We start from the raw sequence: 216,431 nt of genomic DNA, 5'->3' as shown, positions 1-216,431 counted from the left end.
TGGTGGTGGCGGCGGTGGCGGTGGCGGTGATGATGGAAGAGGCGGTGGTGTGGAGGTGTGCATGGTGGTGGTGGTGGTGGCCTGGGTGGTGGTGTGGTGGTGGAGGTGTGCATGGTGGTGGTGGTGGTGGTGGCGGCGGTGGCGGTGATGATGGAAGAGGCGGTGGTGTGGAGGTGTGCATGGTGGTGGTGGTGGCCAGTGGTGGTGGTGGTGGCCTGGGTGGTGGTGTGGTGGTGGAGGTGTGCATGGTGGTGGTGGTGGCCAGTGGTGGTGGTGGTGGCCTGGGTGGTGGCGGTGGTGTTGCATGGTGTTGGTATAGAGGTGGTGGCGGTCGGTGGTGATGATGACGGTAGAGGCCGTGGTGGGTGACAGGGTGGTATAGAGTATGCAGACAGGGTGGGGTGGCCCCGGGGGTGGTGGTGGTGCTGATGGTGATGGCGACAGTGGTGTTTGTTTTGTTAGCTCCATTATTCCCCGAGTTCCACTTTCACTTTATTACGTATTCATCACTTCTACCTCAAGGAGATTTGTCTGGGAGATTTATTTTGTTTTGTTTTTATTGTATTTTTCTTGGAGATATGTTTCTACATAAGAGCCAATTTGCTTTTTTAGAGTCAGACCACGGGAGTGTTTCGTGAATCATGTCAGTATAATTTCCCACTGACATAATATTCTGTTAGTCAGATGCAAGTATTTTATTTTAGTACATTATACAGCACTCAGTGAAAATTTGAACTGACTAAAAATTTTATGAAATGCATTCATTCATTTACCTAGGGTAGCCTTGACGGCAGTATGAACAGTACGTTACTTCTCAATGGCTGAAAATAATATAATTTAAACAGACAAAATAAAATTAGGCAAATAAAAACACGGGGGATCATCCGTATCGGACAAGGAAAAAGAAAAATATGATATTTTAAATGTGTGCACTATTTCGATGAACAGTTCTTTGCATGTCTTAATCAGGAGCAAGCTGATGATCCCCCAGAGGCGGGGCTAGCGCAATCACCCACACCAGAAAGAAAGAAAACTTAAGTGAACATTTTGGTAGGAAAGTCAATAGAAAGGTGTGTAGGAACCACTATCCCTGGTATAATACATTCTTATGTAGGAATATGAATCTTCGATTTCATTTTCTGACCCTTCTGATGGAATTATCTGTCAATTGATCCCCCAATCATTGCTCTTACTGAAACTAGGTTCACGGAAACACCGAATTCCTTATGCACCATCCCGAATTATGATATTGTTATAAACAATAGGAAAAATAAAATTGGAGGTGGACTAGCATTATATATTCCGTCTTCATTTGATTATGCAATTAGACATGAATTTGAATATATGAATGATATCATCGAATCCTTATTAGTAGAAGTAAAACTTCAAAAAGATAAGAAAACTCTAATAGGTGTCATCTACAGACCTCCTCAAACTTCTTGTATAGAAGATTTTTTACTTGCTACTAATGAACTTTTGCAAAACGGAGAATTGATAAATAACAATTGTATCATCACTGGTGATTTCAATATTAATCTCTTGACCAGTAATCACTCTGCAACAAACGATTTCCTTGAATTAATGTTAACTTCTACTTTTTTGCCGATTATTTCTAGACCAACCCGTATTACTGATCATTCTGCTACGCTTATAGATAATATATTCTGTAACTCTCATCCTCTTCCGAAAGCTGGCATTGTAACGACAGACATATCCGATCATTTTCTTATTTTTACCCATATCCAAACAATGCAATCACTCGCAAAAATGGAAAAGAAATATAGGATCTGGCGCAACTTTAGTGACAAAAATATTGAACGCCTCCAAGAAGATTTAAGCTCTGTTGATTGGTCTGACGTTTATAACTCGAAAGAGAATGTCGATGACTCATTTGACATATTTTTGAAATATTTCAATGATTGCTTAGATTCTTGTGTTCCTTTAAAGAAATATCGAAATTACGACTATAAACGTGTTCCAAAGCTACCATGGGTTTCAAAAATGATATTAAGGTCTATCAATCGGAAAAATAATCTGTATGTTTCGTATATATCAAATCCAAATGATGTTTCACGGAATAGATACACGTCTTATAAAAATACCTTAACAACTACTCTCCGAATAGCAAAAAAGAGGTTTTATTCAGAAAAATTACAATCATATAAAAACGACCTTAAAAATACATGGAAAACAATAAATGGGGCTCTAAACAAAACTAACAAATCTAGTGCTGTTAATAAATTATGTGTAGATGGAAATATGGTTGAAGATACTCATTCTATAGCAAATGAATTTAATTCATATTTCTCTCAAATTGGACCAAAGTTAGCTGGAAATATTATCCCCGTAGAAAATTCGTTTAAGGACTTTTTGGACAAACAAAATGATGATTCAATATTTCTTACTCCAGTTCATAGAGAAGAATTACTTGAGATTGTATTTAATTTGAAAGCAGGAAAGACACCCGGATATGATGGCATTACAAATAAAGTAGTGAAAAACATTATACATTCTCTTGCTGATCCCCTGCTTCATATATTTAATTTATCATTACAGCTTGGCCAGGTCCCAAAGAAGATGAATATGAAGGGGGACCAATTAATTACTAGTAATTATCGCCCAATATCTTTGTAAACTTCGTTCTCAAAAATTCTTGAAAGGATCATTTATAAAAGGACAGTTGCTTTCCTTAAGAAATATAGTATTATATGTGATAATCAATTTGGTTTTAGAGAAAAACATAATACAACTCATGCTATATTGACATTAATAAATAAAATATCTACTTCTTTTGATAATTCTGATCATACTGTAGGATTATTCCTTGACTTCTCAAAAGCGTTTGACACAATAGAACATGAAATACTGTTATGTAAGCTATCAAATTACGGTATCAGAGGGACAGCTTTACAATGGTTTAGGAGTTATCTTACTGATAGAATTCAGTTTGTTACAGTAAATGAATCAGAATCTCGAACAAGGCCAGTTTCCTGTGGAATTCCACAAGGTAGTATTCTTGGCCCCTTGTTATTTATACTTTATGTTAATGATATGAAAAATTCGTCTCATGTTCTCTCATTTATTCTCTTCAGGGGCGGATCCAGCCTTCGCCAATAGGGGGGGCCCGGAATTTTTTCAGCCATATTTCCCCCGATCGGCCGCTCGAATATGATTTTTGCCGGGATTTTTTGTTTCTTTGAAGGGGTAGTCCTAATGGTCATTTTTTAGCTTTATTCTTATGAAACATAAATGTGTAATACCATTACCCTTATTTATATAATGCGAGCGCAAAGCGCGAGCTAAATTTTTTGGAAATCTTATGGACTTTTTCATAAAATTTTGAACATTCTGGGAAATGTTTGTTTTCCTGAAAAAAAAATGCGTATGCAAGTTTATACGAACGTAAAGAGTGAGCAGAAATGAAGTGATGGAAAAGGTACTGTTAAATACTTGCTTGCAATTAGCCATGAAGACGTTACATATTTTTAAAAATCAAATAATGCGAGCGCAAAGTGCGAGCCGAAATTTTTTGACATTTTTACCTAAGGAATGGAAATTCTTAGCACTTTTCGTAACTTAACAGAATAGGTATATAATTAAATGTGCGAGCATCATTAGATTTCATTCGATTCATGATGTAGCATCATTAGATTTATTTATTTCCGTTCAACAATTTTTTTTCAAAATACAATCAAAGTAACAATACATATTCAATATAATAGATAATACAGACAAATCAATGACATTTCGTAACAAATGTTGAATATAAATTAAACAAAACTACAATTTGTTGCAGTAATTTTATCAATGAAAAGAAACAAGAAATGAACGGAGGGACTTGCCGAGAAAAGCAAAAGCTTGTAGAGAAGGCAAGCCCCTAAACTTAGTTTCAATACTAATTATAAACAAACTATATATACAACTATATATACAACAGGCTCTTAGAATAATTTTTCAAGCACAATTCAGATCACACACAGATATACTATTCTTCCAAAATAATATTCTTAAAGTAAGCGATTTATCTTTTCCAACTCGCCCAATTTATGTATAAATTAAACAAAGATGAGCACGAAGCGTGAGCAAAACATGTCGATATTTACACCTACTGAGTAAGTGGGGATCTTCCTTACATTAATAATGCGAGCGCAGAGCGCGAGCAGAATTTTTTTGTATACGTTTTGAACTGCTCGAAATTGTACCTGTTATGGACTGCTTGCATTTAGCCATGAAGACGTTACATATTTTAACATTCAAATATTGCGAGCGCGAAGCGCGAGCTGAAGATTTTTTACCTTTTTTACCTGAATAATGGAAATTCTAAGCACTTTTTGTAATCTTGGAAGGGCTCTATATAAACTGAACTTTATTGATGCGAGCGCGAAGCGCGAGCGGAACAATTATGGACACTCTATTCATGTTTTGTAAATCATGAAAAGGATAAGTTATTGTCAATTTTCATACATTAATAATGCGAGTGCAAAGCGCGAGCAAACACTTTTTGATATTGTGATCTGAAACTGGATAATGATTTAAATAGAGAACAATCTGCGTATATGAACAAACGTGTGTTTTAGATTTCCACCTAGAATTGGGGGTATTCTAAGTACCTTTCCTATCATGATAATCAATAAAGCGAGCGCAAATTGTGCATAAGATGCATGACAATAATCAATGCGAGCGGAAATCGCGAGCCGAAATTTTTGATAAACTGTCATCAAAGTAGTTTGATTTAGAATTAATATTGGGATGTACATTACTCACTAATCAAAATGCTAGCGTGCAGCGCTAGCTGATACGTTTCGACAATCTGACCTGAATAGGGATATTTTGAGAACTTTATGGAATACAGGAAAATAATAGGTACCTGACAAATCAAATTTTGCGAGCGCGCAGCGCAAGCAGAAAATTATAATATTTAGACCATAATACAGACATTTTTACAGAGCACTTTTTAAAAATCAATTTGTAAATCAAACAAAGTAATGAAAGGTCAATTTCCCAGCTGAAATATGTTGTATATTGACTTCAAAGTTTGATATTTCAAGCTCCATATTGAGCAAGATATGCAAATCCCCTAAAAGACAATGCGAGCGCGAAGCGCGAGCGAAAATTTTATATCCTAACAAATAGATTTTTCAAAAAATTATTTTCAAAGTCTTACCCTCATGTTATTTTATTCAATCATGTTCCTCCTCTTATGTTTGCCTTTCTTCTTTTCTCCTCTCTTTTCCCTTCCTTTTCTTCTTTGCTTTCTTTTTCCCTTTTTTTTCTTTTTTTTGCTCCGCCAATAGGGGGGGGCCCGGGCCCCTCGGGCCCCCCCCTGGATCCGCCTATGCTCTTTGCTGATGATTCCAATATTTTCTATACACACCATGATCCACATGTACTTGTGAGCACTATGAATACAGAATTTAAAAAAGTAACAAACTGGATTAAAGCCAACAAATTATCACTGAATCTGCAAAAAAACTAATTATATGCTTTTTAGTCATTCATTGAAACATCTACCGCATCAAATACTTTTAGATAATACTGAAATCAAAGAAGTGCAAACAACAAAATTTTTAGGTCTTACTATTGATAACAAGCTTACGTGGAATGCTCATATCAACAATACTTGCAAAACTGTGTCAAGAAATATTGGAGTCATCAATAAGCTTAAATACGTTCTACCAGCACAGGCGCTATCCATGTTGTATTGTGCATTTATTCTACCATATCTTAATTATGGAATTCTGGCATGGGGTAATGCCTCTCAAACGAGACTAAATAAAGTCTTGCTACTTCAGAAAAAAGTACTGAGAATAATATGCAATATGTCCTTTAGAGCTCATACGGATGAATTGTTTCGTCAGAAACGTATCCTTAAAATCAATGACCTGTACCGCTTGCAACTATTCCAATTCATGTATCAGCTAGATAGAAATAGTGTACCTAATGTCCTACAAAAGAAATTTATGAGAAACAATACTTTACATTCATATAATACGAGACAATCAAATGACTATCACTTACCTAAAAGTAAAACAGTATTTTCTAGCAAAACTGTATTTTTCACAGGACCAAAACTCTGGAATTCTCTGGACAGAGAAATGAAAGAGGCAACTAATCTTATACGATTTAAATTACTCATCAAAAAATTTCTCCTGAATTCTTATTGATTCAATCTAATATTTGTGAACTTCATACTTATCCACGGTAGTACTGATTATTTCTTAAGTCAATATTTAATTTTGTATATAGTGTAAATACATTTGTGTTACAGTGTTTATATCTATATATACGGCATCAAAGGTGACACTTTCAACTGGATAATGGCTTTTCTTTCAGACAGGAAGCAGTCTGTAGTTGTTAACGGCAAACAGTCTTCATGGAGGGATGTCTCCTCTGGTGTCCCCCAAGGCTTGGTCATCGGTCCGACTCTCTTCCTTCTGTTCAGGCGCGCCGGAACACTTTCAGTTTTGGGGGGGCAAAATCCCGAAGGGGGCACAATATTTTTGACAGCGTGAGATACCGAAGCAATCGAGTGGGAGAGGGCGTGGGACCCCCCCCCCACGGTAAGGACTTTGTGTAAAAATGGAGTTTAAAAGTTACGTTTCTATTAAAGAGAATTCAAAAATAAATTTCTTGAGAATTAAACATAGAATTCACTACGAAAGACTATATTCAGAGTTTATGAGAACCTACGCGCAAAACGATCTTATTATTCGGAATGTGGTTTTCGTGTCTGATCAATTAAATTACGTAATACGCTTATATTGACTCAAAATACCAGAAATTACATTTTTCATGCAATATCCTTTCAGAAATATTTATTTATGTACATTTGCATACACGGACGACGCGAGAGAGCACAATTATTATAAGTTTCAAGGAGTGTATTAAGCAGAAGAAGCGTAAGAACAGAACCAAAATACATTCTAATCAATGTCTTTTTTAATTCAAAATGTCAAACTGTTCTGACGTGGCAGACGACGATAAGCGCTTAAATCCCCATTCTATTTAAATAATTTCTGACCTCAGCATTGGAGAGAGTCCCTGATTATCCATGCATAGGCAAAACGTTTCATATTTTGTAACTGGAGGAAAAAGAAATATGACCTGCTTAATTATTGTCCAACAATTTAAAACTTTTCTGAAAATTTAAAACATTACTCGATTTATGTGTTTCCTTTGGCTGCAAGCACTTTTGGATGGCCCCTTCAAAATCTTTTTTTTTCTTTACATATTTTCTGGGGAAAATGTGACCATAACTAGGAAATGATGAATATCAAATTCCAGGAAATATTCATTTGTAAATAATCATGAACTAACAAACTACGGCAGTTTATAATGTACATTATGTAACATTATTTAGAAGAAAACAATTACATTCCAACAGCGGATGTGGTTGACGGTACACCATGTGGAGTTTTCGAAAAAAAAGTGGATAGAGGAGAAGTAAAATTGATAGGAGGAAGTAGACAGTTGATAGTCGAGTAATTTTTTGTTCAAACGGGCGTAGTCTTGATAAAGACAGTAAACCAGAAAAGGTTGAAGAAGAGGTTTGATTAGTTGATAGATGAGTACTCCTGCTCTGCACTCCTTTCGCCGACTCGATCAAGCTAGCATCTTCTCATTTATCCAATAAGCAATTACTCAATCCTCTATAACTCTTTAAACTTTTCGGTTTTACAGCTATTTTCAGATTCCATATATTGCTCGAGTAACTAGCGTTCACGCGCGTTGGTGATATCTGGTCCGGGGAGCGTTTCATGAAAGGACTTGTAGGACGTTTTATCCGACAAGTCATGTTTTATCCGACAGTTACTATGGTAACAATGCTTCTCAACCAATCAGAATACAGAAAAGTTGTCAGATCTTACAACTTGTCGGACGAAAATATTGATGAAACACCACCCCGGTCTGAGCGTTTCTGGGCGACCTCGCGTTTGTTAGCCGACACAGCCAGCATGCAAATTTTTTAGTCTGAAATGTATTCATTATAATAGGCCCCCCATTCCACAGAACGGAGACCATTGAAAGACCACTGAAAGACTTAAAATTGGTGAGGTCTTACAGCGGTTTTGAAGATCAATGAAATTGTTCATCTCTGTGGAATGGCTCAGAAAGACCCCTCAAAGAACTCTGAAAGACTGATGGATATTTCTTGTCGTACTGGTCTTAGACTAGTCCTCTCGAGATCTTTAATTGGTCTTTCAGAGATCTTTTAAGCAATAAGTGATCTTTCAGAATTATTGAGAGACTGCCGAAAGATCAATGAAAGACTATGAAGACCTTTGAAAGTTCATCGAAAGACCGCTGAAAGACTGCTGAAAGACCACTGAAAGACAATATTCCTGTAAGACCGTTGTAAGACTGTTTTGAACCGTTTCAAAAAGTTTTGGAGCCCATGAAGACCACGAAGATCACTGAAAGATTGGTCAAAACTCGTGTAAGACCTCAAAGACCATTGTAGGTTCATTGAGAGACCTCTGAAAGATCAACCAAAATTCATGGTCTTTCAAAAGTATTCCAGCGGTCTTGTTCTCTGTGGAATGGGGGTATTAAAGGTTAAACGTTATCACACTGTAATTAGATGGAAAAGGGGCTTATCAAAGGTATGTTTCACAGAGGGACATGTTCGTCAAAAGACACAAGGCTTACTACATGTACTAAGATGTGTAATTGCCCCGTCAGGGGCGAAATTTTTTCATTTTTCACAAAAGAAATGACAATTCTTAAGCAGAAAAGTGCCTTTATCGTTTACTTTTGTCCTTAAATAATATCATTTTTCTACTTTTAGGGGGGCACATTGGGGGGGCAAAATCTCGTTTTGCCCCCCCAAAATTTTCTTTGGGGGGGCAAGTGCCCCCCCTGCCCCCCCCCCCCCGCTTCCGGCGCCCTTGCTTCTGTTCATGAACGACATCCAAGATAACATCAAATCCTCTCTTCGGCTGTTTGCAGATGACTGTGTCGTCTACAGAGAGATCGTGACTGATGAAGACTTTCACATCCTGCAGCAAGATCTACTACAGCTGTCATCCTGGTCTGCTTCATGGCAAATGAAATTTAATGTCAAGAAATGTGCTGTACTTTCCATCACACGTAAACGCTCTCCTCGCACCTATGATTATTTTCTTGACTCCGATGCGATACCTAGAGCCAACAACTACAAATACCTGGGAGTGACAGTGACTACAGATCTGCGTTGGAATCTTCACTGTCAGGACATCAGGAGAAAGGCCAGTCGTACACTGGGCCTCATCCGCAGAACTCTATCCCCGTGTTCCAAAAAGGTTAAGGCCAAGGCATATACTGGGTTAGTCCGTCCTCAACTGGAGTACGCTTCTGAGGCATGGAATCCGCACACTGTTACAGCTGTTAAATCACTGGAACAAGTACAAAGATCTGCGGCCCGATTCGTTCACTGTGACTTCAGGAGAACAACATCCTCCTCAGCCTTGGTCTCCACCCTTGGATGGAACAGCCTCCACACTCGTCGGCTCTTAGCACAATGCTCCCTTTTTCACCGGATGCACCATCAACTGGTTCGCGTGCCTTTGCCACAGGTCATTTCTCCAGCAACCTACTTTGGTAGGCACGACCATATAGCTAAATATGCCATACCCAAAGCTACAATAGACACATACAAATATGCAATGTTCCCTAGGACAGTACGGATATGGAACAGATTACCAGGACATGTCATTCTCCATGGAAACCCAACTACGTTCAGAGAGGCTGCACTACCTATCATCAGCATGATGCAGCCTCCTGTTGGGTCCCACATGCTATAAATGGACCAATGCATGTTTTTACTCGCACCCCTGCATGCTCATTTTTATTGTATATATGTGAGCCAACCCAAATCCTGCACCTTGTCACCTCCATTGGCACATGACATTATCGACATCCCAGTATAGCTTCCAAGGAGCTGCGTTTTGGGATTATTGCGACAAGACAAGTAATAATTTTATAGAATTTTGCTGATTATTTTACTCTATTGTATCATATTACCCTTGTATAAAGTTTTGATAGGGGGTCTACATTTTACAAGCTCTGCTTTTAAGTAGGCCCCTCCACTTTTTTCATTTCATTGCTACGTTTCAATCCTGCATATGTTATGCATTTTTTTCATTGTAAACATGATTACGAAATGTACTTTGACGATTGTGGAATATGAATATATCAATAAATAAATAAATTGATATTAGAAACATTCCAGACGCAAAATATTTAGCAAATTGTTAAAAATAGTGCTGCTCGAGGAATTTGACATTAATAATTAAGCTGCCAAAAACAAATCTCCGATCTTATCGGAGGAAGAACACAGAGGAGAGAGAGTGTGATCTATTCAGATGTATTTTTTAAATTCAGTGTAAATATGATCGTTTAAGAGGTCTGCAGTTATAAGAAGGCTTAATAATCAAGTTAAAGTAAAAGCACTGGCGTAAAAAAAAAAGAATTGGGGGCCATGGACCCCCAAATTTTCACGACCAAGAAAAAAAGAAGAGAAAAGGAAAGAAAATTTATGAGAGAAGAGTGAAATACATAATTTTCTAAATGTTATGTCAAAACCTTTAACAAAATAAAGTTTTTAGTTAAAAGAAAGTCGGAATTTTTGCTCACTCGCTTCGCTCGCAATTATCCGTTGTGCCAAATCAGGCCCCTTAAAATATTTGGCACTGTGTACAAGTATTTTTATGTAGGTTAAGGTTTTGTTAATAAGCCTCGGTTATAATTTTGCTATTTATGTTTTTTTCATGTGTGATCAGTGGCGTACCTCGGGTCACGGTATTGGGGGGCACCAGCAAAAAAATTAAGTCACTCACTGGGCGCGCAAAGCGCGCTCAATTGCCAGGTATGCTGACCTAATAGAAGCATTTTATGGACTGTACCATTTAACAGATATGTATCTCACTGATTAAATAATGCGAGCGCGAAGCGCGAGCTGAAAATCTTTGACATTCACGCCTAAAAAGGGACATTATTTTGTAATCATGATACATACCTGTCTCACTAAACAAACAATGCGAGCGCGAAGCGCGATCTGAAATGTTTGTATATACTGAACACAAACAGGGCCAAAAGGACTAGTTTTTAGGAATTAATGAAGAGCATACATATCTCACCAGTCATATAATGCGTACGTCAAGCGCTTGCTGAATTTGTAAAAATTAAACCTAAACACATGAAGCACTTTTTGTACACATTGTAATCATGAAAATGATATGCATCTCACTAATCAAGTACTGCGAGTGCGAATTAAGCGCGAGTTGAATTTTTTGAAATTCAGACCTGAAGAGCTAGGGGCATTCTCAAGCTTGTTTGTAGAAATTCACTTATTAAATGATCAGAGTGCGAAGCGCGAGCTGAAAATTTTTGATAGAATATTCAGACAAGTAAAGAGAAAATTTCAAGGACTGTTTTCAGGAATTCATGAAGAGCAGACATACCTACACCAATCCACAAATGCGAACGTAAGCACCAACTCTTTAAGTAGTCATGAAAAAGAAGCATGTCACTACATAAAACAATAACTCGAAGTGCGAGGAAATACAATTGGTGTATATATTGACTTGAAAACGAGATGTTTTAGTACAACATGATTATATATTTCACTAAACAGAAATTGTGAGCCCCATGCAGGAATGATAAACACATGGTCAAAGACCCTCAGCAAAATATGTTTCATAAAGTTTTGCAAGAAAATATTTATATGATATAATATATTATAATATAATATATCTGTATATATATATATATAACTTAATATAAAAGAATATTCACCAGTTTCTTCTTCTACTACGCCTCTCTTTTTTCTACTTTTCCTTCCGGTTTTTTTTTTTGGGGGGCAGCCGATTCGGGGGGCACGTGCCCCCCCCCCCCCCCCGTAGTTATGCAAATGTGTGTGATGTACTGTTAAGTGCAAAATATGATACCGTGAGATTTGGTACTGAGGTTAAGTATGCCATCTTCATTTTTAAAACATGTAAAACGATGGCACTTCATTCTGAGATATTGGAGCTCTGTTTGGTATAACCTTATCTCTTTTTAACATACTTTATTTCTGTTAATATCTTGTTTCTCTCAAGCATCGTTGATGCATTTATGTAACGGAATGCAATAGTTCCCACTGCAATTTGTATATATTTTGCTTTGCTGTCAAGTTGGGGATAGGCCGGGCGGTACATATGCCCCCCCCCCCCCCTCCAATACTTGGTGTAATGAGTAACAATGTGCAATGTACTAGTACAATTGCGACATCCAAAATTACATTGTTTGATAAACTAAGACTGCACGCAAAAAAAATGGATCACATCAAGTAAAACTCACTAGCTCTTTGATTATTTTGTCTAATTTATAGATAAGCTATCTGAGTTTCATCTATCCTCTTGGTCTATCATCACTTTCAAAATAGTTAGATCAGCCTCCCAACTCCCTGGACGAACAATGAAATAAATATTAATTTGTCATAATAAAAATCAATAAGTGTAGACGAATTGGTCATTGGACCAACTGGGCATTAGACAAAGTAAGTATTGGACCAAGTACTGTATAGCCCGGGATCATAGTTGTATAGTCCAATATGAAAAACATAATTATTTACTAGTACTCTATTTAATACTCTGATGAAATATAAACAGCGCCCCCTTTCCCCATTAACAATATAGTACTTGCTGACAAGCACGTAATTGTTGCTGAAAATGGCCAAAATGGACGATAGTACGGAGATTTTTCTTTAAAATTAAGAAAAGAATAAGAAAGAGAAATAAAGAAAAGGAATTTTCTTTATTTCGTCTAACTTCAAAATGTCTCATGCTCTTGCCCCCCCCCCCCCCCCCTCAATTCCATTCATCATTTTCTGTTCCTTTATCTTTATATCGGATCTTTATATCCTTTCTCTGTCTTTTGATAGTGTCTAGCTTTGGTGAATTTGTACAAAAAAAATATGTATTGAGGGTTCAAGAAATCTTAGTTCCCTGCTTACCTTTAAAATGAATTAGGTTGTATTTTATTTGATTTTTTAATAAATCATCATCATATAATTATTTTTTTCTCCAATGATTTTTAACCCTCCAATTCTCTCTTTTCCCCTCTCCTTCATTACCCTTCCTCTCTCTCCTTATTAACTTTTCTATCAATGTTCTGTTAAATGTTAAATTGCTGTATACCCATTACACAGTAACACACTTCACACCAAATAACATTCGTATCACACAATAACTCAAATTTAAATTCTTTGTCTCTTTTTATTCATAACTTCTTTTACTAGTGGCAAAAACAAAACAAAATAATAATATTCAGGATAAATAATCAACAAAACAGTGATAAAATATTGAATTCAAACACTCTATAGATTAAATATAGAGTGGATACATTTGTATAAAAGGTGAATTATTTCAAAATCCTTCCCATTAATAAACTTATTTTGGGGGATTAATATGTGCAATACTATTTTTGTTTCTTCAAGAATAAAACCAACCCTACATCCTTTATTCAGGTGGAGTAAAAAAGTGCAGTCAACTGTGTATAAGCTGACCTCCCAGTCTTCCATGAGAAAAATATTACATTGAAACATATTCTAGATGAGTAACTAGCTTCATAAAACCTGTTATTACAAGAATATTGCAATGAGTTTAAATCAACTGATATCATTCAATTTTTTACATTTATAACTCTTTATCAAGCAGAAATCAGAATTAAACAAGCATTTGTTATTTACCTCTAGATTTTCATCCACCCCCAGTAGAAATGGTTTTTAATGGTCCTGAGATACACATATTTGACTATGGTAGATACGTCTGTGCCTCAATTTTCCAAAATAATTAATTAATAACAAATTAATTGAGAGACACATACTTCATGACCATTTCTAATACAATACATATCATGAAATGTCTTTGCCTTTAATAAAACCTGGACAAGATTATTAATTACAAGTTTTAGAAGATACTGAATACATGCCTGAAGTGCAATTTCTTTAACTGCAAATAAATGCATTTTTATATATGTACACTATAAACATTATTTACATGATTGACAAGAACATGATCTAATATTTACTCTTGCTAATTGGTTTTGCTTCTTTTGGTAGTTTTTCTTTTTTGCTCAGTGTTATGTGTTGCTTGAGAAGTCTGCCCTAAAAAAAAGGGGGGAAAAAAAGTTATACACAAGCCATTTTTTTTGAAAGATTACATTTGTACCCACACAAATATCACAAGATTACAGAAAATATCAGAATTCCAATAAATGTTTTTTTTTCCATGCATATGACTGAACTGTTAACCTTTTTTCACACACATTTCCAAAGATTAATAATACTTCTCTCAGTTTTAACATTCACACATCATAGCAATGTGACATACATTTACCAATTCCTTCATAGTCTGACCACATCACAATCTCAATTCTCCTACATACAAGCACAACAGAACTGAAATTCTTATCCATCAAGTGTTGAAGCATCGCATAATACCTATTGAACAGCAACAAAACATGTTTGTACAACAAGGTGTCTAATACATGTACATTTTACTGAGCAAAGGCATTACATCAACATCAAGACAATACAACCAGAAATTATCAGAATATTTCATCCAATCTTTTACGATAAAATCAAAAAATTGGATACCTTCCTTCTTTCTCTTCCTTTTTTCTTCTTCCTGCCATTTCGCTGCAATCCCCTGGAATTAAAGCCCTTTCCAGTTTCTTCACTTAACATCAACATACCACAGCTATTTCACTTCATGTGATGTATCCATGATAAAAGGTCTGCTTGCACGCTCTTTCTTCATAAAGGAGATGCTGTCCTGCAACATCTCCCCTTGCGGAGACAGTTTGTTCATTTGCCTTCATCATCACTCTACCCATGAAAGGACAAAGAGAATGTCTTCAGTAGAAATAGTCTGTAGTGTCATATTCATGTCCTTGTGAGAGCAGTGACTTCAGCGATGGGATGTTGGTCAACTCGTACGCACACTGCCCCTCAAAGTTCTGGACCTGGGTGTCTGCCCGCGCCCCATGGAGCAGGCATGCAATGTCCTCATGGCCCCTACCTGCTGCCAGGTGGAGGGGTGTGCAGAGGTCGAAGGTCACGGCATCAACATCAGCGTGCAATTCGCAGAGGAGACACTGGACCAAGTGGAAGTCGTTCATTTCGACTGCGTAGTGGAGACTGGTGCGACCACTCTTTCCGTCCGGCTCGTTCACGTTGGCACCAATGGCAACCAGATACTTCAAGAGACCAATGTCGTGTCGTAGTGTTGCTAGATGCACACAGGTTAGACCTATATGAAAAAAAAAACAAGTTAAAAGCATATCAGATTGAAAAATTAATTGTTCTACATGTAAATCAATAATATCAATTCTTTAGGCCAAATACCAAGAGCTGGTTTCTATAAATATAGAAAGATATAATAAACTACAGTTGTCACCATCAATTAGTAAATTCAAATATCAACACCCACTTATGTAATATACATATAAATTGTCCTTAAGACAAATACAACACTTAATTTAATTAATGATGAAAATATATAGAAAATGAAATACAAGATTAACACATCCTCTACACCATTTCCTGGAATTGGTTGAAAAGGAAATAGACTAATAAGAATTCCATCCCGCTCACTCAGAATCAAAACCTACCATTATGCCAACACAACGGTTGGGAAAAACCAAAGGGGAATCCCCACATGCAAATCACCTCCCACTCTTGCCTGACCATATTTGGTAAAGTGATGAATAATGCATCATCCATGTTTGAATAAAGCTTCTTGTTTGCCTACAATAGGTTTTAATGGAGACAAAGAGTTCAAGGTTCAACCCAACCCCAATATTACATACACCCACTACCAGCTGACAAATAGCACAGTCATGCTTTGAGCAAGCACGTAATGGTACTGTACACATACACAAAGTCACACACTGTGGTATTTCTAAGCAATAGGGTATTTCCAATGGGATTTTTGTCTTCACATTTTCAACGGAATTTTGTTTAATTACTTTTTTTTTGTGGGGGGGGTCTTTTTATTAATCACTTAACTTATACTGTATATTCATTTTTTCATCTTATTATTATCTTCCAAAGTGGTTTTTTTTGTTTATTTTGATAACTTTTTCTAAATCTAAGGTTTCTGAACATGGGGGGGGGGGTATCCAGTCTTTATTATCTTACAGCTAAGATGGGTTTTTTTTCTTCAGATAATTGACAATGAATAACAATCAAAAACTTGTAACAAACTCCTTTGATTTTCAAACAAATGTATTTCATGATTTTTATTTCAAAGTAATTGTATGAATTTACATGTACAGGGTTTTTCTCCAATGAATATTTTCTTCCCAAGTTTCCTTCTCACATACACAATGAGTAAAAACACCCCCCCCCCCAAAAAAAAAGAAAGATTCACTGGTATCTTACCTTCGTAATTCTTCAGGCGCAGTTGCGACGTCAGTGATTGAGCTTGTCTGTGATTCCGTGCACTCAAGGTGTTCTTGATTTCAATTTGCTGTATCGGTGACGTCAGTTGCTGGATACACGCAGTGAAACCAAAGCGACAGGCCAGATGGAGGGCTGCGTTACCCCCTTGATCCTGAACATCAACCGATGCCCCAGCAACGACTAGGGCTCTGCTGATTTTGGGTTGGTTTGTCAGTACACTAAGCATAAGTGCAGTCTAAATACAAAAGATAAACACAAAGATATGAAAAATACAAATTAAATTATTATTTATCAATCATACAATTCATTTTATTTTTAGCATGAAAGTAAGTATCTTGGAGAAACTTACATGTATCAATTACATTCAATGAGATTCAATGCATTAAATTCAACTTAATTAATAGTCTAAAATGATAGAAACTATTCTTCTACTGGCTTATACAGAAAAGAAATTAGACTAACAGAAAATTTGGGCACGACAGTATGCACAATTATGAATAAAACAAAACAACCATCACACGTGTTAAATATGATTTTGATTCAAATTACAAAAATAACACAAAAATCAAACTCACCTGCCCCAGACAGTTTCTGATGTTAAAGAAATCTGGATTTGATGTATAGCGGATGAATTTCAGAGCTATGTCTTCTTTCTCATGGATAATTGACTGACTGAGGGGCCTGCACACAGAGAAATAAATACATGTACAAATTACAATTTTGTAAAATAGACTATCACTGGGAATGAAAAAAAGCAAAAATCCAAAATGAAAAGCATTGATTGAAGCATTTTCCCTGTTTTTTATAACTCCACTTTGTTGCAATCACACAAAATACATTTAATTGTTATCCCAAGACATGAAGAGTAGAGCCTGTAATTTTTCTCAAAATTCAATCAATGATAAAACATAATAATTCTGCTCCTTGACATTCAAAGGCAAATTATTGGTAATTTGATGTTGAGACATCTGAAGTTTGGAACCCTGACTCTTACATTTAGATCTAGATCTCCCGTAGACCAAAAGCTTCGGTCTCTGTTATGTTGGTTGTTCAGCTGAACTCCGTTGGCTTCACTCACCAAATACAGAGACCGAAGTTCTAGCGCAATCTGTACAGGGGACTCAATGGCCATAAGCCCATATGTTTATATACTTAAGATCGGATAAAACGGGGAAGTGAATTTGCGCGACAGCCGAGGTATTGGAGGTAAGTCACTGTTTTTGTTCCTTTTAACTTGATTTTTCTCTGTTTTTTTGCAATTAATGCCAAGAGGGAATATTAATTTGCATTTTGGTCGCGTTAATTTTCAAAATTTTTATTCATTAAAGACAAAAATTGAAGAGCCCCGACGGGGGAATCTTGCATTGCAAGTCCCCTAATGGTGGCTGCACGATAGCAAGCCGACTGTGTACGAGGAGAAATAAAAAAAATAAATGTTAAAAAACTCCTCGAAACAGACGGCTGCCAGCTGTCTAGATCTCCCGTAGGAGCTTGGGTAACCAATCTAACTATCGTTGAACCAGGTCCAGGACTTTCCATACAAAAGATTTTTTAAAAATAAAGTGGAATAGGGTCTACTCACGTATCTCCCTCCTCATCTTGATCATAAGCATCATTCGTGAGATAGACCTCATCTGATGGAACTTCTTCTGCAGGTCTTTTCTGTGGCCTAACATTGGCATTCTCAGTCCTTTTTTCAACAGTCGGGTCTTGGAAATCTGAAACTGAAAGCTGTAGACCTATCCTGCTACTGTTAGATCTTGAGCTAGATTCACTTTCATAATGTCCCTCAATATGGAGATCTTGTAATCTGTCCGAGACTGAGCTGTATGTGGTACTCTCAGAAAGGTAGGCCGAGTCGCAAGTTGATTCGCATCGGTCTTGGTCTTGTTGATGATGAATGGCCATTTTCGCCTGGAAGTGACTGGCAGCACGGGCGGCAACGGCCGGTTCACCGCAGTCTTTCACTGTATCAGAGTCCAACGTAAATCCCTCCATCTCCATGATTTTTTAAATGCCTGAAGTCTCTTCGAAAAAAGTTAGAGCAGTTCTGTAGATGATCTTAGTTACAGTAGGTAAGGATCCTTAGCCTCCAAGAAAGAACAAAATCAAAAGCACAGCCAATAATTAAAGCTCGACTTACAAATAAAATCAAAATGTCGTAAAAACTCGTTTGTTTTTGCGCTGGTGGAGTGGTGCGCTGTTAGTGTTAGGTTCCGCGATTATAGATTTTTTCGACGAAATGAAAAAAAATAAACAACGAAAAAAATGATTTCTAATATGTCCAAAAAAGGTAAATCAGCTGTTTAAAACCTCTCGTTTTTCAAGTCAGCAAAATACTATTTCGTTAACAGCACAAGGAAAAGTTGTCTCAAAATGGTCGCCACGTACAACGAGCGGTGTTATATAGTCAAAATGAAAAAGGGGATTCCCAAATAATTTGAGTCGCTTTGATTGGACGATTATTTCATGTGACTGGAGCTAACCAATCAGAAGCAGACGTTCCGGGGAATCCCCGTACCGGTTTTTTTCTGGCTGTAGAAGAAGTAGAAAATAAAAAGCACATAAAAAAAACGTATAATTGCTAAAGCAAGTAAACAAAAACTTGAAAAAAAAAAGATCCCCATACTTGCAACACTCAATGTAAATTTCCCTGATATTAAAGCTGAACGTATTTTAATAGGCTAAAGAGTGTAATTATCATTATGCACAAAACAAATGAAATTAGATCAACTGCAGTCTTAACCAAAAAAATAAAAATACTAAAAATATTAGACAAAATAATATTTGGCCGAAAGATGCCTATACTCTACAGATTAATACAATTTATTTCTTCCTACAACCTAGTGAACCTATATATAAATATGAGAGCCTCTTTTTGTTCTTAGCGAGTTAATTACAAATGATTACAGTTATAGTCAAGCCTGTGATTATATCTATAACATCAATTATAAGAGGCATAACGAAATATTTGATAAATCACCTCATTAATGTATAGGCATCGTGAATGTAATTTCAAATCTACAAAGTTATTTACCTTCAAAATTCTTAATTCCAGTATTTCCCCTATCAATTAATTTTAGATATGGGTATATGCATTCAATCCATTTGAAAAGACAATATGTGCTCAAATTTGTTTTAACATGTCTGATTGTAGATTAAGTTGGTGATCATGCATGACTTTTCTAATATGCCGGGGATTTCATGTTTTGCACACCGCACTGGCAAATTGCCAGTTGAACAGTACAGGTACTATTGTAGAATTTTCTAGCTCGTTCAAAGAATGGCCCAGGTATATACTATACATATGATCATATCATAGGGGATAGAACTGCCAAGCCTTAATCATGTATTATGATATATATATGATGATAATGATGATGATGATATGCAGCATTCGCTTAATATATATCAGGCATGGGTCTTGTTTCATAAAACTTGATATAATGAAAAAATGCAATGTAACCGTTGAGAGCTACTGAAATAATTCACTTTGATTGGTTAGTGTAGCAAACTTGTTATAGAAATCGTGCATTCATTATTTTTACTGAAACAGAACCCTCGTATATTTGATAAAGAGTAAAATGCAACAAAATGGTTTACTAAGAAATGATGCAGCATGTTACAAGTACTTTTGTTGAGTAATAAGAAATGTAGTAAGTGCTGATGCACTGAAATACAGATGGGGCCTGGGGCCATGGCTGGGTCCCAAAAAAATTTCGCGATCGTGAAGAAAAATGAAGAAGAAAAGGAAAATGGGCAAAATATTATAATATCATCTTACAAATATTAAGTAAAAAATTTGTAACAAAATCAGATTTTTGTATCAAAATGGTCAGTAATAAGTACAATGCATCACCACTTTGCCCTCTTTTATCTCATCTATGTCCAACACGCGGAATGTAATATGTATATATATATATATAAAGGAAGAGGGCCCTTTGCACAACGTGTATTGCAGCGCATCATGTTCTATGTACAGGGTAAATAATTGAAGCATTGATGCAAGACGTAGCTTCCAAATATCTCTTTTATTGGCCTACTTTATCTGGCCGAAAGCTAGCCCAATAAAAGAGATACTTGGAAGCTACGTCTTGCATCAATGTTTGAGTTATTTACGTATATATATATACGTCTATAAATATATACATATATATATATATATATATATATATATATATATATATATATATATATATATATATATATATATATATATATATATATATATACATATATATATATAAACGATATTACATTCCGCGTGTTGGACATAGATGAGATAAAAGAGGCAAAGTGGTGATGCATTGTACTTAGGTCAAAATTAAAAAGATTGAAAAGATATATATATATATATATTATTATTATTATTATTGTTATTATTATTATTATTATTACTTATTATTTGTACTGCGCTTTTCCCATTATAGGACCAAAGCGCTTACAATGAATTAATTAAATGTAATATTTTAAAAACTACAAAGTACGAAAGAGATGGGTTTTTAATTACCTTTGAAAATTGCTAATGTTGGAGACTGTCTAATTATTAGTGGCAGGTCGTTCCATGATTTTGAAGCCGTCACCGTAAAAATTCTGTCCCCAGCTAACGTACGAGTTAATGAATATGTGAGGCGATATATATATATAATTCAAAATATATATATATATATATTTCATTTTGACCTAAACACAATAATTTGACCTATATAATACCCTATCACCCTCCAACTAATATGATGTTCATTTCTGTATTAATTTTTAAGTAGTGATATTTCAAATGACTGAACAGAAAAAAGGTAGAATTTACAAAGTGTTTTACCATGATAAAGGAAAGGTAACAATAAAATCAGCCTTTTTGACTGGGCTGTCAAGATTATCTTTGATTTTTTTTATCATTAATGATGGTCAGTTTTATTCGAAATTAGATTTTAGTGAAATGATCATATTGCAGCTTCTTGATTTTATGGTAACAAACAGTATTTTTAATTTCTTTCAATCCATAATTAAATTATTACTTATTTATCTTTTATACATAAACTGTAGATGCCTATACTCTACTTTTCTTTAAACTTTTATTTATTTAGTTATTTTATGTTGTCATAATTTTGTTAGTTTTTTTTACTAACAGATTATAACTTCAACATAAATTGACAATCAGGAAGGTATACTAATACACTTTAGTGATTATATTCATTTTTTTTTTGGGGGGGTAATTAATCTTTGTATGCCTGTGTGTTTCAACTCTTTTTCCTCATGCGTGTTAATCCTTCATTCATTAATCTCTCTTTCAAAATTATTCCCGGGATTTTTTTTATTAAACCATGCAGATTTTCAGTATTTTTTGAGGAGGAGAACTGACTCTGTTTAGTTCATATTCGTAAAAATGTCATCGTACAATATTTGTTGCATATACAGAAAATTCACTTTCATCTAAAATTGTCAATGTACTTTTCCAAAATGAATCCAATCGAGGTCTGTAATACATTTTGATCAACAGTCTAATCGTGATAATCAGATTCATGTGAAACCCAAATAGACATTATTTTAAGTCCTATGATTCTGCATTTATTTTAGAAATATAATTTTCCGCTATGTTTTTTCGAGTGAAATTGATGACGCGAGTCATATACAAGGGTAGATCGAGCAATGCAATCCAACATGGCGAAATAAATACCTTGTCATGCTTATTTTGAGAGGGGTCTGGCTATTCCCCACGTGACTATTATGCCTGTGGAATATTGTCGCGTTACGCAATGTCAAAGTCCCGGTCAAAATCATATCGTTGCAACACTACACTGTAAAAGATTTTGAGTGAAACTTTTACCACCACGAGGGTATTTTAGGGCAGTATTTTACCCAATGCGGGAAGCATATTGTCCAGTAAAGTTAAAAAATAAGTAGCAATTATTTTAAAATGGGCAAAATTTTCATTATACTGGATAATAAAAATGCCCTAAAGAAATGCCCAATGTTGATTGGACACATAATTACCCCCATGGAGATGGGGCAATAATATTTCACGTTAATCATGCTAGGGTATTTTTCATTTATCATTCCTTTTTTATTTCAAATCAAGCATGAATGAATAACCTGCCACGTCATTTCCACCATTCACGATTTCGAAGAATAATACATGTACGTAATACTATTTTCAATGGTGACTTTATTCGTATTATTACCATGCAAATTTAACATTCATGATACAAAATTGTCATTGCTTTATCCATGGAGATATGCCAACAAATATCTACATTTTTTGTTTTACTTTTATGTATCAATTAGTCTAAACTTTACATCGAATATACCGAATATACGTCACACTTATCCAATCATAATTCATGTTCTTGACGTGAATGCGTCATACGTGGGTATGACGTGCATAGTCTAGTCTTTAAGCACAGACTCAAATTTTAAATTTTAACAAATTATACCATGTCTAGAGTGAAGACTAGACTCCAAACTCTCTGTGTGTGTCTAATAAATTATTGAAGCAGCTACATTGTATAAGTGAATCTAGTCTCACTACTTCAGACTCGGCATTATGTACAATGAGAAAAGTAAATGTCTGTCCCTACAGACTAGTCAGTTGACGATAGAAGCCAGTTTGTATTTATTATGTATACCACACTTCTCAGAGATGTTAATTATGTTGGATACAGTTCAATGGGTAAAATATATTTCAGTGCGTGTTTGTACCAGGTTGCATCATACCCACCCTTAACCGGCCCTTAACTTAAAACTCTCATCATTTACCAATTTAACTTTGTGATTCACTATATACCATCGATCTCGTGACTGTTATTGGGCAACAATTTAGTGGAAAGTAAATATATTAACACCAACCGGGTCGCTTTAACGGCCATCATTTTCTAAAAGGGGGCATGTGCAAACTGATGGCGACAATTGTAGATATTTTGAAATAAAATACATGAATGTTTCTGCTATAATTCTAAGCCCACATGGTCACTATTAGTAACTAACTATTGTAACCTTTTGAAATATTTTGTTTGATAGTCACCCCTTCATGATCGGAAAGAAAATTTCGTCGACCACATGACCGAGACATCATGATCACACACATGGGTCAAAGGGACCAATCATACTCACTATATTTATTCTACATTTTGTGTCACAGAGGAAGGGGTAAAGGGATGACGACCCCTCCCTAATGAATTTTCAAGTTATAAAAAAGGGGAAGGGGTGGGATAGAAAAGGAGAGCATGAAAAGGAAGGTCTGGATCGTCTTACTCTACAGTGCGTCCCAAAAAAACTATACACTTTTGAAATGGCTGCCAAATAAAAAATGTAGCACTTTGGGGAAAAAGACTTACATATATGGAAAGCCAATAAAGTCAACTTTCAAATGACACCAAAAAATGGAAAAATATTCATACTTGAGCGAGCACTGACCACTGAAACAAAGGGTATGAAAATTAGGGTGGGCTGGAATTAGCCTTCCAATTTATGTCAGTTTTTGAGAGGCAAATCCTTTTGAACTTGCAAAGTTAAGGGCGTTGTGATAAGTAAATGATCAACGTGACCAGTTTTGGTTGCTTAAGTCATTTTTTTAGATTATTAAATTGAATTTTAATGCATGAGTGAACATAAATTACACTTTTTGGGCAGCATTTCAACTCTATCATTTGGAGCTTTTCTGGGGCAACATTTCCACTTTATCATGTGGACCTCAGCAATGTGTTCATGGGAGTCGGGAGAATAGGGGGTGCGATAGGAATTCAGTAGGAGAAGGTTGTTGATGGAATAAGGGTCAACGGAACATTCAGCCCCCCGCCTCTTCCCTCTTTCCCGCCCTCCCCTCCTGTTGAGAGACTGATGGCTATTGTCATGTACGAGTAAAGTCCAGAGCAGAATGTTGATTTAATTATTGATTCTGAATTGGGGCATCAACTTTTTCCTATCAATCATCTAATCAACAATTTATTAGTCAATCAACTCATTCAATGTGCAATGTGATCAATCAAAAATTCATTTTTTTCAGTAAATTACTTCATTAATCATCATAATCATAAAATTTCTTGGTAATCATTCAATAAAATAACTGACCATCAGCCACCGGTCACTTGGCAGTTAAGTTTTGAATAGGCTACAATCCAGGAAGTGACACAGAGAAAGTGGGGGGGGGGGGGCTGGGAAATGGAGGTGGAGGGTACATATGACTTTTAACTTGTAAAAGGACAAAAAGAAGAGGAATGCCCGGTTTTAACCAAGTCTATCAAGTCTACCAAGCATATCTCGCCCTCTTGCTTGTAACAGGTACCATCACTTTACTCTGACTCTCACGAACACACTTCTGAGGTCCACAAGATGAATATGCTACACTAAAATCACAATTCCTGTTCACTCATGCATTACATTTCAATTTAGTAACTCAATGAAATTTGCCTAAGAAACCATAACTTATCTCACTCATAAAATAGCATAACACCCTTAGCCTTGTAAGTTCCAAAGGACTAACCTCTCATAGAAAACTGTAAAGCTAATTCCTGCCCAGCATTGCCAAGCTTAGTCTCTCAGGAGGAGAGAAGTTGGGGAGGGGTAGAGATGGAGGAAGGGGTTGCTAAATGTTCTGTTGACCTTTATCCCATCAATGTACGTCACCTACCTGAGTCATATTACCCCCTCTTCTCCCGAGTGTCATGGACACATTGTTGAGATCCACATGATAAAGACAAAATGCTGCACTAAATATTGCAATTCATGATCACTCATGCATTAAATTTCAATTTAGTAACGCATTCAATTTTCACAAACAACATACTGATCACATCTGATCTTTAATTCAACAAATAACCCTCAACTTTGCAAGTACCAAACATAAAAACCTGAAAGAAATTGGAAAGCTAATTTCGGCCCACCCTAATTTTCATACCCTTTGTTTCAGTGGTCAGTGCTCGCTCAAGCATGAATAGTTTTCCAACTTTTTGGTGTCATTTGAAAGTTGACTGTATTGGCTTTCCATATCCAAAAGCCTTTTCCCCCAGAGTGCTACATTTTTTATTTGGCAGCCATTTCAAAAGTGTATAGTTTTTTTTGGGACGCACTGTATAATGCCCTTATTATGTAATTGACCGAGGAAAATGATGAAGTTCGTTTTGACCCCCCCCCCTCAATAAAAATATCCTCGCGCCGCCCCTGCCGACATCTGCTGTGTCCCATTCCATCTTCAGTGCTTGAGCATTTTATTATTCATTTATTCATTTGTATTTTTTAATATTTATCTATATTTATTCATATTTATTTACATTCATTCATTTATATTTAATCATTTATCTTTATTTATATTTATTTATATAAAAATAGAGAAACTATATCAATAGGCCTATCCCTATTTTAGAATTTCTCTACTTCATAAAAGAGTATCTTAAATATAGCAATATTTTCCCAAAATAAAATTTGGCTTAACAATGGATTGTGCAATTATAAATGTGAACTAACAATGTCGCCAGCGCCAAGAGATGATTTGGAACGGTGTAAATTATTTGGATGGATAACAATAATCGATGTGAGAAACCAAAACTTTCGTCTGAAGAAAAAAAAGGAGTAAGGGTACAAAGTTGTAAAATGTGGATGTGGTTGATAACAGTATAGGCCTATCACAATGCCGTTTCGGTGGGTCTTGAAGAAAATTATTAGAGATCGAACAAAAGGCAATAATTAAATGAAAATAGTTACATGTTAAAATAACAATCATCTACAATAATAATCTCAGGAGCGGACCCAGGACGGAACACAAAAATCTCAAAATGTTATTACTCCAAAATAGAATTATCACTGATGAAGAATGTATAAATAGAATAAAATAAATGATGCAGTTGGCCAAGAAAGTCTGTCGTCCCAATTCCTAAATGGTCATTACTTAAAAAAAATGACATGTTTTAAAACAGGGGTCGCAATGCAAGTTTTGAGGAAGGGGGGGGGGTAAAGTGAAGGGGTACGTGTTGTGAGGTCTTAATATCTAAACCCACAATTGGCTGAATATGATTATAAATTTCTGTTCATGGTTTGTACCTTTATGTATAAAACTGCGACAAATCCAGCATTTATTATCGGGGTGCTGTTTGTTAACTCAGTGTCGGAAGGGGATTTTTTCCCCATTTTTTTCAAAGTTAACGGTATGTTTCTGTTTGATTTCACCTGTCCTCATTATCTGCAGACTTTGATCTGACTAATATTGTTATACTGCAGAATTCTCCCCCCCCCCCTTTCCTATCTCTCTCTCTCTCTCTCTCTCTCTCTCATTTGTTGGCATTAATCCAATAATGTGTCGTTCTTTTTCTAATTCTTCTTCCAGCACCCACGCAACATCCACCCCACCCTCGTATTCAAAAGGACGGGTTAAACAACACAATAAGCCTATATATCAGTCACAGATAGAAGAAGCCAATAATTGCTACGATAATTTTTTTTACAAATAAAAATCGTACCACAAAAAAATGTGCGTATATTACTATTACCACGCATTTTACTCATTTTCATTTTAACATTCCGACAGTGCACGGGATTAGACCATTATTCACACAACGAGATTGTGTTGACAAAATGTTAAGTGATAGATATCAAAGGTCATGGAAGAGGTAACTGGAGGTTTTATAAGAAAAATATATGGCCTTGGGACCCCCCCCCCAGATTTGCCTAGGGAGTGCTGCGTTGGGCAGCACTCCCTGGAAATCAAGTTTATGCTAAAAAGTAGAAATGTAACCAAAACCAAAATCAACTTTGGAGTGAGAACCCCCCCCCCCCCCTTGTTTTTTGCTTGTCATTTTTTTTCTTCAAATTACATTTATTTGGAGTTAAAACCCCCCATTTTTTTCTGGGGGGGACTTTCAAATTTTTCTGCCAAACCAGCGCCCCTTTAAAGAATCTTTCCCAGTGTCCTAAAAAATATAAACCTAAAATAACCACACAACCTAATAGTTGTGAAATTATCGCTGTTATTCACCTAATTAAGGTTGAGGTGATATTTTTCTCTCATGACGTGGCGCATGTGTTATAATTCCCTGTTGTTTTCGTGTAATATATTTTTGTGTTTATTAAGATGTGTTTATCAAGATATCAATACGTCTTGTCATCATAGGAAGCAGATATTTAATAAAGAGAATGACACAATACTTACAGCTAATTGAGAGGAGAGAAAAATTGATAAAATGGCAGAATTCTGAAATATATGAATATTCATAATTATAACAATTATATGAGCACGAGCCTCCGAAAATGGGGTATAGAGTTTTCTAGATATCCCCTGACCACCCCCCCCCCCCGAAAAATCAAGCAGGAAGACAATACAGTTACAAGCACTATTTCAATACACAATACCCAACTCACTATATCACACTTTCTCTCGCTTCTTTTTTTTCTCTCTGTCTCTTCCAAATTAGTGTAAAACTGTGTGATTGTAAGAAAATGGCTCAAATTTCCATTTTGTAGCAAAAATCATGATTTTGAAGTTAAAAAATATGATTTTTGTAGTTAAAAATAACATCGTCGAAAGGGTGCACTAAAACTCAATGTCTATAGGGGTTGGTACTATGCACCCCAAGGGGTGCTAATGAGTGTAATTATGCTCATTTGTGCACCCTTAACCCAAAGAAGACTGGGGGCTGATGCTCAACTATGATGCACATTAAAAGGCTCAAATCTGCATCTTTAAAGGTGCAAACAAGCATTTCTTGGTGCAAATAATTATAAAAGCTTGGGTGCACTTTTGCAAGTTTTTGCCACTCAAGATGCAAGTTCACATCCCAAAAGGTAGGTACAAGTGTGGCATTTAGGGTTTAACTATTTCTAAGCGTGTTTAACTTACAAAATTGACCTTTTCCATGCTTAAGACGGATTTTAAGCACTTCATATAATTTCGGCATGTGAAAACCATATATGTGAGGAAGGAAACGTTGTCAAAACAAAACAATGGAATCCAGTCATGACCTTATGACATCTTAAATCTATACCAGTTTCACGGCCGAAAAAATACGTGTAAATTCGCATGTAGTGATGATCATTGAAGAATAATGGAAATACCTTATCCGAACTCTAAAATCACTGAACCTTTAAAAAAAGCCTCTAACAATCCCTAAAGTAAAATAAAAGAAAGTTTTATAGGGGATCCTTCTCGGGATCAAAATGACGCTCAGCACCCCGGGGGGGCCACTTCCATTCACGAGTGGATACCATGCGCGACCATGGGGTCTCGAAAAGCACCCTAAACACTTAATTTCCATATTCTGAAAATGCACCCCTTAACAAGTATTGGCGTGTAAAACCCTACCCTTAACAAGTGTTGGAAATAAAACGATACTCTTGGCAAATATTCCCTATCCTAGATGAACCCCTAAACAAGTACAGGAATGTTTTATTATTACGGGTCCTTCGGTCGTCTGCTTGACCTTATTGGTTTAGTACGACCCCACCTTCTACACCTCGCGCAAACACGAAGTGTTGGGGCAAAAAGGCCCGCAAAACGGACATCCTTTATAAACATTTTAAATTTGTTTTATCATCCCCGCAAATTCGACCCTAAACACGTAATTTTCCTAGCGAAATAGATGCCCTTTTTTCATTATTTTTGTGTTTTTGACACCCTTTTCACGTTACGTACGTAACGTGCCCTATCGTGAAAAAGACATCCTTTTTACGTGTTTTTTGGTCGCGCATGGTATCCACTCGTCAATGTAAGTGCCCCCCCCCCCGGGCTCAGCATCCCCCTGTAAAAATTGGTGTAGGCCTATAGGTATTTTTCTTCTCTCTTTTCGCAATTTTTAAGTCAGGACTGAGGTCTGGGGCCAATAACACAGAGCTTAGCAATCATCGTAGTGTATATATATATATATATATAATTACTATGGAATTGGAAATTGGGGAGTCTGGAGTCGGTTCAGCCGATGTGACTGAGGTTTTATGCTAAAAATGATATTATAGTTCAGTAATGACCATCACGGGTAAACAATCTGGCTTTAGAACTTACATAAAGATGGCAGGCTATGCGGAACACCGATGATATATAATTTCTGAGGATTATTAAGTAACCAAGGTTACAGGGGAAGGATGTCACTGCTAAACAATGTTGTCAAGTATTTACCACGTCCTGTTATTTGCCGAAAAATGTACAATTTTCTGTCAGAATATCAAAAATTAAAGCTCGGCTTCGCACTCGCAATAATTGTCTAGTGAGATACACATCCTGTTCATGATTACAAAAAAAAAGAGCTTAGAATGTCCCGTTTTATGATCTGGATATCTCAATTCGCATTATTTATTAAGTGAGAAGTATAACCTCTTTTCCCTAAACGTGTGCCGAGCAATGGCCTTTCCAGGCCAGTTTAATTCAGCTCACGCTTCGCGCTCGCATTCATAATACAGATCCGCATCATGTTCATGATTTGTTTTAAGTGCTTGGAATGTCCCATTTTCAGGACGCACTTAGCGCTTGCATTATAATATACATTATCTTCTTTATGAATTCATACAGAAATGATTATTTTTTATATAAAAATCAGACGCGCGCGAAATATATATGCCTTATGAGATACTACTATTATTTGTAAAAAAATAAACTAACATGTCTCTAGGACTACCCTTAAAAAAGAACAGATTTTATCATCGAACAGCTTGTCTGGAAAATTGTGGATGAAAGTAAATTTTCGGTTCCCTCTGGCACAATGCTGGATCCACCCCTTCAGTTGAGTGTCTTACTGTATGCAACTCCATTATAGTTTATTATAATGCATGCTCTGGATTTGAATAAACCACAATGTATTCATATGAAATAGGGTTGGGTTTCGGTCATTATTACGATGGTAAGAGGGGGGCATGTGACAAAATCCGAAATTTTCTTTCAAAATTATGACATATCTTATACATACCGACGCTCTAATCAAACAATATCCAGAGACACTTGAAAAAACCCAAAACAAATGCTGGTTCAGACATGCATGCATTGCAAAATAAAAGTTAAACAAGATTAAAATCAAAACGGATGAACGGAGTCCCAAAATTGCGGAAAGGAGCAGGACCTGATATTACATTTTGCGAATAAAAAATAGATTTACTTGAGGTTTTACAGGTACATGAAAACAGGCCAATAGCATAATCGTTATCGAAAAAAGGGTTAGGAAATTCATACAATTCTCGCATCCACTAAATTGTGATAACAATTTTGAGAGTCATAGCATGGGCATTGATTTCGTGAGATCACCCTCCTCCTCCTATAGGGGTATAGCCCCCCGCCATTGTAAGGTCAGGGTCACCCCATCCCCAACCTTCAGTTTCTGAGCTTTTTGGCGGTCCCTTATTTTCCAATTTATGTTAGTACTAACAGTTGTTGTTTGATTTAATCTCACAAAGTATATGTTGTTCGAAGCTGATATTTTATAGCATGGTATTGGATTGAAACGACAACTACAACAATAATTAAATATCTTTCCTAGCTCTACCCCCCTCCCCGCGCCTCCATCTCCATCGCGGTGACTTGCATTGATCAAGCTGTGGATGTGTGGGTAGTTATCTACAACAAAACAAGCAGAAATGTAGATTTTGGAAAATATTTTCTTAGATCTAACGGCGGTCGGTTTATATTATTTCAACAATATAAAAGAATAAGAGATATTCATCGATTATAGAACTGCCATGTGAAAATGAACATACATTCACACAAAATAATGTTATATTAGCTGAAGAGTAAACACATGTATCCCTTTTTTTCTCGAAGGCCATAACATCCTTCATCTTGGGAAAACCATTTTTACTTCCATGAAAGATATCAATAAAGATCGACGATAAAATACAGCACATATATAATCAATTTCAAAATCCATTCTAACTTTTTAGTACATAGTTGATGCTTTACCAATCATTAACAACTGATTTCAATTGAAAATATGATTATTCATTGCATGGGAAAAAAATAAGGGGATTCCCTTTTTGAAAGAGGTACGAGGCGGTGCGAGGGTCGCCCATGTGTGACAAATAATCAAGATTATAGGCGTTGCCTTTACTAAATTCTGTCTGAGATAAAGTTTAAACGAAATTCACTTCATTATGTCGTCATATACCAGTAATGCAGAATGGCAGTCATTATTTGAGCATTATTGGATTAATAGTCAATATTAACAGAGAAAAATGAAATGTTAGCATGCAAATATCATTGAAATAATAGAAGAAAATTGAAGAGAGAAATAGCGAAGGTGATTCTTTCTTGTTCCATATAATCTAAAACTAAAAGTTTGTCAGAAAAGAAGGTCACACAATACAATTTCTATAAACGAATTTTTAGATTCTCTTAAAATGAATGGAAATTTTCTTTTTTTTAAATAAACAATATTCTTGCCATTTTTTTTTTACAATTTCTTGTGTTTTTTTTAATTGGGGTACTGTATCATTATATCGTCTAATTTGAGTAGATTATATTTCGAGTGTAATTCACGTCGATGTAAGTAGAAAGGGAAAGTGAGAAGCTTTAAATATTTTATGGATACAGGATAGTAATTCTAGATTTCTTCAAATTATAGGGTATATGATTATAATAATCAAATCGAAATAGAAACATAATGATCATAAAAATAGGTTATAGCCGGGTCACGCAAGTCGCAAAGAGTCTTATCATAAATTATAGCAATGCTCTGTGATTGTCGTTTTGTAAACTCTAGAACTGATTATATCATATGATTTTAATCATTCTAATTGTTAACAAAATCCTTTGGAAATTAAATTAGGGGGAAATGTTTATGTCATGCATGTAGGGAAATTATAACAATGCAATGCCATGCAGAGAAAGTACATGTATGTTCAGTGTACATATTAACTTGCTTTAATTTACAGCCGTTTTTATTCTATGATCTAAATTTGAATGAACTTGAATGAACTTTATTGATCCTCCTAATTGAAAAAGTAACATATAACAAGATACATGTACAATTATATGCTAACGCACAATTATGTCGAAAACGTTAAAAAGCAACAAATATCTATAATTAAAGGAAAGTAATATAAAGACAAGGAAGACGAGGAGACCTTTGGAAGCCAGGCTTGTTATACGGTCCCTCAGTATTGAAACAATACGTTATTTTTTTGTTTAAAGCAAAACTTGATTCTAGCTGAACTGGTTGATAATACTAAAAAAAAATAGGTTGTATTAAGGTTATACAAGGATACATAATTAAAAAGTATTAACAGAAGAATAATGGATATGTTGGAAAAAAAATTGGTATAAAAAATAGATATATAGATAGATAGATAGAAAAATAACGGGGGGGGGGGGGGCACGAAGTAACAAGATAGAAAATGACAAGAGATAAGAGATTTGTAACTAAAACTACAATTGAAATGACTACTAGTACTTAATGACAGGAGTACATGTACATGTACCAGTTGGTCGAGACATTTTACAGAATTAATATTGCTAATCACATAGTTCTGCATGTATTTAAAAGAAAAACAATAATATATATCATAAATGTACTTATTAAAAACTGAAAGTTTCGATTTCCTTTTAAAAACAGAAATACTAACAGACCCGGTAATGTTGGAGTTCAAAGAATTCCATAACTTTGGCCCTGTACAGATCAGTGTTTTCTGAGCATTATTGTCCCTGCATGAGGAATACGCAATGCAGTGGCATTTCTTGTTGGGTAATTATGAAATTGGTTGTTCCTTTATAAATTATACATGAGCGACCCCAATTGCAGAAGATAAACATCTTCCAACTTCAAAACATGATGTTCATAAAAACAAAGGAGAAGTGTGAGCTAGAAAGTCAGCATTACTAACCGCTCGTATATAGCTCTCTTTTGGACCAGAAATAATTTATTCAGCTGTGTCTTAAGAGAGAGTTACACCATGCAAGGATCCTATAATTTATGTAAGGAAGAATCAAAGTTGAATGTAGAATTTTCAGAATATGTGTCGGGAGATACAATTTAAGCTTGTTTAGAACACCTACATTCTTTGACAACAGCTTACATAATTTGTTGATATGAGTTTTAATTTAATTTTGCAAATTTATCAAAAGAAAATGTCATCCCTTAATTCTATTTCAGTGTCGTGTTTTCATCACTTCCAACAGAACCTTCAAAACATGAGAAGAGTATCAAATCAAAATGATAGCTTGAATTCATTGAATGTTTTACCTGCATTTCGAATATTACGTATTATATTCGATTAAGCTGGAAACTTATGAAAATATTCATGTTCTAATCTAATTCAGTTTTGCGTTCTCAACAGGGAAGAAGGAAGATAGTGTGATGGGAACGACCTCCAAAGGATTTTATGTAAAAAAAAGAATAAGAACAACTAAGGGAAATACCCGCCTTTTGTATATTGTCATAACAATCATTGCAATAATGATCACCTTGTTTATTTGTGCGTGGTGTCTCGTCGTCACCTCCACTGGAGCCATATAAGATTTATGTATTTGGACATTGCCAGGTACCCGTTGCAGGGGCGGATCCAAGATTTTCCAAAGGGGGGGGGGCATTTTCGTACAGAAAAAAAATTGACAAGCAAAACAGAAAAAGAAAAGATGTCACTACAACGTGGAGGTCATTTTGTTCCTGGAAAATTTGACAAGCCAAAAAAAAAGGCATCACTTGCATATGCATGACATATCCCGCCCCTCCAAAAAAAAAATGTGCCTCTCGAAAGGGGAGGGGGCACGGGCCAGATGTGTCCCTACCTGGATGCGCCACTGACCCGTTGCTATAAAATGGATTTTATTTTTTGTTTATCCACATCGTATAATATTATGCATATTGTATTATATTTTGTTTACATGTATTGACAAGGAAGAGAAAACACGTGAAAACCAGGGGCCCTTTGCAGAAAGAGTTGAAATCAATCGCAACTCTAAAAATCATGCGCAACTTGATTTTCAACCTATCAACAGCGCGCATTTGGGACTTGCGATTGATTTTTTGGCTTGCGTTTAAACGCAACTCTTTCTGCAACGGGCCCCTGGAAACAGAAAAATACATTTTCCCCAAAACTTACAGGAAACAAAATACGTGTAACTCCCGATAGGTGATTACATTTCAAGCATTATCAGAAGTTGACCAGGGTTTTCAGAGATATTTTACGATATAATTCTAAAAATAAACAATAAATGTCTTACGTCCGTTCTCAATATCAAATATATAATTTGCACAGTTTAATGTCCAGGTGTTATTACATTTTGGTCTCTTTAAAACTAATTCGCAATGAAGGGGGGGGGTCAATTTAAAAAAAAAGTAAATATCCCCCAACTTTAATGAAAGTACAAACTCTGAAAACTTTGACCCAATATAATCTGATTTAATCCTAATAAACTCAATTATGGAAACGAGACAGATTTCGCCCTATAACATAAAAGAAACATTTTAATAAACATTTTGCCTGCCAGATTAGCACAATATTCTACAAAAAAAGAAAGTAGACAAGTTTGACTGCACAAATTGATTTTTTTTCCGAAAGAAAAAACAACAGATTTCAAAAATCTGGTCACTTTAATAGGAGCCTAGGTATCTTCGAGTACTTATGCTTGATATCTTACTGTGACTATTGTCTTTCTTACTTATTATTTCGACGGCATCATCATTATTCTGTATGCCTATTATTGTTATTCATAATCCTCATTGCATTGTCATATTTCATATAATTACTGCACTCAACTTTAAAATCATGACATGAATGCTCCCGGAATGCTCTGAATCTCAATTTTGAAGGGTTTCTTTCTAAGTGCGTAATATGATTTCATTCCAAAGAAGTGTAGTATAACATTAACAACTCCTTGTCGAAAGGACGAAGAGAAGTGGTCTCGTGTCTTGTTTCAAGTGGCACACATCCCACATTTAAGTTATAAGTTTTCAAAAACTTTTTTGAAGAAATTTCATGATGAAGGGAAAATTTTTGGACACAGCTGAATATTTACGATCTTGATCCAGTAAACGTATACTTCAAACTTTAATATAAAACCCCCTTCGTTGGGAGCTCCTGCACAATCCCTTATTTTCAGAAGACCGCATGCATAGGCCGAAATTTTATGCTGCTGTATAAAGTGAATGACTAACTGTCAAAATATAATGAACAACATATTACAAACAAAGACGGAAATGAATAAGTTACTGCAAAAAGAATAATCACATATTTAAAATTTACAAATCATAACATTTAAAAAACACTACATTCAGCTTCAAATACCCCGTAGTATATAAAATTTTGTGACAGTTAGAAAAAAAATAAGGGATGTCACCCGGATAAACAAACATTCGTTAAACGGGTCACTTACTCTCTTGCTAAACACAAAATACCTTCCAGGGGAAAGCCCAAAATATTTTGACAAGGGTAAACTTCCTCGTCTCTTCATCCGTGAAAGAAAAAAGTATACACTTAAAAGAGGGGAAGGGACATACTATTTCAAAAATTTTCTTATGTAAAAAAAAATAGTGATTTTGGACTTCCCCAACACAATCTTTATTTTTTCACAAGTAACACTGAAATTCAGAGAACTCCGTATAGAGTTTGACAGTCGGCGAGTATTTTTCTGGACAACAATAAAATACTAGTCATGTCAGTATGCGTCCTTGACCAAATATGGTCAGTCAGAAATATCTTTGAACACCAACAATTACTACTGCCCCTGAACTGATGCGGGGCTTGGAGGCACTAGCCCCCCACCACAAAAAAAAAAAGTAGTCAGAAAAAAGTAGAAGCAAAAGAAAGTAAATTAAAGGGAAACGAGTAAAATATGACATTGTGTTTTTTTTTTACGTTAATATCTGTTAAAAATTTAGTTAAAAAAAGGTGTCCCTTTTCGGTCGTTTGCTTCGCTCGCTCATTACTTTTTAGACATTTTCATACGTACGCCATTTTCTGCCCTCAATATTTTTGATTTATTATACGACACCGCTGCTGCGCCTAAATACAACTACTGTTTAAATTTTATTACCATCTATTACCCTTCCCGTTCATAATAATGCACATTCTCCACTCCATAGGGCATTCTAGAAAGAATATATATTCAATGGTAAGTAAACAGAAAAGAGGGGAAGATTGACCAAACGTTTTGAAATAATTATATTTTATAGTAAACCGGGATGACCGGATGTGTAACCTGTATCCTGACATTATTTTGATATCTTATTTGATTCACAGAAATTGGTGTCATTCTGTTCCTTCTTTTCATTGAATATGTGCCAATAAAACCCCCCTCTAAGTTTTAGGGAAAAGTTGTATGCATTTGTATTTCTCTTTATAGGGATTTTGCATATTTTATTTCCCCATTATATTCAACCTGAATGGAAGGTTCATTTTAAATTACGTACAGTGGCCCTCTTTTTTTATCAATTTCACAAAAGATGGCGTGATATTACAATGCATGCAAAGTGGAGCCCAACCTTCTCAACTTTGCTGTTATTATCATTATGTTTCAAATCAATTTCGGATTCGCTTCTAAGCTTCAATGTTTTTTTTTTATTCTTGTTATTATTGTTTAAATCAGACGTTTGGGTGAACTGTTCCTTCCCGGTGGTTCATCTGAAAACCCCCATCTTTATAACCAAATTAATATAGTTCAATTTTTGCGTTCAAAGAAATACAGGGAATTTTATACCTCGACCTTTTATTATTCCTGGTATGGTTTCCCCAAATCACGGGATTTTCAGCATTATCATTTCTTTTACATGCGATAACCATTGATAAACCAATGCTAAACCGATTGGTAAACTATTGGTAACCATGCATGCATGACTCGGCGAGGCAAACCGCTTGACATAAATCCTGTCTTATTTGAAGGTAATCCCCAACTCACATACTCTGACGTACAGGTACATGGGCTGCGGATAAATTTTGAACACGGGGGAGGGGATTGTGGGGGCTAGAAAAATAGAGATTTTTACGATTTTATACACGTTTACTGGGTTTACTGTAAAGAAAGTGGGAATTCTACTGCTGCTCCCGAACTGTTGCACACTTTACGCAAGCCAGTTCTTTTAACCTAATTGGCCAGTATTCTGAAGTCGTGTTTGATTTAAACTCTGCGTGGTTTAAAGTTGCGGTTTAACTATGGATAGCCAATTGTAACATAAATCTCTGATAGAAGTTGTTAAATGTATCAGCTAATTTGACTCGTGAATTATTCTTAACTGTCTGGGAAGGATTAATGAGATAATTGTCTTCACCACTGAAGAATTCAAGAACAGCACAGTAAACATAAGAAACGTACATTGTAAACAAATTTTTCACATTATTTGGGCTTCCTATAATTTTAGCATAAAGTTAGACCACGGTCTAAGTTAAACCCGACTTCAGAATACGGGCCATTATGTATTACAGCATTATCAGATAATAATGCTCATTGAAATTTGCAAAGAAAATTATTTCACTTTGAAATTTTATTGATAAATTAATAAAAAATACTTGTGGAATATTGGTTTTCCCCCTCGTCCAGTCGAAAATTGTCCAAAACACACTACTCGCACCCTACTATTGCCTTTTTATACGCCAATCATCACTTTGAATGTTCAGTATCTTTGATAAATTGTATATGTTATATAACAAATCAGGTATATCAAATGAATTCAAATAAAAATGTTACATAATCTTGCGCTGTGCCGTGTGTCTGTTTATCGAAATTTCATATTAACCACATTGCTATGATTTTTTTTTTTGGGGGGGTATACTTTAGTAAAAAAAATCGATAAAAAATAAATACATGTATACATCTATATGGAAGCGCCGTGGTGTTGACTCTCGCCTTGAAATCAGAGGGTCGTGTGTTCGAATCCCATCGCGGCCTATAGCGTCCTTTGACAAGGCGTCAATCCACAATTTGCCACTCTGCACCCAGGTGCTAAATGGGTACCCGGTAGGATGCGAATGCCTATGTAGTATGCCTAGCAATCGAGTCTGGAATTCTTGTTGGAATGCTCCCCAGGGAGTGGAGAAAGTGCATACATTGTGTGCGGGCATGCTAGGATCTGATGACCGGGGAAATAACAATTACAATATAAAGCGCTTATATAGAAACAAAGTGTAATAAGCGCTATATAAATGTAACTATTATTATTCATTATTATATCTAAAATACTTTTTAAAAATCATTGTTTAAGTCTTTGAATGGGCATGTAGTAGCGCCAGGGTATTTTGATAAAGTGGGGGGGCTAGACAATCATTTTTCCTTCTCAATTTAATTACAGGGATACATAAGTTACATAACCAATACTTATACCTCTTTTAATGATCTTCTTTATTCTACCTTCCTTTATGACACTTTTTTTTCAAAATGTTGTGGTCTAGATTTCACATCGAGGAAAAAAACCATCGGAAGCAAAGAAATGAATCACATGCGTGGAGATTGTCAAAGACCGACCGCTATAATTAATCACAATTGTTTTCATGTGACCGAGGTTTCAGTTTTACATACGTAGATGAAAAGAATCCAGTAACTCCCCAGGGGAATTTTATCTTTAATATTATCTTAACGTTCTTCTTGTATTATCGTTGGTAATAGCACGCACACGTCAACGCCTAAGTAATAACGGTAAGAGTTACAGTTGTATATAGACAGATATCATACGCTTTTGCCCAATTTCGCTATTTCTTTCAACAGTTGAAACATGCAAAAGAAAAAAAAAACTCATCTGCATGTAAATAGATTGTGAAATATTTTTTCGGGATGTGCATTGGTGAAATGAAATAAAAAAAATAAATTTTTGGAGGGGTGAATTTTCTGATAAGTTGTGCCGTTTCTGAAAATTAGGAATTAAGGGAGCGAAGCAAGTGAGCAAATGTTACTTATAATAAAAGAAACGTGTAACTGATTTTGCTACAGATTTGCCATGGGGAAAGGGGCATATCATCAAAATATTCGACTAAATTCGATAATTTTCTATGCTAAATACGATTCAAAAGCTTAACAGAAAGGATGTTTTTAAGAATTGTGGGTTTTAGGGGTGAACCAGCCCCAACACCACATCCAAACCACAGTAGGTATACACCAATGATTTAAACATTCCACCACCTCATGAATTATATTCAAATTATTTCTAGTTAAACGATTCATAAAAGCAAAATAAGTAATAAAAATGTGAATACCCCTTGTAAATACATCTAATCCTGTATACAAGCATATTTTTCTCTTTTTTCATAATTCATTTTATTACACGCGATTTCTCGGAATGCCGGAAGTATCCAAGAGCTTTGTGATAATACGGATTGGTATGAGGCTATTGCAGTACAGACTACAGTAAAAGCAGTAGAAGCAGTATGGTTGTAGTATAATTATTGTGCACTTTAAATTTGAAGGATTTAAAATAAATCAAGGCTAGCGAAATTATGGATTTACTTCTTATCTTAAGGACCTAGTTTTAAATCTTAAAAGATAAATTTTCAAAGCTTTTAGCTTTATATTTAAATCCAAAACGACCAAATCCAATATTTGACAGGTCCCTGTTCGTGTCGACCAGGATTTATTTTAAACCCTGTATAGCAGCAAAGAAGTAGTTGTAGTAGTAGTAGTAGTAGTAGTAGTAGTAGTAGTAGTAGTAGTAGTAGTAGTAGTAGTAGTAGTAGTAGTAGTAGTAGCAGTAGTAGCAGTAGTAGCAGCAGCAGCAGCAGCAGTAGTAGTAGTAGTAGTAGTAGTAGTAGTAGTAGTAGTAGTAGTAGTAGTGCCGATGAGTGTAATTTTAAAATAAATATTGCATATCGTTTTTTTAATTGAAATATCTCATCTAATAAAAATAGCCAGTAATCCGGTGAGGAAGTCTCTTTTACCTTGAAATGAGACTATCCTAGCTATTGCAAAATAATACGTTTTGTGGGGAAGCACATTCTGTTTCGTTTACAAAATAATAGCTAATTTGTTATGCATTTCTCATAAGTTTTTATTTCATTATTCACTATATCATGATTATTGTGCTCTTTGTTATACCAATAAAACTTCTTTCAATTTGCATCTCTGATGATCGATCTGAATGAGTTTTTTTTAAAGAACTGAATGATGTATTTTTATGTTCGTTAACAGTACACGAACATGGCTTATCTTTTTAAGTTTCTTTCTCGTCCCCCTCGCTCTCTTCTTCTTCTTCCTTTATCATCTTTCTCCTTTCCCCGCCCCCTCATTTTCTCTACTTGAAAAAACCATAGGAACGGCAACCCCCTGCTCCTGTAGCGCATGCAGCTCCTCTATAAAGCCTTCAAAAAGTACCCCAAAATATACACACACCTTTCATTTCCAGGCACAGTTCGCCCCCCCCCCTCTCTCTCTCTCACACACACCTTAACAGTCTAATGAGGGCTTATAATATTGTATTAGGAAAATTATATTATCTTATGTATGAACAGACTTATTCCGACAAAAAACAAAGAGTTGCGATATTAAAATGAGGAAATTGTGGGGGGAGGAAAGTCTTATATCAGCCGTACTGAGAACATACGGATATTCCAAATTTTCATTTTGAAGAAAACAAAAATAGCAAAGAGTCGTCAAATTTATTTAAATTCATACGGACCAGGGAACAGGTAATCTTACAAGGTGTTCACATTCACATCAGAAGAATAGGAATCGCAGAGAAACATATGCCTTGAGTCCCAGGGCAGCATTTTGATCAAGGACATAATATACACACTCCCAATTTGGCGCACTTTGCCCTTTATCTTCAGTGTCTTTCATACACTAGTTTACTCAATCAACCTTGGACTCTATTGAATCTAAAATTGTCAGTTTTTTAGTAAACGGTAGGGCCCGGGGCGGGCAACTCAGCCTTCCGCTGTGTACTGAATTCTCGGGGGCCGGCAGGAGGAGGGGCTAAATTCTTCTTTAGTACTCCCCCGGGCAGAATGAAACTGTTAGACAGATTGCATATGTTTATGTCTTCACAAATGAAAAAGTAAGGATCATTCTGGGCGAAAAACCTTTGAAATAGCAGTTCAATATTTTTTGCTTTGTCTATTGGAGCATATGGGGGCATTGACCCTACCCTACATCCCAATATCATCATTTATTCAGGAAATTTAACCCCCATGTGAATAGTAATTACCTAAATTATAATAACAACCATTTTGATTGGCTAAAAATTCATAACCTTATCCGATTCGGTTCACGTACACTATATCACCTATATCATTCACTAGTTTTCCTTTATTATATTTATTCATTTATTCATTTTTCTTTACATTTTTAAAATAACTTTGTATTTAGGTTAGATTGTCCTTTCATTGGGTTAACGAGTGTGCATTAAAGTTTTTGTCTAGTGTAAACGTGGCAAATGGATATTTCGCTCGATACCCACCAGATTTCCTATCTTGTTTCTTGTACTTTCTCAAATATAGAGTAAACGATCTATTCCTATACATGTATGAACTTGCTTGGAGTATATATTAGCCGTACATAATTTGAACTTATTTACAATTTGATTCTACGCCATCCCAACTCCCATTTTATTTCGATTATTTAGATTGGTGCCTTCATGGCAAGGCCCAAATGCAAATCAGTTTTGGTATCAGTTGGGTTTTTACAGTATGGAAATGAAATGTATTATCCTGATCCTCACCCTAATGGCGAATGTTCAACACGGAACGGGTTCGATCTCTATAGTTACTGAGTAGGCTTATATGTTCACATTTACCAACATGAATGGCGCTAGAGGGGCAGCCTTGGGCGAGGGAAAAAGGGCGGAAAAGAGTAGAATAAATCTGATTTCAATCATAGTGAAATATTGGAGCATAATTTTGTATTCATCCAATCTTATTGAAAGCAATGCTTCAATAAGATTGGATGAATACAAAACTACGTGGCCGAGCTGTAAATTATAATAATAAAACAGAAACCAATTTACTACTTTTTATAGTATTTACTTCGCATGTATTTCCAAGGTGATTATAATAATAATACATTAATAAATTCTAACGGCTGGTTTTCCCCCATCGATCAGTATAATATCATTGGGGAATTCTACTTCAAGTATTTTCACACACTATATTAGCCGTGCGTAACTTTAAAATGGCGTCCTTATTGTTACCCTGGTTTTCTGGGGATTTCCACCGCGGCAGATCGAGGTTGTTGGTAGTAAACAAGTTTTGTAACGACAATCGATAACAGAGCAGTGCCCTTGATTGTACACAACAACTGACCTGGAGAGTTTGAATCTAATCGGTTTCAGAATTTATCCATTGTTTCTTTCAAACCCTTTCGTGACTTAATTAATACTGAGTTCTAAATGAGAATATATACATTTTAGTGCTAATCTAGTAGAAAGCAATTTTGATTAAAATATGAGTACTAAAATATGCGTAGGCCTATAATACAAACATATACAGGGGCGTCGATCCATTTTTCAGATTGGGAGGCAAAAATCATCAACTTTCCAAAGGCAAAACGGCAAAGGCAATATATTTATACATACATATGTATGTATATATATATCCATAGATGTGAAGATGCCGATGATTGTGCAAAGTGCTCAATGCTAAATAAAGCAGAGCATATATTCATACCTATTAAACGTCTGCTACCGGCGGTAGCAGACGTTATGTATATACATATGTATATATATATATATACACTGTAAAAATGAAGTACGAATTCAGCTCTTACAGTACTAATTCAGCTCTTACAGTGCTTGTATAGTGACTGCACTACGAGTGCTGATATTCTAGTTTGAATTTGAACTAGAAAATCAGCACTCGTAGTGCAGTCAGTATGCAAGCCCTGTAAGTGCTAAATTAGCACTTCATTTTTTACAGTGTATATATATATATATATATATATGACTCATGAGATAGAGACACATATCTCAGCAACAAATTAATGCGAGCGCGAAGCGCAAGCTGAAATTTTTTTATATACTGACCTGATAACAGAAAAAGGTGCCTGTTTAGGACTGTTTGTAGTAACTCATGAGAATACATATCTCACTACACAGATAATGCGTGTGCCAAGACCGAGCTGAGACCTGAAAGCTTGATATTCTAAGCATTTTTGGTACCAATGATTAAGATGCGTATCTAAAAAACCAAACAATGGATGCGAGCGCGAAGCGCGAGCTGAAAATTTTGATATTTCGATCTGGAAATATTGAGTTTTTAATAAAGAACAAGATAAATAAAATAAGATCCAACAAAAGATTATTGCAAATCAAAGGGGGAGAAAAACGGGTCATTCTGTTCATCTATTTAATCATGAAAAATAAGGATTTTGTTATAGAAATGATGCGAGCGCGAAGCGCGAGCTGAAAATTTTTATATATTCCAATCTGAAAAGCGGACATTTCAAATAAAGAATGAGTTGTGTATCTCAGATTCGCTTGCTGATTTCTTTGTAACATTACAATCTTATTTTATTTTTTGCACATGCGGAATTATTGGGGGGGCAAAACGATATCATCACCACCACCACCACCATCATCATCACCACCACCACCACCACCATCATCACCACCACCACCATCATCATCACCACCACCACCACCATCATCATCAACACAATCATCATCATCATCACCACCACCATCATCATCATCATCACCACCACCACCACCATCATCATCATCACCACCACCACCACCACCACCATCATCATCATCACCACCACCACCACCATCATCACCACCACCACCACCATCATCATCACCACCACCACCACCACCACCACCATCATCACCACCACCACCATCATCATCACCACCACCACCACCATCATCATCAACACAATCATCATCATCATCACCACCACCATCATCATCATCATAATTATCACCACCACCACCATCATCATCACCATCATCATCATCATCACCACCACCACCACCATCATCATCAACACAATCATCATCATCATCACCACCACCATCATCATAATTATCATCACTACCACCATCATCATCATCACCACCACCACCACCATCATCATCAACACAATCATCATCATCATCACCATCATCATCATCATCATCATAATCATCATCACCACCACCACCATCATCATCAACACAATCATCATCATCATCACCACCACCATCATCATCATCATCATCACCATCATCATCATCATCATCATCATAATTATCATCACCACCACCACCACCATCATCATCATCACCACCACCACCATCATCAACACAATCATCATCATCATCATCACCATCATCATCATCATCATCATAATCATCATCGCCACCACCACCACCATCCTCATCGTAATCACAATCATCCTCATCGTCATAATCATTACTGTTGTTCAATTATCATCCCCATTATCATCAATCACTGTCATTCATCATTATCATGAGGGGTAAAGGCTCAGGCTATAGTTATAGAAGTCCAATAGTTATTGTAGTATACAGTACTAACAGTTACTAATCCTACATGTACATTGACAACAGGTTGTTAACACTTTGGCTACATTCACTACTAATCTCACATGGTTGTCTATGTCATTTATAATCAATGATAATAGCTCAATTCATCGAGCATCTTTTTTTCAGAGAACACAAAGTGAATTTTTTTAACCCCATCTTGAAGGGACGGGCCAGGCTGGAGATATTTATATCTCAATAAATAGTGTAAAATTGACAAAGCAAAGTGCTTAAAATTTGATCAAAAATGGATAACAAAGTTATTGAATTTTAAAGATTTGCATTATTCCAGTGAAACAGGTCTATGCATGTCTTTATGCATATTCATTTCATGAGCTGACGATGTCATATCCCCACTTGATCTTTTGTATTTTATAATATGGAATTAGGTTTATTGAAAAATTCTACTAAGAACTCAATCAATTGGATTGACAACTGATTAAGTGCATTAGTTATTTATTGCCGCAACTTATTTCATCATAATGGAGACACATTATTTACCCACGAATGAAATAATGAAACATTTATGATTTCATGTAATAACAAAAGAAAAAGGAAAGTGGGGATGTGACATCATCAGCCTATCTAATGAATATTCATGATGATGTGCATATAACGGTTTTCACAAAATATTGATAAACTTTAACATTCAATAACTTCATTATTTGTTATTTGATTTTGATGTAAATTTCAGCATTTTGCTCTGTGAATTTAACTCTATTTATTTAGATATGAATATTTTCAGCCCCGGACCACCCCTTAAAGCTTGAGCTACCATTGGATCAGCAGTGCTTTGTGCATAATAAAGGAATTAATCTTACCAGGTACCCATTCCCCTAACCTGGGTCGAATGCAGAAAAATGTGGATAAATTTCTTGCTGCGATTTGACCCCATGACCCTCTGTTTGAAGGGCGAGAGCCAGAACCACTAGACTAAATACTGACGCAATGTCTGGAGGAAAATCCCCTTTATTAAACAATGCAATATTTTCTCAACCTGACCTTTCCTCCTACATTGTATTTACAATTGCAATTTTCATGGCCCACTGAACAAACAGTGAATATGATACTACCATTTTGCATAAACATGATGGATTGATGTTAATGTAAATCGTCTGTTCGATAAGAACATGATGGTGATTGGTCTAATCAATGAACCAATCATAACAGAGCCCCATATCACATTCTTCAATGCTTTTAATAACACAATGGAAGGTACATTCCCTTAGGTAATGTTTTGCACTCATGTCTTTACAACTTCATGACATTACCATAGTGCACTAGATTATCCAGGTGATGAATATTTTAATGTGCATGGTCTTTTCAGAGGTATTGAATTAAACATGCGAGTTATCGGGTATCACATACAGAGATAAGAGGGAATTGCTAGCCGTTTGCTGGTCCATACAAAGCAGAACTTATCTTTATTTTACTAATTCATTTACTTTATAAAAATAATACAATGATGGCCATTGTAAAAATTGGGTTTCAAGATCAAGCTCAGTCATGTATTATGGTATGAAGAGAATCCTTTCCAAAGAAGATTCAATGTAAAAAGAATGAAAGAGTATCGTATAAGTAAAACAAATGTCATTTGAGTGAAGCACAATGTTTAAAATACAAATAATTTGGCACAATCAATATATCACAAGACATCCCTACCATAAAAAAATATGTCGGCTGTATGCCAAAATGATATCATTGCATTAAGTCTGCCCTATTTGGCATACAGGAGCAAAGGACTGAGGCATGATTACACCACTTTGGTTTTCAATATTAGGGGGGTACACTAACCCAATATTTTCACCCCCAAATAAAAGTGATTTATCTGCATTCCTGTGAATAAAAGATGCTAATCTTATTACCAAGTTGAAATGATCAACATTTTTGCATGCATGCATGTTCAATTTAGAATTCCCCAACTTTGTGCAAGAGTTTTATGCAGGTTTTAATAGCATGACCTGTTAGGTAAAATCCCACTGACCAACCTAAATTTTTAAATCCAAATCCTACATTAAATTGATTGAAATAAAATGTAACCAGAGTAAGGGGGATGGTATTAATTCATATTTAATTGGTTTGTTGTCAGAATTTTCTTCTATTTATTTAATTACGGTTTATGATTTGTTAAATATGGGTCACAATACACGTATTGATCATATTTTGACAGTAACATCAGACCCACAAGATAAAATATCAAAAATTATTTCATGAGAACTATTGCCTCTCATAAAACATGACAAAAAAAATAAAATGTTAGTATTAATACATAATAATAACATTAATAATTGATCACTATATGGTTCAGTATTTTTGCAATTAATTTATTCACATAACTTTTTAACATTCCACTTGATTTTCTTTTATTTCTATATTCAAGGTTAAATTTTGTCATGACTTGCAATCAGAATGACCTTTCATTGCTAATGTCACATGTATATGGAAGTTCATATATTTCTGAACTATATATGCAAACATGCAGTCAAACTACGTTTTTCACATACATGTATTCAGACGTTACTTACAATGGTGGCATATTGTGTTTTATATGTCCCAATCAAAGGATTCTTTGATAAATTATATTAGTAGAGATCACATTTTTTCTTACTAAACTGAATCCTCAGCTTCTCATCTTAAAAACTGAATAAGTCAAATTATTTTCATTAATGTTAATTATTTAAATTGGCGTTCTTATTCATTATTGTCTCAAAATTTGGCTTTTAGCCTTAACCCTCTACTATGCCTATTTTTATGCTAAGCAAAATTCTATAATTTTTTTCATACCAACCAGCCAACATATAACATGATTTATGGATATGACCTGGGTGCCGTAACACAAAGCTTAGTAATTAATCATACACTTGATTTTCATTATTAATTGTACAATGTAGTCAATGCAATCAATCATTTAAAAAATTAAACATTAAATACTAAGTTTTGTGTTACAGGTCCCAAGTGTTTTGAATGCTTAATTAAACATTTGGGTTCGAGTGATTGACTCAGACCTATAAAAGAATAAATTGCTAATTAGATTTAATAATAATAATTAGACTTATAATGCGCCAAATCCACTCTGTAGAGTGCTTAAGGCAGTTTTTAGGAAATTATAAAAGAAATTAAGAAGAATTGAAGAGAAATGTTTTGAAAGTTTTAGAGGTCAAGCACTGTTTGATGTTTTCAGGGAGGCTATTCCATAACTTAGATGATGAGAAAACAAATGATCTTCCCCCCAGGTTTTGGAAACTTTGTTTTGATTTGTTTCCTTTTAGTTGAAAACTTGAAGAAAATTGAAAGAAAAATGAAAGTTTTGTAAACATAGTAAATACGGAAGTAACAGAATGCAAGTTAAATATATTTATACAGCAATGGTAATCTTGAATTGTAACATGGTTAATATGACACTGTGAGATCCCAAAAGGAATAACTGAATTTACATAAAGCCCAAAAATAACTTTTCAGGAATATATTTGTTAAATGTGGCTAATTTAATTTATAATTTCAATTTCCTGTAATACTAAGATTAGTGACCATCATCTGCAGCATGGTCCAGGGGGTGCTATGTGTGTTATCCTTTGGCAGCACTATAGCAGAAATCTAACAAAAAGACCTATATATGTATTTTGTATCAAAAAAAAATTTTTGCATGTCAAATTTTTCCTGGGCCTAAATTGCCTTCATTTTGTAGCGAAAACCCTTAGTTTTTTTTTGCTTGTCAATTTCAATCAACATCCACTGTTAAAAATCATTCCCAGACCCTGATAGACAGTGGTCTCAAACTCTCATAATTTTTACCTTTCTTATTTCATCTCTCATTTAATTTCACACATCCACATGTAAAACGGTACAATGTAAAGATTTTCTTCATACATGACTTCTAATACCCATTTTACACAGGCTAAAATTTCCTTAACCCCGTACTATAGGTGGGGCTAAATTGCCATTTAGCACCACCTATAGTACAGGGTTAAGCTTAGCCCACTTTCTTTTTACACAGCATTTTTGCAAAGTGGGCTAACCCCACCTATAGTACGGGATTATTTGGCCCTGCGAAAAAGCAGGGTTATCCCAGCAATTGCGGTGCTAAGAGCAATAGTACAGGGCTAAGATCGCTAGTGTAAAACGAAAGTGGGCTAAGCTTAACCCCGTACTATAGGTGGGGCTAAATAGCAATTTAGCCCCACCTATAGTACGGGGTTAAGGAAATTTTAGTGTGTGTAAAAAGTGTACGAGTGAAGTACTTGTACTACGAATGATCGACAAAAACCACTAGTCCGGGGTTAGCGAGTTTCTTGTGTAAAAAGCAAGCATTCCTTATCCGGGGTTAGCAATAACAATTTGGCATGTGTGAAAAGGCTAAGAATAGTATGGGGTTAAGAATAGTACGGGGTTAGCGATAGTCCGGGGTTAAGAAAATCCTGTGTAAAAAGGGTATATCACCAGCATGGTTTTTCCTTGTCACTTTGCTTTAATTTGAAAAAAAAAATCATCTACATCATGCATTTTCTTGAAGAATATACACCCAGAGAATTCAAAAAATAAGTCTTGTTATAGATTTGAAAAGCATAAGTAAAAGAAAATACAACATTTTGAGAAAAGAGAAAACTTCCTTTAATCAATATATTTGCCTGTTCTACTTTCCACTAACCACAAAAACAAAATTCCCCTTGATCGGTCTGGTTAGTTTGAGGAAATATATTTCAATTTCATGTTAACTCTATACATTAATTTCTAGTAGAAAATTAAATGCATCCGGGAAAGTCGTAATTGTGAAGTATCAATATGGTAAAGATTTGTTGCCTTTAATTAAGATGTCGAAAGCGGAATTGAATGCTGAAATATAGAAAATACCGAAACGTGACAAAATTATGCAATATTAATGATTTGTGAATGAAATGCTGAAATATAAAATAACCATAAAGTGAAAAACTATGAAATAGCAATGATTTGTGTGTTATTTGATTTGAAAAAAAATCAAAGAGCTGGACTTCATCACAAAAATGCTGCAGTTAACTGTTCAATGGTAACGACCAATCTAACTCATTGTTTTATGGAATATTCATTGTATTAATGGCAATATTTTAACCAATCAGAGTCATTTTTTTAACTTTGAAATTGATTGCAAAACTTGAGTTTTTGGCCTTAGTCAACAGGAATATCCAAACAGAAGGATATGCCAGACAGAGTAATTTGAAGCATACACTACGTGTTTATGCATCATGTGATCTGGGCTTGTTTCAGAACGAACGATACAAAAGACAAATTTACTCTAAAAACCAGGGGGGAAAATACTTGGGGCTGGGGGCAAATTAGCCTCCGAAATACTATAATACTATAAAGAGTCCTGGAAAAAAAGAAATCCAATTCATCTCAATGTTAAAGCTTATCCAATGTTACAGATTTAGACAGTAAGTTGTGAAAAGTAGCCCCCCCCCAAAAAAAAAAAAAAGATGACTGATATAAACCAGTAAAAAATGCACTATTTCAGGGACTATAGTATACATGTAACTTGCAATTAGTAACAGCCTAACAGGTTGGACAGGGTCTTGATGTGTTAAAGTAAATTGAAACCTGTTTATAAAGGCCACACAAGGGAGACAAGAAAACAGCCTTTTATGAGTAAGTGGTCTTTTTGAACAGGTTTCTGAAATTAACATTTCTATAAGAAATCCTATTCAATGGAAATCAAATCTGTGGTCTTTACAGTCAGGTGTATAGGTGGTCACTACTGTATATGAATACCAACCTTCTGTTCACCTGTTTAGGGGAGAGGAGGGTTGATGATCCCAATTTTTTCTTATGAAATTACCAGTATATTGTTTGTTAAACTATTGTTTATAAATATATTGTTAATTTTTCTTTAAATACTTGAATGTAATTATACATGCAAGGAATGATTTTTGTATCACATTTTTTAATGAAATATATTGGCATATGAATTTGAATATCAAAAATAAAACATTGGTAATAACTTACTATGATAAAAACAAATGATTTGGGGGCTCATTTGCTTTACTTTCATATGTCCAGAAATGGCACATCGTTATATCCGCTTTGCTCAGCTTCAGTAATGTGTTTTTTCTGTATTTCAATAATTCATTAAAAAGTCTTAGAAACTTCCATAATAAAACAAATAGTCCCGGATGCTCCACAATATTAAACATAACACAATTGCATTAACATACATTCCCGGACCTTCAACCCCATAATCAACAAACAAAAACTTGACTCGCATTCAAGAAACTAAGCCAATTTTATGATAATAATATTTACCTTTTAATATTTATAAATTGTGACTTTTTAAGAGAGTTACATTATATATATACACCATAAAACTGTAAACATTAACATGATGGAGGAAGGGGGAGGGGGGACTTCTGAAATTTAAGTCACACTTCTCAGTCAGATTCTCAGTCACACTTAACTCTTCATGAAACACCCCCTGGAAAGAAAAATGACTCACAATGTAACTTTCACATTGCCATTGCAGGGGATTTAATTTCAAGATTGATCAATAGAGATCTTACTTTTTGATCTTTATTATTCATCCTGGCCTCCCTGCCAAGCATCTTAATAACAATGTAAAGTACCATTCCATTACTTGACACAGGGTTATTCCATTAAACATGTTCTAACTTGTAAAAAAAAAAGTGGTACTTTCTTTCGGGAATTGCTCTTTCTTCTCAATCACCTAAACGACGTCAAGATTGAGTGTTCTAACGTAGGACATCCCCCACATAGCTAACACTTCACAACCCACCTGACAATGGAGATTCCCCTATTCTAGTCTTGCAGATTTCAGACTCACAAATTGAATCTACTCTCTTCATTAACATTTCCTGATGGTACACAGTATGGGTGCATTGCCAGAAACTAATGATCGATTGCAAGTTAATTTTGTTTCCAAAAATCAATCTTGTGTCTTGCACTTAATTGCAAACATTGCTCATATGCTTCTTACAAGGAATATAAATTGATTTTCTTGATCTATATTTTCTTTAAGTCTTTGAAATGAATCAAAAGACCAAAAGGATGATTCTTTTGACAACCTCAATTTTACCTTTGGCAAGTATTCAATAAAAACTTTTATCTAGGCTTGGGTCAAACATTCTAAAACATAAATTTCCTGTGGGCGATAAAACCCCCTCCTCCACTTGTGGTTTTATGATTCCGGCATCTAAGGTAAACCAGGATATGAGGATTCAAACATCTAACATACATACATGCCAAAAAAGCACAATTTTGTATTTTTAAAAGTTGTTTCTTATTTTTCGTTTGGCTGCGCATGTGTGAATTCCTCTAATAAAAAAAATTCATTACCAAAGAAATTTTAGCTACAAGCATTTTCTGATTGATAATCATTTGCGGACATTGGCTGGTATTTTGTAACTTCTGAAGGTTTCCATGGCGAAGAAGAATAGTGTAGTTGGTTTCAAATTACACCATGTATCTTTCTTGGGTTGGTATTTTCCAGACCAGCTTTATACAAAAGTTACAAAATACATGGGAATTTATCACATAAGCAGTAGGGCATTGAAATTCCTTTATTGCATATTTGGTGAGTGAAGCCAATGACTCAATACTTCTATGGACCCCAGAAGGATAAAAAAATTGATAATATCAACCATATTTCATCATACACAACGGTCTATAAATCTTCCCATAATTTTGCTCCTTATTATTGATTCTCTAAGGGGGAGTCACAAAACACTTGCAATCAACTGCAAATATTCAGATTTCAAGTTTACAATTGATAGATAAATCTTAGCTGAAGGAAATCAATTTACACTCTCTCCAGACAAATCCCAAGTAATGTGTTATGCTTCCAAAACCTATAAGTGTTTCAAAATCGAGGGTCAGTTCTCACACCCTACATGCAGTATCAATCTTGAATTTCCCATATGAACTTAAATAATTACTTAACTATATGAATACAGGAACTTACTTCGATCTATGATGGGAGGTCAATATTTGGGTAGGTAACAGTCATAGTTTTTATGGATGTTAATTATTTTTCTTGAAAGTACCAGTTTATAAATAAATAAAAAAGAAATTTCATTCAGACTTAAATCTTTATGAAACATCCCTGTAGACTCATTGTTCTCACAGAATATTTTTTTTAATAGTTCAAGAAGTATAAAGGATGAAAAACATGAATACTGCAGGAAGATGTTAACATGTCCAGGAAGAATAATTATACATGCTTACAATATCACTATACTTCCAGCAAAATATTTGTTCTTCTCATGATTAAAACAGTTATATCAAGTTTGTTAACTCAGTAAACAGATTATCTTAGTTATCATATCTAAGTATGATATTGTTCACTCGTGATAAAATTTTGACTTGTAATTTGATTAATATAAAGTTTGTTGAACCAATGAACAGATTCTCCCCAAAATTGATATTCATGGTTACATAGATAAAATTGATCTTCTTTGTTTTGATATGGAAGTTGAAAAGCATGATCCTTATGACTCATATTGGGATCACCTTGTCGATAATGTGCATCCCCCAATGCAATATCCTTTCCAGCTGTTGGTGGTGTACATGTATGGTTTATTACAAGTCAGGGGTATTTACAGGCCTGTGAGTGGGGTTTCAAAAAAATAGCGGAAAAATCTGAAAATTTACCTTACTATTTACTATCGCCAAGCCGCTGCATTTGCCCATCACGATTCACGGTATATTCTAGCTTCAGTCTAGTATGTATTTTGGTTGTTCCGCTGAACTGCGTTGCCTCACTCACCAATACATAGAATGAAGAGCTTGGAGGCCCATACGTACAGACAACGTATTTTAGCATTAACGTTAGATCTAACAGTGGAAACCCGATTATCTGATCGTTTTTTTGTACATAAAATGTCACATTATAAAAAAGAAATCACATCCATATTTACGAAAAAAATGTTCGAAATTCAGAAATATCGTACCTTAGACCGCAGTTACCGCTAATTCCTTTGAAATAATGATCGAAACATCGTCATCTTCGATCCTTTCGTTGGTCAACGTAAGTTGCCATCTTAGATGACGTCATCATCCTTACAGACGTATTTACCAGTCGCAAAATATCGCGATTTGAGCTGCTGCTTTGCGCTTGTATGCCAACAACGGCAACGGTGCACGGTGTGATCCGCAGCAGTTTCATAGAGTTACATATAATAGCTCTATGTATATACTAATAATTCGAAACTTCGCGAAGGCAAAATACAAGGCCCTGTATAACGTATATATTCACAACACACACATTCTGCTCGCATCCATTTACCTAGACTTGTTTTCCAGCCGTCTTGGATAAAATAGCGGAATTTTGATTAAGAAAAAACGGAAATGGAACACAGGAAAAAAGCGGAAATTGAAATGGGTCTTAAAAATGAAAATAGTGGATTTCCGCTAAATAGCGGAGATTTAACAGGCCTGTATTTAATATCACCACAGCCAGAACACATTAAAACCCTAGGTGGGCTATTACAACCTTCTATTTTAAAATTTTCAACAACAAAAAATGAGGACAGGTCAGAAAAAGTTGTATTTTGAAATATGATGGTGGCAGCAGCCTCACATTTCTGAAAACGCTCTGCTAATTGTTGGAGAGAAACCTTTCTAAGCAAAAGAATGATGCCAGTAATGTCATTATTCTAATATCTAGCTTTTTCTGAGCTTTCCACAAGTCTGTCAAATTTTGTGAAAGCAAGTTTTACCAGCTCACCGATATGTGTAATACAATATAAAGCCTGAAAAATGCCTAAATGGGAAGTTGGGGCCTAAAACCAGGCAAAATCCAGGAGACTGTCATCTCTGAACTTGATAATAAAGTCAATTGGTGATTCAATTCAAACACAACATTTTCTCTTGTATTGAGAGATATCTTCACTTAAAAGATGACATTTTTCTGGAATTTGATGATCTTTTCATGCAAGCATTTCATCAACATTTTCTGTCTGACATGTTGTCAGATATGACAACTTTCCTTGATTCTTATTTACTGTGAAGCACTGTTACTGTGGTAATTGGCAGATGAAAGAGGACTTGGAAAAATCGTCTGACAAGCCTTTCCATCAAACGCTTCCCAATGCTACACCATATTTTCTCTTTCTCCCCTCTCATTTTCATCTCTACCTCTCTACCACAGTAACCTTCAAGACCAACCTCATGGTGAACTGTAACCCTCTCACAAGTCTTCTGGGATTGTTCAGGAAAATGTCAAGAATGCATTAAACATTACTCTATGAACATAAATTTGTTAAGCTACTAAACCTACATGATGATGACCCTGAATCATAACTTGAAGTTTAACTTCCTGGGGGTCATAAACTCTTTGAGAAGGTCCTCGGTCACGGTCTTTCTCCTCTCCTGAATTTCAGCAACCATCTTTTGCAGGATGGTGATCAATTCTTTCTTGAGTTCACCCGTCAGCATACGGCCGCTGCTGTATTCCTGCATGAGTGATCAGAATAATGACATAATAAAAATAATGATTTATAATGTGTAATGCACCAAATCCACTCTGCACAGTGCTCAAGGCACAAAAAAGAAGAAAAAATAATATAAAGTAAAACAAAAATAGTCTCCATGTCATCTACAGGTGAAAAGAATCATGAATGGTAATAGTGGAATGCCATAAACAAAATGGCTTTAGTTGGCTACAATCCAGGGGCATAAAAACATTTAAATTAATAAACATTACTGTTACATAACATCACACTATTTCTACAGAAAAATACAGGCACAATATGATACTGATACAGCTCTGCTCTTCAATATAAATGGGGAATGGGTGAAGTTTGATAGCATCTACAAAAATAAAAGTATGCCTACTCTGCAATATTTCTCAACCTCACTCTAAGAGATGATACAAATCTAAGACTTCTTGATAAATAGTGTTTGGAATGAACTGCTGTCATATGATGTAGAAAATACATGTATTTACAAACATAATTCTTACTTACAATTAGAATTACCCGGTAAGCAGAAAATTATGAAAATTCATAAATTCATAACAGGCATTTGGGGAAACATTACTGTACAAGTACAATCACTCTTTCAATAATTAAGACCATAAATCTCATGAAAGATATTCTCTTTTATGAGCACATTTGCCAGATTTGTAATTTTAAAATCTGATGGAATGTTAGATAACAAAAATATAACAGTATGTCTGCTCTTGATCCCTATTTCTATAATTTTGTCAATTAGTACTTTTCCTAATAGAAGGAAATCATTTTTTTATGCCTTTCAATTCAAGCGAAAGTTTGTAGAAACCACATGATGATATCACATCATAGCAACCACTTAACAAATCTTAATGAAGTAGGATGTGATCCTCTTTGTTGCCAGGGATACAAACTTTTATAAAGATTTGTTTAAGTGGCTTTAATTATGACATATAATAGGCAGCCTCTTTACTGGTTTTAGTGGAAAATCCACTTTAATTTAAAGGAACAAGTTAACTTTGACAAAAGAAGATAAAAAATGACCGGAATGAGGAAGGCTATAAATTCTAATATTTTACAGGGCACTCTCCTACATTACAGCATGAACAGGCATATTCAGACTATTTCGCTCACAGGAGTACTTGTTAAATTACAAGAACTTGTTCAGGCTCCAAAATACCCAATGATTATTTTCCACATTCAAACCGACCCAAAGATGACCCTTTCGAGATAAGTTCTCGAAGTAAGCATGCAGAGTATGGTTTAATAAGCAGGCAAGGTGCATGATTCAAAATCACAGCACCCAAGCCCCACTACACAATAGACAGTCCCCATCGTTAGCTCAGCAGCCCCCCACAGCACCCAAGCCCCACTACACAATAGACAGTCCCCATCGTTAGCTCAGCAGCCCCCCCCCCCCCCACAGCACCCAAGCCCCACTACACAATAGACAGTCCCCATCGTTAGCTCAGCAGCCCCCCACAGCACCCAAGCCCCACTACACGATAGGCAGTCCCCATAATCTGCTTGCACACTGCCAAAATAACCGTGAACTTGGAAAAAATCCCTGCAAAAGTTCCTGCAATTTTGACAAGTACCTAGTATTTACCAGGAATTTTCTTTAATTTGCTTTCACACTGCCACAATTACCCGCTATTTTCTGATTGGGGTATATCAGGGAAAATTTCCTGATCAAGAAATACCTGGAACTGACGAACTTTGAGGCGGTCTATTAACACCTAAAGGAAAATTTGAAAAGGGCAAACAAAATATCCAAGGCCAATCGACAAAAAGCCATGGACTTGTTGGGTTTGGATTAATACAAGCCATGATCAGAGGTAAAGTGTATCTCTACCTTGTGTCTAATCAATTAACAATCTTGAAATTATAGACGATATTCAAGGACAACTTGCGATTTATTCAAATGCCGCTTATAGGTTTGGCAAGAAATTAAAAAAATATTTCACTTTATTTGTTGGTAGTGTTTAGAAAAAAAGATGATCCAAGTGTCAGTTAAAATCCCCCTTATCCCTAAAACTAATCAGTGTAGAGGACTATTCAATCCACTACCAAAACTAAATAGGGATTTCTCTAAGGTCAGGGCCTTTTCACACATGATTTTTGAATCATCACTCTAAATGATGATTGCAATTCATCTTTAGAATCAATGGACCATTCACATGGAAAATTTGTACCATAATTTGAGTAAAACTTAACTGGAATTCACTTTCGGAGTAGAAATTGAATTTGTGATTGTGATTAGCATTCGTGATTCTAGTTTGGTTTCACACATGCTAAAAATTTGTCATTAGCCTTATTTTTCACTGGAATCATCATTCAAATTATAACTTTTTACTGTGTGAAAGGGCTGTAATTTTGTTGGAATAGTAATTCTCATTGAAACCTTTTGAGGTTCATCAATTTATAAATTTCATTCATATAAGGAGATTAAATATATATTAATGTAAGATTACATCTATATTCCCCTACTATCACTGCATCTATTATAGGAAAGCACTGATTGAATGAATTAATGAAAATCTTTATTTTTCATTGTATAAAAATGAAAAGTTGATGCCATACCAATTGAATGCTGGAAATTTTGATGCATATAACTGTATATACCGTTCATTTTAACATTTGTCTGAAAATATAATCTAATAATTCTATATTTATATTTTGGTTTCCTTATAATTTTCTCTTTATTTCCATAACCGCTGACATCAAAATGGTATTCCCCTTTAAAAAAGGAAACGAGGGGGTGGGAAACGGCCAGACAGCCACACGTTTCCTTCCTGTCAAAAGTAAACGATAGCAGTGCAGTATGTCAGGTACGAACAGAAGCAGCTACTTCCGACATTACAGGATAAAATGCTCCCATCGCATGCAAGCATGATGCTTAATCATGAGAACTAAAGCAAGAGAGAGTTAGACTGTCATTGAACAATGGGTACCACATGATGATATCACATTAGTGGTGGGTGATAAAGGCCTACAAAAATGATGTTAACTTTTCTGCAATTTGTCTAATTGTAAGCTGTAATAGGGGCCGCGGAAGTGGGGGGCTGGGGAGGGGCATCAGCCCCCCCCCCCACTTTTTTCCAAAACTGAGTACAAAAACATGTAAATTACCATAAGATTGTGATTTTTTGCATGGTCAACCCCCCACTTTGAAAACCGTTTAGCAGCCCCTGTGTAAACGTGAATATTGTTTAACAAAATTCAAATCAAATTTCCTAGCACACCATCTGATTTGATGCAGCACAATCTCCTGAGAATTTTGATACCATTTTAAGTGTTCCCAACACATGTAAGTATGATGCTTAATCATGATAACTAAAGTGAGAGTAAGAGAGAGAGAGAGAGAGTTGGACTTTCATTGGACTAAATTACTTTGAAGTCTACAGAACGAACAAGTTGTGTCAAGCAGGAGCAGCAGAGGGGGGGGGGGTGTCTGAGTCACGTGACTCTACATTACTCCTGTAAGGTGACAACTTAAGACTGTCTTACCCCCCCCATCAAAATACCCTTGCAACACCCCTGATGTAAGATAAAAATTGTGATGTGACACTTTAAAACAAGTAGGCTAGTCTCTATGAAAAATGAAGTATTTTCTGACAAAATGCAATATTACATTGTACCAAAAGGGGGATCGGTTGATAAACACATTGGATAAAGCTCTGTGAATTTAATAGAAAACTCATTCGTCACACAAACTGACATTTTTGTAGCATGAAATGAAGAAAGATTTATGACTGAAACAGCTACCAGCATTTATTAACAACCCTGAGTACCTTAGAAATGAAATATAACATCAACAAGTAAAAGCCTCTGGCAGTCTCACCTGTATTACGCAATTCGATACAGCAGCAGTGCTACATTATGATACCAATTCAACACATTCTCCCAACACGGCCAGAGTTCACTGAATTTTAACCTTGGTCATGTGACCTGAACTTGCAGAGGATGTTCAAAGATACTTGATTGCTCTTATGTCCATGTTTCATGAACTAGATCTATAAGATGTCGAAGTTATGATGACAATTCCTCAAATAACCCAACATGGCCAAAGTTTGTTGACCGTAAGTGACCTATGACCTAAATCATATAACCTGAAACTCAGGCAGGATCTTCAGTGATACACTACTACCCTTATGTCTAAGTTTTATGAACTAAGTCCATACACTTTCTTAGTTATGATGACATTTCAAAAACTTAATTAAGATTTCGATATTAGTTCCCCAACATGGTCTAAGTTCATAGACCTTAAGTGACCTTTGACCTTGGTCATGTGACCTAAGACTCGGGCAGCTTATGTCCATGTTTCATGAACTCGGTCCATATACTTTCTAAGTTATGATGACATTTCAAAAACTTAACCTTGGTTAAGATTTCAACGTTGACGATGCCGTCGCAGTTGGAAAAGCAGCGCCTATAGTCTCACTCTGCTATGCAGGCAAGACAAAAATAGAATAACAAGTATACTGGAAAGTCCCACAATTCATTGTTTTACACTGTTTTTTTTTCAATTGTCTACTTAATTTTATTGACAATGACACAGACATTTGACAGGAATAATAACAAACCAATTTGGTTTAACTATAGCCCTCATTTGTCAAATAACCTTCCAAAGGGTATGTCATATGACTACTACATGGGGGGGGGTTTACTTACATGTACCTGGAACAACTTTTAGGAGCTAAAATATACAACTGTATTGCCATCATGTTAAGTTAACAATAACTTTCATCCTTTATATCACTTAGATGATTGGTTCTAAAAGTTTTTACTCCTTCAAGTTTTCAATGTCAATCTACAGACCAGCATAATCTATCCTGTTAAATAAGATGATACTGGTAATTTTCAAAATTAGTCATGTCATATTTTTTAGTTTTTTTTCCGATTGTCTATTTGATTCTATTGACAATGATATAGACATATGACAGGGAAATACAGGCCTATTTGATTTGATAACTATAGCCCTCGATTGTCAAATCAACTTCCAAATGGCATGTCATGTGAGCAATATATTTTGCTTGTGGTTTATGTAGATCAAAATTTTAGGGGACAAAAAAAATAATCTTAGTGTTATCTTCATGTTGAGTAAACAACAACTTTCTTTCTGTAGGTCACCAGTAAAAAAACAGTCCTGAAAGTTGTAAAAGTAAACAGCTTCACTCAATTTATGCAGAAAGTTTACAATTTCACTAAACAGACCAGTGTAATTATGCATGCTGATTAAGATAATATCAATCGTTCCAAAAAATTATTAATTTTACTTAAATTTTTTTTTTCAATTGACTACTTTATTTTATTGACAATGATATAGACATATGACAGGAAATACAGTGTATAAAGGCCAATTGGGTTTAATTATCTCAACCATAATTTGTCATATCGATTCCACAGGTTACGTCATATGACCAATGTATTGATTTTTTATTGCCTGCACCAAAGTTTTAGGAGCTAAAAAATTGTGACCACTCATAAGATTAATTGTGAAAGGGCCTTTATTCATTCAAGGTTATAACGTCACTATACAGACCAGGGCCAGTATTCATTCAAGGTTATAACGTCACTCTACAGACCAGGGCCAGTATTCATTCAAGGTTATAACGTCACTCTACAGACCAGGGCCAGTATTCATTCAAGGTTATAACGTCACTCTACAGACCAGGGCCAGTATTCATTCAAGGTTATAACGTCACTCTACAGACCAGGGCCAGTATTCATTCAAGGTTATAACGTCACTCTACAGACCAGGGCCAGTATTCATTCAAGGTTATAACGTCACTATACAGACCAGGGCCAGTATTCATTCAAGGTTATAACGTCACTCTACAGACCAGGGCCAGTATTCATTCAAGGTTATAACGTCACTATACAGACCAGGGCCAGTATTCATTCAAGGTTATAACGTCACTCTACAGACCAGGGCCAGTATTCATTCAAGGTTATAACGTCACTATACAGACCAGGGCCAGTATTCATTCAAGGTTATAACGTCACTCTACAGACCAGGGCCAGTATTCATTCAAGGTTATAACGTCACTCTACAGACCAGGGCCTTTATTCATTCAAGGTTATAACGTCACTCTACAGACCAGGGCCAGTATTCATTCAAGGTTATAACGTCACTCTACAGACCAGGGCCAGTATTCATTCAAGGTTATAACGTCACTCTACAGACCAGGGCCAGTATTCATTCAAGGTTATAACGTCACTCTACAGACCAGGGCCAGTATTCATTCAAGGTTATAACGTCACTCTACAGACCAGGGCCAGTATTCATTCAAGGTTATAACGTCACTCTACAGACCAGGGCCAGTATTCATTCAAGGTTATAACGTCACTATACAGACCAGGGCCAGTATTCATTCAAGGTTATAACGTCACTATACAGACCAGGGCCAGTATTCATTCAAGGTTATAACGTCACTCTACAGACCAGGGCCTTTATTCATTCAAGGTTATAACGTCACTCTACAGACCAGGGCCAGTATTCATTCAAGGTTATAACGTCACTCTACAGACCAGGGCCAGTATTCATTCAAGGTTATAACGTCACTCTACAGACCAGGGCCAGTATTCATTCAAGGTTATAACGTCACTCTACAGACCAGGGCAAGTATTCATTCAAGGTTATAACGTCACTCTACAGACCAGGGCAAGTATTCATTCAAGGTTATAACGTCACTCTACAGACCAGGGCAAGTATTCATTCAAGGTTATAACGTCACTCTACAGACCAGGGCCAGTATACATTCAAGGTTATAACGTCACTCTACAGACCAGGGCAAGTATTCATTCAAGGTTATAACGTCACTCTACAGACCAGGGCAAGTATTCATTCAAGGTTATAACGTCACTCTACAGACCAGGGCAAGTATTCATTCAAGGTTATAACGTCACTCTACAGACCAGGGCAAGTATTCATTCAAGGTTATAACGTCACTCTACAGACCAGGGCAAGTATTCATTCAAGGTTATAACGTCACTCTACAGACCAGGGCCAGTATACATTCAAGGTTATAACGTCACTCTACAGACCAGGGCAAGTATTCATTCAAGGTTATAACGTCACTCTACAGACCAGGGCCAGTATTCATTCAAGGTTATAACGTCACTCTACAGACCAGGGCGAGTATACATTCAAGGTTGTAACGTCACTCTACAGACCAGGGCCAGTATTCATTCAAGGTTATAACGTCACTATACAGACCAGGGCCAGTATTCATTCAAGGTTATAACGTCACTCTACAGACCAGGGCCAGTATTCATTCAAGGTTATAACGTCACTATACAGACCAGGGCCAGTATTCATTCAAGGTTATAACGTCACTCTACAGACCAGGGCCAGTATTCATTCAAGGTTATAACGTCACTATACAGACCAGGGCCAGTATTCATTCAAGGTTATAACGTCACTCTACAGACCAGGGCAAGTATTCATTCAAGGTTATAACGTCACTCTACAGACCAGGGCCTTTATTCATTCAAGGTTATAACGTCACTCTACAGACCAGGGCCAGTATTCATTCAAGGTTATAACGTCACTCTACAGACCAGGGCCAGTATTCATTCAAGGTTATAACGTCACTCTACAGACCAGGGCCAGTATTCATTCAAGGTTATAACGTCACTCTACAGACCAGGGCCAGTATTCATTCAAGGTTATAACGTCACTATACAGACCAGGGCCTTTATTCAATTCAATACCTAAGACAGAATTTTAAGAATTTTCCTCAGTATTTTGCTAAATACTCAACCATCTTTGGCATTCAATTGAATTTTTGTTGAAGTATTTTGCTTAAATCTAAGTCAGCTGCCAACCAGACTTCAACCTGGCTTGCGTGCATGATACAAACGTATCTTATGCATTCTGTGCACAGACGGATACATACATTGCGTGTTATTTGGCTCTAACTTTATGTCACAATGGTCATTAGCAATTATTTTGCTTAACTTTGTTAAGTAAAATATTTAGATATGGTCTGAATATGAGTTTAAGCATTCTGCTTAGCCAAGTACAATGCTAAGTAAAATACTTACAAAATCAATACTTCTAACTGAATACCAGCCCAGCATAATTCATCCTGATAATTAAGGTGTTATTGGTAATTCCCTAAATTTAGTATTTCACATTGTTATTAGGGTTCTTTTTCAGTTTACTTTGATAGTCATTGGTAAAGACATGACAGAAAAAATAACAACCCTATTTGGTTGTACAACCATGACACTCATTTCTCATGTCAACTTTCACAGCATTATGTCATGTGACCAATAAACTTTCCATCAGTTACCTGGAACAAACTTTCAGGGGCTAAAAATACACAATTTTGTTGCTTTTATGCTGAAGTTCAAAATAATATTTGTCCTGTATGTCACTCATGAAATAAGTTCTAAAAGTTCACAGCCTAAGTTCTTTTTAAAATGAAAGATTACAATGTAACCATACCAGTATTATTCGCAACCATCATCTGGGTATTTCCTCATTTGATGATACCAATTTTTAGGTCAACTTACAACACTGCCCTCACAAGATGAAACTCAGTTAGTATGAACTGCTCTTTAGTAGCCATTAATTTTTATTTATCAACACTTTCAATTTTCTATTGTTCATGATACAGACTACATGTGCAATTTGATATAGGAAATTACTTTACAAATTAAAATATTAGAACGTTCATACTCATTTTGTCACTGTGGGATTTTCTTTTCTGCTTTCATTCCTCTCTCATTCTTCCTCCATTTCTTGCCTCATCTTCTCCAATTCTTTATCCCCTCTACCCTCTTCTCCCTTCCTTTTCCTCTCATCTTGACCCCCCTTTCCTCTTTTTTCTGCAACACTCATTATTACAATTGTATTGTTGATTGCATTTACTTAATGGTAACCATCAATAAAGTTTCAACTATGCAATAAGATACATAAAGAAATCAAGAAATTGAGACCTGTGATCATAAGACAGATTTTACTACAGTCCTTACCTCTCGAAGTGCCGTATACTGGTAGGTGATATCAACATCACAGTTATCCATGCGGCTCTTAGGCCCACCACCCCCTTCCTCCTCCCCTCAAACCGTTTTTTTGCATCCTGAACTTTATTTCACTAAGTCCTTACCTATCTGAGATTTAAAAGCTAATCTCTCATCATCTTCTAAAAAGTATGTGAGATACTAGTGGTTGCAATATCAACCTCCCAGTTACCCCTCTAGCCATCACACCGCCCCTTCCCTTCCATACACCCTAAACTCTTTTCTGCATCCTGAACTTCAACTCACAAAGTCCTTACATCTTTGAGTTCTACTAATCTGTCATTGTCTTCTAAGAAGAATGTGAGATACTGGTAGGCAATGTCAACATCACAGTAACCCATGAAGCCCCCCATCCCCCCCCCCCCCCCCGCTTCCTTCTCCCCCCCCCCCCACCCCTAATCCATTTTTCTGCTTTCTGAACTTTAATTCATAAAGTCCTTACCTCTCGCAGTTCTGCTAATCTGTCATCATCTTCTAAGAAGAATGTAAGATACTGGTATGCGATATCAACATCACAGTTACCACCCTTTTCCCTGTGCTCTTCAACAGAAGCTCCACCACCAGAGAAAGCATATTTGTTGATCTGACGTGGTTGGATGGAGGAAGAAAGGAAAAGAAAAAAAATCACTAACAATTAGCAGTGAAAATTTGTTTAGCAGAGAATAAATCATAATATGGAGACACATGGTATCTCAATAATTCCCTTTTTACTCCTATTCTACCACAGAAGTGGGTTTTAGATGATTTTTATGTTAATATGGACAGCTGGGGGAGCAGCAATAGAAAAGAAAGTCGTTGGAATACGTCAATGGTAAGCACTAGTACCCAATGGGTCCCCAAATCTTTTCTAAGAACTCATAAATGCATTTCAGACAGAAATACATCAACAGTCCAGTCAATCTACATACATGATTTGACTGTCCACAAATCTATAAAAATTTGAAGACTTTTTTTTTTCCTTGATAAAATATGCAAAATCTGCTGGTTGATAAAATCCCTCTTTTTGTTCCTTACCTTTGTTTTGATCTGTTTAGGTGTATCCGTTAGGAAGATAGAGGAGTTGGGATCACTAGCACTCATCTTGGTCTGTGCTCCCTGCAGGGCAGGGAAGAAGGTTGAGTGAAGGAGAGCTGGTTTAGGGTACCCTAGGCGGGGTGCTACATCCCTCGTCATTCTGAAATATGGATCCTGAGAGAGACAGGAGGAAAAGGTCAATTGTAAGTTACAAGTTGTTAAAAGGTGTTAAAACCCAATGAAGAAAGTGTAAAAACAAAAAACATTTTATATTCATCTATCTGTGAATCTATGCATTAAGCTGTCTATCCATTCATCTATCAATCCACCGATTCATCCAACCACCCACCCATCTATCCACCTATCTATTCATCCATCCATCCATCCATCCATCCATCCATCTACCTATCTGTCCACCGTCCATCCATCCATCCATCCACCCGTCCACCCATCAATCCATCCATCCATCCATCCAACCATCCATCAATCCTTCTATCCGTTTACCGGTCCACCCATCCATTCATCCATCTATCTATCCATCTCTTGCTCCTCACTGCATTGTCTCTTCAATACCCCTACTTCTCAATCCCACATAATTTCAGTACTAGTAGTAAGGCAATTTCATAAAGTATACATGTTTTAAACCCTTCTTGCAGCATCTTCCAGAAGTGATCCATCTTTGCTTTGTGCTCCTTACTAAAGGTATAATGTTCTGAAATTAACATGGCTTCAGTAGTTCATAAAGTGAAGTAAAAATGTAGAAAGGAGGTGGGTCAAAGTAAAGACACAAAATTATTATTTTTGTTTTTTGGGGGGGCTACTTTTTGCAACCAACTGCCTAAATATGAACAAGTAGAATGCCCCTGGCGGTCTCACCTGCATCAAGCGATTCAATACAGCAGCAGTGCTGACTTTGAAAACTACTATAACTCACACAAGATGTTCAGTGATACTTGGTTACTCTTATGTCCACATTTTATGAACTAGACCAATACACTTACAGCTTTTTAGGATGGTAATTCAACAAATACCCCCAACATGGCCAAAGTTCACTGACCTTACATGACCTTTGACCTTAATCATGTGACCTGAAACTCGCACAGGATGTTCAGTGATACTTGATTACTATTATGTCCAAGTTTCATGAATCAGATCCATTAACTTTCAAAGTTATGAGCAGGCATGAGACAGAGAAATTTGAAAAAAAGAGGAACTTCACGGGCTCCCTGGGGAAGGGTGTGTGAGGGTGGTTCCCCCTCCCACGTTTGGAAAATTTTTGAATTTAAGGTATGCAAAACCCCACTTTGATGCATTCTATAATCAAATTTTACTGTTTTGAAGAGGTTATTTTGTAGATAAATATAGTCACCGTAGCTGACTTTGCAAGCTCAACTTCATGGTCCAACCACTGCCATTTGAAGTTGAACTTGTTGGAGACATCCTTGTCAATATCACTAACACGAGGGTCATTCTTCTCAACAGTCTTTATTTTGTAGTTGAAGAAATTACACCACACACCCCACAAATTCTTGTAAAATCCACGATAATCCAACTCGAAAACGCTGTACGTCCGTATCACTTGCATTCAATGTAAACAAATGTATACACACGTGCATGCAGAAAGCTGCCAGCTGCATAACCCAGGGAGCTCCCGCCCGCCGCGGCGCCCAGGGGCTTACCGTGTATTTGACCATACTCACGGGACTAGCGTGATTTATGGTCTAAATATTTCTCCAAATGAATTTTCTAAGTTATGATGACATTTCAAAAACTTAACCTTAGGTTAAGATTTTGATGTTGATTCCCCCAACATGGTCTAAGTTCATTGACCCTAAATGACCTTTGACCTTGGTCATGTGACATGAAACTCAGGCAGGATTAACCTTATGGCCAAGTTTCATGAACTAGGTCCATATACTTTCTAAGTTATGCTGTTATTTAAAAAACTTAACCTTCGTTTAAGATTTGGTGTTGCCGCCGCCGCCGCTGTCGGAAAAGCGGTGCCTATAGTCTCACTCTGCTATGCAGGTTCTGACAAAATTGAATCAGCTTGTAATGTTGCAATGAATGGGGATTGCCTTTTGCTCTTTAGAGCATTTCAAGGGCAAAATCATCCCAAGCCCTCATCCTCTTTATTTCACTCATACATCAAAAAGGTATATCATTTTATGGAATTGCCCATTACATTCCTTACCTGATCTATTGCACATGGAATGAGACATGGGATATCCTTCTTTGTACCAAATATCGCTGGGAATGAATTGCTAAATGATGGAGAGGCTTGAATAGCTGGAAAGCTGATTTTACCTGTTGAAAATTGAGAAGGGAGTGGATCACATATATATGATCACATGACTATGATCCCATTAAAGATCATCAGAATGATATTATTCGATATTTGAAAATAACTTCTCATTTCTATTCAACATTAACAAATCTGAACCTCTGTCAACAAGTTCACTTGAAAGTACAGCACAATAACAAACATTCTCTTTTTTTGGGGGGGTCTAATAAACCACTTTTCTACTTCCTACACATCAAAATGTTCTTAGATGATCTTTGTAGGTTTGCATGGTGGAGTTTATAACCTGGAGAAGGTCTACGGTTCAACATGTGCAATGTGAAGAAGGGAAGGAAATACAGGCAGAAAGATTGAAATTGAAAGGCGAGATAGGATGAAAAGAGAAAATTAGAAGTATTCTTTCTTGAAAGTGAGTGAAGTCATGAAAAGTACTGTAAACCAGATGAGATGAGCTAAATATGGCTTGAGTAGCATTGGACAGTCAACCTGCCCGAAACGTCGAGTAACCTCTCTCCACCTCATCCTGCTACTACTCAAACCATCGCTACTCAAGCCATATTCATCTCATCTCATCTGGTTTACAGTCCTTTTCAGGACTTCACTCACTTTCAAGAAATAAATACTTCTAAATTCCTCTTTTCATCCTATCTTGTCTTTCAATTTCAATCTTTCTGCCTGTATTTCCTTCCCTTCTTCACATTACACATGGTGAACCATAAACCTTCTCCACGTTTAAATGTTCATATTTGTTAGGATTTTATAGGCAAAGCCACTCATATCCCACCATCTTAAATCAGCATGGTGAAACAATACATGTTTTAACCTTAAAAGTCACTTGGGTTGTCACAGTTCAAAATTATTTCCATAGAAAACCTTTAACCCTATCTATGCCTGGGTATTTTGGGAGTTCATGTGGCTCAAAAGTTGCACAAGACTTGAAAGTAAAAAGTCGCCGAGCGTCATGGTAAAAAAAAATTGTGCTGTGAAAATATTGCGCAAATCGTTAAAGGGGGGGCCTCCCCATCCCCTGGCCTGGATAGGGTTAAAATGATGGTCAAATTGTTATCATAGCTGCTTATGTAAAATTATACACAAGCCTTGCTGTGCAATATCGTAATGTAGGGAATAATGATCAGTAAAGATCACTATTACACTGAATGGCTTTTCTTCACGGAATATCAGAGGTATATCACCTGTTTGGGCCAACATTGCCCTCATCCAGTGTTCACAAATATATTCTCTATGTCATAGAATATTGCTGATATCCCATTTTAACACTAACCAGACTGGGATTTTTGGTGTTGTATGTTCACGTGATCACGCCAAAATTTGGCATGCACATTTTTGACCACTTAAGCTTTTCACAAATTTATTCGTGAAAAAACATTATTTGCAAATTTAACACCCCATTTCACTTCAAATTTCTTCCTTTTTTCCAGATGTCATCTTTGTAATCTAATTTAAACATTTTCACAAAGAAAAATTGCGAAACCCAATTTTTTCCTGATGTATTTCTTTGTTTTTAGAATTTCTTATGTACTTCTTTATTTTTTCATTTTTTTTCCATATAGTACTTTCAGGATTAAACCCGTTAAACCATCCAATATAAGGCAGTGGTGCTCAAACGTTCAAGTTCTGCCATGTTTTAGACATCTAATTGCGAAGTCTGCTTATGAAATATTACATTCAATAAAGTTTGTTTTTCTGGGCATGCCATACATTGTATTGTAGTTGTTTGTAGTGCATTTTGTGGTTGGATCACTAACTTTTTTTAGCACAACTGTATACATATATTCTACTTACCTATACAATCACTGTCACCAAAACCAAATATACCCTTCACTTGGTTATATGTTACACACTTCTGTACTTTTAACATATTACGGTAGAATTCAGGACATGATCTGATGAAAGAAAATAAAAAAGGACAAAGAAAATAAGGCGAATGAAGCCAAAATAGAAGACTGAACAACTTCAGTAAAGTATTAACTACAATGATCGCAACAATGGACATAAAGATGAAGCATTAGAGCTGCATAAACTTGTTTTCACAATGTTTAGTGGAAAAATAAATATATAATTATGATAAAGTAAATATCATCATAACAGATAAATAAATAAAAAGATTAGTCAAATCACTTTTGAAAAACTAAATACTACAAATTTCTTACATGCCTGTACATTAATAATAATTGATAAGAAATACTAGTTGCATCTAGATTTCCTATGCACACTGATTGTACTCATTCACCATAATTCTAGCTGGAGTCATATCAGGCATAGGCCTTATTGGGCTAATTATCATAAGATAATTTATTTATTTGATCAATTTCTTTCCTTTTTAGGCAATTTTCATTTGATCGATTTCTTTCCTTTTTTTTTAGCAAATACCATAATTTATTTTTGAAGAGATTTTGGTTAAGATGTACAGTATGTGATATCAATATATGACATAGAAAGTGTAAAAACTTACCTCTTTAACTCATATTATCAATGATTTTCTGTTACTTGTGATTTTGTTTGCCCCCCCCCCCTCCCCCTTCACTTGTGCGCCTTGAGCATCTCTTAAGAGATGGAAATGGCACCTCCCAAATTGCATATATCATTATTATCATAATAATATGAGTTGACAATCATTTTCAAGTGATGTTTTCAGATTGTCTGACTTTATTTCCATAAACCATGAGGAACCATACTAAGCTTCAAACTTTCTGCATACTTCAACTCAAACTTCATCTCCACTTCCTGGAAAGAAGAATTAACTCTTAACATGCCATGCACACTACTAACCCAACGCCACAGTTCTAATCCGATGCTAATCCCCTGTGCTACATTGATTTTGGGATCGCGAGTCGTATTCACTCCTTTCAATAGTCATGATTACAACTGCTTGTAAGTCTCTAACGATTAGTTTATCCACAAAATATTGTGTAGTAAAGTTGTAGGAAATTTCATACCCCTTATAATGGTGTCCTCATTTTATGGATTGGTTATTATCTTTGCCGCTAAAATATGAGTTGTATCAAGTAGTTCCATTTTGTGGAGTGTTTTGTATGGATCAAAAAACCTAGGTCTCTTCCCTCTCAGAGGCAGAGCCATATCTTGTAAAAAATTTAGAAATACTCAAAAAAGTCTAATGTAAGCCGCGTGAGTAAGTTGATCTTTCAGAAAGCAGAGTTTGCAATGCACACAATAGTGCTAATTACGGCGTGCGTGCGATGCGCAATACAATGATTGTAATTCAGAATGTGCGCAGTCATGCACAAAGCAGGCGAGGGTAGGAAACAATGCAAGCACAAAGCAATCAATAGTAGGCGTGCGAGCACGAGTGTGGCATGTTATAGTAGGATACGTAGCGTGCATGAAGCACTCAATGAGTTAATTTGCATGATTTTCCTCAGAGCTGAGAATCTTAGTCATATTTGAACATTCCATCTGTTTGTATACTCACGCTTGATTTAAAATTACTAATTCTACATTTCATTTTTTATACAACCAGTTCATCTATTTAGGATATTGTTTAATTTCCACTTAGACCCAATAACCAGGTTTCAACATGGTTATAAAGACAACATGTTAATCAGACCAAATAAAATTTTTACAAATGATAACAGAGTACTGAAATGATGTCACAATTTTATTTTTTGGGGGAGGGGTCGATTTCAGCATTTTTTTATACCGTACTTCTGCAGGGCATGATGAAAAAAAAAACATCCCAAATTTGGTGGGAATTGGTCCATGGTGCCCCAAGATATGACCTCAAGAATACATAATTAGCCCAACTGAAGTCAATGTATCATTAGCATGGTTCATAATAGATCTAGGCTAATAATACATGGATTTCAGTGGGGCTAATAATGAATTCATGAGGTCATATCTTGGGGCCCCATGGACCAATTCCCACCAAATTTTGGGTTGTGGAGGTATATCATCATTATCAACCATAATATAGAAAAAAACGGCAAAATAAAAAGAAAAAAAATTGACAATCTCACACATCAGTACTCTATTATTCAAAATGGCAATTAGACCTTCTATCAATTATGGTAAGTGAAATGAAACATGGACCAAATTAGTTAAGTCAAAATGAAGTCAGTAACCTGGGGCACATTTCAAGCAGATTTTTGTCCGTGATGCTCATGGATAGATGTTCTAAACTAATGTAAATCCTTGCATCTGATTGGACGACAGCAAGTTAGAAAATAACTGAAAAGACTCTTCATAAAATGCTACACCGGATATTTGACCAAGTGATTTCAGACAAAGCAAGCATGTAGAGTACTTACGCAATATAATTCATATCTGAGAAGATGAAAGTCTTGTTGACATCAAATCCGCAGGCGATGATGTCCTTGGCATTCTCATAACCCAACTTCTGAGCTTCCTCAGCTTTGAGATCCTTCCACAAAAACTTCTCATCGTCAGTCAGCTGAATGACTAGAGGCACGTCAAATACATCCTGAAGCCACCTAAGACAAAGAATGGGATCAATTTACATCTGATATTTTTTTTGTAATCCCTCCATCCCTCTGCGCCTCGGAATAGTTTACTAGATAGATTAATAATTATACATGTACTTACTCTGTCAGAAGTCTCTAAGCGCTATACAGTATATGCAGCATAATTACCCTGGCTTTAGCAGTGCAGCTGTTACGTGCGCTGCGTTTCAAGGAATAAATTCCTGCCAGGTACCCATTTACCTCACCTGGGTTGAGTGCAGCACATTGTGGATCAATTTCTTGCTGAAGGAAATTACGCCATGGTTGGGATTCGAACCCACGACCCTCTGTTTCAAAGTCCGGAGACTAATCCACTGGGCCACAACGCTGCCTGAAGGCGCATAATCACCGCTGTGTTTATTATTATTAATAAATATCAGCAGTGAATAAAAATCATCACAATGGAGACTGCCAATACAATTACGCACAAAGGTGGATAGTGTATTATTATTATTTGGAAAAAGAATCTACACCTGGCTTATGTAGATAATTTCTAAGAAATTGCATACCATCTCCCAAGAATCATTTGGCACACATTTGAGTTGTCATTTTATTGCATTCTGCTTGAGGTCATGTTGAGATCATTGCAACTGGCATTCAATGACATACTCACTTGGTGAAGATAAATGGAATAAGATGACCAACATGCATAGATGTAGAAGAGGGCCCTCTTCCAGTGTAGAGAAAGAAAGGTTTCTTTGCTTCATAACGTGTAAGGATTTGATGGACATCTCTGCAAAAATCAAAGTTATAAAAATAAATTTACAATATGTAAAATATAAATAAACACATGAATTTAATGATAATAATTTATTAACAAACAAAAGTAAAAATACAAACATTACATTACATGCAATATACAATTTTGACAATAATTATATCTTATTTGAATAAATTTCAAATTCATGGTTTAAATTACTATATAAACTAATTAGTTAACTATTGTAATTCAAAATGTAAAATAATAAATCTTTAAGAATAAAAAAAAATATTTAAAAATATCAAATCTAAGAAAGACCAAGGTCTCACTCACACTCATGATTTTCTCATCCACTGAAAATGAATAAGCTTTGTGTGAGCAGCTATTCATAACCAACATAGTACATGTATAGATAAAATTCAGAGAGAAGAATGAATCAATGTAGAGACTTCACATTACACCATTCTCCACTCCTTGGAGAGTACTACAGCTTGCCATCTTAATTCTTCACCTTTGTGAAAAGAAGATCCCTCTTCTAAGAAAATGATGTGGCTTATGACCAGTTATTTTCTCAAATCTCTCCAGTAATGCATCATCTATCTTGGTGCTCCCAAATCGAACTGTGAATATTAAACAAAAATAATAATTTTAACATGATACATAAAATTTTGAAACAGTTTGAAAATAGGCTAATTTTTATAACACTGAGAGGTTTACTCCAAAAGTGATTACTTCATCCACATGTTCTTTTCATAAGCATCTCCCTGGGAAGCGGGGGTGCTGAAGCACCCCCAAGATTTTCCTGGGTGTGCTGCGTGTATTTTTCTCCATAGGCAGTACCCCTTGGAATTGTGGTAGGTGTGAAAACAATGATAAATGTAACCAAAATTACCTTAAATTTTTAGTGAAGAAAGCCCCCCCCCCCTTTTTTTGCTTTTAAAAATCTCATACCAAAATGGCATTCATTTTTGTGAAACCTTTCTTTTTGCTTGTCAAATTTACATCAGCACCCCAAATAAAATAAAAAAATTTTACCAGGGCCCTGTTCATAAGCCATGAATTTCTATCTTCATGACATCACTTCTGTCTTCCAAACAACAATGAATAATGATTCTGATTCTTAAATCTTGACATTCAATAACAATGGATGTGACAGTAATACAGTGCGTCCCAAAAAAACTATACACTTTTGAAATGGCTGCCAAATAAAAAATGTAGCACTTTTGGGGGAAAAGACTTATAGATATGGAAAGCCAATAAAGTCAACTTTCAAATGACACCAAAAAGTTGGAAAATTATTCATGCTTGAGCGAGCACTGCCCACTGAAACAGAGGGTATGCAAATTAGGGTGGGCTGGAATTAGCCTTCCAATTTCTTTCAGATTTTTTGTTTGGTACTTGCAAAGTTGAAGGTTATTTGGTGAGTTAAAGATCAGATGTTATCAGTTTGTGAAAATTTCATACGTTATTAAATTGAAATTTATTGCATGAGTGATCATGAATTGCAATTTTTAGTGCAGCTTTATCATGTGGATCATGTGGATCTTAACAATGTGTTCATGACAGTCAGGAGAAGAGGGGGTAATATGACTTAGGTAGGTGAGGTAAGTTGATGGGCTCAAGGTCAACAGAACATTTAGCAACCCCTCCCTCCATCTCTACCCCCTCCCCCCCCACTTCTCTCCTCCTGGGAGACTAAGCTTGGCTAGGCTGGGCAGGAATTAGTCATACAGTTTTTTGAGAGGTTAGTCCTTTCGAACTTACAAAGCTAAGGGTGTTCTGCTATTTATGAGTGAGATAAGTTTTGGTTTTAATAGGCAAATTTCATGAATTACTCAATTGAAATGTACTGCATGAGTGAACAGGAATTGCAATTTTAGTGTAGCATATTCATCTTGTGGACATCAGAAGTGTGTTCATGAGAGTCAGAGTAATGTGATGGTACATGTACCTGTTACAAGCAAGAGGGCGAGGTATGCTAAGACTTGGTTAAAAGGGCATTCCTCTTCTTTTTGTCCTTTTAGAAATTAAAAGTCATAGGTACCCTCCCCTCTTCACCTCCATTTTCCAGCCCCCCCCCCCTCTCTCTCTCTCATCTCCTGGATTGTAGCCTTTTCAAAACTTAACTGCCAAGTGACCGGTGGCTGATGGTCAGTTTGAATGATTACCAAAGAAATTTAATGATTATGATGATTAATGAAATTATTGGAAAAAAAATGAATGTTTTATTGATCACATTGCACATTGAATGAGTTAATTTACTGATAAATTGTTGATTGAATGATTGATAGGAAAAAGTTGATGCCCTAATTCAGAATTAATCATTAAACCAACATTCTGCTCTGTGACTTCACGCGTACATAAAAATAGCCATCAGTCTCTCAACAGGAGGAGGGTGGGAAAGAGGGAGGGGGGGGGCTGAATGTTCTGTTGACCCTTATTCCATCAACCTACTTCTCCCACTTAAGCCCTATCTCACCCCCTATTCTCCCGACTGGCCGACTCCCATGAACACATTGCTGAGATCGCCATGATAAAGTTGAAATGCTGCCCCAAAAGAGATCCAAATGATAAAGCTGAAATGCTGCTCCAAAAGTGTAATTTGTGTTCACTCATGCATACAAGTTCAATTTAATAACTTAAAAAATTTGCTTAAGCTATCAAAATTGATCAAGGTTGATCATTAATTTATCACAACGCCCTTAACTTTGCAAGTTCGAAATGATTTGCCTCTCAACAACTGAAATAAATTGGAAGGCTAATTCCAGCCCACCCTAATTTTCATACCCTTTGTTTCAGTGGGCAGTGCTCGCTCAAGCATTAATATTTTCCAACTTTTTGGTGTCATTTGAAAGTTGACTTCATTGGCTTTCCATATATGAGAGTCTTTTTCCCCAAAGTGCTAGATTTTTTATTTGGCGGCCATTTCAAAAGTGTATAGTTTTTTGGGGGGACGCGCTGTAGAAGTACATGGAAATTCAATAAAATTCAAGTTCATTTTATCAAAACTGATAGGATATTCTGACATGAGCAAAAAAAAGAGGAAAATGCAGAAAATAATCTTCATCATCATAATTATCATCATCATTATCATCATCATCATCAACATTTGATCATGATCATCATCAATCCATCATAATCATCATCATCATTTGATCATCATCATCAAAATTTGATCATGATCATCACGATCATCATCATCGTACATCTCGTTGCACATCAAAGTTATAAACTTACGAATAAGTTTGTCATAGTCTATTCCTTTGCTGGATGAAGTGGCTACATTCCACGGGTCAACAATATCTTCCTTCGAATCATCATCTACACCATCACCCTGTTCACAAGCTTGGTTCTCCTCACCAACCTTCAAATCTTCCATTTTAGCCTCAATAGATTCTGCCTCCCCAGACATCATAACACTAAATGAAGATGTCAAAGAAAGATTTCTTGTCAAATAAAAACTCAATTGTATCAGAGTCGTTCTCAAAAAGAAGTCACCATTCATTGTCCCAATCATGTTTTTGGCCTGTATCCTTGCAATCTTGCAATATTTCTGGGCTTTGGGGGGTTTTTTGGTAGTAACATTAATGGTTAGTATTACCATTAGCTTGAAAAATTAAAAAGATAAGGGCTAACAAAACCATTCAATATTCATATTTGGAAACATTTGGCTATTATTGGCTAGGTTTCCATTGATAGAATGACAGGCATGAGTTGCCATTACACATGCTTGGTGGCTAGTAATGCCTTGGCTTAAAATTGTGAACAAGTTTGTCAACTTCCAAACCATTTATATCTGTAATAAATTCTTTTGAAATCTGCATTTATATTCGGATCTGGGGGTTGCTAGTTTTTTTTAATGATTTAGTATGCAGATTTTGTTTTCACTCTTATGCGGGTGTGGGGCCTTTGTTGAGTTAAATTGCGATTTTCATGATTTTCTTGAGAATGACTCTACAGTCCCAGAATACACACAATTTAGAACATAAGAGTACAGGAAGAATAATAAATGATATTGAAAAGATTTCAAATTATATAACAGAAAATTACAGAATATTACAACATTGATGAATCAGAGGGCTGCATTTAGGATGTAACAAATTGGGGATTAGAGAAAAGCATTGAACATGTAATTATCAAGAATGTGGTGACGGTTATCTTAACTGCAAACCCCGATTGCTGACAAATGACATAGTGCACCCTTTTGTGAAACTGGTGTAACTGACGACCGTTCAACCTTTATAAAGATAGAACAAATAAACCATAATCAGCATTGCTGACATACATTTGCATTTCTCAATCATGCAAAGAAAACTTACTTGTAACATTGTTAACAATAAACTACTTGCCAGAATGGCAAACACATTCATGGTGAATTAATGACTCTCATTTGCATATGAATAGAAATTTATGACAATCTCATTTGAATATTCTAGTTGCAAGATCAAGCCATCCCTTCACCATATATGCTGCAATTACTTTGTACATTTGTATAATCATGAGCTACCAACATGTCTATGATTACTAAAGCAATTAACCAATTTGTAAATTCCAAATGTTGTCATGGTGATGAGCATTATCAATGGATTTACTTCTCTCTACTAAAACTTGACATGAAATACCTGACAAACCCCTCTCATTTTGCTCTAAATGTTCACTTTCTAAGATTAAATAAAATTCCCTTTATCTTAATACTAATATCCATTCATATCTAATTGATATCCATCCCAAAATAAACATTCATGACCTCCTCTGTCATGTTATCAGCATCAATCACCAACTCGTTTTCATAACGATTCTAACACATAACACCAAAACATATACGTGGGTTCGTCAACATTGTAAACATGGGTAATAATCCTTCAAAAATCCCTTTATATACATGCAATCCCTTTAGCTACGTTATCATCATCATCATCAAACAAAAGAGTGATTATCAAGCTTTTATCGTATGTATTGATTTTCTACTTACAACATTGGGCTGTCTCAAAAATAACAATTAGCAATCGGGATTCCATATAAAAACATAACAAATTTCACGTTAGTTTGTAGCTCCGCAGATTTCCATGCTGCCCTCTACGACATAAATTCCTAACGAATCCAAAGTCTCGCTTCTGACGTCATAATGAGATCTACATTCCGGCCCCTTAAATTACAGACAATTCTTAATTTACCAAACTTAATATTCCTCCTTGACTTCATAAGGCATTTCCTAAATTGTTTTCACAGAAATATCTCAAATGTTCCAAGGTTGCTATGGTAACACAGCATAAATGACAAAACCATTGATCTGCCGTGAATAACATGTAACTTGCATTAATTAATCACCTGAAGACATATCAAATACTGAAATCACAATATAAGGAACATGCAACTGTAAACTGGATTGCAATTTACCTCAATGTTTGTTTCCATTTTGAAACAAATTAAACAATAAAATATATCCTTGACAAATTTCTAATTTTGCACACAGTGTGAAAAAATCTTTCATTCCTTGATGATATAAAATTTATGACGGGTTCACAAGTTCAAACTGAACCAAAATTATAGAAGTAAACAAGCCAGTTTACAATCCCTGTTCACCTTCTATCTCAAAACGATATAACAACTAAGTCTCCTTTATACAAACATTCACATATCGTCCCCAAGAGTACCTGTGGAAGAGGAAATGTGGTTAGTGAGCACAAGCAAATACAAATAGCAAAGAAGCCACTTGGTGATGAAATTTCCTGAAAATTGACTTTTGCCTATGCCTTTGTACAAATGATCTGAGCAAAAATTCCTGAAATAAGGAAATTTCCTGAAGAGTGGCATCTCTGAAATAGCAAGACACAATGAATGCTCAAACTGAGTCCAAATCTCGAGATGAGAAGTCCATGACGCTTCATAAAGTAGGTGCTTATTAAGACGAAGTCCATAGTCACAAGATGAAAAAAGTTCATAGCTTCATAAAGCACCATTTCATATCAATAATGTTCCTTCAATGAAAGTCCAATGTCTATCCTTTTGCTGCTCATCGGGCTCGTTTCATTTAATAATCGGCTATCTCTTATCAAATTATCACTAAGATGTAAATCCTAATTTAAACAAAACACGCTATCCTATCGAAGCTGTCCATTGTTGCTGTCCAAAGGTTGTCTTGCTCCTTTAAATGTAATGTACGCGATATTATCAGTGTTTATCCGCTTTCTCAATTAAAGTAACCTGTTATTAATTTATAAAAAAATTAAAAGATTCCGCGAACCCTATCAAAACACCTAATCAACTTGTCTTTCCTTTATCGCGATTCTTCTTGCTCAAGCAATAAACAAAGTTTTGTGATAGGCCTGGTTAGCATCGACGTCGCAGTCTTTACCTTAGCACTTCGTACGCGTCCATGCTTATCTGGATGAATCTCACACACGCGACCCATCAACCAGCAACATCTGGGTAAAGTTCCATCAGCGATTAGCACCACGTCTCCAACATCAAGATTGCGCTCAGGCTGCTCCCACCGCTGACGTTGTTGTAGGCTAGGAAGATACTCCCGTATCCACCTTCTCCAAAAGTCATCAGCTAGATGCTGCATCTGCTTCCAGCGTCTTCTCGCATAGATATCCCCCATGGTAGATTTGCATGGAGGCAGTGTAGACGTTCGCTTCATGTTTAGTAGACTACTAGGCGTTATCACTTCAAGATCCCCTGGGTCATCAGACACGCGAGTAAGTGGTCGGCTATTCACAATTGCCTCCACCTCACACATCAGAGTATGAAGCTGCTCTTCTGTCTGGCATGTCCTCAGATACTGCTCGTTAAGGACAGCTTGCAGTACCTTTCTAATAGTTCGTATCTGTCTCTCCCATACTCCACCGTAGTGTGAGGCCCCTGGCGGATTGAAGGACCAGTCAATCCCTTTGTTGGCAGTGAAATGAGACATCTCCTCCTGGTTCCAATCTTTCAGAGCCTTCCTAAGTTCACCTTCAGCTCCAACCAGATTGGTGCCGTTGTCAGAGACCAATTTCGTTATCGGCCCCCTTCTACTCATCATCCTTCTAATAGCATCAATGCAGGAGCTAGTTTCGAGAGAATCAGCGACCTCGATGTGGATAGCGCGGGTGGCCATACAGGTAAACACCACACCGTATCTTTTCCTCACTGAGCGTCCACACTTGATCTCAAATGGACCGAAAAAGTCCATCCCAACGTTCGTGAAGGCCGGCTCACCAGCTGCTACTCGGTAGGCAGGTAGATCTGCCATCTTCTGCTTACCAACCTTGGCCTGGTAACGACGACAGGTAACACACTTTCTTACCAAGCCTCTCACGAGAACCCCTGCTCCAAGAATCCAGTATTGTTGTCTGAGTTCTGCCAAAACATGATTTTGGCCTTGATGTCCAATGTTTTTATGTACATATCGTACCAACAACGTTGATACATGATGTTGCCTGGGCATTATCACCTGGTGCTTCGCACTGCCTGGGATCTGGGCTCGTCCGAGTCTGCCCCCTACTCTCAGAAGACCATCTTGGAAGACCGGATCCATCTTTGCGAGCTTAGACCCCTTTTTCACAACTCTTTCTCGTCCCTCTGGTATTCCGTCTATCTCCTTCAGTAGCTTCAACTCCTCTGGGAAGGATTCATGCTGCACATGCTGAAATATTGCTTTCTCAGCACACTTCAAGTCCTCTGGTTTTAAGCTACTGCATTTTCCAGGCACTGAGTTTCTGCTTTTCCCTCTGAGGTACTCCTTCAGCTTAAGCCACCAGGCTACTGCTCTGCGTAGTCTTGTCCAGTCAGAATAGTGCATTAGGATTCTATCAATGCACCCTCTACCATCACTCACAGCAAATGTCTGCACCTTTGTTGGTTTTAGCTCTGGATCATCCTCATTGATCTCCTCTTTCTCAAAGGGACATTTTGGCCATTGTTCCTCCGGAAGCTGTATAAAGTCTGGTCCCTCAAGCCATCCTTTGTCATTCTTCAGCTTCATTGGTGACGTACCCCTAGACACAACATCTGCAGGATTCACCTTTGTGTCTATGTGTCTCCACTGGCTCAGCTCTGTGGCTTGGTGGATTGTCGCAAGTCTGTTGGACACAAAGACTTTGAACCTCCTATCTTCACTACGGATATAATGAAGAACAATCATACTGTCAGTCCAAAAGTATGACATCTTGATCGGCAGGTCCAGCTCTTCCCTGACCATAATATCCATGTTGACAGCCAGCGTTGCTGCCATCAGCTCCAAACGGGGTATGGTAACAGTCTTTATAGGTGCAAGACGTGACTTAGCCATCAGGAGACTGCTATGCACCTGCCCTTCTTCATTCCTCATCACTAGATAGGATACTGCACCATAGGCCACTTCCGATGCATCAGAGAAGTTGTGAATTGTATACTCCGTCACCTTCCCGAAGTTCTGAGGCTTGATACATCTGTGTACTCCGAATCCCTCCATCTCAGGAAGTTCCTCGATCCAAGCTCTCCAGTTCTTGGCATCAATGTCGGGAATGGGCTCATCCCAACTCAGCTTCTTCCTCGTCAATTCCTGTAGAATCATCTTTCCTCTCAGGACAAATGGGCTGGCATAACCCAAAGGGTCATAGATTGAAGAGACTATACTCAGTATCCCTCTTCGAGACAAAGGTTTGGGCTTGGGCTGAATTTTGTAGATGAAGCTGTCCATCTCTATATCCCATATCATACCAAGTGCTCGCTCCACTGGGAGGGCCTCAAAGTTCAAGTCTATCCCAGCAACCTTCTTGGCTCTTTCAGACACTGGTATGCTTTGCAGAACCCTTGGACTGTTGCTCAACCATTTAGCTAGTCGAAAACCTCCCTTCTGCAACAGTTCTCTAAGCTCTGTCGACAGTTTGATTGCGTCATCTTCATTCTCCACAGATACAAGACAGTCGTCCACGTAGAAATTTCGCTCTACTACCTTTGGTGCTTCTGTATTGCACTGATCCCCAAAGTCCTTAGCTGTTTGCCGCAAGGCAAATGAGCAACAGCTGGGGCTCCAAGTACCCCCGAACAGGTGGACACACATCCTGTAGGTCCTGGGAGCTTCATCCAATTTCCCTCCTGGCCACCATAAGAAGCGAAGAACATCTCGTTCATCTGCATCTAGCTTCACTTGATGGAACATGGCTTCCACATCGGCCATGATAGCTACTGGTGCTTGACGAAAGCGTAGTAATACGCCCGACAACTTGTTCGTTAGGTCTGGCCCTTGCCTGACGACATCATTTAATCCTACACCATCAGATTTGGCGGCGCAGTCGAAGACGATGCGAACTTTCTCCGGTTTCTTCTCGTTAACCACAGGGTGATGCGGTAAATACCAACAAGTTCCGTCCAGTGGTAGAGAATCATCCACTGCTTCAGCGTAGCCCTTGTCGAGAAGGTCAGCCATGCCTTGTGAATACTTGGCATGCATCAATTCATCTTTGCTTAGTCGTCTTTTCAAGGATTCAAGCCTCTGCTGAGCCATCCATCTGTTGTCACTCAAGGGTGGCGGTTGTTCCTTGAATGGTATGGGTAGCTGGTAATGTCCTCCACTCCTTACCACATTATCCTCCCATAACTTCAACACTTCCTGGTCCTGAACTGACATTCCCTTGGCAGCTGTGTTTATGTTACACATATCACTGGTCTCAAGGGACCAAAACATCTTGCACTGATTGTCGAGTGACATTTCCTCTGAGATGAAGTGCGAACTTAATGGCATCCTCTTACCATTTCCCTGGACAGGTCCATTGAGCGTCCAGCCTAGTACTGTCCTTACTGCATAAGGTTCTCCTGGTTCACCTCGTCTTGTCTCCAGAGGACACAGTAGCTCAGGATAGTCTTGACCAATTAGAATATCCACCTTGACTTTATTCGAGCTTGGAAAGTGGATATCCGAAAGATGTGCAAACTGATCGACATCTCGTCTACAAAGTAAGTGGTCTACACTTATGTTGATGTCGGCCTTGGTGTACACTCGAGGGAGAGTCACTACTCTTGGCGAAGACTTTGGCTCAATCCTCAAACTAACGACAGTGGTGTGGAGTTCACTGTTAGCCCTGTCCAGAGTTGACACAGACACCGTGCTAGCTGATCCATGGGCCTTTACCCTCTCCGCTACTTCCTCCGTGCAGAATGTGCTAGTGGAACCAGAGTCCAAAAGTGCCAGGGCCTCCACGCCATCATCCTTGGCCGATGCATAAACTCTGATTGGAACTATGGGTAGTAGGATCCTCTTATTTCCACCGGCCCCTGTGGCATAACTCTCAACCTTCTCAGATGCAGGTTCACCAACCCCCTCCTGGGCTTGTCGAGGCTGTTCCATCTTGTCCCGATGGAGGAACTTAGTGTGCTTCCTCTTGCATCCTGGCACGGAGCACACCCTTTTCACCTGGCAGTTTCTCGATGTGTGCCCCTTCTCCAAACAATTGAAGCACAGCTTGTTCTCCACAACGAGCTTGAATCTTTCTTCAGGCTGCATTTGCTTGAATGCATTACAAGCAAACAGAGTGTGTGACTCCTTACATTTCACACAAACCAACGGTGCCGTCTCTTCACCCGATGCACTGGTAGAAAAGGTACTCCTCCTTGATCGTGATGCTTTGTTGATCGGTGGGCTGGTTCTAGCACTCTGCTCCTTGACAAGCAGCTTTCCAAAGACAGGGTCGTTCTCCTCATCTGCCCTTGCCTGGATGAAGGAAACCAGATCAAATATATTCGGAAGTCTAGCATCGCGACGAATCCCGCCTACCACCGACACCCATTTGCTCCGCAGGTAAAGTGGCAGCCTCTCAACGATCTGCAAGAGAACAGGTTGTGGCGATAAATCACTAGTATACCCCATAGCGTCCAAAGTCTGGAGACAAACCTGTAACTCATCAGCTAGCTCTTGCAGCATTCTCTTATCTCGTCCGGTTATCTTTGGCCCTCCAGTCACCTTCCTGATCCAGGCATCAGCAATCATGAAGGGAGTTCCGAATCGGCCATGAAGAAGTGCCTTTGCTCTCCTGTATCCTTCTGATGGTGGCATAATACTACATGACTGCAAGATCTTGCGGGCATCTCCTTCACAATAGTGTAATAGCCGAGTTAGCTTGGCACTATCAGGTATGCCGGTGCAGTCAACAGTGCTCTCAAATGCCCTCCAAAATTCCCAAAACTTGAGAGGACTTCCATCAAATGTCATAATCTGTGTCTGAGGGACAAATAGTCCTTCCAGCAAATCTCTCTGTTGCTTCTGGCTGTTGTCAATTATCTGAAGTAGTAAGTCCTGAGTATCCACTGCCCTTGGTCGCTCATAAGAACGGGTAACTTCTTCCCTCATCTTGGAGTTATTACCATCATCTGGACGAGGCAGGAAATCATCAGGCTTGGCGTGAGCCCCTAGAGGAGCCCGGACATCTTCCCTCACCTTGGAGTTTTCGGTAGCAACTAGATGAGGCAGAACATCATCAACCTTAGCTTGAGCCCCGTGAACATCCTTGACATCTGTAGCCAAATGTCCTTCTTCTGCAGAAAGGTATACTTCTGCCTCAGCTTCAGCTATCTTTATTCGAGTGTCCATATCAAGCTGAATCTTACGCTGTCTCAGATCCAACTCCTCCCTCTCCAGAGCCAATCTCTGCTTCAACGCTGCAGCCTCTGCAGCCAATGCAGCCTTCCTTGCTATCGCCTTCAGCCTGACGGACGACGACGCACTTCCGCTCTGACTAGCGGAATCCTCTGGTCGAATCCCATCATCAACGCATGGTGGGCTAGGTCCGGTAAAACTCATCGTAGCAGGTAGGCTGTGACCTGTTGTCCAACTGGAAGCTGTTGTTGAACTGATGTGGTGACGGTTATCTTAACTGCAAACCCCGATTGCTGACAAATGACATAGTGCACCCTTTTGTGAAACTGGTGTAACTGACGACCGTTCAACCTTTATAAAGATAGAACAAATAAACCATAATCAGCATTGCTGACATACATTTGCATTTCTCAATCATGCAAAGAAAACTTACTTGTAACATTGTTAACAATAAACTACTTGCCAGAATGGCAAACACATTCATGGTGAATTAATGACTCTCATTTGCATATGAATAGAAATTTATGACAACCTCATTTGAATATTCTAGTTGCAAGATCAAGCGATCCCTTCACCATATATGCTGCAATTACCTTAAACATTTGTATGATCATGAGCTACCAACATGTCTATGATTACTAAAGCAATTAACCAATTTGTAAATTCCAAATGTTGTCATGGTGATGAGCATTATCAATGGATTTACTTCTCTCTACTAAAACTTGACATGAAATACCTGACAAACCCCTCTCATTTTGCTCTAAATGTTCACTTTCTAAGATTAAATAAAATTCCCTTTATCTTAATACTAATATCCATTCATATCTAATTGATATCCATCCCAAAATAAACATTCATGACCTCCTCTGTCATGTTATCAGCATCAATCACCAACTCGTTTTCATAACGATTCTAACACATAACACCAAAACATATACGTGGGTTCGTCAACATTGTAAACATGGGTAATAATCCTTCAAAAATCCCTTTATATACATGCAATCCCTTTAGCTACGTTATCATCATCATCATCAAACAAAAGAGTGATTATCAAGCTTTTATCGTATGTATTGATTTTCTACTTACAACATTGGGCTGTCTCAAAAATAACAATTAGCAATCGGGATTCCATATAAAAACATAACAAATTTCACGTTAGTTTGTAGCTCCGCAGATTTCCATGCTGCCCTCTACGACATAAATTCCTAACGAATCCAAAGTCTCGCTTCTGACGTCATAATGAGATCTACAAAGAATGATTAAGCAGTGGGGGTGGGGTGGGGGAACCTGGCCTGTGCTTCTAATATAGGAGCGAGTGGGATAAATAGGCCACCTGTTAGCTTTTAGCTCGCTGCTCAAGAATGAATAACTGTTTGTGTAGACAGTTCCTTAACACAGATTTTTAGCAGAGAGAACATCTCACAGCCCAGTGCACATGGCAAGCAGGAGCACAAACCCAGCAGCACCTCAAAATAATTTTTTTTAAAGTACTTAGCATTGCCACATTAGATAGGAGAGTACTGTACCTACCCAGTATTATTTTATCTTAGCTGAAAGGTATAGACCAATTTCACAACGTGAGAGGGCAGCAGACTGGTCGCCATGCTGCGGTGGGCGAATCAACTTTTATAGTACACAAGTCAATAGGGTATTTGGTACATTCGTTCGATTTTTTTTTTATTTTGGACCAATTGAGCAGATTTCTTGTAAGATTCACAATGAGCATTAATCGGAGAAGTTCAGGTCGCAGCTGTGCTGTGTTCAATTGCCACAACAATTGGAGAAAGCTTCAGGATTGGAAGCAAAGTGAATGTGAAATTCACTCGCCTTGGACTCATGAAGCCTGTTTGTGTGTGAAGCCGTACTCCCTGCATAGGTTTCCAGGCCGTGATGAAGGAATGCGTCGCCAGTGGATAAAAAACATCAACAGAAAGGACTTAGATGGAAATATCAGTCCCTCTCTCTCTCTCTTCCTCTCTATCTCACACTATCCCTCTCTTTCTCTCCCTCTCACTATCCCCTTCTCTGTATTACACTTTCCCTCACACCCTCTCTCTCTCTCACTACCCCCCCCCCCCCTTCTCACTATTCCCCTCTCCCCTCTCACTATCCCCCTCCTCTCACACATACTCTCTGACTCTCTCCCCTCTCTCATCCTCTCTCACTCTATGTCTCGTTCACTCTCCCGCTACTCTAACACAATTTACTAGCAACAAGAAGTGAGCTCCCTGATGAAAACCAACAGCGATTCTTGGTCATCATCAACTCACTTTTACTGACAAAACTAAGGGGAAAAAGTAGCCAAAGTGCAAAAATTCATCATACCTTCATCGGTCAGATATGGCCATTGTCTTACATCGGCTACCCAGGTGTCCATGCTTTATTTTATTGTTTTATGATGAAGTTAATGACACAATATCAGAGCTTATCTGTAATCTTTCATTGAATTTGTACACAGAGCCAATCGCGGTCAGCGCACTTGCCCACCGCAGCAATGGCGTCGCCGATAGAGGGCCAAATACATAAACCGGCCGTGAAATTGGTCTATATGTATTTTTGTGCATGCCAGAACTGTCGTAAATTTCACTTGGCTTTCCCTCTTTGTTTTCTGACAGGATGCCTATGGACTCAACATGTCCGATGGGGCAAATGAGGCCACCCTAATTAATACATAACTAGAGATGCTCGGCGGGTCGCGCAGCCAAGCACATGTATCCTCCGAACCCACCGCGCCATCCGTCATTGCGATATATAGCTCACACAGAAATCTGACCAAAAAATACAATTATCATGGCGACAATGACCCTAGCATGCAGGTCCCCAAAGTCCATCTACCATCTAAGTGTGGTTGTAAAGTTACTTATGGTTGCGGAGAAAGAGTCTTGCATGTTTAATTCAACGTTGACCTGAAAATGACCTTTGACCTTACCATGTGACCTCCAACTGCAGCATAATATGCAGGTACCCCAAATCCATCTACCATAGAGCTATTAACAGAAGGAGATCTGACTCTCTCAAACGCTTTGCCCCATGCGCGGCACCGCTAATCCCCTCTCAGCAGGATCCCTCACGGCACATTACAGAGGCCGCTCGTAAATCAGATAAGGAAAGTTGATCAACGCGATCAACAGCTCGGGTTTGCGCTTGCGCAGTAGTGTTTTCACCCATAATGCATTTCACATCGGCTTCACGAATTTTATGCAAACATGGCGGCTCAAGATTTCGAACGTCGTGATTTCGAAGACGAAAATCTGGTTTTGGAACCAGCTGAATGCAGGCCTGACCAGATTTCACAAAAAGAAATACGGGACAATTGACAAAGTACGCTGCATGAGCGGATCGACCGAGCCAGGTCTTAAAAAAAAGATCAACAAAGGAGGCTACACGGTGTTCGACTTGGGGAAAAAATTTACAGAATTGGAAGGTGGGGAGGGGGGGATGAAGGAAAGAATGAAGGAGGGAATGGAAAGGCGAAAGAAAAGAGTTGAATTGAGAACGGATAGAAAGAAAAAAATGAAGGGGAAAATGAAGGAAAAAATAAAGAAAAAAAGGAATGTTAGAATAAAATGATGAAAGATAGAATAAAAGAAAAAAACGTTTACGTCATTATTTGAAATGAATTAAGAAGGAAAGAAAAAGAAAAGTAGGAAGGGAAGATGTGTGAAAGAAAACATAAGGGAGAGAAAGAAAAGAAGCAAGAAAAAAGGATGAGGAAAGAAAGAACGAATAAAAGAAAAATGCTTCCTTTATTCTTTGAAAGAAAGAAGAAAAACAGGAAGGGGGGAGGGAAATAAAGAAAAAAGGACACAAATTAGAAGGAAAAAATATAATAAAGAATGAAAGAAAGGATGAAAGAGAGGGAGGAAAAAATGAAGGAGAGAATTTAAAAAAGAAAATAATGGAAAGATCGAGAAATGAAAAGAAAAGGGAAAAGGAAGCAAAGAAAAGTGGAAAGAAAAAATGAAGGAAAAAAGGAAATTTAAAACAGGACGGAGAGTAAGACAAACAAGGAAAGAAAGAAACATGAACAGAGAGAGAAGATCAGGAAAGAAAGATAGGATGGAATAAAAAAAAAAGGGCAAAGAGGAAGGATAGAATGATGTCAGAAAAAGGATATGAAAGAAAAAAGTACAATCTTAAACAAACAAAAAATCTCATAATCTAACAAAAATCATAATGATATTCGGTGTTTCTAAATATATCTAGAACAGAAATAGAATGTTTTAGAAATGAGGGGGGGGGGTCAGGTGTCCGGACACTTTATATTTTGGAAGCCTTTTTTTACTTTAGATTAAACTAAAAATATGAATTCAATAGTTGTAATCATCTTTTATTTTGTTCTCTATAATATTTTTAAATCATTATTTTTTGTCCTAAAAATTGTAAAACTTCACTTGTAATTTTTTCCAAATGACTTTGGAACTTAAAATGAATCGTCCTGACATAGAACTGGGTATACTTCTTTGTGGTCCCAAACATGTTGTTTTTAAGTTCTTTATTATGTAGAATAACAATTTTTATACTTTGTTCTCCTTTTTACTGGTTTGTAAATTAACTCTGTTCGCTCCGCGGCCCCTGCTATTTTCCAAAAACGATACAGAGACAAGAGCTGCGCGAGCATGGCTCCCGTCATTCATTACACTCACTTTCAACCTACACAAATAGGAGTGCGTGGGGCACCGGAGGGTACTCCACGATGCGACAATCGCCAGAGAAATGCCCCGCAGATTCGTCGTTTTATTATCAATTCCATTGTAACCTCACTAATGATCTTTGCATCAAAATTAAGCTCAAAGTATGCTTTTTCTCCGTATTATAATTTCTAAAACAGGTACGGGTAGGAAAAGATTTAACTACGGAAGAAAGACAGACATACTTAAAATGACCAATCTCCAACTTCCTCCGTTTGTAATTTTGTTGAGTCAATTCAGATTGCAACGTATTTGGTATGTATGCAAAGGGGATCATCTCAGAAGTTCAACCATACATAAAAGACGTACATCAGGAATCCGTACAAAGAGATATGGATGTTAGCAGAACAGCAAGTCGTGTTTCAATTTTGAAAAAAAAACTGAGCTCGGGGGAAGTTATGTGGGAGAACGTTGTTTACGGCGGTGCCTCGCAGGGTCCTTCAAAAAATCTCTGACCTCAGATTTTACGAGGGGGCTTATCGCGTTATGTAAGCGCACTCTAACTTTCGCCTGGCGGCTCGCCGATTGATGTTAGATATCGTTCCTTCGCCCGAAGGAAGCAATAACAAAGGATTAACAGAGGAATTGGAAGATGGTTCTCCTTCTCTGTTAGCTCCATGCATCTACCATCCAAGTTTGGTTGAAAAGTGACTTACCGTTGCAGAGTTAGGTGTCATAAGAGAATCTTGCATGTAAACTTTAACATTGACCTGAAAATGACCTTTGACCTTACCATGTGACCTCTGACTGTAGTATAAATAAATATCGCGATTTGCGAGGGCATCCAAGAGAATTATATCGAAACTTCATTCTGAAATGACTGGGTTGGAATAACACTTGTCATAAAAGCCTTGCACATAAACTTTAATGTTGACCTGAAAAAAACCTTTGATCTTACCATGTGACCTCCAACTGCAGCATAACATGCAGGTCGCCTAAGTAAATATACCATCCAAGTTTTGTTGAAAAGTAACTTACGGTTGCGGAGTTAGGTGTCATAAGAGTCTTGCATATAAACTTAAACGTTGACCTGAAAATGACCTTTGACCTTACCATGTGACCTCAGACTGCAGCATAACATGCAGGTCCCCCAAGTCCATCTACCATCCAAGTTTGGTTGAAAAGTGACTTACCGTTGCAGAGTTAGGTGTCATAAGAGAGTCTTCCATGTAAACTTTAATGTTGACCTGAAAATGACCTTTGACCTTACCATGTGACCTCTGACTGCAGCATAACATGCAGGTACCCCAAATCCATCTACCAACCAAGTTTGGTTGAAAAGTGACTTACCGTTGCAGAGTTAGGTGTCATAAGAGAGTCTTGCATGAAATTGTAAACTTTAACGTTGTCCTGAAAATGACCTTTGACTTTACCATGTGACCTACGACTGCATCATAACATGCAGGTTCCCCAAGTCCATCTACCATCCAAGTTTGGTTGAAAAGTGACTTACGGTTGCAGAGTTAGGTGTCATAAGAGAGTCTTGCATGAAAACTTCAATGTTGACCTGAAAATGACCTTTGACCTTTAGTATCATGTGACCTCCGCCCACACAAAAATTGATAGGCTTCTTCGCTATACCATACTTAACCTTCATGCCAAATTTGAAGACAATCAGAGAAGAAATGCAGCTGATAGAGCGCTAACAAGGAAATCTCTGCGGCGGCAGACGCGGCGCGACAAGGCCAAATCCATAGTATCCTCCGAACTCTGTTCGGGGGATACAATTAAAACTCTATGGCTACATCCATTAAAACTTAAAACTCCATCACTCACTTATTTCTTTTAATGTTTTTTTTCATTGTTTTAATTATACAATATTTCTTTTTTTACAGTTATGACAATAAGGGCTAACTTGACTGAACCATATAGCATTAAAACAATGCTAATTCCACATGTTCAGGGAGGAATTAATCTTTGTTTCACTTGACAATGAGAAAATTAGTGAGTGGATGACATCATCAGTCTCCTCATTTTGCATACTGACCATACTAACTCATGAAATTTGCTGACGAAACCAAAACTGATCTCAATTTTCAATTGATTATTAATTTAGCATAACACCCTTCAATTTGCAAGTTCCAAAGGACTGACCTCTCAAAACAATGGAATGGTAATTCCTGTCCAGCATAGCCAAGCTCAGTCTCTCAGGTGGTGAGAAGTGTTGGGGGGGGGGAGTGAGGGAATGGGAGGATGGCCAAATGTTCTTTTGACGTTTATCCCATCAACATACTTCACCCATGTAAGTTCTGTCTCTCCCCTATTCTCCCGACTCTCATGAACAAACTGCAGAGATCCACGTGAAAAGTTAAAATGCTGCATTAAAAATTGCAATTCATATTCACTCATGCATTCAGTCGGCAAAATACCAGGGTTGACACATCACGCTAACTTGAAGAGCACGCTACGTGTGGAGTAGCTCGAAGCATTAATTGATATTTAATTTACTTTTGAAGGAGTCCAAAGAAAATCATGAGTTAACTATGTCTGCATTAAATTTCAATTTTAATAACTTATGAAATATTCTCATACAACAAAATAAATAAAATAAAATCAAACTGATCACGATTGAGCATTAATTAAAGGTGAAGAGGGCGTAGTCAGAAAAATATGTGCATTTGAGCAGAACTAATGAACAATACAAGGTGGAAAGGAGTGGCTTAATGTGGGACATGTAGGAAATAAGGTAAAAATATATATATAACTCTTTATTCATACATGTATTTCGATATATTTACAAAATGGCATAGAAATACATGTATGAGATACATGGATGGCAAAAAACAAAATGTATACATGTATATTTCTATCGTTTTATTTTTTTTCCAATGTTGTCGGGAAAATGCGTCCTTAATATTTCTTAATGGAGTACAAGGGATCATAACGAAAGGTATAGATCTAAAATATATTTGAAATTGTTAGCTTCTCAAACCAATTTTAAAACATGTCTTGTCCTGATAGATCGCACGCTAATCTGAGATGTTACCAACTTCTATTCTGTATTTATTTTCCTTTCCAGCATTGTTGGAATAATGCTTTTCTTTTCTTCTGGGAGAACGGGAGTTCATAATTAAAGATATATAAAATATTTTTTAATTCTTTAGCCCCTGAAAACAATCTGAATACATGTTCTGATGGATCATACATAAATCTGAGATTTTGATGATTTTTATTCTGTTTTATTTTTCTTTCCAATGTTGTCGAGATAATGCGTCCTTAATATTTCTTGACAGAGAACAAGGGATCATAAGAAAGGTATATGAAATGTATTTTAATTTGTTAGCCCCTCAAAACAATTTTAAAACATGTCCTGATAGATCGCACACTAATCTGAGATGTTATCAACTTCTATTCTGTTCTATTTTCCTTTCCACCGTTGTTGGAATAATGCATCATTTATATTTCATCTCAGAGAATGAGGGTTCATAACCATTAGTATAAGCCTTTAGTTAGTACCTATATGCTAATTTCCTGACATGTCCCGATTGATGGTTTACTGATATGTGATGTTTGGGACTTTTACTTATTTGCCTTTCCGACTTTTTAGGCAAATGTGTTTTATGGATATATTTTTCGGAACACAAGAGTTTTTTCCTTTAATAAATCGCTAGCACCTTAAAACATTTTTAAAAATGTCTCGACCAAAAAAACTACCCCAAACTTTGAGATAAACAACAACTTAATATTCCCATTTTTTTGACGATATCGATTTTGGGTATTGGTGTACGTCGCCAATTATCAAATCCAATCAAAGCTTTGACTTACAGCATTATCCTAAATGTAGATGCTTTAGGGGGGGGGTTGTAGTGTTTTGCTGAAAAAAATCCCCCCCCCACCTTAGAAATTTCCTGGCTCTGCTCAAGATAAGCAAAATTTATATTTCATTCAAATGTAAGACAGTTTATTCGACAAGATAATATTTCACAGGGGCGGTATTCTGAAAGCTCAATTACCGGTCAATTAGCGCTTAATTAGCATTTTGGTATTCTGAAAAGTCACTTTAGTGCCCCTTTCCTTATTTGGCAAGGTTGCATTGCGCGCACTTGCAATAGTATGTGTTATGACCGCGCGAAGACTTAGTTGAGTAGTTATAAGACTTGGTATTCTGAAAAGTCTCATATCGCTCAATTAGCTGACTTTCCAGTGGGGAAAGATAATGGTGATAAGAGGTCCATTAAGCCTCATCATCTCTTGCTAATTGTGGCTTTCATTTCTTAAATATCATCAAATCAGTTTACTACTGTGACCAAAAGTAGGAGGAAGGAAGAGAATTAAGGAGAAAAGTATAAAAAGGAAATAAAGGGAAATAAGGTTTTATAGAAACAAGTGTAGGCCTAAAAAAAGGAAAAGGGAATTATATATTTCATACTTTAGTAAAGAAACTAGAAAAGAGGGAAAAGGGAAACAGAAATTGTGTACATAGGGGAATATGACTTATTTTTTCTATATTTTCTTTAAATATTAAGCATCATACAGTATTTTATTTTTGCAAATTATTTTGACAGTCTATTAAGATTGTCAAATCACGGTAAGTGCAGCAAGCAGGGATGAATCTAACTTTGCTTCCGACAATAAAAAAATAAGAATAGACACCTTTAGTATTTAAATGAATATTTTCTCATAGAATAAAATACAAAAAAAATTGTGAGTGAGCGATGTTATCCTTTTCCCCATCTTTAAAATCTAAAATGTAATAACTTTTGTACATCCTACATGTATTTTCATACAATTTCGGCTTTACTATGCTTGTCTGATTTTTTAAATCTTTTTATTCAAATCAGCATTTTTGGGAGAAGATTTCCCATATAACAATATGAAAAGTATTTTACTTCTAAAATAAGCAATGGAATTAATGTTGTAAGTTAGAGCAATTACGGGATCGGAGTTCGGTTCGGAAGTTTTGCTCCTAAAATCGAAATCGGTTCGGATATCAGATCGGAAGTTGTTCCCGATAATATCCACCTTCTCTACAAAATCGTAGTGATGGCGGAGGTAATCGTAAACTCTTAAAGGTCGCATGACCTCTAGAAAAAGATGCATTATGTTCCAGAGTTGTTTACCATGATATTCACCTTCTCTACAACATCGTAGTGATGGCGGAGGTAATCGTAAACTCTTAAAGGTCGCATGACCTCCCGAAAAAGATGCATTATGTTCCAAAGTTGTTTACGATGATATTCACCTTCTCTACAACATCGTAGTGATGGCGGAGGTAATCGTAAACTCCTAAAGGTCGCATGACCTCCCGAAAAAGATGCATTATGATCCAGAGTTGTTTACCATGATATTCACCTTCTCTACAACATCGTAGTGATGGCGGAGGTAATCGTAAACTCTTAAAGGTCGCATGACCTCCCGAAAAAGACGCATTATTATCCAAAGTTGTTTACCATGATATTCACTTTCTCTACAACATCGTGGTGATGGCGGAGTCCGTCGTAAACTTTTAGAGGTCGCATTACTTACCGAAAAAGACGCATTACTATCCGAAGTTGTTTCGGATGATATTCACCTTCTACACAACATTGTAGTGATGGCGGAGGTAATTGTAAACTCTTAAAGGTCGCATGACCTCTAGAAAAAGACGCATTATTATCCAGAGTTGTTAACGATGATATTCACCTTCTCTACAACATCGTAGTGATGGCGGAGGTAATCATAAACTCTTAGAGGTCGCATGACCTCTAGAAAAGGATGCACTATTATCCAAAGTTGTTTACGATGATATTCACCTTCTCTACAACATCGTAGTGATGGCGGAGGTAATTGTAAATTCTTAGAGGTCGCATGACCTCCCGAAAAAGACGTATTATTATCCAAAGTTGTTTACCATGATATTCACTTTCTCTACAACATCGAGCTGATGACGGAGTCCGTCGTAAACTTTTAGAGGTCGCATTACTAAATGAAAAAGACGCATTACTATCCGAAGTTGTTTCGGATGATATTCACCTTCTACACAACATTGTAGTGATGGCGGAGGTAATTGTAAACTCTTAAAGGTCGCATGACCTCTAGAAAAAGACGCATTATTATCCAGAATTGTTAACGATGATATTCACCTTCTCTACAACATCGTAGTGATGGCGGAGGTAATCGTAAACTCTTAGAGATCGCATGACCTCCCGAAAAAGATGCATTATTATCCAGAGTTGTTTACGATGATATTCACCTTCTCTACAACATCGTAGTGATGGCGGAGGTAATCGTAAACTCTTAAAGGTCGCATGACCTCCCGAAAAAGACGCATTATGATCCAGAGTTGTTTACCATGATATTCACCTTCTCTACAACATCGTAGTGATGGCGGAGGTAATCGTAAACTCTTAAAGGTCGCATGACCTCCTGAAAAAGACGCACTATTATCCAAAGTTGTTTACCATGATATTCACTTTCTCTACAACATCGAGGTGATGGCGGAGTCCATCGTAAACTTTTAGAGGTCGCATTACTTACTCAAAAAGACACATTACTATCCGAAGTTGTTTCGGATGATATTCACCTTCTTCACAACACTGTAGTGATGGCGGAGGTAATTGTAAACTCTTAAAGGTCGCATGACCTCCCGAAAAAGACGCATTATTATCCAGAGTTGTTTACCATGATATTCACCTTCTCTACAACATCGTAGTGATGGCGGAGGTAATCGTAAACTCTTAAAGGTCGCATGACCTCCCGAAAAAGACGCATTATTATCCAGAGTTGTTTACAATGATAGTCACCTTCTCTACAACATCGTAGTGATGGCGGAGGTAATCGTAAACTCTTAGAGGACGCATAGTCAGATAGTCATAAATATTACCGCGCATGTCAGCGTGTTCAACTAAATCTTATTTGCCTCCACTTAAGATCAAAACATATCATCGTCTTCTGGTTTTTCTTCTTCCTCCATTTTTGTCGGAGATCAAAACAAATTATCACCAATTATCATCATCTTTTTGTTCTTCCCCGATTATGTCGAAGATCAAAACAATTCATCATCTTCTCCTCCACCTCCCTTTCCGCTAATATCGGAGATAAAAACAAATCATAATTTTCTTCTCCTTTATCTTCTTTTCCTTCCACCGCTTTTGTCCGAGATCAAAACAAATCACCAGCGCATTTTTGACAGTAAACATGTCGCCACATGTTTTTTTTTTGTCTTGTTATGTTTTGTTTTTTTCTGATCCGATTTTTTCCCCACTGGTCAAAAATCGGAGTTCGGAAAAATGTAGAAAAAGGGGAAAATCGGATCGGATCGGGAATTGGAATAAAAATCGGTTACAACATTAGATGGAATAACATTTGTCATAAGAGCCTTGCACGTAAACTATAATGTTGACCTGAAAGTGACCTTTGACATTACCATGTGACCTTTGACTGCAGCATAACATGCAGGTCGCCGTTTTGTTGAAAAGTGACTTACGGTTGCGGAGTTAGGTGTCATAAGAGAGTCTTGCATGTAAACTTTAATGTTGACCTAAAAATGACCTTTGACTTTATCATGTGACCTCCGACTGCAGCATAACATGCAGGTTCCCCTAAGTCCATCTACCATCCAAGTTTGGTTGAAAAGTGACCTATGGTTGTGGAGTTAGGTGGGCGAGACAAAAAGGAAATTAAATTTAAAACTAAATTTTCATTGTATTGTAACAATAGTTTTAATGCTGGTACTTGTATATTACAAGTGGTTTTTAATTAAAATGGGATTGTTCGCACAAGACATTCATTTCAGGAACTTAGCGATGGATTGAAAAATATCGACAATATGACATTTTTACAGACCAAAAATATCCACAAAATTGGCTGCATAAAGTTTGAGAAAATCCAAAACAAATGATGTTTTTATCTGCTAAAAGTGTCTGGAAAAATACCCGTCCAAAAGGTAACATTAGAATAACACTGTGCTACAATCCAATCAGAGCAAAAACTGAACAATAAAAGAACTCGTTCTTCCCATCCACTATCATTGAGTGGAATCACCCGAGTGACACTGTCATCAACTCAACATTGACAAGCTCATTCAAGAAAGGCCTTCTAAAGAACCTTCTAATCCTCAGTCCGCCCTCTCTCACCTGATGCGTTTATGCCCAGGAGGAGGGCCCTGCATCTGTACATCCAGATCCAGAATAAAACTTTGTACTTGAAAGTCCTCAACTTTAAGTTTAACTGAAGGTAGAATTAAGATTTTTCTTCTTTTCTTTTTTATTTATTTCCTTTTCTCTCGCTCTCTCTCTTAGTTATGCAAGTTGGTTATTCCCAGTGAAAAAGAATTTATTTATATTTGTACAAAACAAATAAATAAAAACCAAAAAATCACACAATTTACACAACCTTATTTATTATTAATCAGAGATCTAACATTTAACGTTAGTCTAGATCTACTAGGCCTATTTATTTATTGAAGACTATGCACGCGTCCGTCCGCCACAGCTGAGAAAGACCACCGACGTTCGACCTGCCCGGCGAGGCGGGCGGCCGTGGCAGCAGATATTCGGTACCGTACCGTGGCGTTACGTGTGGAGATCCAGCTGGAAATCGAACTTCTTCTGAGAGTCAGTGTCTTTTACATGTGGCTAATCATGAATCAGACAAACTTATAACATTCGAGAGTTAATTTTCAAAAAATCCACTCTTATCAAAACATAGAATAAAATACATACTTCTTTTTCTCACCAGAGCAAGTTAATGCAAAATTCCAGGCAGGGTTTTCAGACAGTTGACACGTTATTGCATCAGTCGAGTCTGTCTGTGCTGTGCATGTGTACGTGTTTACATATGGAATGCTGAAATATTTTTGGACTTTTTCAAACGTAACAATATATAAAAAGATACGAGATTTTTTTAATTTTGATGAACAATCGGGCATATGAATACTAAATAAATTATAAGAGCGCAGAGTGCGAGGTGATTTCTGATAGTTTAGATCTAAAAATTAAGAATTGTAAGCACTTTTTGCAATCGTCAATTTAGGAAACGTATTTCAAATAATGCGACTTTTTGCTATATTGACTTAAAAACAAGACAATTGTCTTGTTTTTAAGTCAATATAGCAAAAAGTCGCATTATTTGAAATACGTTTCCTAAATTGACGATTGCAAAAAGTGCTTACAATAAGCTGTGTATCTAAAACCCAAGGTTAGCTTCAGCAAATTATCCAACGGGCAATGTGAGCACTAAGCACGGAGCAAAAATTGTATGTCATTGCAACCGCGTAGCCAGGATTTGAAAGTCAAGTCCACCCCAGAAAAAAAATGTTGATTTGAATAAATAGAGAAAATCAAATTAGCATAACACTGAAAGTTTCATCAAAATCGGATGTAAAATAAGAAAGTTATGACATTTTAACCGTTATTTTTCACAAAACAGTGATATATGCACATTTCATATTATTACAAATCTTAACTGAAGTAATTTGAAAATTCCTTAAACGTATATATATACATGCTTAGAATTAGTTAAATATTTTTATGATGGTGGGCCCCAAGTCTGCGCACCTAACAATTTGAGTTAAGATTTAACATGAATTTCTTCTTATTTCACAAAATCTTTCATTTGATAATGTTCCTTACATTATAATGAGTTAGTGTACCAAATGTCACATAAAAAATGTGAAAGAAATATATGATTTTCTTGGAAAAAACCTCGGGCAGTCATTTTCAAATTGAAAAAAAAATGGTACCCCATGTCTGCGCACTCATTCACTTTGCACACGATTCGGGGATTTTGATGAGAAAGGCTGCATTTTGAGGCTGTCACATGAAATGCCCTGAATTCATTATTTTTCCACCATTTTGAGTCGGATTTTTTAATGAATACCTGTCTATGTATTGCATGTGTAAATTCGTGTTCGTTGCGTATCTTCTTTTACTTGAATATCGCAGATACGCGGGTGCGCAGACTTGGGAGACCGCGCAGACATGGGGGAACTGACCATAATAACCATTGACTTGTGCTTTTAAAAGTTTTATTTTGAATGATTTTATCAATCTATCATATGCATTCTCCTGTTATTCATTCATCTTTATCAATAATTTACTGTGCAAATGTATGTGAATAATTTTAATTGTCTCTGTATTTTTTTTACCATGTATTTTAATTGATACCCTTTAAAGCATGTGTAATTCAGTTTTTACTGCGATACATTCTATTGAATAAACCTTTAAATGAATGAAAGTGGAAAATAAGGCATTTTCTTTATTTTTCTCGCGCAGAGCGCAGAAGCAAAACTCTGAATGAAGGGTGAAAAAAGCTTCTTGTTTAGATTTTTATCATTTTGAAAAAACTTTTTTTTTAAGATTTAGCTATACCTTTTTTCTTTTTTCTCCTTTACCCCTTCTTGGGTGCGTTTTTTTTTTTTTGGGGGGGGGGACCGCCCCACCATCCCACTGGCTATGTGCCTGTGTCATTGCAGTCCTGTACGTGTCATTGACCTGAAGTTTTTCAATTTTTCAGATAATGCTCCTCCAATTATTTCGATCAGTCAATTCCTCTCGATCTTTTTGCACTTTTTTTTCCTTCTTCTTTTACTTCGTCTGATGTCTTCTTTTTATTCTTTTACCTTTTCCTCTTCATTTTTCTCCCAAAAATAAAGGATCTTGTGCCAGAAAAAAAATTGACAAGCAAAAAAAAAGGTTCTCAACAGGATATAAAGGACATTTCACAGCAGAAAAAAAAATGGGCAAGCAAAAAAAAAAAAAAGGTCTTCAACTTCTCGTCAGGGGGGGGGGCAGGGATAGGTCCCTTGCATGGGTTCTGACTCGTCAGGGGGGGGCAGTCCCCCCTGCCCCCCCCCGTATGTACGCGAGTCTAGTGGAGATATATACTAATCTCTATGATCCTATACCACTAAGGCGATTCGAGCGCGGGAGTAGAATTTGTATTTTTTGAATTATGATTTGTCCCTTCTCTTTTTTTTCCCGGCCGTATCCCCTAATCTTATTTGCTTCTCTGTTGTTGTTTTTTTGCGCCACTAATGGGGAGGTGGAATATGATCACTGGCATAGGCGGCGGAAGCCTTAGGTGGGGGGACGGTCCCCCCCCCCTAAATTTTTTTTTTTGATAACCTTTTTTTTTTTTGCTTGTCAATTTTTTTTTGCGTCCCCCCTAAATTCACGTGGACCCCCCCTGAAACGTGTGTTGTCCCCCCTAAAATTTAGGTAGATGACCTTTTTTTTTTTTTTTTTTGCTTGTCAAAAAATTTTGGTTAGCAACTCCTAGGTTGATAACCTTTTTGGGGGTCGCTTGTCCAATTTTTTACCTGTGTCCATCCCAAAATTTCAGGTGGACTCCCCCTAAATTTTTTGGCTTCCGCCGCCAATGATCACTGGATCTGCTAAATAATTTGAAATGTTTGAAACACTGCAGATCATTATTTCTTTTCACCGACCCCACCCATGGGTTATTGCCTCTAATGGCGTGCCGTAATGGGTGAAAACTAATAAATATTCATTTGCAGTGCATAGTGACGTCATCATGAAAGGAAAACTCAGAAATAGTCCGAATTATTTTCACAGTCACACACACAGTGTAGGTTACCTTGTAAAGTTGTAAGATTTATATTTTCGAGATGGCAGAAAATACTCCTTCATCTTCATCATCATCGTGTAATGACGAATTTCAAGTGACTCTCCAAACGGTACCCGACGTTGTTCTCAGTCACGTATTGTCGTATTTATCCTACGAACAAATTAGTCAAGTACGGTCGGTAAGTTGAACGTGACGTGAAAGAAAACGTGTGGGACAATGTGAACGAATGATGCGGCTGCGCGGTGCCGCGCTGATTCTGATGACCGGCTAGGGTGGTCCGGTGGGGTCACTCATCCGCAGAGGGGGACGCGTATGACAGTTACCACAAATGCAAGTAACCTATTGTGATCAATTTCAATGCCGAACATTTATTGAAATTTACCCCCCTATTTTCAGGCAAAACAAGGACAAAATTGCGGCAAAATGGTACCTTCAAACCACTCATTCAATGAACAAGGTTTTTAAATTACCGGTATATAATCTTCAAAGGCAAAGCTGCTTCTTTTTGCTTCGGCAAAATGGTACACTCATTCAATGAACAAGGTTATAATATAACCTTGTTCTCAGTTATATCTCCATGTGTGGCAAAATAAGGGTGGCAATGTTTGGCTTATTTTCTCTTTTTCTTTGGGGCAAATGCTTAATTTTTTTACACTGACTGTTTCCATTACACCTATTCATACAACTTGGCTCTTTCTTTAAATCATTTTTTTCTTAATTAAGAATAGAGATCAAAAAATGAAAATTTTCTTGCCATATTACTTTCCACCAATAGAGGGCGTACACAAATATATGCCCTAAATTCAAGTTTTTGAGCGCTCTGGTGAATGAAAAAATTATTCCCAAGTTACTAATGAAAAATAAATTGCAACTGTATGGAAATTAGTAATTTTGGTCACAGAAGTGATATTTTAATGATTTTTTAAAGTGTGTGCTCTGTACAACATTGGCATACCCACTTGTTCACTGCTACCATCTGGCCTGTGGAGAATCTACAGGTAGGACTATGGTATGCCAATGCTGTATAGAGCACACACTTTAAAAAATCATTAAAATATCACTTTTGTGACCAAAATTACTAATTTCCATACAGTTTTAATTTATTTATCATTAGTAATGTGGGAATAATTTTTGTATTCACCAGAGCGCTCAAAAACTTGAATTTTGGGCATATTTTTGTGTACGCCCTCTATTGGTGGAAAGTAATATGGCAAGAAAATTTTCATTTTTTGATCTCTATTTTTAATTAAGAAAAAATGATATAAAGAATCAAATTTAAATAAGAGCCAAGCAGTATGAATTAACAGGTCTAATGGAAACTGTCAGTGTAAAAAAATCAAGCATTTGCCACAAAGAAAAAGAGAAAATAAGCCAAACATTGCCACCCTTATTTTGTCACACATGGAGATATAACTGAGAACAAGGTTATATTATAACCTTGTTCATTGAATGAGTGGGCATACCATAGTCCTACCTCTAGATTCCCCACAGGCAGGGTGGTAGCAGTGAACAAGTGCCTTCAAACCACTCATTCAATGAACAAGGTTATGGTGTATATAACCTTCTTCAAACCTGCTTCAAACTAGACAGCTGGCAGCTGTCTGTTTCGAGGAGTTTTTTAACATTTTTTAAAAATTTCTCCTCGTACACAGACGGCTCGCTATCGTGCAGCCACCATTAGGGGACTTGCAATGCAAAATCCCCCCCCCCCCCCCCCCCCCGTCGGGGCTCTTCAATTTTTGTCTTCAATGAATAAAACTTTTGAAAATTAACGCGACCAAAATGCAAATTAATATTCCCTCTTTGCATTAATTGCCAAAAAAAGGAAATATTATCAAGTTAAAAGGAACAAAAACAGTGACTTACCTCGGCTGTCGCGCAAATTCACTTCCCTGTTTTATCCGATCTGAAGTACATAAACATATGGCCATTGAGTCCCCTGTACAGATCGCGCTATAACTTTGGTCTCTGTATTTGGTGAGTGAAGCCAACGGAGTTCAGCTGAACAACCAACATACCAGAGACCGAAGCTTTTGGTCTACCTTGAAACACCCCTAATTATAAGATTGTAAGGACAATTTCGCCCATTTTCGAAAACTTAGGCCTACCCCTATTTACCATATTTCAAGGACAGGGCATTTATACCCTTTCCTCATTAGAGGAGATTGCAACACAGGCATCAGAGTGCTCAGTCCTTAAAGATGACCAAGATCCATGTCATACTGATACAATAATCCAAAAGAACTTTTATTTTTCTTGAAAATGAAGAAAAAGTAGAATTCTGTGTAAAAGTAGAGTTGTCCACATAAAGATCTATACAGAACATTTTTTTTTGCAATACTGTGGTGAGTGCGCCTTACAGCTTTCCTCCCACTGCTCTTGCAACTTTCACTTTATTTTTCTTGTTCAGCTGGAATTTAGTTATAAGATTGTTACCAGTTTGACTGTACAAGTCTTCTGACACAACAGGACAATTTGGGAGTTTTATTGTCCTTGGTTTGATTTGATATTCTGGTTTCAATTATTCAAGTTTTGGGCTGTACTATACCCATAGCACTGGCTTGGAGCCATACCTTCACCTCACTACAGTCTATTGTGGTTCACCAAGGGGACATTGAACACAATGAAAGATATCAGCATTTGCACCTTCCTTTCACTGGTTCTTTTGTGTTTGTCCAACACCTTGAATGAGGATCTTGTTTCTTCATCTATTCATACCTGGTCTGTGAATAGGAGTCATTACTACCACTATTGTCATCACTATACAGGGAAGAGGATTTTATACTACAGCAATTCAACCTGCACATTTCGCACTGAGTTTACAAAAGCTGGTGATGTACATCCCAATCCTGGCCCTGGTGAAAATGCTGAGGATAATGGAGTTTCTTCTTCATCTTCTACACGGAGCGTAATATATAATACCACCTGCAGAGTTGTGTATAGTAGAGCTGAACTGTTGAATCTACGCTGCATGCATCGAATTGACCCATGTACTTGGAAAGCAATCACTACACTTGGCATCTCGAATAGACGCCCTAGACACAGGGGCTGCAAAGGAGGCAGACGCATACAAAGGCATGCTGAAACCTTCAACAAGGCTTCCAATTCCTCCCAAGATCATTTTGTTCCATCTCTGGGCTCTGGACATTGCCATATGGTGCTTTGGAATGCGAGATCTCTTAAGAAGAAAATGCACATGGTGACTGACTTAGTAATGTCACAACATGTGGATATCCTGGCACTTACTGAAACATGTCTGACAGGTGATGAACGTGACGGCCGGGTCCTATCTGATTTCTCCAGTGACCTCCCATCTCACCAGCTCATTAGTTCACCAAGAATAAAGAGATCGGGTGGTGGTGTCGGTGTATGCCTTCATCGAAATTTCACCATTCTTGGAAAAGACTTTGGCACTCTAGAATCGTTTGAATATCTCAATGTTCTCATTTCAGCTGAACATCAAAAGCCTCTTCGCCTGGTCGTGATCTACAGACCACAGAGAACTATAGATCGACGATCAACATCTTCCATCTTTCTTGATGAATTTGCTACCTTTCTTGAAGGACTGGCTTCTGAACCCAACCATCTTGTGATCTGCGGCGACTTTAATTTTCATGTCAACGATGATAGAGATCGAGAGGCAGTTTTGTTTCTGGACCTGATTTCATCTGCCAACTTGAACCAGCACATTGACTTTCCTACCCATCAGAAGGGTCATACTTTGGACTTGATTCTTACAAGAGCATCTGATGATGTAATTTCTAATGTCTCATATTCAAACTTTCTTCCTTCTGACCATTCATCTGTCTGCTACCATCTTAACATCAAGAAGCTGGATTCAATAAAGATTGAGATCAGTTTTCGCAAACTGAGAAACATTGACATCCAAGCTTTCCGTAAGGACATTCTAGAATCTGAACTTTACAGATCACCTGCTTATGACCTTGAACAGCAGGTTGTTCAGTATAACAGGGTACTACAAGCTCTACTCGATAAGCATGCCCCTCTGATTACTAGATGTGTAACTGCTAGGCCTCACGTTGGTTCACTGACGATCTTCGGAAAAGTAAGCAAAGGGTTAGACGACTAGAGAGAAGATATTGTCACTCCAAAGCAGAAATCGACCGCCAGATCCTGAAGGATGAATGTTGTCTCTATAGCAACCAACTTGCCAAGGCTAAAACAGTATTACTCTGAACAACTTGACGACTGTGATGCTCATCAGCTTTTTCAAAGAGTTGATCGTTTGTCTTCTACCTCAGCAAGGAACATCCTACCATCAGATGATGACCCACATCGATCTCTTGCTGATCGTTTTTCAAATTTCTTCAGTGCGAAGATTGATGTCCTTGTCAGGTCCCTTGAGAGTCTACCATCAAGCAATCTCGACCACGTCAATTTTCGAAGCACCCATCTTCGATTTAATGCTTTTTCTCCTGTAACACAGGGCCAAGTTAACAGAGCTATCAAAGAATCTCGTTCAACTTCCACCCGACTTGACCCAATACCTACTTGGCTACTTAAGAATTGCATTAATGAGTTAACTCCTGTTATAACAGCTATTGTGAATGCTTCCCTCATCAATGGTCATTTTCCTGATTCACTAAAGCATGCTCATGTAACTCCACTCTTGAAGTCCACAAAACTGAGTTCTGATGATCTAAAGAGCTACAGACCTGTCTCCAATCTTCAGTTCCTGGGAAAGACTGTAGAGAGACTTGTGTTAAAACAGCTCCAGGAGTATTTGTCTGAGCACAATCTATATTCTGAGAAGCAGTCAGGATACCGACCGCATCATAGTTGTGAAACTGCCTTGCTTAGAGTTTCGAACGATATCCTTCTTTCCCTTGATAAAGGCGATGAAGCGATTCTGATGCTGTTGGATTACTCTGCAGCCTTTGACACGGTGAGTCATGATGCCCTTCTAAGTCGTTTACATGAAAGATTTGGACTTGACAAGTCAGCCCTGGAATGGTTTCGTTCTTACCTCGCTAATAGAACCCAGTCTGTTTTTGTTAATGGCTCTGAATCAATTGTCAGCTCTTCTAACTTCGGAGTACCTCAAGGGTCCGTCATCGGTCCGATTGCATTTACACTCTTCTCATCTCCATTAGAGGATGTCATCAAACACCATGGAATATCATGTATGACTTATGCAGATGATACTCAAATTTATCTAGTGTTGAAGGAGGAGGACCACGCTGTGGTGCTACAAAGACTCAGTGCATGTTTTACAGACATTAAGAATTGGTCCATACAGAATGGATTAAAGTTAAATGAGCGTAAAACAGAATGTTTACACTTTGTGAGCAGGCATAGGACTTGTAGTCCGATTGGCGATATTTTTTTTGATGGTACTGATATAGAATGCTCTGCGGCTGGTAGAAACCTAGGGGTCATGTTTGATAATAATATGTCTCTAAAGACCCATGTGAACAACGTATGCAGATCTGCCTCGTTTGCATTGCATAAAATTGGTAGCATCCGTCAATTTCTTACAAAAAAGACCACCCAGAGGCTTGTGTTCAGGCACTGGTCATGTCTCGCATTGACTTTTGCAACAGTCTTCTGTATGGTTTACCTGATACACAGATTAACAAACTGCAGAGAATACAAAATTCAGCCGCTAGGCTTATTGCTAAACGTCGTTCACGTGAGTCTGTCACTCCACTGCTAAGGGAGCTTCATATGCTAAGGGTTCGTGAACGAATTGATTTTAAGCGCATACATTCGTAATTCCGAAGCTTCGTAATTCCGAAGGTTCGGTTATTCCGAAGGTTCGTATTTCCGAAGGTTCGTAAATACGAAGGTTCGTAATTCCGAAGGTTCGTCAATCCGAAAACGAAATAAGGTTCGTAATTCCGAAGGTTCGTTAATCCGAAAACGAAATAAGGTTCGTAATTCCGAAGGTTCGTTAATCCGAAAACGAAATAAGGTTCGTAATTCCGAAGGTTCGTTAATCCGAAAACGAAATAAGGTTCGTAATTCCGAAGGTTCGTTAATCCGAAAACGAAATAAGGTTCGTAATTCCGAAGGTTCGTTAATCCGAAAACGAAATAAGGTTCGTTAATCCGAAAATTAAATAAGGTTCGTATTTCCGAAAATGAAAATTATTCATTTTGGTAACAAAAATGATGTTGTCATTACAAGATTACACGATATTATGCAATGATAGTAATAACGATCGATGATACATGTGTGTGTTGTGGCCAAAAGCATGTATTTCATTAAGAATATAGGCGCCCTGATCAAGCATGGGCTAATTTCGATTTTATCTGAGCAATTGCTGCCTAAGCAAACGGTTTAAAGATGCAGGGGGTCAAGTGTGTTGGTCGCGTGCGAGTAACCTCTAGATAATAGGATTTGTATTGGAGGGGATGTCATTTTTAATAACAGCTTCTGCTGGTAATAAAATAAAAAATAATACTAATAATGGTCCTTGTGAGATGTTGAAATTGCAAGCTCAAACTAGTAAACATTTCATGTAACAAGACGTGAAGTGAGCATTCGGAGCATTTTTTTGTAATCGTGAGAAAGATGTGTATCTTTCTAAAGAATTAATGCGAGGGCAAGCTGTAATATGTTTATATACTGACCTGGGGCCCGTTGCATAAAACTTTTTACCTGAGAAAACTCAGGTTGTTTTTACAGGAGTTTTTGCCCTGTGCTAAAGTCATGCAGTGGCGGAAATCAGACTAACCTTAGTTTTCAGTTTTTACCAGAGTTTTCTCAGGTAAAAAGTTTTATGCAACAGGCTTCAGAAAGTAATCTTTTAAGGACTGCATTTAGTGACTCATGAATAGAATATATATCTCACGAACTAAATAATGAGAGCGCGAACCGCAAGCTTAAAATTTGTGATATTCCAACCTGAAAACTGGACATTCTAAGCATTCTTGTAAAAATGATAATAATAATGGCTGGGAGAACAGTTTTTAGAACTGAAGTGGCTTCTCTGGGTAAATGATATCTACATCAATATTATCATTATTATCATTCTAGGAATACATGAAATTTCCAAAAGTTTGAGCACGTGATTCGCTCGCAACATCTCACAAGGATGCCCTTTTAACAGTAATTGCTCAAAAAGGCGAATTTTACATCTTCAGATTTGATTTTTTTCCCCCAAACCGCTTGCTCGCTACGCTCGCAGAAATGAAACGTAAATATATAACTTTAGTGATCACTTAAAAAAATTTGCTCAATTTAATTACTACAAAACACACAACCTGTTTACACAGGTGATAATCTCATGGTGAAAATATCCGTTTGCACCAAATTGCCCCTATTGGCCCATTTTTTGCTTTGCCCCCCCCCCCAAAAAAAATAGGAAAATACGTTCCGCCGCCATTGGTTGAAACACGCATCGTCTTCATAGCTAACTGCAAAAAGTTCTTAAAATGTCCCCTTTAGATCAGGTCTGAGGTTATATTTTAAATTTCTGTTCGCGCTTCTTGCTCGCAGTTATTATCTAAATTTAGTTACATAGGCATCTCGTTTTAAAGATCACAAACATATTGCCCATCATATTAAAAAAATATATAGCTCGCATTATTTAAAAAGGGTTTATCATGTTATTACATATTTACTTTACTTTATAAGTATAAAGCTAATTATTGACTGTTAGGACTACCCTTTCAAAGAAACAAACAAAAATCAACTTTAAGCTGCCGATCGAGGAAAATATGGCTGAAAAAATTGCCCCCCCCCCCTATTTGACGAAAGCTGGATCCGCCGGGAGGGAGGCAGGGGGCACTTGCACCCCAAAAATGAAATAAAAAACAGGGAAATTAATATTTTCCAAAATGGGAAAGTTCCTTTTTCAAAAATAAATATGCCGTTTTTCATGCTTTTTCGAAATGAAATACTCTTTTTAAAGTATACAAGTTAAGTTAAGTTTTCAGGCTGGAATATTGCAAATTTTCAGCTTGCGCTTCGCACTCTCATTCGATTGGTGAAATATGCACCCTAAAGAGGTCACTAAATGCTTTCTTTAACAGGTTCCTTTTCTGGTCAGTATGTTTAAGCTCGCGTTTTGCGCTCGTGTTAATTCTTTAGTTAGATGCACATCTTTTTAATGACAGCAGAAATCTGCTCGGATTTTTAAAAACTTATTTTCATTTTTTATTGAAATACCCTAAAGTTTTAGCTTGTGATTCACGCTCGCAACACCTCGCAATAATGCCATTTTAAGAATAATTGACCCCCAAAACGTTTTACAACTTCACCTTTGAATTTGTTTTACCAAGCCGCTCGCTCATTATACTCTCTCCCGAAAAATAAAGCCTAAATATACATTTTGCCATAATAAGAAGTCACTTCAACATAGTTTTTCTCTACTTAATCACTATCAAACACACAATGACTTCAAGCAGATGATAATCTTAAGGTAAAAATATCACCAAAGTGCCCATTTTGACGTATGAGTTTCATTTTTTGGCTTTACCTCCCAACGAAAATTTGTTCGGCCGCCCTTGCCTTCCCATCCTCATAATAATTGAACGGCAACAGTGTCCCCCGCCCCCTCCCCTTGCCTCTGCTTTCCCGCTTTTTATTTTTCGTATTAACGAACCTTATTTTGTTTTCGGATTAACGAACCTTATTTCGTTTTCGGATTAACGAACCTTCGGAAAAACGAACCTTATTTCGTTTTCGGATTAACGAACCTTATTTCGCTTTCGGATTAACGAACCTTCGGAAAAACGAACCTTATTTCGTTTTCGGATTAACGAACCTTATTTCGCTTTCGGATTAACGAACCTTCGGAAAAACGAACCTTATTTCGTTTTCGGATCAACGAACCTTCGGAACAACGAACCTTATTTCGTTTTCGGATAAACGAACCTTCGGAACAACAAACCTTATTTCGTTTTCGGATTAACGAACCTTCGGAACAACGAACCTTATTTCGTTTTCGGATTATCGAACCTTCGGAATAACGAACCGTCGGAATTACGCCACAAATGTTCGGATTAACGAACCCTTTTTCGTTTTCGGATTAACGAACATCGAGGTATAGGCAATTTACGTGTTTCGGAATTACGAACCTTCGGAATAAAGACCCTTCGGAATTACGAAGCTTCGGAATTACGAAGTGTAACCGATTTTAAGATCCTCTTGATTACTTTCCAATGTTTGATAAAATCAGCTTGAGTCTATCTTCAACAATTAATATCAGAATACTCACCCTCCCGCAACTTGCGCTCATGCAAAAAATCACTCTTAGCAGTTCCTGCCATCAACACCCAGTCTTATGGTTCCCGATCTTTTTGTTCAGCATCCCCTCAACTTTGGAACAACCTACCTCAGAGCATAAAACAAGCAGACTCAACTGACAAATTCAAATCTATGTTAAAAACTCACCTTTTTGTTAAATAGATCGTCCTTAGCATATGCTGCTTCAACTGTCTACTTTCAACTGTCAACATGTATAATTTAAGTTTAGCTGAAATTTCTTGTCTTCCTATTTATTTTCCTTAAGCGCTTAGAGACATTCTTTGTGATAAGCGCTATATAAATGTTGTTAATTATTATTATTATTATTTAGAACATGATCAATTACACACTCCTTATCCCCGACCATTCACCATACAGCGAATAGTAGGGGATGGGACTAGAGGTATGTGAGGCGTAGTCATACTACAAATTCTCAATGAAAAATTATTTACTTAAAGGTCAAGTCCACCTCGGATAAATGTTAATTTGAATCAATAGAGAAAAATCAGACAAGCACAATGCTGAAAATTTTATCAAAATCGGATGTAAAATAAGAAAGTTATGACATTTCAAAGTTTCGCTTATTTTTAACAAAATAGTTATATGAACGAGCCAGTTACATCCAAATGAGAGAGTTGATGATGTCACTCACTATTTCTTTTGTTTTTTATTGTTTGAATTATACAATATTTCAATTTTTACGAATTTGACGATTAGGACCTCCTTGCCTGAAGCACAAAATGTTAGAATAATGGAATTCCACGTGTTCAGGGAGGAATGAAACTTCATTTCACATGACAGTGATGAGAAAATCAAAATATTTCATATTTCAAACAATAAAAAACAAAAGAAATAGTGAGTGAATGACATCATCGACTCTCTCATTTGGATGTAGCTGGCTCGTTCATATAACTGTTTTTGTGAAATGAAGCGAAATTTTGAAATGTCATAACTTTCTTATTTTACATCCGATTTTGATGAAATTTTCAGTATTATGCTTGTTGAATTTTTCTCTTTTTATTCAAATCAAGTTTTTGTTGGGTTGGACTTGCCCTTTAAAGGGGAAGTTCACCCTGAAGAAAACTTTGTTGTAAAAATAGCAGAAAAAATAGTAAAAAATATTGGTGAAGGTTTGAGGAAAATCCGTTAAAGAGTAAGAAAGTTATTAGAGTTCAAAGTTTTGGATTTGTGACGTCATAAACGAGCAGCTGCCCCATGTGTTCTGTAACATTAAAACACAAAACTTTAAAAGAATGCAATTTTTCTCTCATATCAAACACTTTTTTCGACATTATTTTGGAAGCTGATTTATGCAAAATAATAGAAGATATATCTACGAAAGGGCACATTAAATTTTAAAGCACTCACATTGGCGTCTAGAAAATAAATCCATGAGTTGAAAGTGTCGAAATATTTAATCACGAAATGTGAGAAAATTAATTGAAATTTATTGACATTGCCGGAGGTATGCACCTAGCAGAAGATCACAAGAGCAGAAAATTTGCCAGAGCCTGCAGAGGGAACTAACTGGGGCTCCACGAAATATCTGACCAATCAGAGCGCTTTTCCGGTTTCGTCACTCTGTTTATTTACTACTCTGATATGAGCGCGCCCTCTGAGGCTGGTGCATCAGCGACAAGGCGACATGTTCGGGGATTTTTCTTCCCGTGATCATGTTTCTCCCCTTTTTCCAGACCCCTATTTCCATCAGATCGAGGACGATGAGCACCCCTATTTCATTACTTCGAGGAGTGTTCTGTCCGCGGACGTTCCATGAAATTGACCCCTTTTCCTGCGATTTTGGTAACGGTCATGCGGTCCCCAAGTCACATTGAGTGACCCCACCAGGGGCTAGGGTCACAATCACAAGTTGTTCATGACCAACGACAGCGCTCATTGAGGAGCTCCGCCTAGCCAGGAGGCTTCTAGAGAGTAAAAATCATTTACTAACGTACATGTAAGGTTACTCTCATACGAAGCCAGGTCTTCCTTTCTGTACATTTGTGTGTACCACCAAAAAACCTGAAACTTTCGCCCCCGAGATTTCTGCTTTCTCTCTAAAAGATCTAGCCCTAAATCATGTACATGGGATATAGTCTTGAGGACTCCATAATGATGTCTTAAAAAAAAATTGACATATACTTCTTCATCATTGGAGTCTTGATTCCCTTTCCATATAGCCTTAACTTAGAGAACCAAGTAAATACAGATGGATTCCCCTTGGAAATCCATCTTTTTTATTAAATATCATGTAATTGGTCGTGATTTAATTTATCTCTACACCTTCCTACACCTACTGCGTAGGAAGGTTTAAAAAATGGGAAAAAAAGGTGAAAAATAAAAGTTTTTTACCAGACCGATGTTGCGTAGACCCCTCGATCCACATGTAATACCGATGTAAACAACGTAAAAACAGTGGCGTCGACCCTTGAATCGCTTTTGTATTACGTACTTCCGGTTAGCGATGCCGTTCTGAAAATTAATTTATAGATAGAAATTATTATTTTACAAATAATAAAATATAATACGTGATTATAAGTAATTAGCAGTATTATGTCAATTATTTATAATTACGTAAGAAATGGGGAGTAAGCCTACGTAGTAAATATAACTCCCCAGACGCCTCCAGGCTAGGGGGGATAGGGACAGGCTGTCACGGTTCCTAAAAAGCCTATTGGTGTAGCATTTTGCCAAGAAAAGTAAGATTTTGATAATCATTATAAGTATTCTAAGTTCCTAACCTCATATTCTTGTGAGTGAATTATTTGGGCACTTTATTGACTGCTGAATTATTCAAGCATTTGTGCAATTCTGCTGATTCATTAATGTCTTTACAAAATAGTTTGATATGACCATCTTGAAGCACTAGTGCTTTTCCACAATACACCAACTTTGATATTATATTCTGTGTATCATAATTTATGTTTCATATTTTTTCTATATATCATATTGTCTAATTCTTACTCCCCTATATGTACAGTTATGTGCAAGATTCAACCTCATAGGTCAACAGGTGCTTAACCAAGGCTTCTCCAAACTTGACCGCTTCCACAGCCAATGTGCCAAGGAGCTCAAAGCCCAACTGCCACGCAGAGAATCAGAACGAAGGATGCATCCTCTCGCAAGGCACTGTGACATTCTCTCTGCTGTTGAGACAAGGCTGTCACTTCTTGCAATGACCTACACAAAGTACATTGACCTACAGCTCTGCTGCTTCATACCTGGAAAGGTACACTGTAGTTCTGATTGAACCTCAAATATTATTATTCATTGATTTGGATTTGTCTGTTTGTTCCTTTCATTTTCTTTTAATGAAACAACTACAATTCATTCTTATGGTGTAGATGGGAATAGGCTCTGGTTATAACAAGCATTGTTTCCTAACATTCATTCAGTAGAGGAAGTGTGGAAGCTGAGTTCATATGAAGATGTAAAACATAGGTGATTGTTCCCTAATTGTCTTTTTTCTGTTCCCTCATTCATTTTATACATGCATGCTTCCTTATATTCCAAAAATTTCAGGTGAGAATGAGTTAATTTCTTACAGTAATAGTTACATAGGTCATAAGATAGCATATGATATGATTTTATTTCTGTTATCAGAGGGGAAGGGGGTGCTTTGCACTGCTGGACTACTACCAAGAGGGAGTCTTGTTCGTAAAGGTTTGTAACTCCCAGTGACTTTTGGACTGTAGAAGAACAACCGATGATTTCCTTGGTAAATACATGAGGCCACCATGTTTAACTAGATTTGGATGGATACATATTTCATCCTCTCTTATGATGTTGAATTTTCTTAGGTTATTGATGAAGCATTTAAAGTACTCCACCTGGTAAAATTCACCAAGGTCCCTCCTCCTACACATGAGCTCCTGCAGGAGCTAAGGGACCTCTCCTCCATGGCCATGGAGCACTTTGATGAGAAGATTGTTCCTGACCTCAAAAAGAAGTCAGGAGTTGAAGTTCGCCCTTCCAACCTTGTCAACCACACACTGTCAAGTGAGTTGCTGTATTTAGATATTGATTTTGGGATGAAAATGCTGATGTTTTTATATTTAAGTGATATTCAAATGACATCTAGATAGAGCACCCAAGCATGTATGTCCCCTTCATTTTCCTTTCCCTCACTCTCTTTCCCCTCTCTCCCTCCCCCTTTCCCTTCCTCTTAGTTCCGCTATCTCTCTCTCTCTCAGTACATGAGAGAGAAGTTTCTTGGTTTCTATGATTGTTTTGCTTGCTTCCTTCATGCTTAGTTAAGAACTCTTTGTTCATGAAACTTGTCTGTGTTTTTCTTGTGTTGCATACGCTGGATATATTTTCCAAGAATGATAATTAGTGTATGAGTTTATGGATATAAATGATAAATGGTTAGTTGTTTTAAAAAGTAAGGACAGAAGTTGTCCCTTCAGTAACTACATGTGTTGGTTGCCCCTCGAGTGTTCCGTGAAATGTCAAATAAATATTGAAAAAGAAGCAAAAAATAATTTAGTTTATTTGACTCGTTTGTTAAACCCCATCAGGTCATAGTCTGAAGGGTGAGTATTTGATATCAAGCAAAATAAATAATCATTTTATATTTTACTCTTTCGTTTAGCTCTATCTGGTCGTAGTCTGAAGGTCAGCTCGTCTCTGTCAGTTCCTTCAGGAAGCCGAGAGCAGTTCGGCAAGCTTCACTCACAGTACAAAGCCACCCTTGCCTCCTTTAACACCCATCGAAGAGAGCTCCAGTCCTGCAAGGCCGAGCTCCAGGAGATGCGCAAGATCTCTGATGAGCAGAACAAGAAGATGACGCAGCAGCAGCAGCTGACCACTGAACTGTCTAGTCGGCTGGCCTCTCAGAACCTGAGGGTGACTGAGCAGGAGAAACGCATAGCAGAGCAGGATAAGAGACTTGCTGCCTTGGAGCAGAAACTTGAGGCCTTGCCAAAGCCTTCCCAGAGAACTGTTGCAGGTGTGGCAACCAAGAGGAAAGCTGATGACATCTCTGGAGGAGGTGATGGTGCTGGAACACCATGTACCAAAAAGGATAAAGTCTAGCTGAAGATAAACCTCCTTAGCTCTCTTTCTATGTACCTTAGGGTATTAAAAGACTATTACCAGAAAACTGCTATTTATCGATTCACTGGTGAATGACAGTAAGTTATTTGTTTGTTACAAAATATCAAACAGAGGAGCCAAACTGTTCTGAGAGATTAGGTATCAAATTGGTTCCCGTATTATTATCTGTGTATCCCCTTGTGCATGCGTAAGCTTTGATTTTGTATTCTCAAATTTTTCTGTGTGTAGATGAATAGAAGAGCTTTCAGCAGATATTTCAGGGCAATATATAAATGAGAAAGTTGTTATTTCTTTGACATTTTGTTGCTTAGGCAGGGTTTTTTTAAAGGGAAAGGGAATGATGGTAACATCAACAAAATAAGTCTGTCATTTTTGGCTGTGTTGGAGCAAGAAAAAAGAACAAGGCAAGAAAATAGTCCACTGGGATCACTCTATTGAGGTGAAAAATTATCACAACAATTTTGTTTTATAGCCAGATCTAAACTTTTTTTTACATTAGATCTATCTCTGTCCAGCTGTCACTTGAATTTAAGGTAGAAATTACAGCACAAAAAGGTGGTGCCATGAATTGCGAAAAGCAATAACCAAATATGTTTTCAATAATCTTGTAATTCAATTAAGTATCACCATTACATACAAAGACATTTAAAGTCATAAAGAACCGTCTGTATCTGTTTTTTAAATTCATGTTGGTGGTATTGAAGAAATGAATCATGGATCTATTTGTAATTTCACAAGGTGCTTCAAAGTTGGCACTGCCCTATTATGCCTATCTAGTTCTCATTTATTTGAAAGAATTGTCATAATTGTCATGAACTCTGCATACATGCACTTCTAGTCATTTATAAATTAGCACTATCCCTAAGTTATATTTCTGTCACTGTCTTTCCAGTTATAATGTATATGCCTTACCAAGCATTTTTCTACAAGCCCCTCCCACCCCCCCCCCCAAAAAAGGAACAACGATGAAGCCAGTTTTACCACTGCAATGAGATGGTAAATGCAACATTTTGAGAAATTTGATTGTAAAGGCCCTTGGAAATATGTTTTGATACCAGGTTTTGAAGTCACAGATTGGAAGGATATGATGCTTGATAGGGCATACATACGTTACAATTTTACATGGAAAAAAAATAATTTTCAGAGTGAAATACATATTTTGAATGCTCTGTACAGGTTGCCATTTTCACTGCTAGCCTTGAGACTTTACTTCTTATCTACTACCTCTTTGGATATGAACATGGAGAGAAATGATAAGTGGTCCTTGATAGATTTGTCCTAGATTTCATGCTTTAAATAGTTGTACTTTTTGTCTCACCTGCGAAGCAAAGTGAGACTATAGGCGCCGCTTTTCCGACGGCGGCGGCATCAACATCAAATCTTAACCTGAGGTTAAAGTTTTGAAATGACGTCATAACTTAGAAAGTATATGGACCTGGGTAATAAAACTTGGCCATAAGGTTAATCAAGTATTACTGAACATCCTATTAGAGTTTCATGTCACATGACCAAGGTCAAAGGTCATTTAGGGTCAATAAACTTAGACCATGTTGGAGGAATCAACATCGAAATCTTAACCAGAGGTTAAGTTTTTGAAATGTCATCATAACTTAGAAAATATATGGAACTAGTTCATGAAACTTGGACATAAGGTTAATCAAGTATCACTGAACATCCTACATGAGGTTCATGTCACATGACCAAGGTCAAAGGTCATTTAGGGTCAATGAACTTTGGCCAAATTGGGGATATCTGTTGATTTCCCCTCATAACTTTGAATGTTTATGGATCTGATTCATGAAACTTGGACATAATAGTAATCAAGCATCACTGAAAATTTTGTGCAAGTTTGAGGTCTCATGATTAAGGTCAAAGGTCATTTAGGGTCAATGAACTTTGGCCGAGTCGGGGTATCTGTTGAATTACCATCATAACTTTGAAAGTTTATTGGTCTAGTTCATTAAACTTGGACATTAGAGTAATCAAGTATCACTGAACATCCTGTGCGCATTTCAGGTCACATGGCCAAGGTCAAAGGTCAATGAACTTTGGCCGAATTGGGTGTATCTGTTGAATTACCATCATAACTTTGAAAGTTTATGGATCTGATTCATGAAACTTGTACATAAGAGTAATCAAGTATCACTGAACATCCTGTTTGAGTTTCAGGTCACATGATCTAGGTCAAAGGTCATGTAAGGTCAATGAACTTTGGCCATGTTGGGGTTTTTTGTTGAATAACCATCATATCTCTGTAAGTTTATTGGTCTAGTTCATAAAAAGTGGACATAAGAGTAACCATGTATCACTGAACATCTTGTGCGAGTTAGAGTAGTATTCAAAGTCAGCACTGCTGCTATATTGAACCGCGTGATGCAGGTGAGACGGCCAGAGGCATTCCACTTGTTATAAATTTTGTAATCATGATTTATTCAAGTGATCAGGCAGTAAGGTTTGGGAACATCAGTAACTGCTTTCCACTGTTGGAAAAGACTTAATTTTCATTTTAGGATTACTTACACATTTTTTTCACGCTTTATTTGTTTTGTTTTTTCTTTCCTCATATTCTCCTTTGTTTATCCCTGTCTCCTTGCCAAATTTGGCAATTACTGAATCATAAAGTTGAGAATCCATTTAGGTTTTATATTATCTTGCCCATTCATAATATTGCTCCCTCTCTCTTTCAGTCCCTTTGGCTTTGTTATCAGACATTACTCATTAGGGAGGGAGAAATTATTTGTAAACCTTCTTTGTTCATTACATATTTTATCAAATTGGCAATGGTTACAAATTTCTTTTCATTGTTTGTATCGGAATAAAAAAGATGTTTGTAAAAAGTGCTTTTAATGTTCCCATCATATTAACAATTCAAAGATTTCTATATTTCATTTTTCTTTAAATAAAGTATGGGAATAATTTATTATGTTTTGTTTTGATGAATTTTGTATGATTTTTAGGGGTCAGCATCAAAGTTATTGCATAAAATTAAAAATTACAAAATGTGGTCACATAATAGTTTGTACTGAATTGCTTTTCATTCAAATTATTGTATCTAAATCAATCATGAAGTAAAAATATTATCTGAATATGACATTGAAGGGCCTTGATTTGTAATGAACTTTTTAGACTTTCGTGCCCAAATAGTTTCAGTGGCATGCCAAATAGTTTCTATGGCATGCCAAATGTGTAAATGCAGAATGTAATTCTGTCTGTCGTCCTTGATCTTCCCATTTTTGCTAAAAATGAAGTATGCATTCAAGATATTTACATGAATATATAAGCTAGATCATTTGACAATTTTTTTTTATTGGTACACTCTCCTTGCCATTGCACAATTTGTTATACAAAAGCATGACAAAATTCTGTGGATGTCTTGTTTACAAATTTTCTTTGGTCAAGATGTGAAAAAGGGTTGGGGGTGGCTGATCCTCACCCTCACTTTTTTCAACATACAAAAATATAAAATTACCATTACCTTGGCATTATAGCATGTGCAGAGCTGCCAAGTACATGTAGTATGAATTTTCAGTATTTAGTACCAAAAAATGAGAAGAATACTGATGGTTTCATGCAAAATACTAATTTCTAAAGTTTCAGTTTTATGTTGTTTTATGTGTTGTCCTAATATAAATGTTCTTGTTCAGGTAGGTAGCTGTGCATGCGCCTGTAATCCGAGCTACATGGGAAAGTTACAAATGAATGCAGAGGTTTGTGCCCTGGTCACGTTTTTGTACGGTGACATTATTGAACCCTGGTCACATTTTTTGGATGACGTTAACAAATCGGTCCTAGATGTAAATATTCATATCTGATTGATATTCATCTGAACGAAGCTCTGTCACACACACACACAATTCTGATTGTGATTTTTTACTTGTTCACCCCATTCATCAACATCTCAAATTTAAGATCTGTTCCATGGTCCCTGATATATAGAAACTTAAAAGTATCTATAACATTTTATATGTTATACTGAATACACATAGATGAAAGATTGATGACTGCAAAAGAAAACTTTCAACTCAACTAGCAACAACCTTCGGGATATATTGTATAGATTAACGTAGCCAGCAGCAGTAGCCTCCATGTGAATGTACTAGTATAAAAATTTGATGTTTGTTCGACTGTTATATGATATATGTACATGCATGAATTAGAGAATGGTTTCGTAAGTACTTTTGCTGAAGTGCCACATTTAGTGTTGGAAATCAGGGGAGCATTTAATGAAACAATTGGTCTGAATTTCAATAATTATCTGTTACAAGCTACTGAAATGCATGCATCTGATTGGTTCAAAGCAACTTTTTCAGTGAAAACCACTATTCCATGAAACATACTGCACCACTATCCAACACACAAAGGAAGTGAAGAGTTCAACCTGTCCAAAGAGCAGCTCTTGTCTTCAGGCAGGTCCTTAAAGACACCAGGCAGGGATCGATTGTAACAGAGCCCCTTAAAGAGAAGTTCACCCTGACAACAAATTTTATCCGAAAAGAGAATATTGTCAAAGGTTTGAGGAAAATCTGTATAAGTGTAAACGTTATAATGTTTTCAATTCTTTGATTTGTGACATCATATGTTAGCATCTTTCCTACATATTGTATTGTTAAAAAATCAATGAAATGTCATTTCATCAGGAATTTGAATTTGTTTTTTATTGAACCTTCAGTATATCAACACATAAATGATTTTACACCTGCTCTTAATAAGGAAATTTTAGAAAGTCTTCATGAACCATTAAAAAAAGAAATTTATACATTTTATATTACATAACTAATGGGTCAGCTGCATGTTTTTGATGCCACAAATCAAAAACTTGAAATTCTAGTAACTTTCTTAATCTGAAATGGATTTTCCTCAAACCTTCACCAATATTTTTTGTCTGCTATTTGTTAAAAAAAATCACCAGTGTGAATTTCCCCTTTAAGCTTTGGAATAGGAGGCCATTTATTTGGTCCCAATATTGCTATTATTACCATGTATAATGTACGCTACTTCCGGGTAGTGTTTCACAAACTGTTTGTGAATGAACAACTACGCATAACTGGAGCATGTTCTTAGGTGCCAAGTTAGCTACATAGAGATGTCATTAGCATGAGAAAAGTTCACCATTTGTCTGTAAAGTCATGTATAATCTATGAACAACTTCATAAAATAGCTCCCTGGTGCTTCTCAAGTGGTTTAAAGGCCACTGTTTAAGAACCCTTTTAATTAGAATTTGTTAGTGAATACTCATGTTTGATTACTGTCTACCAATTTAGAAGGGTGCAAGTGTTTGGGTATATTTTATAGTGGAGGAATATTCTTTCATTTTTGTACAGATATATTTATACAGTCACATTGACTAGGGAGCATTTCATGGAGCAAATGGGTCACTGATTTTCACTGTTATAAGCTGCTGAAATCCTTGTATCTGATTGGCTCATAACAAATAAGATGGTGAAAAGAACTATTTGCTTCATGAAAAACTCCCCTTATTCAAATTTGCACTTCAGTCTGAAAGTAATTTTTGCAACATTTTGATGAACATTTGACTTTATATTATATGCTGACTCATTGCTCCTCCTTTCCACCGAAAACAAAAATACCATGTACCTTTTGTAGGTCACTTTTTCTTCTTTATTACAGATGATGTCCTGAACTTCATAATAAAGACTAGACAATTTGATGAATTCATATTGTTTGAAATCCTTTCATTTTGCTGTTGTCTTCAGTTAATTCATGTTGGCAGTGTTTTTATTTTTAGGGGGCAGCTTTAGGTTCTTTTTTATTCAGTGCAAGTGGTGAAATTGTAATTTTAAAATAGTTTGCAGCACATTAAGTTGCAAATTTCTTGTTTAGATGTGTTTATAACAAAACTTTCCTGTATATATGTAATTTCATGGCTGCAATTTCATTCGAGCCACTGCAGAATTGTAGAATTATTTAAAATTTTGGTGCAATAAAATTTTGAGGATATTTGTTGTGAACTATTTGTAAATTTTATGCTATCTAGTCGGGCCAAGTTGTACCATGGCACGAGTGGCACGCATTTCACAACTAGTTCATGACAAGTTCATGAATAGGTTATGATTTATTTTCATAAGTCTCAGAATCGTTCACATAATAGGCATATATGTATGTGCAGTTTGACTATAATGAATGGCAATTGATGCCCCAATGCCTGGATGATGGGACCTTCAAAGATATAGCTGACCTCAAGGACACCTTTTGCCATGCTTGATCTTGTCTTTCAGCAAACCTTGGATATAATTGTATGTTTTCAACCTGCATTAAAATCATATTCTACTTTTATATAGAGTTTATCACACAAGAATGACGTCTTGAAGCACTTCACAGTTCAGAGCACAAAGACATAAACGATAAATTGTCCACTCACCACATGGTTTACCTTCATTTAGTCCAATGCCTATTCATCCTTCAAAATTTCATCTAAAAACCATTTGGTCCAATCATCACTTTGTCTAATAACCAGTTCATCTATGACCAGTTGGTCTAATATCCATTTTGCCCAATTAGACCAAATAGTATATGAACTAAATGGCTATTGGACCAACTGGTTATTAGATGATATAATGAACAAAATGGTAATTAGACCATGTGGATAGTGGACGAACTGATGGGAGACCAAATTATAGCAGACAAAATGGTAATTGGATGAATTGGCATTAGACTAATTGAAAAAAAAACACATACAGGGCAAGTGTGGAGAATGATCTGCACTCATTTCACTGATTTGATCAAACAAAGGAATTGATTTAACATAACAATACACAGCATACATGTATCCTTGGTTATAATGCATTTTCTATATTTAATCATATACATAACAAATTAACCAAAATGAAATAACATGAACATAATATACAAATTATGTTATAATGCATGCTACATTACTGTAGTTCAATTGAGCTAATATAATATGGCATTAACTGAAATTGAAACTGAAGTATTATATTTTATTCGAAGGGGCACTTTAGGCTAAAATATGATTTTAAGCAGATACAAAACTGATATTTGTCAGAGTCAAATGAAAAATAAGTTATTGAATTATTTCAAGTTTTCATTTACATTTTAGTGAAAAGGTTGTATGCATGTCATGAATCCAAAATAAGCGAGCTCTCATGCCCCCACTTTCATTTCTTTTTTCAAATGAAATCGTAAATGACATACATCATTTTCATTTCTTTTTTTTTCCAGATAAGTTACAGCAATGATGATCTTAACTTAAATCCACAGAAAGTCAGTCATACTATCACATTTTTGGAGCAGAAATGGGGGGGGGGGGGGGGGGGGGGGGGGGGGGGGGGGTGGGGGGGGGGGGGGGGGGGGTCCATATCGATTTCATACATGTACGTGATTTTGATTCAATATTCAGTGTTTGGTTTGATTTACTCTTCAATGTTCAAATAATATTACTTTCATTCCATGTAATATAATTCAATGTATAGTAGGATATTAATGTGCCCACAGTATATCTGTAAAAGGTTCTATTGTATTTACGATAATACCATAGGAAATTCATTCTATGCATATATGCACCTCATGAGATGCTCAAGGCACTCTTATGTAACCCCTCTATTGCTCATACATGTACATGTATATATCAATGAACAGAATTCCAGATAAAAGACATACAACCTTCCTTTCTTCAATGTGTATCTGAGTTTTCTTTTCCCAGTACACAACCTACACATTACTGTCCATCTTTTTAGAAAAAAATTAGTTATACATGTATGTTATAAACATTACTAATTCATGAAAAAGAAACATGTGTCTTTCTGGGATAGCATCATTTCAAAAGAGTCAAGTGTGACTTTAAATCAGAATTAAATTCCCAGTTGTGCATGATGTACAGTTCATCAACGCATTGGTACAATCGCACTAAGAGGACATGTACTACTGCGTGCTAGTAAAGATTGCACGTTACATATCATGTTTCTGTTATGGTAACTCTCATATGAACTTGGCAGGACAGCTTGTTGCTGGTATATAACCAATTACATAGGAAACATTTTATATCTAAGTTAATCAGGCATAGTGGCTGACCTTATAGATGACAAAAATTACTCTTGGGTATTCTTATGAAAGTGGGGACAGTGGCAGAGCAGGATTTGAATTTAAAATACTTCTCACTTGGAAAGTGTTTAATGGTTTGGTACCAAAATATCTACAAGACCTTGTCACGCCTTATGCACCAGCTAGAAGCCTGAGATCATCACACCAGCATCTTCTTAAGACTCCCAAGACACGTGTTGCATATGGTGCACGAGCTTTCTCTGCCTCAGCACCTTCTCTCTGGAATAATTTGCCATTGAATTTAAGAATTATACAATCACTGGAGACCTTTAAATCCAAACTGAAATCTTATCTTTTCTAACAGTATTAGTTATTGGCACTTTGACACTCATCCAAACTTTCTCATTCTTTCTTTTCTTGTGTGCCTCAGAATAGAATATTTCTAGATAGATGGCGCTATATAAATGCCTATTATTATTAACTCACAACCCTATGATTAAGAGTCCAACGCTCTAAGCAATAGACCGCATATGCACGTCAGCATTTAGGCCTTAGCCTGACTCATATTAAAGTCACACTTAATTATTTGTGAAACACCAAGTTTAAAATTACGTGGCATGCTAAGGTAGTGGAATATGAGAAAGCACTATTTATGTAGACATATGACATATGTGATTCTCAATTTAAATGTATATAGAAAGAGCGTTATTAGATGAATAATAAGGAACTGTACAACTTGAAAGGATCCACATATTACATAAGATGACATCATATATTAGTAATAAGCTATGTATGTTGGGACAACTGACAATTAAAAATGAGTGACGTAGTAACCAACAATTATTTCCTTTTATATAAATTTACAAATGAGATCATCAAAAGCATGAAGAAAATTTTCACAATAATAATAATAATAGGTAGCAACATCATGAGCTAAATTGATAATATCAGTGCAGTGTCAAACATGTCTTGGATAAATAGCAAAACTGTTTTTTTTTATAATCATAAATGTATATATGATTGCTTTAAACCAATAAAATGAGGTTTTACAATATATATAATCATTTCTAGTCCACAGAACAAACAAAAAAGAATGAAAAAAAAGTACTTCTCAATGAAAAGTCATATTGAACAGATATGAAATAGCCTCTGCTCATGTTTATCAATGTCTAGTTTCTACACTAGTTTTTGCAGACATCAACAGATTTTTGGATGAAATACATGTAAACTTGGTTAAATAAAATCTCATGGTAAAAATACCTCTTGATTGCTGTGCTATGACCTACACTACATATTAGAATTTAACTATTTCTTTTCCAAGTATAAAGCAGATACAAAATTACCTCTGCTTACAATTATCAATTTTTGTAGATGCCACAGTTTTTTTTCACACATTCAATAGATAAAACAAACACTTAAATTAATTCAGTAGAATAAATTTTATGCAAAAAAATTAAAAAGGCCTAGATAGCAGAGCTATGATACTTATTAGAACTTAATCATTTCTTTTCTGAAACATGAGGAAAACACTTCTGTCCAAATATTGAAAAGTTAAAGTTTTATTTTTGATAATTTGCTTTAAGAAACTAGTTCACGTTTGTAAACTATTCAACAACAAAATCATCGCACTAAACTGCAATGTGCATTTCCCTGTACACCTTCATCCATACAACATACAGGTATTGATTGCTCTTTCATAGGAAGATCCCAAAATATGTTTGCTATTCATGTTTTTATTCTTTAGAGCTGGAAGTAGGCACTTAATACTGCAGTAGAGATAAGCAATATGATGAATATAAAAGAAATAAACCAAAGAAATGACAAGCAAATAGTTTAAATACATAAGCATGTATGTATTTATGAAGAACTGACTCATGATTCACTCTATTATCTTTTTAATACAACAAATTCTTTCCATGATCCAAATTAAAATAAACCTGTGTACATGTAACTACAAAATATATAATCAGATATCTTTCATTTCTACATAGTTTCAGCATTTTTAATTAACATTTCATCAACTACTTATTAACTGCATTCGTCTTGTCAACTATTGAAAATAAACATTATAATCACAAGTCTTCCAGCATTTAACAAAAATCTACATTATTTTCAAGTAATAGACTAAACTATTCTGATGAAATTATAAGAAATTTTAGCAAATCAATAGGATGCATTTATTAAAATCTTGAATAACTTAATGAAATATACCTCACTTTTTATTCACTGGTACTTTTCATGAAAAATTTGCCTACGCTACCTCAATATAAAAAACAATGTTACTCAAAATGATACATTACAGAATGATATAAGAACTTCCGAGAAACAATTAAGGATTTCTTTTCCAAAATCCCATTTTTCCATCAGTAATGACAAAATCAAGAAGCAAATGTACACACAAACTATAAGAAATTTTCTGATGATGCATACAAAATGTTCAGTCTATGAAAATAAATCCAGTTTCTTTGCCAGTTCTTTGTTCAGCTAAACATTCAATTTATCCATACGACTGAATCACAACATTGTCTGTTAGGTAATGGGACTAACCCGAAGCTTGCTTTTCTTGCGCTTGGCCAGAGCTGCCTGTCTCTTCTGCTCTATCTCCTGTTGACTGCAGCACCTCTGGACTGTTGTGCCACCTAGGGAGTAAGAAGTGTATAATAGGTAAGATTGTAGCAGCACTTGGAAACATCACGAGAGCAACCAAAGCAACAGTCACACTGTCAATGAATCGATGGATGTATGTCATTTGAGACAATATCATCTCTTTGGTCAGTCTGGAGTCCGTTTTGCCAGTGTGACTGGGAAGATGAAGTACAAGAAGAACAAGGGATTAATAAGGCTTCAAAAGAAGTTTATTATGATTTCAGGTAGGCAAAAAAAATATTCTAGGGGGCTATTTTACATGACCTCAGGCCTCGAAATAGGATTTTGGGGGGGCAAGGCCACTTTTTTGAGGGGCACTTTTTCACTGAGGCCAGGCAGCAGAGGGCACCAAGGCCATACAGAGGGGCACCAAGGCCACTTTTTAAGGGGCATGTAATAAATTATTTGTAGGTGTTACAGTTTCGCGGCGTGGGGGGCTTTCCACAGTCGATGTTATACATCAGATTCATTACCAAACCACATTATTTACTTAAGAAAAAATGAACTTTAATAGTCTGACAACACTCACTGTATAAGGTTTTAAAAGAAAGTTTCATTATTCTTCAGAATCACTTCAGGACAGGATAACACATCATTGCATTGCTTTGAGTCTTGAATTTGACATCCAACATGTAACATGTACATAATTATTAACAAATCAAGTAAAAGTACCTCTGGTAGAAGTAAATTTCATCTAATTCTTTATCCAAATTACCTCATGGCATGCCAAGTAGGCCTGGGACGAATACCCTTTTTGCCATTCGATTGTTTGCCAGAGGAAACATTCGATTAGTTCGATTAATCGAGATTCCTGGAATATCAGAAATCACGCACTCAAAAATTGACCTACTTCCATGACCTAGCGGTAGCTGCGCTTATTGATATGGGCTGATATGATGGGAGTGGAACTTGGAATAAATGCATTGTATACAAGGAACATGTACAATGTACTTGTACTGTGTCATTTATCCCGCCCTCTATACACACAATGAACGAATAGCAAAGGAGTTGTACTGTGTTTGTCATTTTATCCCGCCCTCTCTGCACACAATGAACGAATAGCAAAGGACTTTGAGAACTGTGCGTGACCGCTATGGTGCATGGATGTTAGGCCTGGGACGATTATCATTTTTACCATTCAATAATTTCCTGAAAAAATAATCGAATGATTCGATTGTTCGTTGGGAATCGGGTCTTTTAGGTCACAATAGTTGACCTACTTTATGGTGACCCCCCACCCCATGAATAAATCTCCATCAAAGTCACATGTTTAGAATAAATGAAAGTAGGACCTTTTTCCCCTTCTCCATGATATTTATACAAAAGAAACTACATGAAATGAGATTAAAACTTTCAGTTTATTGTTCCAATGAAAATCGTTCCTAAATCCATGCTGGTACTCTGGTATTATGCATGCATCCCTCCAAGTGCCACACCCCTGCATATGAATGAATCAGCCCAGATCAGAGTTCAAAGTCCAAAGCCCAAAGATGTAAACAACTCATTCATGAACTATTCTTTGAGACTGACCCTAGGTGGAGCATTTCTTGAACAATTACATCCCTTGCCCACACCATGTCCCCGCCCCCACTTGTGGCACTGCCCACGATTCTACACATGTATTTCAAAAAAATATTTTGCAAAATATTTAATTTGAAATACCTTTTAAAATTACGATTTTTTATCATTTGAACCTACATGTATAACTGGGTCTATTTTTGGAGACTAGTCGAGAAAGTACCGGTGAAGACAGGCACATGTTGGAATGTAGTTTTCATTGTGTGAGGGGGATAGAAAAAAGGTTGCATTATTGTTTTGAAACATGAAAGGAATTCTCCGGCTCCCACCCTTATCTTTCTCTCTCCCTCACACACAGATGGGGGAGGGGCAATTTATTTCTGAAGTCATGACCTCTCCTGATAAGGGAACCACGTGCCTTCTTCTTTGTTTCCCCAAGTTTCATTGGCTATCCGAAGGTCCAATCAGCTCAAGTGAGCTTGGTTGTGTGTTTTCTTATTGTTTTGTGCACGCAGACAATGAACTCATTTTGTGTATCAAGGGCTCGTCCATTCATATGCTGCAGCTTACATAGCATATGTAAAGCGCACTAGCTGCCGGCCGGCCGCTAGCGGTGTATAGCTAGCTCATCGTTCGGCGCGGCTTCAGACTAGACTGCATACATGCACTGGACGTTGCTGGTAAAGCTAAGATATTGGATACTTTTTGAGATCGGAGAACAGTTTTCCTCGCTCAGAAAAAAAGGTGCAGACTTTCAAAAGGGGCACATTATATATCAGAAAAGGGGCACATTTATGAGAAAAAGGGCACCACGGCCATATAAAAAAGGGCACATTTTTAGTGGCCGTAACTTTTAGCAAAAAGAAGGGCATTACGGCCAGTAATGGGGGCATCGACGGCCATGGCCGTCGATGGCCGTCGATTATTTCGAGGCCTGTGACCTACTGCCTAAATCTGTAACATTAAATAAGCTTTAACATTGCAATGAATGTGATTTTCTTACTTTCAAGAGCTCTTGGGCATTTTGGGGCAAAATCACTTTGAGCCCCATTGTAAATTTTTTCTGATGACAGGCTGATTTTAATACAAAGAAGCAAAAGAATGATTAAAAAAATCAAAGAATCATTATGATTTTTCTAATTCTATTTTTTTTTTATGTTAAATCAAATGAGAGTTGCACCCTTTAATTTCTTGCAATATGAATTCCAACAAATGTCATTAGGTGGTCTGTCTATGACAGATCACCTCTTAATTTCGTCAGAATTTTCTTTCTTTATTTCTTTCTTTTCCGCACCTATGTTTGTCGCCAACTTCTCGGAATTGGCTGAATCAATTTTGCTGATTTTTCAGTCATATATAGTCTATCATAGAGACGGCATACTAAGCTTTCAAAGGTCATCTGTTCATGATGACGTCATCTACGCTCCATTTTGTAAAATTCTTAATTTGATCATATCTTCATTATCAATTATCAAAATTTAACAATATTTACATCACATTAACTTCAGGTCAAGGGTCAACTGTCAATGTCATCAAAGGTCATGTAAAGGTCATGACGCGTGCGTACGTGCACGTAAAAGCTTAAAAACATCCTCCAAATGGCCTATAAATATTTTTGGGTACATTTCAGGTCATTTTAAAAGCATTTCAAAAATTTGCGAGCGCACACATGCGCGCACGATTCCCCATGTAACGCCTTAACGCAATGCAGAAACACTGTTTTTTTTATATCATTGCATTGATAATAAAATTCTGAGCAATTTGATACCTTGATCAACCTACTACCATTAATAACGAAATTAACACCCGTTAAAGTTTGCAGCACGTGTGCGCGCAAGCTCTCATATACATTATATGGGCAAAAACATGCATATTGAAAATTCACTGTAGCTCTTTAAATAGACCGTTGACCCCCAATTTTTTTTCATATATCGATAGAGTCTGAGTTGTAGATTTGATTTCATGTCACCATTGTCCCTCAATTTGATCATGACGTCATCAAAATGGCGTCGGAAGTCAAAATATCCATTTTCCTTGTTATGACGTCATAATAATTATGCAAATTAGGCTCTAACTCCATGAATATTGGTCAATTTTCGCCCAATTTTCGTTTTAAAGTAGCTTAGGTCTTACTCTTCATGAGTTATTGCCTTTATTTTTCATTTTAATAAACGGATCATCCTGAAAAATTGCAAATAATAAAGGCATGTCATTTTTCCTCATTTTGCGTGTAATCTCTATGGGATATGACTTTTTCTCAAAACTAGATTCGACATTCCTCTATTTCCTGAGCCATATCTCCATTTTTTCTTGTCAGTTTTCCCTGAGCTTTTAGTATGTTGTAGCTGATATTCTAAGCTTTCGCAAATGTTCCCACCATTTTTTATCAGATGCCGGGATCATGCCCGTTTTTCGCTTGCAAAATTGGATTTGTAATTCTCAAATTTGCTTACATGTAATCTCTATGGGGAATATCGTGGCTCAATGGATAACGCACTTGACTTGCGTTCTCGGGGGCGCAGGTTCGAGTCCTGGGGTAAACAAGATGATCATTTTTTTCCATTTTTTGTTCTTTTTACCACTTTTTACCAATTAAAAGGTATAAAAAATTAAAATTTAGCAAGATAAAACAGATCATAATTGCTTTTTTTCATATCACATGTATTTTGTGTGTAATCTCTATGGGACATGACTTTTTCTCAAAACTAGATTCTACATTTCTCTACTTCTTGGGCCATTTCTCCATTTTTTCTTGTCAGTTTTTCCTTAGCTTTTAGTATGTTGTACCTGAGATTCTAAGCTTTCGAACGTGTTCCCTCCATTTTTTGATCAGATGCCGGGATCATGCCTGTGTTTCGCTTGCATAATTGGATTTTAATTCTCAAATTTGCTTATGTGTAAACTCTATGGGAACATAATATGTTGGGAATATCTTGGCTGAATGGATAACGCACTTGACTAGCGTCCTTGGGGTCCCAGGTTCGAATCCTGAGGTGAACAAGACGATTTTTTTACACAGTTTCCTTTTTCATAATAAAAATGATGGAAAAAAGTGAGTGTGTGAAGTTATCAATTAATTCCACACCCTTATTTGTCTAATAGTCAGGCAGCATACTGTATGTCATCTACTTCGAAAAATTGGCTAAGTCTGATTTTTCACTTTAATGTGATTGGTGACATCACAAGGAACAACTTTCAACTTGGTGACAAATTTCTAATGGTCATCTTGACCATGTGAGGGGTCAAAATGTGGTCAATAGGGGTCAATTTTTGGAATTACCCCGATTGTATTGAGTCATACATCAAATTGTTTGTCTGGTTATACTAAACAAAAAAGTGTACACAACCATATACTCTTGACCTCCCATTAAAAAGTTATGACCGGAAATGTTAAGAGGTCAACGAACTTTCGTTACATTGTATATTATATGGCAAATTACACTGAAGGTGATAAAAAGCTAATATTTTCGTGTTGTTTTTCTTTTTTGCATGTGTGTACTTTTTTATTTTAATAAGTTCATCTTCAGAGGTCGTTATCCAGAAGATATTCATTGGTATCCAAAATACATGCACTAAAAGCAGTTTGAATCTTAGAAGTAGGTTCTTCATTTTGAAAAGTCTCTAAGACATTGTCCATTAGATAAAAAGGGGATTAAATGTCCTCATTTAGGAACAAAATAGATGAACGGTGATAGACGTCGAATAGTTTAGTGTGGTATTATGGTTTATTGCAGGAATACCTTGAAACGACTTGACAAAACTTATAAAAATCGTATCATCTTCATGATGTTATAAGTGCAACCAGCTATTTCCGAGTTTCTTGATTTAGGAATTCAATTCAAGTTCTTTTCATTTCCAATTTACCGGTCTTTGATATGTAAAGAAACATTTCATCCATTTGCTTTGTACAGAATATTTTAATCAACAGAAAATATTGTAATGTCCTGGGGTATATGTGTAATACTATGCTAATAAACACATCGATTGATCAGTGCTCCCAACTCCAAAGAAAGATGCTTAACATCTTATTTGACTTAACTTACGAATAAGATAATGAGGTTAGGATTGAGGATGATATGATAAGTTGGGCTCCAATTGTTCCTTGATTAATTGGAACGAGTGACGGTTATATTATTTCTAATAAAGAGGCAACACTTTGCAGGCATGCTCATTGTAGTCCTTAGTCACGTTCATTATGCTGATGTGATATATTCTGACCATTTTTCGATTTCTGGAGCCAAAAAAGAACTGCATTTCTGATTGTGCTGTCATTAACACTATTTTATCAAGTGTTTATCAAGTTTTTTTTCCAGAGCATGCAACGTGAATCTAAACTTAATACCTGTTCTCACGATAGTGATATGCATAGATGCTGATTGTTCTTTTGTCGTGTTTTTTTCCTTGTTGGTGAACTACCTAGGTGTTGCCAGAAAGAATAATCACAAATGTCATTGAAGTAAACCACGGCCATGCCGCAGCGGGCGAGGGTGGCAGCTGCCCCCAGATATTGTGAAAACTTGCATTTTTCTTTAATGTTAGATACATAATAATTGACCAAAAGTATGCACGAAATATATAAATTTATCTTTACAATCATGCAAAAACGGCCCCGATGATTAGCTCAGAACAGCCAGCACCAGAAATGTGTAGTCCTTGTTGACTCCAGAGATCGAAATGGTCAGAATATATCACATCAGCATAATTGACATACATGACTACAATACGCATGCCTGCATAATGTTGCCTCTTTGTCAGAAATAATATAACCCTCACACATTTGAATTAAGTAAGGAGCAATTGGAGCCCAACTTATCTTATCATCCTCAATCCAAACCTCATAACCTTATTCTTAAGTTAATCCAAATGAAATGTTATGCATCTTTCTTAGGAGCTGGGAGCACTGGTAAATCAATATTTATTCTGTTAACATAGTATCACACTTATACCCTACTACAATACAATAATTTCTGTTGATTGAAATATTCTGAAAAAGCAATGAAGGAAATGTTTCTTTACATATCAAAGACTAGTAAATTGAAAATGAATTGAACTTAAATTAAATTCCTTAAAAAAAGAGAAATCCGGAAAGAGCTGGTTGCACTTATTACATCATGAATATGATAAGACTTTAAGGGCATAAAAGGTTTGTCAACTTGTTTCAAGGTATTCCTGCAATACCACACTAAATGCATTCGACGTCTATCTCTGTTAATCTATCTTGTTCCTAAATAAGCCCCTCAATACATTTAAAGTCTTAGATACAGACTTCTCAAAATAAAGAACCTACGAAAAATTAGACTTCTAGGATTCTAGTCACTTTTAGTGTATTTTAGCTACATGTTGACCTTTTGACCTTTCGCTGAACTTGTCTTGACCCTAATATCTTCTGGATAAGGACCTCTGAAGGTGAACTTATTAAAATCGAAAATGAAAAAAAAGTACAAACATGCACAAGAAAACCCCGGAAAATAGCTTTCTTAATACCTTCAGTGTAATTTGCCATATATACAATGTAACCAAAGTTTGTTGACCTTTGGCTATTTCCGGTCATAACTTTTTAACGGGAGGTCAAGACTATATGATTGTGTACACTTTTTGTTTAGTATAACCAGACAAACAATTCGATGTATGACTCGACACAATCAGGGCAATTCAATGACCACATTTTGACCCCTCACATGGTCAAGATGACCATTAGAAATTTGTCACCAAGTTGAAAGTTGTTCCTTGTGATGTCACCAATCACATAAAAGTGAAAAATCAGACTTAGCCAATTTGTCGAAGTAGCCGGTAAATCATGACATATGCTGCCTGACTATAACACCTGTATTTTTAATTAATCTTTTGTGATTTAAGCAAAAGTTTTTTATCATAACTGCCTTACTTTACATGAACATCTGATGTCAATAATTTTCAGTGTTTTGCTCATTTTGTTGTCAATATTTGGCTTGTTCGAAATTTCGCTATTTAAACCAAATCAATTTGTTCATTAGTGGACTTGGCCTTGAAATTCCCTAATGGTGATTGAATCATTAACTGTGTTGCTTACCTTCCTTCACAGGTGGTGGGACCGGTTGAGAAAGGCTCCTTCGGCCCTGTACAGCAGGTTCCACACCGGCATTCTTCACTTCCAATATTGCAGTCTGGTGATTAGTGGTCTGTCTAGTTACAGGACTTTGAGCAGCTGATCTGGTTAACCTTGAGTGTGTTGTTCCTACAGCTTGAGTTGTGGATGTTTGTGGTAAATTCTTCGGTGTAGGACCTTTGGCATAGTACTTGTTAGATGTGTAAGAATTAGTGCCTTTTGATTTTGAGGATGTTCCTGAAGAATACTGAGCTCTAGTGCTCATTGAATGCATTTGTGGCTTGCTCGTTGTGGGTTTACATGAAGCAGCTAAACTGTTTCCACTAGAATTTCCTAGAAATTGCTTCTGAGTACTGTTGTTGGACCCGACAGGAACGGTTGATGGGGCTTTCTTGGAGTATTCTTCAAAGTCAGAATCGTTATCTAGAAGAGCTAGAAGCATGTCATCAGGCAGGCTGTTGTCACCAGCAAACAAATCATCCAGACTGTCATTGAAAGTTTGACCTTTGACCGAAGCTGCACTTAGGGCATCACTCATTGGAGGAACTCTTGCAGGAGCTTGTGGCAACTTATTGCAAGTGGTGTAGCGATTACCAGCCTGTGCCATAGCAGTTACTGTATGCCCAACAGCATGCTGAGGAGCAGTCCTTGAGACTGGGGGAGGAAAAGATGCTTTGGCAGGGACCTTCTGTATTGATCCAGTTGATATATTCACATTGGCATTAGTGTGGGCATTGTTTTTTGTACCCAATGGCTTCACGTTGCTGAAAGATTTTGCACTATGATGAGTTGATGTATTTGGTTTAGTTATAGTAGGTACTGCCTTCGAGTAAGAAGTTGATGTATGAGATCTGGAAGTATGCATCTGGCCTTTCCTGTAAGGCATGGTTGTTGGTTTCTGAGATGGCTTCTGTGATCCCCTTTGAGGGTATGTATGGTTTGTAGAGACAGGGACCTGTGCTTTTGATAGAGTTGTCAGTGAAGGTTTTGACACACCTGTTGCACCTCTGGTCACAGAACTTCCATTATTCAGTTTCCCAGTTGTCTTTACATGACCAGTAGTTTTGCTTTGAAAGTTCCCATTATTAAGGACACTTTGATTAACATTTTGGCACATCTTGCTTTGGACATTAACTGTTAATCCATTCTGAGAAGGGGATACCATATCAGCATCCAAGAATGGGGATTTGATGTTACCATTCTTCTGCTGCATCCGCTGAGTCAATGCTTCCTTTTCCACTTGAGTGGCTATTCTGATGATGGAATCCTCATCATCCCAGTCATCACTGTCCCAGAAGTCATTGGAGAAAGAGCGATTTGAACTCTTCCTTCTCTCCTTCATCGCTTGTCTGGTCTCCATGTTACTGCCGTCCACGTTGTCGGTTAAATCATCATCAGCAAAGAGATCTTCTAGGTTGTCACACTCCATAGCTTCAGCATCCCCACCACCGTCAGGATCAGTTGCACCTTCCGTTGTCACAGCTTCACTATCTTCTGCAGGATGTTCAGAGTGTTCCCCAACAGCCACAAGGTTGCCTGTCCATTCTGTCAACATACGCAGATCATCCAAGACACCTTTGTCTAGGCCTATCCTGGAAAGCTTCCTTCCGGTAGTTCTTCTTGCAAGTCTGTAATGCATACATAAAACAAAAATTTGATTACTCATGTATCAGTGATAAAGCATTCGTATCAGGGAATTCAAACTTTCTCATTTCTCTACATGGTGGCTAAATCTATTTTTTACCATGATTGAAAATTCAACAAGATATTACAAAAGTTTGTCCTATTTTGTTGTTTTCATGAGTGCATCCGAGATTTGTTCATATAAAAAAGAAACAAATGTGAAACAGAAAAAAATCCCCCCCCCCATGCATAATCATTCAATGAAGCATTGTTTCGACAATTGATATTTGTTCATTATTCAATGGATCACAGATTAATAAGAGTCACAAGTATGCATACACATGGCCTATCATACACAAATTTTAGAATCTTACATAATAAAATCTACCTATAAAGATATTTATCCTATCATAAGATATTTGCTACTATTACTACAAGTGTATATATCAAGCTATGTTTTCTTATCTGGATAGATTTGAATCTAAGTCTCAATGTGATCCAGATATTTGGATAAAACTATATCAAATCATTACTAAAATGAATTTTTGTTTATGCATGTTAACTTATATTTATAACCAACTATTCAGGTTTGATTTGGGGAAGAAATTGAGATGAATGGAACAACTATTAGAGACACTGTGGTACTATAATGCTATCATTTGTGAGATGAGCAAAAATATGGGATAAGATGAATTGCAGTTTACCAGAGATCTGCATGTCATTTTGACTGAATATTGATCTTTGTTTTTAATGAAAATCCAATAATCAAATGCATTCAGTATTAATGCCATGCTAGGCAATAGTAAGACCAAGGTAAACTATTTTGAGCAACAACAAATGTGGTTCGGGAGATGTTGTAGATCGCATAACTTTGTCTAAATATGTTAAATGTATACGACACAAATTCTTTTAATATTGCCACTTTTATGTTTCTGTGTTAAAAAAGATTGTTACCATCTTATGCACTTTCCAAATTTTCCCTCAATAATACTTTTTTATGATTATAATACCCATATTGCCATAAATTTTCATTTATCAAAGATTTGAACCAATGTTTCAAAAAATCAATAAAGGTCCCATAGTCTGGAATAATATCCTGATACATTTTAGAAATATCCCTTCTTTAGATAGTTGTAAAAAACAAATTCACGCCCTATCTTTTGATTTTGCATGATCTTAATTGATTTATTATACGTTGTTAAGTACATCTTTGTTCACATGTCTTCACCTTCATCCATTGTTATTTGTTTTCTTCTGTAATAATGTATTGCTTTAACTTATTTACAAAGGGGTCAACATTTATAAAGCTTTTCGCTCTTTTTGTTGTCCACAATTCCCATAAAACTGTTTGTTACGTAGTTGTATTCATTGTCTTTTTATCTTTGTTTTTGATAATTCTCTTGTTTATGTACACATGTTTTTATGGTGAATGAAATAAATGAACTTGAAATTGGATAAATGTCTAGCAAAATAAGTGTATGTAAACTTCAGATACCTATTGTACTGTACATAAGGTACATTACCTCGCAGGCCGACGTTTCTTCTTCTCTGAGTCCGGTTCCTGTCTATTCCTCATCCACAAACCAAGTAGAGGTGGGGTGCTGGATTCTTTGTTTTCCTGATGAAGAAATGATAAAGGATTACCAAACATCTTATTAGTAACCAGATATAGTCAAAGCAAATGAAAGCTTATAGATTTGGGAATCAAATTATATCTTAAATATATTTCAGGAACCTAAAACATTTCTAAAATTCGGGCCTTAAAACTAGTATTAATCAACATTATAAAAAAAATCATTTATTCATTTTGCTATTTAGATTTTCTAGATGTTAACAAAAATATGAATGTAGTGAGCAGAAAGAACAATACTGCACATTATCATATAGAGTGTTCTAGCGATGCATTAAAAATGCGTATTTTGGTCTGCATCAATAGCTCGTGCAGTATCAGAGCGTATCCCTTAAAAGGACCGAAATCCGACGAATATCCCATGGGCTCCTGTACAAAATTTGCTATCGAATATGAGAGGTTATTAAACAGTTTAAGGCGCGTGCGCGAATGCGTGAAATACACAACATATACAACAATTAAAGCAATGCGATGCGCAACATAGAGCACAACTATGCTCGATGATGTCATAATGAACTACATGCAAGCCACATATCAATGACCAAAATTGATAATATGAAGTGATAATGGCATTATGTGATATGACTTGTTAAATCAAATTGCTCCCTCTTTTTTTTTTGGGGGGGGGAGGGGGTGGGATAGATGATAATAATTATATTGGATGGCTCAGAATGAAATACCAGAAATATTCCACTCGTCTGTGATTCATGGAATATTTCATCGAACTCTTGGAATAATTCTGGTATTCCATTCTGAGCCATCCAATCATTATACTAGGGGAAAACAGATTGTTTAAAGACTTTAAAAAAATGTTAATTATTATGGTAGCTTTGTTTGGAGTTGAGCCATGGTGATAAAATTCACAAAAGTTAAACTACAGTTCTACTATATCAACAAGCATCATCTGCTTTACCTTTACTCAATTAAGTCACTTTATGTTCTTTTTTTCTCTCTAAATTCTCCTCTAACCCCAAACCATCATCACTTTACTTTGAACTTTCGTCTCTTTATCCTCTGTTTCTCTTCCTCTCTGTTTTCTGTTTCTTTTTCATACCTTAGGATGCATGCACTCAATGAGATCTGTCAAATCTTGTTCAGCAGCACTAGCTCTTGTTACCCTGCGCCCTGTCAAAGAAAATGGTGAAAAAAGATTTTCCTGGATATGAAATAATCTGAATGATACACATCGTTAAGCCAAAAACGCACATATATTATACCTTAAATGACCTTATTAGCAAAATCTCACTGTCTTTACGATAAAGATGGTCTGTTGAGTGTATATGTATCAGGTTTAGGGGGGGGGGGGGGCTCAGATCATGTAAAAAAAAAATTGTAATACTTAAATCTGAAACCTACCTGGCGTAGTTGACAGACAGATCCGCCTGGGAGGAGGGGAATCCCCCCAGATGATGTCTCGCTCATTGTCAGTCACAGGAGAGTCCTGAGAGCTATCACGAGAAGATTTCCTAGTTCTTCTCATCATGCATGTCAGATTAACTATAAAAATAAAAAGAAGTATTGAAATAAAAATTACTACACCATAAAGAATTCTATAACCATTTATAGACATTTGTTTGTCCAACATCAGCAGCAGAACTCAGAATATTTCTTTATTTGAGTTCGGACATTTCAGTGACACCATAATTGGTCACTTTTAAACTGGGCGTTGTGGTGTGCGCTTGTAATCCAATCTGTGGGGAAGTTAAAAATTGATGCAGAGGTTCGAGATTTGAGCCCTGATCACGTCTTTAGGATGGTGACGTTAAAGGTCGGTCCCAGACGTAAATAATCATACCTGATTGATACACGTCTGACAATACTCAAATACATACACACTTGAATTTCAGGCAGCTGATGGAAGGTGTGTGTGCATATAATGACATGTCACAATCAACAAGATGGTGGTGAACTCATTATTTACCAATCAGGGAAGGAAGCAAAGTTGGGAGTCTATTTTAAAAAAAGAATGCAATTCTGGAAGAAAATAAATTTGAATGAAAACCAAGGATAGAAAGAAGCATTTTTTTTATCGAAATCAATTATAATATGAGAAAGTTTGAAAAATATCTCAATCAACTGTCTGTATTGATCCTCAAACTGGCCATGTTACTTCAAAATTTAATGCATAAGGGCAGGTCCAAGCTATTGTCCCCTCAGAAGCCAAAATTAAATCTTTGCTTAAATATAACATATTGTATGTCATTTTAAAGCTTATACTCTGAAGTTTTTTGCCCTATATTTTTTTTCTTCTGAAATATATATCAATCATAATAATCCATGTAAAACTTACTTACTTTGGTTTACATCCAGTTAATTATAAGTTTTGATGAAATTTCACTTTCCCCATTCGTTTAACACATGGAATTATTTGCAAGACATCTTTCATAATATTTATAAGATCGTAAAGTGTTTGCTATGTTTTGTTTCAGTGTATGCTATTTAAGAAATATATATCAATCATGATGATCAATGTAAAAGTTAACTTACTTTGGTTTACATCAAGTTAATTATAAATTTTGATGAAATTTCACTTTCCCCATTTGTTTTACACATGGACAAATGTCCCGTACGTCACAGCGCGGATGTTTTTATTTTGAGCTATTACATAATAACAACAAAGAGTTCTATCAATTCATTCATGGCTAATGAAACTTGATAAGATACAAGATGAAAACATGATGAGAGATTTCCAGCTTATTTCAATTCACAGAGTTTTAATGACAAACTTTTTTTCAAAAAAATTAGCTTTTGTCTGGTCCCATACGTCACAGCACATATTAATTAAAATATTACATCGTTAATGGAATTGTAGATCACTAATTTTTTTTACTGAATAAAGAGGGCACAACTGCCCTTCCAAAATCCATAAAAGATTCTCTGTTATGCATTCATTTTTCATGTTACACAACTTTAAAGTCTCTAAATGACCCATACGTCACAAGTCGAATAGCTGAGCAGGATGAATAGTAATGTACACCTCTCCATGTTTTGTAGGGTCTAAATCAGGGACCCGTCTTACAAAGAGTTGCAATTGATCCCATCAATTGCAACTATGGAAAGCCAGCAAAGTCAACATAAAATGATCTTTGTAAAAAAAAAATCTATCTATCCATAAATTCATTGATTTCTTGACAATTTGGTGTGATCTCCTTTGTTTACAAAGGACATTTTGCAAAATTCCTGTAGAAAAAAAGTATATATGCTCAGCGGGTCACGCGACCGAGCACATGTATCCCCGAACCCATCGTGCAATCCGTCATTGCGATATATAGAGCTTACACAGAAATTTGCCAAATAAAAAAAATACAATGATCATGGAGACAATGACCCTGCCCACATTTTGCCTGTGGGTACCAAATTTGATGACAATTTTTTGAGTAGCACATGACTCTGCTTAACCTAAAGTATTGTCCAGTATCACTTGTTGGGGAATACAATTATAGAGTTATCTAGATATACTATTTTGTAAACCTAACCTAAGCCCCCCCCACCCAAAATGATTGGCATCTTCGCTTCACCTTCTAATATTGCTTCTGTGTGCCAACTGTTATGACAAACTAGAAAAATAGCAGAAGTTACAGGTTTTACCAAATTTTCCACAAAAATATGGTTACCATGGCAACCATGTCTCCACCCACTCCAAAAAATCATTAGGCAGCTTTGCTTTACAATAATGGACCTTCATGACAAATTTGATAATTGGAGAAGAAAAGCAGCCAGTAGAACACTCACAAAGACATCTCTGCTATTCCACAAAAACTATTGTTACCATGGCAACGATGTCTCCACCCACAGCAACATCAATAGGCAGCTTTGCTTTGCTTTACCATAATGGACCTTTATGTCATATTCGAATATCATCAAAGAAGGAATGCAGCTGGTAGAGCGCTCACAAGGACATCTCTGTTATTTCTACAAAAACTTGTTACCATGGCAACAATGTCTCCGCCCACACCAAAATCGATAAGTGGCTTTGCTATACCATACTCAACCTTCATGCTGAATTTCAAGATGATCGGAGCAGAAAATGCATCTGATAGAGTGCTGCAGCGGCGGACGCGGCACTACGAGGCCAAATCCATAGTATCCTCCCAACTCTGTTCGGGGGATACAATTATGACACTGATGGCTTTCCCTGGAGTTAAGATTGATTGGATCAGTCGTAACTCTTTGTAAGACAGGGCCCTGATCAACCGACAGTAGATTTTATTTCATATTTTCTCCATTATCTCTCAAGGTGCCACATGAAAAATATAATGGTGTATTATTCCAAGCATCACGATTGGCCAATACGCGTCACATGACATCCAACTTTTTTGTGCAGTGCAAAAGGTGCGCAACGAAATTGAAATTGCACGCTCAAGGAAACCAGTGTGGTAGAAGTCCCGGGAGAAGTCAAACAAAACTGTACTGTAACTTTTTTTAAGAATTTGTTTCTGTGTTGCTATTTCATAAAACAAATAATTCACTTGCTCTGTCATGCGCAAAAGTAAATGCAGAGAAAGCTAGGTTTCTTCAGATGTGCACACTGGGCACTCGCCACAAGCAGCTCGTGCACAGTGCGGCACCTATCTAAAGAAACCTTGGATGCTCTGCATTTCCACTAACGCACTCAGCTGCATGCATTTAAGTCCATCCAAACAAAAAGGTTATTTGAACAGATATACACTAGCGAAAATTTCCTTAAGCCCAAACTATATAGGGTTAAGTTTTTTAGCCCACTTTCTTCTTTCTATTTGCATGATTTTGGCAAAATGTGTTAAAAGTAGCCCAGCTTAACAGAGCCAACACTGTTGTAAAATCAAAGATAATCATTTATATATGGATACCACTAGTCCACTAGGGCACTAAATTATGTTTAAGCTGAGCAAGCATTTCCTTTAATAGCTTAGCTGGGGTTAGGCAAAAATTTGGCATGTGTGAAAAGGAAAAATATAGGTATGGGTTAAGGTTAAGGATAGTACAGGGTCAGAGATAACCCAGGGAGGGTTAGGGTTATGATTCATAACAAAAATGGCCAATCGAGAGTTCGAGACTTGGGTAGAAGAGAGAACTTTTCGTTTTTGAGGTTCCAGTCTGTGCCTCGATGTCAGGATACTGCCACTCGATAGACCTTTATCCATATAATCGTGGTAAGTGCAAAATTTCTGTTTTCACAATTTATCTTGCTATATATTTTGACCATAATCTACCCTAGTCCCGTGAGTATGGTAAATACTCACGGGACTATTCTAGGTCTCTTTTCTACCATGACTAACGATCTATCTTTATTTCACCAGCTCAGGAAAATCAAGCTGAAGGCCCTCACGACCTCTTTTCACCAGGACAATCAGTTTTTATTCCCTCAATCGCATTATACCCACAGGCCTCCAACTTCATTGCACTCCCGGTCTCGGTACTCTCACACCTGAACTTCGCATACGCTGGAACCAGATCTTACATGGAGCTTCAGTTCAACTAATTAACATCCTCTCTGAACAGTGTATTGCTTCTCTTGATTCTTTTTCAGCTGACATCAGTAGCTTGGAAGATGAACTACGTTCTTGTTGTACCCACACCCAGTGGCTTCAGTATAATGATGAAATTGAATCTGCTCTCTCTAAACACAGTGCTCTCCTCACTGAATGCAGGAATAAGAAAATAGGTAACCTCACAAAGAAGCGACAATGGTCAAACAGATTTAGACGACATACCAACAACGATACATCCCCCCATTTGGTTGTTAATCTCATCCTCCCCTCTTTCCCAAGCAGAAACCTCTCTTTCTCTCTAAAGCCTAAAGGGCTCAAGTTTTGCCCGACGCCACCAGAAGTTGAACAGATAGCTCTCAGCCAAGACCTCTCTACATTCTATCGCAGGATACGTCTCAAAGAGGTTTTAGATGAACCCCTTTCTGATCCCGACCCCTTCTACTGGAAAAGCACATGGACTCCACCCAAGAATAGAGTTCCTTCCCTTGAAATTTACATTCAAGCTGTCTCATCCCTAGTTTGCTCCACAGATACCCTCGACATCAGAGCACATGACAACCTTCCCCAAGAAGAACGCCAAGCTCTCTCTTCACTCAAAAACAGGTCCGACATCATCATCAAGCCTGCAGACAAAGGATCAGCCGTCGTCGTTATGGGCCGCCAGCAGTACATCGATGAAGCCATGAAACATCTCAATAATCAATCTCACTATGCACTCCTTGATTCTGACCCTACTTGTAATTTCTCCCTACAGATCCAAACGACACTGAATGATATGAAAGAACACAAGCATCTCTCTTAGAAGTCCCACAAATTTTTCTCTCCCCTACAAATGCTAAGCCTGCCCGCTTCTATCTCCTCCCCAAGATCCACAAACCTGGCAACCCTGGTCGACCCATCCTCTCAGGTAATGGTTCCCCAACAGAGAACATCTCCCTTTTTGTTGATTTCCACATTAAACCCCTTGTCTCACATGCACCCTCTTACATCCACGCACTCCAGACTTTCTCAGGAAACTAAATGACATCAAGGACCAGATACCCAAGACTGCGATCATCGGCACTTTCAATGTTTCTTCACTTAACACCAGCATTCCCCATGATGAAGGTATCCTAGCAGCCTTGGCTGCCAGTGGCCATTCCAGTCCCCCCATATCCGATATCAAATCTCTGATGTCTCATGTACTAACAAAAAACAACTTCACATTCATGGGCAAGCACTACCTACAGATATTCGGTACAGCAATGGGCACCCGGATGGCTCCTCCATTCGCCTGTCTCTTCGTGACCAAGCTGGAACAGCAGATGTTAGATTCAGCCCCCTGTCGCCCATGGATTTGGTGGCGTTACAAAGACGACATTTTCTTCATCTGGACCAGGGAGGAAGATAGCCTTCATACATTCATTGACCACATCAATTCCTTCCACAGGACCATCAAATTCACTTCTGATTTCTCCCAACAGGAAACCAACATCCTTGATGTCACAGTCCAGAAAAAGCCTAATGGTATCACTACTACCTTTATACCTTTTATACCCTACCGCATCTACTGGAAAAATACAGTTGTTCCTACCCTGTACTCTAAACCCACAGATACCCACCAGTACCTCCACTCATCCAGCTGCCACCCCCGTCACTGCAAAACCGGCATCGCTTACAGTCAAGCCCTCAGACTTCGCCGTATCTGCTCCGACTCCTCCGAGGACCCTGATTTTTCCTTCCATACCAGGAATTTGCAGAAACATCTCTGTGCCAGGGGCCACAGGGCCAGGGCAGTCCTGCTGGCAATTAACAAATTTCGTTCTCTCCCCAGATCTGAAGTTCTCAAACCAAACAGTGACAAGACTACCGACAGAATCCCTTTTGACCACCTTCCATCCCAATCTACCCCCTCTCCGCAAAATCCTGTGTGATAACCACATTTTACACACTTCTGATCGTCTCCAACAGGCCATTCCCGATACTCCCCTCCTAGCATACCGACGCCCACCAAATCTCAGGGACCTCATTGTTCGTGCTGAATTGCCCTCCCTCACTAACCATTCTTCTCCCATACAGCATGGCACCTTCAAGTGCACCAGCAACAGGTGCATTACATGCGAAATACACATTCACGAGAGCAACACTTTCACCAGCAACTCTTCCAGCCTTTCTCACCAAACCAAGGGCAACATCAACATGCAATACCACTAATGCTCATCACTTGCAGAGTTTGTATGGTACAATACGTAGGGGAAACCAAGACCACACTCAAGAAACGATTCTACGGGCACAGATCCACTGTCAACACAGCAAAGCTGGACACTCCAGTTGGCCGCCATTTTAACCTTCCCAACCACTCCATCACTGACATGATGCTACAGGAAATCAAATCTATAGGTACCCGTCCTGACTCAGTCCATACTAGCAGAGAGAAGTTCTGGATGAGACGACTTTGCACCACTCATCGTCATGGCCTTAACATCCAAGAGGGGAATGACTGATTAATCTTTCCTATCCACTTTCCATTTATACATATAATTTTTCCCTCAGCTCTTTTAGATTAGTTACATTATAGTTTCTTCCTCTAATTTCCTTCCATATCTCATACAAGCTCAGCTCCATTTTTTCTTCCTTATTCAGGCGATATAATAATTATTATATAATTTTTTTCTACACTCACCTCTTTTAGATTTACCACATATTTATTTTGCTTATTTACATTTATACTATGGTTTCTTCATAATGCACCCCCTCTCTCATACAACCTCTACTTCTATATTTGCTTTTACCCTTTTAGGCAATTTGCTTCTTTTTTTTTTTTTTTTTCATATATACAGGGTGGTTTTTTTCTACTATATAGTCTTATATTTTTTTGCCCTCACACCCAGCAGATTACAATATCAGTAACACCATATGTATATATATATATGGACAATTCCACAGGTTGGTGGACATGGGCTTATAAATTCAAATTCAATATTTTCTTGATTTTTTTAATACTTTAAGTCCTTCGTACATGATAGTTTCAGAAACAAGAAATAAAAATTTTATTTTCATAGGTATACTTTGGAAAAAATTTGTCAAAAGTTGTGTCTTCCATTCTGTACCAAAATACAAGAAAAATAGTGAAAAATGAAATATGCCTTATTACCATTTTGTTATTGCAACAACATACCACTTTATATATTTCTGAAGTTTAGAAGAGTCAAATTACTTACATGTAAAATACACAACAGCTTTTCAAGTAAATTTGTAGTACTCATTCAAAAATGAATATTGCAACCTGCTCAGGTGATGTAACGTAACTGAAAAAACTGACTTTGTTTTCTGAGAGAAAAATTCTTCACTGTTACTTGGTGGGATTTTGAACTCTCTTCCTTCAAACAATCTTTGACACAGTGATGACTATCAAAATCATTAAAAAGTACAATTTTTATAAAAATGATGAAGAAAAACTGCAACGTGAGTAACTTTGTAACATAAGTAACTATCATGTAATTTGAGTAACCAGTAAAAATTATTCAGTTAGGTAACATTTTCTGTGGGATGTCAAGTTTTAAGTCTCATGGTGAGTTGTGAAGTTATTTTTGATTAATTACAAGCAAAATGAAGGTACACCTCTTTGATGTGACTCTTCATCAAAATATCAGTGGTCATACAATCACACAAAAAATTGATTAGTAGAAGTATTCACAATGAGAGAGTGCATTAGTAAGACTTGGTTTTCATTAACCAAACATTAAAGAGTGTTCGAACGACACATTGAATGCCCTTACCTGTAACCCTATGTAGGCTTGGGTATTTTGGGAGTTGATATGGCCGGGGGGGGGGGGCCCTCCCAGGCCCCCCTTGAGATCTCGGCCATTGGCCGCATGATCATGCCAATTTGCGCGCAGGTTGTCTTGGACATAATCTACAATACTATACAGTTATTTATTTCACGCAAATTGGTATTAAGCGATTATGCTAATTTATGCATAATTAGTAAGCAAAATCATACTTTTCCCTCTTTCTCCCTGATAAAGCTCCAATTGTTCCAATTTTTGGTATAAAATCTCTTTTTGATGTTCCTAGCAATGAATTTTACACACATTATTTAATTTTTAATGACATGTGTGTTGTTAACCATACATGGACAAAATGTAATGTGAGTAACCGTAACGTGAGTAACCATATTATCTGCATCCCTAGTAAAAACCATGTGTTCTTTATTTTTTTAATCATATACAAAGTTTGTCTCCCTAATATACTTCCATAGAGCTATTAACAGAAGGAGATCTGACTCTCTCAAACGCTTTGCCCCATGCGCGGCACCGCTAATCCCCTCTCAGCAGGGTCCCTCACGGCGCATTACAGAGGCCGCTCGTAAATCAGATAAGTAAAGTTGATCGACGCGATCAACAGCTCGGGTTTGTGCTTGCGCAGTAGTGTTTTCACCCATAATGCATTTCACATCGGCTTCACGAATTTTATGCAAACATGGCGGCTCACGATTTCGAACGTCGTGATTTCGAAGACGAAAATCTGGTTTTGGAACCAGCTGAATGCAGGCCTGACCAGATTTCACAAAAAGAAATACGGGACAATCGACAAAGTACGCTGCATGAGCGGATCGACCAAGCCAGGTCTTAAAAAAAAAGATCAACAAAGGAGGCTACACGGTGTTCGACTTGGGGAAAAATTTTACAGAATTGGAAGGTGGGGGGGGGGTGAACGAAAGAATGAAGGAGGGAATGGAAAGGCGAAAGAAAAGAGTTGAATTGAGAACGGATAGAAAGAAAAAATGAAGGAAAAAATAAAGAAAAAAAGGAATGTTAGAATAAAATGATGAAAGATAGAATAAAGGAAAAAAACGTTTCCGTCATTATTTGAAATGAATTAAGAAAAAAAAGAAAAGTAGGAAGGGAAGATGTGTGAAAGAAAACATAAGGGAGAGAAAGAAAAGAAGCAAGAAAAAAGGATGAGGAAAGAAAGAATGAATAAAAGAAAAATGCTTCCTTTATTCTTTGAAAGAAAGAAAAACAGGAAGGGAGGGAGGGAAATAAAGAAAAAAGGACACAAATTAGAAGGAAAATAATAATAAAGAATGAAAGAAAGGATGAAAGAGAGGGAGGAAAAAATGAAGGAGAGAATTTAAAAAAGAAAATAATGGAAGGATCGAGAAAGAATGAAAAGAAAAGGGAGAAGGAAGCAAAGAAAAGTGGAAAGAAAAAATGAAGGAAAAAAGGAAATTTAAAATAGGATGGAGAGTAAGACAAACAAGGAAAGAAAGAAAAATGAACAGAGAGAGAAGATCAGGAAAGAAAGTTAGGATGGAATAAAAAAGGGGCAAAGAGGAAGGAAAGAATGATGCCAGAAAAAGGATATGAAAGAAAAAAGTCGATCTTAAACAAACAAAAAATCTCATAATCTAACAAAAATCATAATGATATTCGATGTTTCTAAATATATCTAGAACAGAAATATAATGTTTTAGAAATGAGGGGAGGGGTCAGGTGTCCGGACAATTTATATTTTGGAAGCCTGTTTCTTTCTTTAGATTAAACTAAAAATATGAATTCAATAGTTGTAATCATCTTTATTTTGTTCTCTATAATATTTTTAAATCATGATTATTTTTTGTCCTAAAAATTGTAAAACTTCACTTGTAATTTTTTCCAAATGACTTTGGAACTTAAAATGAATCGTCCTGACATAGAACTGGGTATACTTCTTTGTGGTCCCAAACGTGTTGTTTTTAAGTTCTTTCTTATGTAGAATAACAATTTTTATACTTTGTTCTCCTTTTTACTGGTTTGTAAATTAAATCTGTTCGCTCCGCGGACCCTGCTATTTTCCAAAAACGATACAGAGACAAGAGCTGAGCGAGCACGGCTCCCGTCATTCATTACACTCACTTTCAGCTTACACAAATAGGAGTGCGTGGGGCACCGGAGGGTACTCCACGATGCGACAATCGCCAGAGAAATGCCCCGCAGATTCGTCGTTATATTATCAATTCCATTGTAACCTCACTAATGATCTTTGCATCAAAATTAAGCTCAAAGTATGCTTTTTCTCCGTATTATAATTTCTAAACCAGGTACGGGTAGGAAAAGATTTAACTACGGAAGAAAGACAGACATACTTAAAATAACCAATCTCCAACTTCCTCCGTTTGTAATTTTGTTGAGTCAATTTAGATTGCAACGTATTTGGTATGTATGCAAAGGGGATCATCTCAGAAGTTCAACCATACATAAAACACGTACATCAGGAATCCGTACAAAGAGATATGGATGTTAGAAGAACAGCAAGTCGTGTTCCAATTTTGAAAAAAACTGAGCTCGGGGGAAGTTATGTGGGAGAACGTTGTTTATGGCGGTGCCTCGCAGGGTCCTTCAAAAAGCGTGCTCTAACTTTCGCCTGGCGGCTTGCCGATTGATGTTAGATATCGTTCCTTCGCCCGAAGGAAGCAATAACAAAGGATTAACAGAGGAATTGGAAGATGGTTCTCCTTCTCTGTTAGCTCCATGATACTTCTTTGAAATGGATATAATCAACTTTCATAAAAGCCTTGTATGAGGAGACTTTTCACTTATGTCGACTTTTCATTTTATGCATGTCCAAAAATCGAAATCATGTAACGTGAGTAACCGACACATTTGGTAAAAAAAAAAAAAGATATTTTCGCAGATATAATGCTTAGAAAATCCAAACGACAAATCTGTGCCAAACAATTTGAAAACTGTGACACTACACAAACTGAACAATACAGGAACTTGTTCTTCCGATTGTTGAGTGGAATCACCTGTCCTGAGTGACGCTGGAGGACCCTGCAACTAGCCAGGGGCCTGTTGCATGAAATGGTCTTTCGTAGAACCATTCTACGTAAGAACGAGACATCGCTCAACTTTTTCACAAAGCCGATTTGGGCGATACGAAGAATGGTCCTTGGAAAGACACCTCCAGACATGTCCTACGTAGGCATGATCTTCTTTGCACACCGCCCGCCACCGTCGGCATTGAGAGAAAATGTGTTTACGGCAAGCCACACTGACATATCACCTTTAAACATATTATTTAGGGGGTTGATGATGCATTTTATCTGGGATGGCGCCAAGTTATTCTATATGTGGGGCCTAGTTGTCATCAATTTCAGGTCAACAAGACGACCAAAAACGGATGTCATTTTAACTTCTCCAGGGGTAATGTAGGCCCAAATATATATTTTTTTAATGTTTTCTTTTATTCTCCCTCCATCCTATCCCCACCCCTTATTTCCATTTAAAAAAAAATAATAAACTGGAACTATCAAAATGGGCGGCACTATCTCTCTGACCACTCATGCTTTCTCATTATAGATAATTAAACAACATGAAAAAATTTCTTTAAAAGAAATGTAAGGAAAAAAAAATCAGCAAAAAAAAAGAAAAAAGAACGATACAAAACTAAAATGTTAAACATGCTTAATCATTTATTTATTTTTATTTCATTTTCATTATAATTATTATTTTTTGATGAGATTAACTTTAATCAATGAAAATTAATTCTTGGATTTGGGATAACTGATGTGAAACAAAACAAAAATCTGCAGTAACAAAATAGCTAATTGAATTTAAGATACAGATTAGACCTATAGCTTACGACTTTCACGAATCCATCACAATCATTACAAATGAAGATAAGTTCATCAATGAAATGATTGTGGAAAGTCCATACGAATAGGCACATTTCAAATTGTAGGGTAGGCCCCTTTTGCTCCTATGTCATGTTAAAGAATTGAAATGTTGATCATATATATTTTTTATATTCTTAAATCTTATATTCTTATATAAACTTCCACAAATTAAGTGATCAACTTTATTATGACCAACGTTTATGATCGTTGTAATTTTTAGCATTATTTCTGTTAATAGTATTTTTTCCATTGCGCATTGCATAACCTTTTCTATGTTTTAATTATTATTGCAAAGCACTACTTTATTCACTTGGACATGTTTGCAGCAATGTTCATATTTTCCTTGTCTTCGGTTACTTATCATGCAACTGAGGTATGTTTATCCTCTAAACACTCACATTTATATTTCTTGCGTTACATCTGACAAATAAAATAAATAAATTAGATTTTTCACACGCAGCCTCTCATATTTTCCTTTTAAGTCTCATACAATCAGACACTGTTGATTTTGTTTACTCCATTCAAACCCTATTTTTACCTCAACAAATAACATATTAACGCATAATTTGCAAAATTATCACTATATATAAGTATTCTATAAAAATACAGAATATTGAACAAATAAAATGTCGAAATTACTTAGTTGAATCAATTTTTATATTGGACAAGGGCCTCTTTCGTTGAATAGCAATGAAAGGTGTCTCTAAAAGGACACCATATTCTAAATAAGGGAAATAATGAAAATTTCGATTTTATTCAGTTATATTTGTGAATCTTCAAAGTTTTTTCTCTTTTTACCTCATAAAGTAAGCTCCACATATCAATTCTACAATCAGTAATAAATAAAACATCTTTTGATCTAATTTCATTGAAATAAATGATTTTATGAAAAGTCGTCATTCCGAAATAAAAGGTTCAGGTAACGATCGAGACTAAATATTTTTCTGATACTATCGATATCAAACGAAGGACGGACTTGGAAGACAAAATGAAACGGAAAGCGCTGATTTGTCGCCAATCTTCCTATCTCGGAAGAATGATCCTAGGACGTTCCTACGTATCGCTCATCTCGTCATGCAACAGGCCCCAGGAGGCTTCTAGAGAGTAAAAATCATTTACTAACGTAAGGTTACTCTCATACGAAGCCAGGTCTTCTATTCTATACATGTGTGTGTACCACCAAAAAACCTGAAACTTTCGCCCCCGAGATTTCTACTTAGTAACTTTCTCTCTAAAAGATCTAGCCCAGGGATACAACTTCATTTCCGACATTTCTATGGCTACGCTATGGATTTTATTTTTAGACAAGAATTCATTAAAAAAATTAGAAAAATATCATGAAAAGAAGGAAGAGACTTGCCCGATGTTTACGCCGCCATCTTCTTGTTTTCTTTTGTTCTTCCACGATATGGACGATTGCGTCGTAAATGAAGTTGTATCCCATGTAAAAAGTTAAATGATTTAGGGCTAAATCTTTTAGAAAGTTACTAGATCTAAGTAGAAATCTTTGGGGCGAAAGTTTCAGTTTTTTTGGTGGTACACACACATGTATAGAATAGAAGACCTGGCTTCGTATGAGAGTAACCTTACGTTAGTAAATGATTTTTACTCTCTAGAAGCCTCCTAGGCCGTGGGTCAAGGGCGTTTATCGTGTCAAAACGTTTCAGTTGGAGCCTCAGGTTTTATTATACATTGAAAAAAAGGAGAAAAATACATTGATTGGGAAATTGCTTGTTCCCGCAGTCATATCGCTGCAGTTAGTGAAATATGTAATTCGGAACTCTGGTTTCATCATGCTGCCTAACAACTGTACGAGCCATACGCACTGCCAGAGCACAGCCATGAGCACGGCAGAGAAATGCGCGCTTGTTATCCAAACTTGGAGTCTAAATTGGTCAGGATTGAACCTTATTATTATTCATAGACTCAATGTAAAGTAACTTTAAATTTTTTTTGGATGTTACCAACCTACCTTTAGATGCAAATCATCGCAATATATGAATATTCCATAATAATATCCTCAATGTTTATCGAAACAGTCGAGAAAAATGTAGACTCACGTGTCGGACTGAAACTGATCATGAAAGCAGAAAAATTTGCGTTGCCAATTTAGCTGTATACACAGAATGTACGTTTGTAAATTCAAACTGCTTTATTTAATATGGTGAAAATATGTATTTATAAACAATTTTATTCACAAACAAACACTTGAAAATGAACATTTAGACTAGTCTTGATGGAATTCTGGTATAATACTTAATAGCATAATATTTCGCCTTGGACCAATTTTGATAATAATTCCTTTTCCAAAGTGACAAGATGTATAGATTCCATTAACATGATTTAAGAAGGCAGATTGCATCCTTTTATGAATGCATTTTTCTGGCCCTGACTTTCGATCTTTGTGTTTCTGTGTGTAGTTAAAAGAGCTAAAGGAGAATGAAACCTTTGGAGCAAATAGGCTTGTGTAGAAACAGAAAAATCAAAGAATAAGAATAAAGAAAGTTTGAGAAAAATCGGACAAATAATGAGAAAGTTATGAGCATTTGAAGATTGCAATCACTAATGCTATGGAGATCCTCCCACTGGCAATGTGACAAGGATGTGTGATGTCACTGATGAACAACTTTCCCTTTGGTGGACTATAAAATACCCTCAAAATGTCTCTTTTTGCTTTTTCTTATGATGATACAAACTCTTTATCCATGATGTATTCTTAAAACATATGTATTGCATGCCCTCATGTAGAAAGAACACATGATCTATGGATAGATGTGATGAGAGGCAATTCAAGTGAAATATATACTAGAGTAATGGGGAGAGTTGTTCACAAGTGACATCAGACATCTTTGTCGCATTGCCAATTTGCTATCTCCATAGCAATAGTGATCGCAATATTCAAATGCTCATAACTTTCTCATTATTTGTCCGATTTTTCTCAAACATTTGTTGATCTGTTTCTTTGATTTTTCTGTTTTCACACAAGCTATCTTGTTCCAATGGTTTCATTCTCCTTTAAAGAGAGAGAGAAATATGAGGGGATGAGAGGAGAGAGAGAAATAAGAGATTATACTAACGAAAAATATAGACGAATAACGGGGGAAAAATGAATGTAAATGCATAATATTAATTTTAGTAAGTTCAATGGAAGAGAAAGAATTTTTTTTGGGGGGTGGGCTTGTCAACTTTTTTTCTGGTACGAAATATCCTTAATTTTAGGTTCAAAACACATTTCTTTTTTTTCTTTTTTTTTTGCTTGTCAATTTAGTTCTGGTACGAAATATCCTTAATTTTTGGTTGAAAACGTTTTTTTTAATTATTTTTTTGCTTGTCAATTTTTTTCTGGTATGAAATATTCTTAATTTTTTTGTTAAACCTTTTTTTGGCTTGTCAAAAATTTGCCCCCCCCCCCTTGAAAAATACTGGACCTGCCCCTTATGGAAGATTCAGTTTTCCTAATAACAGAACCATGTTACTTCTAGTAAATGTAATAATTTCCATTGCAAGATATGATTTGTAAATAAAGAAGAAAGGAAAATTAATGAATATTTTAAGAATCTGATGAATACAAAATGTGTGCCTTTTATTATTTTGTGAACAGAAATTTTAAAACTTTATTCATGAAGACTCCTGACAAAATGTCAAAATGACAAAATGTGATGGATATTATTGTCAGACAACAAAATAATGATGATGAAAATGCTTGCTTCTTTGAGAAGAGGAGGGAAGAATAGCGAGGGAATGGGAAGAGGGAGAAACAATTTGTATATAATGAGGTGTACATACAAACTACAAAAAAAAGTTGTTTCAGAACAGAGAACATTACATGATGAGAGAGAGGGGAGGGAAGACATGCAGTAGAGTTGTACTGGTTGGACAGGCCTATGCCGGTGAGAGGGAATAGTTCGAACCAATGTTATAAAAGACTGAAAAATATGTACTGATTAAAATTTAGAGGATTTTAGTATGATCACAATGATATAACTTAGTTTTATCATTATGATCATCACAATAATCATGATTATTCAAAATTGTTTCAGCATCCTTTAGGAAACTGACATTTATGACCCAGCGCCCTTTCATTCTGGAATAATTTTAGGGACATTTATCTTTCCATTTTTCCCTATCTCTATTTCACTTTCCACTATATAATATCTCATTTCTCACTCTCTCCACTTGTTCACTGCTACCACCCTGCCTGTGGTGAATCTACAGGTAGGACTATGGTATGCCAATGTTGTATTGAGCACACACTTTAAAAAATCCTTAAAATATCACTTTTGTGACCAAAATTACTAATTTCCATACAGTTTTAATTTATTTATCATTAGTAACGTGGGAATAATTTTTGTATTCACCAGAGCGCTCAAAAACTTGAGTTTTGGGCATATTTTTGTGTACGCCCTCTATTGGTGGAAAGTAATATGGCAAGAAAATTTTCATTTTTTGATCTCTATTTTTAATTAAGAAAAAATGATATAAAGAATCAAATTTAAATAAGAGCCAAACGGTATGAATTAACAGGTCTAATGGAAACTGTCAGTGTAAAAAAATGAAGCATTTGCCCCAAAGAAAAAGAGAAAATAAGCCAAACATTGCCACCTTTATTTTGTCACACATGGAGATATAACTGAGAACAAGGTTGTTCAATCATTGTCATTGAATGAGTGGTTAGATCTAACGTTACTGCTAAAATACGTTGTCTGTACGTACGGGAGTCCAAGCTTTTCATTCTAATTTCTATGTACCGTAGTATGTATTGGTGAGTGAGCCAACGCAGTTCAGCGGAACAACCAAAATACAGAGACTGAAGCTTTTGGTCTACCCACGGCCTATCCTGGCTACCTGCAACGTACACATCCAGATCCAGAAAGTCGGAGCGGCTAGCGGGACGACGACGGGACGTTCGATCCCTCTCCTTCAGCTTCATGGACCACCACCCACCCGAGCGAACCCGGTCGCCGCGCTGAGGCGGAGAGCCCAGGCCCAAGACGTCGAAGAGAGAGAGCCGGGCTCGCGTTCGCTCATGTCAGAAAACAAGCCTCAGCAATTATACTCAAACTCTATAAAAACTGTCAAAAGATGATTATCAACAATCAGGACTAGCTAATCTCTATCTTTTCTCACCTCTCTTTATCAGGAAACCGTCTGTAGATGTAGCAAATACCGGTACACCCTGTCTCTGTCGAAAAAAAAAAAACACTTTTTGAGCAATCCGCGAAAATTTTGTTGCCAATTTGTAAAAACTTAAGATAAATTTTGTTAAATGATTTCATTTTTCAGTACTTACATCGTATAAATTAAAAATATTTGATTTAATATATTTTTCTGATTGATTAAAAAACTGAATGATCTATATTTATCAAAAACTAAGTTCCCCAATTATTAAAAATACAATGATCACCACTCTGATCTAGACTGACTAGATCGAGCTTGCAGAGCTGAACTTCGTAGCTAGCTAGCTAGCTGAATTGTTGCCAGTATTTGAGCCCGGGTATTTGAGTTGCCAATATATTTTTGTTTCTCTTACTCTTCAACATTTTAAGGGGAAAAATTCAAGTTCAACATCATTCCTGGTTAAGCAGGAGGGGTTAAGCCAGGGTTCCAGCAATCATGAGACTAGCAGACTACAACGAGTTGTTGGAGAGTTTAACAAGTGATTGTGATGGCACAACTGCATCTCTGCTCTGTATTCAAGAAAAATTTCCCAAGTATGATGACATTCAATTGACATGATTGATAAAATGTGGATCTAACTTTAGTACATTGCATTGACTTTAATGTCTGTCATATATGGTTGGAACTACCCCTTATCGACCACCTAATCTTCTAAGCATCATATCTGCGAAAATATTCACAAATTTTACCCAGTTTTCGTCTCATTTGTGCAGAAAATTGAGCAGATCAGATTTCCATGTTTTGCTCGACGACTCCGATTCAATTCGCGTATATATCGACGAACAAGGAATGCGACGATTTTACATTTGCTCATTTGCAGCCGTCTTTTGAAACCGACCACCAGCGATACACTAAGTTTACGGTCGATTCGTGTCGCGGTGGCGAAATATTTTTACTCTTTCAAATCAGTTACATGACGTCAACATGCAAAATGATCGCCTCACTACTTCCACTGCGAGCTCCGGCGCATGATTCGACGATTGACGACGGATATTTGTTCTAAAGCCGTTTCCTATCGGATTTCTTGGTTTTTCAGCGGGGATTGGGTTTAGTCAATACAATTTTGATTAATTCTACTACATTTCTACTTTTGTTGCTTCTTTTTTTCTTGTGAAATCGATTTTTACCGTTTCTATGGACACTGCGCCTACTCTCCCGCGCGTATCGTTTGTAATATGCAATAATTTTTACGCGCGCAAGGTGGTCGGTTTCAAAAGAGGTGGTCGATATGTGGTAGTCTCACCATACATATCAAAGAAGAAGCATATTAAACTTAAAGAATAGAAGTAAGATTTCGGTGGTGGTGATTATTTCTGCCCGTTTGCCAATGACCAATATTTCTAATTCTAATCTAATCTGCTGTAGTGTAAATAAGATTACAATTGAAAAAGTAGCGGACAATATTTAAGACATGCACAGTAATTGTATACAATGTTTTCTGTCCATGCCCATGAAATACTAAGAGTTCGAAACGTAACACAGATTTTGCCTTAAGTAATATTGCCTTAGTTCTATAGTATAAAATCCAACACAGTTTGCCATTCACAACGCAGTAACTAGATAATCTATTTAATTTTTTAGCGAGGCAGCTTAGATCAGTCGGTTGGAGCACCTGTTCCGGATAAGATGGTACATCTCAACACGTGTGGGTTTGAGTCCCACAGCATGCTGGAAGATGTCTAACAAAAAAACTGATGCTAGCGTTGTGTGTTAGCTTGCCTCACCGCTGTATTCAGTGCAGGTGTGAATGCAGTTGGAAAACACTCCGTCCATCGGAAAGGACGCAAATGTTGGTCCCATGTATAGAAGAGTCACAATCTATGCATGCTAAACCAGTACACTATTTGACAAATTGTCCCGGGGGGGCCACTTACATTGACGAGTGGATACCATGCGCGACCAAAAAAACACGTAAAAAGGATGTCCTTTTCACGATAGGGCACGTTACGTACGTAACGTGAAAAGGGTGTCAAAAACACAAAAATAATGAAAAAAGGGTATCCATTTCGCTAGTAAAATTACGTGTTTAGGGTCGAATTTGCGGGAATGATAAAACAAAATTAAAATGTTTTATAAAGGATGTCCTTTTTGCCCCAACACTACGTGTTTTAGAGTCCTATTTGCGCGAGGTGTAGAAGGTGGGGTCGTACTAAACCAAATAAGGTAAAGCCGACAACCAAAGGACCCGTAACAATAAAACATTCCTTTACTTGTTTAGGGGTTCATTTCAGGAAATATTTGCCAAGAGTATCGTTTTGTTTCCAATACTTGTTAAGGGTAGGGTTTCACACGTCAATACTTGTTAAGGGGTGCATTTTCAAAATATGGAAATTACGTGTTTAGGGTGCTTTTTGAGACCCCATAGTCGCGCATGGTATCCACTCGTGAATGGAAGTGGCCCCCCCCCCGGGCAAATTGTAAGGTGTTATTCATCCGGTGTATTGCACCTGCCGGTCCCCGGTACTACAATACTGCAAGAATCTTCAGGATTGAAGGAGGCATTCAGTATAGCTTGAAGACATATTTTTGTGCATGGCATTTTTGGAGAAATGGCTTCTCTAAACTCCAAACAGAAAATGGTTGGCAAATATTTGTTCACAGCTCGATATAGTTGATAGTCATAGGCCTATCTGTATAACTTCTGTGATCAAAACTGCCAGCTGGCACTGAATTTTTATGTTTTGTGTGGAATGTCTGAATACTTGATAAACTTGACCTTGAATAAATTTGAGATGTAGTCTTTCTGCATTGTGTAAAGTACTATAGGCCTATGTCAAAGTTTAATTTGCTAACTTTCATCTTCTTACAGTGTTTCTCATTCGACATTGGTCAGCATCTACTCACAGCATTGTCAGGTAAACATCTGCATAGTTAGTAGGCCTAAAGGGTGATATCCCTATATAGCCATGATTTGGACTTTGAAAATTTAGGATTCTGTGCTCCCTAATAGAATGCTTTCGTAGAAAAAAATAATTATCCAAATGTCTGTGATATATATTTACTATTTACTGCACATGTAATACATTCTATCACAGGCTTCATAGCCCAAAAGTATTATACCCCTTTCATAAACCCAATTACTATGAATTAGGCGGCTAATAGCATCATAATTTGGTCGTAAAATTGGAGGAGGACAAGAGTTATCCGCATTACTCTGATGCTGATATTATCCGCATAATAGCGGCATCGGGATAAGATTTTGAGTTTATGAACGCATTTCCAAATAATGCGGATAATTGCCATGGTGCGGTCACAAGGTCACCCTTTTCCAACACAACCGCATCGGAGGGGGCGTGTCCAGTTGTCATGGCGATTATCCGCCTTTTTCAGGACGGGCGCTCGTAAAAATAATGCGGCTTATTTTCGGAGTTTATGAACGCAATTTTTATTGAATTATCCGCATTACTCTTAGGCGGCTAATTGGAGGATAGGTTTATGAAAAGGGTATTAGTCTCTTTACTATCAATCTGTTCTTTCTGAGGTTTGGACACACATTAAATGGGCATATTTTGTCTCTCCTACAAATTCAATGCTTAATACTGGATACTAATTTAAATCTGGTATTTCTTTAAGAATGAATAATTGTCCTTTTATATTACTATTAGTACATGTACATGTACTTTGGGTGAGTCTTGAAAACAAGTTTATGGTCTTGTTGAAATAAATATTTGATAAAAATTAGCTGATTTATACAAGAAAATATGATGAGTCTATCACCTCTTTCAGCTTCTATGAGTTCTAATGTAAAAAAAATAAAGTGCATCATTTTCTATGGAGTTAAGATTGAAATAAGGCCAGTAGGTGACAGTTAAAAAAAAAGGCTTTTGGATGATGCCTAATGATTATGATTTTTCTCTTTTGTTTAGATGATCATCATAATGTTCACAATTTTTTTCTCTTTTTTTTTTAGATGATCACGAGACAGACATACCATCATCACAACAATCCTGATATGATCTCCTATTATGTACAGTTGTAAGTATTCAATCATATTAAGTAATACATGACTATATATAAAGTTTTGTAAATGATTATTGGAAAGCTTTCTTACTAAGATCCAATGGTCTAATAATTATTTCACAAGCTGTATTCATAAAAGCAGAATAATATTATCATTATCTGTGAGTGAATATGAAACATTCTATTATTTTATTAAGGGAAGGTGAAACCTATATATATTCACTCAGGTTAAATGAAGTCATCTATGAGGCATTATTTGTTGTCGGACAAGATGTCAGATCTAACAACTTTCCTTTGTTTTGATTGGCTGAGAAGCACATGTGTCTGAAAATTGCTCTGGTAACTGTCAGATAATAGTAACTTCATAAAATGGTTCCCAGTTGTCTGATGGTTACTATGGCAACTGTTAGATAATGACAACTTGTCAATGCTGACGACTGTCTGGGAAATGGTTGCAAGATTAAATCCCGAACTTAATGATGTATCACAGAAAAGTCGATGCTCTGACACCTTACTCTCCCAGGTATCCTTTTCACAAAACTGGTCAAATTATGAGTGCAATGTCACTATTATGGTTGATGCCCTCCCATTTAGTCAAAGGCAACCCAACAATTATTGATTATTATGTATTTCACCCATCACTTCTAGACTGAAGTAGACTACCAGCTTCAAAAAGTAACTTCTCTTTAATAATGATAATAATAGTTGGGTTTTATATAGGACGATAATAATCTATGACTGCTCAAAGCGCTTCACAATTATTATTACCTGTTCACTGGATTAATACATGTAGCTTTTCTAGCAGGATGTTAGACACACACTTGTTAAACCAACCACAATGACAGTGTTTCCTACTGCCCGATATCCAGTTAGTAACTGGGTAAATGTGGCGTAGTGTGGATTGACTCCTTGCCAAAGGACGATAGGCCCGATGGGATTCGAAAACACGACACTTTAAGGCAAGAGTTAGAACCGCTACTCAATCCTAATCAAGGTATCTTTGGGATGTTAAGACTTAATTTCAAATTATGATTTACTTTCAAATTTTGAATTTGATTGTCACTTATTTATCATTTCACTTTATAGGGGGATTACATTTTTACAGTTTGTATCCCCATTGCCATATACACAGAGTATGGTGGTATTGAAACTCTATTCATGCATAAATGAGTTTTGAAAATATGCTCTATAATCTTTGTATTCAAAATCTTTGTATTGTAAATGTATCTTTGTATTATTCTAGGTATCAAACCTTGATTAAACAGAATGAAAGCTCTCCTGTTCTCATACAGATAGCCAAGGAGGTAAGATGTTTGACTTCAATACTAATTTTTATCAATAAAATAATCCCTTGGATGCATGAATGAATAACAAGATAGTATACTACTTTGTATTTTACAGGACTATTTAACATGCTGGCACAGAATGAAAATAGCAGTTTTTAGGACAGGCCTTAAATTTTTACTTATGGCAGGCCTTAAATTAGAACAAGGTCACTTCTCTCTCAGGCACATTTTTATAACCAATGAAACAGACTAAAAAGGGCACAGAAAATATCCAGGGCCATCATTGAGAGGGAGAGTAAGGTTAATCAATAGGGCATCGAAGGCCATGGTTGCCTTGGATTAATTTTATGTTATTTTGTCACTTTCATGTTGCCTTTTGCTGATGGTTATAAATGTACATCCTTTTTTTTCTTCAGGCCAATATGCCTCCAGCTGTTATAGCAAGATTTGTTGTGGAAGGTCTCCATGACAAACGCTCAAATCAGGAAGGTATGTAATGTGCACCATCTTGACATTGGCAGGTTTAACTTAGACAATTGTATCAGTTAGTCTTAAAATTCTAAAAATGACAAGATTTTGTTTACATTATAAGCTTCTTACAATACTTGAGTTCTTTTTTGATTTATGAGAAAAAATATTTTAGTTTTAATTCTGGCACATTTCTGAATAATTTGAGTGCCATATAGAATGGTAAATTAAATTAATTCTCTACTCTTAGGCACATATCTTGAAGTCGGGTTAACTTAGACCACGGTCTAATTCTGTGCTAAAATTATGGGGAGGCAAAAATTCAAAAATTCTGTTTATATTGTATATAATATTTCCTATGTTTACTATTTTGTTTCATTTTGCTTTCATAATGAAGAAAAATATTTCAGTTATCATTCCCTGACAATTATGAACAATTTGAATGTCAACTGAGTTAATAAATTGGATGTGTAGGGGAAGGCGGGGTAAGTTGAGCATAGGGGCGAGTTGAACCACCACCCCCAGGCTAATAATGAATGAGTCAGACATCGTGGTGGTGTTATATATTGATGACCATTGAATAACCTTTAACCCCACCACTTTGTATTCAATTTTGAAACAAAAGTAATTTGTTAGAGGGAAAAATACAAATTTCAGCCAAAAAAAAAAAGGGTGTAAAAAAGATAAGTGCTTTTTACCCACACACGTCTTTAAATATATTATAGAAATAAGAACAATATTGTTAGTCCAGGTATGGATTCTCATTCTTGTCATAGTCTTTTACATGATGAATGCATAAGAAATGTGTGGATGTGAAAATATCGCAATAAGTTTGGACTGGGGTTATTTAAGCCAAATCAACATGGGGCAAGTTGAGCCATGGTAATTCTTATGGTGATGTATAATGAAAAATTTAAAAATGTAAAAAGCCATTGATATGCAGGCAGAAAGGAGCTAGTTCACATGACAGTCCTTTTACTTTTAGAAGATGTTAGTATTTATAGCGAATTAGCAAGTGAACCCATACTGACAAATCTAATAATTATAATCCAATTGACAACGCTCATATTCACATTTATATCAACAATAAACGTATTGAATTAAGTAATTCCATAAACTTTTTAGCTGTCACATTGGATAATCTTTTGAGTTTTAAGTACCATATGATAAATGTATTACATAAGATAAGTAGGAATACTGGTTTAAATTACAAACTTAAGCATAGTTTGCTTCATAACTCTATACCATTCCATAATTGTCCCTTATTTAAAATATTGCAATATTGTCTGGGCTACCAATGTAACCTGATATGAATTGGACTCAATATTCAAAATTCAAAAGAATGTTTAAAGGACAAGTCCACCCAACAAAAACTTGATTTGAATGAAAAGAGAAAAATTCAACAAGCATAACACTGAAAATTTCATCAAAATCGGATGTAAAATAAGAAAGTTATGGCATTTTAAAGTTTCGCTTATTTTCAACAAAATAGTTATATGAACGAGCTAGTTACATCCAAATGAGAGAGTTCATGACATCACTCACTCACTATTTCTTTTGTATTTTATTATATGAAATATGAAATATTTTTATTTTCTCGGCATTGTCATTGAAATAAAGTTTCATTCCTCCCTGAACACGTGGAATTCCATTGTTTTAACATTTTGTGCTTCAGGCAAGGAGGTCCTAATCGTCAAATTTGTAAAAATTGAAATATTGAACAATAAAAAACAAAAGAAATAGTGAGTGAGTGACATCATCGACTCTCTCATTTTGATGTAACTGGCTCGTTCATATAACTATTTTGTTGAAAACAAGCAAAACTTTGAAATAATAATAATTAAGACTTATATCGCGCCAAATCCACTCTGTAGAGTGCTCAAGGCGCTTTTTAGGAAATTATAAAAGAAATTAAGAAGAATTGAACAGAAATGTTTTGAGGTAATTTTTGAAAGTTTCAGGAGTCAAGCACTGTTTGATGTTATGAGGGAGGCTATTCCATAGCTTCGAGGATGAGTAAACAAATGATCTTTCATCCCAGGTTTTGGAAACTTTGGGGGTACCAAGAGAATTGAAAAGGGAGGAACGTAAGGATCTTGAAGGGGTATAACTTTTGATCAGTGAAATAAAGTACTGGGGAGATGAGCCATGAACACAATGGAAAGTTAACAACAAAATCTTGAACATAATACGCTGTTTTACAGGGAGCCAATGTAAGGATCTTAAAATAGGAGTAATGTGAGTGCGCCTGGTGGATAGAGAAACAATGCGAGCGGCAGCATTTTGAAGTTTCTGAACTTTCACTAACTGATTCTGGGGTAGATTAAACAATAGGGAATTTCCAAAATCAAGATGGGACGAAAGTAAATCGTGAACCAATTTTTCTGTGGCCGGTCGAGACAAGTATTTCCTAATAAAACCAATATTTCGCAATTGGTAGCGAACTGATCTACAAATAAAAGAAATGTGATTCGACATTGTCATGTGAGAATCAAAAACTATACCGAGATTGGGACAAGAACTTGACAAATTTACAGTGAGACCAGAAAATGAGATGGAGTCGATGTGGATTTTACTACGCTGCACTTTGGAGCCAAAAAGAAGAAATTCACATTTGGCTGGATTCAACTTAAGAGAGCGAGAAGTCAGCTAATTGTGAACATCAACCATGCAATATTCAAGACGATGGATGGAACTTTCTGCAGCTAGTTGATCCGAATTAAAAGAAATCATGAGTTGGATGTCGTCTGCATAAATATGGTATTTTATGTTATGTTTCAACAGAACTTGTCGCAATCCGGATAAATAAATCGAAAAGCGAGTTGGCCCGCCCACAGAACCCTATGGTACTCCAAAAGAGAGAGGCAAAACATCAGATTTACAACCGTTAATACAAACAATCTGAGAGTGGAATGAGAGATAATGAGAGAAACTTATAAGCCTCACCCTTAACACCGAGTGAACTAAGTGTGTTCAAAAGGATAGTGTGATTTACCGTGTCGAAGGCAGAGGACAAGTCTAACAGCAAAAGAGCTGTGGTGTTCCCTTTATCCATGCCTTGTAAGATATAATTAGACGCGTCAAGAAGTAGTGTTTCTACACTATGATTAGACCTATAACCTGACTGGAAAGGATCGAGCAAATCATTATCTGAAAGGTATTCAGACAATTGTCATAACTTTCTTATTTTACATCCGATTTTGATGAAATTTTCAGCATTGTGCTTGTCTGATTTTGCTCTATTGATTCAAATCAACATTTTTCAGAGGTGGACTTGACCTTTAAGAATAATTACCAATTCCCATTACCTAGCACCATCCACACCTTTATTTAAGAAATTGTCTTTACTTAATATATATGATATTAATAAGCAAGAACTCGCAATATTTATGTATAAATACAAGAAGAGGTTGTTACCCACTCCTTTTTCAGATATTTTTCAATACAATAATCAAGTTCATAATCATAATACCCTTTCTTCCAATAAATTTAATTTATGGTCTATCAAGTCTAGTCACGAAGCTAAATCATTGAGTTATGTAGGTCCCAAACAATGGAATGAGATTCCCCAAATAATAACTTAATTCACAATTTATTTCTTCCTTTAGAAAACAGTACAAAAATTTTCTAGTAAATAATTATTAATTTTCGCAGTTGATATAAATCTATTACTTGTACCGTATCTACCCCCCCCCCTTTGATTCGTGTCTTTTTGTATTCTTTGTTGTTGGTTTTTTCTCCTTTTTCCTACATTGTTTTTACTATAATGATATGACATTCTGTTTTTTTTGTTCAATATTGTTGTCTTCTGACTATGTTTTGGCGATCCAGCCTTACAGGTTTCTTATATAACCTTCATGGAAAGCCACGCAATTTATTTTATTATCTAATCACATTATTTGATGTTTCTTTGTATGTTTATCCTATTTTGCGAAATAAAGATTGAATTGAATTGAATTGAAAATACTTTAAATGAAAAAGTAACATCCTGGTTCTTCCTGCATACATTTTGTACATTGTTTTTGCGGCTCAACTTACCCCAGACAGTGGCACAACTTACCCCACAGATGGGGCAAGTTGAGCCATTTGACATCGTTTTTTTCAAAGGTCACGATGACTTTCAGTGTGGGGGTAGAAAGTTATATATAGGTGAAAAAGATTTCCCAAGAATCAAATTCAAAGGCAAGGTACTTATTTCTACAATATTACTAGTCATTTCAATTCTAACATGCAAAATGCAAAAAGTGTCACAACTTACCCCGCCTTCCCTATTAAGGATTTGTGCCCCAATTGGCTCTCCATACTTAAACCACAACTTTAAACTGGGCGTTGTGGCGTGCGCCTGTAATCCAAGCTATGTGGGGAAGTTACAAATTGATTTCGAGGTTCAAGCCCTGGTCACGTCTTTCGGATGGTGACGTTAATAATCATATCTGATTGATACACGTCTGACAAAACTCAAAATACACACACAGGGTTTGATTTAAACCTGAATTCAGAATACGGGCCTTAGAGATTTGTGACATAGTTGGCTAGCCATAGTAAAACCATTACTTTATACCAGGTGTCTGTTTCAAAAAGAGTTACAGCTATGTTAACATTGTCATTATGATGACAACTGCCTTGGTAACAGAGCTTAATAGCTGATCACTATAAAGGATTGCATCTACCGGTGTATTTTTTTTCATGCTATACTACGATTTTACACAGCGCATGTACAGTATGCACTCTGCAGTTTAGCATTCAGCAGTGCGTAATAGGTAATACATGTAGTATGGTTTGCTAAACTGCACTACAAAAAAAAGTGACTTGGCCGTCTTGCACGGAACATGTGCTGGCCTTGGCCTCTAAAGTTGCTAAAATCCAGCCGCTTCAAGGGGCACTGCCCCCTGAACCCCCGCAAGGGGCGCTGCCCCTGGACCCCCGGCCGGTGGTTGTCCAGATTTTGGGTTTCCAAATGTTAGCAGGTATGCTTCTAATGCTCATATTGAGAATTTGTATATTTAATTCATAAGTCAGTGTGGACATGAGCTATCAAATATTTTTACTTTTCCTCTGTGTAATCTCACAGTTACAAAGTCTACAATCACTCAGTTTCTGAGGGAGCCTTATTTGATAGAAGACCCAGTGCTTGCCTACCAAGTTCAACTTGTAAGTGAACCATACTTTATAAGGGTATTGCACAAATTTTATTTTGCAATTTATTGTAAATATTAAGTCATGGATCAAATTTAGCTCGTACAAAATCATGCTTTTGAATTCAAGAAGTATACCAATTAGAAGTTGTGATTAACTGAAATTTTATAATTGTTTGGAGAAAATGAAGTTGTGAGTTTCTTTCTTGAAATGTCAGGTTCAGTGAATAGTATGAAGAGCAATTTAAATTATACAAACTTGAGATTATTAATGATGGATATTGAATTTACTACATATCTTGTTGATATGATGCCATTGCCCATCCCCCCCCAAAAAAAAAAATCTAATGATGATTTTATTGAGACTGAATTATTGAATTATGAATTTCATGACACTAGTATAAGCTCAGTTTATTTACCTTCCATAGATATCTTCGTTACCCCAATTTTGAGTGTGTAGACTGTTATTCTCAGCCTAGGGTTTTAGATCATATAAAATGAGAATGGCCATAGAGTCAAATGTTGTTTCCTTCTTAACCAATTCATACCCAAGCATTTGTTTGCATTTCCCATCATCATTCAGTTGTCCCATCTCTTTCTTGTATTTTTCTTCTTGTCCACTCCATGTGATTATCCTTTGTTTTCAACAAAATTCTTACTAAGCTTTCTGTTCTCAAGGGATTGCAATTGTTCCATTGTTCCCTATAAATACCAACTGTTTCTATTGTAATCTGTGCAAAATGTCTGGGAGAACAGATCTGCTGATGGGATACTAATATAATGAAGGTGAATTGTTTAACCTTTATAATATAGCATTTTCGTACATGATTAATCCAAAACACGGTTGCATCCATGCTTACTTTCATTTAAACGACGTTTCAGAACGAAATTGTAAACTTACAGAAAGGTGCGTTTCTAAACGTTTTTGACCAGAATCAAGGATTCAGGGGAAGTATAACTAGGACCACAATCGAATCGTAAACGTGTTAAAATTACGTCATTTGGATGAAAATCCGTGGGCAAATACATTTTCATGGTTCTATTATAGGGAGTTTCCTCCATGGAATTACCTCTAATAATGACCAATGTACATTTGCATGTGTGATTATCAAATTATGTACTATCACAATGAATATTGTTGAGGGATTTAAAAAAAAACAGAACATGAATTATGATGAGACATTGCTAAGCCAGAAGCCCCAACTAGCATAAACAAAATGAGCCAGCTGCAGAATTTGTCTCTGAAATATTAAGCATAAATGGCACTCCTAGAACCATGTTTACAATTGCATTCCGAAACTATGTTTAAAAAGCTGATTCTTTCTCCGCAATGGAAGCATAAACACACCCCTAGTGTGCAAGACAGATTTTAGTCAATCTTCCGTAGGCAAATACAGTTTCATGTCTGAAAAATGCTCCAAGTTAGGTAATTATTTGACTTATGGAGGGTCAATGTATACTGAGGCTACTGTAATTGTTTTGAGAGCTTTCCAAAATTGATGTAGATTTTGAATTGTTCTTTTATTATATTGCTAATACTATGAAACGTGATGATTTACAATATGTATGAAGTGTTGCATTGAATAGATGTATTCATTTTCCCACAGTGCACTCTACAAGATGTCACGTATGGACCTTATGCAGAAAGCATTAAACAGTATCCTTTATGGGGTTTCTTTTATTGATTTATATTGATTCTTTTTTTTTCTCTCATGAAAATTCATGTTTATGATTTATGTGGTTTGTGCTTTTGATCATTGTTATTTTAAGTCAGTGTTGTGTTTTTTTATACTCTTTCTCTTTTTCTCTGCCCTTCCCCTTCTTTCTCTCTTCATCTTTAATGAACAGAGAAAATAATAATTTGTAATCTACCAAATTAAAAAATATATACTTTTACAACAACTAGATCATTTTCATTATAGGTTTTCCTAGAAATTATTTTCTTCTACAAAGTTTACATTACTCTCATATGTAGCCATATCACTTGGGTTTCAATCAATTATATTTAATGTTTGAAAGTTGTAACACTTCCCATTCTATTAACAGTGATATTTTCAAATTTTGAAATGAATATTTTCCTTGAGTCGATGTATTACAAGCTCAGTGGGAAATGAATATGAATTCCTCTTGGTGCAATTGCTGAAAGAGAGGAAGATAGCATTCCTACGTAAGTATAGACAGATTCAGTTTGGTTGCCATTTTTATTGCAATTTTAACTATAGACAATATTTGCACTGACATAGCAGCACACATGGCTTATTGCATAACCAGTTGAATTATTTTTTTCTTTTAAAGAACAGATGGTTATTGTCACCATATGTTACAGTACTCTGTAAAGTCAGACTTATTTTTGTTTTTAATATTTTGCTACACGAAGATCTGTCTTATTTGGCAGCTTATTATGTGAGACAGTGTACACTTCTGAGGTCAAAGGTCAATATATGCTGTCCAATTAAATCCATGATGGGCATGGAATGTGGATTTTGTGTGTGTGTGTTTCTTTGTTGGGTTAGTTTGATGTGTTATTGTTTATTGCATTTTATACACCAGATATATCATTTTTGGTTAAATAACATTTAGATAAAAACAGAAGGGATTGAATTTGCAAATTGATACATTGCAGAAATTGTAAAATGTCTGTTTAACTTGGTCAATACAGTGGTGCTAGTGGACCCCACCAGAAAATACACTCCTTAATGCAGATTATTAAATGGAGACAACACTAGAATGTCCAGCAAGCCCAGAGAAACTATGTTAAATGTGTTATTTAATCACCTGACTTCACAATTAAATATCTAGCAGATGTGAGAATTTGAATACTTATAAACTCTTTTTTTTTTTGAGGGATTCACTAACATTTTAGCACCACTGTATGCCACATTGTTTGCCATTATAGCATTTTGTAGTTCAAGAAGTCAAGAAGATGAGATTATAATGGACCATAGAGCCCCCTCACACCTAACCAAATTGCCTGAAATATGCCTTGCGATGGCTGGCAAAAGGCATTTTAAAAAAATTGTTTTGAAAGGTAACTGATAGTAAATCATATTTACCCTTCGTGTTTGGGTTCGCACACCTTCTGAACTAACAGCTGCGATGATTCATATTCGCGGGGAAATTTTGAACATGTTTAAAAATTCCAGATGATTTTTTGAAAAATTGTTGGTCATCTGTTTGAATTTGCATCTCTTATTTAGTCTGCGGTAATCGTTCGTTTTTCGTTCATGTGTTATTGTCGCGCATAGTCCCTCATCGCGCTTCTGCCAAAGTGAACCGATCCCGAAAGAACCCTTAAGGAAGCAACACGATGACACAAACGTACAAGAACGCCCGATCTATTCACTCACCTTTGTTTTTAATCGCATGCCATATCAAACCATTGCTCACTGTTCGTTCGTCTTATTGGTTTATATCAACCCTTTGCTCACCTTCGGCTGCAATGTACTCAAAGAGGTGGAAAATCGATACCCTTTGCATGTCTTATTTATCCTTCGCTTACCGTTGTTCATTGAAAAAAAATGACAATAGTTACTGATTGCAAGATTTGACGAAAAATTTTCTCGAATTCGCGTGCATTTTCCCATTGGTCACCCTTCGTCCGCCTACATTTGGTCATGTGTGAGGGGGCTTTTAAACACCACTAGTCCACCTCGTGGACTGTTGTACAATTTTTTTAAATATTTAGTACATATGTATACATACCACCATACACATACACACAGAATTGTCATACAGAACAGCATTTTTTTTTTTGGGGGGGGAGGGAACACTGGGTTAAGGTGAATGACTGGGGGTAAGTGAATGTGTGTTATGTGTACAGGTCTGGTTGGGTCTGCCCAATCAATAAAAATTGTCCAAGATGTGGACCGTTGCCACTGGCTTTGGAACAATCTGTCACCAAGAATTTCAGTGTAATGCTGTCCTCTTGTGATTGGAAATTGCCAGGATATAGGAGTAAACTGATGATGAGAAAATGTGAAAGGTTTTATTGGTAGAGGGACAGGGATGAGAGAGAGAGACAGACAGAGAGAGAGATAGAAAAATAAGAAACTGAGATGGAAAGAAAGATAGAATGAGACGGATGACAGAGAGAGAGAGTAGGGGGAATGATTTTAATTTTGATGCCATGATCATTTTGTATATTTCTTCTGTTAGAATTTGAAATTTGAAAAGTTTGGATTAGAATTTCAATTTGAATGGGAATATGAATTTGAAATGAAAATAAAAATAATACTGAGAAGGGGTTCTAGGTACATATCCACAAATTCTAAATTCATGTTTTTAAAGAATCAGTGGCTGGAGAAATTCTAATGGCAATACACTAATCTCTTGCAAGATGAATGGTGTAATGAAGACAAATCGGTAATGAATCTCAAAATAGCATAAATCTCTCCAAAGGATGGTCAATCTTTATATTCCACTCCTTGGAGTGGATATATCTCTAGACTGTGAGTAGCACACTGTAAGGCCTTTTTCTTCAGTTTTCTAATTTAGTATTTCACCTAGCGTGTGTCTTTGTTTACAATGTGTCTTGAAGTAGTTATTACAGTTTGTGTACTTTGTATTAATAATATTCCTCAATGCTGAATACAATGTACAATTTTCTTTTTCTACAATTTATTTCTTTGTATTATCAGAAGTAATTCTTTTGTACTTATGTCATAAATATGTGACTTCATGCAATTTAAGTATAATTTTGTATGCTGTTTATATCTCTTTGAATGGTACACAATTATTTTTTTTCAGCTTATGGCTCCAATGCATGTTTTTCTTATTAAACTATTCAAAAATTTTAATTGAAATATTTCATTTACAGAAGAGGATGATATGAGAAAGAAGGGATATGACAAGACTCCTGATACTAAACTAGAGGTGCCTGTAGGTAAGTCAGGATCACACAACTTCTTATTAATTTAATGGAAGATCTGCTATAAGCCAATCAAATGATATCAGTAGTTAATGACAGTAGCATGTAGCTTGTGAAAGTAATTGAAATGTATTATTTGAGATCTCCCCCCTGGGTGATGATTATCAGTTTGATTCGGTGGCGGATCAAGTGGGGCACAGCCGGCCCGGACCCCCCCCCCCTTTGAGAGCCATAATCAAAACTTGTAATGTAAATTCACTGTTTTTACTCAAGTGTACCCCCCCTTTTCTTTTTCTTCTTTTTCAGTTCAATTCATTTATTTGACATCCTTTAAAAAAAACATACAAACATATGCCTATATACAAGTATACAACAAAGGAGTAAAAAGAATTTAAATTACAATATAAGCAATAATACGAAAATAAAAATGGTAGAAATATAAAAGAAATGGAAATAAAATGCAGCGGATGTAGGAAGTCAGAAAGGCCATTGACCTGTCAAGCCGACTCCCTTGATTACTACATTATACGAATAAAAACACAAATAGAATGGTGGCCATAAACAAAACAAACAATACCCGAACATATTGAAAGGGAGGACTTTTTTAAAATTTTTTTGCTTGTCAAATTTTCATCTTCTATATAAATTCATTACCATTGTTGTTGTTGTTATTATTATTGTTATTATTGCTGTTGTTATTATCAGTATTATCATTATTATTGTTGTTGTTGTTAACATTATTGATATTATCATCACCATTATTGTTATTTTATTATTGTTAGTAGTAGTAGTAGTAATAATATTTTCTTGCATGACAGCCTGGAATGGTCACATCATCAACTGGATAGAGAGTAAAGCTTCTTTTGGAGATGTTTTCAGTCATAGCAATTATCTCAAGGATCAATACCTCAGTTATGCCAACAGGTAAAGTGCCTTCTTCAAGATATATTAGCTTTGTTTACCACTTTTTCCTTGTCACACCATGTATTTTTTTTTACTATTGTGTACTATGTTCTGTTTGATTATTAGTTTTTTTTTGCTTTCCCAGTCTTTGTAATTAAATACTAAGATTTTATTGGGGGGAATCTCACAAACCACAATCTCCATAAAAAATATTTTATTTTAGTGGATCCTGCCACCTCTACAGATATCGATAATGAATGATAATTTCCTCAATTATATTTTGTAATGTTCACTCATTAAGAAAAAACATGTATATAAATAACTCAATATACATTTTTTGTGTGATTATATATCGTATGCAATGACATTGTATTTCCTTTTTTTTTGTTGGAAGTGAAATAAATATTAATTCAAAATTTGATTTTCACTTTATCTCTGATAACGTTTACCCAAATCAACTTTATCAATAAACTTGGTTGTACTGCCTGATACTCACATAAAACAACTACAGAAGGTCCAGAATTCTGCCGCACGACTTGTAAAGTGTTCAAAGCTGTCAGATCGTATCACTCCAATTCTCAAGAAATTACACTTGCTGTCTGTTAGGCATAGACTTACAGTTCTGACAACCAGTGTAACTATCAGATCTTCTGGAGGTGAAGAGATCATACAGTGTGTCCCAGTGAAACAAAACCAAGATTTAGCGATGATTTATCATAGCTTAATCATAGATAAAAATAGACAAATGACCTACCAATCTAAAGCTTAGAATCTCCTTTATCTGATATAACTTAGATTATTCCTCATTCACGCATGAGTCATCAAAAACAATTCGAAGAAAGGATGCCAAAAACTGATTTTGTGGGGGTATCTGAGTTTCAAAAAGAAAATCACATGACTAAAAAGTTCAATATCTGCTCTTTTGTTGATACCTTAATCACAAAAAATGGTCAAGAAGTAAAAAAGTTACGATCCCTCGAAACAATGCTCGTATTTTCATAATTTCATTAAATAAACTTGTTTTCACTGGTTTCCCACAGAAGCCATCACACGGTAACAAAAGACTTATAATGCATGGCTGATCATCAACAAAACGGAGTGTCCAGTGAGTTTGAACTCTAGCATGTAAAGCCTCTTCATTTTATAAAATTCAAGCCTTATTTAAAATATCCAGAACTTTGTTATTTTTTTACCATTTTCTGTAATTGAGGTATCAAATTAAAGAGCAGATATTGAACTTTTTTAAAATGTGGTTTTCTTTTCAAAACCCAGATACGGCCCGCCAAGTTACTTTTTGGTATCCACTTTTGAAATTGTTTTTGCTCACTCATGAGTGAATGAGAAATAATCTAAGTAATATTAGATGAAAGAGGAGATTCTAAGCTTTAAAATGGTAGGTCATTTGTCTATTGTTTTTGTGATTAAGTTATGATAAATCTTGTTTTCGTTTTTTGTGGGACGCACTGTATAGACCTGTTCTTCGTTCAGGGAATGTTCACCAGCTCCAACAAGTTAGAGTGAAGAGGTCCTGGGGTGACAAGATCTTTTTCCGTTGCTGGTCCCCGTTTATGGAATTCACTCCCATCGGACATTGAGTCTTGCCAGTCGAAAGTGCTATTCCACAACAAATTGAAAACTTACCTAATGAAGGAAGCATTTCCTTAAATGTTGTAGGATTAGGCCTAATTGTTATTTTGACTACCAACTTTAACTGATTGTGTATTTTTTTGTCTCGCCCACCAGAGGTGAAGGCGAGACTTAGGGATGCAAATGTCGTCTGGCGTCCGTCTGGCGTCCATCTGTCGTCCGTCCATCATCCGTCCGTCGTCCGTCCGTCACAAACCTGTAATGACACATAACTCCACAACGGTAAGTCGCTTTTCAACCAAACTTGGATGGTAGATGGACTTGGGGGACCTGCATGTTATGCTGCAGTCGGAGGTCACATGGTAAGGTCAAAGGTCATTTTCAGGTCAACGTTAAAGTTAACATGCAAGACTCTCTTATGACACCTAACTCTGCAACCGTAAGTCGCTTTTCAACCAAACTTGGATGGTAGATGGACTTAGGGGACCAGCATGTTATGCTGCAGTCGGAGGTCACATGGTAAGGTCAAAGGTCGTTTTCAGGTCAACGTTAAAGTTTACATGCAAGACTCACTTATGACACATAACTCAGCAACCGTAAGTCGCTTTTCAACCAAACTTGGATGATAGATGGACTTGGGGGACCTGCATGTTATGCTGCAGTCGGAGGTCACATGGTAAGGTCAAAGGTCATTTTCAGGTCAATGTTAAAGTTTACCTGCAAGACTCTCTTATGAAACCTAACTCCGCAACCGTAAGTCGCTTTTCAACCAAACTTGGATGGTAGATGGACTTGGGGGACCTGCATGTTATGCTGCAGTCTGAGGTCGCATGGTAAGGTCAAAGGTCATTTTCAGGTCAACGTTAAAGTTTACATGCAAGACTCTCTTATGACACTTAACTCCACAACCGTAAGTCACTTTTGAACCAAACTTGGATGGTAGATAGACTTAGGGGACGTGCATGCCATGCTGCAGTCCGAGGTCACATGGTGAGGTCAAATTTCAGTTCAGGCCAACATTAAAAGTTTACATGCAAGAATCTCTTATGACACTTAACTCCACAACGGTAAGTCGCTTTTCAACCAAACTTGGATGGTAGATGGACTTGGGGGACCTGCATGTTATGCTGCAGTCTGAGGTCACATGGTAAGGTCAAAGGTCATTTTCAGACCATTAAAGTGTACATGCAAGACTCTCTTATGACACCTAACTCCGCAACCGTAAGTTACTTTTCAACCAAACTTGGATCACATTAAAATTTACGTGCAAGGCTCTTATGACAAGTGTTATTCCATCCCAGTCATTTCACAATGAAATTTCGATATAATTCTCTTGCGTGCCCTCACAAATCACGATAATTCTGGTTATTTTCATAAGTGGGCGAGACACAAAATTGCTTTTGCCTTGTTTCTTGACAATTTGTTCAATTTCTGTGTATTTCTTAATTTCATTTTCTGTATTGTATAAGTAATTGATTGTGCACCTTGAGTGTCATCTACATATATGTGCGCTATACAAATCTTGTATTAATATTATTATTATCACCCCTTCATTTATATGTCAGTTTGCAAGTTGGAAAAGAACCATACCTTTTTTACAGTGTATATGCTGATCATCTTCCTATATTATTTCTAACTGAAATATATATATATATATTTCCTTATTGTAATTGTTTATTTGAAAATGAGCAGAAATAAGGTTAATTGAATTGAAAATTTAATATTTGGTATTTCATGCTGAGAAACTTATTCAAATTCTAAATCAAATACTGAAACTAAATTTATGAATTTGAAAATACCAATATTAATTTGAAGGTTAGCTCCACCTTTCAAATACCTATTGCTTTTGCCTTGTTTCTTGACAATTTGTTCAATTTCTGTGTATTTCTTAATTTCATTTTCTGTATTGTATAAGTAATTGATTGTGCACCTTGAGTGTCATCTACATATATGTGCGCTATACAAATCTTGTATTAATATTATTATTATCACCCCTTCATTTATATGTCAGTTTGCAAGTTGGAAAAGAACCATACCTTTTTTACAGTGTATATGCTGATCATCTTCCTATATTATTTCTAACTGAAATATACTTTATATTTATATATATATATATATATATATTTCCTTATTGTAATTGTTTATTTGAAAATATCCTGAAATGGAGACACATTTGCTGTGGTATGGCTGCTTTCATTTCAGTGCAAATCTGGGTGTATTTGTTATATGACTCTCACTGAAATTAATTTGGACAATGCTGAGTATGAAAGCAATGCAAAAGAGGGAACAAACTGCAGGCAAGAAAACCAATGACAACTGAGAAATAGTCAACACTGTTGTCCTCCTAATGGAAAGATTGGATGGAAAAGAATGAAAACATAAAAGGAATGATACAAAAAAATACAATGAACATTGGAAATTCACTTCACTTTTGTATTCTCTCAATATTATTCTAAAAGCTTTTCAAGGTTGTTTAAACTGCTAGACTTTACAAGTGCTATGCTGTTGGAGTTAAGATGACAACCTTTTCCTGTTGAATAAAAGTTATTTATAAATGGAGAAAAAGTGACGTTGCAAGTACTTTTTTGCAAAGGAATGCAATTACTTTCCAATTGCTGATAACCACAATGTTAACTAATTGTCCCCTAATAGATTTGTATCTGTCATAGTCATGGGTTTATCTACCACATTTCGGGTAAATGTCAAACATATAATGCACAACTTGAAATTTTCAGATAAAATATTTTTATTTCCGAGGTCATATTCAGTAAGCCGTGCACTTTTACAGTTAGGATGTTGTATCCTGGTTGTCAAGATTGACCAAAAAGCACCATCAATCTTGCAAAGTTTGTCAAGATTCAACTTAGAGCATTAAGCTCCAACCATTTTCAGAACCATCAGATATGTCATTCATCAATAAAGAAATCTCCTCCCTTTTTTCTGTGTTGAATACCGACCAGAGTGAAAAAAAAGAGATATTTGGTTGATGAGCTAGTGGTTAGGGCACTTTCATTTCAAAGAACACATATATTAAGTGTAATCCCATGGTTCCTCTCTGGCATTCTTTCTTCTTTCTTTTTACATGTACTTCATTTTTTGAAAGGATTTTTATGCAGCTATTGACATAAGTTTGAGAATAAATATGTTCTTTTAACTTGAAATTTTACTCAATCATAGAGGATATTTTTTCACTTATAAAGATACGAATCCTGCATACATTATTAAATAGTGGGTATATTTTTTTCATTTACTCAATAAAAATTGCTGATGAACTTGATTTTTTATTCATATAAAGATATCCATTTGTTCAGAATTGAAAATTGAATGGATTATATAACATATAGCAAAATTGAAATGTGTCAGTGTTGTTTGCATTCATTGTACCTGATATGCTATTGTTTTTTAAATTCTGATGGAAAAGAAGACATCCTTGTTCTGTGTAATTCTTAATCTCTGTTCACATGTTTTTTTGTTCTTTTTCATTTTTAAGTCCAAAAATAACTAATTTAAACTTAAAGCCTCTCTCATATCAATCTGAATCCCTCTCATCTTGTTGATTCTGTTAAAGATGTGACATATGATGCATTTCCATTCCTGTATCATTAAGATATTTACTGTACACATTTCATGTTTGGTGTCTACAATATGTTCTAATACTATGTATGTTTTCCTTCAAGTACCAATTAACTAATCTGAGAATGAATTTCATTTTCTAGTGTTTCCAGTTCATATAGATTTCATTTTAAATTTTCTATGTGTCCTTAAAAAGATTACCTTTCTTGCTAAAGTCCTAGTCTCATTTGTATTTCCTGTTAAGTGTGTTCGCAACACTTGTTATTTTATTTACATTTCATTAATTTCAACTCAGAATCACTTGCTTCTGTGAGAACATAAAAACTCATGAAAATGTAGAATATGTTGATGGAAGATAGTACAAATTTAAACAAAATACAATCAAACTTGCCCAAGTTGAACTCATATTTATCAATCAAATAATTACCTAGATGTCATTGGTCCTTTCAAGTTATCATTTTTTATATTCTATTATTTTGACCATCATACATGTAAGTCATTTTTATCTGAACTGAAACTATTTCTTCAGACCCAGCAGATTCAACTCAGTTAAGGTTGACTGTATCACATTTCTGTCGGCTTCCTTGGTTTGTAATCACATAGACTTTTCTATTTTTGTTTACACAGGTTTGGATCTGGTCTTGTGATATATTGGCATGGTTTCATAGATGAGCTTAGAGCAGGATGTATTGAACAAGGAATTGCACTAGCCGACCACCTTCCAGAAGAATTGACCCATCTCCAGCCTTGACCAAGGAAATGTACTTGCTGGCCATCTTCCAGAAAATTTGACCATCATCCAAAAGGTTTGACCATCCCCAACCTTAAGCAAGGTATTTTTCTGGCTGACCATCTTGCAGGAGACTTGACCCATCTCCAGCCTTGTGATCAAAACATGAGATTGGGGAGGTTTGTTGTTATGATCTTAAGGGAGGTTGGGAGTATCGGAAATGGAGGGAAGTACTGAAAGACTTGCACATCTTCAACCTTGATGCGCAGGATGAGTAAAGGGGAAACGTGCCAGCATCACCTTGTCTAAGCATGGTTTTCTAAGGTTTTGAGCATCTGGAATGGAAAGAAATAAAGCGATTGTATTTTTTGAAGATGCTGTATGTCTCCAACCTTGACACAGGATGAGTTGAGGAGATCCTTGCCAGTATCATCCGAAGTAGCATGCAGATCAAGGTCATCAAAGGGTATGAGCATCAGGAATTGTATTTAAATGATCCCACACATTTCTAACCTAAGCAGATGAGCTGAGGGAATACTTGACAATTCTCCACTACTAGATGGTCCTGTAAGAGCATCTAGAATGGAGGAAAATAGAGGGAATGTATTTCAAAGATCTTGCACATATCTAAATTTGTTTTTAAAGATCCTGTACATCTCCAACCTTGATACAGGATGAATTGTGGAATACTTGATGGTGCCATTTCAGGAACATTCCAGGAAATGCATAATAATAACAAAATTAATAATAAGAATTCATATAGTGCCATAATCTATTACGAGGTGCATTGTTGTTATTATTATCATTATTAACCTGGCTTTAGCTTGAGCTGCCTTCCAGCACTCCTTGCATTCTAGGAATGAATCCTGCTTGGTACCCATTTATCTCACCTGGGTTGAGTGCAGCACAATCTGGATATATTAATCTAGCTTGAGGTGTGATCATGTGGTGAAAGGAAGTTGATGATTCTATCTCAATCAAGAATATATATCTAAAAATATTTTAATTGTGTTACTCTATTAAAAAAAGTTTGATGGTGTCTTTATAATTATGGGATTGGAATGGATATTTATAAGGATGCCATTTTATTCAATGTTTTTAATCTTCCTATGTCTTCCCTCAAATCATGTCATAAAAATAGAGATGACATCATAGCATTGTGAAACTGAGCTCCCACAAATACCTTTCCCGTGTGGTTGTTAATATACAACCATGTTGTCACAGACCTTGTTACAGACCAGTTTGGTAGATATCGTCAAAATAGGAGCCAATTAAGAGCAGGTTTATTTTGACCCCTGCCCCCCCCCCTTCCCGTAAATTAACCGTGCATTTGCCACCAAAATTGTTACCTACAAAGTGATCTACAAAACAGTATTTTCAAATTTCAGTTTTGATTAATTATTATGCTGATTTATAATAATAATAATAATAAAGGTATATTTACCCAGGGTAGCCACTTCAGTTCCGAAAACTGTTCTCCCAGCGGGCCCTGCTATTATTACCCGGCTAAGCTAGGCTACCTTCTCAGTGCACACAGCTTTTTGAGGAATTACTTCCTGCCGGATTTATGCATGAAATCGAAAATATGCTGTATTTAAGTTAACTTAAGCCACAAAGTCGATTATTGGGGGGGGGGGGTGTATTCTTTGTGAGATTCTGAATGAGTGTTTCTTAATACTTATCAGGGATTTTTCCAAAAAAATTGCCAGTGATGTTATTTTAATCTTTAGCAGAATGAAAATGGTTGATTTAATTGATAGAAGTAAGAAATATAATATATTTAGAGATATACTCCTGTATTTTAAAGTCATAGGTCAGTATAAATATCCAAATGACTTAAGTAATGATAAATTTTGGAGCAAATCAATTTAGTCCATTTTTGTCTCGCCCCCCAGAGGTGAAGTCGAGACTTAGGGATCCAATTGTCGTCCGTCCGTCACAAACCTGTAATGACACATAACTCCACAACCTTAAGTCGCTTTTCAACCAAACTTGGTTGGTGGATGGACTTTGGGGACCTGCATGTTATGCTGCAGTCTGAGGTCACATGGTAAGCTCAAAGGTCATTTTCAGGTCAACATTAAAGTTTACATGCAAGACTCTCTTATGACACCTAACTCCACAACTGTAAGTCGCTTTTCAACCAAACTTGGATGGTAGATGGACTTAGGGGACCTGCATGTTATGCTGCAGTCTGAGGTCATTTGGTAAGGTCAAAGGTCATTTTCAGGTCAACGTTAAAGTTTACATGCAATACTCTCTTATGACACCTAAAACTTGGATGGTAGATGGATTTGGGGGATGTGCATGTTATGCTGAGATCACATGGTAAGTTCAAAGGTCATTTTCAGGTCAACGTTAAAGTTTACATGCAAGACTCTTAACTCCGCAACCGTAAGTCCCTTTTCAACCAAACTTGGATGGTAGATGGATTTGGGGGACCTGCATGTTATGCTGCAGTCTGAGGTCATATGGTAAGGTCAAAGGTCATTTCAGGTCAATGTTAAAGTTTACATGCAAGACTCTTATGACACCTAACTCCACAACTGTAAGTCGCTTTTCAACCAAACTTGGATGGTAGATGGACTTGGGGAACCTGCAAGTTATGCTGCATTCTGAGGTCATATGGTAAGGTCAAAGGTCATTTTCAGGTCAACGTTAAAGTTTACATGCAAGACTCTTAACTCTGCAACCGTAAGTCGCTTTTCATCCAAACTTGGATGGTAGATGGACTTGGGGGACCTGCATGTTATGCTGCAGTCTGAGGTCACATGGTAAGGTCAAAGGTCATTTTCAGGTCAACATTAAAGTTTAGGTGCAAGGCTCTTATGACAAGTGTTATTCCATCCCAGTCATTTCACAATGAAGTTTCAATATAATCCTCTTGCGTGCCCTCACAAATCATGATATTTCTGGTTATTTTCATAAGTTGGCGAGACACAAAATTGCTTTTGCCTTGTTATCACAATAGATCTTTGCTCCTAGAATCACAAACTTGTGGATATTTATGTAGAAACAAAGTACATCACAATTTTGTTGATGACTGAATAAGATAATGACCTCATTAATATCTGAATGTGATTCCTGTATAGTGCAAGTTCTGCAAGACTAAGAGTGTTATATTTATGTTCCATGAGAGGTGAGAAATTATGTTCTTTCACACTTTTCTGTCATATTTTTCAAGTCGCATTTTTCACCTAAATCTGCCACCAAAGAAAAGGGGGTCAGACTAATATTCATTGAAAAGAATACACACAAATTTCATGATTCTATCAATGACAATTATACGTAATGAAAAAAATATATTTTATTCAACCGAAGTTCAGAGTTTGTATTTTCCTAGTAAGATATTCCCTACTTGCATAATGCTGATGATGACATTAGCAGAATGGACTGGTACATACATATATGTGTGACTGAATAGGTGTTATATACAGTCAAACTTTAGGTTAAATAACAAAGAGTTGTGATTGATCCAATTAACCACAACTATGGATGGCCAGCAACGTCAACGCCTAAAATTCCAATTTTGTTAAAAATATTTTCTAGATACAAGGTATATTCATACATTCATTGTTCTCTTGAAGATTCATTGTGATTCTCTTTGTTTACTAAGGAGATTGAGATAATTGCCTGTAGAAAAATTATGGTATGGATGGATTGGATCAATTGTAACTCTTTGTAAGACGGGGGGGGGGGGGGGGGGGGCCTGATCCAAAGTGCATATTTGTTACAAACTATTTTTTAGAATGACAAACTATTTATAATTCTTTGTTTTCTTGAAAAGTCAATTCACTTCTCTTTGTTTACAAGGAACATTGACCAATTTTCAAAAGAAAAAATGATGACATTGATGAATTGGATCTATCATGAAGACAGGGTCTTGGTCTCAGAAAAACGCTTGTACTTGGTAATTTATTCAACTAATGGGTTGATTTATGCAAAGCTGACTGTATGTACAGTTCTATTGAATGTAAACAAAATGATAAATGGTTGAAATCAAATAAGGTTGTAGACAAAGTGGCAAGTGGGGACATTTTATGAAAGGACTTTTTATTATTATAAAACTTGTTATCAATTCGATTGGCTGATAGTAAAATTGTTATAGAAACAGTTTGTCTGTACATTAATTACTATAATAAATCTTTATGAAATTGGCCCCAGATTTGTATTCAACAAAGCCTTTTTATCTGCCAGTAACCATAGTTACAAGTTGGACTCCTGTGCTTGTCACAAGGTTGGGCAGTAAATACCGATAGCGGTAATAACCGGTGGTAAATTCCGTCCGGTAAATGAGATGGGCGTCCGGTAAATATGTAAAAAACAGGAAATATGATTTATAATTCTTTTTTTTTCAATAATTTTAGTTTTTTTTACCTCAACAAATGAAAATAGTGTCCTGAAACAATTAGAATCACAAAACTCATAGTAGAAACACACAAAAAGATAAAATCCATACTGCATACATGTACATTCCCAAACACACATAGGATCTAAGTCCACACATACATACACAAACTCAAATTATGTTCCTAGAGAATGAATAATCATATTAAAACATAAACAAATATTTCTCAACTTTTAATACATGCCATTGTATCTCATTACAATATGATTTTTGTTTTTGAGTGTGAATAAAGCTCAGTATTCTACTGTATGTAAATATGCTTTTCACACTGCACTTTTTTTCCTTAACCCCGGGAAATTGGTGGGGCTAAGGGGGGGTCTCATACCCCTTTCACAAACCCAATAATTTGGTTGTAAAATCGAAGCGGGACAAGAGTTATCTGCATTATTTCGATGCTGCAATTATCCGCATAATAGCAGCATTGGGACCAGATTTTGGCTTTGTGAACGCATTTCCAAAGTAATGTGGATAATTGCCATGATGCGGTCACAAAAGGTCACCTTTTTCCAACACAACCCCATCGGAGGGGGCGTGTGCAGTTGAGATGACAATTATCTGCCTTTTTCAGGACGGGCGCTCGTAAAAAATAGTGCGGATTATTTTCGATGTTTGTGAATGCAATTTCTATTGAATTATCCGCATTACTCTTAGGCGGATAATTGGAGGATGGGTTTGTGAAAGGGGTATAAGCCCCACCAATTTCCCGGGGTTAAGCTTAGCCCACTTCGTTTTCACACTCGTTTTAGCAAAGTGGGCTAGCACGGTAAATAGTACAGTACTATTTGGTCCTGCAAAAAGCAGGGCTAGCCGGCTTATTGTGGTGCTAGCACCACAATTGCGGTGCTAAGAGAAGCAGTGTGAAAACGAAACAGGGCTAAGGAAAAAAAAAGTATGGGGTTAAGGATAGTACGGGGTTAAGGATAGTATGGGGTTAAGGAAATGCAGTGTGAAAAGCATATAAGTGTGTACATGTATCAGTGTGTACTAGTGGTTGCTGGTTTTGAATTTTGATATTGCTTAGAGAAAAAGATCTTTTTGTAGCCTAAAATTTACACAACTCGTATTATGCAATTCTTTTAATATAACTTTTAAAAGAAGTTTTAACACACAAACAAACACACACACTCACACAAATGGGACACACCAAAGAAACCATAATGTTTTTATGTTAAAAATTTGACAATCCCTATAGAAAAGTGGGTGGAAAATTATATTTCCCGGGGTATTTCCAGGTGAAAAGTGGTAAATACCGGAAAAAAGCGGTAAATACCTCTTATTTCCCGGCGTCCGGGAAATAAGCCTCCGAAGCGGAAAATATGCCAACCCTGGCTTTTCAGCTAATCAATATTAAGGAAATATGTCAATCTTCAATGGGTCCAATTGTAGAAAGAGTTGCAATGAATTCAGTTACAAAAATCAATGTTACTTCATTTTCATCCCATCAGTTTCATGCATTTACATATTTTCAAATTCGTTTTTAAATGTTTTTTGTGCAACTGGACCCTGGCAACCTGCCCGACAAGAAATCTTGATAAAACGCTCTCTAGGGCATCATTCCATGTAAAAAAGACACCACCCCCCCCCCCGTAAAAAGTCATCACATTCTATCAGGGAGGGGACACTGCCACCCCTCCCTTCCTGCTATACTATTGGCTACTCTATCACAAACATGAAGAGCCAAGGAGTGCTATCAATTGGTTGAATCAACGACGTTAGTTTTGAAATATAAAGATGGAGAACAAACATTGTTAACGAAGCGTTCAATATAAGTTACTAATACGTTATGTATACGTCCTACTCGTTATGAATACGCTAAGTATACGCCCAGAGTTGAAAAAAAAAATCAAAGTTCAGCGTATGCCGACGTTTTAGAGAAATTTTGATACGTCGGGCATACGCTGTCTAAAATGCCAAGGTGTGACACCACCATAAAGATGTGTAGAGAGGTACAATTAACTGTGCTTTGGGAGAGGGAGTTCCAAAGTCTTATCGAATCTGGGAAGAAGCTCCTCTGGTAGACAAGTGTTCTGGCAAAGGGAACAAGGATCTTCTGAGAATGACCTCTATGCATAGATGTGGATGGAGTGAGGAAAGTAGGTGGGATGTCAATGAGTGAGTTGGTAATACAGTAGATCATCACCACCTTGGCCTGTGCCCTACGCTCTTGTAAAGATGGCCATTTGAGCTGGTTCAACATGGCTGCATCACTGCTTGTCCTACGGTGATCATTACAGACAAAGCGTGCATAGCATCGCTGCACCATTTCAAGCTTTTTTATACTTGCTTGCGTGTGAGGGTCCCATATTATGCTGGCATACTCCATGATTGGTTGCAGGAGAGCTTTGTAGCACAGTTCCTTGACCTTTCTTGGACATGGCCGGATATTTCTCTGGAGGAAGGCACGCGTGGAGTTGGCCTTATTGGTTACAGCATTTACATGTTGATTCCAGCTGAGGTTTCTCTGCAGCTCAACTCCAAGATACTTTGCTGTATTTTCATCAGATCCAATGGTGAGTGTGATCTCGGATTCCATAAAATTGAAGCTTGTGTAACAGGCGTCCATGCGGTACTTTGTCAAATGCTTTAGAGAAGTCAAGGAGTATCATATCCAATTGACCCTTGTCATCAATGGTTCTAGCAAGATCTTGGACGGCAAGAATCAGCTGAGAAACACAAGATCGTTTCTTGCGAAAACCGTGTTGCGCATCAGACAATACAATGTGGTCTTCAAGGTGGGTCATGACGTCACTAAGAACGATGTGCTCTAGAATCTTACAGGTCACAGATGTCAGAGAGATAGGCCTGTAGTTCTCTGGTTTACTACGGACGCCTTTCTTGAAGATGGGGACAATGTTTGCCATCTTCCATTCAGCAGGGATAATACCTTGATCTAGGGAAGCTTGAAAGAATATGGAGAATATTGGTGTCAATTCGGTGGCCCCTCAAAAGTCCCCTCAAAAGTGTGGCAGGAATTTCGTCAGGACCAGATGCCTTATGGATATCAAGCTCAGACAGAATCTTATGGACCCGTGGGGGAGAGATGGTTATATGATCCATGGATGGGTAAGGACTAGGCCCTTTGTCTCTCAGATTGGTCATATCTTCATCATGGTTGAAGACCGATGAGAATCGTTGGCTTAAGATGTTGGCCTTGAGAGACTGTCAGCAGTAGTCAGACCATCATGAGACTTTAATGGTGCTACACCTGAGGCATCTATAGGCTCAATTAATTCAATAGCAAAAATTAAAATTAGAAGTTATCTATTCATAATATTCATTATTTTTCTAATCCAGCAACTGAAATATATTATCATAATTAAAAAATATATCAGGCAACACCTGGTTCTCGAGCTTTCATATGGAAAATAATGTTACATTTCCCAAATTGAAAATAAGATACATGGCTGTTGGTAGGACAACCCCCCCCGTGGGGAGCACAGATGGAAGAGGACAAGAATATATGTGAAATATAAAATGCCCCCCCCCCCCTCCTAAAATAAAAATAAAAATATGTGCATAACAGCAGGGCTAAATGCTTTTTTTTTGTACAGTCGTGAAATTTATTTGGAACGATTATCTGAGAAGACAAAATCAACCCCTCCCTTGATTTCCTTTTCACTGACGACAACGAAAAGTTTCATCTCTTATCTAAACGGCGGGAAATGTTTCAGAACTTAAATCTATCTTGCGGCACATCTTTACTTATCATCCTCTGCCGCTTTCGCTTGTTTCTGTCGGGGGGGGGTGGTAGGGTAAGGGTCCAATCTTATTTATTCAGGTACGAGTATGAGAAACTATATGCTTGATGAGTATATGAAGCAAATACCATCTTTGAAGTGTGAGATGACACGCAGATGTCTGAGTAACAAGTCAACATATTGATAGAAAGAAAAGTGGAGAAAGTTTGCTCAATATGCAGACAATGGCACCGCAGTTTAGCTCTGTGGACCTCGGTAATCGATCCTTGTCATTAGCTAACCCAACAAATTGCTTCCATATTTTTTGGTTCTTCTCTTTTCGTCGATAGTAGCTAGCTCTGTCTTTGAATTCACAAGTAGGATATAAGCGTGGCCTTGTCAATTTAGGGACCACTTATATGCAGCTCTTGACACAGCTGCGATAACACGGGCAATGGGGAACGCGCATGGCGCACAGTGTTTGCGGTTCAATGTCATTTTGCTCTCATGCCAGTACGAGTCAATATTTTATCAGGAAGAGAAAACTTGTTTGATTTGCGTGAACTGATAGCCATGATCGAGAGAATAAAAAAAAAACATCGCCTTTTTTTCCCCTTTTCATGTTCCACTGTATGTATGATTTCCGTTTCCTTTTAATATCGAAATTTGAGCTAATAGAGACGTTTCGATTTATGTCTCAAACGCGCTTGTTTGTCACATCCGAACATTTAATAATCAGATAGCTGAAAGAAGAAAAGGGCGCCTATAGGGGTAGCCAATCGTCTGTTCCTCACGTACTCCTTTCAAACAGGAGTGACCTGGCGTAGGGGTTGGTGCCCTTTAGTAAATATCCTATATTTCAGGATGTTATGAGGGGTTTGTCTCTTTAGTTTATTTTGTCGTGTTTTTTTTTTGAAGAGCAAATGCAGAAAAACAAATGTTGGCAAGTGGGAGTTAATGGAAAATAAGTGTTTTTAGATTTTTATTCAATATTTTAAACCCTCGTTTTTGATGTAAATTTGGAGAGATTTTCCATGTTCTTGGAGCAGTGGCTAAGTGTGGATACTCTCATTTGAATTTTGTAGATGCAATAATGTAGTTGTGGATATTGCCACTGGATTAGACCTAGACACAGAAAGGGTGAAAGTGCAGAAAAACTTCATTCAAAACCCTGCCTTTAATTTATCTTAGATAATTTGTCCTTCCTCTAATCAAATGGCATAGCTGCAAGAGATTTCTGTGATTAGAGAAACCTCTCTATGGCCTATCATATCGCCACCCAAAAGGCTAAGAGAGTAATTAAGTGAAATTAATAGCATGCAAGAAACACGTCGCCATTCTGATTGCAATATTTGATTTTGCTACTCCCTAATTATGATACACTATAAACTCGAGAGTCAACATGATTATAGGATTTGTTCGTCGAATGCTTACCATGCGACTCAATTTGTGCATGTAATGTTGGTCTTGTTTCGAATTGATAAACGTTGCCATCTGTTGATTCATTATTTCAAGCTTAAAAGTGATGAAATTTGCGTTTCGTAGAGATTAAGGAACTGCAGAAGTGGTATCACTAAGAATGAACCAAATTAGCCAATACAGATCGATAAAGTAGTTGAGACTAATGATGAAAGTAATAGAATGGATGATTCTTCGATGAATTATAATGCTGAAGATTTATAGCCCTTCTTGATATATCAATAATTACAATCCATATTTGCCTCGACACACTCCTGTATTTCCTCTTCATGTTTTCCTTCTTTCTTTTATACCGTTTAAAGTGATTTCATTTTCATGATTAATTTTAACGAATCACATTCATCACGTCACATTCAGGATTTTCATTATTATATACTTACACTTAAAGTTATTCCAAATATATCAAGTTTATTCTTATTTACTTTGATTCATTTTGCCTCTTCATGATTTTGTTACGTTCAACATCGCTCAGTGGCGTAATGGGTCAAAAAATCGCTCAGTGGCGTAATGGGTCAAAAAATTTTGTGGGAGCCAGACGTGGCGTATCAGGCAAGTTTTGTATAAAAAAGGTGGGAGCGAACAAATCGAGCGAGGAAAATTACATTTTTATCCCAAAATCTAATTTTGTAATAAGGTCTTTTTTTTCAATATTCAAAAATAAATGGCATATCTGACCATTTTATCCTTATTTTTCTTTCCTTTTCTTCCTTTTTTTTGTCTTGAAATTTTATGGGTCCAAGCCCCCACCCCCCATCTGGATGAAAGTGGTCCAGGAGCAGAACATAGTAAAAATTACCACTGGTTGATAAATATATATTGAGTCCATGGAATTATCAAAGGACTAGATTTTGAGCACCAACTACTTGATAATAAACTGTTAACGGTCTCGCAAAGTAACATTTTTCCATGACAACTTTTTTCTCCTTCAAAAGTTATCATCGTCATGTAAAATCTGAGTCAATTTCATTTTTTTTTATTGTTAATTATTTTGCTCAGCCCTAAGATTCAGCCCCCCTTTTTTTTTTACATTCTCCTATCGCCCCTCCCCTCCAACATTACTTCCATCCAGCTAACTACACATTACTTGTAACGTACCCTCTTTGACCGCCCACTGTTTATCTCTAGGCTCCATTGTGCCTACGCAATTACACCAACGCTGCTGGGCGGCAAATACGTTGGATGACAATCCAAAGTTTGCCGATCTCCCGAGTAGAAATAACCAACGGGGATGGGGGTGAGATAATAACGCTAAGAAACGTATGACCATTCTGGTAGTGATGCTTTTAATATGCACATGCTTTCTTATTCTTTAAGTTTAATTATACAAGCATTATAAAACATATCTATTACAAATGGGTGACTAGCCAAGTTTGCTAAGCTCCCGATTGAATATCAACGGGGGGGGGGGGGGCTATGGGGTGGCGAGATGATTCTTCTAATCGTATGACTATGGATGAATGTAAACCTCCATGATATGATGTTCTTAATATGGATATGCTTTCAGGAGTAAACTATACCAGCATATTAAAAAGTCATATAGGGTTAGTAATAATGAAGATAAATTTTGCTACACATGCAATAGAAAAAAAGAAAAGTTTATTCCATATTTTTTGCCTAAAACATAAACGTACGTGAGGGACGTGCTAATTCGAATAAACCGTTCTGTGTCGTAATATTCTCTTGTTATTCCTAATTCGAATAAACCGTAATGTGTCGTAATATTCTCTTTTTGTTATGTTTAGATTTATGATAAGAAAATGTCATAGAAAGTCATATCCATCTGAATAATGGTGTAGTATTCACATCTAATTGGTTATTAATTATAATGCATTCTTTAATCTATAGCGAATATTGCGTTTATATGTAACTTGTTTTTTTAATGTACCCATATTAATGGTATTTTTATGAATAAAAATGATTTACAAACAAATTTAAACTAAGAAGCCTTTTTTATCATTGAATGATTTATTTACAATAGATGTATGATATATTTGCCAATGTGATTCACTAATACACAGGTGCGACGCACGTTGTGAACATGCAGTGAGGTTTTTTTTTAATTACTCAACAAACATTAGGTCAGTAAATGTTGTCTTTGTGAATAGCAAATATACAAAATTTGGAATTTTGTCATGCCTTGATTCATAAATATTGATTTATAGTCATTTATGTATTTTTATTGAATTCATATTTTTGTTGGATTTATTTTTTGTAGTAAGCCTACAGTGACTCAATTAGCAGAATATATTACAAAAACTTACATACCGTGATCGGGATCGAACCTTGAACTTTCATGTGTCCATTCAGGAGCTTTAGACTACTCGGCCACAGTATCTCCACCCACACACCCTCACAAACCAATACCCATACAGACACACACATGGTTAAGAGCAGAGGAATAATTCTGCATATTCCAGAAGCAGGGGCGACAGCCCTTTTGATTTTTCAAGTAGCGCGAAAAAAAAATAAGAGGATGACAACGAAAAAAAGAAAATAGAAGAGCAGCATGATAAAAAGAGGTTTTGGTCTTTCAATTCTATATTACCCCTATAATATGAATGACGAAAAATGATACAATCTTTTGTTTGTATTGTCCCTGCCAAAGTGACTAGAAACATTTTTCTGTTATCCAACAGCGTAAATTATCTTACCACTTTAGTAAAGCTTACAAAGTAAACTTTTCTTGTAAAAAAACACAAAAAACCGGGGTTATGTTTTGTTCGAATAGAGAACTACTTTTTGGTTAACTTATTGGTTCTTGCAATTATCAAATTTCTTGTTATGGTTTTCAAACACAAACGGACTAGGCTGCTTGTGCATTAATTCTAATAACCATGTCCCCTGGAGGTGATGTTAAGTAATGGGTCCTCTTGTTGCCTATTAATATAATATAAATGATATAAGATTTTTATAGCAAGGCGCTACTATATAAGCCAGTTCGTAGTTCCTTTCTGCGCATGATCAAAATATTCTACGCATGATCAGAGGAAGGTCATTTGTACTAAAGTGACATGGTGGTTTAAAATCTAATGAGATAAGCACCAACTTTGATGTTTTGATTATTCATATATTCTTTTAAATTGTGGCTTTCATTTACATCCACAAAAAAAAATGCGTCCACGAACGACTGGTACTTCACAGTTTGCCAAGTACATTGTGCAACATGCTATGATATGCATTCAAAGTAGGAACGCAACAAATACCTTGATAAAGTGTTCATTGGTGTGCTATTCTAGTCACCTGGTCTATTCAATTTCTTCATCCTGCTATGTAAGGCAAGCTTACGTAATATCTTGCTTTGAAATCTGCCTATCATAATGAAAGAAATTAGAGGTGACCAAAATTGTCCCTGACGTAACTACGAACTGGTCTATTTCGCACCCCGGCTAAGCTGTTCTACCGATTCCGGTGCTCACAGCTCTTTGAGTAATTTCTTCCTGCTGGTATCCATTAACTTCACCTGGGTCGAGTGCAGCACAGTGTGGGGAATTTTTTTACTGAAGGAAAACACTCCATGGCTCGGAATCGAACACACGTCCCTCAGATTGAAAGACGAGATAAGAATCATAACCACTAGACCACTACGCCCCCTATTCTAACAAGCCTTCATGCTTTCCTTTCAACAGTTTGTTCTGTCTTCTGTTTGCTAATCTTCTATAGATCACTTCTTCATGTTTCCACTGTATTTCCGGCTTCATTGGTTTAATATTCACCATATCAATTTCCTTCTTGTTTATCCCGATACCCTTTGAATAATGCACAATACCCAAGCATGCGAAGGGGAATTATTCATTAACATTAAGTGGGCATTCATCGCAAATTTTATACATAAAGAACGCGAAACTAAAAAAAAAAAAAAAAAACGTTCTCCAACTGCAAACGGTAAACTTCAAAAAACCTAAACATGCAAAATGCTCATAAAAGCGAAGTCCGATCTGTTTAATCGAGCAGTGAGCGCATGGTTTTACACACGTTCGGTGTATCCCTTCAATTTTACGCTGAATTTAGTGTATGTCTACTTTTGGCCGTGAGCAATTGGTGAAAGTTTGACAAGCGCAAACATTGCATTTTGGCTTTTTTGTTATAAAAAAGAGGCAAGAAATCACAACTGTATGTGTATTAGCATTGTTGTATGAATTACCGTGTAAGGCGCCATTCTTTTCAATGTGCGTATGGTCTCACTTTTCGTTGGGTAATTGTGATTGTGTCAGTTTGAAAGGGAAGTCCAAGAGAATTAGAGAGGAGCAAGAGAGAGAGAGAGAGAGAAACGAGACTAATGAAAACAGGCAAGACAGACAACTTCTTAGTATGAGGGTGTGAGTGTGTGTTGGTGTGCGCGTGTGTGTGTGTATTCGAGAGAGGTTTGGGAAAACTGTGACGAACATAACAGACACAGAATATGTTTACACACGCGCACGCACACACACACACACACACATTAGCAATCAATATTACCCCCTCCAGCACGCACATACTAGTTTTATCCGTGAAAACAATTTTGTACCTCGGTTGTTCTTTTGCTCCAAATGCGGAGAAAATAGAGGCTCAAATCTATTGTTTGACATCCGGGGACCTTATTTCGTAAGGTATTTTTTCTGGCCTACAGTAACGTAATGAGCCAAAATATTTGAGGGGGTACAGCATGGCGCGTATGGCAAATTTCTTAAAATTTTCAATCGAGTGAAGCGAGCGAGCAAAATTTATGAACTTTTCAAATGAAAATGTATTTTGGGGATGGAATTCACAAAATAGCATCGGACAATACATACATTACCCTTTTTCCTTTCTTTTCTTTCATTTTCTCTTCTTTTTTTTTTTTTTGCCTTGGATATTTTTTTCCCTGGGGGGGGAGGGGGCGGGGGAGCCTTTGCTCCCCAAAGACAGTGCTCTCCTCGTCCATAAAGCCACGTAAGCTCACACAACACAACCTAGATAGTTAGAAACACGGAGAGCTCAAATACCAGAATCTGAGAAGGAAGAGAAGAGACTTCAAGCAGCCGTAGCGTAAATTTGGTGACGTTTGAAATGAGAAAAAGTGACACTTTAGCACAGCTGAATGACCAAGGAGTGCGCGGTTTCCCTCCTGATCCTTCTCCTTGTCAATTCTCCTTCAATTGTCAGCTAACGTGCTGCGATTAGCACTCAATTCTTATGTTTCCTTGAATAGATTCATTTTCCTCCTTTTTTTATTGGTGTGAATTTTATCGACGGCTATATAACGATTGTCTTGACGGATTCTAAACGTAAAGGTTATACTGTACTCGATCGCAACGCCCCCCCCCCCTCCACGTTGTGTCTTTTTTATTTTATTTTTTTCTTTTTCTTCCGAGGAGTTAAGAACATAGAGCAGAAATGTGAAGCGATGGGGAAACACGAGAGAAAAAGGAGGAGTGTTAAAGAAAATATCTATTTCTCGAGTTTCGATTGTAGCTGGCGTACTGGAGGCTAGCCCTGCGGCGACCAGTGGGGCAAAGCAACTCGCAACATCGACGAGTTAAAACGTGATAGATAATCGATGGTTGGGGGTTTGGCGAGCGAGTTGAGTGAGTAACTAAGATGAAAAATCGGCAATCCTCGTTTGGGGGGATCTAACAGAAGAAAAAAAGGCCTTCCCTCATTTTACCTCTGCTTTTCCCTATTTCTCTCCAATGTTCAACTTCATGCACCCCTCAGGCCAAAATCTGACAATTCACACATCTACAATCCTTCTCAGTATGAGATGTAATATACGCATATCACCTTCCTCTGTTCGCGCCCCCTCCATCACTCACTGAAAAAAAGAATTCTAGCCGCATGCGCTAATCGAATCGGTAATTTGCAACGCCAATTCACTTTACGCATCAACCGTGTATTTTTGCAGTTGTCATCTGGCGTAATTTCTGTTTATTTACATATAGTCTCCTTTTTTTCTTCTAGATTCTTCTTGCTGATCATGTGATACATGCAAACGAGAAATCTTATTTTTTGTAAAGAGGCAACGACGGATGTTTAACTGATGTTAGGTTTGTATTGTTCATGAAATATCAAGAACACACTTCACAGGGACGTATGTTCTCATTTCTTAATAACTTGTGTAGATTATAATTTTTAAAAGAATAAATAACACAAATGAATGTGATTATTATATGAGCATAAATGTATGCCCCCCAATTGTGTGTAAAAATGATCCTATAGTATCATTTTTCAATAAAAAAGTGTATTTGATTAGACGAACCTGTACATCACCTCCCTCAAACAATGTCTCACACTCAATGATACCCCTTCCAATGTTCGGGATTCTGTGTTATAGTAAGAGGAGTGGTAGAAAAGAGACAATGTTAGATATCATGAATGGGAAAATTATCTTTAACTTTAGAATAAAATATTTTGCGCAGTGGGAATATGTACATCAACACCACTTGGAGTGTAACAAAAGTATAAAGAAAGGAAAATGTGTAGGTGTGTGTGTTTGTTTATGTATACACACCTACCCTCATTCATATACACAGCCGCATATCTATATAAGTGATGATAAGGGTGTGGATGTATGTGAGTGTGTTTAGGAGGGTGTGGTTATGTGTGCCTTTACACACATAGATAAACACATTACGCACCCACTTATTTTTATAAGTTTGGAGTGTGTGTTTATGTATGCGTGTGTATGAGTGTGGGAGAGTGATGGGTATGTGTGAGTGCGTGGAATGAGATTGTGTGTGTCTATGTGGAAGGAGTGGGTGTGTATGTATGTGTAAGGAGTCAAAGTATGGGTAAATCTCTACGGTAGATGTAGAAGTAGTAGTCCTGGTGGTAGCAATCTATGGTGGTTGATAGTGATTTGGTGATGGTGGTGGTGGTAGAGTTGGTGCGGGAGGTTGGAATAGGAGAAAGAGATGGAAATATAACCTACTCTAAGCAATTTATACTAAAATAGCTCAAGAAATGCTATCACCATCTAGTAACAGTGGCAAACAACTTTTATGTATATTTTTTCTTTTACATTTATCTTTTATATTTTGACATTTCTTTATGTAATCGATTTATCTCACGTGCACTCTCCTACATATTAAGACTTGATATCGTGCAGATTTAACAAGCTTTGCTTTTTATGCAGGTTCCCTCATATTTCGCCACATTTCTAAATTGTCTATAATTTTCAATCGATGTATTCTTTAACTTACATGAATGATGATGTCATGTCTGATTTACATCATGTTGATTGTTCTGATATCATATTCTTTTGTATGTTTATGTGTGAAATATCTTAAATAAAATCAAATTAATTAACGTGTTTTCTGTTTTTAATTGAATTGAAATAAAACTCTACATTTCACTTGAATTTTTATACATTGCCAGAAAGTACGACAATGATTATCTAAGAAATTCGAACAAAGAATTTTTTTTTGGAAAGCTTTAATAGATTTTAAAAACATGGATTATATATTACAGACAAAGTATTTTAAAGTATTTTAGGGACGTAATGTAATACCAATCATTAGATATAATAAAAGATATATGCAAATTGAAAAGTATTTCATTTCGCTTTTTATGCCTTCGCCCACAGTAGTCTATTGGTGGAGGCTTCAAGGGGGTGTCCGTCCGTTCGTCCGTCTGTCTGTCCAGTTTTCGTTCTCGTCATAGCTGTATAGAATTACCAGTCGACGGATTAACTTCTAACTTGGTCCAAATATGCATGTATAGGGCTGACTATGATTTGATTAGATGTAGGGGGTCATGAGGTCAAAGTTCGGAGATTATTAAGGTCAATATATAGGCCTGTACCTGAAAATGTCGCCCTCATGATATATTGAAGAGCCATTTGACATGTTTGAGCGATCAAATCAGAGATCAGTTTTGGGAATATGAGTATGTATCTTATTTCTATTTCAATATTTGTTTTCTAAAAGAAAATTAGTTGCAATACTTTAGTGTTAATTTTCTCATTAGCTTTGATTTATTTGAAGTGAAAGAAAGTAAAGGATTGTTATTGAAGAGTTATGGTTTCATGCACAATTTACCATGATCATTATAAAAAGAATGGCTATTTAATGTTTTAAAAGACAACAGATGAACCGTATCTTAAGTTATTATCTCCTCTATTCATGAAAAAAGGTAATTAAAATATCATCAGCATTGTAAATTGGTTTGTGCCCATGATATGTTTTTTAATCATGTTAATATTTCAATTGGCCTACCAGCAAATTATTGATAGCACCCATGATTTATCATCTCAATAATAATTGCCCTTGAATGAGTGAATAATTATGATTCCTTTGTTTAGTATTTGAGGATTAAGTAATTCAGAATTATATTACTTTGTATGAAAAGCACACGCAATTTATTTGTTTTTTTGTTTTTTTTACTTTTATTCATATGATTTTTTTTACGTTTGTGAGCTTAGAGGTCATGATCTCTTCAAGGACATGAAATAAAGAGGGAATTTCATGCCCAACTTTTTTTATTGCACATAATATTGTTATACTTATTTTTAATCAGTCCTTCCTTACTAGTCCAATGTCGATATCATGATGCTGAAAGAATACATGTATAAGAAATCATTGCTGGATACAAGTATACAATTATTGTGGCAATAATTATAAAAAAAGATTTGATATCATTAATTAATAATGTAATGATGATGACGGTGATGACTTTGATGATAATATTCGTAAAACTAATACCAATCATAATAGTAATAATGATAATAGAATGACGATGATGATATTGATGATGATGACATCATCATCAATACCATCATCTTCATTACTATTATCATTATTACTAATCATGATGATGATGGTGATGATGTTGATGATAATAGAAATAATAATGAGTTTCGTTGCAAAAGAACACTAGATGAGCAGAAAATTGACAAATCTTTTTTTTATCTCAGGAGAAAAGACAATATTCAAATGCATTACACCGCCTATTTTTAATATATTTTTATCTCTCATTGAACTCCTAACTTCACTATTTCTAGCGTGACATTATATACGCCAATCCTTCCAAAGGTCAACACTGATCGGAAAATAATATCACCACCTCCCTGCTTATCAATAATTCTCACACAAAAAAATCCAATATAAGATATAATCCTCCTTAAAAGCAATGAACTATCAAATGCACCGTAATATTTATGGTATATCATGCAGGGACATCCCTTGCGGTATTAGAGATTGAAAATAAACTTTGTTATATTCTTATATTATCGGAACCTAAATTACAAAAAAATAATAATGAATGGTCAGGATGTATTTAGCAAAACCGAAAGCAAAATCGTTCTAATGGATTGTTTTTCTGCCTTAGTTGTTGATGTGAGATAATTCATTTTAAAATACTACCTAAGAAAGTAATGATAATCATTCGTTAAAAGGGGGAGGATTGCGCGACTAATTGAAATAACAAAATTCAAATTGTATTCATGTCATGATCGATTTTACGTTGAATGGTTCCAAAATAAGGATTGCGGTTTTTTTTTGGGGGGGGGGTGATAGTGAAGTATTACGCCAAAAATTAAAATGCGATGAGTTTTTTGTTATTTGTATATTTTATTTCGTTCTCCGAAAATCTCAATTAGAAGAAAATAATGCACATGAAAACTTAAATAACAAAATGCAAAGAGGAACAAATATAATGACATCAGAAAGACACGCAAATCAGCCATACACATGGATATCGCTGATCTTTCTCGGGTTCGAAAGTGATTATTGTAGACGAAATGAAAAAGTAATTGGAATAAGAAAATACAGAATAACCAAGAACAATGTTGTTATGGTTGTAAATCATACCTTTGTCTGAATATGTATGTTGATGATAATGTGTGGGTATGTCGTGTGGGTGCGTAAGAAAGAGAGAGAGGGAGGGGAAAGTGAACATTGAGATGTAGCGCCGCAATGGGTGTGGCCGGTACGTAGATCACGTGGTTACTCGCGGCGCCTTCACAGAGGCGACATACTTGGGTTAGCCAGGAATTTTTTTTTTTAACTTAAAACTGTGTTTGAAAATTAAATGCAGTTTTTGTTTGGTTCCTTTCTTATTTTATTTTTGTTTTGAGTTCAAGCATGAGAATATTCCGAATATTAGCAGAAATACATAAAGTCTTATAGCTCATACTTGGCGAATTTTCCATAGGCGGTCAATATCAGTAGAAGGTGGATGTTCAAAGATCAACTAAATTAATGCATCTCATGATCTGATCCAGATGCAGGAATAAAACTGCTTGCCTGGTTAGAAAAGGCGATTTACAATGGGATCGTAACTTGACTCGCTTTACGCGTGGACAATCAAATTCTTGCCTTGAGGAGTTTACAATTTTATGGTCTGTCTTCTCTCGCGCTTTTGCTCATAATATATACTTCCTCTGTGAGTAACTTCAAGTAGACCATATGCACCGGAGTCGAAGCGATCATAGCGGTGAAAAATATTAGGGAGGGGGGAAAATGAAAAAGTCATGATCATCTGTGTTTCATCACCGTCCGGTGAGAAGTATACCCGAGGCAAGTTGATTGTCAGGCCGGCCGTCGCTCTCCCGTGCGCCCGACGCAAGCGAACCCCCAACTCAAGCGTTAAACCCGCCACCGCAACTACATCGACCCCACACTACAATAACATTCGACCGCCATATACCCCCATCAAACGTGTACCCAGGACGAAAGAATCCGCCAAGCCCTACGCACTCGGAAGCTATCGACGTCTACTTCTTCTCACCCCAACCTCTTGCCAAAGCCGCGATCAATAAACCCAAACCACATCGCCTCGCCTGTTATTTTTTTCCGCACCCATCTTCAGACGTAATGTGTCAAAAATGGGATTCGATTCTGTTTTTAAAAATGTTATTGCATGACAATCGTCGCGAATAATAATCAGAGCTAGGCTGAGTGACCGTGCACAATTAACTTTGTTGCGCGCCAATTTCATGCTTGGCTCCCTCGCTTCATTTTCCGACCGGTTGACCATCAATACCTGCACACCATTAGGGTGATATTCCGCTCTGCCACTTGCTAATAAAAGAATGAAAATGTCTCCTTTTTTCATACCGAAATATCTTTCCCTCTACTCAAAAGTCTAGCAGTGACAAACTGACAATAATGAATACGTTCGTTTACGTTAATATTATAATCTTGTGTTTTGGCTTTTTTCATGGGGAAGGGCACCGAGTGCAAGAGCCTTAACTTTTGATTTCAATTCTATGAATAACCTTAATGCAACTACGCAAATGTTGATTCTGAAAAAAACACACACCAAAGATAGGATCAAGTGACATATTCCTCAGTTATTATGTGTAAACCACTTCATGATCTGTGTCGTTATTTCAAAGCATTGAAATTTATTATAGGTGCACCGAAATTGTATTAAAAGCACCTCATTAGTCAATATTTTAAGTCGTTTGATTTTCCGTCATTCCACGCACGAGGTCAGTAGTACACATAAAAGTATATGCATAGTAATTATCTGAGAGTGGACTACCCCCATCCAAACACCCACACACACACACACAGATGATCAAGGTTGACTCTCGTGACTATATAGCATGGTAAAAGGATGGGGGGAAGGGAACTTCCTGAATGATAATCTGTTATGTGCTGTATATTTGGCGTTTTATGCCAACATATACACTTACGCTCTGTTATCATTTTCAATTATATATCAATGGATAGAACTGATCATTGTTATTTCATATTCAAAGCTATTTTCTATTTTCAAGCTTTGCTTCTATGTTACTTTCAAAATAACTTCATAAATCTATTTTTATAGTTTCAAAAATTTATTTAAGAGAACTGCTCTAATTTTGGGAAATCTTTCAAAAAACGACTGCATTGATATTTTTAGGGGCTAAAAGATCGAGTGATTACCCACCCCCCTCCGTCCCCTTAGAATAGCCATAATGCTGCCGTAGAATTACAAAGAAGCTTATATTTTTCCATCAAATATCATTTACATTGTATGTGATTGGGTGTAAATAGAAAGAGAGATGATAAAATGCGGTTCGTGTTGGAAATCCGAATTATATATTTGCCCTGTCAATTCAACAATAAGCCAATGCAATGGGCATTATACGACGGAATATTGCTTTGCTTTGATGTGAATCTAGAAATAGAGAGAGAGAGAAAGAGAGGGCGGGAGTTAGAGAGAGAGAGATGTATGTAGAATTGACTTTTGTTATTATCGTGTTTGAGCGCGCCTTGCTAAAAGAGCAATTTCATATTTCGTGGTTTATAGACTAGTGTTTTGTTTAATCGAGCGAAGACTATTTCGGGTGTTATTAATGATGAGATTTGCCGAGGGAACACAAGCCCACTTTCACGGAAGATTTAATTCCATTTTGAAGATTGTGTTGAATTTCACATTTTGACTTTGTATATCATAGAGAAAAAATGACGAATTAAAGGGCATGTCATGAAAATATGCAGTCATGGTTGCAGCTATCATGGCTATTAACGTCACAATAGAAATTAACACTATAAGCTTACTTTCAAAAGTTGTCTAACTGAAAGCGTCTGTTTAACGAAACAACAGAAAACAGAGTTAGTTAAATAACTTGTTGAAATTGTGTGCGTTAATATGTTAAATTTCAAGATTTTTTTAAATCTGAAAATATTTTCTTTGTTTAGTGAAAAGATATTACAGAGCTGAACTTATAATGTCCTAAAGCAGTGGCCCAAGGAGCCAACATTTTCAAGGGTCACAGCATCAAGAATGGGGAAATTTCTTTGAAAATCGCGAGCAAGCGAAAATGAAGTTCGCCATTTCAGTTCGAAATTCGGGCATTATTTTTGATCGATTTTGACATGATATTAATAATGATAACAATGTATAGCATTTATGAGGCGCCTATTAACTAGCTGCCTCTTTATTTGCACTCTATATTTAAAAATTAATGTCAAATTTTACCTTTTGCCATTTCCTTTTCTCCTTCTTATGTTTTTATTGATAATGGAACTTTTTTTTTTGGGGGGGGGAGGTTGGGACAGTACTCCAATCCTCCATCTAAACGCAAATTATTTCGACACCATGTAGTACTAGCAATATGTTACGATACATAAAATTAGAATTCGCAAGGCTCACCGTAGGCTACATGCAAATTAACATAGTTTTATTTTAGAAGGTAGCTTAACAGCTCTTTCAGGTCAGTCCTTACAATTTTTTTCTTTAACTTTTATTCACACGCACTCTTTAAGAAATATTACATTGTTGTTATTTTAGCGTATTTAAATTGAAACCTATAACTGATTGTTTGAACAATCATCGGAATAAGAAAGATTGTAATCATATTACGCGGTGCAAACGAAAGTAGAGCAAAAAAAATGAAAAGAAAAAAAAGTCAGGTTTGGGTCGTTTAACGTTATAATACCATAATTATTCTTTTGAGAAGAAAAAGATGTCACATCTATTAATAATATAGGATATTTTTGTATCGCACATATCCAACATGTTAGGTGATCAAGGCGTTCTTATATTTCCTTGGCTAAGCAAGCTACCGATTCCGGTCCTCAAAGCTTTTTTTTAGCATTTCTTTCTGCCGGCACCCATTTCATTCACCTGGGTTGAGAGCAGCACATTGTGGACCAATTTCTCGCTGAAGGAAATTATGCCATGACCGGGATTCGAAACCGGGACTCTCTGTTTTAAAGTCCGTAGACTAATCCACTGGGCCACAACGCTCAACTTCTTTTCCTCCATCCTCCCTTAACAAAATATCTTAATGGCCCCTCAGTTAAGAACCAGTATGGAATGATTCGGTTCGTCTTGTGAAGAGTTGTTGAACGAACCACTGATATTGCCGGTTGATGATTCTTCTCCTATCTATAGTCTTATCTATAGTATGGACCTAACACCGCTCGCTCCCTCCATGGCCCTGGGAAGCTGGAGTTGCTGAAGCACCCCCCCATATTTTTCTTGAGATGCTGCGTATATATATATATATATATATATATATATATATGCATATATATATATATATATATATATACACCTGGAAATTGGATTGGTATACTAAACTAAAGCACCCCCCCCCCATATTTTTCTTGAGATGCTGCGTATATATATATATATATATATATATATATATATATATGTATATATATATATATATATATATACACACCTGGAAATTGGATTGGTATACTAAAATGTAGAAATTTGACCAAAATCACCTTCAATTTTGAACATTTTTTTCCCTTCAAAAATCTTTCCCAGGCCCCTGACTCAACCCCCCCCCCCCCGCCTCTCCCTTCCCTTTCTGTCCCAATCCTCTTTTCAAAACTCTCGATACATACATTCTCGTGATATATATCTCCACATAGGCCTATCTTGTTCTAATCCTTCTTTCCATTGTTTGACTCAAACCCTTCTTACCGTAGTTTGAATGGAACTAATATTATTGCTGCCTGATGACAACTACCCGTCTTCTTATAATAAAAGTAATGTAAAGATGTCATAGGCATGGTACAAGAGCAAAATATTGTAGGCCATATATTCGGAAAAAGTTCGATTTTCATCTCTTTTTGAAAAAAAATATTTAAAAAGGTCAAGATGAAGTCTTGAGACCTTGTGAATAGTTTGAATGAACTATGAGTGGCCTTACCAATATGCGGTCATCACAGGAAAGGGGATTTACAGAACATCTCCAAAGAAGAGGCTACCCTGGAGGAGAGAGCACATGTCGTATTACCCGATTACCTTCTCACTCAGAAATTTATTCATGCTACTTTAGAATAAAGGATGAAATATCACAATTTAGCTTGACAACCCCATATCATACATTTTAATTTAGCCAATGAAAAGAAAAGCAAGAAGTTTCCAAGCGTTGTGACAAACATTGCCTTATAAAATGAAGAAAAATCACGTTCATTTATTCACACAGAAAGAGTAATATCTCGGGGATACGTGATAAGAAACTATCACATCCATAATAATTATACATCCTAAACCCATGAATACTAATAGCCTTATACTTATTATCACCAACTAAAGGAATATACAACCATTTTCTACTTTTCATAATGTTATTGCTTTTTTCCACTGTTGGTTCCAATTTACGCAATTCTCGTCACTACATCGACTGCCGACCCCGCGTGAAAGGCATGTGGATGATACGACTGGGATAAATCTTCATTTTCGTTCGATAAGAATGATTATATTAATGAATTTAAAAAAAAACTGTATCCGAAGATCTCTAAGAAGTGGCTCTAGGAGAATACACGAATTATTTCATCTGCGTGTGCGTCGACGAATGCCGAGATTAGACGCGAACGTCACACGCGTGCGACATCGTCACCCGAACGCGGGCACACGACTGCCGACCCCGTCTATGAGACGACTGATGGCTGGATGAACAAGCATGGTTGCCCCCGGCCAATCCCGCTATCCGCCGGGATATTTCGCCCAGTAATATTACCTTTTTCTATATATATCCATTATATCTATGATATTGAATCGAGCATGGGGATATCTCGCAATTTCACTCGGTTGACTGTGTGTACAAAGCGCGAAAATCCCTTTACGCGTTAAGGCAATATGAAAGCCTCCCTTCTTTATTATCAATATCATCATCACTTCGGTTCGAAGTCTTTCTCATTTTGCTTGCTGGGCAAAGGGTATTCACGTTATAAATCCCTCTTATTTACCTTGTTGGTTTTTCTATTTGATGAAACATTTGATGTCGAGGGAATTGTCTGGGTTGAAAATGTCATCTCCCCCTTACGCTGTGTGATCTCACGCTCATGACCCAGGCTGAGCCTTATGTCACGATAAATATCGACAATGATGTCATAATACACCATTTTATATAGCATTAAAGACTTTCATTGTGATAATAACCTGTCATTAAAGTTTCCAGAATCGGGAACTGGGTCACTAGAATCTCCCAGAAAAAAATATAATACTTTTGTCATGATTTTTGTCTGATACTGAATACATGATACTCAAAAGAAAATGTATAATGTATTTCATAACTCAGATTCATTTGACTTTCAATTGCCTTTTAATTTTCTTGAAAGTTTCAATTTGAAGAAATCTATAATGCAAACATTTCATTTTCCGAGATATTACTATCAATTGATCTCAGTGACTTTATTTATATACTTCTGTTCAGGACTTCATATTAAATTATGACATTTTTAGTTAAAATGTATTGATTTTTGGTATGGATAAGAAGATATTAAAGCAAAAGCAACGTTAATTTATTTTAATAGCATATGGCAAAACATTGCTTAGTTTGCAGCAATACAAAGCTGGATGGAGAATTTGCTGTAAATGAAATAAGACCTTCTCTTTTAAGTAATTTAGCTCGTAGCAATAAAAATTAATAATTCAAGATCAAATTAATGTAAATGACATAATCACCACGCTTCTTCACAAGTACTTTAATTCATAAATATGTTGTCAAAGTTTGAAATGGTTACAATAAAGATGATAAAAATACAAAATGATAACTGTTACAGACATATTACTTTAACCTTTCATTAAATATGATAACCGCGTCATTATAAACTACTGTCAAGGGGCCCATGGCTAATTATATTTATTTTCGATTGATCTATAATGCCATTCGTCTATGACCAACTCGTCTAATATCACTTGGTCTATCAATTCGCACATTCTGCTTGGTCTAATTTTTATTTCGTCCACTCACTATTTCGTCTGATAAGCAGTTGGTCCAATAGCAATTAAGTCCATAAACCATTTGGTCTAATTAGATAGGCCTAATTGTTAATTGGGCAAAATGAATGAAAATGAAATGGATATTAGACAAACTGGTTATTAGACGAAATTGTCATAGACGAACTGGTAATTAGACGAAGTGATTATTGGTCCAAATGGTCGTTAGACGAAATTTTGGACGGAATGACTAAATGAAGGTGGACCATGTGATGAGTGGACGAGTTGGCAAAAGACGAATCGACAGTTTACCGATAAATTATTTGTACTCTTGAAAATGACCGTCAAATGACATATGTGAGGTCTTTGTCGAAAATTGGTGAAAAGGACCAATAATTTTGTCCTAAGTTTCGAAGCTGATGAAAAATTGCAAATATGTCGTTTTGTCCAGAGTAGAGGACGAAACTGATTCACCAATTTTTGCAAAAGATTTCTTAGTTGCTCTTTGTCATGAAGGGCATAATTTGACAATATATTTTTACGTTCTTGAATGTGTTGCGTTGCGACGAATCCGATGCCAAAATTCGAACCAATATCCATCAAGTTCATGAGGCCGACGCTCTACCAAGCACTGAGCTAATTAACATGGGAATACACGATGAGAAATGTATGGAAATAATGAACGTTGCAATCATTTTTACTTGCTTTAGAATTTTAGATAGGGAAATTACTCGAGTCGTATAATTTTCATCATTGGAGAAAGTATCCTTTGAATATGAATCCTGTTTATTGTAGACAGAAATGAAGAACACTTTATTCACAAGGTCTTTAGTGTATTAACTTGAAATATGTTGTATGCTTTTGAATATCATCCGAATCAATGCGTAAAATACAGAATAGGGACAGAAAATCAAAGACATTTGCAGCAATGTTGAATGCATCTCAAACTGAAACGAAGGTCGCGATCCTGCCTTTTCCGCGGTCTCGATGCGTTCGTCTCTTTTATAACATATCATGATTGTTTTCTTATAATGGAATGCTTTTGATGGAAAATCTTTTGTATAGTGATATGTCGGCTAAAATAAACGACATCGTGTGACTTGAATATATAATGGTATTATTGAGCTTATAGCTATTTCCTTGAGATGAAAAAAGGAGAAAACCGTTTCGAAATGCAAAGAGATTATATTATATTCACTTTCTCGCTGTGATTTTTTTACTATTTATTTTTTTATGTTATAAATGCGACCACTAGCCATATTATCACACAGGCCACATTACATGCATTACATTTTCGAGTATTGTTTCATATATTTATGACTTAGAATATCACAAACTCGAGGTCATAATAGGTTCTATCCCAAGCAGAACCATATACTTGTTTTTTATTAAAAATAAATAAGGGAACTTCTGCCTATCAGCTTGTCACTCAGCATTTAGGATGGAGAAAGATAATATATATTCTAGGGTCCTCCTCTAGAGAGTTCCATTACTCAAACTGAAATATTTATTTCTAGATCTAGAGTTTGATTGGTTATTCACAGCCGGTCTATGGGGTTATTTCAAATCCAAGAAACTTTAAGTGCATAATACAGTGCGTATCAAAACAAAGTTTACACTTTGAAAAAGCTCTGGGAATTAAAACATATACATCGTGTGGGTAATTTTTTGACATATAATCTTGGGTTTGGGTCTCATCTATCCAATGAAAGTAAAGGTTTTAATAGAATTTTAAACTTAAGTGAGCATTGTCCATTTTTGTAAAACTCGCAGAAATCTGTTTGCGCAGAAATACTCCTTTTCACTGTGTCAAGGGGAAAGGGCGAAATCTAACTTACCCTGCGAAACATTTCTCATTAATTTCCCTTGCATTTTTGGTCAATTGAATTAAAACGGATCACATTTAAGCATTTTGTAACGATTTTGCCACCCACACTGAAATTTCAACACTTAGTAAGCACAAACCTTTACCCTTTGTGTGCCAGCTGGATCTGAAGACATACTGAATCTGAACAAAAGTTTATATCAGACATTTCAAGCATTTTTCACTATTTTTTATCATTTAAAGTGGGTTTGTATTTCATTTTTCATTAATACTTGTTTCTCCACACTTTTCCCAAGCTTGACAATGATTAACAAAATGAAAGTCAAGCCTAAGACATTTCATGTAAATCACAGCTCAATGTAAAGTAAATATCGTCACGATGGCCTCGGTGTGTGGGGGAGTGGGGTGGGGAGTAATGCACTCTTCGAAATGTTTTGGGCAAGGAAACAAGTTAAAAAAAAGATCAATGATATCTTTAAATCAATTTTACTAGCTAAATTTAATGTATTCTTCATGATCAAAGGCTACTTTTATTCGCATAACTATTTCAAAGTTCTGCGCAAATCATTTTTCACTAACTTTTCAAAAGTAAGTGGTGCTTACTCAAGCGGAAATATTTTTGGACAGTTATATCGTCATTTGCTTAAATGGATCTGTACCAATGTTAAAATGTAGAAAAATGTTCAGGATATTACAAATATATAATTTTACATGATTTTTTCTAAGTGTAAACTTTTTTTATACACACTGTAGTAGTATATGGCTTGGTATATCCAAAGTAGTAGTAGTGATATTATTATTATTTATTATTATCATTATAGTAGTAGTAGTATAGTAGTAGTGGTAGTAGTAGCTGTTGTTTCTGTTGCTTTTGCATGTAGTTTTGTAGTGGGACAAATATAGTGTCATTCTTTATTATGATTATAGTTTTTTCTTCATTTTCGTTTTTGCTTTGATTATTTTCTTCTCTTTCTTTTTCTTTTATTCGAATGCTTCTCGTTCTTTGCGGTCTTCTGCACTTTCTTCTTCTTCCTTTTTTGTTTCTTGTTCTTTTCCTTGTTCTTCTTTTTCTTCCCCTTCTTCTTCTTTCTTCTTCTTCTTTTTCTTCTTCTCCTCCTTCTTCTTTTCTTCCCTCTTTTTCCTCTTCTTCTACTACTTCTTTTTTTTAACCTATTCCATACGCAATTTCTGCATACGTTTTCATTTATTTATACAAATTTAAAGTTTCCATAATGTAGAATAATTAAATGATTTTCTAATTAACCTGATACCCACGATTCGAGAGGTGATGCAGTTCCATGACGATTATAATCCTGTTATATTCTTATTGAGCACCTTGAGCACCCAGCAAGGTGGATATGTGCGCAATATAAATACCCTATATTATTATTATTCTTATTGGAAAGAAACTTGTTCATCATCAGTATCATCTTGCTCCTTTTCCTCCTTATTCTTCATGATGAAATTTTCTACATTTCCATTTATGTATAGACACTTAAGATTTAAATGAATATTTAACCATTTCGATATTCAAACTTCCAACTGAGAAGCATTTTATATGCCAATTACATTTTGTATATTCTCATTGAAAAGGTGTTGATAATTTGATGCAGAATTTCAAGTGACCATTACCAGGGATCACGATGTGTCATGAAAAAAAATTCACAGTATATTTGATGTGATATATAATCATCAAGAGATGAGGTTATTTAGCATTTGCTTATATATGGGAGCAATAATAAAAGAGAACTGCATATAAAATATTGCTTTATTTTTATACAATTTTAATGATATTTATACTGAGAAAATACGATTACTTTTTCTAATTTTTCTAATTGGCCTATTAATGTATGTAGTATTTTGTATACCTGCATGCAGATTCTGTGTTGAAGATAGTAATGCTTATATTCTACTGGGAACATTGGTGTAGAGTCCAATACTGGCAGAAGAATGAATGACATAAACAAAAATCATACACTTTTATTGAAAAAATAAGGTACATTCCAAAACAATGGAAATAGGTAAATAACCCTTATATATATATATAACCCAGTCCCAGCTCCCGTCCCAGCCAAACGCCGCACAAAAAGACACGGAAAACGGTAAAAGATTACGTTTGGTTATGTTGACATTGTGTGCAGGCAAGACTCTCCGCAGATATACGACGCGGTGACAATGACAAATGACTCGACTGTGTCAAAACAACATCAAATGACGAAAATGAACAAGATTGACTGATTCTATACCAAAACAAATGGACATTATAAATATTTACGACATCTGCGCAAATGTTTCGCCATTACAGCTTTGCCAACGTAGACCCGACTCACACAATCGTCAATTTTTACCCCTCTAATGAAACAGTTACACCAACGCAACCCTTTCCAAACCGACCAATGATATGCCATTGGAAATAACGTAATAGCTTTGATCGTTCTGAGGTCAGTTTGTTGGTGAAACTGTAGTTAATATAGTGGATAGAAGATGGGGCGTGTTTTATGTTGAAACTCCACTATAGTGAAAGGGGATCGGAAAAAGAAAGGTACATGTTTGGAATTTACGAATTAAAGCCTAAATAACTTTAACCTCAGATCCAAAATTGGCTTATAATGGAACGAATGAATTCCTAAATAAAGGAAAGGGATCTTTAGCAAAAGTACAATCTTATTGGAGTGCTCTCTCTTTTTTCCCTTCGTATTATATCAAACGTAAAAACCCTTTCTGCCGAATTGAGCACGAATGAAGAGGGATAGTTATTGCTTGGATTTGGTATTTGAACGCTATTGGGTGTAATCTTTTGACTTATGATGCGTTTGGTCGAATGGTGCACAGGCCGACAGCCCATAAATAACGATCTAATGATAGCTACCGACTTACAATGCAATGTGACGTCGATGTATACCACTCCAAAATGACAACTCCATAGTAAAAAAGCAGAGTTCATTTTGCTGATACACATACAAAGTTCCCCAAGTTCATAGCATTTGATGATTCTTTTAAAATGCATTCATGGGGGAATAATCTCGGATGAGGTAATATACCGGAGAAGTCGAACGTCCTTGTTGCGAATGACAGGCAGAGACGGAACCTCATGGGGGGGGGGGGGGGCAGGGGATCCACCTTAATGTTTTAAAACAAAGAAAATATCTAACAGTCAGAGAGAGAGAGAGACAAAACACAGGTAAAGTTCATAACATTTGAAGATTTTTTTTATTTTCAGTGGAGGAAACTTTTCGGTTTAGGTGATACTGGAATAATTGAAAGTTTTTGTTGTAAATGAAGGACAGGGGCGGCACCATAGGAAGGATGGGGGCAGAAGATCACCCTCTTTGATATGAAAACAAAGAAAAGAAGAAAGAAGAAAGAGAGAGTGAGAGAAGAAAGAAAGAAAGAAAGAAAGAAAGAGAGAGAGAGAGAAGGAAAGAAAGAAAGAAAAAGGCCTAGGCAGTGTAACTCTATAATAAAGGTCTTAATAGTCAGGCCCCAAGTTATATCTCAGATTTCCACCTCTGCCGCAATTTCCACGTCTGGCATTTTTACCTCTAACATATTACCCATAGGCGGATCCAGGGGGCCGAGGGGCCTGCCCCCCCCCCCCCCCCATTGGCGGATCTAAAAAAAAGGAAAAGGGGAAAGAAAGAAAACAAAAGAAAAAGAAGGGAAAGAGAGGAGAAAAATGAACGGGAAACACAAGAAGAAGAAGATGAGTGAATAAAATAAGATGAGGGGGAGACAAGGAAAATATTTTTTACAAAATTTCCGTGTCACTATAAAAAAAATCGCTCGTGCTTCGCGCTCGCATTGCCTGTTAGGTGATTAACATATTAGTATGGAGCTTGAAATATCATTTGAAGTCAACATAGAAAATATATTTCAGCTCGGAAATCGAACTTTCATTATTTTGCTTGATTTACAAGTTGATTTTGTTTTATGGTCTGAATATCAAAATTCTGGCTCGCGATTTGCGCTCGCATTGATAGTTGAAAATATATTAACTCATGCATCTTATTCATAAATACAAAAGTGCTTTAAATGTCCAGTTTTCAGGCCATAATATTAACAGATTTCGCGCTCTCACATTAGGCTTATTAGATAAATAAATAAAATAATAATTTAATAATAAATTTTTTCAGAATGGAATATCGACAAGTTTCATCTCGAGCTTAGGAAGAGAAATAAGAAGATATAGTCATCATTTTCATATGATGACATAATGTTCTTGGAATGTCCTGGGCCTATGTGAAAACTCAAAGTAATGATAATGAAACATATTAGCTCTTATTTTTAGATGTGATCCATATCCTCCTCACAATTTTCCTACAAAGTGCTTGAAATACAGAGCTCAAATTGACCCTTTTCCGATCGGAATATCAAATACTTTAAGCTCGCGCTTCGCGCTCACTTTAATGATTTTAATGATAAAAAAGGTATTTAGAATACCCACTAAGATTCTAGTTTGAAATCTGAAACACACGCGCGCATGTTATTTAGATATGCAGCTTGTTTTCTGTTTAAATCATTATCCCGATTCATTTCACAGTATCAAAAATGTTCAGCTCGCGCTTTGCGCTCGCAATAATAATGTAGGAATATTTTCAATTACTCAACCTTTTCATGATTTACAAAACATGAATAGAGTGTCCCATTTTTAGGTGTAAATCTATAATTTTTTTGCTCGCGCTTCGCGCTCGCATCAATAGTTTAGTTACATACTTATCCTTTTCACGATTACAAAAAATGCTTAGAATTTCCATTCTACAGGTAGAAATGTCAAAATTTTCAGCTCGCGCTTCGCGCTCGCATTATTTGTTGAAATATGTAACGTCTTCAGGGCTGACTGCAAGCAGCCGTTAACAGATCATTTTTTTATTAGATCAAAACGTATATTAAAAATTTCTGCTCGCGCTTCGCGCTCTCAGTAATTATTTAGTTGCAGGGGCGGATCCAGCTTTCGCCAATAGGGGGGGGGCGAGAAATATTTTCATCAGCATTTTTCTCGATTGACCGCTATAATCTGATTTTTTTTGGGGGGGGGTTCTGGGGGCAGCCCTAACTAAAGACTGAAGTTTTAAGTATATGTTAGTTTTTATTGTTATAAACAAGATATCTCATGTGGTCTTAATATATAATGCGAGCGCGAAGCGCGAGCTCAAATTATCTGATATTTTATGTCCTTAGACCTGAAGATTCTGAGCAGTTTTTGTAATCCTGAACAAAGATATGCATCCAACTAAACAATGCTCGCGCAAAGCGCGAGCCGAAATTTTATTATAGGAACGTGAAAAGGGACTCAATAAAGACTGTTTTTAGTGATGAATGAAGAGGATACAAGTATCATCTATTAAATAATGAGAGTGCGAAGCGCGAGCTCAAAATTTTTGATATTCCAACCTGAAAACTGGACAGTCTAAGCGCGCTTTTATTTAAATAAAGAACAAGCTGTGTGTCCCAAACAATTACATGTAAATGCGAGCGCGAAGCACGAGCTTAATTTTTTTATATACTGACATGATAAAGCATTTTGACAAATTTTGGTAAGAATTTCCAAAGAGGATAGGTATCTCACAAATAAAACAGTGCGAGCGCGCAGCGCGAGCTGAAAATTTTTATTTATATTAACAATTTATGTAAATCAAACAAAATAATGAAAGCTTGATGTGCGAGATAAAATATTGTGTTCATTACATAGGCAAAGCTAGCGCGAAGCGCGAGCGACAAATTTTATATAAAGTCTATTTTCCAATTCTTCCCCTCACCTTTTTTCTTGTTTCCTTTCGGGGTCGGTCTAGTCCACCTCCTGGACTGTTGTTATTTTGTACGACATGCACGACTACCAAACACCCAACACACTACAACCCCATAACACGCATACACACACCCTGAATAGTCATATTTTTTTCGGGGAAAGTGAATCAGTGGGTAAGGTGAATCACTGGGGGTAAGTGAATCAGTGGTGGAGGGCGCGGGCCCGGGCGTGTGTGTGTGTTGGTTATGGTTTGCCCAATCAGTAAAAATCGTCCAGGACGTGGACTAGGGTCGCTCCGGCTGTTACGAGGCTGTAAAATTACACATCATGGGTATAATACCTCTTCCTTACTTTTCTTTCTGTTTTTCATAGTCTCTATCAAGTTAAAGAGTACACTTTTTTCTGCAGGTTGTCAAAAAATAGGGGGGCCAGGGCCGGCTCGACCCCCTCCTGGATCCGCGCCTGAGTTGGATACACATCTCGTTAAGGATCACAAACATTGCCCGGAATGTTCAAATTTTAGGACAAAATACATGAAATAAAAAAAGTAACTCGCGCTCGCACTATTTAAATAAGGCTAATGAGATTGTTATATATATTTATGTTGATTCATAAGAATAAAGCTTAGAAGTGACCCCTTCAAAGAAAAAAAAAATCAACTTCGAGCGGCCGATCGGGGAAATTTGTGGCTGTAAAAAATCCGTCCCAATATTGGCGAAGGCTGGATCCGCCCCTGATTATCTCTGACAGTATTACCTCTGACATTATTACTTCTGTCATTATTATCTCTGCCATTATCACCTCTGCCATTTTAACACTGAACCAGTCCACCCCCATGTTAAAATCAAAGTAGTTGCTAAACGTTGTCAGAGCTAATGGAGAGTGAATAGAGAATATGTGTCAAGCCTAAATCCGATGAAAGATTTTATAATAATGTAGTTTATATATTATATTTCCGAGTGCCGATGTAACTGTTGATGTTGAGGCTGAATATTCTATCTACAACCACACCCTCAGATGTTAATTTTGGTAGGCCCTATATCTAAATATAGTCTGACTTGGCAAATAAAACAAAATAAAACACGCAAAATGTATCAATTTACATCAAAGTTTTCTTGTTGATGATCATTAAAGTTATTATTCAATTATTTATGAAATAAACTTGAACAAGCTTCAGAAAATGAATTATTACTGATTTTAACTGGCGTCAATATATCATTTTGAGTTTGCCCCCATTAAAAACCCTGATACCTTACCACAAATTTACAAGTTTTTGTATTTATACAGCCATCATATCCTATATCACTAGAAATAAACCCATTCATCACTTTTAGAACTGCGGGTATAAATACGTGTATTGATCTGTTTAAAAGCACAGATTTGACACGCAACATTTACCCTATGATAACTGATATGTATAAAGGTGCAATGGATTACAAAATTATTTTTGTTTCTGTGAATAGGACTACATTTCATTCGACATCGTATGCATAGTTTTGACTTGGGATGAGCCATATTTTGTTCAATGTGATGAGATTTCAGTCAGCTTTATGTATGTTTCATATATTATATTTCTAAATGAAAATTCAATGACTACACTCTTAAAACAAATCGGTCAAAGTGACTAGACCAGTAGTCAGCTGGGTGCAACTGATATGACAATCACTGAATATCGCATTTCTGACATAATATTCTAGTCAGAAATAACTCTGTTCTACACTAGAGAATGTCAAATATGACTAGAATAACAGTTGCACACAGTTGACCCTTTTTTGACTGATTTGGTTTGAAAGAATTGAGGTTAAGAGAAGATTGATATTTCAGAGTTACACTGGTCTGCATATTTCTTCTTCTTCTGCATCTTTTTTTTCTTCTCCTTCTCATCTTCCCTTTCTTCTGATCGAAGGCGACGATACTGACTATGGTGATAAAAATAGCTGCGATGATGATGATGATAATGATGATGATGATAATGATGATAATGATGATGATGATGATAATGGTAATGATGATGATGATGATGATGATGATAATGGTAATGATGATGATAATGATGATAATGATGATGATGATGATGATGGTAATGATGATGATAATGATGATAATGATAATGATGATAATGATGATGATGATGATAATGGTAATGATGATGATGATGATGATAATGACGATGATAATGATAATAATGATGATGATAACGATGATGATGATGATGATGATGATGATAATGATGATAACGATGATGATGATGATGGTAATGATGATGATAATGATGATGATGATAACGATGATGATGATAATGGTAATGATGATGATAATGATGATGATGATGATAGTTACGGTAATGGTGAAAAGAGGAAGAGAAACACGAGAAACAGAACGAAAACAAGAAGGGAGTAAGGAGAACAAATGTAAAAAGAAAATAAGAAGAAAAAGAAAACAATAAAAGATCCAGTAGAAAGAAAGGAGGGGGTGATAATGAAAAAGAAGGAAAAAAAATAAAACTATTCAAGAAGGAATAAACAATTTGAAAAATATCATTAAATTATTTTTTGTCAAAGATGTTTTAGTATTTTCTTTCACACCAATAACTATAACAAAATCGAGACGGAATTGAATATTCTCCATAACATGAGCATAATGCTATAGCTACATTAAATGATTAGTTAAAATTATACTAGGTTACATGAAATCAAGTTATTAAATACAAATCATGAATATCTCCCACTGAACACTAAATAATTCTTAGTATGTCTTTTTTATTAAAAAAAAATTGTAATGATATTTTGACATCACATTGCACACCATGATCTCATTCAATTGGAAAACTTAACAAGAACAGAGTAGTGGCGTAATGTTTCTGGAATGTTACGATTGAGCAAAGTTTTTGACTTATTTAATAGAAACATCTCATTTGGTGAAAGATTTTGACATTATGGTCTGACTACAATAAAATATTTCACCTTTTTCTATTTCCTTTTCTTCCCTTTCTCATTTTTCCTTGGTCTTGAATTTTTTTAGGGGGTGGGGTCCTTGGCCCCCCTAAGTCCCTCCCCACTGTACGCAAATGGAAGAGCACTGGAGGTAGGGACACAATTTTCATTAGAAGTATGAGCATGGACTTTCTGAATTAAAAGAAAAACATTTAACAACCTAAACTTAGTTGGTGAACATTCAAGACAGGGCCTTAAAATAGATTTGAAATACAAAGTTCGCCGACGAATAATAAGATGCATGCGTATGGTTGATAAATCTACAAACACTAGAGGGCGGTATTCATAACACCGAAAAAACACCCTCTGGCCAAAATTTTGAGTTCTCGAAGTGATACCGTCAATAGGCGGCGGGGGTCCTGTCTCCCCGAAATTAATTTTTGTTGATAACCTTTTTTTTTTTGCTTGTCAATTTTGTTTCCTGCACCCCCCGCCCTAAATTCAGGTGGACCCCCTAAAATTTTTGTGCCCCTCCCCCTAAAATTTTGGTTGATAACCTTTTTTTTTGGGGGGGGGGCTTGTCCAATTTTTTACCTGTGTCCATCTCCAAATTTCAGGTGGACCCCCGCTAAATGTTTTTGCTTCTGCCGCCAATGATAACGTCCTTCCATGGATCTAAAAACAGACCGTGGTCTCTATGAACAGACGAGCGATGCATACTGTGCATGATAGACTCTCATGTTCATAAAGAATTTATAAGTTGATACCAACTCAAAGGATGAATTAGTTTTAAAATTTTAAGAAATCTTTAGATGTAAAACTGAAGCGTGATGTAGTTGTTGATTGGTTTTTAACGGCGCTCTCATTAAAAAATGAATTATGCGCCAGACGAAATGATCTTATCATATCATTATGATATGTGTTTTTTTTTATTTTTAAATCACTAAATACACATTCGTTTTGAAACGCAAAATGATTATGGAAGAAAAAGTTACGATATATTTTACTTGACTGTTTTTCAATTACATTTTATCTAAAGTTAGTTCTGAGCGGGGATATGGATCACTGTTATTGAGGTATGGAAAAGAATCGTAAGGCATAAAATAGTTAATTAAGTATTTTGGTAATGTCAAGCAGACCTAAAACAAAAACTTACGACCTTATTATGATCGTGTGTAGCGATAGGCTTTTATTGTTCATGTTATAATAATAAAAACAGAAAACAAAACCAATTTTTTTTTGCCGGTGTTTCTGCATTCATTGAAAATTCAATATATGAAACACAGTAATCATAATAGATATAAAGAAATGCAAAAATAAATAAAAGAATTACAAATTGTGACGATTATATAATAGAAGAATAATTTAAATAGATATACATGACAAGCAATAATAAAACAACATGCAGTGACCAGCTATCGTGAGCAAAATGCTTGAGAGAATAGCAGCCAAAGGAAGGGAGCTATATACATGAAAACCATTGTAGAGAAACATTCACGGGTCTATAATAATGGTGTCACATAATTATTTGAAATGTTAAGGGAAAAAAAGGGGGAGAAGGGTATAGGGGTCAGGTGAAATGGGTGCAGATGTGGGTGCACGTGCAGGTGAGTTTTTACAAATACTTTGATACAAGAAACCTCTTTCACAAAGGAAAAAAGAGATGTAGCTTGTTTGATGTTATTAGGCAAAGTGTTCCAAACTTCAGGACCGTGATGACTTTGTTTTGTGAGCAATTATTAGTTTTGGGATTGTTAGGTGCAGTGGCGTAGCAAAAAAAAAATTGGCAGAGCAAAAAAAAGGGAGAAAGAAGAAAAGAAAAGGGGAAAAGAAGAAGAAAAAAGGTGGAAAATAAGAGAAGGAAGACGAGGGAATGAAATAATGTGAGGGGAAGACTTGCAAAAAAAAAACTTTCATGTTACTATAAAAAAAATTGCTTGCGCTTCGCGCCAGAATTGCCTGTTCGATGAGACTCATATCTTGCTCAATAGGCTGATATGGAGCAAGTTTTGAAGTCAATATACAAAACATATTTTAGCTCGAACATCGACATTTACAAATTTAAGTGCTCTGTAAAATATCTGTTTTATGGTCTGCATATCAGCTTTTTAAGCTCACGCTGCGTGGTCACATTGTTTGATTTGCCAAGTTCCTATTGTCTAAGTGTATTCCATAATGTTCCATTAAAAAAGATTCTATGTCTAAATCTAAAACATGCATAATAGCCTGCATGCTCTTTTTTTAAAGTGTACTTAAATTATCCAGTTTCACATCAGAATATCAATAATTGTCTGCTCACTCTTCACGATCGCATTATTAATAATACCCAATTAACTATATCCTATTTATGATTTAAAACATGAATAGAGTGTCTCGCTTTTAGGTCTTTTCTTCCTATCGCGCTTCGCGCTCGCATCAATTGTTAGTTATACATACCTATCCCATTTATTAATACAAAAAGTGCTTGGAATGACCATATTTTTAGATAGGAATGTCAACAAATTATTGAAATATATCATTTTCGTGGGTAACTGTAAGCAGTCTTTAACAGGTCCTTTTTCGATAATGCTAGAACAGTTATAAAACAGAATAAAAATGAGCTTATTTCATGCTTATGTTTTTTTATAAGAATAAGACTTAGAAGTGACTGATAGGGGAAAATAATAGGTGAAGATAATTTCGGGCCCCGTCCC

At 36.4% G+C, this 216,431-nt stretch overlaps 7 protein-coding genes across 13 annotated transcripts; 3 read left to right on the top strand and 4 right to left on the bottom strand.

The window, feature by feature from the left end:
- Window positions 1-14,074: 14,074 nt before the first annotated feature.
- Window positions 14,075-18,829, bottom strand: LOC121418138 (NF-kappa-B inhibitor alpha-like). Its single transcript, XM_041611849.1, has 4 exons — window positions 18,012-18,829; window positions 17,005-17,110; window positions 16,409-16,664; window positions 14,075-15,275 (listed from the first exon to the last, which is right to left on the bottom strand). The coding sequence occupies exons 1-4, from the start codon at window positions 18,431-18,433 to the stop codon at window positions 14,881-14,883; spliced, it is 1,179 nt and encodes a 392-aa protein (XP_041467783.1). The 5' UTR covers window positions 18,434-18,829; the 3' UTR covers window positions 14,075-14,880.
- A 32,146-nt stretch (window positions 18,830-50,975) lies between these two features.
- On the bottom strand, window positions 50,976-97,728 carry LOC121418137 (tryptophan--tRNA ligase, cytoplasmic-like). 3 transcript variants are annotated; one of them, XM_041611847.1, is made up of 10 exons: window positions 97,648-97,728; window positions 75,982-76,163; window positions 73,256-73,364; window positions 72,658-72,777; window positions 71,832-72,014; window positions 69,349-69,449; window positions 67,438-67,550; window positions 65,244-65,417; window positions 64,672-64,812; window positions 50,976-55,197 (listed from the first exon to the last, which is right to left on the bottom strand). In XM_041611847.1, exons 2-10 carry the CDS (start codon window positions 76,157-76,159, stop codon window positions 55,039-55,041), a joined length of 1,278 nt encoding a protein of 425 aa, XP_041467781.1. In that variant the 5' UTR covers window positions 76,160-76,163; window positions 97,648-97,728; the 3' UTR covers window positions 50,976-55,038. The 3 variants fall into 3 exon arrangements, with proteins under 3 accessions (XP_041467781.1, XP_041467780.1, XP_041467782.1); XM_041611846.1 differs by having other exon boundaries at window positions 97,635-97,725; XM_041611848.1 differs by lacking the exon at window positions 97,648-97,728 and adding an exon at window positions 91,087-91,110.
- On the bottom strand, window positions 76,881-85,547 carry LOC121418136. 2 transcript variants are annotated; one of them, XR_005970425.1, is made up of 2 exons: window positions 77,717-84,859; window positions 76,881-76,981 (listed from the first exon to the last, which is right to left on the bottom strand). XR_005970425.1 is itself a non-coding variant. In XM_041611844.1 (2 exons), exon 2 carries the CDS (start codon window positions 84,503-84,505, stop codon window positions 79,022-79,024), a length of 5,484 nt encoding a protein of 1,827 aa, XP_041467778.1. In that variant the 5' UTR covers window positions 84,506-84,652; window positions 85,388-85,547; the 3' UTR covers window positions 76,881-79,021. The 2 variants fall into 2 exon arrangements, 1 of the variants encoding a protein (XP_041467778.1); XM_041611844.1 differs by adding an exon at window positions 85,388-85,547 and having other exon boundaries at window positions 76,881-84,652.
- A 2,728-nt stretch (window positions 97,729-100,456) lies between the features above and the next one.
- On the top strand, window positions 100,457-115,721 carry LOC121418135 (F-box only protein 28-like). 2 transcript variants are annotated; one of them, XM_041611843.1, is made up of 4 exons: window positions 100,457-100,678; window positions 112,697-112,945; window positions 113,517-113,715; window positions 114,311-115,721. In XM_041611843.1, the coding sequence occupies exons 1-4, from the start codon at window positions 100,541-100,543 to the stop codon at window positions 114,751-114,753; spliced, it is 1,029 nt and encodes a 342-aa protein (XP_041467777.1). In that variant the 5' UTR covers window positions 100,457-100,540; the 3' UTR covers window positions 114,754-115,721. The 2 variants fall into 2 exon arrangements, with proteins under 2 accessions (XP_041467777.1, XP_041467776.1); XM_041611842.1 differs by lacking the exon at window positions 100,457-100,678 and adding an exon at window positions 104,547-105,406.
- A 7,496-nt stretch (window positions 115,722-123,217) lies between these two features.
- Window positions 123,218-154,624, bottom strand: LOC121418134. The gene is made up of 6 exons (XM_041611841.1): window positions 154,536-154,624; window positions 137,652-137,792; window positions 137,350-137,420; window positions 136,189-136,283; window positions 133,007-134,670; window positions 123,218-125,432 (listed from the first exon to the last, which is right to left on the bottom strand). Exons 2-6 carry the CDS (start codon window positions 137,776-137,778, stop codon window positions 125,323-125,325), a joined length of 2,067 nt encoding a protein of 688 aa, XP_041467775.1. The 5' UTR covers window positions 137,779-137,792; window positions 154,536-154,624; the 3' UTR covers window positions 123,218-125,322.
- LOC121418037 lies at window positions 141,382-143,679 on the top strand. Its single transcript, XM_041611739.1, has 3 exons — window positions 141,382-141,427; window positions 141,805-142,503; window positions 142,769-143,679. Exons 1-3 carry the CDS (start codon window positions 141,382-141,384, stop codon window positions 143,677-143,679), a joined length of 1,656 nt encoding a protein of 551 aa, XP_041467673.1.
- Window positions 154,625-154,850: 226 nt separating the features above from the next.
- On the top strand, window positions 154,851-178,548 carry LOC121418133 (CDAN1-interacting nuclease 1-like). 3 transcript variants are annotated; one of them, XM_041611840.1, is made up of 11 exons: window positions 154,851-155,119; window positions 157,396-157,441; window positions 158,497-158,561; window positions 159,790-159,850; window positions 160,249-160,321; window positions 165,372-165,451; window positions 167,043-167,092; window positions 167,535-167,602; window positions 170,252-170,317; window positions 171,121-171,226; window positions 172,949-173,006. In XM_041611840.1, the coding sequence occupies exons 1-11, from the start codon at window positions 155,022-155,024 to the stop codon at window positions 172,965-172,967; spliced, it is 732 nt and encodes a 243-aa protein (XP_041467774.1). In that variant the 5' UTR covers window positions 154,851-155,021; the 3' UTR covers window positions 172,968-173,006. The 3 variants fall into 3 exon arrangements, with proteins under 3 accessions (XP_041467774.1, XP_041467772.1, XP_041467773.1); XM_041611838.1 differs by lacking the exon at window positions 172,949-173,006 and adding an exon at window positions 176,993-178,547 and having other exon boundaries at window positions 154,853-155,119; XM_041611839.1 differs by lacking the exons at window positions 154,851-155,119; window positions 172,949-173,006 and adding exons at window positions 155,941-156,327; window positions 176,993-178,548.
- The last annotated feature ends 37,883 nt before the right edge of the window (window positions 178,549-216,431 follow it).

The sequence above is a fragment of the Lytechinus variegatus genome, chromosome 7 (assembly GCF_018143015.1).
Source record: "Lytechinus variegatus isolate NC3 chromosome 7, Lvar_3.0, whole genome shotgun sequence".
NCBI lineage: Eukaryota > Metazoa > Echinodermata > Echinoidea > Temnopleuroida > Toxopneustidae > Lytechinus > Lytechinus variegatus.
This window is presented reverse-complemented; position numbering and strand designations above follow the sequence as displayed.

Coding starts and splice junctions, on each gene's coding strand:
- LOC121418135 (XM_041611842.1), top strand. CDS start 104,642: ATGAATGTTGTCTCTATAGCAACCAACTTGCCAAGGCTAAAACAGTAT. Junction 105,407..112,696: donor ACTCTGCAGCCTTTGACACG/GTGAGTCATGAT, acceptor CTATATGTACAG/TTATGTGCAAGATTCAACCT. Junction 112,946..113,516: donor GCTGCTTCATACCTGGAAAG/GTACACTGTAGT, acceptor GAATTTTCTTAG/GTTATTGATGAAGCATTTAA.
- LOC121418037 (XM_041611739.1), top strand. CDS start 141,382: ATGTCAGGATACTGCCACTCGATAGACCTTTATCCATATAATCGTG. Junction 141,428..141,804: donor CCTTTATCCATATAATCGTG/GTAAGTGCAAAA, acceptor ATTCTTTTTCAG/CTGACATCAGTAGCTTGGAA. Junction 142,504..142,768: donor CCTTGATTCTGACCCTACTT/GTAATTTCTCCC, acceptor CACGCACTCCAG/ACTTTCTCAGGAAACTAAAT.
- LOC121418133 (XM_041611838.1), top strand. CDS start 155,022: ATGAGACTAGCAGACTACAACGAGTTGTTGGAGAGTTTAACAAGTGAT. Junction 155,120..157,395: donor ATTCAAGAAAAATTTCCCAA/GTATGATGACAT, acceptor ATCTTCTTACAG/TGTTTCTCATTCGACATTGG. Junction 158,562..159,789: donor ATCTCCTATTATGTACAGTT/GTAAGTATTCAA, acceptor GTATTATTCTAG/GTATCAAACCTTGATTAAAC.
- LOC121418138 (XM_041611849.1), bottom strand. CDS start 18,433: ATGGAGATGGAGGGATTTACGTTGGACTCTGATACAGTGAAAGACTGC. Junction 16,665..17,004: donor TCAGAAACTGTCTGGGGCAG/GTGAGTTTGATT, acceptor TTTTGTATTTAG/ACTGCACTTATGCTTAGTGT. Junction 15,276..16,408: donor GCGCCTGAAGAATTACGAAG/GTAAGATACCAG, acceptor TTTTTCATATAG/GTCTAACCTGTGTGCATCTA.
- LOC121418134 (XM_041611841.1), bottom strand. CDS start 137,778: ATGATGAGAAGAACTAGGAAATCTTCTCGTGATAGCTCTCAGGACTCT. Junction 136,284..137,349: donor TTGAGTGCATGCATCCTAAG/GTATGAAAAAGA, acceptor TTTCTTCATCAG/GAAAACAAAGAATCCAGCAC. Junction 125,433..133,006: donor CCCACCACCTGTGAAGGAAG/GTAAGCAACACA, acceptor CTTACTCCCTAG/GTGGCACAACAGTCCAGAGG.
- LOC121418136 (XM_041611844.1), bottom strand. CDS start 84,505: ATGAGTTTTACCGGACCTAGCCCACCATGCGTTGATGATGGGATTCGA.
- LOC121418137 (XM_041611847.1), bottom strand. CDS start 76,159: ATGATGTCTGGGGAGGCAGAATCTATTGAGGCTAAAATGGAAGATTTG. Junction 72,015..72,657: donor ATTCCATTTATCTTCACCAA/GTGAGTATGTCA, acceptor TCTTTGTCTTAG/GTGGCTTCAGGATGTATTTG. Junction 67,551..69,348: donor TGGTGACAGTGATTGTATAG/GTAAGTAGAATA, acceptor AATTTTCAACAG/GTAAAATCAGCTTTCCAGCT.